The sequence below is a fragment of the Oryctolagus cuniculus genome, chromosome 17, assembly GCF_964237555.1.
Source record: "Oryctolagus cuniculus chromosome 17, mOryCun1.1, whole genome shotgun sequence".
Classification (NCBI taxonomy): Eukaryota; Metazoa; Chordata; class Mammalia; order Lagomorpha; family Leporidae; genus Oryctolagus; species Oryctolagus cuniculus.
The window spans coordinates 22,605,228-22,818,479 of NC_091448.1; the positions used below are offsets into that span (position 1 = coordinate 22,605,228).

At 56.4% G+C, this 213,252-nt stretch overlaps 10 protein-coding genes and 4 long non-coding RNA genes across 23 annotated transcripts in view; 5 read left to right on the plus strand and 9 right to left on the minus strand.

The window, feature by feature from the left end:
• The window catches only part of IKZF3 (IKAROS family zinc finger 3), a 122,942-nt gene extending 85,292 nt beyond the window's left edge, over positions 1-37,650 (plus strand). For 3 of the 4 annotated variants that reach the window (XM_051825647.2, XM_070060746.1, XM_008271418.4), the window contains 5 exons: positions 2,161-2,421; positions 3,261-3,428; positions 5,631-5,747; positions 15,516-15,632; positions 31,504-37,650. In XM_051825647.2, the coding sequence (XP_051681607.1) occupies positions 2,161-2,421; positions 3,261-3,428; positions 5,631-5,747; positions 15,516-15,632; positions 31,504-32,207 (1,367 nt within the window). In that variant the 3' untranslated portion in view covers positions 32,208-37,650. Of the gene's footprint in view, positions 1-2,160; positions 2,422-3,260; positions 3,429-5,630; positions 5,748-14,473; positions 15,400-15,515; positions 15,633-31,503 lie in introns of those variants that run through there. The other variant, XM_008271419.4, reaches the window with a different exon arrangement.
• An 11,298-nt stretch (positions 37,651-48,948) lies between these two features.
• Positions 48,949-56,682, minus strand: GRB7 (growth factor receptor bound protein 7). 2 transcript variants are annotated; one of them, XM_051825645.2, is made up of 15 exons: positions 56,485-56,682; positions 52,681-52,837; positions 52,436-52,580; positions 52,119-52,275; positions 51,898-52,019; positions 51,733-51,810; positions 51,414-51,551; positions 50,973-51,083; positions 50,668-50,766; positions 50,383-50,463; positions 50,185-50,301; positions 50,002-50,062; positions 49,812-49,899; positions 49,616-49,709; positions 48,949-49,398 (listed from the first exon to the last, which is right to left on the minus strand). In XM_051825645.2, the coding sequence occupies exons 2-15, from the start codon at positions 52,830-52,832 to the stop codon at positions 49,252-49,254; spliced, it is 1,590 nt and encodes a 529-aa protein (XP_051681605.2). In that variant the 5' UTR covers positions 52,833-52,837; positions 56,485-56,682; the 3' UTR covers positions 48,949-49,251. The 2 variants fall into 2 exon arrangements, with proteins under 2 accessions (XP_051681605.2, XP_051681606.2); XM_051825646.2 differs by lacking the exon at positions 56,485-56,682 and adding an exon at positions 55,056-55,159.
• A 7,342-nt stretch (positions 56,683-64,024) lies between these two features.
• On the plus strand, positions 64,025-65,278 carry MIEN1 (migration and invasion enhancer 1). Its single transcript, XM_008271415.4, has 4 exons — positions 64,025-64,183; positions 64,301-64,398; positions 64,744-64,820; positions 64,902-65,278. The coding sequence occupies exons 1-4, from the start codon at positions 64,095-64,097 to the stop codon at positions 64,983-64,985; spliced, it is 348 nt and encodes a 115-aa protein (XP_008269637.1). The 5' UTR covers positions 64,025-64,094; the 3' UTR covers positions 64,986-65,278.
• A 442-nt stretch (positions 65,279-65,720) lies between these two features.
• ERBB2 (erb-b2 receptor tyrosine kinase 2) lies at positions 65,721-89,659 on the minus strand. 2 transcript variants are annotated; one of them, XM_002719343.5, is made up of 27 exons: positions 89,366-89,659; positions 83,564-83,715; positions 82,511-82,724; positions 80,633-80,767; positions 80,367-80,435; positions 80,127-80,242; positions 79,837-79,978; positions 78,659-78,778; positions 78,286-78,412; positions 76,064-76,137; positions 75,890-75,980; positions 75,520-75,719; positions 75,086-75,218; positions 74,915-75,005; positions 74,177-74,337; positions 71,055-71,102; positions 69,788-69,926; positions 69,569-69,691; positions 69,321-69,419; positions 68,917-69,102; positions 68,615-68,770; positions 68,423-68,498; positions 68,011-68,157; positions 67,551-67,648; positions 67,221-67,409; positions 66,727-66,979; positions 65,721-66,634 (listed from the first exon to the last, which is right to left on the minus strand). In XM_002719343.5, exons 1-27 carry the CDS (start codon positions 89,436-89,438, stop codon positions 66,279-66,281), a joined length of 3,768 nt encoding a protein of 1,255 aa, XP_002719389.1. In that variant the 5' UTR covers positions 89,439-89,659; the 3' UTR covers positions 65,721-66,278. The 2 variants fall into 2 exon arrangements, with proteins under 2 accessions (XP_002719389.1, XP_069916848.1); XM_070060747.1 differs by lacking the exons at positions 75,086-75,218; positions 75,520-75,719; positions 75,890-75,980; positions 76,064-76,137 and having other exon boundaries at positions 89,366-89,618.
• A 9,104-nt stretch (positions 89,660-98,763) lies between these two features.
• Positions 98,764-113,014, plus strand: PGAP3 (post-GPI attachment to proteins phospholipase 3). Of its 2 annotated transcripts, XM_008271414.4 has the most exons (8): positions 98,764-100,170; positions 101,642-101,739; positions 102,451-102,603; positions 108,755-108,817; positions 109,195-109,256; positions 109,564-109,700; positions 109,854-110,058; positions 110,255-113,014. In XM_008271414.4, exons 1-8 carry the CDS (start codon positions 99,990-99,992, stop codon positions 110,316-110,318), a joined length of 963 nt encoding a protein of 320 aa, XP_008269636.3. In that variant the 5' UTR covers positions 98,764-99,989; the 3' UTR covers positions 110,319-113,014. The 2 variants fall into 2 exon arrangements, 1 of the variants encoding a protein (XP_008269636.3); XR_011383482.1 differs by lacking the exons at positions 109,195-109,256; positions 109,564-109,700; positions 109,854-110,058; positions 110,255-113,014 and adding an exon at positions 107,126-107,344 and having other exon boundaries at positions 108,755-108,816.
• Positions 112,446-115,403, minus strand: PNMT (phenylethanolamine N-methyltransferase). The gene is made up of 3 exons (XM_002719132.5): positions 113,714-115,403; positions 113,076-113,283; positions 112,446-112,977 (listed from the first exon to the last, which is right to left on the minus strand). The coding sequence occupies exons 1-3, from the start codon at positions 113,916-113,918 to the stop codon at positions 112,530-112,532; spliced, it is 861 nt and encodes a 286-aa protein (XP_002719178.2). The 5' UTR covers positions 113,919-115,403; the 3' UTR covers positions 112,446-112,529.
• A 126-nt stretch (positions 115,404-115,529) lies between these two features.
• TCAP (titin-cap) lies at positions 115,530-117,785 on the minus strand. Its single transcript, XM_051825644.2, has 2 exons — positions 116,524-117,785; positions 115,530-116,360 (listed from the first exon to the last, which is right to left on the minus strand). Exons 1-2 carry the CDS (start codon positions 116,631-116,633, stop codon positions 115,970-115,972), a joined length of 501 nt encoding a protein of 166 aa, XP_051681604.1. The 5' UTR covers positions 116,634-117,785; the 3' UTR covers positions 115,530-115,969.
• A 568-nt stretch (positions 117,786-118,353) lies between these two features.
• STARD3 (StAR related lipid transfer domain containing 3) lies at positions 118,354-139,529 on the minus strand. Of its 4 annotated transcripts, none has more exons than XM_070060748.1 (16): positions 139,353-139,529; positions 138,485-138,737; positions 128,196-128,467; positions 123,856-123,933; positions 123,478-123,555; positions 123,301-123,354; positions 122,831-123,122; positions 122,578-122,676; positions 122,293-122,348; positions 121,915-122,007; positions 121,279-121,341; positions 121,030-121,125; positions 120,648-120,727; positions 120,439-120,543; positions 119,370-119,463; positions 118,354-118,990 (listed from the first exon to the last, which is right to left on the minus strand). In XM_070060748.1, the coding sequence occupies exons 1-16, from the start codon at positions 139,359-139,361 to the stop codon at positions 118,886-118,888; spliced, it is 1,827 nt and encodes a 608-aa protein (XP_069916849.1). In that variant the 5' UTR covers positions 139,362-139,529; the 3' UTR covers positions 118,354-118,885. The 4 variants fall into 4 exon arrangements, with proteins under 4 accessions (XP_069916849.1, XP_069916850.1, XP_069916851.1 ...); XM_070060749.1 differs by having other exon boundaries at positions 122,831-122,948; positions 139,353-139,511; XM_070060750.1 differs by lacking the exon at positions 138,485-138,737 and having other exon boundaries at positions 139,353-139,526.
• Positions 139,530-139,918: 389 nt separating this feature from the next.
• PPP1R1B (protein phosphatase 1 regulatory inhibitor subunit 1B) lies at positions 139,919-149,886 on the minus strand. Its single transcript, XM_051825643.2, has 8 exons — positions 149,748-149,886; positions 149,397-149,545; positions 147,790-147,850; positions 147,503-147,525; positions 147,033-147,108; positions 144,042-144,248; positions 140,741-140,860; positions 139,919-140,654 (listed from the first exon to the last, which is right to left on the minus strand). The coding sequence occupies exons 2-8, from the start codon at positions 149,475-149,477 to the stop codon at positions 140,617-140,619; spliced, it is 606 nt and encodes a 201-aa protein (XP_051681603.2). The 5' UTR covers positions 149,478-149,545; positions 149,748-149,886; the 3' UTR covers positions 139,919-140,616.
• A 3,484-nt stretch (positions 149,887-153,370) lies between these two features.
• Positions 153,371-158,940, minus strand: LOC103351556 (uncharacterized). The gene is made up of 4 exons (XR_519322.4): positions 157,755-158,940; positions 156,409-156,608; positions 154,561-155,862; positions 153,371-153,556 (listed from the first exon to the last, which is right to left on the minus strand). It is a non-coding gene; the product is annotated as an uncharacterized lncRNA (long non-coding RNA).
• An 8,136-nt stretch (positions 158,941-167,076) lies between these two features.
• On the plus strand, positions 167,077-171,344 carry NEUROD2 (neuronal differentiation 2). Its single transcript, XM_051825640.2, has 2 exons — positions 167,077-167,382; positions 168,521-171,344. Exon 2 carries the CDS (start codon positions 168,526-168,528, stop codon positions 169,672-169,674), a length of 1,149 nt encoding a protein of 382 aa, XP_051681600.1. The 5' UTR covers positions 167,077-167,382; positions 168,521-168,525; the 3' UTR covers positions 169,675-171,344.
• Positions 171,345-176,690: 5,346 nt separating this feature from the next.
• On the plus strand, positions 176,691-185,574 carry LOC127484483 (uncharacterized). The gene is made up of 3 exons (XR_011383483.1): positions 176,691-176,798; positions 176,905-177,100; positions 184,702-185,574. It is a non-coding gene; the product is annotated as an uncharacterized lncRNA (long non-coding RNA).
• A 1,356-nt stretch (positions 185,575-186,930) lies between these two features.
• Positions 186,931-194,244, minus strand: LOC138846095 (uncharacterized). The gene is made up of 3 exons (XR_011383484.1): positions 193,954-194,244; positions 191,855-192,415; positions 186,931-187,241 (listed from the first exon to the last, which is right to left on the minus strand). It is a non-coding gene; the product is annotated as an uncharacterized lncRNA (long non-coding RNA).
• Positions 194,245-196,015: 1,771 nt separating this feature from the next.
• Positions 196,016-198,226, minus strand: LOC103351554 (uncharacterized). The gene is made up of 3 exons (XR_519320.4): positions 198,076-198,226; positions 197,202-197,351; positions 196,016-196,352 (listed from the first exon to the last, which is right to left on the minus strand). It is a non-coding gene; the product is annotated as an uncharacterized lncRNA (long non-coding RNA).
• Between the last annotated feature and the right edge of the window lie 15,026 nt (positions 198,227-213,252).

Sequence of the window (213,252 nt, forward strand, 5' to 3'; positions counted from 1 at the left end):
CCCACAGCTGGAGTGATGGAGGAAGAGAGGAGTATACAAGCCTCAGGTGCATCCTTCTCTTAAAAAATTGTTTAAAAACAAAAACCACTTAAGCAAACCAATTCCAAATGAAAGCAGGCACGACCTGTCCAGAGAAAGAAGGAAATGACCCTCATTGATAGCAATTCATGTACAACCCAGATGCACAGGATGGGGAAATTTGAAACATGTTGAATTTATCCCACAGCCCTGCATCTCTGAGTGAAAGGTTGTGAACCATGAACTGTGGTAAGAGGCAGAGGAACCGTGTTGTAGCTATGGCTCCTTTGTTGGTGGTTAGGCCCTGTCTTGCTCGGTTAAGCAAACATGGTTAATACAGATGAAAGGTAACCTTGATAGAAGTGAAAATTGAAACTTGGGTTGAAGGTAGCAAGCCAGGCACAGCTGCAGTTGTACTTCCTCCTGTGTGGCAACAGGAACAACATTTATTGATGTTTTTTGAAGGGATGTAGTTTTTTTTAAGTATCTTTTTTAAGAGTGTTTTGGTGTTAACATCTACACCACTGATAAGAGGGTGTGGAGTATAGTTGGTAATAAGCCAGTTAGATCTTATACGTGAATTATGTGAAATCAAACCTAAGTAACTGATAGCTCAGGGTCAAGTTTAGTGCCCTAATCACACCTCTGCCAGCAACTGGTTGTATAAGTTTGGATAAATCCCTGAAAACATGTCTGCTCCCAGATTTCTTGATCTGAAAAATAAGGATGAGATGATCTATAAACTCCCTTCCAGCCCTAAATCCCATTGATTTGCAAATTCCTCATGAGGAGGTCTAACTTCCTTTTCCTAAGAATCAATGTTTGAAAAAGTAATCATTTATATAACATATTTTATATATTTATACATGAAAATCCTCTTATCAGGTGAATGTTTAGGTTTGTTCCTATTCAACACATAAATTTGCCCTTTTTTATGTTTTCCACTAGAAGAGTGTTATAGCTGTTTTGGAAATAATATTTGGTGAGCCAACGCTTTTTTTTTTTTTTTTTTTTGACAGGCAGAGTGGACAGTGAGAGAGAGAGACAGAGAGAAAGGTCTTCCTTTGCTGTTGGTTCACCCTCCAATGGCCGCTGCGGCCGGCACACTGCGGCCAGCGCACCGCGCTGATCCAAAGGCAGGAGCCAGGTGCTTCTCCTGGTCTCCCATGGGGTGCAGGGCCTTAGGACTTGGGCCATCCTCCACTGCACTCCCGGGCCACAGCAGAGAGCTGGCCTGGAAAAGGGGCAACCGGGACAGAATCTGGCGCCCCGACCGGGACTAGAACCCGGTGTGCCGCCACCGCAAGGCGGAGGATTAGCCTATTGAGCCGCGGCACTGGCTTGAGCCAACGCTCTTGACCTATTTTCTCCTCTCCTACCCAGTCCTGCAATCCTAGGGTCTTGACTTTAGTTCTCCTTATCTTTGGTATGAATACCTTTCCCCTTGCTCAGATTGAACCTCATTTACCTGTGTCATGGAAGTAGCTCCTTAAATTATGTAAAAGAATTACTTCCCCTTTTATCTTTCTCAACACTATTTCACTAGTACTGACAGCTTCCTCTACATTCAGTGTTGTGTTTTTATCTGTTCCAAGAAGAGACAGGGAGATGAGACATGGCTTAGTAGTTCATATACATGCAAGAGGAAAAGGCTAAAGAATCAGAAGAATCATGTTGACTCTTCAGTTCTCAATCTTACTGGCTTAAAGTAGATCCATCTGAAGGATTGAAACAGTAATTTTCTGTTTGAAACCTAAGAGCACCTTGCCTTTTGACTACAGTCAAGAAAAAAGGTACTAGATTTGAGATCCTTTCTTCTGTACTAGTACTAGAGAAGGTTGTTCAAAATATTTGTTTCATAGTTGCTTTGAGTAGTCATAGCTAAAAATCTGTTATCTCTAATTTTCTGGATAGCACAAAACATTCTCATCTATTTTCAAGTTTGTGAGTCTGTGTGTTTTTCTTTGTGATTCTAAATTCAGATATTGAGTGATCATTCTGATGTTGTTTCCTTGCCTTGTGGATATACAATTTTATGTTGGCTTCATTTGGTATTTGTCAGTTGTGAGTCTTTGCTTTTTGAGCTGGTCTGATAGCTCCACATACAATCATTGTTCAATTCTTGCATTTTCTTCCCTGCAGATGATTCGATGAAAATGAAAGATGAATACAATGAAAGAGATGAGAGTGTTTTAAAGCCAGAGCCCATGGGAAATGTGGAAGAGCCTGAAATCCCTTACAGCTATTCAAGAGAATATAATGAATATGAAAACATTAAGTTGGAGAGACATGTTGTCTCATATGATAATAGCAGGCCAACCAGTGGGAAGATGAACTGCGATGTGTGTGGATTGTCCTGCATTAGCTTCAATGTCTTAATGGTTCATAAGCGGAGCCATACTGGTAAATACACTCCTTTTCCTTTCTTCTGTCCTGATGCAGTCACCGAGAAATGAAGTGAAAGGACTTCTGATGACTTTATTTATTTTTGCTATCACTCTGATGTATCTCTACCTGTCTGCATTGCCATATTTTTATTCCTGTTTTATCAATACATTTGGCAAACATATTGCAAATGCTTTGAATAAAAAAAAAGGCTTCAGTGAGCACAGTGTTTTTAAGTTAGCCAAATAATTTCTTTAGTTAATAATTAGGGGTTGAATGGTATTATTTGCTTCTTAGAAATTTTTCATGTATTTTTGCATAATACTTTTAATAAAAGCAGATTGTTATACCTGGTTCAACTTTGGTAGATTAAAGGATATAGCTTTTATTACTAATTTTAAAAAATTTACTTTCAGACAATAATAGGTAGTCTGTAGGAATGGGTACACACACAGTAATTCCCCCTGAGCCAAGAGAGACATCTAATATTAAGATTTTAGAAAGAAGCATTTCTGGCCCTTAACATCCTATTAAAACTTGAGTCTGTAACTCTTTTTTAGAGGAGATTATATTTTAAAAGAATGCTAAATATTATAAAAACTTAACATCTGGAAAACACTTCTAGAGCTACTCTTATTACTTGTTCTAACTGAAGACAAGATGATTCCTAAAATAGTCCTGCTAGATGGGTCCTTTTTCTCTCCATAAGTAAGACCTAACACTTATACACCTCAGAAGTCATTCTATTACGGACAGAAACTGTCTAAAAGTTGAGTTTTGCCATAGGCATCTAATCTGTGCATATGCTTCTGCACTCACCTACTGATTAGTAATCTCCTTTTTTGCTCTTTTTAAAGGTGAACGCCCATTCCAGTGTAATCAGTGTGGGGCATCTTTTACTCAAAAAGGTAACCTCCTCCGCCACATTAAACTGCACACAGGGGAAAAACCTTTTAAGTGCCACCTCTGCAACTATGCGTGCCAGAGAAGAGATGCGCTCACGGGGCATCTTAGAACACATTCTGGTAAGTGAGAGAATGAGCACCCTATGTCTGGCAACTGTGGGTTCCTCAGAGCCCAGTGTGGAAACTGGAAAGAGTTAAGGATGGAGGTTTTAATCTGTCATTCTTGCTCTGAAGGGTTACAACAGCAGAGACCTCTAGGGCTAATTACACTTCCATTAGAGCATTAATTGCTCTCCGTCTGCCTCAATGGGATGATCTCAACATCCTTGCTCCCCTGGAGAACAACACAGACAGGAAGAGCCTGCCTTATAAAAATGCCATTTAAATTTTTGTGAGGAAGTTATAGCCATCAGTATTTTCTTATGGTAAACTTTATTAAAGACGATTTTCCTAAGATGTGTACATGACATCTGAACATGTACACACACTCTCTCCATTCAATAGACCGGACAAGGGCCGGCGCTGTGGTACAGTAGGTTAATCCTCCGCCCGTGGCATCAGCATCCCATATGGGCGCCGGTTCTAGTCCCAGCGGCTCCTCTTCCAGTCCAGCTCTCTGCTGTGGCCTGGTATAGCAGTGGAAGATGGGCCCAAATGCTTGGGCCCCTGCACCTGCATGGGAGACCGGGAAGCTCCTGGCTCCTGGCTTCGGATCGGCACATCCTGCCATTGGGGCCATTTGGGGAGTGAACCTCTCTCTCACTGTCTGTAACTCTACCTATCAAATAAATAAATAAAATCTTAAAAAAAAAAAAAAAAAAACCGTAAGCTGCGGATAAATCACTTTTGAGGATTAGTTTTTGGCCAGTCTGGGCTAAATTTCTTAAATCCAACTTCCCTCTTAATCAGCTTAACCTGCTTTTACTCTCTGAAAGATGAGCTGTGATAAGAATTTGTTAAAAGCTGTATGTTCTCTTGATGTTTTTACTCCTTATTTTGAGCAAGCAAGAGAATAATACATTTTTTCTAACACATAGAATTTCCCTCCCAGAAAAATGAGACTGAGTTTATTTTCAAATTTGGGACCTCATGTTCTTGATGTTATCTGACAAAATTATAATTGTTTAAAAAAGGGGGGGAGGGTTGTTTTTGTATCAATCCACATCTACTGTTTTGAGTAAAACCCAGCCCAAAACTTGAAACTGATCACATTTCAAGAGACTAGGATTAAATAAGCCAGCCCCAACAAAACCCACCAAAAGTCTCTTTGCTTTCAGCTCATTTTTCAAAATAATGAACTAAGGATAGGTTTGGTTCCCTAAAATTTGAATAGGTCTCTGTGTTGCCTTTTTCAAGTGTGGAAACATCAACAACAGGCATTTTTAAAACAGATTTTAGAGGTTCCCAATTTATGCAGAAATCTAATGTATTTAGTCCTACCAAACCTGCATTTATCTTACTTTGGGATTCCGTAAGGATCTTTTAGTGCTTTAAATTCTAAATCCTATGTTTTAAACAGAGCAAGAAGAGTTAGAAAATACAAATTTTGGTCCTTAAAACTCTTACAAATTCATAGGGTATATTTAAAAAATGGGAAAGGCCAGCCTTGCACAGAGAGTTTATGTTATTACTTCAAACAATGAAGCTTTTGGGGGATGTAGGAAGACAAAGTTTGTCTGAATTGTCTGGGTGAACTTCTAAAGAAATTTTTTACTCATCTTAGAAATGTATATGAGGTCATTTTGCAATTCATCCTTAATTCTATTATTAGTTAATTAAATCAGTTTTTATTGTTTTAGCTTATGCTTTTCTATGGCCATTTGGCAAGGATGAACTCAATTCACCCAATTAGGTCAATGTTCTATAAAGGCCATCAGTGTCTGGCTGAATGGCTAACTCACACAGAACTACAGAATTCTTTCCTTACAATCAGATGGATGTCACAAAATAAGGAATCCCATCCTATTTCATTCTATACCACACTAACCTCCTTGAAAAATAAAAGAGCCTTTTATTTTTTTCCAAAAAAAAACAGGATTTTACCTGAAGCCCAAACACTATGCTAAATGGTAGTCATTAAATTCAAATTCTTTCTCTGTGACAGGATGTGATCCTTTCGGAGAACCCTGTTGGTATAATAACCAATCAGATCATAACATTATTTCAGCTTACTAAATTTAAAAGTATTGTAGATTCAGAAGTATCCAGCTACCCTGGCTTTGGTCAGTATTTCTAGTACAGTTTTCAGAGCCCCAATATACTTCCTATATGGGACCCCTGTAGCCGCTATGTCATTGAGTGCCCCTTGTGTTCTCCTTCTAGTTGAGAAACCCTACAAATGTGAGTTCTGTGGAAGGAGTTACAAGCAGAGAAGTTCTCTTGAGGAGCACAAGGAGCGATGCCGTACATTCCTTCAGAGCCCTGACCTGGGGGACACGGGTGAGTTCATGTAGCACTGGTTCCACACACATTTAGTGAGCATCTACTGTTCTTTTTTTTTTTTTTTTTTTTTTTTTTTTTTTTTTTTTTTTTTGACAGGCAGAGTGGATAGTGAGAGAGAGAGACAGAGAGAGAAAGGTCTTCCTTTGCCGTTGGTTCACCCTCCAATGGCCGCCGTGGCCAGCGCGCTGCGGCCGGCGCACCGCGCTGATCCGATGGCAGGAGCCAGGCTCCAGGTGCTTTTCCTGGTCTCCCATGGGGTGCAGGACCCAAGCACTTGGGCCATCCTCCACTGCACTCCCGGGCCACAGCAGAGAGCTGGCCTGGAAGAGGGGCAACCGGGACAGAATCCAGCGCCCCGACCGGGACTAGAACCCGGTGTGCCGGCGCCGCTAGGCGGAGGATTAGCCTAGTGAGCCGCGGCGCCCGCGAGCATCTACTGTTCTAAGGGTGTGAGATACAGGAGTAAATAAAAAGATTTTAAAAATCCTGCCCTAGTGGAATCTGTATTTTGATGAAGCCAGGCAGATTAGGGACAAAGTAGAAAAGCAAACTCTATGAGAAGGTTGGAAGGTAGTTAAGTGTTACTGAAAGAAATTAAGCAGGTATTGAGGAGTGTCAATGAACCACAGAAGGATTCCACAACATAACATTTTAACAGACTTAAAGGGATGAGGAGTGAGCCCAGCAGATAACCAAAAAACAGCAAGTACAGAGGTCCTGGGACTCAAATTTAAAGCCCTGTAGAGTCTTCAGTGGGGATGGGTGTTATGGCACAGTGGATTATGCCACCACTTACAAGGCCAACGACACATGTCAGAGTGTTGGTTCAAGTTCCTGCTGCTCTGCTTCTGATCCAGCTTCTTGCTAATGTATCTGGGAAAGCAGCAGCAGATGTCCCCAGTGTTTAGGCCCCTGCCACCTATGTGGGAGACCAAGATGGAGTTCTTGGCTCTTAGCTTCAGTCTGGCCTAAAGCTGGCTATTGTAGCCATTTGAGGAGTGAATCAGCAAATGGAAGATCTCCCTCTTGTCTACTTACATGATTTATTGTGATGTTTATATTTGTCTTTGGGGATTTCCTGTTTTGTTCATTGATTTGAATTAGATGCCTATTGGTTATTGGTTGAACTAATAGATATCTTTCCATGTATTCATTGCAGTCTTTTTCCTTTTCATTCTTTGGTTGAAACAACCTGAAACATTTCATGTCACATCTCTGCAGTTGTCCTTTGTCCTGTCCAGTCAACCATCAGCTTGGTTTTGCAGCTTGGGTTATCTGACATTTTTCTTTGGTTGCTTGAACCTACTGCTTATTTAGAGTAAGAACAAATCGTCCTGAGATTTGGACTTCTACAAGAGTAGTTGCAGTTGAATCATTTGAACAGCCTAAAGCAGAAGTATTACAAAAATATGGCAGAAATAATGTGAAACTCAGGAACAATCGGATGGAAATCATTAGGATTTAAGCTGTTCCTATTTTGGATGTTGTGGTTCAGTGGGTTAAGCTATTGCTTGGAACACCTACATCCCATGTTGGAGAGTGAGTTCAAGTCCTTGATACTCCACTTCTAATTAAGTTTCCTGATAAAGCATCCCAGGAGGCAGCAGGTGCTGCTGTGGTACTTGGGTCCCTGCCACCCACATGGAGACCTAGATGCTGTTCCAGGCTCCTGACTTCAATGGGCCTAGCCCAGGCTGTCTCTCATTCCCTCTCTCCCTCTCTCTCTGCCACTCTGCCTTTCAAATAAAAATAAATAAATAAACCTTAAAAAAAAATCTCTGTTTTAAATGAAAGAAAATTTGTGTTTCAGATACAGCCTGTTTTACAGTGTTCAGAGTTGGCCAACTGAATTCTGTTGGTTTGTTCTGTTTCTGCTGTTTATCCTGGTGGCATCCTTAGTTTTATCAAAAAGTTGGATTTCCTTCGTATTTCTAAAGAGGAATGGTCACTCCTTTAAAAAAAAAAACCCGAAACCTGAGTTTTTATATATATATATATATATATATATATATATATATATATATATATATGATGCATTTATTTGAAAATACTCAAACTGCTGGGACTCGAACTGGTGCCCATATGGGATGCTGGCACTGCAGGCCATGGCTTTAACCCACTGAGCCTCAATGCCAGTCCCGAAACTTGAGTTTGACATAAGAATGACAAGCTTCATGTTAATCAGGCATTACTTACTTACCCAAGGACACATTATAGGCATCTTTTACTTGCAGTTCCACATTTTAGAAAATAAGCAAAGCTCTTACTTGTGAGACATTCCCAAGTCATGAAAAAATCCACTGGATACCAAGTGGATTCATTAATATTTAAAGCTAGAAGTATGAAAGAGGGCATTGAATCCTCTTCTTAATTTTAGAGATAGGAAAACCAAGACTCATCTCAAAATTCAGTGACTGACTTAAAAATTTCTACAACTTTAGTTGTTTTGTGATCAGCTATATATTCTATTTTTAAAGAAACTCTAGATGTAATTCTCATACCATAAAATTCACCTTTTTAAGTGTACAGTACAGTAGTTTCAGCATATTCATAAAGTTATACTACCATCATCATTATGTTACATTTCCATCCACCCTAGAAAAAATCCTTAGTTGACACCTCCCGTTCCCACTTCTGCCCCTGGAAGCCACTAATCTATTTTCTGTCTCTATGGATTTACATTCTCTGGACATTTCAATGTAAATGGAATCATAGACTATGTGGCCTTTTATTCTGGCTTCTTTCACTTAGCATGTGTTTAAGGTTCATCCATGTTGAAATATGTATCAGCTCTTAATTCCTTTTTTGGCCGCATAATAGTCTGTTGTATGGATTTACCACATTCTATTTGTCCATCCATCAGTAGACATTTGGATGAGTTTTTTCCCCTACTTTTTGACATGATTGGCTGTATTTTTTTTTTCCTGAAAGTAGGGGGAAAAATTTGTAAAGGATACTCCAAATTCAAAATTATTGATTTTGAAATAAGGTCACCACCTTACTCTATTCCCACAACCTTTTACATGAATTTAAAATTAGGTAACATAACAAAAGAAACTTTTCAACTGTCTCCAATGGTGTTAGGTGATTCAGGAAATGCTAAAACACAGAGGTTGAGTTCATTTGCATTTCATGCAGTGGTTTGATGGATGCATACAACATACTTTAAGTTTCAGCAAAAAAAAATAAAGGGTTAACAAAGTCAGCAAGTTTTGATTTTTTGACAAATATGTTGTAATGGTGGTTTCAGATTACAGAATGTATAAAGTCACAACTTCATCAAGTGTAAATACTGCATGCCAGTCAATATATTACCCTTTTGTTTCAAACAGTTCCTGTAATTTTCCTGAGATCCAAAGTATAAAGAATGTTTAATATAATATAAACAAGTCCTTTAGTTATTGCCACTGCTCTGCATGTGGTTTTCATTTCTGTTTTTTTTTTTTTTCTTAAAATTGAGAGTGCAGTGTGGGCAAATGTTCCATTCCAAGTCTGAGCAGTACAGTATACCTCACACCTTCATCCCTCACCTTTAAAGTGGTGATGCTCCATCACTACTGTGGAGACAGCACTTGTTCATCAAACCTTTATTGTAAATTAAACTGTAGCATCCTGTGAGTGCCAAGCTTTGGGACAAACCTTTGTGGATGCAGATTGAAAGGCCTTGTGCTAAAGACTAGCCTGCAAAAGAATGTAAGACATGGGCGACAGCACTTCTGGCCTTGACAGTCATTTTCTTTTACTGAGATAGCATTTGTGGAATTCTCTCTGTGTTAGGTTCTGTTTCAGAACTATTTAACCCACCGTCCAATAAGACATTTGATCTATTGATACAACACAAAGGGCTAATAGAAACACTAATATTGCTGCTTCAGTCCAAGTTTCTATACCAGATATCATGAGTTACATTCTCAAAATATTCCAGTTGTCCTATCTTAATGGATTATTTATGAAAAGAGGAAAAAATATAGATGATGTGGACTTCATTGTCTCATTAGCTTGATCCTTACTCCAGACAGGGACCAACAGCTGGTATACAGATTGATTTAGCCTCATTTCACACTTATGAATTCTTACAGCAGGACTTATTTTTATATAACAGTGAGCTCTAGCAGCAGTAAGATTTTTAAAGTATTTGATTCTGAACCCAGGAGTTAGATCCTTTCATCTTCATTCTCATTGGTTCAGTTTAGCTAATGTAAACGTAATGATTTCAGAGTAAAGTTATGTTTTACCAACTTGTATTTTTGCCAAAGGAAAAGTTTAAAATATGTGTCTATGTTCCCAACTAATATAAGAAGTGGCATTCATTTTCCTTGCTCCAAAGGGCAACAGTTTTATATGTTTTTTGTGAGATCCTGCATCCATCTCTGATAGCTATCTCTTGGTAGACAATTCTTATTGCATAATAATACCCCTTTGTTTCACTCTCTGTTAGCTACTGACTGACCACACCATAGAGAAGACAGGAAATAAAGCCTCTTGTTTAAGCTCCATTTAGCACTCCAAGATCTAATGAAGATTTCGAACAAAAACAAAAGACAACACATTACATAGTTAACCTTACAATCACTTTGAGACAGAAATTGCATAATGGAAACAGTTAGCTAAAAACCAAACTAGTAAGACTTGTGCAGAGAATAAAGGTAGGAACCCATTTTTGTGATTTTAATTTTGTGTTACATTTTGTTGTTTGCTTTTTTCAACATATCTTTAAAATCACTTAGCTAATGAATATTGGTACATTCACTATGTAGCAAGCAAGTGGCACAAAGGAAAACTGAACCAGAATTACAGTTCTACACCTTCTGTGCTCTATCATGAACCACATGTGCAAATTGTTCCTTGCCACATCCCATGTAATGTACACCCACCCCTTGCAACATTAAACCGCCAAACACTACCCAGGAACGGATTTCCTATTTCATCATGTAAACCCATTATCTTGTTCCCTGACTCTCTTGCCAAACTGGTTTCCCTCTACTTACATTTCTGAGACATGATGTGGCAAGATAACAAGTCTAGACTGTATAGACAGTTGGACCCTAAAATTGGGACAGAGGACCAAAGCCACAGTCCCTTATTTTTTCTTTCCTGTGCACTACCTAAACTCCATTGTAATCCCAAAGAGACTGTGCAACCACTAAGTGACTCTTTGTGTTTCAAAGGGTGACCAGTATTGTATATCAGCTGCAAACAGTTGCAAGGCAAAAAGTTGGCAGTTTAGGAAACAGAATGAGAGTGCATCATATTCATTTGAAAATGAGCCTTTGAGGCCAGTGCTGTGGTGGAGGTTAAGCCTCCACCTGCAGCACAGGCATCCAGTCCTGGCAGCTGCTTTTTTTTTTTTTTTTTTTTTTAAGATGTATTTATTTATTTGAAAGTCAGAGTTACACAGAGAGAGGAGAGAGAAAGAATTATTCCATCCGCTGGTTCACTCCCCAGTTGGCCACAATGACTGGAGCTGGGCCAATCTGAAGCTAGGAGCCAGGAGCTTCCAGGTCTCCCATGCGGGTGCAGGGGCCCAAGGAATTGGGCCATCTTCTACTGTTTTCTCAGGCCATAGCAGAGAGCTGGATCGGAAATAGAGCAGCCGGGATTCCAACTGAGGTCCATATGGGATGCCAGCACTGCAGGCGGCGGCTTCACCTGCTATGCCACAGCGCCGGCTGGCTGGCTGCTGCTCTTCTGATTCAGCTCCCTGCTAATGGCCTGGGAAAGCAGCAGAAGCTGGCCCAAGTCCTTGGGCCCCTGTACCCTACGGGAGTCCCGGAAGAACCTCTTGGCTTCTGGCTTTGGATCTGCTCAGCTCTGGCTGTTGCAGCCATTTGGAGGGTGAACCAACAGATGGAAGACCTCTCTCTCTGTCTGTAATTCTGCCTCTCAAATAAATAAATAAATCTTTAAAGAAAAAGAAAGTGAGCCTTTGTCTAACTTGGCAATTAGAAAATATAGTTAACTCAGTGAAGGTGAGTTAACAAATATGTCTCATATTTGCTGTCCATGAATGAACTCTCCGATTTTTTTTTTTTTTTTTACAAATGTTAGATATTTGGTCACTCACTTACTTACTGTGTAAGATTTTTGTGGAAATGACTGTCAAGACTAGCTTGATGGGTAACCAGGAATAAAAGCTGATGTTATCTCAGAAGTTGCCATTAGTGCCGTGCCCTCAGTATGTTTATTTAGGTCAATGTGTCTGTGCTTCAGCATCCTCACAAATGCAGAGGATGTTGACTACGTGTCCCCGGGAAGCTGTTTGTTGTCACTGATAGAGACTTTGGTGTAATGTAGACTGTGACTGCTGAGAGGCCAATGGGAAAACTAGACTGGCAGGATAATGCATGGATAGGTCCCAGGTAATGATTTGGCCATGAGAGCCAAGAGACTGATAAGAATAGTGGTAAGTGGAAATAAAAGGTAAAAATTCCAAGAGATCTGGTTTTTATTTTCATTTCACTTTAAGTCTTTTTAGTAGTAAAGATAGGGTAGGGGGAGCCTCATTTGGATTTAATCCTCTTAGAATTGCTCCAACCAGAATAAATGTTACTGGTCAGAGCATAAACTTCACTGCTTTTCTCCTGCTGCTAAAAAAAAACCTCCTTGTAACACCCTCAGGAACTTATTTCAGATTCCAGCCTATGTCTTTCATCTTTCTACCCTTGGGGCTTTGGGTAGTGCCACATCTGGTGGTGGTTTGTGTGAAAGGAAATAATATATATATAATAGTTTCCTGTTTGGTCATTTAAACCTATCCCTTTGCTGGACAGAATTTGACCCACTTCACTCAACAGTAGTGTCCTGTCCAATAGCTGAAGTGCTAAAGTTGCAGTACTCCACTAGTCCAAAACCCAGAACTTTATTCTGGGCCTTACAGTAGCTGTTAATAGTTTAGACTCTAGGCTCTGATTTACTTCTGTAGAGCCTAGGATTATTTTTGACAAGAACTTTACTGGTAAATATTATCACTATCACTATCCTCTTCTCTTACTCACTTTTGGAGCCAGGTTTCATTTTATTCTTGAATTTAAAAAGAAAAAACTGAACTTTATAATGTTTGTATAATGGCTAGCTGAACATTTTTATTTTTTAATGCCATTAATAAAATGAAAAATATTTAGTACTTTGAATTCTCTGTTTCTAATTCGGATTTGGGTCTCATCCTCAATGTCTTACCCTGGAGGGCTTTCCCTTCAATCATTTCCTTCAAAGGTGGCTAGTTCTCTTCTTTTTGGGAATATCCATTTATGGTACTAAATGTCTAGGAGACTGTGGAACTGGTGACATTAGTTCTTTGTATCAGAATCTCTTTACCCAGCAAACATCATGCTCTTCAGTTACAGAATGAGCACTAACAACTTCCAGGCCTACATATATGAGTATTTTGGAGGAAAAATTCCATTCTGTAATCATCACTGGCTTAGTCTCTTAAACTAATTTCAATTTCTTCTTTCTTAGCAGAATTAGAAATGCACGGATATTTCATTTTAGTTTAGACTCCACAAATACTTATAATAAAACAGAAATGTTGGTAGCACTACAGTATGTTTGCTTAGTGCAGGAGAGAGCAAACCAGGCCCACAGGTAGCAGTTTATCTTTTTTAAGGGTATAAGGCAGAATTAATAAAATAAAATAAAATAAAATAAAATAAAATAAAATAAAGGACAGAGACTTTGTGTGTCCCACACATTTCAAATATTAACTATCTGACTCTTTACCAAAAAAAAAATTTTTTTTTGCTAATACCTGGCTCAGGCTAGCTTCAAGTGTTGAAGTTTCAAACTTTAGAACAGTTGGTTTCTCTTTAAACTTTAGAGATGACATCTTACTGGATACTGTCTGCTGTATCAAGGTAAATTGTGCTATGAATTTAAAAAAATTTTTGCTTTCATTTCATTTGAAAGACAGAGAGATGGAGAGATCTTCTATCTGCTGCTTCACTCCCCAAATGTCAGCAAAAACCATGGCTGGGTCAGGCAGAAGCCAAGACCATGGAACTTCAGAACTCCATCCAAACCTCCCACATTGGTGGCAGGGATTTAAGTACCTGAGCCAACATCTGCTGCCTCCCAGAATAAACATTAGCAGGAAGCTGGACAGGGAAGCAGAATAGCCAGGACTCAAACCAGGCACTCTGATATGGCCACTCTGAATTATACTCTATTTAAGGGCCTGTAACATTGGCACAGTGAGTTAAGCTGCTGCCTGCAACATCAGCATCCCATACTGGAGCTTTTGTTTGTGTCCCAGATTCTCCACTTCTGGATCCAGCTCTCTGATAATGTGCTTGGGAAAGCAGTGAAAGATGGCCCAAGTACTTGGACCCTTGCCACGCACTTGGGAGACCCAAATGGAGTTCTAGGCTCCTGGCTTTGTCCTGGCCCAGCTCTGGCCCCCGAGGCCATTTTGGGAGTGAACCAGCAGGTAGAAGATCTCTTTCTCTGTCTCTGTCTCTGCCTCTTTCTCTGTCACTCTTTCATAAAAATAAATCTTTAAAAATAAATAAATAGGCCGGCGCCGTGGCTCACTAGGCTGATCCTCCGCCTTGCGGCGCCGGCACACTGGGTTCTAGTCCCGGTCGGGGTGCCATTGGAGGGTGAACCAACAGCAAAGGAAGACCTTTCTCTCTGTCTCTCTCTCTCACTGTCCACTCTGCCTGTCAAAAAAAAAATAATAATAATAATAAAATAAATAAATAAATAAATAAAAATTATACAGATGTATTCCAATTCTCTAGTCTAATTGATTATATATTGGTGCTGTTCATATATTCTTCTAGTGGTTCTCAATTCTGGCTTCATTTTAAAATCATCAGGGGATTTTTGAAAATACTGTTGCCCAGGCCCCTGTATCAGTGATCCCGATTTCATTGATCTGAAAGGGGAGCCAGGGTATAGGTATTTCTTATTTATTCTTTAGGTGATCCTAATATGCAGGCAAGTGTGAGAACACTGGCCTACTGCCATCCAAAGATCTTTTCCAGGACTGAAAATTTAGCCCATAATCTTGGGCAATTTTTATTCATATTTTTCATTAGAAAAATAATAGCAGTACATTATACAAATTGTTCTTTAATTTCAAGACAGAAGTATTGCTCAGGGAAATGTTAACTGAGACAGTTTTGAAAGAACAGCATATGAAACAAATAATGCAGGCCCAGAGAAATAGAATATGAAAGATAGGATCTGAGACGAGCATGCTGACAAAAAAAAAAAAAGAAAGAAAAGAAAAAACCCTCAGAATTTCAATACACAAATCACTGAGTAGATTTTTTGCTATCTGGGTGAATGTATCTATTTTCAAAAGTGCTATTAACATAAACAGAACAGTAAATCTGGGGCACCATACTTTTTTTTTTTTTCTTTTCAAAGTTGTTAAGAATTATATCAGTCTGCAGGTGTCACACGCAGTTACTCAGAATCAGAAAGAACGCTGAAGGGGGTTAGAAGATCTGCATCTATCTATCTTTTTGCAACCAACCACGTCCAGGCTGTTTATTTAATACTTCCTCTTGCTAATGAAGGTACTGGTTGGGGATGGGTTGGGCTTTCCCATCTCAGCATAAGACTGCAAGATTTGAATGTGCCCTGTTGTCGGCTTCACTGACCACGGCAGGTACCTGGCCAAGAATCTCAGTAGTACCAACAGGTAACAATGCAGAGCGCGCAGAAGACCTCGGACACTTTTCTTTCCAGTTTATTTCCTTTTCTCACTATTTACCAATGTGTTCTTTTTCCTCTCCTTTTTTCATTTTTCCAAACCAGCAAGTGTGGAGGCAAGACACATCAAAGCAGAGATGGGAAGTGAAAGAGCTCTCGTTCTGGACAGATTAGCAAGCAATGTGGCAAAACGAAAAAGCTCAATGCCTCAGAAATTCATTGGTAAGAATGCAAGCCTTTTTCCTGCTGCTGTTAGCAGATAGTGTGAATTAGCTAACAGGTCTATTACTACACAGGCCCCTACTAACAATCTCTTAAAATAAGGTAACTGGTTTTCCATTTTACTTTTATTCTTGGTAAATTTTGATAGCACTAACAAATAGAACAAAAGATGTTAAAGAATCCTAATGACAGAAGATAGAAGCATTGGGTATCCAATTTCCTAAATGCAAGTTGGGTTAAAAATGCTTTTCCTTCCTCTTTATAGTGAATGATATGTGTCGCATGAGAGAATTTATGCAATCTACGCCAGGAAGATGCTGGAGATAGCACTTTTGTAGTCTTTTGTAATTGTATTGTACAAGTAGGTTCTGCTAGTGTGCTCAAACTTTTTTTATGCTCTAGCATACTGCCTTATTTTTCTTAAGTTTGAGAATTGGCTTTAAGGCAAAATGGTTTGGGAGGCAAACAGATTTAAATAACAGTGTTTGATTCAATCATGTGTCTTATTGGCATTAATTTTTATGCCACTAGTTTTCACATTGTCAAAAATAGAACAGGATGAAATGACTAAAAAATGATTATATTCATTAAAGTGTCAGGGCTTCCAAATGGAAGATATTTTGCTGAATTCTCCCAGATGTTTACATACATGTGACTGTGATGTTTAAAATAGAATTGTATTAGTGAAAAAGGCAGCTGAATTGAATGTTTCAATTTTGTTATAAATTAAAATAATTTATAACAAAAATTATTTGAACAGAATAGTTACCACATGAAAATATACCTCCTTCAACACCAACATATTTTAGAAACCTACCAGTCTCCTTTTCCAAAGACCCTTGCCTGCTATTGATTTCTTCCTTCAATCCTTTTGTGTTTATTCTTTTTAATATCCTTTACAGATATTAAGTGCCTGGTTTTAAAATCTGGCTAAATTTTATTCTGGTTGAGATATTTTTACAGCAGACATTCTGTGTGACCTACAGAGATACATTGAAAGAACCCAAAATAATTTCAAAATTATCTAACTTGATGTTTCTGCTTACTCATTTTATTTTGCTTAGCTGAAAGGTTTTTACACACCTTAGTCACTTATGCCTAAATTGTGTCAGACTAAAGTTGGTAGATTTCAGCCTAGGGAGATTCCCTTCTTCATTATCCCCTCTTCTTATGAGAACCACCATGTGGCCTGTAGTGACACTTCTATGTAGAATTTAGATATAGTGGACCAAGTGTGATTCCAAGACTTTGTTCTACAACATTGCCCATATATCTTTAAGCATTATTTATGTAAAGGCTGAAGTATGAAAGGCTTGGATCATTTTTGTATGCTAAGACTATATGTTAATTTAGAGAAAGTTTTGACCCTAAAAATGTCCTAAGCTGATATAGGGGGGAACAAGGGGAAAGATGGGCAAGAAAAACAATGTAAAGTGACTTAATTTCAATCCAGTTATGGTCAATGAATTTTGATGTAAGAGAACTAAAATTTAAGAAAAAATACCTATATCTTATAGCTGCCCTAAACATGTAGTTGAGCTGAAGCTCTACTTACTATAATAAAAGTTGGTTTGGCATGTCCATGTGTTTAGAAACTCATTTCATATTGTCGCTCCCCATCTTCATGGGGGAACGACACTAAACCCTGCCTAGGCTTCGTATCCGAGTCACGGCACCATTATGTCGCTCCCCCTCTTCGTGGAGGAACGACACTGAACCCTGCGCTGTTCTTTCGTCTGCTCGGCCCCCCCCGGGTTTGCTGCTGGTTCTTCCCGGGTTGGCTACTATCCCTTCCACCTCCGTGGAAGGGCAGTTCCCCCTGGCCACATTCCCCACTTCCGCAGGGGAGCGGCACACCGCCGGCCGGCTCTCTCGGGGGCTGCACGGGTGTTCCTTCAGCTAGATGTTCCCCATAGATGTTCCTGGTGCATGCCGTCTCTCTCCTCCTTTATAGTCCTCCTCCGCCAATCCCAACTCGGCTGCCCACACGCCGAGTACGCTGCTCTCCTCCAATCAGGAGCAAGTCCTACAGTTAATTGGTTGAACTGGAGGCAGCTGTGCGGAAGCTGTTTACTTCTCTCCCAGCGCCATATTGTGGGAGAGCAGATGCATAGAATAAGTCTTAATTCCAGTAACAGTCTAGTCCGAGCTGCTCCCCACAGATCCCCCTTTCTTTTTATTTTTTTGGCGTTGATACGCGCCTGTCTTCGGTGTCCCGCAGCACACACTCTGCTCTACTTGCTAGAGTTGCCACAGGCTCTTACAAGTCCTATCCATCAGGCAAACCGAATCCGGGTCCTCTCTTCGCCATGTTGTGAGGAGGTTTTTAGGCGCTGATGCGTGCCTGTGTTCGGTGCCCTGCAGCGCATGCTCTGCTCTGCCTGCAGGGGCTTACAAGCTCTATCAGGCAAACCGAATCCAAGCCTTCTCATTGCCTTATTGTGGGGGAGACTTATTAGTGTTGGTTCGTGCCTATCTTCGGTGACCTGCAGCTCATACTCTGGTCGAGCTTTGCTGGCGCTTACCGCCTTAAATCAGGCAGACCGAATCCAAGCCTCCTAATTGTTGCATTGTGGGGAAGCTTTACTGATGTTAATTCGTGCCTGTCTTCGGTGACCTGCGGCTAGCCGCCCAGGTGCTCATCGCCTCACTAATCGGGCAGACCGAATCCAAGCCTTCTAATTGGCATGTTGAGGGGAGGCCTTATTTCTCTCTATTTCTCTATCTCCGGGCATTCCTATTTCTCCCATTTTACTTCTATCTTCCAGCATTCCTATTTCTCTCACTTTACTTCTAAAACTTCTGTTTCTCTTATCCCCGCAGCTTCCCGGCACCTCGCCCCGCCGGCGGGTTCCCGGCTCTGCGCCGCTTCAGCCAGCGCGCCTCTCTCATCTGCGCAGCTTCCCGGCTTTGCGCGGCTCGGCTTCGCGCGCTCCGCGGTCTCCACGCTTAACCCTTTCGCGTCTGAACCACGGCCTACGCCAGCGTTCCCTATCTATTCACGCCCCGTGCTCTCTCTGCACGCGGCGGCTTCCGCGAGTAACACAGCGTAGCTTGCGTCTCCACCACTAGCATTCAATCCAAGTTCCCCGGGCTAGCCTGGCGAATTCAACCCAGCGTACGTCTCCGCCCCACGGTTTGGCTTCCCGTCCTTTGCTCCCCGGGCTAATCAGACGGATCCCAATCTGGCTTACGTCTCAGCTTCTGGTTTCAACTTTTCGCCCCCTATTCCCGGGCTAACTTGAGAACCCCAAAGTGGCTTCCGTTTCCGCCTCGGCCTGCCCCCCGCGGCTTCAATTTCCCTAACATTTTTCTCTACCCGGTATGTTTCCCCAAGCTTTCCTCCAACGATATTCCTCCCTCATTTCTCCTGGCCTCTCCCCACAGTCCGCGTCCGAGTCTGTTTGTTCTAGCTTTCACTTTCGCTTTCGACCTTAGAGATTTCTCCCAGCTTCCCCCGTAGTCCGTATCTGAGTCTATGCCTAGGCTTTCAATAGCTTCTTCCGGCACCCTTTTTCGTCCGGCTTTTCCCTAGGCTGTTTACTAGTCTCTTTCTCCGGTAATTTCCCTAGGCTCTTTGCTAGTTTCTCTCTCCGATATTTTCCCTAGTTCTTCCCGTTTCTTCCCTCCTAAGTTTCATATCCGTCCTAGGTTTCCTATCCAAACTAGGTTTCCTATCCGAGTCAGGTTTCCTAATCCGAGTCACGGCACCATTATGTCGCTCCCCGTCTTCATGGGGGAACGACACTAAACCCTGCCTAGGCTTCATATCCGAGTCACGGCACCATTATGTCGCTCCCCCTCTTCGTGGAGGAACGACACTGAACCCTGCGCTGTTCTTTCGTCTGCTCGGCCCCCCCCGGGTTTGCTGCTGGTTCTTCCCGGGTTGGCTACTATCCCTTCCACCTCCGTGGAAGGGCAGTTCCCCCTGGCCACATTCCCCACTTCCACAGGGGAGCGGCACACCGCCGGCCGGCTCTCTCGGGGGCTGCACGGGTGTTCCTTCAGCTAGATGTTCCCCATAGATGTTCCTGGTGCATGCCGTCTCTCTCCTCCTTTATAGTCCTCCTCCGCCAATCCCAACTCGGCTGCCCACACGCCGAGTACGCTGCTCTCCTCCAATCAGGAGCAAGTCCTACAGTTAATTGGTTGAACTGGAGGCAGCTGTGCGGAAGCTGTTTACTTCTCTCCCAGCGCCATATTGTGGGAGAGCAGATGCATAGAATAAGTCTTAATTCCAGTAACAGTCTAGTCCGAGCTGCTCCCCACACATATAACCAGATCCAAGCCATTTTGCCTGTTGCTTCAGGGATCCATTCTATTGAAACCATGAGATTTTCTTTCTTCCTGGTCTCCCACTTGGGTGCAAAGGTCCAAGGTCTTTGGCCATCTTCTACTGCTTTCCCAGGCCATAGCAGAGAGGTGGATCGGAAGTGGAGCAGCCAGGACTCGAACGGTACCCATATGAGATGCTGGCACCACAGGTGGCGACCTTACCGGCTATGCTACAGCACTGGCCCCAATTAGATTTTCATTCCTCCACTTCCAGACTAATGAGGGGCACTGATTTTGTGGGTGCTGGTTTATCTCCTGAACCATCATGTTCTCTCTGTGCTTGATTCAGAAACCTACTAGAGTTGGTTCTTGTTCAGTTGCGCTGAGGTAGCAACTTCAGGGATTCAAAGCACAGAATGATTGAGAAGATTTTATTTTATTATATTTTGATGAACTGTCTCTGAAGCCAGAAGACCCAGGTTCCGACTCTAACTCTGTCATTTCTGAACTCTGTGTGTCTAGAAAATCACAAGTCCTTTCTGGACCTCTGTGTTTACTCATCTGTGAAATGAAAAGACTGCACAGGTAATGAAGGGACCAGGAAGTCTTCTCCCATCTATAGATCTGTGATGGCTAAGAAAACACATCTGAAGCAGCAGTTATGAATACTACTTTTTGTTTTTTTAAAGCCCATGTGCATAGTTCAGTAATTTTTTTTCTCAAGGCTGCACTAGATATGGTGTTTATATTACAAACCATATCATGTATTTTAGGTTTTTTTTCTAAGGAAGATGTTGTTAAAAGTGGACGTCTGAAAAAAACAATTATGAAGCAAGCATTTAGCATAGTGACTGAGAAGCCTGCATCCCACATCAGCATTCCTGGGTTTGATGCTTGTTTGCAGCTCCTGATTTTAGCTTCCTGCTAATGCAGATCCTGAGAGGCAGCAGTGATGGCTTCAGTAACTGGGCTCCTGCCACCACGGAGGACACCTGGATTGTGTTCTTAGCCCTGGCTGCTTTGGGCTTTTGGGGAGTGAACTGGCAGATGGGAGTTCTCTCTGTCTGTCCCTCTTTATGTCTCCCTGCCTGTCAAACAAACAAACAAATAAAAATAAGTAAATAAATAAAAAATTTGAAAAGCAGTTTCATTAGCTCAACATTCATCTATTTTACTTAGGAAAGTACTGTTTTTTTCATTTGCTGTTTCATCCATTCATTGGTCATTCAAATGGCTAAGTGCTCTGTTATGAACATGGTATACTTGTTCATGGGTATTCACTTATATCTTAAACCTTTGTTGAGAGATTTTTTTTTTTTAATTAAAGAAAATTACTTAGCCGGCACCGTGGCTCACTAGGCTAATCCTCCACCTTGCGGCGCCAGCACACCCGGTTCTAGTCCCGGTCGGAGTGCCGGATTCTGTCCCGGTTGCCCCCTCTTCCAGGCCAGCTCTCTACTCTGGCCCGGGAGTGCAGTGGAGGATGGCCCAAGTCCTTGGGCCCTGAACCTGCATGGGAGACCAGGAGAAGCAGCTGGCTCCTGCCTTCGGATCAGCGCAATGTGCCGGCTGCAGCGGCCATTGGAGGGTGAACCAACAGCAAAAGGAAGACCTTTCTCCCTGTCTCTCTCTCACTGTCCACTCTGCCTGTCAAAAAAAAAAAAAAAAAAGAAAGAAAAAAAAGAAAAAAATTGCTTGACTCATTTGACTGAATCATGCTTAGTACTCTGTCCATTCTTGGCTTCCTGACCTCTTGAATCGTGAAGGTAGAAGTGAAATTATACCATCAGGTCAGCTCGTCCTGCTGAGTTAGAGACCATAACCTTTGGTAGCATTAGAAGTGAACTGAGGGGGCTGGCATTGTGGTGTAGCAGGTAATGCCACTAACTATGGCACCAGCATCCCATATGGGCACCAGTTTGAGACCTGGCTGCTCCACTTCCAATTCAGTTCCCTGCTAATGTGCCTGGGAAAGCAATAAAAGATGGCCCAAGTACTTGGGCTCCAGTACTCATGTGGGAGACCCAGAAGAAGCTCCTGTCTCCTGGATTCAGCCTGGCCCAGCCCTAGCCATTTTGGTCATTTGGGGAGTGAACTAGCAGATGGAAGATCTCTCTGATGCACCCTCTCTCTAACTCTGCCTTTCAAATAAATAAAATAAATATTTAAAGAGAGAGAGAGAGAGCCAGTGCCGTGGCTCACTTGGCTAATCCTCTGCCTGTGGTGCTGGCACCCCAGGTTCTAGTCCCGGTGGGGGCACCAGATTCTGTCCCGGTTGCTCCTCTTCCAGTCCAGCTCTCTGCTGTGGCCCAGGAAGGCAGTGGAGGATGGCCCAAGTGCTTGGGCCCTGCACCCGCATGGGAGACCGGGAGGAAGTACCTGGCTCCTGGCTTCAGATCAGCACAGTGCGCCGGCCTTAGCAGCCATTTGGGGGGTGAACCAACAGAAGAAAGACCTTTCCCTCTGTCTGTCTGTCTCTCTCTCTCACTGTCTAACTCTGCCTATCAAAAGAGAGAGAGGGAGGCTGGCGCCGCGGCTCACTAGGCTAATCCTCCGCCTAGCGGCGCCGGCACACCGGGTTCTAGTCCCGGTAGGGGCGCCGGATTCTGTCCCGGTTGCCCCTCTTCCAGGCCAGCCCTCTGCTGTGGCCCGGGAGTGCAGTGGAGGATGGCCCAGGTGCTTGGGCCCTGCACCCCATGGGAGACCAGGAAAAGCACCTGGCTCCTGGCTCCTGCCATCGGATCAGCGCGGTGCGCCGGCCGCAGCGCGCCGGCCGCGGCGGCCATTGGAGGGTGAACCAACGGCAAAAGGAAGACCTTTCTCTCTGTCTCTCTCTCTCTCACTGTCCACTCTGCCTGTCAAAAAAAAAAAAAAAAGGGAGGGAGGGAGGAAGGAAGGAAGGAAGGAAGGAAGGAAGGAAGGAAGGAAGGAAAAAGAAATAAAAAGAAACTGAGGAAGAGGGATGTATTGGAGTAAGTCTAAATACATTTTCAAACACAAGAGCATCCTTCTATTAAAGAGTTAAGTTAAATAACTGCCTAAGGAAAAGAAAAAGAAACTTTTTTTCTAATTCTTTAAGACATTTTATATTATTCTGTGTCAAATAGGAAATAAATGGACACTCTATCTGCCTTTCAAATAAATTTTAAAAAAATTTAGAAATTCTGTTCAATTGTTCTTGTCAAAAGACAAGAAGACTTTCCTTTTAGCATCCTAACCCTTTAAAGTGTTTTCATTTCTCTGAATCTTGTCCTCCTGTTATAAACTTGTTTGTTCTTCGAGCTAAGCCACCTCAAATGCTTAGCTCAAAATGGAGACCACATTTTTCTGCCAGAGGAAAGAGAAATATGATTGCATTTCTGCATATTTGTTTTTCCTGATTTTCATTCTTTCCCCCAAAACAGATAGGTTATTCAGACCTAGTGGTTACCACAGCATCTCCTTGACTATTCATTTTACATACCACTTTATTAAAGGAAGTTTTAATGTGGAGAAAAGCATGAGAAAAAAATCTCACTCACCCCTAGTAAAGACGTCAGTGAGGTTTTAACACTTCAGCAAACACTGTTGCTTCTCCCTGTGAAGTAGCTAATGAGAAATAGCGTGCCTTGGTTAACAGAGTGACAGGAAACAGTTTGATAACCTGTATCTGAAAGCATGAAGGACCTTCTCCCACCCCTTCCCAAAAGCCTGTCATCAAGTATCCCATAAGCCTTACAGGATCATAGCATTTTGGGAGTATTAGGAACCACCCAAACCCTTATATCAAGAATGGCAGGAGGATCAGAGATGGATGAACACAGCTGGCAGGCGACAGAGCAGGACTAGACTTACATTTAGAAGGCGCTGCAGCCAGAAGAGAGGTCACCCAGCACCCACAGCAGGCTGTCCTGTGTGCCATAGGAGGTGCCTTTTCTGCCAGGAGTGAGCCCTGCTGGAAGCAAAGCCCGTTGAAGGGAAGCTGTCCTTGAGAAAGAGCTGTCTCCCCTGCCACTCAAGTGCCTCCCGGAGGACAAAGACTTCTGCATTCTGCAGTGTGGCCTTTAGCAGGTGGCTGCTGTCTATTCTCACTCCTCCTTCCTGCTGCTTCTTGCTTTCTGGCTCCTGTTTTCTTTCTCCTGGAGAGGGGTCTATCATTCAGACCCGTGTAAATTGAGACCAGAGCATCTTGATTGTTGAATATTCCATTTCCACTACTTACCTGCTTTGGGGTGGGTGGATGGATGATATGTGCTGGCAGTAAGGATAAGTGGTAATAGATGCAGGAAACTACACGGAGCAGCAGCAAACACATTTACGTGATTTGAGAAACTTAAATACCTAAAGAAACCTCAATATTTCATAATATCCTATCATGGTGATTGTAATATTGAAATTTTTTTATTTTTCTAAAGGTCAAGTCAGTTTACCCTCTTCAAAAAATTTTTCAATGATTCCTCAGTGCAATGAAATCCAACCACTCAGGCATTCTGAGCCTACCACAATTTATCTCCAATCTGTGTTTTCTTTTTTAAAAAATATTTATTTATTTATTTATTTGAAGGCAGAGTTACAGAGAGAAACAGAGAGACATAACAAGAAAGAGCAAGATCTTCTGTCTGCTGGTTCACTCCCCAAATGGCTGCAATGGCTGGAGCTGGGCAGATCCCAAGCCAAGATCCAGGAGCTTCTTTCAGGCATCTCACATGGTTGTAGGGGCCCAAGGACTTGGGCCATCTTCTGCTGATTTCCCAGGTGCATTAGCAGGGAAGTCATGCCAATATGGGATGCTGGCACCACAGTTGGCAGCTATACCTGCTACACCACAGTGTGAGCCTTGTGTTTTCTAATTTATTGTTATTATTATTATTATAGTTTGAGAAACAGAGAAAGAGCTCCTATTTGTTGATTCATTGTCCCAAATGCAGGCGACAGCCTGAGACTGGGCTGGGCCAAGGCAGGAACTAAGGACCCAGTCCAGGTCTACAACATGGGTGGTAAGGACCCAGGTACTTTGAGCCATCACCTGCTCACTACCAGTACCCACATTAGCAGGAAACTAGAACTGGGGAGCCAGAGTCAGGACTCAAACCCAGGCACTCCAGTGTGGTCTGCAGGCATGACAACCAAATTCTTCTTTTATTTTTTTTTTTAAGATTTTATTTATTTGAAAGGCAGAGTTAGAGAGAGAAGGAAAGACAAAGAGAGAGATCTCCCATCTGCTAGTTCACTCCCCCAATGGCTGTAATAGCCAAGACTGGTACAGGCTGAAGCCAGGAGCCAGGAGCTTCTTCCAGGTCTCTGATGTGGGTACAGGGGGCCAAGCACTTGGGCTATCCTCCACTGCTTTCCCAGGTGCATTAGCAGAGAGCTGGATTAAAAGAGGTGCCCCCCGACATGGGAGAGTGGGAGGAAGCACCTGGCTCCTCGCTTCGGATCAGCGTACGCTGGCCGTGACGGCCATTTGGGGGTGAACCAACAGAGGGAAGACCTTTCTCTCTGTCTCTCTCTGTCTACAACTCTACCTGTCAAGTAAATAACTAACTAACTAAATAAATAAATAAAAGAGGTGCCCACATAGGATGCCAATGCTGCAGGCCACAGCTTTAACCCACTTAGCCACAACACCGGCCCCACTACCAAATTCTTGACTATTGGACAAAATGCCCACCCCTACCTTTTTTTTTTTTTTTTTTTTTTTTTTTTTGGCCAGGCAGAGTTAGACAGTGAGAGAGAGACAGACAGAGAGTTATAGACAGTGAGAGAGAGACAGATAGAAAGGTCTTCCTTCTGTTGGTTTACTCCCCTAATGGCCACTACAACCGGCGCTACGCCAATCCAAAGGCAGGAGCCAGGTGCTTCTCCTGGTCTCCCATGCGGGTGCAGGGCCCAACCACTTGGGCCATCCTCCACTGCCTTCCTGGGCCACAGCAGAGAGCTGGACTGGAAGAGGAACAACCAGGACAGAATCCGGTGCCCCAACCGGGACTAGAACCCGGTGTGCCGGCGCCACAGGCAGAGGATTAGCCAAGTAAGCCATGGCACCGGCCTACCCCTACCTTTTCTAATTTTACCATTTCAGCCAACTAGACTTTCATGTTGATCACAAGGAACTACTACTCCCACATCTATATAATATTTTCCCACTACTGTGCAGTCATTCTTTCCAGGTTCTCAGGACACCCTCTCTCACAGCTGCCTTAAAAGTCCGTATTATCCACATCCCCCACCCCGGTTCTCTGCTCCATTCTCTGTCTGCCCTCCTGGCATAGTTAGTAATCAGCTCCTTGTTGTAGATATGACTGTCTCTACCACCATGACTACCATCACCACCTCTGGCTACAAGGAGATTTTAAAGGAAAGAATACATGAATATTTGCCCCGTCTTATGTGTAGCACATTTGAAGGGTGGCCCATAGTTCTATCTCCACTTTCTTAGCTACTCTATACTGCATTCTATCACATAGCATTGAAGATACTGATTTGTAATGAAACTGTGTAAATCCTGTTTCTTCTCTATTGGGTTGCAGTTATGTTTGTATTCCTCAAAGCATCTAACAAGGTGCTGAGCAAATAATAGTAGATCTACCACTTTTTGAGTGCTTACACACGTCAGGTACTCTGTTAAGCACTTTTTAGACTTCACATCACGTCTGGACATCAGAGACACTTTTTGAATGCCTGTGCTGGTCCATGTGGCAAAAGTAATTATGACCACTTAGCCCCCTTTTGACTGCTTATGGGAACCACCTCAGTGGAGAATCTGAAGTCACTGCTTGTGGAGGGAACATGCAGCTATGGGCAAAATAACAGCCAGGAAATGACAGTTAATGCACACACACACACACACATACACATATACTGAGATATGTTGGGCTCTTGGGTTGCATCCCAGTTCTCCATTCACCAATGGGTGACCTTGGAAATTGAATCAGACCAGTTGTGTTTTGGGTTCTTCTTCTGACTGCGAGATGAGAATTTGAAAGGGCTGATCAAATGAGACAATCTTCAAAGTATATAGGACAACACTGTGTATACAGAAGAGGCTTGATAAAAAGCAGCTATTATTATTAGTGTCATTATATATTGAATATAAGGCACGGCGCTCATTACTGTGAAGTTTTACACCAGAAGTAAACAGATTAGGGTGGTGGATTTTGACTGTTGATCCTGAAGACAGGTGTGAGTTCACATGCTCAGTTAAAGTCCCTTTTAGTTTCTAGTGTATGATTCTGTACTTCCAAGTTGGCAGTTAGAAGCCAACCACCATATGCCCTCACCACATTACATCAATTCAGGTCAAATGGTTTCTCGGTTTAGAGTTACCAATGCCAAGATATTAGAGGTTTGGTTTTTTTTTTTTTAATTATAGGTAGGGAGTAGCCCAACCAGGCAGCCCTGTTTTCTAAACTTAGAACTTACTGTTGTATTTTCACTGGAAGAAGACCTCTAATTCAGCCTGAAGCTGGTACAATGAATCATTCAAAGGTGTGATGTGTGTGATTTGACTAGAGACTGGACCAGTGGCTATGTGCAGGTTAGGAAGCAGTTACACTCTTGTGGTTTGAGTAACCTTTTTTTATGAGTGTGTGACTAAAGAAACGTGAGCTGTTGGCTTTTCAATTACTGTAGCTTACCCCTTCTGAGTTTCATACACATTGAGTCATCATGTCTACAGGTGACTGATAATCATCTGCCGTGCTTGAGTTACCGTAACTCTGAGATGAGGGGATCTGATGATTGCAAGTTGCGTGCACGTGAAGTTCTGAGGTTTGCCCATCCTCTTAACAATGAGTGATGGTCTGTGTTAACCACAGAACTCAGTCACATAATTCCAATCATCCAGGAGTTTATTTTCTTCTGAATTTTTGACTCTTACAGCTTTAGCATTCGGCTGTTTTCTGACATATGCTGCAGATGGCATAGATTGTTGAAATTGTAGGCCTGGCTAAGGAAAGCAAACTCCTAGGAGAAAGCATAAAAACAGAGTTTTCTGATATGCCTACCCCACCCTGGCAACTTTCTGGAGCCTCTGGGTTAGGCAAAAATTGAAAAGATTCTCAAGGACCTCTGCTATTTAGGGAGCTGAGTAGAACTAGCCACAGTAGAAAAATCACCTGCTTTGAAAAAATAAAACAAAATGAAACAAACAAACAAAAAACACACATACACACACACACACACAAAAGCAACCAAAATACATTATATCTGTGTCACTTTTAGGGAAGTGAATGTCTGGGACTTTAGCTTTCTTTCATGGCATCATTCTTCCAGATGGCCTTGGTGAAGGATATATCCAGTCTGGAAGTTGAAAATAAGAGCCACTGATTACTTTGGCAAAAGTCTACATTTCTGTTATTTCTTACTGAGTTGCTAAAACAGAGGATTTTCTTTGCATATGTTTTCCTCTTGAGAATTTGTCTAGAAACTATCAACTAGGCCCTTAAGGTGGGGAGTAGGGGAGGGCAGATACAGAACAAATCCATCTTATTGGATTAGATCTTTTAGCTGGTCTTCTGGCATCAATTTTTACTGTTTTGCTCCATCTTACACCTTGTTACTACATTGACCTCTAGCCTTTCTTTCTCAGGGGCGTATGATAACTGTTCAAATCCAAGTCCTGTGATTGGTCATTCAGAATGCAGATCATTTGGCTCTACCAGGCGTAATTTTTGTTTTCTGTTTCCCGAAATGTGGAATGCAAACCAGTAGGAGGCAAAAAGGACACTTAAAAACCTTGAACCACATGACAAGAAAATAACTTTCTTTTCAGTTCTCTTTCAGTCTCCATGATGACACCAAGGAGAGAAACTTGGGCTTAATTTGATGCCAGTTGTCTATAGCACCAGTCTCACACTGGGTAAATCTCTGCTTTTAACAGAGAGAGCGGGGCTGGCGCCACAGCTCAATAGGCTAATCCTCCGCCTTGCGGCGCTGGCACACCGGGTTCTAGTCCCGGTTGGGGCGGCGGATTCTGTCCCGGTTGCCCCTCTTCCAGGCCAGCTCTCTGCTGTGGCCAGGGAGTGCAGTGGAGGATGGCCCAAGTGCTTGGGCCCTGCACCCCATGGGAGACCAGGAGAAGCACCTGGCTCCTGCCTTTGGATCAGCACGGTGTGCCAGCCGTGGCGGCCATTGGAGGGTGAACCAATGGCAAAAGGAAGACCTTTCTCTCTGTCTCTCTCTTTCACTATCCACTCTGCCTGTCAAACAAACAAAACAAACAAACAAACAGAGAGCGCGGGACCTTAGTCTCAGGTACTCAAGGTAGTATCTGATCAAAATCTAGTAAACTGCAGTGTTTCATTGTCTTTGTTTTTCTTTCTTTTAAGATCTATTTATTTTATTTAAAAGGCAGAGTTACAGAGAGAGGGAGAGAGACAGGGAGGGAGGAAGGGAGGGAAGGAGGGAAGGAGGGAGAGAGAGAGAGAGAATATCTTCCATCCTCTGTCTCACTCCCCAGATAGCCACAATGGCCAGGGTTGGGCCAGGCCAAAGTCAGGAGCCAGGAGCTTCATCAGGGTCTCCCACATGGGTGGCAGGGGTTCAAGGACTTGGGCCATCTTCCACTGTTTTCCCAGGCACATTATCAGGGAACTGGATCGGAAGTGGAGTGGCCAGGACTCGAACCTGTTTATGCCACAACACTGGCCCCAATTGTCTTTATTTTTCATAATTATCTTTTTGTGGCAAGTGATTCTGGTTTTCCATTTATGTCAGTGATAAAAAGTTTTCTTAAAAAAGAATTTATTTTAGAAAAAAAAGAAAATGTGAATTGATTCAAAGAAAGAATAAAACCACTAGCATTTACCAAGTGTTTTCTTTGAGCCAGACACTGTTGTAAGCACTTTCCAGTGACCCTATGAGGTAGATACGATTATTATCTCCATCTTACAAGACAAGTGAGCCTAGACAAGTGAATAACTTGCCCAAAGTCATGCAGCTAGTAACCAGTAGGGCCAGCATCAAACCCAGTCTCTGATGTGTGGATGTTACAGACTGTGAAGGAACAGTGAAGTCCGAGAAAAACTTGGCCTCGTATCTCTCGATATGCGTTAGTCAGACTCTCTTCCCCATATGCGTCCTATACAGCCCACCTTCCTGCCCCCATTCATTCTCCCCTCATGACAGCATCTCCTCCTGCATCTCTGAAAACTCAAATCCTCACCAGTTCATCAAGACCCTTAGCAAAACTGAGATTTTCTGGAAATGCTTGCTTTCCCTTCGCTGAGTACTCCTGACGTTTTTGCATTCCCTTAATCCCTCAATATACACATTATACCAAATAGTCTTGTCTTTGTCTAGACATTGCATTAAAAAATAAAATAAAAAGCAGCAACCACCATAGCCTCCCTTTCAACTCCTGTCTCATCTTCCATGCTTCCTGTCCTTGTCTGGCACTCAGCACTGAGCACATCTCTGAAGACCTCGTCCCTGTCTTCCCATGGCCAGAGAACCTCTGTTTTCTAACACCCACAGGCCCTGACACTGGCTGAACTCTGTTTTCAGAATTTCTCAGCAGTTGACTTGAGAAGTAGGAAAGGGTGACCACAGATAAATTTGTGTAGTTACATGTGAATTAGTCCTAATGGTCATGTGTGCACTAATGATAAATTTTTAATTTTTTTAAAGATTTTATTTGTTACTTGAGAGGCAAAGAGAAAGGTCTTCCATCCATTGGTTCACTCCCCCATTTTGCCACAACAGCCAGAGCTGGACCATTCTGAAGCTGGGAGCCAGGAGCTTCTTTGGGGTCTCTCACAAGGGTGCAGGGGCCCAAGCACTTGTGCTATCTTCCACTGCTTTCCCAGGCCATTAGCAGAGAGCTGGATCGGAAGGGGGCAGCTGGGACACGAACACCCGTATGCGATGCTGTTGCCGCAGGTGGAGGCTTAGCCTACTACGCCACAGTGCTAACCCCGTGATGGTACATTTTTTGAGCAAGGGAAGAGTAACATGCCTGAGGGAAAGGATGGAGTCATGATCACCCCTCAAGAAATGTTCTCTAAAACTTCTACCTTTGAAGCTCTTTTGAAAAATCTCGGTCAGTCAGGTGACTGGTGAATATGGGGAGTAGCAAGCTGGAGTTTTTTGGGCTATTTTCTCTACCCCTGTAGCTATTTAAAGAGCTGCTGGCTGAGGCTAGACGCTGAGCATCCCCACTGTTTGCAGCACTTCCGTCCCCCTGGTCACCTAATATCACAAGTAGATGATAACAAACATGGTAAGCATTTGGGAGTTGACTGTGTCTTCAGCATTCATGAGCAATAGCAGTACAGAGGCCCGGTGCGCCCAACCCCTCCCAGCCTCATCCTAGGGTTCTTTTGCATCTCTAGGGTTTCTCTCTGACAAGCCTTGGGAGTGCCTCATAATGTGGCTTCTACCTCTTGACCTTGCTGCCCCTCCCTTTCACCTTCGGGCTTTACTTTGGCCATCCAAACATGTTGCTGCTGACCAGGGATCCCTGGGACTTCAGCGCCATGGAACCATTCTCTCTGGATGGCTGGTCTTGTGCAGCAGGCAGCTTATGCTTTCTCACTCTTTTGAGCACTCTGGAAAACAATTTGACAAACTCTGCCCTTGTGTTGTTCTCTTATAACCCTGTCTTCACTCATCCCAGGTGAGAAACGCCACTGCTTTGATGTCAACTATAATTCCAGCTACATGTATGAGAAAGAGAGTGAGATTATACAGACGAGGATGATGGACCAAGCCATCAATAACGCCATCAGCTATCTTGGCGCTGAAGCCCTGCGTCCCTTAGTGCAGACACCGCCTGCTCCCACCTCTGAGATGGTTCCAGTTATCAGCAGCATGTATCCCATAGCCCTCACCCGGGCTGAGATCCCCAATGGTGCCCCCCAGGAGCTGGAAAAGAAGAACATCCACCTGCCAGAGAAGAGCCTGCCTTCGGAAAGAGGCCTGTCCCCCAACAATAGTGGCCACGACTCCACGGACACTGACAGTAACCACGAAGAACGCCAGAATCACCTCTATCAGCAAAATCATGTGGTCCTTCCTCGGGCCCGCAATGGGATGCCACTTCTGAAGGAGGCTCCCCGCTCTTACGAACTCCTCAAGCCCCCTCCCATCTGCCCAAGAGACTCCATCAAAGTGATCAACAAGGAAGGGGAGGTGATGGATGTGTTCCGATGTGACCACTGTCGAGTCCTCTTCCTGGATTACGTGATGTTCACCATTCACATGGGTTGCCACGGCTTCCGTGACCCTTTTGAGTGTAACATGTGTGGATATCGAAGCCACGATCGCTACGAGTTCTCATCTCACATAGCTAGAGGAGAACACAGAGCCATGCTGAAGTGAAGGTCTGGCCTCGGAGGCTGCGCCTGAGTAGGCAGCATCGTTGTAAAAAAAAAAAAAAAAAAAAAACTGATTAACCTCACCTAACAGATTGCTTGCAAAGCACACTCCATCCCAAATGCCTTTTCGTAGCATTTTCATATCCAAGGGGCCATGTTCACATGGAGAGCCTGAGAAACACTGTCTTCACTCAGAAATTGTTTGCAGATCTATTATGTTGTTACTTTCATGAAACCTTTATTTTCCCATCACGGGCTTGAATTTTATGGGATTTAGGAGCCAAAAAAGTGTTTGGTCATTTTCTTTTGCAGCAATAGAGCAGGCCATTCACTGGAGTTTGCTGCCAGCTGGAACAGTCCCCCGTTGTGCCATGTGAGGCATTCTTTCTGAGCTATGTCAAGCAGATGTGGAAAAGCCTTTCAGTCACAGCCCAAATCCACAGAGACGAAGAGCTGACCTTGCCAGGAAGCACTGCCCTTCTGTACTTGACACAGGGGGCTGCTGTATGTGGGTGTAATCTCTGCATCCCAAATTGTGGTCCAAGAGCAAGGAAAGGACAGCAACAGAGTCAGGATCTGTCACCAGCAACTGAGGACCCCACGCAGGCGAAAAAGCATATCATCTTTGATGCCATGTTCGCCGCTCCCCACCCTGCTCTCCAGTGAAAAGTTGGGCTGCTTTGGATTTAACCACTGTCTCTAGGAGAAATTCTCTTACCAGAAGAGTTGATGGTTTTAAATTGAGACCATCAATGAAACTCCAGAAAGTTACCCACTGAGGATGATGGTATCTCTTTCCTTTGACCAGCAGAGAAATGACGGGGGAAGCAGCTTAGCAGTGCTAATAGGAAAAAAAAAAAAAAAAAAAATAGCAACTACCTGAAAGTTCTGGTGGCCTTCATGCAGTGTTGGTAGATAGACCCAGAGCGGACTTGTCCATGGTTTTTTTTTTTTTTTTCCATAGGAAAATAATAAAGAATAACAAAAGTATGGCTTAGCCTCCTCCCCACAGGACAGACTCCACACAGGATAGACACGTTGATGAGCTCAGAGCTGAGCTTGGGCATGAGGAGACACCTCTGTGACTGGTTCTCCTTGATCAAGCGAGTTTTGGCTCTTTCCCCCGCCCACCCGCATTTTAAATGGAGCTGCTGAATTCCATGAAAATCCCTGAAAGTCTGAGCTTGGTTGTACAGCTGTTATCAGTCACCTGTGTCACCAAGAACGGGACACACTCTCAGGGAGAAGTGCTGTGGTAACTGCAGAATTAGCGCCGGGATAGGAGTCACACAAAATGTGCTTGCTAATTCCATATTTGCCACTAATTAGCTGTGTGACTTTGAGCAAATCACTTAACTCTTAAAACTAAGTCTCCCCAACCATAAAATAAGAGTTGGATTGAGACTTTCCCTAAGGTCTTTTCCAACTTTAAATGTATATGTAATTATGCAGTAACCACAAGTTATTTTTTAAACCTCTTCATGTATGAGTATTAAGCAGAGGAGTATATATATGAATATATGTTTCACATCTCTTTGATGTGCAAATGTTAGTGTGTTAAGTTTTTCCTTTAACCACTGAGTTGTGAATGTGAAGAAGATGGTAGGGAGGAACAAAAAACAGGAAGGTATTTTGATCTTACCCCAAAGTGTACACACAAATTGGCACCTGCAGCTGCTTGCCAAAGCAACCCCCCCAGCTTTTTTTTTTTTTTTTTTTTTTACCTTTTTAACAACTTGTGTTAGGGAAAATAAATTCTGCTTCCAGGGAAAACTTCATGGAGCCTATTTACAAATCAAGAACATGCTTTATGAATATTTCTACCAGAGCTGAGAATTCCAAATTCCTGGTAGATGAGTGTTTTATTTCTAAAGGGCTTATGCATTCGGCTCAAAGTCAACTCATTTATGTGCTGCCAGGAATGAAAACGTCCCACCTCAGACTGCACACATGGCTTATGCTTTTTTGTGGCATGGAGTCTGTCTCAGGGAAAAAGGTTTTATGAAGTTCCATGGCAACAGTCCCAACATGTTTGAAATTTCAGCTAAAGGACTAGATGTATTTTGGTGTGCAGCCTTCAGTGGATCACTGTATTTCCACAATACCAGACTCCAAGCCTTGCCAGACTGCTTACACCCGTTGTGAAAGAGGAGCTGCTTGTTATATTCTTGAAATATCACACATCTTGTTGACTCTTCGAGGGACAAGAGAAAGAGAACTTGGAGGCAGGGATCAGTAAGAAAGAAAGCCAGGGACAGGGGGTGCTAACGTCTTTGTATCTCAAGACAGTGAACGCCCTGAGAACTGTTCCTGCAGATCCCACGCTCCTTTTTCCTGTGACCGGTGGATTTGCTGAATGATTTCCAATTCTCTGAGGTCGGTGTTCTGAGTAGGGTGTCCACTCATACAGGCTACTCTTTCACCGTCACATTGTGTGCCTAGCGTGGGGCCCACCCATTGGAGAGGAAGTATAGATGCAGCGATGCCACATTCTTCACTTTGGAAGTTGAAGCGGGTGCCTGCAGTGGTTACTGTCACCCAGGAAAACTTCTCCTCCGGTAGGCGCTCCTGCTGCCGGGTCGCTGCGGGGTGAAGGAGACCCTGGAGCAGGACGCCCAGAGGGAGGGGCGGGGCCGGGCTGTTCACGGCTGCTGCTGGGCAGAAGGCTTGTGGCAGCGTCCAGCAGCACCTTTGCTTCCGCATGCAAAGCCCCTGTGAACTTGAGCTCTCTAGGTCTTCTCCTTTGTTTCGACCAATGGTCTTAGAGGCAGGCCCCCACCACACACCCATGAGGCCACAGTCTGAGCAGCAGCCACGGCGACAGAATGAGGTGAGGAAGGAAAAGGAACAGAACCAGTGCACCAGACAGCCCGTCATGATCTGAAGTGCTGAGTAGATGATTTCCCACTGACAGAACCAAGCAGAGGCGTCTCTCCCATTACCCTCCATCACCACGGGGCGGGGGCCCGGCGAGACAAAAGCATAGCAGTAAATGCCCAGTCCTTAGATTCCTTTTTCTCCCAAAAAGACATGTGCCTTGGCACAAATAAGCCAGCTAATCATATGCTTTGTTACCCATTCTGAGCTGTGCCTGACTCAGCTTCTGACATTGGCAGTGACAAAATTCCTCACCTTTTAAATGCAGTGCTGTAACATTTTGTTAGGCCTCAACTCACAGTGGCCCAGATAGAAAATGACCTCAGATTTCTTTTGCATAGAGAACTGCTTAAAGACACAATCTTACTCAGAAGACTGCATTTTTAACAAATCTCATGTCAACATGAAGTTTTTCCAAGTAGCATCAGTGTCACTATTCTTACCCTCCTTTGCCTTTTTCTTCCCTCTGCTGAAGTTTAGGTTTAGAATGTTTTAAGGGAAAAAAGCAGTACTTTTGAGATATATCACAGGACAGATGGTAAAACCAGATGAAAATGTTTCTTTAAAGTCCTGACTTGAAAATATATCCCACTGAGAGCTGGTGTGTTGGTCTCCAGTGGAGATTTGTGGAAAGGCTTGGCTATCTTAGAGGACTCAGAATTAAGGTGGTCTGAGCTCAAGAAGAGGAAAAGAAGGGAGTGGTGAAAGTTTTATCCTTAAAAAACAAAATTGTGGTATCAAGAGCTGAAGAAGATAAGTGAGTATGGTAATACTGCCTTTTAAGAACTGGAAGCTATTTTTGTATTTTCCCAGAAAGATTAATTCAGAAAATCTTTAGACAGAGGTCACACAAGCAGAATGCTTTGGGACTTAAGTGCCTATAAAGAAAACAATTTTGACTCTAAACCAAAGGCTAGTCTTGGGCCACCCTGGAAAAAGAACTCTGTTCTCACTGATGGCGGGACTGAATGGCTCTGAGAGCAACCAAGAACCCAGGCCTGGGGGCTTCTGACTCTGAGAACTGTGACTTGAAGCCTAGATGAGGTCTGGGCTTGAAACTTGTGTGTCCTCCTAAAGTAGGGTAGATTGTATCCCTCATTTACCCACACAGTACGTAGTCTGCACCCCGCCACACCATCAGTATGTTGAACAGGGGTGTGCACTTCAAGAAGCTGGACACAAGTTTCCGCTGAATATTACCATAGTGGACTGACTTACACATTGACGCCAATTGAATCGGTACTAGAAATTGGAATGTTAATGTTTATATTAAAAGTGTAATGACCTAACAATATCTGCCTTTCAAGGATGTTGTGAAGTTTTATGTAATTTTGTTTATGGAAGAATGTCCCCTTTTTTTGTTGTTTATTTGTTTTTTTTTGCAGGGGCTAGTAGGGGTTATATTGGATGGTTCCAAATTTTCTGCTCTGCATACTGTGGCAGGGATTAAAGACACAAAAAATATTCCAAGACCAAGGACCAAAATAGCAGTTCCTAAACAGAGGCAGCTGGTCTCGAATTCCGTTTCCTTCACTTCATTTCAATACAAAAGGGCAGAGACTGTGTTGAACCTCGGAACCCATGTGAGTCAGCCATGTGCTACAGGCTCTTCATGCACCCCGGCAAGCAGAATAGCTTTGCCGCCCTGCCATCCAGGAGCCCTCAGCCATTTGCTCCCCCAGGAACTTCGCACTTCTGCAAATGGTTCTTGCTGCCCCACTCTCCACTGATTCTGTTCAGAAAGCCTGCAGAGCGGCCCACGATGCTGCCTGCCTTCTCCCAGCCCTTTGCCCATGCTGTGGAGCCTATTTCACGTTCCGGATAAATGAAGCTTGCTTCTCCATCTCCTGAAAAGACTGAGAAAACACACCGTAAAATGAGATAGCCCTAAAAACGACGGATCCCGTTGCCAGTGACTCATTTATACAAGAGCTTTTCCAGGCTAGCAGACAAGGCCCTTTTTGGTGGGCCTGTGTCTGTGGGTTCACAGAAACCAAATTACTGTGGGTTGCAAAGAATTAGCAGGTCATTTAAAAAGCAGACATCCCTTCACCCAGACTGTGGTTTTGCATGCTCAGGTTCTCAGTCTGTGAACTTTTTGGTGAAGGATCATTTTGGCTGCTGGAAAAACCATAGCTTATTTTTAATTTCTGGTTGCCAAAGTCACCACACGTGTGGTCTTTGAATGACCCTTGTCTGCAGAATGACAGGGGAGGAACAGGAGGTAGCCTGGGACTCAGAGTGGCTTCTCCGCCAGGAGGGGAGGGTGCCCTTGACCCTCAGGCAGTTGGACCCAGCCTGGGCTCAGGGCCTCTTTGCATTTCTCAGACAGTAGTGACTCTCCCTCTTCACTCCTCTGGAGTCCAACCATTCAGAGCACCGAAAAGCACCCCACGCCTCACCTCTGTAAAGAATGTCCAAAAAAGGCAGCTTCTGAACTGTAGCCGTGCTGACCGCTAACCTCGCCAGATCCACTGAGTGCATCTTTGCATCGGAAACACCCCTGCATTTTCGAGATTCCTTGATCGTGTTTGGTTTTTACACTGGAAAATAAATCCTTTTGTGTGATAGTCCTTGTGTGCCTGTCATTTGTAGTCAGAGAATGGGAGGGTTTTTAATTCTGCCCCCAGGAATATTTCCTTAATTTAGCCCTTCTGGCTGTTCTTAAAGCCCAGGTTCCAAGATAAGTGGAATGATCCCCACAGTGAAGTAGCTCGCTGGACATCTTCCTGAGCCTGCTGCTGGTGTTCTGCTGCGGCCTCTGGGCACCCGCAGTAAGGCTCTGATTTGCTAAGGGGACCAAGGAGGCTGAAGACCTGGACTCAGCAGGATCAACACACAGCACACAACGTCCCCTTACCCTTAGTCACTGCTCTGCCCTCCCACCCCCCAACAGAAATTCACCCTGACATTTTCATCTGAGATCTCAACATCCACTTTGGGAAACTCAGGGTGCAGTCAGTCACTGAACTTAGCCACATCTAAATATAGTCTTTAGCTACTTGGAGGCCTAAACCTATGATGTTGGCAGGAAACAGCATTGGATGGGGCAGCTCTCTCCCAGTGCTGTTACCCTACGTTCTCGCTCAGTGTTTGAGAAGGCTCTGAGGGATGGTCTGGTCTTCTGCTCGGCCTCGTCTAGAGCACGCTCCATTGTCTCTCTTCGGTGCAAGAGGAAGTGTTTCTGAAGCTTGGGATGAGCCAAGCACTGGGTTGGCGGCAGCTTCCCCTGGCTTGTGTGCGCAGCACGGCCCCACTCCCGACTGCACCACCAGGCTGCTTCCAGGAACTCCAGCAGGCTTTGCAGCCCCTCTACCCTAAGGACGGGAAAGAGGAAGGGCAGAGCAGCCTGCCTTTATCGCTGAACATCAAATACATTCCCACACAGCCTCCAGGCGCTGGCTTTCAGCCTTGGAGAAAGTGGTGCACTGCCTTCCCCCTTCCACTCCCTCCTCAAAGCAGCAGCAGCCCAGAAAGAAACGGGAGGCGGGGAGACCCTGATGGCGGTGAGCTGAGCCCTGGAGACTCCCATCAGGCCTGATGGGCTTCCTTCCTGCCAGAGGGTGGCTCCCTTTCCCGGTTCTTGGGAACAGTCTGATGCTTTAGAGGGTGGTAGGCCTGATAGGGGAGGCCACGGCTGCACCTCCACTCCTCCCCGACCCCATCACCCAGCAGGCAGGGTGGGGAACGACCTGGCTCCCTTCCCTCACTTCCATCCCTAGATGAAGAGTGGAGGTGAGCACCCAGGGAAGGCCAGGCGCGCTGGCCTGAAGGGCTGTGGAGGGGCAAGTGGAGAGGCACACTGGCTGTGGCACATTCCCGGTCAGACGGTTGTTTGCATAAAAGCCAAAAGCCACTGCACCTGGGGTGGGGAGGCCCTCTGGGGAGGTACTCCCTGGCCATGGGGGAGAGGGGGAAGGAAGGTGTCATGGAAAGTCCCCGAAGGACACGGGGTGTTGAGTTTGCCGCGGTTTTGTTTTTAACTCTGTCTTGACCTGTGAAGTAGGCAGCTGCCTCCCTCCCCCCCAAATAACAGACCTGCCCCCAGAATAGCATGCACACAGCCAAGGAAAGACCATGCAGGGGAAAGAATGGAGGTTACAGGGCTTGTGGGTGAGAGGCCTGCCACCCCACCCCACCCCACCCCACCCCACCCCACCTCACCCCACCCCTGCCTTCCCCAGGAGTGAGCAGGCAGGAAGCCCCAGAACAGCCTCTTCCCATCACCTCACCTACCCGGCAGCCCCCAGGGCCCCCTGGCCCAGAAGATCTGCCTCGTCAAATAAACCACAGTCCTGGGGGCGGCTGGTGGATGGGAATGGGGCAGAGGCCACCTCCTCCCCCAGGCTCGTCCTGCCACCAGCCCAGTTGACATCCCACTCCCCCCCCCCTCCAGTGACATTCTCAGTACCACCCTCCCTCTCACCCCTGGGGAGCTGTGTGTGTGTGTGTGTGTGCGCGCGGGGGGACAGCAGGAGGGTCCTGTGACCCCAAGCTCTGAAGTCTCAGCGTGGCCAGCTTGGGTCAGACTCCCGCCAGAATGGGAGCCCTGGGTTCCAGTCCCAGCCTTGCCGCTCTGCAGTCAGGGAGCCCACAGCTCCTAACGGCTGGGCCTCTAAGCCTGGCCTCAGCCCGCTGCTGGGCGGCCTCCAGATGGGCCCCCAAACTCCAGAAACAAGACCAGGGATGGAGCAGATCCAACCCCTTCCCTCTCGCTTCTCCTGGCCACCGGGCTGCAGAGAGCGAGTGACCGCCGGCGGTTCCCCAGAGGTCACTTTCTTCACTGTTATATGAAATCCAATCCCGGCGCCGGCGAGGGGCGAAGGAGAGGCGACAGCTCCTACCCCCTCATCTGTGGAACCGGGGTGGGGGACACTCTGAATAGCGGCCCCGCGGCTGGATCCGAACCCCCGCCTCTCCTCGCGCCCTCCGGTTAGTCCTGCGCGGATCCAGACCCCGCCCGGATTCCCAGCCTGGGACGCCGAGAGGAAAGCGCGCGGCCGCCCCGGGGGAAGGGTGCGGGCGGCGAGGTGGGAGCGGAGCGGGTGTGAGGGGAGGGGCGGCTGCACTTCTGAGAAACAGCTCGGCTCTGCGCAGCCCGCAGCCTAACCCCCGCCTGCGGCTTCACAGCTCGCTCCTCCTGCCGCCCACGCCGCTCGGGGCCTCTCCGGGGGTCGGCAGCCCCCGCGGGGGCGCTGGCGGCGGCGGCGGCGGTAGCTCCGGGGACAGCGGAGTGGAACCACGGCGGGTGGGGGTGGAAAACGGAGGAAGGCGTGGGTCGCGTGACACCCGCGAGTTAAAAGCTATCCCTCAGTCGGGGTCCCGAGCCCGCGTGTCCCCTGCAGCCCCCCCCCCCCCGGGGGGGCCCTCCCATCACAGCCCGAGCGGCATCCAGAAGTGAAACTGCCAGGGTCACAGCCCAGCGCCGCCGCTGCGCCCCGCCCCGCCCTTCCGGGCACTGCAGCCGGGCAGGATCTCCCGGCGCTCGGGCGACGGCCGGGGAGGAAACGGGGGAGGGAAGGAAGTGCCCCACGGGCAGCCTGCTTGCACGCGCCCGCTCTCCCGGGGTGCCCTCCCGGAACCACGAGTGGGAACCGCGTGAGGCTCCCGCACTTCCCACGACGGCCGCTGGGTGTCGCTGCAGCCGCGCGGCTGAGCCGGCCCGGTGCCGTCCACGTCCGGGGCTCGGTGACACAGGGAGCTGGAGCCCCCTGACTACGACCACACGCGGGCCCCGCCTGGCCGTCGCGCCTGGATGCCACGCGAGGCTTGAAGGCCTTGCCCACAGATCGCAACACCGACCCCTACTGAAGACCAGGCTGACCCCCGTGGTGATGGGCTCGCCGCCGGAGACCCTGCTGAGCCGAGGCGCGCCCCCTGGCGAGGCAGACAGGTGGCCCTGTGGAGTCTTGCGCCGCCGGTGGCACCTCCATGCTGCCTGGGCTGAGGAGGGGCATGCGCACGTGTCCAGAACGGCCGGCCTTGGGGATGGGTTCCCGGGGCTTCCTCATCACTCCTACTCCAGCTTTGCCCAAAAGCCAAGCTCCAAGACCTTGGGGCAAGGTGGCTTGCTGGGAAGGGGGAGCTCAAGGTGGGGAGCCTGTATGGGGACTGATGGAGGGCCCAGGCTGGGAGAGAGAGGAGGTCGCTGGACTCCTTTGGAAGATTGTTGTGGCTCCCAGCGGGAACGCCTGCTTCCACGTGTCCTGGAGGATCTGACTCAGGGCACAGGAATTGGCAGGTAAATGCCAGTGAACTTGCCCTTGGGCCGCAGGTATGGGGGGTGCAGGAGCCGGTTACGCTTCCCCTTAGGTCCCAAGGTTACAGGGTCCCTGCCCCCATACAAGATCTTATTGGCATTCAGTGGTGCCCTAAAGGGGTGGCTTTATCCCCTCATCTCCCACAGCCTTCTCCAAAGCACCCCAAGAGAGACTGATCCAAGTTTAAGAGCAAACCGGGCCACAAAAACGCAGCTTCAGGGGCCAGCGTGAGTCTCAGCAGTTTGGCTGATGCGTGGGACGCCCATGCCCACATCTAAGTGCCTGGGTTTGAGGACCTGGCCCACTCCACATTCCAGCTTCCTGCTAAGGCACCCCTGGGAGGCAGCAGGTGGCCTGCGCTCTGGGCTCCTGGCTTCAGCCTGGCCCAGTCCTGGCTGTTGGAGGCATTTGGGGAATGAACCAGTGGCTGGGAGACGGTTATTTCTCTGCCTTTCAGCCAAACTGCTTCGCCCAGGGCCCTGGAGAAAAAACACCGCCATAGTGCCCCTCTTTGTGGTGGATGGCAGCTCTGCAAGGGGGCACGAGAGGCCATCGTAGCTCGGCCCAGACTCCACTAGGCTCAGGAGGAGCATAGCCCTACTCAGCCCGGACGGTGCCCGCACTTCCCAGCGCCGCTGCCTGCCCGGGGAGCTTCTGGGGCACCTGCTTCCCTGCTGGCAGCACTCAGCTCGCCTAAGATCCAGCCCCCCTTTCCCTCCTCGCCAGCTCCCTGCCTCAGCTGGAAGCCCCCAGTCCTTGTCCCAGGTTGCCACTGCACACCCCTCCCCAACCCCAAAGCTGAGGTTCCGCCAACAGCACCGGACAGGAAAGCGGTTTGTGCAGACGCCTGCCTCTCGGCTCTGGGCCGCCTTTTCCGTCTGCTCTCTGGATACACCAAAAGGCTGTGCCCCCCACCCCCCCGAAGCAGTTCTTCCCACAACCTGCACCAGGGGCTGACACAGGGCTCCGGGAGGACTTAGAAGACTGCTTGGGGGACTAGTGCTGTGATATAGCAGGTAAAGATGCTGTCTGCAGTGCCGGCATCACATGTGGGTGCTGGTTCAAGTCCCGGCTGCACCACTTCTGACCCAGCTCTCTGCTGTGGCCTGAGAAAGCAGTAGAAGATGGCCCAAGTCCTTGGGCCCCTGCACCCACGTGGGAGACCTGGAAGAAGCTCCTGGCTCCTGGCTTTGGATCGGCGCAGCTCCAGCCATCGTGGCCATCTGGGGAGTGAAGCAGTGGATGGAAGACACACACACACACACACACACACACACACACACACACACACCCGCCGCTGCCTCTGCCTCTCTGCGACTCTGCCTTCAAATAAATAAATAAATCTTTAAAAAAAAATCTCTCTTGGCTGGCGCCGCAGCTCAGTAGGCTAATCCTCTGCCTGCGGCGCCGGCACACCGGGTTCTAGTCCCGGTCGGGGTGCCAGATTCTGTCCCGGTTGCCCCTCTTCCAGGCCAGCTCTCTGCTGTGGCCCGGGAGTGCAGTGGAGGATGGCCCAAGTGCTTGGGCCCTGCACCTGCATGGGAGACCAGGAGAAGCACCTGGCTCCTGGCTTCGGATCAGCGCAGTGCGCCTGCCACAGCAGCCATTGGAGGGTGAACCAACAGCAAAGGAAGACCTTTCTCTCTGTCTCTCTCTCTCTCTCACTGTCCACTCTGCCTGTCAAAAAAAAAAAAAAAATCTCTCTTGATCTCTCTCTTACCCTCTCCTCCCTCTTTTCCTTCTTTGCCCTTTCCCTCCATTCTGTCGGGTTTCCCTACCAATAAACCCTTCCCCTTACTCCCGTGTTTGGTGTGTTTTGTGGCCGCCTCACATTGGTGCCGTAACTCGGATCCAGGCTCTCCCTTCGGGGATCTCTGAGCTGCTCTGGGGTCCTGGATTTCTGCCAGTCACAAACACAACCCAGAACTCCTTCCACACCACCGAACGCTCCGTGATCTCCATCCACACACCAGCCTTCCAAATTCTGTGTGTTTACAGGAGGTGATAATGGAATGAACCAAGACCTTCACCAGCCAGGCGGTCAACCAAATGCTGCTACAGGGATATGCTGGGCTCGCCACCCAGGAGACAGCGGCTTGACATCGCCCCATGTCAGCAGAAAGTAGCTCTAAAGACAGAGCATCGTCCGTCTACCCCTGCTGGACTTTTTGGGCTAATGTAGTCCCATACAACTCTCGCTTTATTAAAAAAAATAAAGGGGGGGTGTTAGTAAAATGGTGCAGTCTTATCTATAGTGCGATCTACACCCTGGACACCATCCTAGGCTCTAGCCCCGGCTGCGATGGCGGGAAGCCAGGTGACCCCATGGCCCAACCACCGATGTCAGCTCCACCCCCACCCTAATGGGATTCCCTGCTCCTACTTCCCTGTCTGCCCCCAGCACAGGTTTAAGAGGGCCTGTTCCTGAACACGTGGCTCTCTCGATGTCTCTGTCTCTTGGTCTCTCCCTCTCTTGCCCTCTCTCTCGTTCTCTCTCTTAGCTCTCCTTCTCCTTCTTTTCCTTCTTTGCCCCTTCCCTCCAGTCTGTTGGGTTTCCCCACCAATAAACCCTTTCAGAGAGAGAGAGAGAGAGAGAGAGAGAGAGAGAGAGAGAGGAAGAAAGAAAGAAGGAAGAAAGAAAAAGAGAGGAAGAAAGAGAGAGAGAGAAAGAAAAGAAAAGAGAAAGAAAACTGCGTGGCTGCATGACTTGGAAGGCAGGGCCCTTCCGGCTGGCCTTGGCTCCCCTGCCTGTGTCCGGACCTTCTTCCTCCACCCCTCCTCAGGGTGCTTGGCACTGGGCCATGAGGAAGGAACCCCGCGGGGGTGCTGGCCTCGGATTGCACCCTCAGGAAGCCTTCCCTTGGTGAACTGGTTGCCGCACGTCTGGGGAGCAGAGAGCGCGCACTGGCCAGCACCTTGTCTGGCTGTTCCACCAGGGAGGGGGGCCCAGGCTCATGCCACCCTGATTTCAGAGTGTGGAAAGTTGAATCACAGCCCCAGGCTTTCACACTGGAGCAGGCAGGGAGGCCAGCCTGTGGCCGCGCCCTCCACAGGACACAAATGCTACAGGCCCGCCTTGCTGTCAAGAGCCACAGTGTGTCCTGGCCAGGCTCCCCCGGCCATGCCAGCATTGGAGGCCCTGCTGGCCACGTAAGGCCAGCTCCCTGGGCACAAGCCCATATCCCCCTCTCTCTCTGCCTGGATCCTCCTCAGTGTGGAAGGATTATGGGAAATGTCCTTTTTTTTTTTTAAGCCTTTTTCTGATTTCTGAAATGTTCTTTAATAAGCATGTGTGATTTTTTTTTTTTTTTACAATAGAACCCAATAGCTGGCGCCGCGGCTCACTAGGCTAATCCTCCACCTAGCGGCGCCGGCACACCGGGTTCTAGTCCCGGTCGGGGTGCCAGATTCTGTCCTGGTTGCCCTTCTTTCCAGGCCAGCTCTCTGCTGTGGCCAGGGAGTGCAGTGGAGGATGGCCCAAGTGCCTGGGCCCTGCACCCCATGGGAGACCAGGAAAAGCACCTGGCTCCTGCCTTTGGATCAGCATGGTGCACTGGCCGCAGCACGCCAGCCGCAGCAGCCATTGGAGGGTGAACCAACAGCAAAGGAAGACCTTTCTCTCTGTCTCTCTCTCCCACTGTCCACTCTGCCTGTCAAAAAAAAAAAAAAAAAAGAACCCAATAAATTAACATTGAAAAGATGATACCCGGGGGCCCGGCACTGCCTTGTTCACCAGAGAAGCCCTTTCTCAGAACCACGAGCCTCCGTGCTGGAAGTCATACTGCCATCTCTTTGGAGGTAGATCGGCACCCTTTTTGCATCCTCAAGCCGGAGAATCCTGCCCAAGGTCCACCCAGGAGCTGGCCCCGAGGGGCCCCTGTCCCTGACACTCCTCCGGGAAACCAGAAATCCCAGCTGCTCACCAAGGATGAGCAGCCGCCAATCGCCGGCCTCCAGCTCAGGGCCAAGTGCACCCACCACTGAGCGCTCCCAGGGGCCAGGCTCCCTCACAGTGGCCAGCCAGCACCGAGAAGGGAGGGCAGGGGACAAAGGGCACGGGAGAGAGGGCTGCATCTCCCCCCTCCCCCTGGCCACCCAGCCCCAAACTCCCCACCCAAGGGGTCACTTGCTTTTGGAGCTTCATTTTTCCGTTAATAAAATGGCTCCCCAGTAGTTGACTGATATAGAAGGGCTTTGTCCCCTGCCCAGTGCCTGGGGCTGTGAGGGGACATTTTGGGGGGCAGCCTAACCCTCTGGACATGCTTGAAATGTGTCTCTCCTGACCCCTGTGCCCTGGCCCCAGCACCCACACCTCAGCAGGGGCCTGGACATCTGTGGCCAGCCACACAGCTGGCACCAGCCACTTGGACGCCGGAGGAGCAGCAACAGCAGGACAGGCCCCTGGGGACACAAGCAGGCGGCAGACATGCTTGTTGAGTCCTGCTACAGATCTGCCACCCGGCCCGCCCCCGTGCCACAGCTAAGTTCCACCGGAGTGCGGATCAGGCGTCTCGGCACCCCTCCGTCTCCCAGACCTGGCTCCAAGCCCCCCAGGCTCGGATTGGCCAACCATGCAGGTGCCTTGGTCACGAGTGGCTACTGAGTGGCCCAGGGGCTTGTGGCAGTGGCCGGGCCTTTTCCAGAGCCCTCCCACTGCAGAGAAGGGGCGGACGCCCCTACAGGCCACTGTTGTGCCAGCTGTAGATTCAAAGTGCCACCTGGAAGTCCACCAGGTGGGGGAAGCAGACCTGGGCTGAAATCCTGGCCCTCCCACCGTCCTGCTAGTGCGGGAGCCAAGCTTTCAGCCAGCCGCCGGGGCCATGGAGGAGCCCTTCTCACCTCCACAACGGACTCCCTCCACCTTGCACCCAACCAGTCTCGAAGATCTGCGCGGAGTTTCTCCATTTAAGAAAAGAAAAAGATGGGGCTGGTGCTGTAGCATCACGGGTAAAGCCGCCACCTGTAGTGCCGGCATCCCATATGGGTGCCACTTCAAGTCCTGGTTGCTCCACTTCCAATCCAACTCCCTGCTAATGTGCCTGGGAAAGCAGAGGAAGGTGGCCCAAGTGCTTGGACCCCTGCACCCATGTAGGAGACCTGGAAGAAGCTCCTGGCTTTCGATTGGCCTAGCCCTGGTCGTTGCAGCCATTTAGGGAGTGAACCAGTGGATAGAAACCTCTCTCTCTGCAACTTTTGCCTTTCAAATAAATAAATCTTAAAACATAAATAAATAAATAAACGAAAGAAAAAGGAAAAGAAACTACAATAGGATGTACAAAATTAGCAGGGGGAGAATGATCAAATCCTTGTGTACCTATCACTTAACTTCAGCCAGCGTCAACTCACGGCCAACCCACAGCCACATCACACCCTCTCTCTTCACCATTGGATTATTATTATTATTTTAAAGATTTATTTATTTGAAAGGCAGAGTGACAGAGAGAGGGGAAGACACAGAGAGATCTTCCATCTCCCAGTTCACTTTCTAAATGGCCACAATGGCTGGGGCTGGGCCAGGTCAAAGCCAGGAGGCTGAATCTTCACCTGAGTCTCCCACATGGATATCAGGGGCCCAACTTGGGCCGTCTTCCACTGCTTTCCGAGGTGCATTAGCAGGGAGCTGGAGTGGAAGTGGAGCAGCCAGGACTTGAACCAGTGCTCATATGGGATGCCCGTGTCACAGGCACCACAATGCCAGTCCCAACCACTGGATTATTTCTAAAACAAAGCTGAGGTATCGTGTGTCGTTTTGCCTTATAAATACTTCAGAATGAATTGCTTAAAGACTTCCAACACCATAACCATAACACCATGACCACATCTCAGAAAGTTAATCATACCTTTAATAGCATCAAATACCCCTCAGCCTTCAAATACCCTCCATTGCTCAAAAATGTATTTTACAGTTAGTTTGGATTTGAATCAAATAAGGTCACTGCATCATATCCAGTTGACATATGCATAAATTTCTTGAAATCTAGAGATTCCCCATCTTTTCTTGTAATTTTATCATTGTTGAAGAAGACACTGGGTTCTCCCGTGGCTGCCAACTCTAGCTTTTGGTCATTGCACCCCCACGTGTCATTCCTCATGTCCCTCTGTTCCTTATACTTCGGGTAAACTAGGAGTAGGATCCATGGGGTCAGATTCAACTCTGATTTTTTTTAAGATTTATTTATTTATTTGAAAGGCAGAGTTACAGAGAGGGAAAGGAAGAGGCAGAGAGAGAGAGATCTTCCATATGCTGGTTCACTTCCCAAATTCCCAAATGGCCACAAGGCCAGCGCTGGGCCAGTCTGAGGCCAGGAGCTTCTTCCAGGTCTCCCACATGAGTGCAGGGGCCCAAGGAGTTGGGCCATCTCCTGCTGCTTTTCTCAGGCACATTAGCAAGGAGCTGTACCGGAAGTAGAGCAGCCGGGATTTGAACCAGCACCCATATGGGATGCCGGCACTGCAGGCAGCTGCTTTTCCTGCTGTGCCACAGCGCCAGCCCCAAGCTTTGATTTTTTGTCTGAGTTGGGGCTCACACGTCTGGAAGGGGGGTTTGCCTGCGGCTGAAATAGAAGGTTCAGGCACTGCCGTCTGATGCCCTTATTCTAAAGGTCTCACTGCATGAGCACTCAGCCTAAGTCCGAGACAAACGTAGAAACTGGCTGAGCAGTGGGCAGAGCTGGCCCCGGCAGGCTGGTTCTGGGCTCTAGGGCAGCGCAGAAGAGTGGGCAGATTCAGATTTTGGAAAACCCCCCTGATGTTGAAGGAGGCATTGGAGAGGGAAGCCAGACTCCGAGAGCCAAGTGCTTCCACAGCTTTCTGGAGGGGCTGGGACTGTAAGGACAAAGGCAGAGCTGCGGTTGGGGAGGGGCCGAGGGGTATGCAGTAGGTGGCACAGGACTTGTGGAGGTAATGGGAGCTGCTGGGGGTCTTGGTCACGGTGGGGGATACACAATGTCGCGCTCCCATCAGCTGGTCCAGGACAAAGGTGCATCGGGCTCAGCTCGGTCTCCAGCCTTTCTTCTGCAGGTTTAGGCCCTGTCAGATCTTGCCTGGGTGACTGTCCCTTGTTGCCCCTGCATTCATTCGCTAGCAATTACTGGAGCCGGTATTGTGGAGCAGCCAGTGAAGCTGCTGCTTGCCACACCGGCGTCCCAGACCGAAGCACCAGTTGGGGCCCAGCTGCTCCACTTCCGATCCAGCTCCCTGCTGATGTGCCTGCGAAGACGGGGGAAGACGGCCCAAGTGCTTGGGTGCCTGCCACCCATGTGGGAGACCCGGATGGTATTCCTGGTTCCTGATTTCCACTTGGCCCAGCCCTGGCTGTTGTGTCCATGTGGGAAATGAACCAAAGTTTAGAAGACCTCTTTCTATGCCTCCCTCTCTTTGTAGCTCTGCTTTTCAAATAAATAAATAAATCTTAAGCAACAACAACAACTAGCAATTGTTAGGCATCCAGTACATGCTGGGCATTACAGACTTTCAAATGACCAAGGCCTCCCCTGCCTGCCTTCGAGAAACACCCACACTGGCCAGGATGTGGCCGCCATTCACCTGATGCGTTCAGCAAGGGCTCCGCCTTCGGAACGCCAGGGCTTGCCAGACAGAACTCACAGGTGTATCAAAAAATAATCTTTATTGTCACTAGTATAAAACAGAGCAGATCAACTGGCCTCTCAGTCTGTACAAGGTGTGGGGCAAACGACCACCTGGCCTGCCCCGTTCCCCCACAAGGCCCTGCCCAGACCAGTGCCCCAGGGCTTCTGTGAGGGCCGCCACCAAGTGCCTCCCCTCGGGAAGAAAGGTTGACGGTGGCCTGGCGGGGGGGGGGGGGGATTCCCTGCCTGGGGAGGCACCGGCGCAGAGTAGCTCACTGGAGTCGGGGAGCCTCCGAGCACTGATGCCGGGTCCACACGGCGGTCAGAGGGCCACGCGGGTGCAGCAGTGGCGCAGCAGGCACGGGAGGATGCCCCGGTTCAGCTGGTGGAACTCCACGAGCTGCAGCAGGTCAGTGAAGCGCGTGTGGCCATCGTCCATGCTGTAGTAGAGGCAGCCCTCCTCCTCGCTCTGGGGCAGGGGGCACGGGCTCAGGGAGGGCACTGGGCTGGAGGAGGCCCCTCCTAGGCCAGGGCTCGGGTCCCCATTTCTTGTCCAGGGGAAAAGGAGGCACGCCGGGGGCTCGGGGAGGCCCCCCAAGGGAGGCAGAGGAGGAGCCCAGGTGCCAGGATTCCCCTGTCTCCCTGGCAGGCACCGGGGCATCTCGGGGAAGGCGGGGGCCACTCACCGGCAGGATGAGATAGTGCTTGACTTTCTGCAGGTGGCACAAGGAGAGGACAAAGCCCTGAGGGTTCCTCTGGCTCTCGCGGACCAGGAACAGGCTGCCGGAAGAGGGGGCAGAGTTACCCAGGACACCCGGCTGCGCCCTTGACCCAGCCTCTCTCTCAGTCCTGCACCTGCTGCCCGCCCAGCCCCACGCTTACCCGTCCACCAGGCCCTGCTGCCCAATGAGCTGCTGGCTCTCCTCACGGGAAATGCGCCCATGGAACCAGGGCTGAGTGCGGTGGATGGCTGGCGGAGGGCAGGGAGGAAGGCAAAGGGGAAGTCACTCTGGGGAGGGCACAGACAGCCTGCAGCGGCCCCCAGCCCCGGGCACCCCGCACCATCCCCCACCTGCACTGAGGCTGGTGCCGGAGCACGGCGTGGGCAGGCTGAGCCGGTGATTGGTCTTCTTCTGTGGAAGTGGGGGACATGGGGGTCAGGAGTGGGGGGTAGGGCCTCCCCCCTCCCACTCTGCAGAAGCCCATATGGAAGGCAGGGCCCCTGTAGGTACGCAGATGGGGGCAGGGCCCTCACCCGCCAGGCCTGGGCCTCCTCCAGGGCGGCACTCAGAGCTTCCCGAGGGTTCTCGATGACACGTCCGGCGTGGCCAGAGAAGTCCATGGCCACCAGGGTATTATCTGACACGCTCCTCTGGAGGCGGGAAGGGGAGGAGTCAGACAGTGCCCGGCTAGGCCTGGGGGTCCGCCCTCCCAGTGCCCCAGGCACACTCACCAAGGGTGGGGAACCCAGATAGGGCGGGCGCAGGTGGCGAGACTGTGCCTGCTGGTAATTCTTATATAGCTGCACCCCATACTGAGGGTGGGGGCGGGGAGAGAGAGACGGAGAGAGGGCGAGCCTGAGTCAGGAGGTCTTGGGGCTCAGGACACCCCAAGGGGAGGGCTCTTTCTGGCCTTGGACAGGAGCTGCCTGAAGCCAGGGGCTTGTCAGACAGCAGGGATGTGCTGGGGGGGCCAGGACGCCTCGTGCTCGGGACCCCCCCGCGCTCCATAGCCTCACCTTGAAGAGGCGGAAGGCGGCCAGCCAGCAGGTGCGGCTCTGCTCATCCTCACTGCAGAAGATTCGGAGCCCCTTGTGGCCATTGCGAAGCTTGTTGGGCTGCGGAAAGAGGAGCTCACTGGTCCCTCGCCTGCCTTCAGGACAATGTCCGTCCCTGCCTCTCCACAGAGCAGGCCCCAGCACAAGGAGTCTCCAGCAGGGCAGGGTGAAGAGGGGGTGTCTGAGATGGAGCTCGGGGCCCCAGGCAGGAATCCTGGGGCCTGAGTACCTCCTGTCCCCCCATCCTCGGAGGGCAGAGTCTTCACCTTGATACAGAAGCCGAAGTCTGTGGGCATCCCGTAGAGCTTGCGGCCCTGGGTCACCACGTACACGTTGGACTCGTTCACGTCAGCCACGTACTGTAGGTGCCTGGGATCCTGCTCAGCAAGGTAAGCAGGATTTGGTTCAGGTAGACCCCCATCTCCCTGTCACGGCCCCCTAAGCCAGGTGGGGGCGATTTCAGGACCAGAGAGGGGCAGGGAAGAACCCAAGGTCACACAGCAAACAGAAACAGCGCTTTCCCTAAACTCAAGTCACCTGCCTTTTCTACTGCTACCTCCCGGGGAGGGGGCGAGCTGGGCAGGGGGCTGGTGAACAACAGGCAGCCAGCCTGGAGGAGGCCGGTGAGCGGCTGAGGGTCTCAGGGTACAGGAGTGCCAACAGGGAAGGGGGCAGCAGGGCGTGGGATTGCGTCCCCCGGACCTCACCTTGGAGGTGCCCTTGGTGGAGTAGTAGAGGCCAGACCGGCGCAGGAAGCAGAAGAAGCGTTTCCAGAGCTTGCGGCCCGACCCCCGCAGCTGCAGGAAGCCCTGGATCTCGGGGAAGCTGCCGGCGTTCAAGAAGTTCTGCGGGCACAGGAGAGTGGGAGGGGGTGAGAGGCCGCCCTCCCAGGGTCTGATGCCCCATCCCAGAGAGGGCGGCCCTGAGGCTGGGGCAGGGGAGGCGGCTTGTCCACAGCCTCGCAGGGCTGCACCTGGGCTCTTCCCAGGCGCCAGGCTCAGGGGCAGAGGAGGGCGGGGCCCCCACCTGGATGAGGTCTTCGTGGGAGACGCCTGCGTGCGCATCCACGCAGCTGGAGACCATCTTCTCCGGGAACAGCGAGTGCTGAGGGCAGGAGGGAGTGAGGCTGGGGGCCAGGGTGCCCCGGGGCCAAGACCCCCCCCCCCCACCAGCCCCTGTACACTCACTCACCGGGGAGCTCTTGAAGAGTTCGTACTTGGCGAAGTGCTTCCGGAAGACGAAGCGGCTGTCTCCGCCCACGGGCCAGGCGGCCTGCACTTCCACCACGGACTCGTGGTCCTCCAGACCCCGCTCTGGGGGCACGGGCAGAAAGCAGTGGTTGGAGAAGAACCGCGCCCCCCCTCCCCGCAGCGTACCAAGTGCGCCTCACCGCTCCCTGCACCCCAGCTCACCCAGTGCTAGATGGGGGTGACACTCCACCAGTCCCCAGTTCTCGTCATTCAGGGCATGGGCACGATGCACCAGCATCTCACACACGTGGCGGGCCGTGGCACCCGCCGCCACCTCCACCGACCGGCAGGCCCCGTCCTCACTGTACACCTTCACCACCTGCTCCCCAGGGAGTACAGACGACGTGAGGGGTGGGGCAGAGGGTGATTCCCCTCCCCCACCTGCTGTACCCTCAAGGACCCCTGACCAAGAGCCCCCTTCCACCGAGCAGGCCCACAGCACCCCCATTTCCCTGCCTGCTCTTCCCGGGACAACTCACGTGGCTGGTGTCTCGAGGAAGCAGCCCCCTTGCGCTGGCGGACCCCCCAAGGATGGGAGCCTGCGAGGGAGGACTGCAGAGCTCCGGGAAGGGGTTGGGGATGGAGGGCAGGGAGCTTGCCTGAAGCCCCTCCTCTCGGAGTCTCCTGTGGGGAGGGCAGAGGGGGGCGGGGTGGGCTCACCTCTAGCTTTCGTACTTCCTAGTACTGACCCGCCCCAACCCCCAGCCCCATCACGCCACCGTACCTGCTGGGCGGGATAGGCAGAGGCTGGGACCTCTTCACCTCCCCGGGCAGAGAGGCGTCGGGCAGCGGGGGAGTCCCAGGAGGGGTACCTGGCGCTGGGCACAGGTCTTCCGGAGAGCTGCTGAGTTGAGGCGGAGACAGATCCAGCTCCATGACAGCTGGGGGAGGGGAGGGGACTGAGTGCAACAGCTCCTGTGCCCTGGTGCCAGGGCTCTGCCACCGTGAGAACCGGAGCCCTGGCCTCATGAGACTGTCGGGGTGCCCTAGCGGCTACACCGCATCCCACTGCTCGCCCTCCAACTGGAGTTTTTCTGGCGCCCTCGGCGGACAGAGTGAGCCCCACTTTACAAGAGGACCCCGAGTTGCCAAGAAGGAGGCATTCTCACGCCCCCTGACAGGTGCAGGGGGCGGAACCTGGTGTTCCAGGCCTCTTCCTCTGGCCCAAAGTCAAGCCGGGGACAAGCTAAGGGGGACCCCCACACACCATATGCCTGGCAGCAGCAACAGTCTCCAGGGCCCACAGACAGTCCGCAGCTCGGCCCTTGGTGTCAGGGCACAGCGCCACCCCCTCCCGCACCTGTAAGCGTGGGGGCACTCACTCCGCTGGGCTCTGCCCCGGGTTTTTCCAGCCCTTTGTTGCCAGACCCGGCTGCCAGGGCCTGTGGTGGCAACGCCTGCCCAAGTGATGAGTGATGCACAGGACAGGAGCGGGGGGAGGGCAGAACAGGCTCGGCAGAGCGGGGGTGGGGGGGGCAGGAGGCCCAGCCTCTGGTCTCAGCAGCCCCCAAATCCCTATGCCTTCTCCAGGCCCCTTTCCCCACCTGGCTCTGTCCTGAGGTCCCAAGGCTGGAGCCACCTCCTCTGAGCAGCCTTCCCGGGGTTTCCACGTGCAGACTGATGGGCTCCCTCTAGCACTGTGCTGGGGCCTCTGCACCTGTCCTCTCCACCCAGTGGCCTGAGGGCACCTGACACCCACAGGCAAAGCCAGAGTCTTGCACCCCCAGAGACCGCCTGGAGCGGAAGCAAGCAAGGCCAGGTGAGAGAGGGCAAGGATGCCCACCGCGGGCAGAGGCGGGGCTGCCCTCTTCTGCAGGAACCAAGCAGACCCCTTTGGCTGAGCTGAGACCTGGGAAGACCCTGGACGGTGCGGTGAGGCCGCTAGGACACCTGGGATTGGCCAACACGCGCGGGTGTGTGTGTGCGCACACACACACACGCGTACACACACACACACTCAGAGTGGGGCGAGCGCCTGACACTTCAGTGAGGGCAGAAGGGAATTTGGGGGGCAGGTGAGCCAGGGCGGGGCAGGATGGCACTGCCTGGGACTCTCCATGCAACTTGACTCATCTGCACTTCCTGGCTGAGGAGAAACGCAAACAAGGCTGCACCCCTCTCCCCTGTGCTACCGGGGGAGGGTGGGGCGGGACGGAAGAGAAGGAGGATGCCGGCTGGAGCTGCCTCTGACTGATGTCACCCTCTCCTCCCCACCCCTGGCCCACCTCCAGCCCAGGTGGGAGCTGAAGTCTGCCCACCCTCAGCCCCAAGCCACCACCTGGCCCGGGAGGGGGAGAAGAAATGCCAGGCCTGGATTGCGAGGTCATCTGGAATGGAGCTGACTTCCCAGCTGGGGGGCCCCTGCCCAAGAAAGCTGGGCTCCCAGCCCCCGCTGCCCCCTCCCCACACCGTGGGTCTGGCCCTGGTCCTGTTGCTAGGTGTCCCTGGTCCAGAGGACTTGTCCACATCAGCCTGGGGGATGAGGGTCCCCATAACACACCCTCTGGACAGAGGGAGCCCATCAGTCTGCACGTGGAAACCCCAGGAAGGCTGCTCAGAGGAGGTGGCTCCAGCCTTGGGACCTCAGGACAGCAGGAATGGAAAGGCCCAACACCAGAGAGGACAGAGCAAAGGACCCCAGAGAGAGCGGGGCGGGAAGGGCGAGCCACACTCCCCACCCAGCGTCCCCAGACACCAGCGCCCCACTCCCACCCCCCAACCTCGGACAAACCCCAGGAATTCGCTGCAGGAAGACTGGGGGAGGGGCTGCCGGGCTGCGCCTCCCCGCGAAGTCCGAGGGCAGCAGCAGGGATCCCCAAGAGCAGTGTTGGGGGCGGGGGACTGAGGTGGGAGGGGTCCAGGGCCTCCGGCAGACTGGCCGAGGCCGAGGCTGGGGAGGGGCGGGAAGGCAGAGGCCAGCTGGGAGGCCTGCGCTGCCCCCTCCAGCTGCCGCTGGAGAAAGCCCCCAGACCAACTGGTTCCCCAACCCGGCAGCTCCAGGCCACCGCTTCCCGGGCTGCCTCCCTGCCCTAACCGCGCCAGCACCACCCTCCTGCCACCCTCGCCGCCTCCTTGTTTACTTCCTGAATCTTGCCCCACCTGGCTGGCCCCAAGGGCAGGGGGCAGGGCCCGGTGTTTAGGGCGGACAGAAAACAAGGCCACCGTCCGAGCTTCCCAGGGCGGGGGGAGGGGCTGGGGTGTGGCGGGCGGTCCCCGGGGGGGCCCGTGCTCCCCGCCCCACCCCCACCGCTACAGAATGTGGTGGGGGAAGCTTCACCTTCGGGGGAGCTCCTAGGGCCAGAGACCAGGTGAGGTGGGAGACTCCCCGGTGACCTGCAGTTGAGGGGAGGACCCAGGGCCCCTGAGGCCCCGCCCACTCCCTCACTCGGGAAAAACACCTACTGGGGGGGCACTCTTTTAAAGTTTAATTTGGGAAGAATGCTAGAGTCTCCCGGGTGGAGTTAATCATTATTGTGCACTCAAGGAGGTCCCTCCCCACAGAGCAGGATGTCAGCGGGAGACAGGCGGGCAGAACCCCGCCAGGCCCAGCCAGGGCCGTCCTGGGGGCCCAGGGTGCAGCCGGGCAGACAGGTGCATGCTCTGTCCCCACTCTACCAGGGAGACCGGGCTCCGAGGCTGGGTCTCTCCCCAGACTCATCAGACAAGACCACCTGCCCTTCCCTCCTCGCCCAGACCCCTCGGCACCCAACCGGACAGCCCGAGGGCACCATGGGCCTGCCTGCCCCCCACCTGCCCCCCACCTGCCCAGGCAAAGGCAGTGCGCTGTGTCCCAAGCAGGGACTGCAACATGGAGAAGGAGCCCCAGTGACCAGAGTCCCTCTCCTGCACCGCCCTCCATGGTGGGGGCACCCCTAGTCCGACTGGCTGAATAGATACGTGGGGAGGGGACCCAGATGGGGCAGAATCGGGCTGAGCAAGGGCGTGAAGGCAGCTCCCTCGGGATTCAGACCCCCCCCCATTCTAGCTCTTTCTCTGTGTATGGGGAGGGGCCGGTTTCAGCGGGAAAGCTGGAGGAGAAAAATCCCAGACCTCCTATCCCCACAAACAGGTCTGTGCATGTATGGGGGAGGGGGCGTGCGGAGAGAGGAGGAGGAAGAGGACAGGAACCAGAAATGGGGCAAGGATGGGAAACCGAAGGAAAAGAGAAAGTGTGAGGTGGTCTGAGTGGCACAGCAGGGGACCGAATCTTCTAGAATTACCCCAGACCTGCCCGTGCAGCCCACCTCTGGATGAAGCACCTGCTTTGGTCCTTAACTGTACCCAGGGCACTGGTACACCTGGCTGGGGCCACTGGTTGGGGGAGAGAGATGCCAGGCCCTTAACTACCTGTCCCCACCCCCCACCCAGCGCCCCCCCACAAACACACACACCCTGCTCCTGGCCTGACATCACCGAGCAGACAAGGAGGGCAGTTGGCCAGCTCGGACAAGATGGGCACAGCCTGGGCCCTGGTGCGGCTGAGGGTAGAAGCGAGTGGTCGTCTGAGACCCGATCGTGGTCCCTTTACCTGGAGGAGCCCCCGCAGGGGTGGCAGGACACTGCGTGCAAAGTCTGGCTCAGCCTCGGGCCCCTGGATTTCAAATTCACTCCCGATTCCCTGCGGGTGGCAGGAAGATGTCCCGACTTTGGCCGTAGAAGTCGGGGGAGAAGGAGGTAGCCCTGTGTGTCCAGATTCCAGGCCCAAGGAAACTAAAATTATCTTGGGCAGGTGGGGGCGGGGCCTGGGGGAGGCGCTTGGGAGAAGGAAGCACAGGGAGGGGGCGGAGACTCCTGGGCTCTCTGAGGGCTGGGCTGGGATTGTTTTCGCCCTTTCCTAGCCCAGCGACAGGTGCCTGGGGAGAGGCAGGGAAACCTGGCAAACAGAGCAGCCTGGAAAGCCGAGATCAAGAGTCCCGACCACTTGGGAGGGAAGGTTTGGGGGCTGGCAGAGAAAGGTGAATCTGGGCCCAATCTGCCCCCGTAGGCCGAGCAGGGAGCCCGTCCCCAGCTCTGAACCAACCCTCTGGAACAAAGGGCACCCTGAGAAGGAGGGAGGCAGCCAGGGGAGTGTCCAGCAGCCTATCCTGGCCTCTGACCTCCGGCCACGGTCTGGCCACCTAGGCTGTGCCCTGGCTCCTCAGAGGCGCTCAGACTCTGCTCTCCCTCCCGAGCAAAATCCAGGGTCTCATCTCAGCTGCCGCCTTTTGAATCGAAGGGGCCAGGCAGGGTTGCACCGTGGGAGCAGCCACCACCATCTAGGAATTCTGGCTCGCCCAAGGCACTGCTCTGAGGGCCAGGGCTTTAGACTTCTCCCTCGGCACTCGGCAAACAAGGGTAGCAGGAGGGGGGCGAGAGGCAGAGATCAAAGGCGGCAGCCACCTCCCAGCTTGATGAGGGTGACAGTTGGAAAAACAAACAATCCTAGGGGTGATAAGAGACCTGCCCTGGGGGAGCACGGAGGGGTGGCTGTGGCTTCAACTTTCTCCCAACTTTGGTTTTCCTTGAAAAACCAGTGGAGGGGAGGGGTTGGAGGAGCCAAGAGGTGGGGGAGGGGCAAAGGTCACCTGGTGCGGGAAGGCACCGCAGCCAATTCAACTGTTGAGCCCCAGGTGTCAGCCCTCTGCTTGGTGCTGGGGATGCTGTGGGGAACAGCACAAACAGGCCCCGCCCTTGTCCTCATGCTGCCCACTCAGGGAGACCACCCTTATCAAAGAACCATACACATAAGATAGGACCAGCTCAGCAGGTGAAGCCTGCAATGCCAACATCCCATAGGAGCAATGGTTCAAGTCCCAGGGGCTCCATTTCCAATCCAGCTCCCGGTTGATGGGCCTGGAGAAGCAGCAGAAGATGCCCCATGTGCTTGGGTCCCTGCCATCTACACGGGTGACGTGGATGGAGTTCCAGGCTCCTGGTTTGACCTGACCCAGCCACAGCCATTGCAGCCATTTGGGGAGTGAACCAGTGGATGGAAAGCCACTCCTTCTCTTTATATATAAAACTGGCTTTCAAATAAATGTCTTTTTTTTTTTTTTTTAAAGAAATGACAGGTGACAACTCTACTAGATGTATGCCTGGGCAGCTAGGGGAAGGGACAAGCGGCTGGGAGCGGGGAGTAGGGTCACCTTCCACACTGAGGAATAAGTGCCAGAGCCCTTGGCAGGAGGGGACTTCTGCAGAGGCAGAAACTGGGGTGGAGGAGAAGGGAGAGAAGAGGCCATGCAGGTGTGCCTGGGTAGGTGTGGAAGGTGTGGGGAAAAGTGGCCCGGGACCTCCTGCTTCCACGTCTCCTTGGAGAGATTAGTGGGTTTTTTTTTTTTTTTCCTTGTGGAAAACACAGATCCCTGGGCCCTTCCCAGCTACAGACTCTGTCTCCGCTGAGGCCCAGGAATGTGTGGTATTGACAAGCCCTGGGGTAGCTGTTCTGCAGAGAGAGCCATCTAGCCTGTTCGTCCAGACTGGCAGGAGTCCTGGGCTGAGGCCAGACCCTGCGGAGTTGGGGTCGTCCTGGGCTTCCGTGGTGGTGGTGGTGGTGGTGGTGGTGGTGGTGGCGGCTACGGCGGTGTGCACAGAGGAGTGGGCCCATTTGCATTTTGGAAAGATCACTGTGGGTGTTAAGGAGGCATCAGACAGAGCTGGAACTGTAAGGACTATAAGCAGATGTCTGGCTGGGGAGAGGGCTTGGCAGTAGGGAGCACCGGGACCCGTGGGAAGTAACAGATCATACTGGGTCTTGGTCATGGTGACCAGTGCAGCACTGGGTGTGGCAGGACTCACTGAGAGGAACACTCAAAACGTCGATTTTGAAAGGCAGAGGGGGCTGGCGCCGTGGCTCAGTAGGCTAATCCTCCGCCTAGCGGCGCCGGCACACCGGGTTCTAGTCCCGGTTGGGGCGCCGGATTCTGTCCCGGTTGCTCCTCTTCCAGGCCAGCTCTCTGCTGTGGCCCGGGAAAGGCAGTGGAGGATGGTCCAAGTGCTTGGGCCCTGCACCCCATGGGAGACCAGGAGAAGCACCTGGCTCCTGCCATCAGATCAGCACAGTGCACCGGCCGCAGCGTGCCAGCCGTGGCAGCCATTGGAGGGTGAACCAACGGCAAAAAGGAAGACCTTTCTCTCTGTCTCTCTCTCTCACTATCCACTCTGCCTGTCAAAAAAAAAAAAAAAAAAAAAAAAAGGCAGAGGGAGAGTCAGAGAGCGACCTTCCATCTGTTGTTCTACTCTCCAAATGGCTGGAGGAGCTGGGCAGGTCTGAAGCCAGGAGCCAGGAGCTTCTTCTGGGTCTCCCACACTGGTGCAGGGGCCCAAGGACTTGGGCCATCTTCTAATGCTTTCCCAGGCCATGGAGTGGCCAGGACTCCAACCGGCATTGCAGGAAGTAGTTTAACCCACCATGCCATGGTGCCAGCCCCGAGGGTGACTTTTACTGTGTATAAATGGCATTTGAATTTTTTTTTAAAAAGGAATAATAATAGAATAAATTAATAAATGCTTCTTGTTTTACAGTGGAATTTGATCTTTTAAAATATTTATGTATTTATTTGAAAAGCAGAGCAACAGAGAAAGAGGGAGAGACAGATCACCTGTCTGCTGGTTCACTCCTCAAATGGTCACAGCAGCCAGGGCTGGGCCAGGCCACAGCCAGGAGCCGGAACTCCATCCCGGTCTTCCGGTCTTCCACATGAGTAGCAGGGACCAAGTACTCAGGTCCTCTTCTGTTGCCTTCCCAGGCACATTAGCAGGAAGCTGGATGGGAATAGCTGGGACTCAAACTGGCACTGCTGTCTGGGATATTGGTCTCGCAAGCAGTGGCCTAATCTGTTGTACCAGCCCCTACATCTTTTTCTTTTTAAGAAAAGAAAAATTTAAGAAAAATTAAGTTCTTTTTAATTTAAAAGGCAGAGTGAGAGAGAGAAATATTGAGAAATGGAGATCTTCCATCCACTGGTTCATTCCCCAAATGACCACAACAATCAGGTCTGGGCCAGGTAGAAACCAGAAGCCAGGAACTCCATCCTGGTCTCCCACGTGGGTGAGAGTGGCCCTAGTACTTGAGACCCAGGCACATTAGCAGGTAGCTGGATTGGAAGCAGAGTAGCTGGGATTTGAACCAGCAATCTGATATGGGATGCTGGTGTTACAAGCAGTGGTTTGACTCACTGTGCAACAAGGCCAGCCCCTGGAATTACATTTAGATCAATCCATCGTAAGTGCATTTAACACACCTAACACACCTAACCCACCTAACACACCTAACACACCTAACACACCAAACCCACCGAACACCACTGTATGCCTATTGCTTTGCAACCATTAGGATGCCAAAAAATTAGTTGAACTATCCTAAGGTAGGGATCATTGTTACAGATCAAGGGAACAGCGTCAAGAGTCCAAATATAAACTCTTACATTTCTGGCTAGTTGACTTTTGACAAAGGTGCTGAGATGATCTGATAGAAAAAGAATGGTGTTTTCAAAAGATGGGGTACTCAGATGCCAAAAGATGAATTTAGACCCTTACCTTGCATGACACATAAAAATTAACTTAGGACACATAACACACCGACATGTAAAAGCTAAAACTTCTAGAAAAAATCATGGGAGGAATCTTTGTGACCTTGAATTAGGCAAGAAACCTAAATACAAGAGCAAAAGCACAAAAATATGATAAATTCCACTTTATCAAAATTAGAATATTTGTACTTCAAAAGGCACCATTAGGGAAAAAGAATGCTAGCCAGAAACTGAAAGAAAATGCCCTCAAATCATACAACTCACTAGGGATTTTGTGTCAGGAATAAAAGAACTTATATATCAATAATAAGGAGACAATGGGGCCGGTGCCGTGACTCACTTGGTTAATCCTCTGCCTTTGGCACTGGCATCCCATATGGGCTCCGGGTTCTAGTCCCGGTTGCTCCTCTTCCAGTCCAGCTCTCTGCTGTGGCCCGGGAAGGCAGTGGAGGATGGCCCAAGTGCTTGGGCCACTGCACCCTCATGGGAGACCAGGAAGAAGCACCTGGCTCCTGGCTTCAGATTGGCGTAGCTCCGGCCGTAGCGGCCATTTGGGGAGTGAACCAATGGAATGAAGACCTTTCCTTTCTCCCTGTCTCTCTCTCTCACTGTCTGTAACTCTACCTGTCAAATAAATAAATAAAAATCTTTAAAAATAATAAGGAGACAAGCAACACCTGGGTGGTGGTGATCAAAAGACACGGTGTTGGTGAGGATATGGAGAAACAAATCTTTACATACTCTATGGCTAGTGGCAATGGAAAATGGAAGAGCTACTGGGAAAAACAGCTTGGCAATTTCTTTAAAAAAAAAACAAAAAAGATTTTTGTGACTGGCGCTGTGGTGTAGCACATTAAGCTGCTGTCTGCAGTGCCAGCATCCTATAGGGTTGGAGTCCTGGCTGCTCCATTTTCCTTTTTTTTTTTTTTTTTTTTTTTTTTTTTTTTTTGACAGGCAGCGTGGACAGTGAGAGAGAGAGACAGAGAGAAAGGTCTTCCTTTGCCGTTGGTTCACCCTCCAATGGCTGCCGCGGCCGGCGCACCGCACTGATCTGAAGCCAGAAGCCAGGTGCTTCTCCTGGTCTCCCATGGGGTGCAGGGCCCAAGTACTTGGGCCATCCTCCACTGCACTCCCGGGCCACAGCAGAGAGCTGGCCTGGAAGAGGGGCAACCGGGACAGAATCCGGCACCCCAAATGGGACTAGAACCTGGTGTGCCGGTGCCACAAGAAGGAGGATTAGCCTAGTGAGCTGCGGCGCCGGCCTGTTTCCATCCAGCTCCCTGCTGGTGCGCCTGGGAAAGCAGTGGAGGATGGCCCCAGTCTTTGAGCCCTTGCATCCATGTGGGAGTCTTGGATGAATCTCCTGGCTCCAGCCTAGCCCAGTCTCAGCCATTGTGGCTATCTGGGGAGTAAACCAGCAGATGGGACCCCCCCCCCCCTCTCTCTGCCTCTCCTTCTCTGTAACTCTGACTTTCAAATAAGTGGATAAATCTTAAAAAAAAAAAAAAAAAAAAAAAAAAAAAAAAAAAAAAGACTTATGAGACGCATTGAGGCACAGCAGCCACCACCTGCTTCTCAGGCATCCCACGTGGGCACTGGTTCCTGTCCCAACTGCTCCCCTCCGATCCAGCTCCCTGCTATGGCCTGGGAAAAGCAGCAGAAAATGGCCCAAGTGTTTGGGCCCCTGCCACCCACATGGGAGACCTGGGTGAAGGTCCTGGCTCCTGGCTTTGGCCTGGCCCAGCCCTTGTGGCTGCAGCCATTGGAGGAGTGATTCAGCAGACAGAAGATCTCTGTCTGTCTCTCTTTCTCTCTCTGTAACTTTGCCTTTCAAACAAATAAACAAATTTTCTAAAGAGAGAGAGAGAGGGAGAAACAGAGAGAAAGAGATCTTCCATCTGCCTGTTCACTCCCCAAACGGCGGTGACAGTCCAGACTGAGCCTTGTCTGAAGCCAAGAGCCAGGATCTGCATCCAGGTTTCCCATATGGGTGGCAGGGGTCCAAGCACTTGGACCATTTTCTGCTACCTTCCCAGGCATATTAACAGGGAACTGAATTGGAAGTGGAGCAGACAGGACTTGAACCAGCACCCCAATATGGAATGCCAGCATTGCAGCTATGTCACAAGGCAGGCCCCAGCAATTTTTTAAAAAGTGAAACACAACAATTTATTCCTAGGAATCCACTCAGGAGAAAGGAAAACACACATTCATAGAGACACCCACATGACTGCTTATAGCGACATTATCCAAAGTAGAAACTGAAAACCCGACGTCCATCAGTCGGTGAATGAACAAGATGCTATCTGGCTGGCACAGGTGTTGCAGCACAGCGGGTTAAGTCACTGCTTGAGGTACGCACATTCCACATCACAGTACCTGGGACTGAGCCCCACCTCCGCTTCCAATCCAGCTTCCTGCTAATGTGCCTGGGAGGCAGCAGAGGACGGCCCCAGGGTTCCTACCATCCGTGTGAGATACCTGGATGGAGTCCCTGGCTCCCGGCTTCCTTTGGACCTAGCCCTGGCAAGTGCAGGCATTTAGAAAGAAATGAACTAGCAGATGGAAAGTCAATATCAGCCCCCATCCCCATCACTCTGCCTCTGCCTTTCAAATAAATCTTTTTTTTTTTTGGAATACTACTTAGTAATAAAAAAGAACAAAGTACTGTACATGCTACATGAGCGGATGAGCCAAAAAAAAAAAAAAAAGAAAGAAAGAAAGAAAGAAAGAAAGAAAGAAAGAAAGAAAGAAAGAAAAGATACTGAGCGAAAGAAGCCAGAAGCAAAAGACCCACACTGTATGATTCTATCTATAGGAAACATCCAGAAAAGGTAAATTTATAGACAGGAAGCAAATCAGTGGTTGCCTAGAACTGAATATAAACAGGTGGGCGGGACCTTATCAGTTTGATGGAAATCTTCTGTAATTGGATTGTGGCAGTGTTTGCACAACTCTGCAAATCATTGAACTGTTTATAAAGTAAAGGGTTAAAGGGGCACCACACGTGGCTGACCAGGTAGGCTACTACTGCGGTATCCAGGAAGCCAGGAGACAGTTAAGGACTTGAGTAGCCTCTATTTCCAGTATTGCAAAATGAGATTAATGCCCAGCTCTCTAGGGAGGAGCTGCCAAGGCACAGCGGATGTGCAGGAGCTGGATGCAAATGACGACCCTGAGGAGTTAGCCCTCTCCTCCCCCCCACAGTCTAAGGGCCTCCAGTGCAGGGAAAAGCAGTCACACAAGACTGGAAAAGTGCCATCAGCCTGTGAGTGAAAAACGGAGACTGTCACCACCAGCCGCCCCCAGCCCAAGCAGCTTGCCCCACCGCTTTCTCTGCCTTTTGTAAACTGGAACGCTCTTTGCAGTTTACGATAGTTCATTCGATTAAGGAAAGCCATGAAGCTGTGAGGGGCGAGCCCATCAGCGAAGGTCTGGGCCCTGTCTGCCCAGCCTCGCCCAGGACGCAAGCTCTCCCGCGGCGGTGCAGGGTTAGGGCCCAACAGCGACCGCGGCCTGCAGGGGGCGCCCAGACGCACCGCGCGGCCCCGCCCCCAGCCACGCCCCGTCACGTGCCCACCGCGTCGCGTCACACGCGGAAGCGGCGGCCGGAGCGGAGCCGGCAGCGATGAGCGGGGAACCGGGGCCGACGTCCGCAGCGCCCTCTCCCGGGGAGGTGGAACCGGGCAGTGGGGTTCGCATCGTGGTGGAGTACTGGTGAGCGGCTCCGGCTCGAAGGGGCCCCTCCGCCCCCCACCCTGGGCGGGTCGAAGGTGGGTCTACCGGAGGCCCCTCCCCCGGAGCCCCAGCGCACTCGGCATCTCTTCTCCCCAGTGAGCCCTGCGGCTTCGAGGCGACCTACCTGGAGCTGGCCAGTGCCGTGAAGGAGCAGTATCCGGGCATCGAGATTGAGTCGCGCCTGGGGGGTACAGGTGAGGCCCGCAGAACACCTGCTGAGTCAGCCTCCTTTAAATGCCAGCCCTGCTGTATTTTATAGCTGTGACACTGGCTGCTTTGCCCAGCGGTGTGCATACACGAGGCCCCTGCCGTAGGTGAGGGGGTCGCAGACAAGGACTACGGAGAAAAACCGGTTCGGCTTGAAACGGTGCAGGGTTGGAGGGGAGGGGACGCTTTTTTGAATGCTAAAGATTCCTGAGTGGACCAAGGTTGGGGAGGACTTGAGCTACATGAGTCACTAACGGGGCTGATGGACTTTGGTATAAGCTCCCCCACACCTCTGTCCCCGGCAAAGCACTCCTTCATTTCTTTCATACCAGGGGCCTTTGAGATCGAGATCAATGGACAGCTGGTGTTCTCCAAGCTAGAGAATGGGGGCTTTCCTTATGAGAAAGATGTGAGTATTCCTAGGGCCAGGGGGACCCCGGGTCACCCTTGCCCACCGACTGCATCACCTGTTCACATCTCTGTCTGCTAGCTCATTGAGGCCATCCGGAGAGCCAGCAACGGAGAACCCCTAGAAAAGATCACCAACAGCCGGCCGCCCTGCACCATCCTGTGAGCGCCCGCGGTTCTGGGGGCCACTGGGAGCTCCCCCACCTTTCCCCTGACTGCGCTCCTGGCGTCCGCTCTGCCCCTTTGGATACAAGGAGGGAGTAAAGGCTCGAGGGGTCTTGAGAGCAGGAGAGGGACGCTCACTGTGGACACGAGGTCATCGCCCCTTTCCAGGAGCGGAGCCCAGGCCCGGCCCAGCCTGGCAGCACCTGTCAGATGGCACCGTAGATCTTATTTACTCCCCCTCGCCCCCAGCCCTGGGCCGGGTCAGCTATGGGCAATAAAGAGGCACTACAGACACCTGTGCCAGCGAGCGTGCGTTTACGTTCAGCCTTGGGAGCGAGCGCTGGGGCACAGAGGGCAGCTGGGCCTTTGCACCACCTGGTGGGTGGGCTTTTTCTTGGGAAAGTGAGTAACACAGTAGATACTGCCTCCCCCCCCCCCCCATCATCCACTCCCCTCACCCAGAAGCAGAAAACCGCCCCATTCTGGTGGAGTGGCCTGAGCAGTTAGTTTGTCCTAAGCAAGAATCATCGGGTTGTCAAAGGGTCTTCGGATCAGAATCCCAACTTTCCGATGCCCCCTATCCAAAAGCCAGGCTCCAGGACAGCAGGCTCCTGGTCGGTCCTTGCTTTCTCAAGACTTGCAGCCACGCCCACCAGGAAGAGAGGAGCTGACTGTTGGGTGAGCTGCAGGGATGGCACGGAGTATCACCCCCACCCTGGCATGAGCTAGTGTCAGCTGTTTTCCAAAATATATTTGCAAGTGGAGAAAGTGGGTGTGGAGGGAGGACCCCTCCTCCATACAACTCCCCCTGTTCCCTGGGTCCTTATTTCATCTTTTAAAAAACAAGTAAAAACAAAACAAGAAAAGCACTCTGTACAAGGATGGGGTCTGGCTGCTGGTGCCGGCCCCTTCTCCCGGGGGCAGCACCGAGCCTGAGGGAGAGCCTGCATGGGTGGCTCGTGTCTGGCACACGCCCCCCCTCCTGGGCCCAGCTTCGCTCAGCCCTTCGGTGCCAAGCTGCTGCCTCGCGTGAGGAGGCTGTGGCTGTGGCCCCCTGCACCCTAGAACCTGGCGGTGCGGGGCTCCAGGGTCCACCAGCACTTCCCAGGGCGGGCCCTTCTCAGCCACTGGAACTCAGCAGGCAGGGAGATCCTCAGCACGGGCTCCTGGCACGGCGCAGGCTGCCCGGGGTGTGGTCCAGGGCCCTGTCCTTGCCTCGTTGTGATGTGGGCAGAAGTCAGGGCTCCCCACTCCCTGAGGGCACAGCAGGGCTTCCGCACGCTCGGCCTGTGGCTCACACCGGCACGTCCAGGCCCAGGTACTCGGGGTTCTCTGCCGTAGGGGTCCCTTCAAAGGTGCTGGGTGGGGACCCCCGCTCTGCTGGGTCCTGGTCCCAATAATAGAGGTTGTCAAAGGCTGGGCTGAAGGCAGGAGGAGAGTGGGGCTGAGGGGCAGCCCCTCCCCGGGGTGCCAAGTACTCGGGGTTCTCCACGGCACCCCCAAAGGCAAAAACGTCTTTGACAACCCCATTCTTCCCGGGGGAGAGAGTCTTGGGCCTTTCCAGGGTGGCCCCGGCTGGCCGGGCAGGCGGTGCAGGGCCCTCCAGGGGCGAGGGGGGCTGCGGCCGGACCTCTGGCTGGTTCACATACTCTGAAAGGGCGAGAGAGGACTCAGGAAAGGATCCCAGGGGCCCCAGCGTATCCCCCGCCCACCCGATCTCCACTCAGGCCTGGAATCCATACCGGGCTGGGGGCTGCAGGTCAGGGGGGCAACGTAGCCGTCAGTGTCCGGGGGCAGGGGTCCTGTGGGGTCCTCACTGTACCGTTGCAGAGGGTTGGGGTCGTGTGGCGGGAGGCTCTGCAGCCCCTTGGCTGCCCCCATCCCCAGGTCGCCATCGAATACGTCGGAGCCAGCCCCTTCTGAGGGGGCCAGTGGAGACCTGGGGGGCTCCTCTTCGGTGGGCTCCAGCCCCAACGGCAGCTCACCGCCACCACTCTGGGGACAGGAGAGAAGGTCATGACCTGGGGTGGACACCCCATGAGAAGTGACTGGGTCCCGGGGCATGACACAGTCGCCACAGAGAGGATGGGGTCACGGGTTGGAGGGCAATAAGCGTCGCCCCTAGGGAGAATGGGGTCTCCATGAGGGAGGGGGTGGGGGAACATCCAAGGGGGACTTGGTTCCCTGGGGCGGAGAGGGGAGCAAGCACAGCCCGCAGTGTGACCGAGGCACTGACCCGGGTGGACGAGCTGCGGTGCCTGCGGTGGGCTGTACCCCCAGCGCCCGGAGCAGGGTCTGGGCAGAAGAAGCCCTGCTGGGGCACCAGGTACTCCTCAGCGTCCACCAGGTCCCCCATGTCGTCATCCTCCAGCAGCGAGCGGTAGAAGGTGCTGTCCAATGGGCTGGCGGGGCCCAGGTCCTCATTCTGGGGAGGAGGCAGGCACAGCGTGGCAGCCCCTCCCCAGCCCGGCTTCACAGAGGGCAAGAGGCGGGGGCTGGGCTCGGGGTCCTCATCCCCAACCCCTGCAGGAGAGGTGGGTCGGGACAGGGCAGGAAGGCCCAGTACCTGGATGACCACAAAGCGCTGGGGGTCCCTGGCCATGCGGGAGAATTCAGCCACCAACTCCCGGAATCTGGGCCGGCATTCCGAGTCAATCATCCAACCTGGGGCGGGAGCAAGCTCAGGTCCCGGTCCCGGTCCCCCCAGTGTGCTGGCTGCCTCCCTGGGAACCCCGACCCAGCTCCCCCCTGGCCCAGACAACCCTGACTGACAGCCTGGGACCGGCTCTCTGGTCTGGAGCCAGGATCTCTGGGCACCCCTTCTAGGTTCCCCTCTTAACTTGCATGTAACTCCCCAGACTTCTATAGAAGGGATACCAGACGCTTTGGGGGCTCCTGTAACTATACCAAATCCCCTGGGCCCACTAACATCTGGTTCCCAGCCTCCTCCCAGTCCCCCCCGTGGGCCCCTCCACCCAGGACCTCCCAGCCCGCCTCCAGGCAGCCAGCCCAGCTCAGCCACCCACATTTGACCATGATCATGTAGACGTCGATGGTGCAGATGGGGGGCTGGGGCAGCCGCTCCCCCTTCTCCAGCAGGTCAGGGATTTCCCGGGCTGGGATCCCATCGTAAGGTTTGGCCCCAAAAGTCATCAGCTCCCACACAGTCACCCCTAGGACAGAGACGGGGGACCAGAGGGAGCGTCAGTGTCCTGAGCCCTGCAGCTCTGCCCAGCAGCCTGGCACCGCCATGCGAGTTGGAGATGTGACGTCGAGGGTCCGGATCTACCCGGTCCTTCCTCAGTGCCTAGAAAGTGGGCCCGGGCAGCCCTTGCCTCCCCCACGACACACACGTGCACCCACTAAGGTTCCTCCTAGTCCTCCCCATCCCAGCACCCGCACAGGTCCTCATCCAGCGCCCCCCCCACCGCCACGCACCGTAGCTCCACACATCACTCTGGTGGGTGAACCGCCGGCGGAGAATGGACTCCAACGCCATCCACTTGATGGGCACCTGGGAGGGCAGAGGAGGAAGTCCTCCAATCGGATGTGGCGGGAGGCTGCCGTTCCCAGAATTCTCCTGGGGCTGGGCCCCACCCCACCCAGCCTCAGCTTGCTCGCGCCTCTGACCTTGCCCCCGTCCGCGTGGTACTCTGTCTCGTCAATGTCCAGCAGCCGAGCCAGCCCGAAGTCTGTGATCTTGACGTGGTTGGGGCTCTTGACCAGCACGTTCCGTGCAGCCAGGTCCCTGTGCACGAGCCGCACGTCTTCCAAGTAGCTCATCCCCTGCAATGGGAGGCACTGGTGTGGGGCCTCTGCGTGGGGCTCGGACTGGCCCCATGCCCGGGAAATGCACCCACCCTAGCCCTGTGGAGAGAGGGGCTTGCTCCCCAGGGGCCCACAGAGCCCAGGCCCTGCCCCTAAGTGCATACCTTGGCAATTTGCACACACCAGTTCAGTAAGTCCTGGGAGCCCAGGCGCCCGCGGTGTTCACGGACATGGTCCAGGAGGCAGCCGTAGGGCATCAGCTGTGTCACCAGCTGCACCGTGGACGTCAAGCAGATGCCCAGGAGGCGGGACACATAGGGGGAGCCCACCCCTGCCATCACGTATGCTTCCTGGGGGCCAAAAAATCGTCAGAGACCAAAGACCCCAGCCCCAACTGCCTCCCGTGACTGGGGACCCTCACCCTGCCAACCCCAACCATCACAAAACAGCCACGGACCACAGACGGGGGTGTTGAGTTGAGGTTTGGGAGTCCCATCCCCCCAGACACCAGTGCAGAAAGATCAGAGCCCCACCCTACAGCCAGGGTGTGAGGGGAGCACGGGCTTACGTCCAGGATCTCTTTGTTGGCTTTAGGGGATGTGTTTTCCCGCAACACTTTGATGGCCACCGGGATTTTCACATTCTCCCCATCGGGGATCCAGATGCCCTGAGCAGAAAAACAGCCATGAGCAGGGGTCGGACCAGCCCCACCCGTCTCCCTGAGAGCCCTTCCCTGTCCCATCGCCTCGCCCTCCCCCTCCCCCACACCCCTGCAGGGACAGCCCCACCCCGGGGACCACCACCCCAGCTCCTGACCTTGTACACTGTGCCGAAAGCTCCTGATCCAAGCACCTTCACCTTCCTCAGCTCCGTCTCCTTCAGGATCCGCATCTGAGCCTGGTTGGGCATCGCTCCGCTGGGTGTTAGTGGCTCCACCAGCTGTGGGGCGGAGGTGCAGCTCAGTGCTGGGGCCGGGGCTGGGTCCCAGCCTCAGGCCGGCAGCGGCGGGGGACAAGGGGCCCTGGGCCGGCTCACCTCCGTTTCCTGCAGCAGCCTCCGCATGGTGTACTTCCGGATCTTCTGCCGCCTTCGCTTGATGAAGATCCCGAGGACTGACCCCATGACCACGACCAGCAGAATGCCCACCACAGCAGCGATGATGGACGTGACAGGGCTGGGGGTGAGAGCCAGGGTCAGGGAGGGGGCCACTCGGGCAAGGGGACACAGGGCCCCGGGGGCGGGACACGACAGTCCCTAGCATTGGGAAGGCTGGCCACAGGCTCTGACCCTCTCTTCCCTACACGAAAACCTGCCGAGGCTCCCCACTGCCTCCACAATGAATCCAAACTCCCAGCTAGCCTTTCCAAGCCCTTTCTGTCCGGTATTCTTGCCCTTGGCCATAGCTCAGGGCTTTACAATTTCAAGGCAGCAGAACCCCCAGGGAGCTTGTTAATATGCACAGTTGCAGAGCCAGGCCCCTCCCTGGGATTCTGATCCTCATGTGGGTGGGGCCCAGGAATGTGCACCCAGCAATTCGCTGTAGCACCAAACCAGCGTTTCACTCCCGGTCGGTCCCAGCCCATCCTCCTGCTTGGACCACCACTTCTCCACGGGCCCACCTCCAAGACCCAGCTCACCCTGGATGGAGCCTCTGGGAGTCGACCCAGCACTCTGGTCATCCTTGTCCCTGTGCTGGCCCACCTCCCCACCCTTGCCCTTCTCAGCCAGGGTCTGGGGCAGAGCAAACCTCGGAAGAATGCTGGCTGAATCTATTCCTCTGAAAAGCCCCTCGCTGGCCAGACAACCATGTTCAGCTCAGTGGCCTGGTGGTCAAGGCCTCCGTGCTTCAGATCCAAACCCTAGCTGACTCTGACCTCCCCCCTTGCTCCCTCCCTGTGCATACTCGACAGCCCATCCCCACACCAGGACCTTGGCACACAGCCTGGATTTTCCTGCTGCTTCCCCCATCCCACCTAAACGCAAGCGAAATACCTGCCCCTCTTTCAAAGCCACCTCCTTGAGGCCTCCTGCCATCTCCAGCTAAGAATCTGTCCTGTTTCCGTGCCAGTGCTGCAGCTGCACCTTTCTCACCCTACCCTGAGTTCCAGGGAAATGAACCAGGCCACTCCAGCGGGCAGGACCTGGGTGGGGAGGGTCTCAACCATCTTCCCGCCCCCAGCACCCTGGGCAAGTGGGATCACCAGTGTAAGGGTGGCCTGGGGAGGGAAGTGTACGAGGTGACCCCTCCCTGCATCAGAGGCCGGCTGGGGAGACAGGGGCACCAGGAGGAGACTGGGCCAACCTGGCTCTCTGCTCCGCGGGGCAGCCTTTGTCATCCAGGTCCACGCAGCTGCAGGAGAAGAGAGTCCCATTAACAACTTAAGGAACCATCCTTCGGGGTTCCCCCAGCCTCATCACAAACCCCAGGGGGTGGGTGTAACCGGGTTACTCTCCCCAAGTGACAAAGGTAGAACCGGGGCGCAAGGTCACTCTGTTCCATCTTCCGCACTGAGAAGCGACTCCTTCTCCAGCCGGGAACCCACATCCTCTGCTCCCTGCACTGCCCCGCGGTGCTGGAAAGCGCAGCTGCTGCCTCCACAGAGCACGGTGCCACACTCCCCATGGCCCCACACGCCTCCACAGAACACGGTGCCACACTCCCCACGGCCCCACACGCCTCCACAGAGCACGGTACCACACTCCCCACGGCCCCACACGCCTCCACAGAGCACGGTACCACACTCCCCACGGCCCCACACGCCTCCACAGAGCACGGTACCACACTCCCCACGGCCCCACACGCCTCCACAGAGCACGGTACCACACTCCCCACGGCCCCACACGCCTCCACAGAGCACGGTACCACACTCCCCACGGCCCCACACGCCTCCACAGAGCACGGTACCACACTCCCCACGGCCCCACACGCCTCCACAGAGCACGGTACCACACTCCCCACGGCCCCACACGCCTCCACAGAGCACGGTACCACACTCCCCACGGCCCCACACGCCTCCACAGAGCACGGTACCACACTCCCCACGGCCCCACACGCCTCCACAGAGCACGGTACCACACTCCCCACGGCCCCACACGCCTCCACAGAGCACGGTACCACACTCCCCACGGCCCCACACGCCTCCACAGAGCACGGTACCACACTCCCCACGGCCCCACACGCCTCCCTCGGTCCAGCCCCGAAACTGCCCGCACCTGCTGAGGGGACCACAGACGCTCACATGCACGCAACAAACAAAAGGAAACAAGCTTGCTAGCCCTCAAACTGGGTCACAGGTGGAGTCTTTTTGAAAAGGACACAGACCCACACGCGCTCACCAACAGGTGACCTAAGACAGGAAAGCACAGGGCAGGCCTGGGGGAGGGAGGGAGAAGTGAGTGCGGGTGCTCCACGGCCCAGTGGGGTGATGGCTACAGCTCACATAACCTGCTGTGCATATTACCAAGACAGAGGAAAGGAGCTTGAAAGTCCCAAACAAAACAAACAGTAAGGGTCGGGGCTGTGGCTCAGTGGGTTAAGCTGCTCCCTGTCTGTGGCGCTGGTTCAAGTCCAGTCTGTGGAGCCGGTTCAAGTCCTGGCTACTCCATTTCTTTCTTTCTTTTTGGACAGGTAGACAGAGGAGAGAGAGAGAGACAGAGAGAAAGGTCTTCCTTTCGTGGTCTTCCTTTCATTGGTTCACCCCCCCAAATGGCTGCTTCGGCTGGTGAGCTGCGCCGATCTGAAGCCAGGAGCCAGGTGCTTCCTCCTGGTTTCCCATGCGGGTGCAGAGTCCAAGCACTTGGGCCATCTTCCACTGCCTTCCCGGGCCACAGCAGAGAGCTGGACTGGAAGAGGAGCAACCAGGACAGAACCCAGCGCCCCAACCGGGACTAGAACCCCAGGGTGCCGGCACCACAGGCAGAGGATTAGCCAAGTGAGCTGCAATACCGGTCCTGCTCTACTTCTAATCCAGCTGCCTGTTAATGCACCTGGGAATGCAGAGGAAGATGGCTCAAGTGCTTGGGCCCCTGCATCCAAGGAGACCTGGATGAGTGAAGCTCCTGGCTTCAGTCTGAGTCAGCCCCAGCTGTTGTGGCCATTTGGGGAGTGAATCAGCGGATGGAGGATCTCTCTCTCTCTCTCTGCCTTTCAAACAAATAAATAAATCTTTAAAAATAAATAAAGATTTTAAAAAGATACAGAGATGAAAATGCTAATTACCTGGATTGATCAAGACACATTGTCTACACCTATGGAAATGATACACTATATCCCCTAAGTATGTACAATTATTGTGTGTGAACTGAAAATGAAAAATGCCAAAAAAGGAAGCAGGTGTTTGGCCTAAAGTTAAAACCTGGGTTGCCGGAGCCGCGGCTCAATAGGCTAATCCTCTGCCTGCGGCGCCGGCACACCAGGTTCTAGTCCCAGTCGGGGCACCGGATTCTGTCCCGGTTGCCCCTCTTCCAGGCCAGCTCTTTGCTGTGGCCAGGGAGTGCAGTGGAGGATGGCCCAAGTGCTTGGGCCCTGCACCCCATGGGGGACCAGGATAAGCACCTGGCTCCTGCCATCGGATGAGCGCGGTGCGCCGGCCGCAGTGCGCCAGCCGTGGCAGCCATTGGAGGGTGAACCAACGGCAAAAAAGGAAGACCTTTCTCTCTGTCTCTCTCTCTCACTGTCCACTCTGCCTGTCAAAAAACAAAAACAAAACCTGGGTTAAGATGCCTGTGTCCTGGGGCCAGCACTGTGACAGCAGGTAAAGCTGCCGCCCACAGTGCCAGCATCCCATATAGGCACTGGTTCAAGTCCCGGCTGCTCTACTTCTGATCTAGCTCTCTGTTATAGCCTGGGAAAGCAGTAGAAGGTGGCCCAAGTCCTTGGGCCCCTGCGCCCACGTGGGAGACCTGGAAGAAGCTCCTGGCTCCTGGCTTCAGATCAGCCCAACTCTGGCCGTTGCAGCCATTTGGGGAGTGAACCAGCAGATGGAAGACACCTCTCTCTCTCTGTCTCCCTCTTTCTGTCTGTAAGTCTGCCTCTCAAATAAATAAATCTTAAAAAAAAAAATATGCACAGATAAAAACGCCTGGAGGGAAAATATTCTAAATTGTTAACAGAGGAACAGAGCTGCTGGCAACATTCATTTGTATTTAATGCTTCAGTTTAAAATTTCTTTTCAACTTTCCCTTACAGTACTTGTTGACTATCGGTCTCGTGCTGGTATTTCTTAACGGTTTGAACTCTCTCTTCAAAGTTTTCAGTTTAAAATTTCTAACATGTTACATGTGCAATTAGAAAGCCAAAGAGAGAGAAAGTTAAGAGTCTCAGGGTCAACAAAAGTAGAGTTGTCCCCCTTTTACAGTAAGAGCCCCTGAGAGGCTCCTGACCTGCAAACCCCCCCTTCTGCAAAAAAAGGCCGCCAGACTCACGCATGGGTGCAGTTGATGGGGCACGGCTGGCATGTGCCTTCCTCATCCGGGAACTTCCAGACGGGCATGTAGGACAGGTCGGGTTTCACCCCGCTGGGGCAGCGAGCCACGCAGGAGGGAGGGTCCTTGTAGTGGGCACAGGCCACACACTGGTCGGCCTCCTGCATGGGGAGGAAGAGGTGATGGGAGGCTGGCACTGACGCACCCAGGACAGCAGGAGTAGGCTCTGGGTCCCTTCCCCGCTTCCCACAGCCTCTCATGGGCGCTGCTGTTTTCCTTGCTCTGAGACAAACAGCCCTGGGCATCCCCAGTCTCTGGGCACCCCTCCCTCAGCAGCCCTCCTGCAGACTTGCTCTGAGCGACCAGGCGCCGCCCAGAAAGGTGGAACAGCGAGTGGCACCAGTGGCTATTATGGAGACGGCCTTTGCAGTGCTTGGGCACGTTGCCAAACCCTGCTCCATTTCATTCTCACCACGCCCCAACGAGGTAGTTCCTACTAGAACACTCACTTCAGACAGCATAAAAACAAGACTGGAAGCAGGGCCTGGAACTGAGTGGCCCAAGCCCACGGGTCTAACCACCTGAGCCCAGTCACAGCCAAGAACCCTGGGGACCTCCAGGGTCCCTGCACCCCAGCCTCCCTCTCCTGCCGTCAGACTGAGCTGTGCACCCTGCAGCTCCATGCCCCCAGCAGGCCCCGAGACCCCGCCCCTCACCCCAAGCCCAGCCACATCTCACCGATCCAAAGCAGGTGACCGAGCCATTCTGGGGCTGACACTCGGGGTGACACGGCAGACAGTGCCTGTCACTGACATACTCCCTGGGGAGCCTGAGAGGAGGGACAGGTGGTGAGGGGTCTGCGAGGAGCCCCGTGCACCCCTCCGGCCGCCCCTCCTCCAGCCCGCATACCCCTGTAGCACTCGGCATTCCTCCACGCACTCCTGGCCCCGAAGGAACTGGCTGCAGTTGACGCACTGGGTGGGCCCCGGCCCCCAGCAGTGCCCATGGGCGCACAGCGGGTAGCAGGCCTGGCCCTTGCCCGCTGCAGTGAAGAGGAAGGGGCCAGGAGGAACTCAGGGCAGGCCCTGGGTCCAAATGAACCAGGGGAAGGGGCTGTGAACGTGGGGACCAGTGCCGGGCTTAGCAAGGAGAGGAGGCCGTGTGAGAGCAGAAGCAGAGGGAAGGGAGAAGGCGGCACCCAGGCAGCGTGGCAGGGCCCAGCAAGAAGCGTGTCAAGAGGCCAAGCCAGAACCAGGTCAAGAGTGTTGCTCCAGGGGCAGGGCAGGCCCCAGGAAGCTGCTGCCAGGGGCCCGTGCTCCCTCGTGCACCGGGCTCCATCTTACCACACTCATCCTCTGGCTGATTGCCGCTGTGCAGCAGCGCCTGGTGCGGGTTCCGGAAGAGCTGCTCCCAGGGCACCGTGTGCACGAAGCAGAGGTGGGGGTTGCGGTGGATGAGGGCCAGGCCACTGCCCAGCTCCCGCAGCGAGCGCAGCCCCAGCCAGCGGATGCCCAGGCCTTGCAGGGTCAGCGAGTAGGCGCCGCTACGGGAGCAGGAGGAGGAGCGCTTAGGGCCCAGCGCGCACCTTCCCACCAGTCTTTCCCTGACTTCTCTGTCCCCAGCCGAGTCCCTGTGGAGCCCAGGGGCTGCCCGCGCCCAGGGGCTGCCCACGCCCATCCCATCCCGGGGGGACCCCTCCTCCCTGGTGCTCACTCATGCAGAACTCGTCCCCGGATGACTTGAAGGTTCTGGAAGACGCTGAGATCCGGCAGGCTGTCTGGCCAGGCCGCAATGTACAGGTAACCTGCAGGAAGCAGGTGAGGCTGGAGGGGTGGGGACAGGGCCAGGACCCCCCAGTCTCTGCAGAGCAGGACGCAGACAGCCCACCTGTTATCTCCTCCAGGGTCCCAAACACTCTGAGCTGCTCAGGCAGGAGGGGGGCGGTGGCAGAGGCTGGGTCCCTAGGAGGATCAGGGGAGGAGTCAGTGCCAGGAAGGGGGTGGGCATGACCCCCACATGGGTCCCTACCCTGCCCCCAAGTAGCGCCTTCATTGCAACCCTCTGCCCAGGGAGCCTGGCTCTTCCCATCCGGGGCTTGCCTGGACTCTGCCTGGGCTGCACCCCTGGTAACAGTGTTTCCATCCCCGATCTACAACTCTTCCTTCCAGGAGCGCGGCCCATAGCACCCGGAAGGCAGAACTGCTTCTAAGAGCAGGCGTGGAAAACAACCTAAACTCCCACCCGTACCTGGAGAAACTGCTGGAGGAACCCGGATTTAGCTAAGACTACAGAATGAAAGAGCGTCTCACTCAAACTCCGTCACCACCGCACGAGGCGGGGAGCGTCCCTGTGCCCCTGTTTTACAGATCGGCAGGCGGAGGCATCGCAAGGTGAGGAGCACAAAACTGGCCACGTGGGCTCTCAGCTGCACCCCCCCGCGCGCGCGCGCGCCAGCTGTGAAAGATGGAGGCAAGGTGGGTGAGCGGTCCTGCCCGCTCTCGCAGCGAGGGGTTGGCGGTCCGCGCACACGCTCCCACCCACAGACTCCAGCCTCCCCAGCTACATGCGGGAAACAGCCTGCGCCTGTGCGAACGGCCCCGAAGACCACGCACCAGTCACCAACAGCCAGAAAGGGGAGCAAAGAAGCAAGCGTGAAAGGGAAGGTTCCTCTTTTAAACACATTTCTAATCGGAGTGTAATTCGCCGACAATGAAATGGACAGGGTCTGGGGTGCAGGTGGGAGTGTGCGCAGGCGCACTGACTCACGTATCCACCACCCGGCTCCCTGCACCCCAGGAACTTCCCTGGTGTCCCCTTCCAGGTCCCCAGCCCCGGAAACCACTGCTGTGCTTTCCCTCACGACACATGGGCTTGGCTGTCACCCAGCAGAATCAGACAGTGGGGACCTGTGTGATCCGAGGTCCGGGCCCTTCTGTCGCTGAGAACTTCCTTGTATTCATAATAAGAATCTCTCACTCTGTGGTATGAATATCTCCATTTTCAAATAATAGTGCATATGTTTTGTTTATAATGTCTACATTTGAAATGAATGTGCAAAAATGTTAAATTTTTTTAAGATTTATTTTATTTATTATTTGAAAGTCAGAGTTACACAGAGAGAGGAGAGGCTGAGAGAGAGAGAGGTCTTCCACCCGCTGGTTCACTCCCCAGATGGCCACAATGGCCGAAGCTGTGCCGATGCAAAGCCAGGAGCCAGGAGCTTCTTCCAGGTCTCCCACATGGGCGCAGGGGCCCAAGGACTTGGGCCATCTTCTACTGCCTTTCCAGGCCATAGCAGAGAGCTAGATAGGAAGTGGAGCAGCCAGGTCTTGAACCAGCGCTCATATGGGATGCTGGCGCTTCAGGCCAGGGTGTTAACACACTGTGCCACAGCGCCGGCCCCAAAATGTTAAAATTTTTTAAAAATCGGGGGCCAGCATTGTGGCAGAACAGGTAAAAGCCACCGCCTGCAGTGCTGGCATCCCATATGGGCGCCAGTTCTAATCCTGGCTGCTCCACTTCCGATCTAGCTCTTTGCTCTGGCCTGGGAAAGCAGTAGAAGATTACTTAAGTGCTTGGGCCCCTGCACCCTCATGGGAGACCCGGAAGAAGCTCCTGGCTCCTCACTTCGGATGGACGCAACTCTGGCTGTTGCAGCCATTTGGGGAGTGAACCATCGGGTGGAAGACACTCCCCCTCTCTGCCTCTGCCTCTCTGTAACTCTGTCTTTCAAATAAAGAAGTATTTAAAAAAATTTTTTTTAATTAAAGAACAACATACACCACTATGTGTTTCTGTATTTATTTCCAACTTGGGGCTATTATGAATTAAGCTGCCACGAACTTTAAGGAAAATTTCCTCTATACAGATGCTTTGACCACCACCTAAGTCCAGGATCATGGATAACATGTTATTTGCAACCACCCCCTTACCCCAGCCACACACACACACACACACACACACACACTAACGTCCCAGCTCCCTCTGGTCTCCTTTGCATTCCTGGCCTGCCTCCCACCCTCCAACCCCCCCAACATGCTGACACATTTGGGTCCTCAGGGCCCTCCGGCCGCCCTGACGCCACCTCAGGCCATCGTGCGCACCCTTACCCTTCAAAGCTCTCTGGCAGAAATGCCAGGCTCCCAAAGATCTTCTTGCAGCCGGCGAACTCCTGGATGTTGGCACTCGTGACCGCCCGCACCTCCCGCAGGTGCTCCATGCCCAGGCCGTAGCACACTGCGGGACGGGGGCAGGTGGTGAGGCGCCATCTCCGCCCCACCTGGGGTTCCCTCCTAGAGCCACAGGCCCCCTCCCGCACTGACAGGAGATACAGGGGCAACTTGTGGGGCTGGTCTAGGCAAGCCAGGGACAGAGACTGTGGGAGAATAGGGGGTCCCAGGACAGAGGACAGAGCGGGCTGGGCCAGGCTGGGTGGGCAGAGGGGCAGGAACCGCGGCTGGCCTGGGGGCAGTGGCTGGGTACCTCGTGCACAGGGCTTGCTGCATTTCTCACACCGCTGTGTCCCGTCCTCAGCCGTCACCTCTTGGTTGTGCAGGGGACAGACCAAGGTGCAGGAGCCCACGTCCGTAGACAGGTAGTTGTCTGCGGAGATGAGGAAGACGCTTCCTGAGCAGCAGGCCCTTGCCCAGGTACAAGAGCCACGCCAAGGGGGTGGCGCTGTGGCGTAGTGGGTAAAACCGCCGCCTGCAACACCGGCATCCCCTGTGGGCACCGGTTTGAGTCCTGGCTGCTCCACTTCTGATCCAGCTCCCTGCTAAGGTACCTGGGAAAGCAGTGGAAGATGACCTAAGTAGTTGGGCCCCTGCACCCATGTGGGAGACCCCAATGAAGCTCCTGGCTCCTGGCTTCAGATCTGCCTAGCTCTAGCCATTGCAGCCACTGGAGAAGGAAGCCAGTGTATGGACTATTTCTGTCTTTCCCTCTCTCTCTCCATAATTCTGCCTTTCAAGTAAATAAATAAATCCCGTGCTCCTTGTCCGAGCACCTGTGCTCCTCCCGAGAACCCTGGGTCAGATCCCCGCTTTACAAAGAGGGAAACCGAAGCACTGAGCTATGGAAAGCACTCCGGGTCACTGTGCCCGTCCGTGGAGGAGCCCGGATGCAGACCTAAAAGGCCTGGCTCTTGGCTTTGTCCTCTCACCCACCATGAGGCCGCACAGCCAGCACCCGAAGGCCCTCTCCTGTCTCTTGGGACGGGTGGAAAGGGATCCCCAGGTCCACACCCAGTCTGCGCATGTCCATCAGTAAGCAGAGGAGCTGTTAACTGAAGCCCCAATCTATCCAGACTATAGAATAAAAACACATTATCACCAGGCAATGCAAAAGCTTGACAAATGCTAGCTCATTCCACCTTTATCACCACAAGCTAGGGACCATTCGTGCCCCCATTTTACAGATGAGACAACTGAGGCACAGCAAAGAGAGAGCCGCAAGACTAGTAAGTCAGCCAGCCCGGTGCAAACCCAGCCAGCTGGGCTCCCGAGCCTGGGCTCCCAGCTGCCTCTCCTGCCTGCCACCTGCCCCACAGTTTAGGAAGGAGGCAGGTGTCCACGAACGGTCATGCCCAGCTCTGCACAGCGAGGGGCAGGCAGCCCCACACACACTCCCAGCCACGAGAACCAACCTCCCCCTGGACTCACAGGGACAGGTGGTCACACAGCTGGCGCCGAAGGTGTAACGGCCCTCGGGGTTGGGCATGGACTCAAAGGTGTCCGTGTTGTAGGTGACCAGGGCCGGGCAGTGCAGCTCGCAGATGCCACTGTGGTTGAAGTGCAGGCAGGCCTGGGGGCGGGCAGCTGGTGTCACTGGGTGGTTTTCCCTGGAGCGCCAGGGGCAAGGGGGCGTTACCAGGCAGGGTGCCCACCCCTTGCCCCCTGGGGTTGGGGGGGAGGGAGCGAGGCCCACTGGGCCCAGGCAGGAAGGCACGTACCAGGCAGTCGGAGTGCTTGGGGCCCGTGCAGCCGGCGGCGCATTGCTCATGGCAACAGTCCGTGGGCAGCTGGCCCTTGCAGCGGGCACAGCCTCCGGCACAAATGGTGCGTGTCACTGTCAGACAAGGGGCAGGGTGAGGGTGGGCGCGGGCCCAGGCACCAGGCCCCACACCGGCATCACCTTCTGGGAGGATGCCCTGGCTGCCCGCACCACCCACCCCGGGCCCCCCAGGACTCACGGCTCTGACAGTCCTCGGGACTTTCTCCCCAGCAGCCGGAGGCTTGACAAGCTGGAGAACAGGGTGGGCCTGTGGGGAGGACCAGAGCGAGCAGTGAGAGACGGCGCGGCGCAGACAGCCGCGGGGACTAAAGCGAGGACACAGAGCACGGGCTGGAGCCGGCCGGGGACCGAGGGCGGCAGAACCAGAGGCACGTGGGGAAGCCGAGGGAGACACCAGGGGCTGAGACAGGGTCAGGCGGGCAGGCGGGGAGGGGCGTGGCTTACAGGTCCGGGCGCGGCTGGCATTTATCCGCGTGAGGGCCAGCTGGTTGTTCTTGTGGAAGATGTCCTGCCACAGAATCGTGTCCTGGTAGCAGAGCTGGGGGTTCCGCTGGATCAAGACCCCTCCCTTCAGGATCTCTGTGGGACAGGCAATCGTCAGGGGACCCTTCCCCCACCGTCTGTCACCTTCTGTCTTCTCTTGGGCCCTCCTGCCTCTCAGAGGGTGCAGGCATCTTAATCAGGCCCCAGACTCCCAGGAGAGCAGAGAAGTTAGCCTCCAGCCGCTCCATCACCCGCCCCCACCCCAGACTGGGAGCCAGGGAGGAGTGGGTTCCCACGTCAGGGTCCAGATGTCCATGTGGACCTGGACTCTCTCCTCTCCCCTCTACCTTGGGCACACTGTTTGGCTGTTAAGAGAGACTGGGGACGGGCGTTGTGGTGCAGTGGGGTAAGCTGCCACCTGGGACACCCACGTCCTGTATCAGAGGGCCCGGGATGGAGTTCTGCTTCCACTTTTTTTTTTTTTTTTTTGACAGGCAGAGTGGACAGTGAGAGAGAGAGAGACAGAGAGAAAGGTCTTCCTTTGTCGTTGGTTCACCCTCCAATGGCCGCCGCGGCGGCGCACCATGCTGATCCGATGGCAGGAGCCAGGTGCTTCTCCTGGTCTCCCATGGGGTGCAGGGCCCAAGCACTTGGGCCATCCTCCACTGCACTCCCTGGCCACAGCAGAGAGCTGGCCAGAAGAGGGACAACCGGGACAGAATCAGGCGCCCCGACCGGGACTAGAACCCGGTGTGCCAGTGCTGCAAGGCGGAGGATTAGCCTAGTGAGCCGCGGCGCCGGCCTCTGCTTCCACTTCTGATCCGGCTTCCTGCTAATGCACTTGGGAGGCAGCTGGTGATGGCTCAGTACTCGGGTTCCTGACACCCATGTGAGAGAGCTGGATAGAACTCCTGGCTCCTGGCTTCAGCCTGGCCCAGCTCGGGCTGTTGCGCCCACTTAGGGAATGAATCAGAGAGAACATCTCTCTCTCTCTCTCTTTCTGCCTTTCAGATAAATAAATTCATTTCTTTAAAAGAAATAAATGGGGCCAGCGTTGTGACGTAACAAGTTAAGCTGCCGCCTGCAACACCAGCATCCCATTTGGGCACCAGTTCAAGTCCTGGCTGCTCCACTTCCTACCCAGCTCCCTGCTATGGCCTGGGACAGCAGTGGAAGATGGCCCAAGTGTTTGGGCCCCTGCACCCGTGTGGGAAACCCAGAGGAAGTCCCTGGCTGCTGGCTTCAGCCTGGCCCAGCCCTGGCCATTGCAGCCATTTGGGGAGTGACCAGCAGATGGAAGATCTCTCTCTCTCTATCAACTCAGCCTTTCAAATGAATAAAATAAATCTTTAAAAAGAAAGAAGAGAGACCGAGGAGTCTGGCTTCACCACTAACTGGCTGTATAGCCTTGAACAAGTCACTTATCTTCCACGAGCCTCAGTTTCCCTGTCTGTAAAACAAGAATAACCCTGAAGCTTTCCTTGCAGGATTCTCTGAACTGAGATCATGCAAAGCACCGGGCACCCAGAGCCTGGGACACGATCAGCTCCAGGCCCACCACGTACAGTTCCGTAGGTTGCTCACTGAACATTTATACTCAGCTGAACGGGGCAAACACCCAGGCAGCCTTCTGACGATCGATGTGTGCATACTGGCACAAGCTGCCACTTCTTGGGAAGGAGGGAAATCTTTCTGTAGCCTGAGGGCACCACCCCGGCTCTTCCTGCGCCCACCCAGAGGAGGAACCACCTCCGAGTCACACAAAGCCTCTGCGTGGCGAGCGGGAGCCACGGTCAGCTCTGAGAGTGAGTAGAAACTTTCAGGGACAGCGAAGGCCACCTGTGAGGCTCCGAAGCCGCAGCTCCCGCAGCCCTCCCGGGGGGGCCCCCGCGGCTGGCGTGGCGTTGTCCCGCGGGTCTCCATTGTCCAGCACGGCCAGGGCGAAGTTGTCCTCGAAGAGCTGGGTGCCTCGCACGATGCGCAGCCTCTGCAGCGGGATGTGCCGCACCTGGTTGTGGGCGATGAGCACGTAGCCCTGTACCTCCTGGATGTCCTGGGGGGGAACAGGCCAGGGGAGGGGCTGAGGCAGGTCTGGGGCTTAGGACGCTGCCGGCCCTGTAAGGGCTCCTGCAGGCTACACTGTGCAGGGATCTTGGGCGAGACCCCCAGCCACAGAGCAGTCCCACACCCTCCTGTGTTAAACGGAAATCAAGGCCACTCTCTCTGGCATCGCCGGTTCCTAGACGGTCCAGAAAGCAGACGGGGAGCGGGGACACTACGCTGTGAGCTCGAGCCCCACCCTCTCTGCATCTCGGTTTTCTCGTCTGTGAAAGGGGAGGACGCCTGGTCAGGATGAGGTCTGCTGTGACCCAGCAGTGCACACGCCTCCCGCTCCAGGCTGGCTGTTTCCAGGAGCTCCCCTCGCTGTCTCAGGTCTTTCTCTTTTGACCTTTGTGAGGGGTCCCCAGCATGCCTGGTGCTCCCACTATACAGACAGGGAAGCTGAGGCCCAGGGCAGCTAAGGATTAGATCATATTCACACAGCACATGAGCGGCAGAAGTGGGCCTGGAACTCACCTCTCCCACCACCCTCTCCGCTACCATAGGTGGGAGAGGGACCGTGGCCCGGGCAGTCCGACAGGGGAGGTGGTCACGCTGGCCAGAGAGCGCCAATGTGGCAGAAGCACAGACGCATCCCACTCAGGGCCCCGGCCAGCTATGTGACACAATGAAAGTCAACTGATTTCGTAATGGAATGGGTAGGAGTTAGACATCAGGAAGGACTTCCCGGCTAAGGAAGCACAGGGCAAAGCACCCTCTTCTACCGCCCACCTATAATCAGAGGACTCAGCCCAGCTGGAGGAGGGCCTGGCTGGGCTGCCCCGGCCTCACCTGCAGGAAGGAGAGACTGGCATTGGCAGGCAGGTAGGTGAGTTCCAGGTTCCCCTGCACCACCTGACAGCCCTGGTAGAGGTAGCGAAGCATGTCCAGGTGGGTCTCGGGACTGGCCGGGAACCGCAGCTTCATGTCTGTGCCGGTGCACACTGCGGGAGGGGGCACACAGGTCAGAGGATGCTGCCCTCCACACCCGCCCCAAGACGGGGAGGCAGCGCGGCTGTGAAAGCCCGTCTCCCACTTCCTGGCCCCCCTGCAGCGTCATGTCGGGAACAAGAGGCAAATCTGGGGAGAGGCTCCCTTCTGGCTGGGTCCGCCCTGGGCACCCAGAGGGGCCCTGTGTGCCGGCCCCAGGGGGCTTGCCCACCAAGAAGGGCAAAGAAAGCTTCCCTTTGTCCCACAGGCACCAAGCAGGGCCGGGGGGTACAAAACCCCCAAGAGGCGATGATGAATCATGAAACCTCTGGGTACCCCCTGCCCCTTTCCCAAGTCAACAAACCCAGGGCATTCTCCCTAGGCCGTTCTCACACACCCACACTGTCAACCTCCTGGCCAGCGCCAGCCGCCCCCACAGTGCCACCCAGCAAGTGGGGAAGGAGGGGCGGCGGGTGTCATAGCTGGGACATGGGGCAGCCCGGGCCCTGGGCGCTGCAGAGACCTCTAGAACTCCCCACCTCCCCACCCCACCCCCGGCAAAGAGAAGGCGCCTCAGACACCAGTATGGGCATCCGGACCCCAGCAGAAGATCCTGGGCCAGGGCGAGGCACGCTCTGCAGGTACCTACGTTGGCACCCTCGCCCTTGCCACCTCCTCAGGGCAGGGCTCCAGAACCAGCTGGCAGAATCTGTGCCATGAAACTCCTGCCACGGGGGCACAGCGTCAGCTCTGTGTACCTGCCCGGGCCAACCAAGATGCACCGTCGCACCTGACCCCTCCTGGGCCTTAGCATGGGGGTTCCTGAGACCAGAAGGAGCCACTCAGCCCAGGGAATCGATGGGAGGGGTGACCCTCCCCTGGTGAGGGGCACTCTGGGAGCAGCATGCCCCATGTCTGCCAGCGGCGGGGGTGGGGGGAGACGAAAGTGCCCAGTTGAACTTGTTTTTCTGCTCCGGTGAGAACATGAATCACCTGGCGCGTCCTGCCCAGGAGCGTGGAGGGAGGCGGGCGGAGGGCACCGTCAGTTACACAGGCTCGCAGGTGCCTGAGCGGCCCAGAATTCCTGCCGGTCTCTACTGCGCCTCCCAGGGACCAGAGCAGTGGGTTTGGGGGTCTGGCGCCAGGGGCTCTCCTCTCCCAGCCACCTGCAGCTTAAGGTCAAGTCTTAGGGGGCGAGAAGATACCCACCCCCCCACCCCTGCCCCAAAGAGCCGGGGAAAGGCTGGCGGGGCAAGCCGGGAATCCCTCGGTGGCCTCCCAGTAACGCCCAGGCTGCTCTCTGGTCCTCCCCGCTGGGCAGATAGGATCTCTCTCCCCCGGACACCAGGACAGGGGACTGCCAGGTCTCCCCACCCTTTGCCATTGCACCCCTCCCTTGCCCCAACCCTTCCCCCCAAAGACTCCCAAGAGAAACAGGAGCCGGGGGTGGGCGGCCAGGCCCAAAATAACGCCCGCTGCCGGGACCTCCCCCCGCCAGCAGCTTCAGCTGCTGCATAGACACAGCTGTCTCCAGGCCCAGATCCCAGCTCTGGCCCAAGCTGGGGACAGGGACTGACAGGGCTGGGGCAGGGGCCCTCCCCATGTGGCGGTCCACTCCTTGTGGCTCTCCACCACCTGCAAGGGACACTAGCCAGGGCAGCCAGGCAACGAGTCAGCCACCACCATGGAAGCGCCACCTTGACCGGGCTGGGCACCTACTGTGCGCCCAGCAGGCACTTGGCAATCCTCACGACATGCTGGGGGCCGGGACTGCCACCCTGCACAGAGGAAACAGGCTGGCAGTGACACTGCCCCATGAGCGACAGGGGCGGGATTATACGTAGGTCCTTCCGCTGCACACACGGTGTCAACAGTCACTCTCCTGATGCCACCGAGAACAGGCTCTAAGGCAGCGCAGGGGGCTGGGCAGCAGGGTCAGGGAGAGTGGCAGCCACGCCCCGCTAGCCAGTCTGTTTACCTGACTTGCTTGCGGCTGAACCGAGACTAAGACTCTCAAGGGTTTGCCGGCAGGTGGTAGAATTGGTACCCAGGGCCCGGGAGCCTTGCAGGCTACACCCCTGCCAAGCTGTTCAGAAGGCCCACCTGGTGCCTCCCCTGCCTCCATCTCCATCCTACGGGCCCCTTCCCCAGGCCCTTCGGTGACCCCCATACCCAGCCTTGCATGGTGGAAGGTTCTAATGCCCACCAGGGACGCTGGCCCCTGAGCAGCCCCAAGCTCAGGGGCCAAGAGTGAGACAGGACCAGCCCAGAGCCAGCACAGGGCCCACAGAACAGAACTTGTGCCTGCTGAGTGCATACACCCAGTCTAGTCTGCCTCGGGAGGCAAAGGGGCCAGGTGCGGTCTCGGTGCCCATTCCTCCGTGCAGAGCGGGGCGCACTCCCTCCTGTCCCTCCTGCGGGACACTGGTGGTCAGGGTTTGGCCCCAGTCCCGGGCTCTTTGATGGGTTCTCTCCTCTCCCCCAGCCTTTAGCCCAAGCTGCTTCTTTGTTCACAGCATGAAAGCTAAGGCTTCCTTTGGTTTCCATGAGTACCACCAGGGAACTCCCTTCATCCCCAGACCCCTGCGGCCACAGCCATGCCAGGGCTCACCCCTACACACACCTGCACGGTTTAGGCTGTTTTTAGACCAGAACCCTAGCGCAGCCACTCTCTCCGTGACCTTGTGAGGCCTTGCACCTGCAGGGCAGAAGCTCCCTGGGATTCATCTCCACACCTGTGATTTCCTTGGCACCCAGCGACTATTTCCTGGCCTAAACTGGGTCCTAACGACTCTTACTCCCTCCAAGCAGGTACAAGAGAGTTAAACGAGAGCTTGAATCCAGAGGCAGTCTGTAAACATGGCAAGTCTTTGTAAACAGAGCTGGGGCAACACAAACATTAGCTGTAATAATTCTCCCACTCCTTCAGAGCACACACATCCCTCGCCCCTACCTCGCCTCTCTTCCCAAGGGTGAGGAGGGGAGGGGGTGGCCTAGCAGAAGTGGCACAGGAGTTTCCCTGCAGGTGGAGGGCAGGAAGGGAGATCTCTTTCTAGACCATTCCATCACCCAGAGGCAGGCACATCTACCCTGGGTCCTGCCCCAGCCTCTGGACCCCCAGGCCTCCCCTCACCCATAGCCCTTAGCATCCCAGTGGCCTCCACACCCTCCTGCCCTAAGTCCCCTATGATGCTGAGAGGGCCCAGGAGAAAGGCAGGCATGGGCTGGACAGGAAGGGAGAGGACTCCACAGCCGGGAGGGGACCTCAGGCCCCCCAGCTCAGCCCCATTTCCCCTAGCCAGGTTCGGAGGTCCACCCCAAAACAGAACAGCATCCCTATCCCTTTAGGCTAAGGTTTGGGTCAAGCCATTCCTGTTGTGTGGACTTTGACCAACTCTTAAGGCCTCTTCATTGGCTAAGGAGCCTTGGCCAAGTCCGTGGGTTCTCTGAACTTCAGTTTTCCACCTGTGCCCCTGTCTCAGGATTGTTAGAGACGGAACGGAGCCATCTGCACTTGAGCACCTGCCTACAGGAAGCGCACTGCAACTTCTTAAAAACTTGAGGCAAGGGTTTCATCCAGCAGGAGTACAGGTGATCCCAGTTCAGGAGAAAATGCGCATTGTATTTGACCTTGAAAGTCAATATATTTTTCTTTTTACATTTGAGCCTTTCTTTGCTATTGTTTTTTTTTTTTCTTGGACATGAAAATGAACACTTTTAGTAGAAAGAGGGAAGGAGGTTCTTGGGAAGATCACACTGGAATTAAAATATGAATGAACAGTGAAAAGGATGCGTTTGGTGCAATTTACAAATCTTGACCGCTGAAAAAGATCTCAGCAAAATCCTGGCCCCCTGGCCCTTGCCCCTGGGCCTCCCCTTCCAACATCCCTGCCCCAGCCCACAGCCCTGGGGTAGAACCTGGCTGCTGGGTGGGATGTGCCTGCCTCTGTAACCATTCCCCATGCAACACACTCAGTGTCTCTCTGTAACTCAGCGTGAGGACCTGAGGAGGCCCCGGTCAAGAGGAGTCTACCCCAGCAACGCAGCCGCCACCGCCTGCTCTGCTCCCAGGCAAGGAGAGGAGGGCGGCCCCTCGCCATGGGCAGAGGTGAAGTTGCACGCCCAGGGAAGGAGGGAGGGAGGACAGGGACCTCCCTCTGCAGCCACCCAGCAGGCATGGGGCCACCTCCTGCTATTTACAACAGATCTGGCCCAGCACCTTGAGGGCGTTCCTGGAGAGGGCAGAGTTCAGCCTGCGTCCCCAAGTCATCAGGGAGACTGATGTTTGGCAACACAAGGCCCAGACACACAAACACAGACCATAATTCAGGACCACCTGGCACAGCCCCAGACACACACTGACAGCTCGCAGACAATGCGGCAAGGCCCTGGCGAGGACCCGGGAGAGCACCACGGATGCACTGCCACCCACAGCTCCCCAGACTCCCTGAGTGCCAGGGGCCACCTCACCCTGCTCCCACAGCACCCTCACCCAGGGATGCAAGGGGCAGTGCCCCCCACCGGCTCAGGTGGACCCCAATCATCATTTTCAATGTGCGGCTAAGGCTTGTGCTGCCCTGGGCCGGCTGTGAGCCCCACCACAAGCCAGCAGCCGCCTCCCTCTTTGGGCCCCGTTTTTCACCTGCAACGTGGCCTTCTGTTAGGAAGACGAAAGGAGGGAATGCATGCAAAACACCACCCACGGGCCCAGCAGAGTGTACTGGGCACAGAGTGTGTGTTAGCTTTTATCCTGACTTCGTGCAGGCGGACAGCAGGGTCGGGATACACACCTCTCCACTCACCCTCCCCGTCCCCTCACAGCAGGAAGCAAAAAGACAGCAGAAGCACCCGGCCCCTGGGATACCCCCGTCTGGCCACAGCTGCCCCGATATGCCGCCCGTGGAACTCTCCAAACCAGGAAACCCACCCTCACCCCTCTCTGGTCCAGGCTCTCCACAAGTCACAAAGCCCGCAGGCCCTGTAGGAACTGGCTCAAAACAAACCAGGGCCCCTCCCCCTCGCCCAGACCCCAGCGCCAGGGACGCGTGCAGCTCGCCAGGCCACTCTCCCCGGCCCGCGGGGCAGGTTGCTCTGCCCACCTCCCCCTTCACCCCCGGCCCCGCCTGAAGCCGGTACTCAAACGCGGGCGGCTGGAGGGGGCGGGGAGGGGGGAGGGGCAGGGCAGAGAGGACCCCCCCCCAAGGAATCCAGCCCAGTCCAGTCCGGAGGCGGAGGCTGCCAACTGGAAAGGCTTTGAGAAGGCTGGCGGGGGCTCGGCGCGGGGAAACACGCTCGCGCGCGCGCGCGCGCACGCACACTCCCACACCCACCCCGCAATCCACCTCGGCGAAAACTTTGGGCGCAATCTCGGAGAACTTTTCTGACAAGTCCCCGGAGCCCGCTGGGAGTCCGGCAAGCGCCCGGGCCCTAGAAAGGGGCGATCTCGAGCCGCTTCGGTGGGGGTCGCCCCCAACCCCGCCTCCACCTTCTCTCGCCCCCTCCCGGCCCGAGCGCCCCGCGCCGGGAAAGCCCGAACTTAACGAAACTTCGGCGAGGAGGGCTCGTCGGGCTCCTCGGCCCCCGCCAGCCTGGGACTTCGGACCGGAGACCCAGGCTGCGGGGGGGGCCCTTCACTACCCCATCCCCTCCCCACGCCAGACCCACCTTGGGTGCCCGCGGTTCCGGGGGGCAAAAGGGCGAGGAGGAGCCCCCAGCGGTACCAGGCCGCCAGCTCCATGGTGCTCACTGCGGCTCCGGCCCCATGGCTCCGGCTGGACCAGGCTGGGAGTGCGCGGGGCTCGGCGAGGGGGTGGGGGCCGGGCGCGCGGCTGCCGGCGGGCACTCCTAGTCTCTCGGCTCGCGCTGGAGGGGAATCTCAGCTCCACAACTTCATTCTCGTACTTCCTCAAGCAATCCTACTCCTCCACCACCTCCTCCTCCTCCACCTCCTCCTCCTCCTCCTCCTCCTCCTCCTCCTCCTCCTCCTCCCGTGATTGGGAGCAGGCGCGCTCACGGCTCGCCCCCCCACCCCCGCCGCTGCATTCCAGCAAGTCTGGGAGTGGCAACTCCAGCTTCGCTTTCTCCCTCTCCCGGCGCAGGCCTGGGTGCGTCCGTGCCAGCGCCCGGACGCCGGGGTTGCCCGCAGCAGTCCTCACGCAGAGCCGGGCAGAGGGATCCCGCCGCCTGCCCCGGAGTGCGGGCGAATTCTCCAGGCTGCCACCCTCCGGTCTCTCCGAAGCCTCGGGTTAGATCTGCAACATTCCCGGGGAGTTTGCATCCTACCGCGTCCCGCGCCTGTTTGTTGTGGTATCGAATAATGGCTTGCCCGCCGGCGCACTCAAGTAAACCTGCCGGCCTGGGAGCGGGGATGAGCTGGGGTCCAGGTGCGGCCTCCAGGAGCCCTTTGGACAGCTCCTCGGCTGTTGTAGGGATCTGGTCCGGGCTGAGAAGCAAGACCTACACATTTGGGAGGGGACAGTGAAATCGGAGGCAGCAGGGCTTCAGTCCCTGGCCGAGCGTTCTTGTTTTCCGTAAGGCTACGCGCAGAACCCAATCCCTCCCAGGTTTGTTCCTCGCCTTTTCCCGCCTGCTGAGCGCCACCCCTCCACCCTGCATCCATCCCGCCTGAATTCCGGCCCCTACTCTTAAACCTCCGTGGTGGCAGTGCGCCTGGAAAGAAGACCGATTTTTGCTGAAAGACAAAATACGACATGGGACATTGTATCCTAACAAATTGCTCATTATTTATCTGAGATTCAGATTTACGGGGCACCCTTATTATTATTTGCTAAATCTGGCAATTCTGAATGCCCCCCCACTCCACCCCGGAGCCCAAGAGCACATCAGTACGGGTCAAGAGGAGTGAGACGCTGCTCTGGGGTCTGGAGAGAGAAGCAGACGGACGTTTCCTAACCTGCGTCGTGGGCTGAGCACTGAGAGAGGCAGGCTGGGAACAGCGGGCTCTGGAATCAGGGAGCCCTGTGTTCAAGTCGCGGCTCCATCACATATCAGCCACTCAGACGGCACTTGGCACATGAAGATTGCTCAGTACACACTTCCAGATTTACTCATAGTGGGAGAGATGTAGGTTTTGTGGGGTCTGGGGTTTATAAAATTTGAGAGACTCTCTTTAAAAAAGAGTTGGAGAGAGATGGCAGGACTCCCACATCAGAGTCCTGGCTGCACCATGCTTCCGATTCAGCTTCCTGCTAACGTGCCTGGGAAGCAGCTGATGATGGCTCAAGTGCTTGGGTTCCTATCACCCACACAGGAAACCTGAATGGAGTTCCAGTCTCCTGGCTTTGGACTGGCTCAACCCTGGCTGTTGTGGGCATTTGGGGAGTGAACCAACAGATGAAAAATAAACCTCTCTCTCTCAAATAAATAAATACATATTTTTTTTTAAAAGAAAGTGATGGAGAGGCCAACACTGTGGCATAGCGGGCAAAGCCACCACCTGCAGTGCCAGCATCCCACATGGCCTCTGGTTTCGGTCTCAGCAGCTCCACTTCCGATCCAGCTCTCTGCTATGGCCTGGGAAAGCAGTGGAAGATGGCCCAAGTGCTTGGGCCCCTGCACCTGCGTAGGAGACCTGGGAAAAGCTTCAGGCTCCTGGCTTTGGATCAGTCCAGCTCTGGCTGTTGCAGCCATTTGGGGAGTGAACCATTAGATGGAAGACCCCTCTCTCGCTGTCTCTCTCTGCCTCTGTTAACTCTGGCTTTCAAATAAATAAATAGATCTTTTTAAAAAAGTGAGGTACGTGCATGCAAATAAGAAGCCTCAAGCTTACCCTTCCTTAACCCCATAGTAAGTCCTCCTCTGGGTCTAACCAGGGATGTGCCAGCTGCAGTCAAGATTAAAGGGTGGACTGGGAAATCATTTTAGACCAAGAGAAGGCTTAAAAAGAAAAAAAAAGAAAGAACAGGATAGAAAAGATCTGAGCACATTGCATGCAGTGGAGGGTAGGTGTAGTTTTGTGTGTGTCCTGGGTAATTTATTCCTTGGATAAATCCGATTATTCCTTGGATCCTTGTCACAAACATTGAGGAAACACCGCTGTGTAAGTACAGGAGCTCACAGCCTTCACAACGACCATCCATAATCTGTTTTCGCTTGAGTTAGTGTTAGGGCGAGGCTCCAAAGAGTTAAGCAATTTACCCAGGACGCCTGTGGGCAAGTGGAGAAAGTTGAGCATCCAGCAAGTCCGGCCCCTCACCCTCCCTCTAACCTGCAGCCTGAGACCCAGTGAGCCTGCCTCAGACCTGCAGCTTCTCCTTGCTCTGGTGAGAGGCCGTGCTGGCCACACACTGGAGGGCATGCACCTGGGCGAGGGTGGGCGTGGCCTCGGGAGCCCTTCAGGATGCTAGCCCACCCCCACCCCCTGGCCCGCTCCTCCTTTGTCCTCTTGTTAGGAAGAGTCCAGCTGGGAGCGCTGCATGGCGGCCATTCTTCAGGAGATACCTGTTCTGAGCCCTGTGTCCCCAAACCACAAACCTCATCTCACCAAGCCCTTCTCCAGCCTCCAGGGCTTGGGGGGAGGGCTGTGGTTCCCCGCTTTGCACAGGAGATCCTGAGAAGGAGAGGAAGTCTTCAAGATCACAGGGCGGAGCCTGCAACAGAACCCTGGAAGCTTTGGCTTCCTCCACTACAGGAGCCCAGAATCTAGGGTACCACCTGCCCTCTCCCCAGGCCCCTATCAGGGAGCCAGAGGTGGCTCCTCCAAGGAGTCCAGGTAACCATGCCCCTCCCCACTCCCACCAAGATCCCGCCTTCTCCCTCCTTTCACTCCCTGTCTCCACCAGAGCATCCCAGACCCCCATCCCAGTCCCAGGAAGCCACCCTCACTGGCTGACCAGGCGCATCCCTGTGGGCAGCGGAGTGGGCAGGGCCAGCCAGCTGAGGCGGGGGCAGGAGGGGGTGGGGGAGGAGCTGGGGTCAGAACCCACGCCAGCAAGCCCGGGAGGAGGCTCAGCGGGCCCAAGCCTCCCAAAGAGAATGGGCCCATTCAGAGTGGAGATGGAAGAGGAAAAAACCTTGTCTGGTGTTTGACAAGAGGGGAGGGAGGGGGCAGGGTGGACCCTGCTGTCTCCATTCTCTTCTCCCCTGCCCCTCCCCGGGGCCTGGCAGGAGAGCCTGGAAGGGGTTGACTGAAGGGAGAAGAGGGGGATTGTTGGGGCCTGGAAGGAGGCGGCGCCACACGGGGAGGAGTGGCTGCAGGACACAGGACACCGGGCAGGGCAGGGCAGGGCGGCCAGCCTAGGTCAGAGGGCAGGAGGGTGAGACTTGCCCAAGAAGATCCTTGGGCAACAGGGACCCTGTGGGCAGAGGAATGGATCTCTTAGGGTCTGGAGCCACTGGCCTGTGAAATGCCAATCAATCATTCACCAGCCACTGAAACCCGGAGGCAAAGGAAGTGTTGTGTGTGTGTGTGCGTGTGTGTGCATGTATGCTGTGTGTCCATGTGCGTGTTGTGTGTGCTGTGTGTGCATGCTTGTGTGGTGTGTGGTGTGTGTGCATGTGTATGCACACGCTGTGTGTCCATGTGTGTTGTTTGTGCATGCGTGTGTGCCATGTGCGTATCCATGGATATGTATATTGTGTGCATATGTCTATGTGCGTGTTTGTGTGTGCATGCAAGTGTGTATTGTGTGCATGAGCATATGTGTGTATGCCTGTTGGCCCCAGAGTCTCCTCCCCTCTACCTACCTCATCAGCCAGCCTCAGGTCAGAGGACTGAAAACAAACAGAAAAAGGGAGGGGACAGTGCAGTCCACAGTCCGAGGTCCAGGCTACACACCAGGGCCTGCCACACAGGGCCTTGAGGCTGGGTGCGGGTTGCTGGGGAAGTGTTTGTGGGAATTAGTTACTTGGAAGGAGTCCCTTGAAGGAGGAACAAGGCCTTCCAGGGGCCAAAGGAGAGTCATTTAGAAGCTTCTGATAAGAAAATTGGGCCTGTCTGAAGCTGGCCTTTCCCGAATACTTGGAGCCTAACGACTGGGCTCAGGGTTAGTTCCAGTTTCAAGGACAGCAAAAGAGACAGAGCCCAAACTTGCCAGACACATGGTGTGGGGGGGGGGCTTTCCCCCCCTCAACACCCCTCAGGAATGCAGGCCTGAGGCCCCAGAAGTGGCTCTGCTGGGCACTCTGCCGCCTGGGACTCCCCTGGCTTTTACACCATGCCCGTCGCGCCCTTCGGCCCAGGTGCAGCACACAACGCAGGGGACTGGCACTGCTCTTCAGTGGCGCACTTGGATTATCTGTGGGTCTCTGCTCAGATGGTCGCTTTGTTCGTGGCCTTGAAGGGCTCACCCTTTGCTGTCTGAAACACTGGAGAGCTGCCCACAGCGGCGCACGGACAAATGCTTCTGCACATGGTAGGGAGTGGGCTCCGTGAGATAGTGAGATCGCAGGTGCCCGTGGCCTTCCGTGTCCTGGATTGCAGATTCTTCCTGCTGCCCCCGCCCTGGGGGCCCCAGGCTCACTGCCCCACCCGCCCCCACCATTGCAGCTGGAGCGGTAGACCACTGGAGCTTAAAGGAGGACGTTCTTGCCTCTGGACACCAAGAAGCTTCCAGAAGCCTCCCAAAGTCCTGCTTTGAAAGGATCGTTCCAGTTTCAGACCATTGCACTCAGGGAGCCCACATTGTTGGGTCTTCTCTTTCCTTGCCGTCATTATGTAGACATTCTGTAAAATCTTCCAAATCCACTACCAGTACATTCGCACTTTTCCTACCTCCACCACAGGCTGGGCTCACCCCTCTATCACTTCTTGGCCCCTACAATCTCGCCGCCAGGCCCCAGCAGCCGCAGTTAGTATTTTGAAGGGGACTCGGGTCATGTCATCTGCTCCAGGGCCGAAACAGCCCTAAGCGGTTTCCCAGAACCCAGGGCTCCACCAGGACCCAGGAGGCCTGATGGGATCAGCTCTCAGGCTGCGGCTTCAACCTCCCCACATTCCAGCCATGCAGGCTCCTTTGATTTTCAAAGATGCCATGCTCAACGCGGCCCCAGGGCTCTCTTGCTGGCAGTTCCCCTCAGCCTCCAACAGCCTGCCCCCGGGGGCTCCCAGGGCTGCTTCCCTCTGGTCAAGCAGGCTGTAGCTAAGAAAGGCCTGTCCTGGCCACTGAACCGAAGTCGAAGTCGATGGCCCCTGCCTGCCCACTTCTCTACTCTCCCCGCGGTCACTGCTGTCACTGCTCCGTTTTCCAATTCTGCCTCACCCCTCGCTTGTCACTCCTTGAAGTTGTTCTGCTTACATTTTTCTTGTTTTTTTCACTGATGATATATGTAGATGGTACAGAATTGAAAAAGGTATAAAAATTTTAAAATGCCCTTCACTTCCCTATTACTGGTCCATATCTCCTCACAGACAATAACTATTTCTACCTTCTTTTTAAGATTATTTATTTATTTTAAAAAGTTAGAGAGAGAGAGAGAGAGACCTTTTATCCATTGGTTCACTCCCCAAATAGCTGAAACAACCAGGGCTGGGCTAGGTCAAAGCCAGGGGCCAGGAGGTTCTTCTGGGTCTCACAAGGTGCAGGGGCCCAAAGACTTGGGCCATCCTCCACTGCTTTTCCCAGGCCATAGCAGAGAGCTGTATCGGCAGTGGAGCGCTGGGACTTGAAGTGGTGTCCATATGAGAAGCTGGCGCTGCAGGCAGCAGTATTACCTGCTAAGCTACAGCACAGACCCCAAGCATGTTTCAAAAAGTTAATGGAAAATGGAATTACAAAATAAGTTAGGGTGGGGCCATAGAGTCTAGTGGTTAAGATGCCAGTTGCCACCAACATCCCCATCAGCGTGTCTGGGCACAATAGCCAGCTCCAGCTTCCTGCTACTGCAGGGCCTGGGAGGGGAGGCAGTGGTGATGGCCCAAGCAATTGGGGTCCTGCCACCCATGCGGGAGACCTGGATGATGTTCCCAGCTGCAGCTCAGCGCAGCCTGGGTCACCGCAGGTGCTTGGGGAACAAGCCCAGTAGTTGAGAGCTCGTTCTTGCCTCTCAAATACGTAAATAATTTTTAAAAGTTTTTAAAAAGAGATAAGTTTGGGAGTGGCTCATCAGCCTAGCAGTTAAGATACCCACATCCCATATCAGATGGATTCAATACCCAGCTCAGCTCCTGACTCCAGCTTCCTGCTAACAGAGACGGCGACGGTGACGGCGACAGCGATGGAGACAGAGACATTGGGAAACAACAGTGATGGCTCGAGTGATTGAGTTCCCACCGCTCATGTGGGAAACCTGAGCTGCGTTTCCTGATCCAGCTTAGGCTAGGCTCGGTAGTTATTGCAGACATTTAGGGAGTAAGGCCGTTGATGGGGGATCTCTCTCTCTCTCTCTCTCTCTCTCTCGCTGCCTCTTAAATAAATTTTTAAAAATTAAATTTTAAGAAGATTTGACCCATAGGGCACCGGGTTCTAGTCCTGGTTGCTCCTCTTCCAGTCCAGCTCTCTCCCGTGGCCTGGGAAGGCAGTGGAGGATGGCCCAAGTGCCTGGGTCCCTGCACCTGCATGGGAGACCAGGAGGAAACACCTGACTCCTGGCTTCGGATCAGCATAGCTCCGGCCATTGCGGCTATTTGGGGGGTTGAACCAATGGAAGGAAGCACTTTCTCTCTCTCTCACTGTCTGTAACTCTACCTGTCAAATAAATAAATAAAAATCTTAATAAAAAAAAGATTTGACGAGTAAAGAAACCCTCATTGTAGACCATTCCACCATTCCCCAATTATTGCTCTGAGAATAGAAGCCTGCTGTTGCGCCCATCGTACGCTGTACAGTTTGATTGTCTTTATCCTTCCTGACCTGGGAACCACTTCTGATTCATCCTTTTTTTTTTTTTTTTTTTTTTCCCACTAGTGCAAAAGGATTGACACACGGTAGGGTTTGGTGAGCTAAGTTAAAAGAATGAATTGGTGGCCGGCGCCACGGCTCACTAGGCTAATCCTCCACCTTGCGGCGCCGGCACACCTGGTTCTAGTCCCAGTCAGGGCGCCGGATTCTGTCCTGGTTGCCCCTCTTCCAGGCCAGCTCTCTGCTGTGGCCAGGGAGTGCAGTGGAGGATGGCCCAAGTGCTTGGGCCCTGCACCCCATGGGAGACCAGGATTAAGTACCTGGCTCCTGCCATCAGATCAGCGCGGTGCGCCAGCCGCAGTGCGCCGGCCACGGCGGCCATTGGAGGGTGAACCAACGGCAAAAGGAAGACCTTTCTCTCTCTCTCTCACTGTCTACTCTGCCTGTCAAAAAAAAAAAAAAAAAAAAAAAAAAAAAGAATGAATTGGTGACTTTGTAGACTGTGACTCACATATAAAACCAAAAACAAGTTTGGAAGCAGATTAGGCTACAGGGGATCAGTAGGGAAGTGGGGGCTCCAGGCTGAAAATTTGAGAAAGAGGACGGCCAGGTAACTGTTAGCTGGGGAAATTCTCAAGCAGTGTCCCTCAGAGACAACTCCCCATCAAAGACACAAATCGGGAGGTGGGTGTTTAACGCAGTGGCTGCTGTCACTTGGGATGCCCACATCCTGTCCCAGAGTGTGTGGTTCAAGCCCCAGCCTTGAGTCCCTGCCACCAACATGGGAGATCCAGACTGTGTTGTGTTCTGGGCTCCTAGCTTCAGTCTGGCCCTGTCTGTTGTGGGCATTTAGGGAGTAGACCAGTAGATGGAAGATCTTTCTCTCTGTCTCTGCCTTTCAAATAAAATAAAAAAGAAACAAGTAAGAATTTTTTTAAAAGCTATAGATTGAATTGACTTTTAGCCACAATTCGTGAATTAGGGCAGCCCCCAGTCTACAAACAGAATGAGAGCTCCCACCGGGGGCAGAACAGGGGTTTTGTAAGGTAGGAGCATGAAAGCAGAACAATAGCAAAAAGGATGATTGGCAAGCATTAGGTTACTTAGGTTATTGGTTAACATCAGGCCGTTTTTTCTAAGGGTTAAAGCGAAAGGGGAATTCTTTATTGCACTGACTCAGGTAGATTGGAATCTTCTGTTTTCAGGTCTGATTTGGGATCTATGTGATTCCTTAAAGTTCAGGCTATGTGGCATTTAGCATGAGTGACTCCATTTTTGGTTTAGTCTATTCTGCTGGGACCTGGCACAGGCACTGACTCCCAACAATGATCTCCTATAATTTTGTGTAGTAACCCCATCTCCCAAAAAGACAAGACAGAAGTCTCCACTGGAATTGTTCTCTCCATCAGGTATGTAAACATGAGTTTTCAAAGACCTAGAGAAATTTTCATTGTTATAGCAAACTATAAAAATTAATATTTTACTAAATGCACATAAATGTAGCAATATCTCAACTATTAACAGCAACTCAACTACATATAGTTGTTTATGAGTTTTACTTAATATAAACTTAAAAGGTGTTGCCACCTTTTATAAAAGATTTATTTATCTATTTATTTGAGTTTTTTGTTTTTTTTTTGTTTGTTTGTTTTGTTTTTTTGTTTTGTTTTGTTTTGTTTTTTTTTGACAGGCAGAGTGGACAGTGAGAGAGAGAGAGACAGAGAGAAAGGTCTTCCTTTTTTGCCGTTGGTTCACCCTCCAATGGCTGCCGCAGCCAGTGCATTGCGCTGATCTGAAGCCAGGAGCCAGGGGTGCTTCTCCTGGTCTCCCATGCGGGTGCAGGGCCCAAGGATTTGGGCCATCCTCCACTGCACTCCCAGGCCATAGCAGAGGGCTGGCCTGGAAGAGGGGCAACCGGGACAGAATCTGGCGCCCTGACCAGGACTAGAACCTGGTGTGCCGGCACCGCAGGCAAAGGATTAGCCTATTGAGCCACAGCGCCGGCCAACCTTTGAGGTTTTAAGAGTCCTATTTTGACCTAGGAGTTCTTTCAAAGGGAGAATCTTTGTCAGAATTTCATCCTCCTTAATCCTAAATGTCCTCATCTTTAAATGGGCATCCTTGTAAAAAGATTGATTCCACAGTTATAGTAAGGACTCAATGAAATTAAAAAATGTGTTCTTAAACAACTGATCTGTCAGATGCAAAGCAATATTCACACTGGTTTGCTTCTGATCAGCTCCTTATGGATCAGTATCAGTTGGGTGCTGAAATGCAGGGGTCACTGGAAGACACACCAGTCACAGGAAATGCAGTGGATGGTATGTCCCAGTGTTGTGCCTTGATTAGCACGGATCTAGGGCTAAGAGCTCAGGAAATGCTGAGTGAGTGAGTGAGTGAATGAAAGAATGGAATTCAGTGTTAACTTCTTACTCATTCTACCCCACAGGGTAAAAAGGAAAAATTGACCAAGGGTGAACAGGCTGGGGGGAGAGGAAAGGCCATCGTTAACCACAAGGCTTCAGTGCTCTCACAAAATTGAACAGGTGGGTTCTGGAGGTCCTGTAGGGGAGGTGGAGTGGATCCTAAAGCAAGTGTCCTATTCTCAGGGTCTTTCTTGAAATATTACATCCCTTCTGTTTCAGCACGGAACCACACTAATGACTTGACAGCCCTGGATTTGGTACCCGGCAAGTTCTTATGCTGAATTATGCTGTTCATTCTTTTTTTTTTTTTTCTTTTTTAACCGCACTTAGTACCTACCATGAGCCAACTTCTGCCAGTGCTGCAGGCAGAGTGGCAAACAGCAATCACCCTGAGGAGCTGGTGCTTACACAGACCAGAAGAATAAACCAGAATGAGAGCAAGAGCGATTCCTGAAGGCTTGAGGAGCGGGTCTGGAGCAGAGGAGTGCAGGCGGATGGCAGGGCTGCGTCGGGCAGGGCTTACGGGGTTTGCCTTTTATCCTAAGGAAAGCTGGAAGTCTGTAAAGGATTTTAAGAAGGAAAGTGACGGAGTCAAATTTGAATTTTGAAATTGGAGGGGGCAAAGTAGACGCAGGGAGATGCATCTCCACAGCTTGAGCTGTGTCAACCAGGGTGTTGCCAGAAGAGACACACAGAAGGGTATGGCTCTAGCTACACTGAGGAGTTGAAACCCAACAGGCCTGCTGATAAAAAAAAAAAAAAAAAAAAAAAGCCTTGTCTCAAATGAAAACAGACGCCGGAGAGAAGAAAGCGAAGGACAAAAGACTTTATTTTGCTCCTGGACCCATCAGGCGTCCATTTTCCCCTCACTCTGTCGCCTCAAAATATAGAAAAAACAGTGGGACGAGGGGTGGGGCAGGCGCCCACAAAAACCCGGGAACTATTATTTACAGTGCGTGAATGCCGGCGGACAGAATAAGGAACACAGGGACTTCCGTTTACTCCGGAAGTGGAGACTTCACACGCTCCTAAGCTCCTCCCCCGGCAACGAGCCAGCGTGGAAGGATGGCCGGGAGGGCGGTGGGGTTGGTGTTGCTGGCGGGGGCAGCCGCACTAGCGAGCGGCTCCCAGGGCGATCGCGAGCCGGTGTACCGCGAATGCGTCCTCCAGTGCGAAGAGCGGAACTGCTCCGGGGGCGCGCTGAAGCACTTCCGCTCTCGCCAGCCAATCTACATGAGCCTGGCCGGTAAGCCCCGCCCCTTTAAGCCCCGCCCCTAGTCTCTCCCCCCCCCAATACTCCCTGCAGTTTCTGAACCTTTCCCAAAAGTTTTTATTTTTTTATTTATTCATTTGCTTATTTTAAGATTTATATTTGAAAGTCAACATTGCAGAGAGAGGGAGAGACAGAACAAGAAATCTTCCATCTGCTGTTTTAACTCCCAGATGGCCTCACAGCCAGGACTGGGCCAGGGGGAAGCCAGGAGCCAGGAGCTTCTTCCAGGTCTCCCATACGGGTGCAGGGGCCCAAGCAGGGGCCATCTTCCGAGGCTTCTCCCAGGTCTCTAGCAGGGAGCAGTGGAGCAGCTGAGACTCAAACCTTTGCCCATATGGGATGCCAGTATTGCAGGTGGTGGCCTTACCCGCTAAGCCACAATGGCGGCCCCTCATTTTCTTATTTTTAATGAAATAGGTACTTTTAGATACTTGCTGGGTTCAAGGCCCTGGAACAATACAGAAATCAGACTCCGGGTCAGTCTTTAGGGCCTCAGAGCCCTCACAGGACAGCAGCCTCCTCAAGCACAAGGCAGAGAATGATTTGAGCCCAAAAGGATCCTTCAGTTAAGCACTAGAAGCCTTTGAGAGAGGGAGGGCTGGATTCCTGCTTTGAGGGGCTGGGGACAAGGGTCACCTTGGAATCCTTTGTGAAGGGCCTCTGGATGGATACATTAAATATGGACTTGTGATTATAATGGGCAAGGAACCAACACACTAAGCACACATGTGTGACAGGTGTCGGCTTTCACCACAGCTCTCTCGGAAAGTGTCTCTAAAGTCCGTTTTGACAGTTGGGGAATCTGAGGCCTGTTGGGTGCCCTGCCCAGAGCCACACAGCCAATGAGTGGAAACTGGCGTTTCCAGTTCTTGCTTGTTCGACCACAGGCTTGTCCTGCTTATTAACGTTTTGCACTCTGGACAGAGGGAACCAAGACAGTGGAGGCCCAGAAGTGGGCAAAGCCAAAAGCGGTTTACCCAAGGGCACAGGCTGCCTGACAAGGCATCCTGGAAATAAAGCTGGAATGGCAAATCTGGGGCCTCAGAAGTTATGGGGGAGAATTTGGGCTTCATTGCCTAGGAGAGGAGTCAGACAGCAAGGACCCTTCTGCCTGGCAGGGGAGTAGCTCTTGTGTTCGGGAAAGACAAACAGGTTTCCTACCAATGAATTCATCAGTTGCCAAGATTCCCCTTATAGGTGAAAGGGGAAAAGAAACTTCTCTGTTTGCCCTCACCCCTAAAATGCACGTCCGCGACCTCTCCCTGTGATGCGTGTGTCCCATCATCTCTTGCCTGTTCACGTGGGAAGCTGGCATCTTGAGATGTCTCCTGGTTCACTCCTTACCTGCAGACCCTCTTGGCCTGCATCTGAGCTTGGGCCCCATTCACGCTCTCGGTGCCTCCCTGTGCAGGGGAGCGCACCAGGCCATGTTTGTCTGTTTCAGGCTGGACCTGCCAAGACGACTGTAAGTATGAGTGCATGTGGGTCACCGTAGGCCTCTACCTCCGGGAAGGTCACAAGGTGCCACAGTTCCATGGCAAGGTGAGACGGGGGTCAGGGTGGGTATCAGGGGGTTGTGGTAGTAAGGTGTCTCCCTGCTGGACTACACTGAGCTGTCCAAGGTGTGGGGTGATGGGTGTGTGCTTGGGGCAGGCACCAGCTCTTCTCAGAATCTGCTGATTCCCACGTAGTCAGGCGGGACCGATGTATTCTGCCCCTGGATTCCGAGGAGCAAGATCTAGGAGGCCTCAGGGAGTGATGCTGGGCTTCCAAGGCTGCTGGAGGTGCCCACCTTGCTACAAGGACAAATTCCCCGGTCCTCTGCAGCACGCGTCCCACTGCTTCTCCATGGGGGTTTGGATTAACAGTGACCCCACCCCCATTCCTAGTGCCCGGGGACACAGTCTGCTGGTGTCTTTTGAGCCAGGGTTATCATCCTAGCTTGCTGAAGGTGGCAAGAATTATTCTCCCCAGTCTGCCCAGAGTGGGCGGAGGCTTGGAGTGTTGTGGTCAGGAGAGAGGAGGCACTGGGCCCTCCACCAGGCCACACCAAGCCGTCCACGCTGACCCACCTGGTCGTCGTGGGGCGTGGGGCTCGCTGCGGGCAAGGCTCTGACCCTCAACCAGGGATGGGAGAGCAGCTCATTGGCCTGAAATTCCTCATCCCCTGAGCTGGGGAATGGCAGGGATTTTTGGCTGGGCCCAGTGGGGGTCGCCGGCCCCTCAGGCCCCCTCCATCTGCTTCTTTTTCAGTGGCCCTTCTCCCGGTTCCTGTTCTTCCAAGAGCCGGCTTCTGCCATGGCCTCTTTCCTCAATGGCCTGGCCAGCCTGGTGATGCTCTGCCGCTACCGCACCTCCGTGCCGGCCTCCTCCCCCATGTACCACACCTGTGTGGCCTTCGCCTGGGTAGGTGTCCTGGCAGCATGCCTGCTGTGCATCCGCGTCTTGCGTCTCGGGGGAGGAACTCCTAGGTCCTCTAGGAACACCCAACAGGGTGTCTGCCCACCTAGCCCCACCCTGTTAGAGCCCTGGGGTGGCCCGGCCTAGGCAGACACAGGGAGGGTGCTGAATCAGGCCCGCCTTTCCGGCAGGGGCCAGACCAGGCTGTCTGGGGAGAGGGAAGGGGCACTGTTCTTGTCCTGGAGGAGGCAGCCGCCGAAAGACTCGGAAGGCAGTCCTTAGGCACAGGTGGTCGGCAGTGTGCTGGACCACGGGTCTTCATGGAACCCCTCTGGAGGGAGTGGACCGATCTCGCTTCTGACCCAGAGCTGGTGGGCGGTGGCAGCCTGGCACTCCGAGAGAGCGCAGCCAGGGCTCCGGCCCCCTGCAGAAGCCACGTGAATCCCATCTGTGCGCCCATGAAGGGCTGTGAGGCTCACGGTGCAGCTGCTGTGAGGAGCCCTGGGCAGGGCCCGGGCTGCAGGGCAGCCGTGAGCCATGGCAGCCCTGGGGAGGGTGAGGGTAAGAGACTTGTAGTTATCTCTACGTGTGCCAGGGACTTTGCTGGGTGCTGCAAATAATGAAGATGTGAAAACAGACCTGTGCCCTGTGGTGCTGATCACACAGTCACACAATTGAATGTAGATGCACAGCTCTCGAGAAGGAGTGGAAGGGTGGAGGTTGGGGAACTGAACCAGTATGGGGCAGTCAGGGAGGGCTTCCCTGAGGAAGGGGCCTTGGAGGTAGGAGTGAATGTGAGCGAGGTGCAGTGGAGAGCCTGGCGGGGGTGGGCTTCTAACACGGAAGGCAGGATATGCCCGGGCAGGTGTGGACCTGGAGGGCCAGCAGGCCTGCTGTGTGGGAAGCCAGGCAGTGGGAGTGAGGTGGCCGGGCTGGGGCAGCCACCCGAGGGCCCACTGCTTTAGGTCGCCACTCGCGTGTCAGGAGGCGCTGAGGGGCTCTGAATGAGGGTTGGGGAGCAAAGTGGGTTTGTGAACAGAGTTGCCCCCTGGAAAGCCCACTGGGCCGGGCAGATGCAGGAGCCCATGCCGGAGGAGTCAGCGCAGGGCCCAATAGCCAGACAGGACGGGTGGCAGGGGTCCCGGGCATCAGAGACGGGACGGTCGAGTTAGGTTTTGGAAGTGAAATTCTCGAATAACTCACTTTACCATATGCACACCCCTGCCTGTGTGGCAGCCACCCTTCTAAGCATTTAATGCATGTTAACCTTGTTCATCCCATGATGAGCTCGTGAAGTAGGTGTAATTGTCATCTCCGGTTTCCAGAGCGGGGAACTAAGGACCACAGAGGTTCAGGTTGCCGCCAAGGTCACGGAGCCCACCCTCCCTGCCGTCTGGGCTCCGCAGGGGAGCCCGGTTGGTGGATTAGTTGAGAAGCAAGCCGTCAAGGCTGAGCCCCGTGTGCTTCTGAGATGGCAGGGACCCAGACTGTGCGTGGAGGAGGCCACGTGGGGAACGTAGATCTGAGAAGAGAAAGGGCCTGGCGCGGAGAACTCAGGGGCCAGCAAGGGAGAGAGGTGTGCGCAGAGAGGTCAGCGGGAAACTAGGGCAGGAAGGAGTGGCTGCTTTCTGGGCGTTGCTGGATGGACAGATGAGAGCTGAAGGAACCTCTGGATCTGGCCTCGAGGTCCCCGGTCACCCTGGGAGGAAAGCTGAGAGCGCGGTGTGCTGAGGAGATGTGCAGGGGGAGGGGGCTGGGAAACGGTGACCCTCCCCGATGCTTCCTCATCTGCATCCATCGCCAGATTCGTTAGGAATCGGAACTCAGGCCATGAAGCAGGGTGGCCTACCTTGTGTACATGTCATCCAGCCCTCCCCATACCGCTGTGCGCTCTGGGCGAGGCTCAGCCAGAGGAGAAGGTGCCCGCAGTGAACAGCTAAGTTCGTGGGTAATGGAGACGGGGCTGGCACCCAGGATGACGCGGGGACCCCAGTACATAGCCTGTCTGGGCTGCTTCCGGGTCCTGTGGTGGGTGTTCCACAAGCACTTGCAGTAGATAGAGAGGGCTCAGTGCTTGCGGGGAGGTGCAGAGCCAGGGAGCCCAGAAGGCGGGCGGCAGGCAGAGCCCTGGGAGTGGTGAGGCGGGGAGACCACATCCCCCAGGTGGGGACGTCTGCCGGGCAAGCCCAGGGAGTAGGAGAGAGAGGTGTTGCATCGTCTGGGACTTGGCAGGCCTAGGCGTGGACACGTGGGGGCCAGGCCTGGGACTCAGGTGTTCCAGGCTAGGGTCACAGCATCAGCAACGCGTGCAGTCCAGGAAGGCCACAGTGCGGCGAGTTCAGGATGTGCAGGGAGGCGGAGCAGAGAGGGCCGAGTGCCCGGTGCGGGGCTGGGTGCTCTGTGGCAGGCAGTCCCGGCATGGCCGGCATGGACTCCTGCCCCTGCCACCACTTCCTGGGCAGGCCTCGCAGAGAGAGGAATTCGGTCCTGGCCGAGAAAGCGGGAGGGCAGGGAGCTTGAGGACACGACCCCTAACCTGCCTGCCTTCCTCTGGGGTTCTTCCAGGGAGCCACTTGCGTGGGCCCACGGCCTGCGCCGCCTCCTCGCCCCTGCCCCCATTAGAGAGCTCGGCACCGCCCTGCCCGGACTCTGCACACAGCCCAGGGCCTCTGTGGAGAAAACGCAGGTCTGAGGTGACCCGAGGCGCCCAGCCTTTGCCTGCGTGACGTGGCCAGAGGCCAGTGGTGATGTCAGGACTCTCGCTTGATCTTCTGGCTCTTGGACCTCTCGTCCCAGTGGTGTCAACAGATCAGCCTCCTTCTTAAGGGGTCACCCCTACAGGCCCGTGTGACCAGAGACCCTGGGGGAGAGAGAGCTGGGCTTGTCTTAGCACACACTCTGGGATATGGGGTCCTGGGACAGGGGACCCCCGGTGCCACCACTGGGCCCTCGGGACAGGCCTCGGAGCCAACCCCGTCCCCACCTTGATCAGTTTGGGTCCAACCCTGGACTTGGGTCCTGGGAGTGTTTCTGCAGGGGGAAGCGTTCCCAGCTGTAGCGAGGGTGTGGCCATGGGCTTGCGGGGCTCCGGATTTCTGTTGGGGTGGGGGTAGGATGAGGTCTTGGGAGAGAGGCGTCCTTTTCTCTCCGGTGGAGGATGGAGAGGAGGGGTGGCAAGGGAGCCCAAATTGTGGATGACTTACGGGGGTGGAGACTGATCGTGTCCCACCTCTGCTGAGGAAACTATAAGCATAGATAGATGGAGGCTGTAGCTGGATGGTGGTTAGACTTCAGGGAGGACTTCCTGATGGTCAGACCAGCAGGAAATCAAGGAACCCTTTCTGATTGTGGAGGAAGCCCCCTTCTCTCGGGAGTGAGCCGGGCTGGGCTGGCCCTGCCCGGGGCAGGGAGTGAGACACTGTGGGCCCTGGCGGGGGTGGGGGTGGGGGGCAGCAGGCATCATATTTAACATTCTGCCTCCCCCACTTCTGAGACACCAAGCTATTTAAAGACCCACTTGTCCCCACCGCCACGGTGTCAGTGACAGCCCCGAGCGCTGGGGCTTAGCACTGGGGTCGGATTCCTGACAGATCTGGCGCACTTGGCATCCAACCAGTTTCACGGCTGTGATATTTTTGTCTCAATTTTCTTATTTTCCAGCCGACTCCTGCCCCTGCCAGCAGCCCTCCCTGTCCCCGGAAGCCCCACCCCCTTTGGCACCGTGCCCCTGGCCGCCCCCTTCCCTCGGTGTTTACACGGAGTTCTCGGTGCCTGCCAGGCCAGCCCAGCGCCCCTGGCCAGTTACCCCTCCCTGCCGAGGCGTCTGGAGCCGCCGCGCATTTGCCACTTGGGGCTCTCCCTGCCTTCCACATCCGTCTGTCCCCCGGGCCTGTGTCTTGGTTATGAGCGCTGAGCGTAGAGGAGTTAGATCTGCTGGGCCCACGCTGGCGGCACCGCAGCTCGGGAACCAGAGTGAGGGGTCCCGTGGTTTGACCCTGAAATTTGTGACCCTTGAAGAAAGGAAAGCTGGGGGGGGGGGGCGGTCAGCCTGCGGGACACCGTGCAGGAGACTGACCCCGCCTGTGTGCCCGGCGGCAGGAGGCCCACGTACGCAGCAGCGGCTCCTTCACGCCAGGCATTTCAACCCCGCCCTGGGCGGTGGGGCGCTCGCTGACCCTGTTCCACAAGCATCCGAGCCTCATAGAGCTGTGCTGTTTGTTCGTGATCACACGGCCACTGAAGGGCCAAGGCAGGACCTGGACTCAGCTCCGTCACGTTGGGAAGCCTCCTGACTTTCCGTCCCAGCCCTCAACTGTGGGGGCAAACACCCCTTCTCGGCCTGGACTTCCTCGGCCAGTAGGGAGCGTGGGAGGCAGGCTGGGGCTGCGGCTGCAACCGATAAATTGCAGGTGCTCCTTGGACCGATCCTGCGCCTGGTGACGAGCCCTGCCCCGGGTCCTGTGCTCCACACTGTATTTGCGTTGCTTGTGAAATCCTGACCGACACTACCATTATTCCCATTTTACAGATGAGAAAACTGAGGCCCAGCAAGGCTAAATAACTTGCCTAAGGACACACAGGAAATGCAGAGCTGGGATTTGAGCCCTGGCAAGTCTGGCTGTAGGGCCTGCCTTCTTAATGACACTTCCTCCCAAGTCTGAGGCAAGGGTCAGAAGAGGAGCCCCCTCATAGAGGGACACAGCCCGGGGGAGAGGGGACTTATCGGGGTGCAGAGTCCAGGCTGCAGGTGGGTCTCTGTAAGTGCAAGGCACCCTGGGGACCCCGTCTCATGGTGCTAAGGCCTGGCCCTGTCTCCCACACCGCTGCTCTCCTTGTTCCGACCGCCACTTAGCTCTGTCCTCCTGTTGCCTCCCTCTTCCTGCTATGGGGGATGAGGAGGCCTGGCCAGCTGCCTGTCCCTGCTGCCTTCCCCTCCTCCCGCCCACACTGGCTCTAGGGCCACTCTCCTCCCCAAGGAAGGAGGTCCCTGTGCCATCACCTGGGCCCTGCTCCCCTCCCCCTGCTGGCCCCAGGCATCGCAGACTTCCAGGCAACGGTGTCAGGATCCAGCCTGAACCCCACCTTCCAGCCTCCTGATGGCACCCATGTGGCTGCCTCTGGGGAAGGGGCAGCGTCCAGGGGGAGGGGACAGAATGACTGTCCTCAAATGAGGAAGCCGCCTGACTGCAAATAGTCACTGAAGGGTCCCTCCGGCCAGGACGGGGGTGGGGGGATGCTCGGCCCAGGTGAAGAGGAGCAGCAGTGGCAGGGCTTGGCCTGGGCTGGGGCTGCACAGGCCTCCCCAGGCTCCCGTGAGCCTTCCTGGGCCTGGCAACACGAAAATACCCAGTGGGCTTTGGGGCCCTGCCCACCTCAACTCCGCGGGCCTGCATCCAGGAGCCGTTCCTGCCCTCTGACCCCCCTGCTGCGGGCCCTGGCACTGCGCCCTCCCCTGCCCGGCAGTGTCCCACCCTGCCTTCCAGGCCTTCTCCCACCCTACCACATCCCTCCTGGGGCCAAGTCCCCAAAACGGGTGCCAGCACCGACTCCCGCAAGACCCGGGGCTCATTTGCAGGATGATTTGGAATCTCTCCCTGCAGCCGCAGACACCCCCCTCCTAGGCCCTCGCCCACCACAGCCCCTCCAGTGCTGCCCCTGCCCCCACCCAGGGCTCAGAGCAGCCACTGGTCTGGCGGGTTGGACAGGCCCAGCCAGGAGGAAGCTGCGCTAAGTTGGCGGCCTCCTGCTCAGGACTGGACTCCAGTGGGATCTGCTTGATCTCCCTCCCTGCTTGCTTGCCTTGCCGGGGACACACCCCAAGCTGGCTCCAGCCCTCAGCCCCACCTACCGCCTTCCCGCCCCCAGAGGCTGAGGTCATCAGCTGCCTTGGGCCGGGTGGGGAAGGAGGTGAGGCCCCCGGGGGCTGTTGTCTTAGCGATTGAGTAACCAGGGAACTTGGATCTGCCAGAACTGGTTCCCAAGCTAGGCCCGAGTCTGGAGGCTGCAGCCCCCTCCCCCCGGCCTTGGAGGGCTTGGGGTGATGGTGGGGGGGTGGGGAAGCCATTCCTCACCCCCACAGAGCCCCATCCCTAAGAGGAGGTGATGGGGGTGGGTGCAGGGGCAGGGGTAGCGCTCTGACCAGGCTTTCCCCCTTCAGGTGTCCCTCAACGCTTGGTTCTGGTCCACAGTTTTCCACACCAGGGACACCGACCTTACCGAGGTGAGTGCCCCCTCCGCTGCGGGCCGGTCCCGTGCTGCTCCCCGCGCGCCGGGCCCTCTGCCCTCCTGGTGACTGAGCTCTCTGTCGCTGAGCCCTGGAGAGGGGAAGTCCTTTGCTAGGGCCACCCGGCTAGGAAGGAGCACACAGTCCCCAGCGCCAGCGTCTGCACTGCGGCCCAAGCCAGGCCGCCCAGTGCGATCTGAACACAGGGCCAGTCTGTTCAATTCAGCAATGAAACAGCAATAGGCAGAAGGAGCAGGAGACACGGTCCCCACTGACTGCAGGCCCCGGGACACCCCGCCCCCGTGAGCGCGTGGTTGTGCACTGGCCCACGCTGGGTCCTCTCTGGCCCCACCTTCGGCCCTCCCTGTCCTCAGAAAATGGACTACTTCTGCGCCTCCACCGTCATCCTCCACTCCATCTACCTGTGCTGCGTCAGGTGAGCCCTCCCTGCTGGCTGCAGGGGCAGAGCCAGGGCGGGAGGGGCTCACCCAGCCTTTGTCGGCTCTTTCAGCCAGGAGAGCCCCAGGGCCTTCCCTGGTCTCCCCTGTGGGCTGTCCTTCATGGGACCCTGGGGGAGGGCTGGAGTCCTGGATCCTCACAAGGAGCTGCAGACCTGGCCGCAGGCCCTGGGGCGACACGAGGCTGCCCAGCTGGACCTTTGGGTGGCAGGGGGCGGTGGCCTTGGAGGCTGCTGTTCTGGGCCGGCCCCTGGCGCCCTCTGAGCGACTCCGGGCCTGCGGCAGGACTGTGGGGCTGCAGCACCCAGCTGTGGCTGCCGCCTTCCGGGTCCTCCTGCTGCTGCTGCTGACCGCGCATGTGTCCTACCTGAGCCTCGTCCGCTTTGACTACGGCTACAACCTGGCGGCCAACGTGGCCATGGGTGAGGCTGGGGTGGGCGCAGGAGGTTCTGGAGAGGCCCTTGGGGTGGGAGAGGGAGGCTCAGAGGGGAGCGTGGGTTGCGGTGGCCTTGGAGAGGTGGCCACGGTGCAGAGAATGAGCCCCACCCCACCCCACCCCCCGCACCATCACACAGGCCTGGTGAACTTGGTGTGGTGGTTGGCCTGGTGCCTGCGGAACCAGCGGCGGCTGCCTCACGTGCGCAAGTGCGTGGGGGTGGTCGTGCTGCTGCACGGGCTGTCCCTGCTCGAGCTGCTTGATTTCCCGCCTCTCTTCTGGGTCTTGGATGCCCACGCCATCTGGCACATCAGCACCATCCCTGTCCACGTCCTCTTCTTCAGGTGGGTGCCGTCCCCACCCGGCGCTCATCTCCCTTAGCCCTCCCTCCCCTGCCCCTTTTGCCCCTTAGGGCCCCCCCCCCCCCGCCCTGGGTGCCCACGCACACGCTCTGGCCTTGCTGGCCTTGCTGGCACTGCCCGGCTGCCTCCAAGGCAGCTTCAGAGCAGGGAGCCTCACGGGGGTCCCCCTTGCCCACAGCTTTCTGAAAGACGACAGCCTGTACCTGCTGAAGGAGTCTGAGGCCAAGTTCAAGCTGGACTGAAGACCCTGGGAGCGGGGCTGCCCAGTGGGGGAGCCTGCCCCCTCCCTGCTGACTCTCCCCCACTCAACCTTTGAGATGATTTTTTTTTTCCTTTTGGCATCTCACATTTGAACTTGAGAGTTGTGGGCTCAGAATCATGTGGCTGCCCACCCACTGCGGGCCTCCCCAGGTCTCGGGGCCAGAGATTGGGCTGCCGATCTAGCTCCTGGAGCTGAACGGGGATGGAACCGAGTGGATTCTTAGGTCTGCTGAGACATGCCTCTGTTTCCCCAGCACCAGCAGCACCCCCACCCCCCACCCCCACTGGGGCCCGGAGCCCTCTGTGTACTGAGGAGATCTGTTCCCGCCAGCCTCTGGGGATACAGGGAAGGCCCCTCTGTTACCATGCGCTCCTCCAGGACACCACTAGGTGGCACTGGATGCTTGCTCTTTGGCCACCTAAATCTGCGGTCCAATCTCATTGTCCCCATGGGACCTCAATTGAAGGCCCAAGCTGCAGGGACCGGGATGGGAATGGGTTTCCACCTGACTGTTGCTGCAGCCAGATGCCCAGGAAGCCTCGCATACTCCCCTCCGAGCCCAGAACAAAAGTCCTGCGCTGCTTTTTGGCTTGGGAGGCTCCATGAGGTTCAAGGGAGCATGGGTCAGGCCCAGTGCAGGGGAGCATGGGTCAGGCCCAGTGCAGGGGCGCCAGACCATGAGCTCAGGCCTGGGCGTGCAGTGTGGAGAACGGAGTGTGTGTGTTCAGGGGGCAAGGGGGTTGTGTGGGTGGGGGGATTTTGCATAGACTGTGAGTGTGCCTGTGGGCTGTGCCTGGGAATGGATGCTGGTGAATGTGCTGTGGGTGTGTGTGTGTTGGGGGGAGCAGGATGGGAGGAACTAAGTCACCATTACAGCCATTGAGCACTAGCTCTGCCCAAGGCCCAGCCAGGCAGCCAGGATATCCCCCCGATCAGGCTGGGGCTGGGGTCCAGGCTCGCCATGTGTGTGCCCGGTGTACCTTCGCCACCCCTCCCAGCCCCAACAGGACGTCCCACAACTTAGAACCACCCTCTAGAGCCAGCCTCTGGGGAGGAAGAGGAGGGAAGGAAATAGGGGTCCCCAGGGCCCTTCGCGGCCTGCCGCCCTGCCCAGGCCTGACGGCCTCGCCCTCCTGGTGCCTGCTCTTTGAGGGAGGAGGGGAGAAAGCCTGTGGCTGGTGAGCCCAGAGGGGCTCGCTGTTCCAGGGTGGCTGTGAGGCAGGCAGGGGCCATGCTCTGCCGGTGTCCTGGTAAAGGTGACCCCCTGGAGTTGCCGGCAGCCCTGGCACATTCCTGCCCCCCCCCCCCCATGGAATGTGGAGCTCCGGAAACTTTCCCAAAGGCAGTGCCTGTGCCTGAAATAGGGAGACTGGGTTCTTGCTCTGTCCCTGCCCCCTTGTCCCTCCCCGGGAGGTAGGGGACTGTGCCAGGACTCCAATCTCAGGGACTGGGGCGGCCTTTGTTAGGTTCTTTTGATACTGGAAACTATTTTAAGGTGGGAGGGTGGCAAGGGACGTGCCTAATAAACAATTCTCTGTCTCACCTTCTCTTGTACAGCTCTATTACTGTGTACAGTGGGCTGCATGGAGGAGGAGGTGGGGGCCCTGGAGCTGGCTGGAGGCACTCGACGGGGTTGGGGGTCTCTGCTGAAGTTCACAGGGGTGGGAGGGCGAGGTCCAGCTCGGGGGGAGCTGGTGGCACTTGTTTTCTGCCCCCTTGCCTGGGCCTGGGCTGGGCTGCAGCACCTCACCACCCCCATGCAAATCCTGCTCCAGTCTCTCCCCACCTGTGGTCCGAGCCAGGCCCTGCCAAGCTCTGTTTTGCTGAGCTTTGCCTGGAAACTGGCTAACAGGACTGAACAAATGCACGGACTGGATGGGGTGATCGAAGTGTCTGTACATTGCAAGGTCCGGCACACAGCAGGGTGCTGGATGAACTCCCCCTTGACCTTGGCTTTCCTAAGTTTGGAAAGAATGAGTGACACAGCAAGTGTCCCTCATTGAAGCTTGAAGGGCTAGAGCTGGTGCCTCCCCCACCCCCCCCAACGTGGAAGAGATCTCTCGGCCTGTGTTGCTTCCCAGGGAGGGCACAGACCACACTGGCGCAATGCAGCAGGCACGTCTGCCTTTATTGGATGCACTTCACGTGACAGGGGCTCTGGGAGCCGAGGGCCGTGCAGCACACTGGGGCCTCACACCCCCACTGCCGTCTTCTTCTGGGCCCAAGCAAAGAAGATGCCCTTGACGTCATCGACGCCTGTCTGGAGGTGGGCAGGCATGGAGTAGGTACGAAGGTCCCGGACCTCGTAGCCGCTCTGCTGCAGAGCCTTCCTCACCTCCTCCTCACACACGGGCACCACCACCAGCCTGGCCTCCCCAGCCAGGTACCACGACTCCTCCAGGGCCCCGATGAGGAGCAGGTGCCCCCCAGGCCTCAGCAGCGTGGTGATGTGGCCCAGGGCCCGCTGGAAGCTGGCAAGATCCGGGCTCACGGCCTCCAGGCAGAAGGCAGAGACGAGGGCGTCAGCAGGCAGGGGTGCCGGGCTCCCAGCACCCAGAGGCTGGGGCTGGTGCACGTCGATGGGCAGCACCCGCTTCACCCTGGCCCGCAGCTGGCGCTCTTTCTCCTGCCAGGACTCACTGTGGAGGCACAAGGCGAGGCTCAGGACGGCCCCCCACACAGCCCTCGGCCGCCCTGTGCCACCCACTCCCAGCCAGACACCACCCAGAGCCATTACCCCCTGCCCTCGATGCAGCAGACGTGCTGGCTGTAGGCGCTCCAGCTGAAGGCCCCCGGCTCCTCCCGCAGCCACAGCTCCAGCTCCCGGCGGTTGACCTCCAGGAAATCGGTCATGGTGATGTCCTCAAAGTGGGCGCAGGCACTGAGCAGCTGGTAGACGGTGGGGCCTGAACCGATGTCGATAAGGGAGTGTCCGGACACCTCACCTGGACGAGGGAGAGGACCGCGTCCTGGTGCCAGGCCTGCCCTGTCCCCCCTCCCTCGCCTGCCATCCCCCATAAACCTGTCTCCCAGCAGGAGGAAGCACTGGGTTTGGATTCAGACTGAAGCCAGGTGGGTCCTGGCTCCATCGAAGGCCTTGGGAAAGGAACTTGACCTCCCTGAGACTCACATCCCACACCTGGAAAACTAGCTGTCAGTGAGGATTCCTGGGGGAGTCCCGAGCTGCCTGGCCGAGCCTCTCCCTGCCCAATCTCTGCCTTCCCCCGCCACCTCTCTCCTTGGTCCTCTTAGCTTTCCCTTCTGATTGCGTGTTAGCCCCCGCCTTTGCCTCTTGGCCCCCCACCTGACGCCCTCTCGTCCCTTTTTGCTCCCCAATGAGGTCTTCTATCCGTGCCTCAGTTTCCCTGAACTCACCCGTGGCGAAGGTCTGCGCCAAGCAGCGCAGCTTCCAAGGCCCAACGCCGTCGGGGCTGCTCAGGTCCCCGCGAGGGGGCGCGTAGTTGTTGCGGAGGTAGGCGCGGGGCTCGAAGCGCTGGTAGGCCAAGGCGACCGCCGCCCGGCCTGGGTCCGAGTCGGAGGCTGCTGCGCCCGCAGGGTGGCTGGTGTCTGCCCGGCTCATGCTGCTGCCGCGGCCGTCCCTGTGTCCCGCTCGTCCGGCGGCCCCTTTATCCACCGCCGGACCCCAACCCGGCCTTCAGCGGCGGGGGCGGCAGCTGAGCGATGAGGCGCCCGGGGCCACGCACGCCGCGTCTCCCCACCCCATCCATCTGAGTTAGTGTTCCCGCCGCAGACACAGGGGTGGGGATGAGGGACGCCGCAGGAACATCAGCTCCCGCCCCCACCCCGCTCCGCTGCCTTCTGCCTGGGCCCCGCGCCCCCACCGCCCGAGCCCCACCCTTCCTGTCTCTTGTCTCCAGCTCCCCACAGCCAGAGCCACTGCCTCCATGTGCCTGGCCTCGCATCCTTCCCTCCCAAGGTTCAAATGAGCCCCCAGCCCCCAGCCCCGGGCCCCAGACCCCCGTCTGGCGCTTCTTCCTCACGAAAACCCTTTCCTTCTATGTCACCCCCACTCCCATTCCCCACCCCTCGTGCAGCTCCCCACCCCACCCCAGCACCTGGTCCTCCCCCTTCGACAAAGGACAATCCGTTCCCACCGCTATTGCATGGTGGCCCCGGGCCCCAGGGCAGGCTGGGTCCCGCCTGTTGGATGGCGGCAGCCTGTTGGATGGCGGCAGCGATAGGGGAGGCTAATGCATTTAGCAGCCGGAACACAGGGCCTCCCCTGCGGGCTCTGCCGGCTCTCGGCTGCTTATCTGTGGGCAGAGGGCTCGAGATGTTCCCACCACGTCGGGGAGTCCGGGATGCAGGACTCAGGTGAGGGCAAAGCCCAGGGGCTGTCTCTGGGCCTCCAGGGCCCAGTAAGGGCCTTTGGGAGCCTACGGATCTGAGGTCCCACGGGTCTGGGCCTCGGCCCCCTCTCCCAGCCGCACTTCAGCTCCCTCTGCAGGTTCTGCTTGGCACAGCAGCCAGGCGTTCCCTTCCTGCTCTCCTTGAGCTTCCTGAAATGGGACCCCCTTGGAACCCATGCCCCTCTGCCTCTGCCCAGGCCACAGCCCCGGCTGGGACCGGCCCTGGCCACCTTGACCTGGGCCTCCTCTGCGTCTATCCCTCCTGTTCCAAGGGTTTAATCTCCTTGTTGGGCTGGGCAGCCAGGGTGGGACATGAGTCACCATGACAGCTGCAGGGGTAACAGACAGGAACCTGACCCCTGTGGCCCCTAGCAATCCACCCTGGGCTCCCAGGCCAGGGAAGGTGGAGCGCCTGACCCCCAGCCAAGGACTGATTCTGTCTGGATTCAGAACTGAGTAGGGTAGCCTTGGGGTCACTGACCCTGGACACACCCTGAGGCACGGCCAAGGACAGGGCCGGTGCCAGCCCCCTCCATAGTCTCCGTGAGACATCATTTAAACAAGTGCAGGCTGCCAGCTGGCCTGCGGGCCACTGCCCAGTGCCAGGGGGCTGGACACAGAAGCCAGGGCTGGCAGTGGAGTCCGGGTCCGGGAAGGGGACTGGACAGACACGCGCCCTGTTTACAGCCCTGTCCCTGCTCCCCCAAGCATGGGTGTACCCACTGGCTCTGCCATATTTAGCTGCAGGACCTGTTCCCAGAAGCGGGCACGGGGGGACACTGATGGGCTGGCCCCCACCACCACAAGGAAAGAGGCGAGCCTGGAACACGGGGGAGCATTTATTGCAGCGCTAACAGAGGGTGCCGGGGGCTCCTCCCTACCTCCGCCCTCTTCACGTCCCCCTCCCTCCGGTCTCCAGCACGGTCCCCTCACACTTGCAGTCCTCTGGAACTGACACCTGGACCAGGTCACTCTTCTCAGGGCCCTGTCGCCCTCTCCAGCATCTTCTGTCCCTTCCCTTGGGGCTGAGGGTGCTCGGCTGTGCTGGCCCCCAGCTCTCCACTCTTAGTGCCCACCGCCTAGCTCCCCTCCCACTGGGCACTCAGGGGACCCAGGCACCCTGGCCTCTGGCTCCCTCCTCCCTAGCCCCCAACTCCGGGCAAACTACAAAGCATCCCGGGCCAGCGACTCCCCTTGGCGCTCCTAGGCAGGAAGGGCCCAGCCCAGGGTGGGCACAGCAGAGCCCGGGTCCTGGTCCTGCTCAGCCTCTCTGTGCTTCCTGGGACATGGAGCGGGACAGGGTGCGACGCAGGGCTCCAGGCTTGCTGACAGGCACCACGGGGGGCAGCTGCTTGGTGATCTCGGCCACATCCTGGCGCTCCAGGCACTGGCCACCCAGGGCTGTCTCCAGCGCCAGCAGGTCCCGCAGCTGGACGGGGGTGTCCTCGCGCTCGTCCTTGGTGCCCACCTTGGTGGGCGTGAAGATGGGCAGCGGCAGCACGCGCTGGTAGGGCAGCTGGTACTCCTGCAGCCCGCGGCCAAGGATGCCCATTCGCATCACCAGCCAGGGGGAACGCTGCACCAGCGCCTGGCACTGGCCCTGCTGGTGGTAGGTCTCACGCCGCCAGGCATCCTCCTCGTGCAGGGAGCAGCTGGAAGGAGGAGGGGGACTGTGAGCCGCGCGAGGGGCGCCCGGGGCAGCAGCAGGGGTGGCCACTTTGCTCTCCCCAGTGGGCACACTTCCTGCCCCACCCCAGGGATATCTCCATGGCCTCAGCTGGTTCAGGGAGGCGCTTTTGGGGGGCAGAGACTCACCCCTCCTCAGGCCGTGTGGACAGCGTCAGGTCCTTCCATTCTGCCCAGAACGCCTCCCTGCGCTCGCAGTTCTCCTCCGACACCTGGCAGCTCAGCTCCGAGGCGGCCATGGTCACTCCTCACTCCCTCTGCCGCAGGGCCCAGGCCCTTTAAATAGCCCCCTCCTCCCCCTTCTCCAGGGGCTATTTCGGGCCCTCTGGCGTCACATGCTAAAAGCAGAGCCAAGACTCACTGTTGGGGGATGCGGAGCCCAGGGCGGGGGTTGGGGTACCTGGTCTCTGGCTGCTCCTAGGTCAGAGGTCAGCTTGTGGAGCTACCTGAGATACTCTTGGCGAGGGGGCGGGGTCCTCAGAGCAACCCCTGCAGGTGCTGGACACTGCTCAGGCCACCGCAGAGCAGGCACATGCCCAGCCTCGTGCCGCCTTGGCCCCTGCCCAGGGAGGCCAGTGGCTTGTCTGTAAACAGAGCAGCGGACGGCGGAACGGGCGCCCCTCGGCTCGGCACCAAGGCTGCGGCTCCTACCCCTGCTGCTCTCCTCTGCCTGGTTCAAGGGCACATCCGCTGACCATTCCCCTCCGGCAGAAGGGACGCTGCCGCCACGTCCTCAGGCGTCTGCCCTGCAGGCCTGGTCCCTGCCACCACAGCCAGGGCTAGCAGCGGTAGCGGCGTGTGTCACTGCACACCTGGCACCCAGGGGCACGAAGCCTTGCCAGGCATTTTCCTTCCCCGGGGGCAGCGCTCAGACAAGTGGTCTGAGCCAGCCTGGAGGAGACAGGTGTGGAGGCGGCCCCCAGCGCTGCCCTTACCCTGCACATGGGGCAAACTGGGGTGACAGGGGCGTCCAAGGGCTCTGAGGAGCGGCAGCACTGGCTCCAGCCCCACACTGGCCATAACCAGGCTGCGTGACCGTGGGTCGTTCCCTGCCCCTCTCAGGGCCTCTTTCGCCACTTCCTGTCCATAATGCGATGACCAGAGGAGCTTTGGGGCCTGCTAGCGGGGAGGGGCTATCTCTTGTTCTCGGGGAGCAGGAGAGGAAGATGGTCATGGGGACAGTCCAGCACCCCAGGAGGCAACTCACTGCGCAAGAAGCTGGGGTGCAGGGTGGTGGCGAGGGGGGGGCGGCGAGGAATGAGGGCACCAGGAGAGGCGGTGAGAGGAGCTGGGCATGCAGAGCAGGGTCCGCAGCTGCTGGCTGGGCCCTGGGTGCAGAAGCCCAGACTGCTGACCACGGAGCCACCAGGCCCCCCGCTCGGGACCTTTCACTCTCCCCGTGACCCTGTGACACAAGCCCCGCTTTCAGAAAGCAGGACAAGCAGGCTCAGAGAGGTAGGTCTGGCCAGTGTTCCACACGCGGCCAGGAGCCAGACAGGATCCTCCTGGCCTTAAACAGGTGGGCTCCTTGCGACCCCTGTAGGCAGGGAGGAGGGCAGAGCAGAGCCTGGCTCCAGGCTCCCTGTGACCTGCTGTGCCTATGGTCGGGGGAGGAGGCTGGGATCCCAAGGTGCCTCGGTGACCCTGCAGCCCAGGCGCCACCTCCAGGCCACCCTGGTGTCGGGACTCAGGCACACACAGGGCCTGCTGAGGCCGCTGCCAGGCACCTCCCCTCCACCCCCAACGCCTGTCCTGGGCTGGAGACCCAGGCCTGCCCTCCCCAAGGCCTGGCAGGGGCAGAGAAGTTTCCTCTGACTGCTTGGCCACGGGGTCCGTCCAGGGAGCCGCTGAGGTGCCCGCCTGGCCACTGCTGGCTCCCTCCTGCCCCCCCCCCCCCCCATGTACTGGCCTCTTCCGTCCACAGCCCACGTCCAGGTGGCAAGGACTGCTTGTGCTTAGTCTGAGTTTATGGTTTTTTTAATTGGCTCAAATTACAAAGGTCCCCAAGGAGGCCTGAGAGAGGCAGAGATTCCCTGCCAGCACCCACTGCCCCACATGTCCGGGGAAAGGTCCCAGACCTTTCTGGAACCCCAGAAAGCTGTGACAGGTGGGCACATGAGGGGCGCTTTCCCCGTAACACTGGTGGCGCTGCCCGGCCCTGGCTGCCCCCACCAAGTCTGAGGCTCCTGTCGCAGACCCTGCCCCTGGCCAGGGCGGGGACAGTGATCTCCTCTGGGAGGCAGCAGGACAGCCCCCACTTCCATCCGCCAGCACAGCCCCTGGGTTCAAACGCTCGGCCCCGCAGCCTGCTCAGGGCTGGGGCTCCCAGGCACAGTGAGGCTCAGAGGTCGGTGCTGGCCTAAGGCCAGGATGACGCCCACGCTGAGGCCAGGTCCTGTGTGGGCAGCAGGAAGCCCAGCTGGCCCCGTTTTCCTGCCTCTGGAGCCTGTGGTGACAGGACCCTGGCCTGCAGGGTGGGTAAGGGGCGCCGTCACGCCCTGGCCCCCAGCTCTCCGATGCGCTGCCGCAGGTGAAAGGCAAACTCAAACATGGTGGCTGCGAGGCTCTGGTGGATGAGGTACCGGGGCAGGCGGCCCTGGGGGGGAGGCAGGAAGCAGTTACAGGAAGGTAAGACGGCAGCCTGGGCCGGGGCAGGGACCCCCCTGACGGCTGAGACCACGGGGTGCCCTGGGCCACAAGGCAGGCGCGGCTCTGGCATGCAGCCCAGGCCCCCTCTCGCCGCACCCTCGCTGGGAAGCACACACAGTGCCTGGGTCTTGGCATTGGCCACACAAACAGACGCGGGTGGGGCTGGGCTGGCAGCTGGCCACCCCTCCTCGGGGCCTCAGAACGGAGGTGAGAAAGAGGAGAACGAGGTAACATGAGGACCCTGCCCCAAATTCCAAGTAAGAAAAGCGGCTGAGAGGAGGGTGGCCTGAGCATGGCGGGGAGCTCCTCCCGGGCCCGGCGCCCACCTTGAGATCTGTGTTAAGAATCCAGATGAAGGTGCACACGTGGGCGTTGCTGGCTGACTTCAGCACGACGAAGCCCCCGGGACCGTTCTCTCCCCTGAGGAGAAAGGTGCCACTAGGGCCTGCTCTGGAGCCCAGCGCGGCCCCGGCCCACACGCACATGCACGCACGCACGCACGCACGCACGCACAGACTTGTACAGGTTCACCCCCGTCGCTCTTGGCGGGAGAGGAAGGGCAGGCGCCGGTCTGCGAACTGCTCCCCTGGGGAGCAGGTGTCCCAGAGGCTGGGGTCAGCCCTTGCCTCCACCGCTCTGTGCCCCGTGAATCCTACACCAGCCCGTGGCAGGAGCTCACTGCCGTCCCAGCCCTCCGCTCTGTGCGGATTCCAGGTGGGTGTTAGCCTGAGCCCAAGCCCACTCCACAGATAAGGAAGTCGGCACCCAGAGAGGGAAGGCAATGGCCCTGTCGACCAGCAAGCCAGCCGAGTGCCAAGCCCAGGGCTCCGGCCTCACATTCTGGAACGGTGCTCTCTGCTGGTGGCCAGCACGGGGCGGGGAGGAGGGACATCTATGAGAGCTGGCCACCCACCGTGCTGCAGTCCAACAATAGTCGGTGGGGAGGACTGGGGGTCCGGGACAGGCAGCAGGGGGGTGGTGATGCCCCCTCCTCTGGGAGACAGACACCCTGCTCCAGGAGAGAGGCAAGGCAGCGGGGACAGGGAGAGGGGGACCCAGGTCCCCTCACCCAGGAAGAGGACACCCTGAACTCAATAGACCTCCCGGCTCTCACTCCCTTCCCTGGACTGGTCCCTGCCCTCAGTCCACCCCTGGCCCGCTGCCCACCATACACGTCCCCTCCTGCCCTGGCACCTGAGTTCCTGCTGTCATCTCCCTCCCAATCTCCCATAGACACAGCAGCCAGATTAGCAGGATTAGGGGCTGGGAGGGGCAAGGCCCAGCAGGACAGGGAACAAGAACGTGGCCTCCAAGCTGTACACACCGTACCCTGCACTGCCCACTGCTCCCAGGGGAGGGGCTGGCAGGGCCGGCCCCAGGCCAGGCCAGGCTCACCTGACGTATTTGTGCGTCGGGGGCTTGGAGCAGTGTACAGTGGCGATGCCCGACGACAGGTACCGGTCTTTGCGCCGCTCGATGCGCCGGACATTCACAAAGTCCCTGGTGGAGGGAGGGGTTAGCTTGGCGGGGGGGTGGGTGGGTGCAGACCCCAAGATCCAAGTGCAGGTGGCTGGGCTGAGAGAAGGGGACTTGGGGGCACTCACCTGGGGGAGACCACCCCACCGGCGGCCCCTGCAGACACATCGTAGGAGATGAGGGTGTTGTCTTCCACCCGCTGCAGGATCTGAGGACCATCGGGGTTGGGGGGACCTCAGGTGCAGCCCAGCCCAGGACAGTCCCAGGGACAGGGTCCCAGCATCTAGGAACCCCCTCCCCGGCCACACGCATCTGCGTGTCTGCCCAGGTCCCTTTACTCTAAGAGCCATTCCCCTTCACAGGCCCCGGCTGGGCATTCTAGAGTGCTCCTCCTGCCTCTCCTGTCCAGGAGACACTGACCGTCAGCCCCCTCCATGCAGGGCGAAGTGGCGCACACCGTGCCGAGCGTCACAGGCCCCGCCCTCGTCTCCGAGGTGCCTGTGAGCTCACCTGGCAGGCCGTCACCGTCTTGTTCCACAGCACCATCCTCTCGGGCTGCAGGATCACTTCCTGGTACACCAGCTCCGCGGGGCAGGGCAGGAAGGTCTGCGGCAGGGTGGGCGGGGGCTGGGTGGTCCCAGAGGGGCTCGGGCACGCCAGCCCTTCCCTCTGGCGGGGGGCCATGCCCGAGGGCCCCTCAGGCTCCCCCGGGGTTCCAGACAGAGCACAAGGCTCCAGACGCACTCTGCCCTTGCTCACCTTCAGGATGAACGTCTTGCCGTGGAAGGGGATCTCAATGGTGTACACGGTGTCCCCGTATTCCTGTGGCAGGGAGGAGGGCAGAGGGCCTGGGTGGGCTGCTGGCACAGGAATGGGTGCAAGCGGGGAAGGCGTGTCTGGGGACACCTGGGCAGCCGGTAACAAACAGCAGTTCTGACAAACACGGGCCGCGAGGGAGGAGGGAGAGGGGCTTCCGACATGGAGCTGAAAGCCGGAGGCCCAGCTGCGGCCCAGCCACCAAGAACCGCGTCTCCAGTCTCCAGACCAACAGGGGCCGCCAGAGGCGCGGGCGGGAGAGGCCGGGGTGTGTTTGTGATCTCCAGCTTCCAGATAATGTCGTTTTGGTCATGGAACAACACGTGAGACAAGAGGCAGAAGCGTGGCTCCCCCTTCAGGGCCCGGGACCAAGGGAGCAGAGCGGCAGTGGGGCGAGGACTGAGGGTGGGAGCAGAAGGGGACAGGACAGCCAAAGGAGCCGGGCCTCCTGCAGGAGGGCCGCCTGCTCTCCCGGGCGGGGATCCCGCTCCAACCTCAGCTCTGTTTCTCAGGCTTCAGACAGGGGAGCAAGAGGTCGTGACCTGCGCGGGGAGGTCAGCTGGAGGAGGGGCTTCTTACGTTGTTCTTCTCAAATTTCCAGTTCTCCTCCTGGGCCAGGATCTGGTCCACCACTGCAGTGGCCTCCTTCCCCTGCAGGATGTACTCCCGCTCCTGGTCCCGAGAGGAGGGGCGGCGGGTCACCGAGGGTCTGCTCTCTCTCTCCAGCCACCCGGCACGCCGCCCAGCCAGATGGGGGTCTGAGCACGCCTCCCGGTGTCCCCAAGCACAAGGCAGACGGGGACCTGCTGGCCAATGCCAGCGCGGATGGATGGGCTGTGTAGCACTCAGGCTGCCCGCCCTCCACTGGGAACCCCCTGGCCATGCTGACAGAGCCCGGCCCGGGCCCTGCTCCAGGCGCGCCTTCTGACAGTTGGGTGGGGGCAGGCAGCGAAATACCTGGGCAGAGAAACTTTTCTTCCCAGTGACTTCTTCATCTGATTCATTGTCAGACCCTGCAGAAAACACGCACTGATGACAATGGCAAGGGGTGGGGAGAGTGCGGAGGCGGTGGGGTTCGGGGATGTGAGTGCAAGGATGTGGGGGCTGGAGGTGTGTGGGAGAGGGCTGCTGGCTTTCCCCTGGGAGCCTGGTAGAAGGAACAGAAAGAACAGACCCAGCCTACCCTGCTCTTCACAAAGCCCACTCCCCCAGAAGGCAGCGCCCCCACTCACCAGCCCTCACCTGCAAAAGATTCGGGAGGTGAATAGAACTGGCCCTCGGACAGGGCGCCAGAGAACAGGAGGGGTCCACGGGCAACAGCAGCCTGGGCAGCAAGATACCCTGGGGGAGCAGACGAGGGCAGCCCCAGCTCAGCAGCCTGGGCCACCCACCCTCAGCGCGGGGAGGCAGCTCCGCGGCGGCCAGATGGCTCAGGCCTGCCCCCCATCCTGACTCACTCCTCCCTCAGGGCTGCACCCTGACCCCCAGCACTCACATCGCTCCTTCTCAGCCTCCTGGGGGAGGACTTTGAAGTCGAGGAACCAGGTCTCCAACCAGGCGAGGACGAAGGAGACGATGGGGAGCAGGTAGCCAAAAGCCCCCTTGCTGAGCAGCTGTCGGGGGAAGGAGCTGAGCTTCATGGCGGGGGTCACCCCAGACCCTGAGCTCTCTCCAGCGGCCACCAGCACTGGCCGGCCCACTGGCACACACCCCACTCCCGGCACCAGCTGCCTGGGGACCCTCCTGGCTAGGGGTGCACTGGAGGAGGAACTTCCTGATTCCTGAGGCTGCAGAGGGGTAAATGGGGGAAGCCGATGAAAATGGTTCTTTAGAAAAGAGCTCCGCCTCACCCCAGCCTTGACAGCAGGGACCGAAACCCAGAATCAGAGAAGTGGCCATTTCTTAGGAGAAGCCCAGCCCTCTGGTCGGATGCCCACCAGCCCAACCAGACCCTGAGTCACTGACCTCAGAGAGGATGACCTTGACAATGAGGAAAGCACTGGACACGAGCGTAGTGATCTGCCCGGGGGAGGGGAGAAGGGAGGGAGGGAAGGCAGAGGCTGGGGAGTGAGTCCTCCAGCATCCCCTCCCTTGCCCCAGCCCCACCAGGGCCCGAGGGCTGCTGGGAAAGGGGCATCTTACCGCAATCACCCACCAGTGCCGGAGCCGCAGTACCGCGTAGCCCAGGAGCAGTCCCGAGAAGCGGAAGAAGGCCAGGACCTGGCAGGGGAGGGCGCCAAGCCATCAGGGGCAGCCAGTGCCCCGACCCTGGCTGAAGCCGACCTCCCGTCCACCTGGCCCATGCATGCCTGGGGGCACACTGAGGACACGACCTTGGGGTCTGCAGTTCCCCCTCCTACTTGGGGCTCCCTGAAGGTGGGGCCTTATTACGGAAACTTCCTGAAGACTGAAGGTTTCCTGATCAGGCTGGAGGAGTTGCAGGAGGAGAATCCAGGCGAGTCACGTCCTGCTCCCCTCTACCCCCTGCCCCGGTCCCCAGGGGCTCCCAAGGCCACTCACAAAGATGTCAAAGAAGGAGGTCTTAAAGCTGTAGTAGATGATCTCCTGCTCCAGGTTCCTGCGGATGCCCGTGTTGGTCTGGGAAAGGGAGACCGGGAGAGCTCTGAGGCGGAACCAAGCCCCCAGGGCTGCCCTGCCCCAGACCTTAGCTGAAATGCTGAGCCACCACCCAGACGCACCCCTAAGCACCAAGCAAGCTCAGCCAGAAGCCCGAGACTCCAGGCACCAATGCTGTTCCCCTAAGGATCCAGGCAGCCCACATGGGCAGGGCTGGGTTCGAGTAACTTCCCAGCAAAGGGCAGGCTTGGGGGCCTCGGGAGCAGGGAGCGGAGGCAATAGGCACACCGGGCTGACAGTGGTGGGGGCCTGCCTCTCGCGTGACTTCACCTCCCTCCCAGAACTGCGGTGCTCCACCTTCCCAGCCAACACTCCATCTGGGGCGACAGGGGCTGGGGTGGGAGCGGCGTCAGACAGAGCCCCAGGTGCCAACCAATTGAGTAGGTTTGTGCGTAGTGGGCAGAATCCATCACGCTGCTGGAGGGGACGGCGTGGCGTCAGCAGACTCAGCCCATCGCCCTGTCCTTGCCCCAGCCCACCGCATATTTCACCGGCACCCGAGACCTTGGCCTGGACTCGCGTCCAGGGGTCTGGATGGACACTGAGAGCCGGACTCCGACCTGCATCCTCTGCGTAAGCGTGGGCCCGGGCCCCCTGGGGAAGGCAGGACCAGGGCACTGTGGTGGATGCAGCCTGGAGTCCTGAGGAGGAAGAGCCTTCATGTCCACCAAGCAGACGGGCGCTGTCTGAGCTCCCGCGAGCCATCTGGGTGGTGGGAGGGGCTTGTTGAAGGCACAGATGCTCAGGCTCCTGGGTCTGAGCTGAGCCCCAGGGGATCTTCGTAAAGTCCAGGGCTTTCAGATGCTCAGGGCAGGCAGACACATCCCAGGACTGCCCTGAGCCCATGAAGCCCGGCCACTAGGCCTGCTGTTGAGGCCCAGGGTGACAGCTCTCCTGCTCCTCAGGTGGCTCCCTCCTGAACTCCACAGCCCCTCCCCCGGGCAGCTGCTGTCCTCAGCCTCCTGCCCTCCCCCAGTTCCCACAGCACAGACTGCATCGGGACTCAGGAGGGCTGAGTTTCCCTCCTTGCTTTGCTGGTCTGTGCCTGGAAGACCCCGCCCTGCCCACCGCCCCTGCTGGGGCCCCTCAGGCCACACAAACACGGTTTATCAGAGGGTGACAAGCGGATAGGCTCCGAAACACGAAAATAAGGCTGCAACTCTGAGAATTACGAAAAGCTTAATTTAAGTGTCTGTCAAAGTCCACGAAGGACACGCCGCGTGGACTCTACCAGTTGTTGGACGCGGCATTCGAAAGCTCCTGCTAAGTTTGCAGGCACGTCACAGGGTAGATTTTCTCACCAGGCCCCAGTTCCCAGTGTGCACCATCACTGTGGGGCACTTAGCCGACAGCCAAATGATCACAAAAGTAAAACTAGCAAAGCATTCTCAGCCTTTTGTTGGTAAGAAACTGCGCCCTTGGGGCCAGCGCTGTGGCCTAGCAGGTAAAGCTGCCGCCTGCAGTGCCAGCATCCCATATGGGCACCGGTTCGGGTCCCGGCTGCTCCACTTCCGATCCAGCTCTCTGCTATGGCCTGGGAAAGCAGTACAAGATGGCCCAAGTCCTTGGGCCCCTGAACCCACTTGGGAAACCAGGAAGAAGCTCCTGGCTCCTGGCTTCAGATTGGCCTACCTCTGGCTGTTGTAGCCATCTGGGTAGTGAACCAACGGATGGAAGAACTTTCTCTCTCTCTCTCTTCTTCTCCTTCTCTTTCTGTGTAACTCTGACTTTCAAATAAATAAATAAATCTTAAAAAAAAAAAAAAAAAAGAAAAGAAAACTGTGCCCTGAACATGGGGTGGGAGTGGATTTCAGTGTTTGCTTTGACGTTGGATGGGACTTTGAGGGGAAGGAAAGCCTAAGACCACAGATGCACTGCAAACAACCCAAAGCCTTGCTGGCCTGTTTTCTCATCCTTTGGGTGGGTGCGAGGGCCCTGAAGGGCTATGCCTCTTCTCACTGGAGGCACCAGCTCTCCTCTGGTGCCCAAAGGACAGTCACGGTCAGAGCCCTGCCCTCCCTCCAGCTCAGCAAACCCATCCTCTGGCCCCTGACCAGCCCTTCCCCCGGCTCCCCACTTCTATCAGAGGCCTCACCTTCCTGTCCCCATGCTTCAGAGCTGGAGGAAGGGTCCTTGCACCCAGGTAAGCTCATGGAAGGAAAGTGAGGGCAGGCACCAGGGTCACAGTCCAGGAGGACAGGACGGACATTTGGTGCGGTGGTTAAGACTCCACTTGGGGGAGGCTGGTGCTGTGGTATAACAGGTAAAGCCGCTACCTGCAGTGTCGGCATCCCATAGTCTAGTCCTGGCTGCTCTACTTCCAGTCCAGCTCTCTGCTATGGCCTGGGAAAGCAGTGGAAGATGGCCCAAGTCCTTGGGTCCCTGCACCCACGTGGGAGACCTGGAGGAGGCTCCTGGCTCCTGGCTTCCGATCAGCCCAGCTCCAACCATGGCAGCCATTTGTGGAATGAACCAGCAGATGGAAGACTTTCTCTTTCTGCCTCTGCCTCTCTGTAACTCTGCAACTCTGCCTTTCAAATAAATAAAGAAATCTTAAAAAAAAAAAAGACTCCACTTGGGGTGCCCACATCCCATCTTGGAGTGCCTGGGTTGGAGTCCCAATTCCAGCTTCATTCTAGTGTACACCCCGGCAGGCAGCCAGTGATGGCTAAGTAGCTGTGTCCCTGCCACCCACATATGGACTTGGATTTAAGTTCCCTAGCTCCTGGCTTGGCCTGGCTCAGCCCCGGTGCAGGCATCTGGGAACTGAACCAGCAGATGGCTTCTCTCTCTCTCTCTGTCTCTCCTGCCTTCCAAAGTAATTAAACATTTTAAAAATGAAAAACAGAAACAAGCTGGGCCAGCCCAAGCCTGGGACACTCGCTCCCAGGGCTCCTTCCTCTGTGTGCTGTGCCTGCAGGTCCGATCAGGCCCTACCACCAGCCAGGGAGGGCCACGCACTGAGCGGACAGGGGTGGGGTGCAGACCCTGTGCCACGAGGCAGCTCTGTCTCCAGGCCACCAAGCAACATCTCACTAAAACTGAAGCCCCTATGATCTGAGAGTTCCTACTGGTTTGCTTGTCGTCGTCGCTGTTTTTGATTTTTACTCATTTATTTGAGACGCAGAAAGCGAATGAGCTCCTAACCACTGACTCACCCCCCGGTTGCCCACAGCTGTCAGGGCTGGGCCGGCTGGGCTGAGGACAAGAGCTGGGAACTCGATCTCTGTTTCCCCCATCAGGGACTAGAACCCACTCACTGGAGCCATGGCTGCTGCCTCCTAGGGTCTGCATTGGCAGGAAGCTGAAGGCCGAAGGCAGAGAGGCAGGTACTAAACCATATGTGATGCAGGCATCTTTTTTTTGTTGTTGTTCTGACAGGCAGAGTTAGTGAGAGACAGAGAGAAAGGTCTTCCTTTTCCGTTGGTTCACCCCCAAATGGACGCTATAGCTGGCGCGCTGAGGCCGGCGCACTGTGGCTGATCCGAAGCCAGGAGCCAGGTGCTTCTCCTGTTCTCCCATGCGGGTGCAGGGCCCAAGCACTTGGGCCATCCTCCACTGCCTTCCCGGGCCACAGCAGAGAGCTGGACTGGAAGAGGAGCAACTGGGACAGAATCTGGCACCCCAACCGGGCCTAGAGCCCTGGGTGCCGGCGCCATAGGTGGAGGATTAGCCTAGTGAGCTTCTGTACTGGCCGCAGTCACCTTAATCACCAGGCCAATACCAGCTCCTGTGCTGAACACCGGCCCTGAGTTTTTACTGTTGTACTCCCCACTGTTGTCCTCTGCTTCTAGCACAGCACCTAGGACACAGCAGGGGCTCAACAAACGTCTGATGAGTGATTCAAAAGATGAATGAATAAACGAATGGGAGCCTGAGGATAAGTTAGGGCCAAAAGACAAAGGTTTCAACAGCTCAGCCAGACTGGGTCCGGGCCCTCATTCTTAGTCTCCACTAGGGGGCAGCACGGTGCAGAGGCCGGGGTGTGACCTCTGGACCAGAGTGGTTCAATCTGCCTTCTTCACACACTTGCTCAAGGACCTGGGCCAAAGGACTCGGCTCCGTTTTCTTCAGCCAGCGATGTGAATGGATATCATTGCCCATTCAGTCTTTTCTTCACCCAGTCAACCCCACGGGACAGGTGGCCTTCCCCTGGGCAAAGGGATGATGACCCGAGGCCCAGTGGACCCCCCAAGGTGGCCCCCAGCCTCACCCCCACTCACGTTCAGCTCAATGATCCAGAGCAGGGAAATAAAGAGCAGGTCGAAGGTGACAAAGAGGCAGAAGGTGCGGCGCACGTCAGAGATGGCCTGGCGCTTCCCGGGAGGTGGCGGGAGTAGGTGCGAGGAGAGGCTCTGGCTGTGGGACAGCGACGAGCCCAGGGAGGCCACGGCTGGCAGGCTGCGCTCCAGGTCGCGGGCCAGCTCCCCAGGCGGTTTGCTCATCCTGGTGGTCCCCACCTCAGGGCGGGGAGGGCAGGGCCTCAGCAGGGCAGCTGCAGGTGAGAAAACAGCCGGTCTGGGGTGAGGGGGTCCTGTGAGCCTCCTCCTGCCCCTCCACACACAGCCCCCAGCCCCTCACAACTCCAAAGCATCTGTTCCCCGACCCAGGGCCCTCAGGCCACATCCCTCTACCAGCCTGGCACCCCGACCCAACCCAGCAGCCCAGGGTTCACCCTAGAAGGGCCCTGGGATCCCTCAGATGGGCACCTCCCCTGCTTCCTGGAGGCCCAGCCCGTTCCTGCCAGGCCAGCTCTGTGGTTCGGCCTCTGCTCCTGTCAACAGCCTCTTGGTCCGCCCCACCCCCAGGAGAAGAGGGCCCCAAGCTCTGTTCTTTGTTTGCCAAGCACAAAGCCACATTCCCTGCCGGCAGCCAGCCTCCCCTCCCACCCCCTAATCCATGGCAACTGGGAGGGACTTCCTAAGCAGTGTCTCTGGGAGCTGAGAGCTGGGACCCGGGACACGGCAGCAAGGGAGGACATACTGATCCCTTTTCTCCAGCTCCACCGCTGCCCGCCAGGCCCAGGCACCATCCCCTCCCACCTGGATGGCTGCAAGTGCTCCCAAGGGTTGTCTCCAGTGACCTCTCACGCTCCACCAGCCACTTCTGCACCCAGAGCCAGAGCAGACGCTGCCCTCCCCCACTCGCAACCCACCGGGGCTGCCTGTTCTCAGGGCTCAGGCTCTCCTCAGCAAGCCCCCCAGGGTCAGCCCTGCAGGGGCCCAGCTATCCTTACAAGGCACCCTCTGGTTCCTGACCACCGCCATGTGGGCCTTCAGGCCTCATTGTAGGTCCCTCGCAGTGGCTGTCCTGTCTTGCTCCAGGGCCTTGGACCTGGCTGTCCCCTTCCTGTGGAACATTCCCCGGTCCTTCCAACTGGCAGCTTTAAAGCCTTCTCCGGGAGTCTCACCCTCCTGCCCTGCCTCGTGGCACAAGCTCATCATCACCACGTGAAGCCATCACCTGCGTTGCTTTATGGTCCTCCCTGCTCTCCCAGACCAGAAGCCCCATGGACGTGGGGGCCTCATCACACTTGGCCACCACCCTCTCCTCTGTGTCCAGCACAACGCCTGGCATGTGACAGGCACTTCGCGACGGACTGGGGAGTAAATGAACGCTCCTCGGGGTCCCCTGGCCCCCAACCCCAGGCCCCGCAGCAGAGAGGCCAGGCCATGGCCCCTGAAGAGAGTAAGAAGGAGCCCCTCGCCCGCCCCGTGCCTGCACGAGCCCTTGGCCAACAGCTGACTACTCTCAGCAGAGGCTGTGAGCAGGGAGGCAGAAGTACCAGCCCAAGGCCACCCCCAGTGCCACCTCCTTTGGTTCCCCATGACAAGTTCACCTGAAGAACTGCAGAGAGCTGGGGCCAGCTCTGGGAGGAGACGGTCACTAGTGGGGACGCGACAGGCCGCCAGCAGGGGGACCCTCTCCACCCATCAGCCAGACTGCGCCAGACCTGCATGCTCAACGCGTCCTTCATGGTGACAGGGCCACAGCTCCAGGGCGGTGACATTTCTGTCTCTAATGGCCCTCTGTGTCCTGCCAGACCGGTCTCCCGTCCTCTCTGTCTCCATTTCTCTCTTCCCTTCTTCCTGTCTCTTGCAAAGTAACCTTCCACTTATATCTTGTGGTTTATTATTTTTTTTTCTAACTCCTCTCTCATGTCTGTCTGGCTTTTTGGTTTGGTTAAGTTGAAAATGACAGAAATCTATTGTCTTTCCAGTCTAGAAGCCAGAAGTCCACGCTCCGCCCCCTCGCCTCTCCCCGGCTGCTGGGGCGTTGCTGGGGCTTGGCATCCGTGGTCTAAAGCTGCATGGACTTCCGCCTCTGCTGTCACCAGGGCTCAAGGGCTGCCTTCTTGTACCCATACCAGCCACGTCAGAGCGGGGTGACTGCAGCCTATGTCCCTAAAGACCCCACTTCCAACAGAGGTCACATTCTGCAGGCTAAGGCCTTGGGACCGCAACACATCTTTTTTTGGGAGGGAGAGGGAGGAGGGAGGGCATGAGATCTGATCCAACCCCTTCTCTTGTACAAAGGAATATCTGCACGCATTTCTTACATCCCTGCTTACCCAGCCGACTGCGCATGCTCTTTTTGTGTTATGTTTTTCCCTTTCCGGTGCATCCCGGAGATCACACCAGCCTGAGATCCCTCTCCCTCTTCTGTAGAGCTGCTTAGATCTCCACCGTGAGCTCCCCCTACAGGTGAGCATCTGGACTTGGAAGGACCAGAAACGCTGCGAGGAGTAACCCAGTGCATACGATGTATTTCACACTGTTGGAAGCGTGTCCTCAGGCAGATTTGTAGATCTGTTAGCTGCTTTGCTAGGTAAGGCCCAATCCCTCTGCATTCCCACCTGTTTCCCCACGGCCCGCAGAAGGCAACGTCACCCATGTCCGCCTGGGCCTTCCTGCCATCTCGCTCCCATTTATGGGTCTCTCTCTCCACCCCCACCATCCCCCCTCTTCCCAGTCCCACTTCTGGGCACTGTGCTTGCCTCCTCCTGGTCTGCTCCCCTGTCTGTCTTCCCCTCTGGCTTTCTCTCTCCAGGGACAGGACTGGGATGACAGCAGCTTGGGTGCGAGACGCACTTGGAGTGGCAACCGCACTGACACTCACACGGCCAGACATCCCTGTTGAAGTGAGAGACGCAGATGGGGCTACGAGCAGAGGTGTTGGGGGAGCCTGGCAGAGCTGACGACACCAGGGTGTGTGTGAGCCAAGCACGGGGCTCCTGGGTAGGGGTGGGAGGGTGGCTGGCCATGAGTCAGGGGAAGGGGGTTCTACGTCACCCTTCCCACGGAAGCAGCTCAGAGTCCAAACGAGTGTAAGCACAGCAGAGAGAGCACCACCCTGCAGCCACCAGTCTCAAGGCCACCACTATTCCTGGAACCTTGGGGCAGGTTCTTCTCATTAATACTCTTTCATATGGGGGAAAGGTGATAGCTTTTTCTTTTCTTTTCTTTTCTTTTAAAGATTTACCTATTTATTTGAAAGTCAGAGTTACAGAGAGAGAGAGAGAGAGAGAGAGAGAGAGATCTTCCATCCATGGGTTCACACTTCAACTGGCCGCAACAGCCAGAGCTGGGCCGATCCGAAGCCAGGAGCCAGGAGCTTCTTCTGGGTCTCCCATGTGGGTACAGGGGCCCAAGGACTTGGGCCATCCTCTACTGCTTTCCCAGGCCATAGCAGAGAGCTGGATCAGAACTGGAGCAGCCAGGTCTCGAACCAGTGCCCATATGGGATGCCAGCGCTTCAGGCCAGGGTGTTAACCCGCTGTGCCACAGCACCGGCCACAGGTCATGGTTTTTTCACATTCTTTTTGGGGGTGGTTAACATGCCACTGGGATGCCCACATTCCCTATCAGTATGCCAGGTTCAAGTTCCACCCCCACTTCCTGATAACGCATACCCTGGGAGGCAGTAGATGACAGCCCAAGTACCATCCACATGGTAGACTTGGATTGAGTTCTCAGCTCCCAGATTCAATCCAGGGCCCAGCCACTGCAGGTATCTGAGGAGTGAACTGGAGAATGGAAGATCTCTCTCTCTCTTTCAAATAAAATGAAAATAAATACGGAGCAGCGTGGTGGCACAACAGGTTAAACCGCTGCCTACAATGCCAGCCTCCCAAATGTCACTGCTTGGGGGCAGTGACAGGAAATGGAGCACTGGTTTCCTTCATGGCTGCTTCGCTTCCGATTCACCTCCCTGCTAATGCACCCAGGGGAAGCAGTGGAAGGTGGCCCAAGTGCTTAGACCTCTGCCCCCAACATGGGAGACCCAGATGAAGTTCCAGGCTCCTGGCTTCTGCCTGGCCCAGAACCAACTACAGCCTCAGCCCCAGCCACTGAAGTCATTTGAGGAGTGAACCCCTAGATGGATAATCTCAATTCTCTCTCTTTCCCTCTCTCTGTCACTCTGCCTTTCAAATATATTTATAAAATCTTTAAAACTTAAAACTTACCAGTCAGCCTTCACTCACACTCCAGTACCCCTGGAGGCCTCCTGGGGCCCCCACCCAGACGGCTCTGAGGGCCTCTTAGCCCTCCTGCCAGTCTATGAAGAAGCCACAGCTCCCAAACACTGATTCCCTGGTTGACTCCCCAAGACGGCTTGGAAGGCCAAGGCTGGCAAGGGCCAGCAGAACGGCCTGCCCTGGCCTCTAGCCCTCTGAGGGAGGCAGGTACAAGCCCTGTGAGATTGTCCTGGACTCCACCCAGCCCCTTGGGAGCAGCAGCCCCCGCCTGCCATCTCGATCCCTCGACAGCACCTTCCTGGCGTCAGGAGGGGGCTGGATGTGTGGCATGAAGCAGTCGGCCTGGGACCGCTGCAGACTTGACACCCATGTGTCTGTGGGAGCCGGGCTGCTAAGGTTCAGGAGAGCGGGAGGGAGGCAATGGGCGGTTTCGCCATCTCAGGCTGGGGCGGGAGGGGAGAGGAAGGGCAGGAAGGGATGGGTGAGCCAGGGGTCTGGGCACAGTGGATTATTGGTTATTTCAGGTCCCCAGATCAAGGGGAGGAAAGCACACAGGGCTCACACCCCTTCCCAAGCCTCTCAATCTCCCCAAGTGCCAGTGCCACTGGCAGTGGGATGGGGTGGGGCTCCAGACCTAGGGAACAACAGGAGGTAGCTGAGACCATGGAAACAAGAGAAGACTTTCAGGCAAGCAGTGGTGGCTGGAATGCAGGTAATAAACATCACTGTGGGGGGCCTGGGCTCAAATCTCAACTCTGCGTTCACCTGCTGGGGGCCCCTGGTCTAGAAAGCAAGCCAAGTTATTTCTGCTCCAGCAAAAGTGAACTCTGTTTGGGGGCAGGGACAGGAAAAGGGGCCGTCACTTCCTCCTGCCACCCACCTGATCCTTGGGCTCAGAGGACAGTGCCCACAGGCCCTGCACGCAGGCCAAGCCCCACCCCCACAGCCACAGGTCTTGGGTCACACGTGCAACCCAACAGAACAGCGAGCACTTCCTGGCCAAAGGCAGGCTGTGATTTCAGCAACGCCACTTACTCGCTGCCTAAGCCCTGCTTACTGTGCCTGTAAACTGGAGACACCCATCTTGACCACAGGCCTCTGGAGATCCCAGGATTCATCAGTCCTTGCTCAAGAGACTGCTCACCCTGTCCCTGCCGACCCCACGGGGGAGGGCTGTGCTCTGCGACCCCAGCAAGGAGCCCATCTCCCTGTGTCCGGGGGTGACCCATGTTTCCAGGCAGCATGGCTGCTCCTCGTCTCCTGAGGCCGTGGGGACAGAGCTCCAGGCTCTCCATACCACCTGCTCACACCACAAACCAAAGGAAATGCCAGCACCAGCCCCACGCGGGCCACGGGGCTGCCCTGGACATCCCTAACCCGACATCCCTAACCCAGCAGAAAGCAGGAGGACTCAGCGAAGTCAAGAGAGAACGGGACTGCAAGCCAGAAGGACCCAACCTGCGAGTCCCACCTTCGTGGTCACTTAATCCCTCTATGCCTCAGTTTTCCTCCTCTGGAAAGTGGAGCCAACAACAGCACCTACTCCGCACAGGAATCACAAGGAGCAAGTCGCCTGTTCCAGGTAGCGGCCATGACGCAGGGTGTTGCTGCATGAACGCTGGCTCTTGCTTCCCTGCCTCTTCTCCATAGGGACAGAGCTAACGGGGAGCTCCAGGAGGGCCCAGCTTAACGGAGAACCCACAGAAGGCGGGGCCGCAAGGCTCTGCGTAGGGACGAGGGTGGCCCTGGCCCAGGACACTGGCTCGGGGAGGGAGTGTGGCAGACCAGACTGGCCTGTGCGCCATCCCAGCTGCCTAGAGCAAGGCAAACCACCCTGGCTGGCAGTGGTCCATGCTGGTACTTGGCAGAGTCCTCTCCTCCCCTCCACCCCTGCCGGAAGCTGTGGGGAGGACTCCATCACAGCTCTGAGGGACCTCCCTTATCCCCCCAGCCTAGCTGGGGAGGGCGGAGCTGACCCCACAGGCACGTGGGCTTTCCCTGCGCCAGGCTGGGAACTGCTGAGCACAATCAGAGCCGCCCCAGAACCCCTGCTGGCTGCGGGGCGGTGTCAGAGCCCAGCCAGCCAAGAGCCCGCCCTTCCACATCAAACCATCAGCAAATCCTGTTGTTTCCTGGCCAGGAAGTGTTGCCACCCAGCTACAGCCAAGCTACTGCCTCTCACCAGCTACAGCTTCCTGCCCTCCGCTTCCTCCTCATCCCAAGTCTATTCTCAGCACGGCAGCCAGGATGCTGTTACCAGTCAACAGAGGGGCCGGGCAGTGGGTTCATTTGCTGCTTGGGATGCCCATATTAGATGCTGGTTGAATCCCAGTTACTCTGCTTCCAGGCCAGCCTCCTGCTAATGCGCCCTGGAAAGCAGCAAAAGACAGCCTGAGGAATTGGGCCTCTGCCACCCGCCGGGAGACCTGGATGGAGTTCAGGGTTCCTGGCTTCAGCCTGGCCTGGCCCTGGCATCGCGGGCCCTCCTGGAGCTTTGCATTGCTCACTCCCCACTCCTCTCCGCTCTCTACGCAGATGTCCCTTTGGAGAGACTTCTCCCACAGCCCCTAGGAGCCCCATCTTCCCCGCCTCACCCTGCCTTACTCTCCAGAGCACTGGTCACCTCCGATGCACCCGTCTGCCTACCGTCCTCCTCTCCCACTGGGAGACAAAGCTTGAGACAGGGACTTCCCAGACACCCAACCGCACCCCCACCCCCAGCACACTGCGTCCCCAGGCTCACGCAAGATATTCAGGAAATGCGCTCCACAGCGGTTCACATGAGGCTGCTCACACCCAGGCCAGGAGTAGCCCCTCTCTGGCCAGACCACCCCTCCTGGAGCTAGACTCCACCCCTGCTGGTGTCTTGCCCTGCCCAGGCCCTGGTCCCAAAGAGGCCAGAGGAACCGGCTTACTGGGCACCATCAAATCAGGGAGCTGTTTCCATCCCCTTCCCCGCACCCCAACTTGCAGAGGGCCTCACGAAGCCGGCCCAAGACAGAACGCGTTGGGTTTCGGGGGCCCTGTCCTCAGCCTTGGCTTACTGGCCCCACCCACTCTCCCCACAGGGAGTCTGGGCAGTTCTTGGAGAAGTGGGAGCCCCACGGTGGGAGAGCATGGCCACAATGACAAATGAGAGCTCCAAGCCACGGCCTTCTTCTTCCCCTTCTCCTTTCCTTCTGGGGAAGTGGAAACCAAGATGAGATTCGCACCAGAGGCTCCTTCTGGCGTTGAGTTTACTAGTAAACCCTAACGGGGATTCATCAGCCCGCCTGACCATTCCTCGGGCCCAGGCCCTGTTAAATGGCAGGGACGCCGCAGGGACGCCCCAGCTCTGGGATTCCGTGAGACCTGGTCTGCTTGGGGCCCTGTGAGTCACTACCCCAGCCTTCGGTGCCACTAAGTAACCCCTGGACTGATGGGGTCGAGTTTCCAAGGTCAGTCTGGAAAGGGCCAGCTGTCTCCTAGGAGAGACCTGGAAGCTTTTTCACTGAGAAGTCTCCAGGGATGTGGGCACTTCCTCGGACGCTCCCAGCACCAGCCCTGGCCAGACAAGAGCCAGAAAGGGTTCAGAGGGACACGCAACTGCAGGGGGCCGCCTTCTTGGCCCTCTGTCCCAGTGATGTGGCAGCTGCCTCCTTGCGGGCTGGGGCCCTGAGACAGTTTCTGGAAAGCAGCTGTGGGCCTAGAGCCAGGAGATCCTTCTTTAAACCTCTGCTGGGTGGCCTTGACCTTACTGCCACTGTACCTCAACTTCCTCCTCTGTGAGATGGAGTCAACAAGCTTTGCCACTGAACGGAACAAGTCTGAGCCGCCGAACGGGCAGCACTTTCGGTCTTACCCACAGTACCCTCCCCCCACCCACAAGTCCAGGTGAGAAAGACCTTAGTTTCACGCAACACAGAAGTACTGAGAACTACAGACTGCTAGCCTGGGGGCCACAGGACCCTGTTCTGGTCCATCAGGGGCTCTGGCTTCGTGAGGAAGAGGGAGAGGCAATAAGACACAGCGCCCACGCCGGGATCAGTGCTTCAGGGAGCTGGGGGCTCCCGGAACAGGGAGGGGGCATCAGGGCCAGGCTGGAGTCGCTGAGGTCAGGAAAGCCTCAGGAGGAGGGGCCGTCTGAGCCAGGCTGTGAAGAATCCACAGCTGTCAGCTGGAGACAAAGGTGAAGGGCACTGCACGCAGGCCAAAGAGCACAAACACACGCCCCAACCCAAAGGCACACAGCGACCCTACCCAGGACACCAGGGGCCAGGCCTCCAGGGCACCCCAGGGCGTGCTCCCAGCTGACCCCTCACTGGAACTCTGTTCAGAGGACCCAGCTCTCCATCTCGGCCCACTCCAGCCTCTGCCTCCCGCTGGTAAACTTACCCACTCCTTTTGAGGCCCACACCGCCTCTCCTCTGCGAAGCTGTCCCTGGCCTTTCTCTCCCTCGGCTCCCAGAGCCATGTGACACCTGCGCACGTCCAGATCTGTTCTCCTGAGCACCCGAATACCAGGTCTCTGGTCTTTTCCACCTCTGAATCCTCACTTGGTAAGTCCAGTTCCAGTCCCAGTGCCCTTGCCTCTGCACTTTATTTAACGACAAAGAGTCAGGCTGTAGGGCTCTGGGGGCAGAATGAGAAGCCACATGAGCTGTCCTCAAGCAGTTTAAGAAATTAAAAATCCTGGGCTGGCATTGCGGCACAGCAGGTTAAACTACTGCCTGCAATGCTGGCAACCCACAGCGCAGAGTGCTGGTTGGAGTTCTAGTTGCACTGATTCTAACCCAGCTCTCTGCTGGGAAGAGCAGAGGATGGCTCAAGCGCTGGGGCCCCTGCCACCCACATGGGAGACTTGGATGAAGCTCCTGGCTCCTGGCTTCGGCCTGGCCCAGCCCTGGCTGTTGTAGCCATTTGGGAAGTGAACCAGCGGATGGAAGATTTTTTTCTCTCTGCCTCTCTCTCTCTCTCTCTCTCTCTCTGTGTCACTCTAGCTTCCAAATGCATAAATCTTTTAAAAAAGAAATTGGGGCCAGCACTGTGGCACAGCAGGTTAAAGCCACAGCCTGCAGTGCCAGCAATCCAATTCGGTTGCCGGTTCAAGTTCCAGATCCTCCACATCCGATCCAGCTCTCTACCAATGGCCTGGGAAAAGCAGTGGAGGGTGGCCCAAGTCTTTTGGATCCCTGCACCCACGTGGGAGATCCAGAAGAAGCGCTTGGCTTTGGCCTGGCCCAGCCTGGTCACTGCAGCCATTTGGGGGGGGGGGGGGTGTGGGAACCAGTGGATGGAAGATCTCCCTCTGTCTTCCTCTCTCTGAAGCTCTGCCTTTCAAATAAACAAACAAATCTTTTAAAAAATTAAAAGTCTTAATTAGTGAGCTACCCTGTTCTAAGTCATAATAAGCAACATGTATCTACTGGACACCCAGGGGCTCTGCACTGCTAAGCCCTGTACACATATGACTCACTCAGTCCTCAGGACGACTATGAGGTAGGCATATTATTATCTGCACTTTACTAATGAGGAAACTGACTTTGTCAAAGTCATAATACAGTATCAGGACCCAGGCAGTCTGACTCAGGAGTCTGTCTCCTTAGCCACGATGCTACTACCAACTAGGTGCTGGGGGGACCCGGGGGGCAGGAGGAGGTGCTCCGAGGCGGTGCAGCCTGAGCAGGGCACCTCAGGACGAGGAGAAGGCACTTCCAGGCAGCGGTGCTGGTGCCGTAAAGGTATGGAGACAGGAAGGAAGGCTGTAGGCTGGACACTGCACACGCCCTGCAGGACCGCGCTGTGGGGCCTCGGGGAGCACACAGGAGTTTGCAGGGAAAGGCAGATCTCAGGGGGCTTTGCAAACTGTGTGAGGGACTCAGCTCCAGGGTTTCTAAGCAAGCAAGTGACCACAGGAGCTACAGTGTGGAGCTGCACAGGCTGGGAGCTGCTGGGGAGCTGGTGTGGTCTCCGGGCGCGAAGCACATTCACAAAGGGACAAGAGGAGACGCGGACACACACTACGGACACTCAGCAAGTCCACCACCAGGTCACCTCTCGGCGTGGAAGGTGAGGAGGAGCAGCGGAAGTAATTCAGGGTTTCTGACCCGGCTGGAGCAGCACAGGAACTATGATTCTGCAAGGCTAGTCCGAATCGCAGGCAGCTCGCCCCATGGGAAGAGGGCCGTCCACCGGCGGCGAGGAGGCCGAGGGCAGGGGAGCTCTGGGCAGGCGCTGCGCTGTGCGCTGTGGCTATGGAGCTGATGGGAGGCTGCAGGCATGAAGTAGGCGTGACCATCACGAGTCGCTGGACACGGAGGGGTCAGGCAGGGGAGGAGAACGTGAATTGGTGCTTCCGACCCCGCGGTCGGGGCAAAAGCAGGAGATGTTGAGATGGAGCAAGAAAAGAGGGCAGGGGGGACGGCCATTAAGAATGAGGGGCGAGGGGGCTACACGCCCGCCGCTGGGAACTCACTTTAAAGGCCCTTCTGACATCATCAGGAAGTTGTTCCCGGCAGTTTGCAAAGGAAGTTAGGAACACATCGAAACGACAGTGGGACGCAGACTCGCCTCCTTATTCCAAGCCACGACCCCTCCCCCAGACCCTACCCCTGCCCCATATACAGGTGCAGTCCCCTCGCCTCTCTCCTCACAGCCAAGAGAGAGGCTTTGGGAAGCGATCGTGGACGCGCTACCGGAGCACTCGCGGGTGGACAGGGCCGCGGAGGGTCCGCTCCCGAGACCGCCAACAGCAAGCGGGGCCAGGCGAGGCCAAGCAGAGCCAGGGGGCGGAACCTGGGACGCGGAGGGTACGGAAAGGGTCGGACCGAAGCCAGAGCGGACATTGACAGGAAGGCGGGGCCGCCGCTAAGAGACGACCCTCGTACCCCCGCCCGGCCCCAGCGTCCACGGAAGCACCCACCTGCTCCATGTCAGCCGCGGCCCCAGCTCTTCTTGCCCCGGCCGCAGTCCGGCTGCCCGGCCCCGGCAGCGCCTCGGAGCGGAAGGGGAGCTCCCGGCGGCGCCACTTCCGCCGCTGAGCCCGCCCCCCGGCGCTGACGAGGAATTACCGCAGGCGGCAGCCCCGCCCCAAGCCCTCGGGTCCTAGCCAGACGGGCGAGAAGTGGGGGCGTGTGGCTGAAGCCGGGTTTTAAGAGGACCTTCTTAGGGGTGGGGAGGTGGGAAGGAACCCGGGCTGTCGTCACTGATGAACCAGAGACCTGGCACTGTGGGAAAAAGGGGAGGTTCCCGAGGCGAGGCGTGTGGGGGTGGGGCACAGGTCCCCGGGAGGAAGGCGCAATTACTCTTCCTGGACTCCTCTCCCGGGCTCCCCCTCTTCCAGGAGCTGGAACTCCTCTGAGTACCCCCGAGCCTGCCGGCCTGGACGGCTGGACGTTAGGGTCAAGGCCCTGGCCCTTGGTTTCCCGCCCTCCTCCCACATCAGGGTACCCCACTACCTCCCGCCCCTGAAAGAGGAGGCTCAGCACGGTTATTTACAAAGATTTATTACAGCGGGGGAGGAGTTCAGGCCAGGAGTCCGGGAAGAAGCAGAAGGGGACAGAGCGGCTGGCGGACGAGAACCTGGCTCCCCCTACCACGCCCCCCCCCAGGGTGTATACCAAGCAGCATTCCTGCGTCAAAGCACAAACAAAACGCAACAAGCAGCCTTTGCCAGCCCTTCTTCCAAGCACCCAGAAGAGGCAGGGGTGATAAGAAGGGTTCTGAAATAGGGAGGCTGGGCCCTGGTAGGGGGTGGTGACTCAGAACCCCTGGTAGGAGAGGGGCACCCGCGGTTCTCGGTGCCTGCTTTCCCCAGATCTTAGGGTCCTGCCCTGTGGGTCTCCTGTGCCCAGGGGAGAGGATCTGGGAGTAGAACCGTGAAGGGCTTCCCGGGCTTTCCAGTGTGAACTGTCCCACGTCCCACCTCCCACCTCCCACTGGGAAAGTGGAGGAACGACTGGCAAGGGTAGGCATCAGGCGGCAAGTGCCCGGGTTCTCTGGGCATCGGCCAAAGGTGGGCAAACACAAAGTGGACAAGCAAAGACCAGCCTTAGTCTCCTAGAAGTCAGAAGCCGCAGCCCTAGCAGGTCAGGGGCAGGGTACAAAATAAGGTGGGAACAGAGTGAGTTTCTTGGGGAAGAGCGATGCCCCCTCCACTTCCTCCTGGAAGATGCAGGACCGGGTGCCTATGTGCCAGGCTCAGCCGCAGCAGGGCCCTGAGGCTCTGCAAGGCAACCGGAGAGGGACTCAGGGCCTGGCCCTGCCCACCAAGACCCCAGGCTCCTCCCCTCATTCACTCCCAAGCCTCACCACTTAGGGCTGGGTCTTCCACTTGGTCCTCAGAACTTCCATCTCTCTGGGGCTCATCCAGAGGAGGTGGGCGCTCCCAGGGCCCCTCCAGACCCTGGCCACAGGTTGTCTTCTGCTCGACTGAGGATGGGAAAGAGGGGACACACGGGCTCTGAGTAGACGTCTGACGTCCTGGATCCTGAGCTCAGGCCCCCTGATGGCTGAGACTACACTTTCTGAGGGCATCCTGGCATAGTAGAGTGGGCACTGGACCAGGTCAGCTCTTGGGATCACCGTGTGCATCCTGAGCTATGTGACTTAGATATGTCAGTTGGGGGGTTGGTGGTGTGGTGCAGTGCATTAAACCACCACTTGTTTTTTTGTTTTGTTTTGTTTTTGTTTTTGTTTTTTGACAGGCAGAGTTGGACGGTGAGAGAGAAAGAGAAAAAGGTCTTCCTTCCGTTGGTTCACTCCTCAAATGGCTGCTACAGCCAGTGCGCAGCACTGATCCGAAGCCAGGAGCTGGGTGCTTCCTCCTGGTCTCCCATGCCGGTGCAGGGCCCAAGCACTTGGGCCATCCTCCACTGCCTTCCCGGGACACAGCAGAGAGCTGGACTGGAAGAGGAGCAACCGGGACTAGAACCTGGGGTGCCGGCACCGCAGGCGGAGGATTAGCCAAGTGAGCCGTGGCACCGGCCAAACCACCATTTGTGAAACTGGCATCCTGTACGGGCACTGGTTCGATTCCCAGCTGCTCCACTTCTGATCCAGCTCTGCTGTGGCCTGGGAAAGCAGAGGAAGATGGCCCCAGTGCTTGGGCCCCTGCACCCTCATGGGAGACCCAGATAGAGTTCCAGGCTCCTGGCTTCAGCGTGGCCCAGTCTTGGCTGTTGTGGCTATTTGGGGAATGAGACAGAGATGGAAAATCTCTCTCTCTCTTCCTCTTTCTGTAACTTTGCCTTTCAAATAAATAAACCTTAAAAAGTCATGTCAGCTGGTACCTTCTGAAGGAGTTAGCGGGAAGGCAGCTGTGTTGATGACTCTAAGTGGCATTAATTCCTGTCCAGCCTGCACCAGCACTCGGGAGCCGCCGTGGAGTGGTGCTGGCTCATGCTGTTCCACAGCTCAGTCCTGTCATTTGACCCGGTGCCCTGCTGCCTGTCCTGAGGTGCAGTCTCCTCTCACCTCCTTGCCACCAGGCTGAGGGCCTCATGGGAGCTGACTCAGCACTTCCAACTCTGCCCTTGCGGCTGGCAGCAAAAGCTGATGCCCTCACCGCCAGAGGCACAGAGCGGAGGCCCCAGCCATCGTGAGAACGTCAAGCAAGGGCGGTCGTTCCCGTAAATCATGGGGCCAAAAAGTTGAACACACGTTGGGAGGGATAAGTGTGGCAGAGTCTTCCACGGCCAGACGCGGAAGACACAACCGTATCAAGGGATGAGCTCTTCCTCCCAGGGCCTCTCTGGGCCTCAGGCCCCTGTGGGGAGTCTTAGATCTGAGACCTACTGGGCCTGGTCCCTTTCTTCCCAGGCAACTAAGGTTGGATGTGCAGGGGACCAGGTTGGTTCTTGAGTCCTAGATGCTAAATCTGGACACTAGAGGGCACCCTCCTACCCCATCCCACGGAAGAAGAGGAGGGAGAAATAGCCATGGGATCCTAGAGACACAAACCAGCTGCTTGGCAACCTTGGGTCCCAGCAGAGACCACATCCTAGGTTCAGACATGCAGGTGAGGGCCGGTGTTGCGGTGCAGCAGGTTAAGCTGCTGCTTGCGATGCCGGCATCCCATGCTGGAGTGCCGGTTCAGGTCCCCGCTGCTCCACTTCCTCCTAGCATTCCCACCGGGAAGGCAGTGAAAGATGGCCCAAGTACTTGGGCCTCGCCACTCATGTGGGAGAGCCCAATGGAGTTCTTATTTGAAAGGAGGAGTTACAGAGAGGCAGCAGCAGAGAGAGATCTTCCATCTGCTGGTTCACTCTCAGAACTGAGCCAATCCGAAGCCAGGAGCCAGGAGCTTCTTCTGGGTCTCCCACGCGGATGAAGGGGCCCAAGGACTTGGACCATCTTCTACTGCTTTCCCAGACCATAGCAGAGAGCTGGACATGGAGTTCTTGGCTCCTGGATTTAGGCTGGCCCAGATCAGACTATGACAGTCATTTGGGGCAGGAACCAGCAGATGGAAGCTCACTCTCTCTTTCTGTCACTCTGCCTTTCAAATAAATCTTTTTTTTTTTTTTTTTTTTTTGGACAGGCAGAGAGGATAGTGAGAAAGAGAGACAGAGAGAAAGGTCTTCCTTTTGCCATTGGTTCACCCTCCAATGGTCGCCACGGCTGGTGCGCTGCGGCCAGCGCACTGCGCTGATCCGAAGGCAGGAGACAGGTGCTTCTCCTGATCTCCCAGGGCCCAAGCACTTGGGCCAACCTCCACTGCCTTCCCGGGCCATAGCAGAGAGCTGGACTGGAAGAGGGGCAACCGCAACAGAATCTGGCGCCCCGACCAGGACTAGAACCCGGTGTGCCGGCGCCGCTACGTGGAGGATTAGCCTATTGAGCCGCGGCACCGACTCAAATAAATAAATCTTAAAATAAAACCAAAACCGGGGACGGCGCTGTGGCGAAGCAGGTTAATGCCCTGGCCTGAAGCACCGGCATCCCATATGAATGCTGGTTCGAGTCCCGGCTGCTCCACTTCCAGTCCAGCTCTCTGCTATGGCCTGGGAAAGCAGTGGAGGATGGCCCAAGTCCTTGGGCCCCTGCACCCGCGTGGGAGACCCGGAAGAAGCTCCTGGCTCCTGGTCTCGGATTGGCACAGCTCTGCCTGTTGCGGCCATCTGGGGAGTGAACCAGCGGATGGAGGACTTCTCTCTCTCTCTCTGCCTCTCCTCTCTCTGTGTAACTCTTTCAAATAAATAAATAAATCTTTTAAAAAATAATAAAACCAAAACCAAAAAGAAACATGGGCTATGAGGATGCTGGGCTCTCTCAGTTGCCTAGGCATGAATTTCCCCCACCTCTCACTGCTTGGGTGGGAAGTCCTTTTTGGGGTCCAGCCTCAAACCTCATGTGGCCTTGCCCAATGCCTAGGGAGGAGAGGAGTCATTAGGGAAAGCCAGGCTGGGCGAGGGCAGAGCGAGGGAGGAGGAAGCCCAGGTCCCAGCCCAGGCCCACCATGAGGCTGCTGTGCAGTGAGCGGATGCAGGCCCCTGCGGGGTCCCTGCGGGTTGCAGTGGGAGACACTGGGGTAGGGGGCTCGTCACTGGGCACTCAGGGGGCATCTGCACCTAACCCACCGAGCGGGGCCCCCTCAGCGCCTCCAGCTCACCGGACCCCCTGCCGCCCTTCAGGACTTCAGCCTGGCTGTCCTCTTCTTCCTCTTCCTCCTCCTCCTCGTCCTCATCCTCGTCCTCGTCCTCTTCTCGGGGGTATCCCAGCTCCCGCAGCTCCCCCAGCTCATCCTCCTCCTCCGAGGCCTGGTTCTCGCCCACGTTGCTGATGGACTGCAAGTGAGACTCGGCGATGCGCTGCACGGCTGCACAGAGGCACCAGGCGGTGAGGGTCAGCAGCCCGTGCAGCTGCGGGGGCCTGGGGCTTCAGCCTGCTCCTTCCCCAGGGGCCTGGGGGCAGGTCAAAGGCCAACAGGGGCGCAGGGTAGGCCCCCCACCCCCTGCCAAGGCGAAAGCAGCAAGGGGTGGACTCAATCTAGTTTGGCTCGTGAGCTGTCCCGAGAGATTCTAGTCCCCTGGAGGCTGGCATGGGTAAGCGCCCCTATCCCATAGGGCGTCAGGCTGGGCAAGGCTAGTCGGGCACAGCAGCAGCTTAACACCCCCGAGCCAGGAGCGGCCTTTGCCAAGGACTCGGCGCTAGGGTCCTGTCTACCAGCTTCAACCCTGGGCAGACGACACAGGGCCTGTGGGCCTTGGAGATTCGCCCCTTTGAATTTCTGGGGGGAATGCCCAGCCTGCTTAGGGTTCCCTGCTGACCCCATTCCTGGCCACCCCACACCTCACACTACCCGGTCCGCAAGGCTCCAAGGGGCAGGGGCAGGGGCAGGGGCAGGGGCAGGGACGCTTCTGAGGCTGAGGACGTGCCGGGCTGCAGCCCGGGAAGTGTGTGCTCAGAGGTGGCCCCTACAATCTTGACCCACATCCCCAGGCTCCCGGCTCCCTCTGCGGCAACGTAGAAATCAGGAGACACCCCACCACCAAGACCTGCTCAGCTGGAGAGGAAGTTCCAAAAGATGGCCAGGAACAGGGGCTTGGGGGAGAGGGGCCAGCGCCTGGGGAGGAGTGCAGAGCACATGCGACACTAGGCTCACAGCCCCTAGAGGGGACGCTGCCAAGCCCAGGGGCAGGGTCGCTGCAGTTCCTTCTTGGTCACCAGTGTCCCCTACCCTTAGAAGCTCAGAGGGATAGATCTAGGCTGGAAACCTCCGGGACAGTGAGCAGGGCAAGGCGCTCCCGCCAACGCTGGGACAGGCACAGAGGGCGCATTGTGTGTGTCCGTTGCTCTGCCCTGCCCCCAGCTCCAAGCCCAGTGCCTCCTGCTGGCTCTGGGCAAGCTACCCAGGCAATAAAAGCGCAATAAATCGCCCTGCCTTGGCCTTGGGGACCCGGCAGAGTCTCACCTTGAGCCAAGTGTGAGTTCTGCTGTGGAACACCCCTCCTCCACCCAAGACCCAGTGCTGTCCACCGACCAAGGATCCTTGGTTCCTCCCCTGCAACCCCCCAGAAAGGGACTAGAGCCTCTGAAACAGCGCTCTCCTGGTAGAGAAGGGCCCCCCGAGGGTGGGGGGCGGCGAGGAGGTGGCAGCTGGGACAGCTTCCGTCTCCCCCAGCGTGGGAGGAGAGTGCGGTTCGTGAGCCACAGTGACAACAATAGGTGTGTGTGGTGCTGGCGCCCCCGTGAGCCTCCTGCATGCCTCCCCTCCCTCCTACCTGGCTGCCAGCTCTCCGGGGTCTCCCCCTTGCCCCTCCTAGGCTGTCTCCAACCTCCCTGAGGGTCCCCAGAGTGCACATGCCTGACTCCTCTCCCACTCCCCCGTCTTGCCCCGCTTCAACTCCCCTGAGATGTAGCCCAGGGGGTAGTGGGGGTGGGACACGTTTCAGGCCATGGCAGCTTGCGTGGACACACCCTTGGCCATAGCTTCTCCACCCAGCCCACTCCCCTACACTTGCAGTCAGGAGCCCAGGGGGCAATTCCATCTTCTTCTCCACCCCACTTCTCTGCAGCCCAGGATGGGCAAGGGGCTTCCTTCTCTCCTGGGGAGATGCCACCTCTCACACCCCCCACCCTGTGCCTGCTTGGGGCCCTCCCACATGTGCTTCTGCACTGCCCACTGCAGCAGCTCTGCCTTCTCATTGGCCTGTCCTGTGGGAAGAGAAGGATCCTCCCCTCTCTGCTCCCAGCCCCTCCTCTCTGCCCCTGACAGGTGCACCTGTTGACCTTGGCTGGTGCTGGGAACTTGTCATCCACCCCCTCCCCTGGAGGGAGCTCTCAGCATACCCTTCCGGTCTCCCTCCCTCCCTCCGTGGGAGGAGGGGGCTGGCCAGGCAGGAAGTGCCTCAGGCAAGAGTTGAGGTGGGGGTGGGAAGAGGCCCCCCACACACCTCAAACTGCACCCCCTTCTGCAGGTGAGATTCCCCAGCTTCCTGGCTAGAAGCCAGATCTCCAGGCAGGCCCTCCGACCCGCTGTACGTCACACTTCCTTTGCACGCCTTCTCCCGCGTTGCCTGCCTGTTGGATTCCTAGGCTCCTGCCGATCCAGGCTTGAACATCCTCTCCTATATAGGGCCCCAGGAGGGTGGGCATCCGCTCTTACTCATCTTATTTTGCCCAGAGCCCACCAGTGAGGCCTGGCATGCACTAGCACTCAGTAAGAGCATGCTAAAGGAGTCGCTTGCCTTTTGATATAGAAGAGTTTGGGTGCAGACCTGTGCCGGGGGGGGGGGCAGTCGGAGAGGAAAGCGTGGGGGCGACCCCAGGAGAGGGCACCGTGTGATGGCGTGGAAGACAGTGCAGCAGTCATGCTTGCAAAGAGGAGAGGCCTCTGAGCCACATTCACAGCCAGGCCCGCCTGTCACTCAGGGCCAGCCACCTCCTTCCAACCCCGCAACCTGCTGCCCTTGTCGGCCCCTGCCAGAGCAGACTAGGAAAGACTTGGTCCCCAAGTAGGAGTTGTGGAGCAGACAGCAACCCCTGCCCACTGGCAACAGCCCCACCTCCCACCTCCCTCCCCCAGGGCCAGCCGCATCGCATGGGGGAGGAGGCATCCCAGGGCCAGCCAGGATGGGTATGCACTGGGGTGGGGCAGTACCTTTCAGTGAGGGGGGTGTGTAGGCACAGGGGTTGGCTCTCTTCGACTTGACATGGTGCCCCTCTCCCGCTGCTCTCTGTCGGGGGATGTGCAGGTCAGAGGCGCTCGCTGAGTCCCCTCCACCCTCTCTCCATAGCATCCCACCACGGCCACCCAGGCAGTCCAGTCCAGCCTCCGCAGGTGGGTCCTGCACCTAGGCTGGGGGCCTCCCTTGGGCTAGGCCCCTGGATCCTGGAGGCACCCCCCCCCCCGCCCCCCCGCAAACCAAGTCTGAGCAAAGAAGCAAGAGCCAGAGGAGGAACTGCGGGCATCAGGGCATCAGGCACACAGAGGAGAGCCGATTGATATGCTAATGACCCTCCAGGTGGCACCTGGCACCCCGTGTTGGCAGGCACCAGGCGCCGCAGGCACCCAGCCGCCCTACCCAAAAGGATCCGGTGTCCCTCCTTCCGGCTGCCCAGGAAGCTCACCTGGTGGGGGGAGGCCTCCTCCTCTGATGGCGGTGACCAAACAAAACCGAGAGAGGAGGATAGAAGAGAGGGAGAAGCGGTCAGAGTCACCTTCCGTCCAGTCGCAAGCTCTGGGGAAGGGGGCAGGTGCGCTTCCCTCCTCAGGTCAGAGGTGCGGTTCAAGAGGCAGCAGAGCCAGGCTCCCAGGCCTCCCCCACTCCCCCTTACTCCTGGGACCTTGGCAGGGCCCCAGGAAGGCATCAGAGTCAGGGTGCGGCCGGGGCTGGGGGGCAGGACAGAGGCCCTACCTGGGGAGGAGTGCTCTGAGAGCCGGAACAGCATGGCCGGGGTTGGTCTCCGGCGCCGGATCTGAGGAGAGGGAGGAAGGTGGGGCACAGGATAGACACCCGCAGGATGGAGACCGAGGGCCACCCCCACCCCCAGGCAGCAGGGAACACACAGTGCTTTGGGGTCCCCAGTGAGCCTTTGACTCAGACACTCAGCCCCAAGGAGCTCTGTAGCCCGCCCAACCCCTTCATTTTAAGAGGTGAGGCCCCGAGACTCAGAGAGGTTCAGCAATGTGATCAGGGTCACACAGCACACCAAGTCCAAAGGACAAGAGAAACCGGTCTCAGTGACTCCCAGCCCGTGCCCGGCTCACTCCAAGTTAGTCCAGATGGACCCTAACCCTAATCCCCCAACCCCACCACCAGGCCCTTCCTCTCCAGTCTCTGAAGACACCAGACCTTGGAAGCCAAAGCCAGCTGTGGCTCTGGCTGCCAGGGACAGGTCCTCTGGGGCCCTGGCATCCACATGACCCTGCCCACTTAAGGACAGTTCAAGGGCTCCAAAGAAACTGGGTCCCGCTGCTAGGGAGGCTGAGCCGGCACTGCAGGCTCCCCAACCTGACACTGAAGGCCCAGCCCCTGGGGGACCTGGGGCTGTCTCTGGAGGCCAGGGTCTGGCCCCCGGGCAGCGCCTCTGGAACCCTAGGACCCTTTCCCCAGTTCTGGTGGGAAAAAAAAAAAAAAAAAGTTGCCCTCCTTGCTACTTGCACCAAGCTGGGGGGGGGAGGTGGCACACTGAGCTCGCTCAGCAACTCCCCCCCCCCCCCAGCTTGGCAATCAGACCAACGGTTAATTAGGTCCCCTCTGAGCCGCAGGGAACTGTGCAGAGAACCAGGTGAGTTCAGTGGAAAGTGCCACCTCCCCCAGCAGGCTGCCTGCACTGCCCTGGCACTGAACCCAGCTCCAGCCCAGGCCCCTTCCCCACGTCTCCCCACAGTGACTTGGCCCCCATAGTCACCGCTCCCAGCAACAAGTGACAGTTTGCTAGGGGAGGGGGCAGGCGGAGCCCTGGGTCTCCCCAGTCCCCCCAAACCTCAGGAAGGCTCCTGAAGACCCAGTATCCTATGGGAAGAGGTCTGGCTGGGGCGGGGAGAGGGGGGTCTCTCTCCTTAGAGCCAAGAGCTAACAGCCCTGAGGTCAGAATAAGGTTCTGGCGGCCCCAGCCCAGGCAGGCAGAGTGGAGCGAGGCAGGGGGCGAAGGCCTCCCACTTCTGCTGGGTCCAGGAACACGTTTCTCCGTGTGACCCGTTCTGGGGCAGGAACCAGGGCCGAGTGGTCCCGGTGGCGGCCCACGGAATGGGGCTGCCCCAGGGGTACTGCGCAGGGGCGGCCAGGGACCCGCCAGCCCCCGATGCTCACTGGGCGAATTCTCCCGCCCCGAGATCAGCATCAAGGCGCCGGGAAAAGTTGCACGAGTCTCCCGCGAACTTCACGCGTTGCCCCGCGCCTCCGCCTCCGCACAGCCCGGGCGCTCTCCGTCCCCCGGCCCCCGCCAGCCCTGCCCAGCAGCGCCCCGAGCGCGCAGAGAAGCCCCCGGTGTGTGTGCGGGGGGGGCGCGGCCCCCTTACCATCTCCACCTGGCGGGGGTCGAGCTGGCTGGGGGGTGCGGGCACCGAGAACTGGATCTTTTTGCGGTCCTTGGGGTCCATGGCGGGCGGGGCGCGCGATTCGGGGTCTCGCTTGCGGTTCGCGCTCGGCTCCGGGTGCTGCCGGCGGGCTGCGGGCGGCGAGGAAGAGGAGGAGGAGAAGGAGGAGGAGGAGGAGGGCTGTTCACGCACGGATAAAAATACCGCGCACAGCGCGGACCGGGCGCGAGAGCTGGGGGCGACCGCCCGGGCTCGCCGGCGGGCCAGGCGCGGGCTCGGCGCGCCCCCGGTTCTCCGGCTCGCCGCGCGGCTCTGCCCGGTCCCCCGGCGCACCCCGACTCGTGGGTCTCAGTCGCTCCCTCCTTCCTGGCTCTGGGTGTCCCTGCGCCTTTTCCTTCTGCCTCCCTCCTTCCGCCTCGCCCTCTCCGGTGTCTCTGTAGGGCTCAGCCCTGGGTCCCAGCCCTGGGGTCCCAGCCCGTCCCCTTGGAGGGAGGGCACAGCAAGAGGTGGCCAATGAGCGCCGAGAACCGCGCTCTGCCTGCGCCTGGGGGGGTGGGGTGGGGGCGTGAACAGGGGCTGGAGCGGGCTGGGGGCCCCCTGCCGTCACCCCAGAACTTGAGGCTGCATTATTGATGGTGTCCCGCGGAGAGCATGGCGGGGGGTCAGCGGGCAGCGGGCCTCCCAGTAACCACTTCCCGGCCTGGGGCTTGGAGTTGCGCGGGAGGCCTGCGGGAGAGACCCGCTTGTCACGCTGTGAATGGGGGTGTCCCAGAAAGCGAGTGAGCGTGAACGAGGTGTGCGTGGGAGGACACCTGTCAGTCACCGTGGCAGGGAGTGTGTGCCAGGGGCCTGCGGTGCCGTGGCTGGGGACTGGGTGCGTGTGTACGCGGGGGGTGTCGGCGCTGTGAGCGTGAGTGTGTGTGAGTGCCAGTGTGTCGGTGTCAAAGGCGCGGGTGTGAGTGGCAGCGTGTGGGAGGCCTGGTGTGTGGGGGCGGGGGCGGGGGAGGTGACAGAGGCTGTGGAGGTGATGGGCAGGCTGTGGAGCTGGCAGGGGCTGGGGCCGTGTGCCTCCCCCTGCAGTGGAGGGGGTGAGGTTGTGGACTGATGAGTGCTCCCGGGGAAAGAGGGGTGTCATGCCCAGGCTGCACGTGTCCTCTGCCCGTGTGGCCCTGATCCGAGGGGAGGAGGGAGGACAGAGCCAGCCCGGGGGGCTGAATGGAGGGTGGCTGGGGGCTGCTGCACCCAGACACGTGTCGCACGTGTGCGTGATCAGGAAGAAGCTGGGGAAGCCAGGTGCATGTGCCTGTCTTTCTGGAGGTGCGCTGTGTGTGTGCAGGAGAGGGGCTGTTGTCCCTGCATCTGTCCAGGATGTTTATCTGTCCGTGGAGTCTTTGCAGGAGACGGCATTTCCGCTGCGGGCGAGGGGGCGCGTGGAAACGCGTGCACACGCCTGTGTCCTCCCTGAGCTCTGTTTGTGTTGGCTGTCTTCCCTCCTGGTCACTCCAGCCCGGGACAGCCAGCAGCCCTCCACCGCAGCTCCCAGGGTGACTTTTCCAATCCCTTCTCCCCTGCCCCAGGGTGCTGGGCCCTTGGCACCACGAGAGGCCAGAGGATCCTTAGGGAAATGGGGTCAGGGGCAACCTCGGGCGGGGATGAGGGGGAGGCGGACCCACAGGAGCTGGAGGTCCTGTTCCCTCAGTTCTACGCCCCCCCCCCGCCCCGCCCCGCCCCCCAGGCCTGGCTCAGCTCCTCCTGTGTTTGTTTGTGGACTTCTCAGGAGACAGCCGGATGCTGGGTTGCTGGCCCAGGGGTGTGGGCGTCTCTGGCAGCCCCTGGCTTGGCCCAGAACCCCTGTTCCAGATGGGGGGGGTGGGGCTGGCACAGACCAGTTTGGCTAAGAAGGGGCACAGGAAGCTCATGGCTCAGGCCGTAGTCACCTGAACAACCACTGGGCAGAGGGACCTGTGGCTTCCAGTGTTGGGGCATGGGGCGGGATGGAAGCACCAGGGGCCAGCTGGGTGGGCCATGGCGGGACAGGGAGGCCCTGCCACCAGTGCAGCTGAGAGCCCATCGGAGGGTCAAAGGCCCTGCGGCCCCCGCAGCTGGACTGCCTGTGGCTAGGCGGGGCTTGTTTACGGAGGGCTGAAGGGAGGCCCTGGGTCAGGAGGAGGAGGAACTCCCCTGACCCCGGGCGGGGGCAGCTGGGAGGAGGGCTGAGAGCCGGAGTTCCTTCTCTACTGGGCCCGGAGGATGGGGCCTTTGGGGCAGAGGGAAGGTCTTTACCCTCTGCACCGGCCTTTGTCCAGGCACCCACACTGCTGGCTGCTACCTGCTGGGGCCGGGCAGGGTCGGGGAGACTGGCCGAGGCGGGTGGAGACAGGCGGGACGAGAGAGGAGGCAGAGACAGCAGGGCTGTGAGAGGAGGCAAGGCAGGCAGAGGGAGAAGCCTCACGCCGGCGAGGGGCAGGAGATGGAGATGGAGAGGGAGTAAAAATAGCTCCGCAGTAAGATAATTGCAGCGAACAGCTCTGCCCTCCGCTAGGAATTAAATGAGGTTTTATTACTTTGATTTTTCTCTCCTGGATCCTACGCGACTTCTCTAGAACTTGGGGAGAAGTTTCTCAGGTGGGCGGCCAGGTGGTAGGGGCTACGTGGGTGGCAGAGGAGGGAAGGAAGGAGACTTGGGGGGAGCAGGGGTGGGGTGGGGAGGGGCTGCTGAGGCTGGTGGAGCCCCGCAGGGCTGGAGGAGGCAGCCTGGGCCAGGCACATGGGCCTGGGGCATGGAGGAGGAAGGGGCCAGGGTGGCCACTTAGCATTAATCATATGCAAATAGGATGTAAAAATAATATGCCACTCCTCGGTTATTATTCTTGACTAAGAAGCACAGGCGGCTGGGCCCGAGGAACGAATTCAAGACCTTGTTTGACTTCACTTGGGTTGAACTTGGTCTCTTCTGGGGCTTCAAGAAGCTTCGGGCAGGGCGTCTGCGGGGCTCGGGGCTGAGCACGCGATTCTGCGCCGTTTCTCTTTGAGTCATTGCCCTGTGCCAGCTGGGGTGCCCGGCACGAGGAGGCCCCCCGGGCACCCGTGGGAGGGTGGTGTGAGCCCTTGGCCCTGTTTCTGGGAGGCGAGGAGAGGGGCAGTCTGAAATATTCTCCCTTTTTTCTTCCCAAAAGATGTTCTCATGTCAAACTGCCGAGTTTGACAGGAATCTCAGGCCTGTACTTACTGTGTGAACTTGAACAAATGCCTTAGGGTCTCTGTGCCTCGATTGCCTTAGTTTTGTTTCTTTCTTTCTTTTAAAGATTTATTTACTTCATTCGAAAGGCAGAGTTACAGAGAGAGAGGGAGAGAAAGAGAGAGAGAAAGAAAAAGAGAGAGAGAGAGAGGTCTTGCATCTGCTGGTTCACTCCCTAGATGGCCACAACGGCTGGAACTGGGCTGGTCCGAAGCCATGAGGTAGGAACTTCTTCCAGGTCTCCCATGAGGAAGACTGGGGCCCAAGCACTTGGACCATCTTCCGCTGCTTTCCTAGACACATTAACAGGGAGCTGGATCTGAAGTGGAGCAGCTGGGATTTGAACCGGCACCCATATGGGATGCCAGCGCCGCAGGCAGCGGCTCTACGTGCCACACCACAGCGCCAGCCCCCGCCTTAGATTTCACACAGTGGCCATGACTATTGTCTAGGATGAACCTTAATAAAGTGCTCAGCCCAGCACAGCACCCCCGGAGTCCCTGGAACGCAAGGGATGCAGTTCCAAAAGAGGCCAGCAGATGGCAGAGTTGGCCAGGGTTTGGGCCACTACTGCTGGCACTGCAGGTCTGTAGTTGGGCATCGCACGGGTGACCTTGGCATCACTGAGACAGAGCTGGCTGGGCAGCTGCATGTGGCAGCTGGAAGGGAGGCCCCAGGAAGTCCTGGGAAGCAGTCTTAGAGCAGCTGGGGAGGCTGCCTGAGCACACGGGGCCATCTTTCCCTGCTGCTGGGGAAAAGGAGAGAGGGTGAGGCGAGGGAAGGGAGCAGAAGGAGGAATTCCAAGGCTCACCTCGGGGCAGGCAACAGCCCCTCCATGGGGACAGCAGGGACACGAGGACGGGGGTTGCCATCGGAGGCTCCATCCATTCATCCATCCTGCACCCTGTAGCCCATTCAGGAAATCCAGATCAATGCTCACATGTTTAACAAATAAACTTTACCGTATAAATATATACATTGTATCTATTTTTATTTTATAAATTTATAAATGTTTTATAAATATTTTATTATTTACTTGAGAGGTAGAGTTACAGAAAGGCAGAGACAGAGGTAGAGAGAGGGAGAGGGAGGGAGGGAGGGAGGGAGGGAGGGAGGGAGAGGTCTTTCATCCACTGGCTCTCTCCCCAGTTGGCCACAGTGGCTGGAGCTGCACTGATCCGAAGCCAGGAGCCAGGAGCTTCTTCCAGGTCTCCCACGTGGGTGTAGGGGCCCAAGGACTTGGGCCATCTTCTGCTTTCTCAGGCCATAGCAGAGAGCTGGGTAGGAAGTGGAATAGCCGGGACTTGAACCAGTGTCCGTATGGAATTCCAGCACTGCAGGTGGTGGCTTTACCCGTTACAACACAACACCGGCCCAGTAAATAAATCTTAAAACGAGGCCAGCATTGTGGCACAGTAGGTTAATCCTCCACCTGCGGCACTGGCATCCCATATGGGCACTGGTTCTAGTCCTGGCTGCTCCACTTCCTATCCAGCTCTCTGCTATGGCCTGGGAAAGCAGTAGAGATTAGCCCAAGTCCTTGGGCCCCTGCATTCACATGCGAGACCAGGAAGAAGCACCTGGCTCCTGGTTTCAGATTGGCACAGCTCTAGCCATTGCGGCCATTTGGAGAGTGAACCAATGGAGGGAAGACCTTTCTCTCTGTCCCTCCCTATCACTGTCTGTACCTCTACCTCGCAAATAAATAAATAAAATATTTAAATAAATAAATAAATATTAAAACAAAAACCTCCCCTAGCATGTGACTGTCATCACAACTCAAATATAGAAAGTTTCGTCACCCCACAATGTTCTCTTGGGCACCTCCCTGTCTCCTCGGTGTGTGCACCCTAACTCAGCACACTTTGAGACGCGTCCCTCCCACCATGTCTCTACATCATCACGCACCTGCCACAGTGCCTGGAACACAGTGGGCCCCAGCGTGTGGGGAAGAGAGGCTGATGGAGGAGCCGGTGAAGAGTGCCGTCATCATCGGCACTGGCGTGGACCGAGCACTTCGGCCGGCTGGGCCCTGGGCCGGGGCCTCGTCCTCCATTCACAGATGAGGCAAGTGAGGACCTGCAGCGGGGCTGGCATCTGCCGGGGCTCAGAACACAGACCCTCCACCTGGATTCCAGCCCCCACTCTGCTCCCAGCTCCAGCTGCTCACTAATGCACACCTAGGGGCAGCGGGGGACAGCCCACTGCTTGGGTCCCCGTGGGAGACTCCGATGGAGCCCCTGGCCCCGGCCTCAGCCTGGCCTAGGCCCAGCCCCCGTTACTGCTGCCATCTGGGGCTGCACCAGCAGGTGGAGAAGCTTTCGTTCTGTGTATGTCTCTGCTTTTGACATGAGTACGTTTTACAAATGAGTTTTTTAAGAAGGTTCAGAAGTTTTTGCCCAGAGTCTGGGTTCAAATGCAGTCTTAAAAAATGAAAAAGAGTCATTTATTTTTACTTGCAAAGCAGTCAGAGAAAGACAGAGAGAGACAGAGAGAGATCTTCCATCTCCTGGTTCATTCCCCCAGTGGGCCACAGCAATTGGGGCTGGGCCAAGCAGAAGCCAGGATCCAGGAACTCCTCTGGGGTCTCCCACGTGGGTGCAGGGGCACAAACACTTGGGCCATCCTCTGCTGCCTTCCCTGGCACATTAGCAGGGAGCAGGATTGGAAGTGGAGCAGCCGGGACTCAAACCCACAGTGGATACGGGATGCTGGCATCACAGGTGCAGCGCCGCAACGCAGACCCGAACACGCCGTCCGACTGCAGGGCCCTGATTCCTTCCCACTGCCCACGCCGCGGTCAGGACTCCGCGCCAGGACGGCCTCTCCGGGCTCAGCCCTCGACCTGGGTTCCGCCTGGCCCAGCCGGGTTTGGACAGATCGCAGGAGCAGCAGAAATCAATGTGCCGACGCCGCCCTCTGGTGGCAGAAACGAGTACAGCCGTATCTTGCCCTCTGGCGCCCCCAGGTGGATGCCTGGATGTTGTCGGGAAGAGAGCAAACTGGCCCACAGCGGGGCCAGCCTCCGCCCCGGGCACCTGGAGACCCCCTGCTCCGGCCACTGCCTGATGCCCGCCGTGGTGCCAGCTGAGACTGCCCCCGAAGAATGCCAGCTGCTGGAGTTCTCTGCCTCCCGCTCCCTCCACGAGCCTCACACACACACTCCAATCCCGGTCCAGTCGGCTGCTTCCATTCCCTGAAGAAGAGGCCCTAAAGTTAAAACAGCTGTTAATTTATAAACCAATTTTTCCGTGACTGCTTAATAAATCGCCAGCAGCTGCTCTGCCCCCTCCTCCTGCCAGACCCCCGGCCCCGGGGGCTGCCTGGAGAAGCTCGGAGCTGCCAGCCTTCCCTCCTGCCTCCTTCTCCCAGAATCTGGGCGCGAGGGGTGGGGGTGGGGGGGTCCCTGATGAGCTGGTCTGCTGTGGCCTCCCGCGGGGTGCTGCTGTACGGATGGCTTTCCTTTCTAGTGGGCTTCAGCCCAGAGGCCATCCCTCCCAGTGCCCCACCCCCAGACTCCAGGCCCAGCAGGTGGGTGTCAAAGGTTCTCCCAATTGGAGGATGGGGGGGGCAGGGTGTCCAGATTCCCTGGAGAAGTTTCCCCGAGCCACTGGGCACGAGAGGACCCTGGCTGGGCCCAAGGCTTGTCCCTGGCAGTGCAGAAACCCGGGTTTTCCCTGCTGGGCTGATCCCCTGTTCTTCTGAGGCCAGCCTGGGAGGGGTCCAGGGAGAGGCCCCCCACACGCCCATCCTCACCTTGGCGGGCTCCTCCTAGCATATAAGAGGCCACAAGGGCATGGGGGCCATGGGGACAGCAGCCAGGAAGCGTGTTCCTCTTGCATCTGCGAGTTCCAAAGGCACCGGGCATGAAGGGTCTGCTGCCACTGTGGTCCCTGGCTCCCCCGGCCCCGGACGTCACCTTGACCCCGCCTCTGCGGCCATGAGCACCGAGCACCCTAGGAGAAGGAGAGTGGGGGCAGGTGTTCTGTGAAGCTGTTAAGACGCTGCTTGGGAGGCCCGCGCCTCATTACCGGGGTGCCTGGCTCCCAGTCCCCGCTCTGCTTCCAATCCAGCTCCCTGCTGGAGCTTCAAGCACCGAGTTCCAGACTCCTGGCTTCGGCCCGGCCCGGCCCCAGCTTTTGCAAGCCTTTGGGGAAGTGAAACAATGGACAGGAGGTCCCTTTCTACGTTTTTCTATTTTTTTTTTTTTTAAGATTTATGTATTTATTTGAAGGGCAGAGTTGCAGAGAGAGAGAGAGAGATCTTCCATCTGCTGATTCACTCCCCAATTGGTAACAACAGCCAGAGCTGGGCTGGTCCGAAGCCAAGAGCAAAGAGCTTTTCTGAGTCTCCCATATGGGTGCAGGGGCCCGAGGACTTGGGCCATCTTCCACTGCTTTCCCAGGCCATAGCAGAGAGCTGGACTGGACGTGGAGCAGCCGGGACTCGAACCGGCGCCCATACGGGATGCCGGCGCCACAGATGCTTTACCTGCTATGCCACAGCGCCCACCCCTTCGACCTTTTAAATAGATAAAAGGCAATAAACAAAACACAAAGGGGGAATGAGGTAGGAAAGCACGCGAGCTCAGGAGTCTAGGCCCCATGTAGGAGCTGCGTGGCCTGGAGCAAGTCACTTAGTCTCTCTGGATCTGCAGCATCTTGATTTATAAAATGGGGATAAAAATAATAGAACTGCTATGAAAATTAAACAGGGGGATGCACATGAGTGCATAATTTTTTAAAATTATTCATTTTTATTCGAAAGGCATATATATTTATAATATATGGAGAGAGAGAGAGAGAGAGAGAGAGAGAGAGAGAGAGAGAATCTGCCATCTATTTGGTTTACTCCCCAAATGTCCACAGTGGCCGAAGCTGGAGCCAGGAGCGCCACCCTGTGGTGTCAGGAGCCCCAGCCCTGGGTTCTTCTGCTGCCTTCCCAGGTGCGCTAACCGGAAGCCGGACTGGAGCAGAGGAGCAAGGACTGGGATCAGCACGCAAGGATGTGGGATTTGGGTGTTGGGAGCCAGCGACAGCTTAACCCTTTGCGCCCCACATAATTGTTAAGGGGTTCATTGCAAAGCCATATCTGGTATTTACCTTAACGTCCACTGCTATGCGAGCCCAGACTGCGGCCTCTGGGGTGGAGAAGCCAGGGCAGTGCCAGGGAAAATGGGGCACAGGCGGGGGTGCTGAGGACAGAACTGAGGTCAGGACTCCTGGGTCATCACGGGGTCCCGGCTGCCTTCCCCGTTCTGTCCTCCCCCACCCCTGCCCTGCTCTGACAGCCCTGTCCCCACTGCCTGCTTCTCAAGAAGCCACCTGGGAGCCCCCCACCCCGCTTCCGTCTCTCTCCCATCCCCCTTGCAGCCCGGCTGCCCTGTGGGCCCCTGGGGAGCCTCTGCCTCATCCACAATCTCCCAGTGTGTCCCAGGGCGACTTGGTCAACCTCTCTGGGCCTCGGAGCACTCTGCAGGCTGCCCCCTGGCTTGTGGTGAGGCTGCCCGGGCCCTGCCCATCAAGTTCCTCCCACAGGGCCCGGCTGGCAGCGGGAGCTGCGGATGCCAGAGCTGCACTGTCCCGGCTCCCAGCCTGCTCCACTGCACCTGCCTCCGTGACCTTGAGCTGTCACTCTGCCATGCACAGGCGAGGACGGGAATGGAACCTGTCCTGGGGGGTGTAAGGTCCGGGACCCTTTGCGGCTCTGCGCTTGTGGCCTGCCCGTGGGTGTTTCCATCACCAGGCCCCACGAGAGCACTGACCAGGCCCTCCTTAGGCTCTGTGCCACCCAGGGTGACCGGACCCAGGCCAGGGGCCCTGGCATCGGGATCCTGGCTCCAAGCAGGCTGGGGTCCTCACCTCCACAGCACACCCACCTACAGCATCCCCCAGCCCGTGGCTGGGGCACAACAACCCATTCCCTCTGCCTCACTCCCCGCCCCCCCCAGCCAGTGGCCCTGGGCGGCAGCCAGCCCCTCCCTGTGCCCAGGGCCTGACGACCTCCTGGAAACACAGCAGGGTCCCCGGGGCCCACTCAAGCCGGGACTACTCTGCCAGGGTGCCAGCTGGTGCCCATGGGGGCGGGGCAGCAGTGCCAGCACGTGCAAAGGGAAGGCTGGGTGCACCCCCAACCTTGCCCTCCCAGCTTGGGTGCACCCATGACAGGCCACTGGCTCCCTTCCCCTGGGGACAGAAACGGGGAGAGCTAAGGCTGGCCTGCCCTGTGCCTCGGTTTACTCAGCCGCGGGGAGGGCCTCTTCACTGCCGGTGTCCCGGCTTCCCAGCCTCTCGGAGCGCCTTTCCCTCCCCCCCTCCTTTCTTAAAGAAGCCGAGCTCAGACCTCCCCCATCCCAGATTCTCTCCAGAGACGCCACCCAGGGGGACACTTATAGCCCCCAGCCAGGAGGAAAAGGCCAGCGCCGCGCCGCGACCGCTCCTGCGAGGGCGCGGGGCGGGGGCTGCCCCTCCAAGTCCGCCCGGGGCGCGGGTCCCCGCCAGGGCCGCTCCGAGCTCGCCGCCCCGGCCCCTGCCCGCCGCCACTGGCCCTTTAAGAGCCTCTCCGCGCGCTGCCGTCCCGGATCAGCCAGAGAGACCATTAAAATTTTATGCAGAATGAAAATGGGCCAGGTCTCCAGCTTCCTCGCTCCCATCCAATGATTTATTACTCGCAAATACCACAGAACTAATTAGTATAGTAATTAATTAATACGCATTTGCATATTTGCATGTGCAATTAGTGCAGTGGAGTGATTACTGGGAGAATGAGGGGCCCCGGATTGTCAGATGTGAGGGGGAAGTGGCCTGGAAAAGAGTTAGTGGGAATGAACTTTGTAGGGAGCGGGGGCGAGCGGGGGGCGAGTTGGGGGCGCCGGGGCGAAGGGCCGGGGCGCACGGCGGCCGCGACGGGGGAGCGCGCGACCCCGGCCCCCTGCCACTAGCAGACGCGAGGCTGGGGTCGCGACCCCGGCGCCCCCGCCCCGCCCCGCCCGGCCAGGCCCGCGGCCCCGCCCCGCCCGCGGCGCGTGGCACGGCTCCAAGCGCGCGCCTGATTGTTATGCATTGTGTTTCTTGTTGCGAGCGGAGCCCGGCGGAATGGGGCTGGCACAAGCTGTTTCCCTGCCACGCGGCGGTGGCACCTTAAAGGGGCAGCGTCCTCGCGCCGCCGCCGCTCCGCCCCCGCCTCCCCCACCCGCCCCGCGCCCGCGCGCCCCGCGCCCCAGCCTGGCTCCCCGCGCGCGCCGAGGCCGCCCCGGACGGGGGCGAGAGAGCCACGTGCCGAGCGGGCCCTGCGCGCGGGGAGTCAGGGCATCGAGCCGGCAAGGGGCTGCCGGGGCGCGCCGGGCGCCCAGCCAGGCACGGGGCTGGGTGCCGAGGGGAGCGGCAGGAGGAGAAGCGGCGAGCGGCAGGGGCCCGCCGGGTGTCAGGCGCTGCCTCCCGGGACGCTGCCCGCGGAGGTTCTGGGTGGCGGGGCGCCCCGGGCCCATTACTCAGATCAGCAGGGTGCTGATCACTTGCACGCAGCAAGTGAGCACGTGGTCACGCTGGGCTTCGGGGGCGCTGGTCCATGGTCCTCCAAGTGCAGGAGGTGCTAAAGGCCCGAGGAGGAGAGTGGCCTTTTCCCAGGGGACATCCGTGACGCCTTCCTGGTGGAGGAAGCGCCTCTTTGAGCCTGCAAGGGCCTGGGAGGCAACGTCTGACCCAGAAGGCTGGAGGAAAGTCCCGATTCCTGTGATCCCCCACCCCCCAGCCCGAGCTGCCACACTGAGGCCTGGACAGAGGGCAGAACCTGCACCCAAGATCACAGGGCTGGGGGAGGGGGCGTGACTAAGAGCAGGACTCAGGGGTCACAGCTCTGTGCAGATCCAAGATCTTAAACTGCTGTCTTCTTGCAAGGAGCTGAGGCCTGGGGACAGGAGGCCCCCAACATGGGAATCCTGGTTTCTAGTCCCAGACCTGCCAGTCACGTGGGCGACACCAAGCAGGGCACTCCCCTGTCTGAGCTGTGATGACTTCATCCCAACATGGGCTCCTATCCCTGACTGTCTCCCTGTCCCCTGGGGGATCTCCCTCCCCGCTGAGACCAAGCAGGCCTTGCCCAGCCCCGCCTGGCCTCCCAGGGCAGCGAAAGGCGCCGGGCAGTGGCTCACATCCACCGTCCTGGATTGAGCCAAGAGTCCTGGGTTGGTTAAAGTGTGACCGCGTCCCCTGGCCGTGGCCTCCGCATGCACCCTGCCCAGTGGCCCTGTGGAGCTGTCCTGTGAGGGGCGGCACTGCTGTGGTGCACCCACTGCCCCGGGTGTCCCCTGCACCTGTGCCAGCCTGAAGGCACACATCAGAGAATCACCCAGTGGCAAGCTCCGGGACTCTTCTGGCTCTGATTTCCAGGGAAAGAAACAGACATTTCCAGGTTCCCGGGGAAACTGGCAGCCAAGCCTGGCCAGAGGAGAGAGAGCCCAGCCTGCACCTGGTAACCTTCCCGCTGCCCTGAGCGGCCCCAGGAGGAGCCAGCGCTCAAGCACCCCAAGGATACACGTCATAACCTGCTCTCCCCGTGGTCCTCGCATCCGTGCTGAGGCACAGGTGGACAGGCGGCGCTGTTCCCATTTCACAGATGAGAAAGTAGAGGATTACAGGATTGACCAAGGTCAAGGCACTGCGAAGGACTGTGCTCTGAGGCCACCTGGAGCTCCCTGTTCGCTTGACTCCCTCCTGGCTGGACCCTAGCAGTGGGACAGGGGGAAGGGCAGAGGAGACAGCCACCAACTGCTCAGGTGGCAAGCAGACAAGAGAAGCAGAACAAAGATACAGTGATGAAGGGAGCTCCAGGAGTAAAACACTGACAAACAGTCCCAGTGGTACAAGGGCTGGAGGCAAAGGGGGCCCATCTGGACCGGGCTGGGGGCTGTGGCGCCCCTCTGGCACCCGGCTGGAGACTTAGGATAGTCTTGGAATGATCGTGTCCATTTTACAGAGGGGAAGGCTGACGCTCTATGTGAGCGCCGGGCTTGGCGGGGGGGGGGGGGGGGGCTGAGGAGGAAGGAGGGGGGAGTCCCAGGGCAGGTGCCCCGCCCTGGCTGCAAGCCCCAGGTTCTAGGGGAGCGCGGAGGCCAAGTGGGCCTTTGTGCCACAGCTCTGTCCTGGGGATCCTCTGTCAGGCCCAGTTCCTGCCTCCCTGGAGGATACTGCTCTGGCGTCCAGGGTGAGGGAGGGAAGGGGGCCCCCAGGCAGAGGTGCGGTCTGAGCAAAGGTACCTTGTGGAGGGAGCGCTGGGCGTGTCCCTGCAGAGCCGCATCTGACCCTAGGGGGCGCTGGGGAGCCACTGACGGCTCCGGAGCAGGCGCATCACATGTTCAGATTTGCACATCAGAGAGATGGGCGATGGGAAGCCTGGTCCTGGGATGAAGCCAGAGGAGCGAGGGTCTTTGGGAGGTCAGGGCCAGCTTCCCGGAGGAAGAGGGCTTGGGCCAGGCCTGCAGGACAAAAGGGTTCTGAGACACTGAGGTGCAGCGCCAGCCAGGGGAGGAAGGCAGGGAGCAGGACCCAGCAGTGCCCTGGACCTCACAGCTGCTTGCAGGGGTGAGGGGCGGGGTCACTCCATGCGGGGGCAGGAGTGGGCGGAGGGTGAGGAGTTCTGAGTCTGCCTGAAGCCAGGAATCTACAGTGGGGCCTCCTGTGGCCTCAGGCCCAGGGGCGGGTGCCCGGGCTCGGGCTCAGCCTCCAAGCCCCTAGCCCTCTCTCCTAGGATCACTCAGGGACCCTCATCTCAAGTCCACCTTCCCAGGCTGAAAGTGGAGGAGGGGAGGGGAGGGGCCTGGGAGCTCTGGGCCTGGCCAGGACCTTGGCCTTAACCACTCTAGGAGACTCCCGGAGGGTGTTCCAGTACCCCCGCCCCCTACTCCAGGCAGGCATTCATGCAACCAGCGTTTGCGGAGCAGGGGACCAAGGACACACAAAGCAAGCAGCCATCACAGGTGGGGGAGCGTGTCTTCCTGACCCGGGGCAGGAAGCTGCCCTGCCTGGGGCAATCAGGGGCGGCTCCCAAGAGGAGGTGTCCAGGAAGCATCTGGTGGGGAGACAGGATGGGTTGGACCAGTGGGAGACGCAAGACCAATGCCCATCAGCAAAGGAGCTTTTCTCAGAAAATCAGACCTCAGAGGCCGAAAGTCCAGGGTTACTGGGGCAAAGGTCACTCCACTTCTGGAGCAAGGGAGGAATCCTGAGGGCTGGCTTTCAGGAGGGCTCGTGCCCTCAGGAGGTCCTTTGTCCCAGGCTCGGGGTGGAGGGGACAAGAACACGGCCATGGTCTGACCCTGGGCTCAGCTCATGTCTGGCCCACCCATGGCCAGGTGGGGTCCAGGCCCAGAGCAGAAGCCCTGGGAGAGGCAGAGGTCAACACAGGGCAGCCCATGGAGGGGGACACACCTCCCTGGCCCTGGCTGCCCCTCCCCCGTGGCACCACAAGGCACGCAGCCGCATCTCACCCGTGCCAGCCCTCACCTCCCGGCAACGTCGCCGCATTCTCAGCCACGCCATCTGGCATGCCCGCCGCTCCCCGGCACACTGCGGCGGCGGGGGAGGGGGCAGCGGGGCAGGTGCCCACCCAGAGCCAGGAAGGAGCTGCAGGTCCCCCTTCCCCCACGTCCTTTGCACTTGAGGTGGGGCAGGGGGCTGCGGAAGGGGGCAGCAGGTGCTCCTGGGCTTCGGGTGGGAGCTTCGAGCCGCGGGCGCTGCTGGAGCCGGCGCCGTCTGGGCAGTGCCAGCCGCCCCTCCCCTCCCCCCCAGCACAGCCAGTGCCGGCAGCACAGGCCCTTCCAGGGTCTCCAAACCCCTGCCCTTCCCCCCACCCCGTGTGCCGAGGAAGGGGGACAGTAGGGCCCCTCCTCACCGCACTCCTGCCCTCGCCGGCTCCTCACCTGCCTGCCCAGCTGGCCCGAGGAGGTCCCAGGAGGCGCATGCCCAGCGGCGCCCGGGGGCGACACCTGCGTCTGACCCACCTGTTCCCCACGGCCTGGTGCTCGGCGGGAGTCAGGCGTCCCTCAGAGCCCTGGCCCTGGCCATTTCATGGGGGAGGGGGGCTGCCCTGGGACCCCTGGGTGTCAGGTGGGGCGGAGCAGGTGCAGATTCTGGTGAGGCGGGGCACCCTAAGAGGAGCTTTCTAGACCATTCTGCGTCCCCTGAGCGAGACTCCCCTCTGCTGCTCAGGAATGACCTGTGCCCTCCCCATCTTGTCCACCGGCTCAGCCCCCAGCATCCCCCCTGCCCCCCAGGACCTGAGCCTGAACAAAATGGCTGCCATCCCTCTGAGGCAGCCATTTTAGGTGCCCAGACAGTGGCCTCCCTTGGGACGGGGCTGTGTCTCCATGGGAACCTCAGCCCCCCCACCCGAGGCTCCCTGCTCCCTCAGAAGCCGTGCACAGCTCGGACAGGGTCTGCCAGGCCCGCAGAGGCGCCCACCGCGCCCCTCTCCCTCTCGGAGACCCGGATGGGACCAGGCCCCACACCAACTCCCTTCCCCCAGTGCCAGGGGGAGGAACAGATGGCATCTCTGGGTGTCCTTCTCCGTCTCCTTCCTCCCATTTCTGGCTCTTTCTGTCTCTCCGTCACGGCATCTCTGCCTCTCTGGGTGTGCGGGGAGGGGCGCGCGTGGCCCTGCGTGTGCATGCCTGCTGTGTGTATGTGGACACACGTGTTGTGCCTCTTGCAAGCCCATGTCTGGAGCAGGCCCATCCCACACCTCCCTCTGTTCCAATTTCCCCCTGGTTTTTATTATATCTTCTAAAAAAAAAGTTGAAATGTGTCGAGTGAGAAAAACTTGTTCCATTTTTCTGAAGGAAAAGAAGACAGGAGCAGGGAGCAGGCCGGAGGGATGACGTCCCCCAGGTGCGACCCCCCTCCCCCCCTGCCCAGGGGCCTCCTTCCTTGAGCGACCACAGAGCCGCTTCGCAGGCCGCAGCAAGGAGGCAGGAGGGCTGGGATGGCCTCCCCTGGGCTCTCTGTCCTGAGCAAGGTTCTGCCTCTCGCCTGGAGGAGACTGCAAGCCCCTGGGTGGGCTTAACCCAACCAGTGTCCAAGAGAGACTGCAGGGGGTCTTTCTCCCCCTAGGGAGCATCCTACCCAGCCATTCACTCACCCATGAATTCAACAGCAATTCAGCTCCCATCCAGACAAAGCATTTGGAGTGTGTGTGTGTGTGTGTGTGTGTTGGGGGGGGTATTACTGCCAGAGTGCCTGGTGGGAGGCAGGTAACCATTGGCAGAGTGTGCTAATAACAAAAGGGTGGGTGTGTGTGGAGGGCTGGCCACACTGAGTGCTGGCCCTGCACTAAGCTTGCTACTTGTAGAATCTCAGGACTAGCAACAGCTCTGTGAGGGTATAGCAGCATTAGACCCATTTTACAGGTGGAGAAATCAAGACTGAGAGATTCTGTTACCTGCTTGAGGCATTTGTCATCTTTAAAAAGTTGGTGAACGGGGTCAGCCAGGAATCAGCAGCCCAGAGCACGTGCCCAGAACACGGAAGTCAGGAGCCTGGAGCTGTTGTGAGGCCCGGGGAGCCTCACAAAGGGACACAGAACCCTTGGAGACTGTGTCTGAGCTTCCAGGGATCCTGGGTAGCACTTGGGAGTCTCCGCCCCTCCCTGCTGCCCGCCCTTTGACCTTTTCCTCTGCGGTGCTCAGAGGCACCCAGATTCTGGGGCTCACCTGCCCAGGCCTCGGAAGTAGATCCTCACCGGCAGCTTCTCAGCCTCAGAGAGCGCGGAGGCAGGTTTGGGGGTTGTTGGGGGAGCACTGGGCTGGGAGTCCAGTGCCTGGGTGCTAGGCCCACTCCACCCCCGTGTGCCCAGGGCAGTCCGTTTCCCACCACAGCCTCTGGAGAGTGAGGCGTTGGGAGGGTGCATTCCAAGGCGCTTGCAGCTCCTGGGTGCCTCTGAGCACCCCAGACAGGCCTCCCTGCTCATCACCTGTCTCCAGTTACAACCAACGCAGCCTTGGTGGCGTCCATCAGCGTCTCACAGCCCAGTGTCCCTTCAGAAGCTGCAGAGGGCGAGGCCCGTGCCCACCCAGCCTGAGGGAGAAGCCTTCCTCTCGCTCAGCTTGGCACGCTCCTGACACCGGCCACGTGTGTGTGCCCAACGTGGAGCTGAAGTTGGGTGTGCACCTGCAGGTGGAGGGTGCGGAGGGCGGGCAGGTGGTGTGGGTCTGAGACACACAAATGCCTGAGCCGGGTGCGGGCAAGGGTCTCCCTACGCCTGGCTGTGACTACCTGCCCCCAGGCACGTGTGTGTCCGAGCAGGGGTGTGTGTCCATTTCCCGCACCCCAGGGCGAGGAACAGGTGCATGTGGGGGCGTGTGTGCTGCTACCTGCCTCAGCCTGTGCCACTGGCAGCTCGGTGTGACCCAGAGAAAGGGCAAAAGGTGATCTCCCGCCTTCCTTCTCAAGACACCTGTCTGACCTGCCTGCCCCGGTGGCCACGGTGGTTTCTGTGTGCTTTGCAGGGCGAGGCGGGTGCTTGTGTCTCATCCAGGAACTCTAGACAGCTCCCAGCGCAGCCCCTCCTCCTCCAAGTGCAAGGCCAGGGGAGCACGGCTGGTGGGATGGTTGCCTGTCTGCCAGGGGAAGTAGATGGGGGAGGAGAGGGAGCGAGAGGTTTCTGGGTTAGGAGTCCAGACCAGACCCTCTCCTCTGCCCCTGGAGGGGTGGGCACAGGGCTTATCTCAGGGGTCCTGCCCTCCCCCACCCCCCCGCACCCCAGCACACACATGCCCCCACATCCACCGCGCTCTCTCCCGGCGCTGACTCTACAGAAACACACACATGTCCCCACAGACACACACACGCCCATGCAGAGGCACAGACACCAGGCAAATCTTCCCCTTTCTCTCTCTTCGCCTTGGTTTGAATTTCGTTCAGCCACATATGTTGTGTGTGCGTGCGGGTGGGTGGGGGAGGGGCAGACAGGGATGAGGGATGGCAGGGTGCCAACATCTACCTATGGGGCTTGGGCCAGGGACGCCCCCTACGCCCACCCCAGGAGGGGGCCTCAGCTGTCCCTTTGTGGTGGAGGGGACCCTCCAGGGGAGAGAGGGCAAGCAGAGAAGCCCCTTCTTCCCACCCAGGGTCTGCTCCCTGACCCTCCTTGGAGGCCCGCAGAGAAGGAAATGGACAGAGCAGGACCCCAGAGGAGCCACAGAATTGGTGGTTACCCCAAGCCCCCAGTTCCCAGCCTTGCCACCCCATTGTCCCCAGATGGGGGGGCTCTTTATCCAAGGGGGGGGCAACTCCTCCCACCTCCCTCTCAATCCCTGCTTTCCCTGCGTTGGGCGGGGAGGGGAGGGCGGCGGAGATATTTATTTATTTCCTTTATTTATTTAATTTTTTTTTTTTTGGAGTAGAGAGTGACAGATGGCGGCGGGTCCCGGGGGAGCCGGCTCTCCCCCAATGCAGACGCATGCCAATCACCGTCTCTCATGTGATAGCTGCTGCCCGTGACGTGCCAAGCCCATATGGCCTGGCATAGAGGCTGGTACCCCGCCTGGTAGAGATGCCACACTCGCTCCGCGGTTCGCATGGCGCTCTGAAGACGCCGGCGCCCGCCGCCTTGAGGAGCCGCTGCCCCCGCTCCCTGAAGATGGGGGAACAATGAAATAAGCGAGAAGAGCCCTCTTCTCCCCCCTCTCTCTCGCCCCCTCCCCCCTCCCCTCCCCTCTCCCCTTGACTCCTCTCCGAGGTAAGTTGTCCGAAAGGGGGCTGCATCCGACCCGCCGACTGGGAGGGGGCGGCCGCTTCGGCCGACGGGAGAGTCCCCAGATCCCCCCTTCCCAGGACCGTCCCTCCCGCACTGGGTGGGCATCCGAGGCACCCCGGGTTCGCGCTCCCCTAGGGGCTGCAGCTCAGGGGGCCACGGAGGGAGGTGTCTGCCTGCGATGGGCTGGGGTGAGGGGAGGCAGAATCACGGGGTGGGGGCGCGAAGAGGCCGAAATGGGGACCCCCGCCATGGTTGTCCCGAAGGAACCTGCGACCTTTCCCACCACCAAAGAAAGAGAAGCAAACAAACAAATTTGGATTCTCCCCCCCCTCCCATCAATCCCGAAATACAACGAGATCTGAAGAGCCGTGTGGGAGGGAGGCAGTTTGCAGGGGGGAAGGGGGTCCCCGACCGCAGGGGAGACGGACGGGGCTCGCTTCTCTGTCTCCTCCCCACGCCCGGTGTTACAGTCCTCGCCACCCAGAGCGGGCTCCGCGAGCTGGGGACTCACCGGCTGCAGGAGTCGATCCTCCCGCCTCTGGAACTGGGGCTGCGGGGGTGGGGGCCGAGCCGGGGGCGGCGCGCGGCCAAGTTGCAAATTGGATTAGGGAGCGTGGGGGTGAGAGCCACGGGAGGGGTGGGGGAGCCCGGCCAGGGGGCCCCCCGGGCCGCGAGAGCCGCGGAACCGGGCAGCTGTCCGCACCCGCGGCCGCCCAGCCTCTCTCCGCCGCGAGCAGGCAAGAGGCTTTCGGGGCGAGCGCGCCGCCTCCCCTGGCGAAGCTATCCGGTCCCTGAAGCCCCCCGCTCGGTTCCCGCCCTGACCCAGAGGAAGAGCTGGCCCCCCATTCAAGCGAGGGGCGGAGCTGGGGCCCAGAGCCGGCGAGAGGGCCTGGGCCGAGATCCCCGGCGGCGGGCGGCGGGGCAGGGCTGGGCCGGCTCTGGGCGGGGCAGGCGGAGGAGGTGGGCATCCCGGGACCCCCCCCACCTCCCCGGACAGGCGTCCGCACGAGACTTGGGCGTGGGGGTGGCGGCGGGTGGCGGGCGCCGTGACCCCAGCGCGCCCCTCACTCTGTGCTGTCTGTCTCCCCTTCCTGCCCGCCTGCCCGCGGGGCGCCCTCAGGCACCATGCTGACCCGCCTGTTCAGCGAGCCCGGCCTCCTCTCGGACGTGCCCAAGTTCGCCAGCTGGGGCGACGGCGACGACGACGAGCCGAGGAGCGACAAGGGCGACGCGCCGCCGCCACCTCCTCCTGCGCCCGGGCCGGGGGCTCCGGGGCCCGCCCGGGCCGCCAAGCCAGTCGCCCTCCGCGGAGAAGAGGTGTCGGAGGCCACGCTAGCAGAGGTCAAGGAGGAAGGCGAGCTGGGGGGCGAGGAGGAGGAGGAAGAGGAGGAGGAGGAAGGGCTGGACGAGGCGGAGGGCGAGCGGCCCAAGAAGCGCGGGCCCAAGAAGCGCAAGATGACCAAGGCGCGCCTGGAGCGCTCCAAGCTGCGGCGGCAGAAGGCGAACGCGCGGGAGCGCAACCGCATGCACGACCTGAACGCCGCGCTGGACAACCTGCGCAAGGTGGTGCCCTGCTACTCCAAGACGCAGAAGCTGTCCAAGATCGAGACGCTGCGCCTCGCCAAGAACTACATCTGGGCGCTCTCGGAGATCCTGCGCTCCGGCAAGCGGCCGGACCTGGTGTCCTACGTGCAGACGCTGTGCAAGGGTCTGTCACAGCCCACCACCAACCTGGTGGCCGGCTGCCTGCAGCTCAACTCGCGCAACTTCCTCACGGAGCAGGGCGCCGACGGCGCGGGCCGCTTCCACGGCTCCGGCGGCCCGTTCGCCATGCACCCCTACCCGTACCCGTGCTCGCGCTTGGCGGGCGCACAGTGCCAGGCGGCCGGCGGCCTGGGCGGCGGCGCGGCGCACGCCCTGCGGACCCACGGCTACTGCGCCGCCTACGAGACGCTGTACGCTGCGGCGGGCGGCGGCGGCGCGAGCCCGGACTACAACAGCTCCGAGTACGAGGGCCCGCTCAGCCCCCCGCTCTGCCTCAATGGCAACTTCTCGCTCAAGCAGGACTCGTCGCCCGACCACGAGAAGAGCTACCACTACTCTATGCACTACTCGGCGCTGCCCGGCTCGCGGCCCGCGGGCCACGGGCTGGTCTTCGGCTCGTCGGCTGTGCGCGGGGGCGTCCACTCCGAGAATCTCTTGTCTTACGATATGCACCTTCACCACGACCGGGGCCCCATGTACGAGGAGCTCAATGCGTTTTTCCATAACTGAGACCTCGCGCCGGCCCCCCTTCTTTTTCTTTGGCCTTTGCCCGCGAGGGCAGGGGCGTCCCCACCTTCCCCGGCGCCGGGCGCGGGGAGCGGGCCCTCTCCGGAGCGGCGCGGACCTCTTCCATGTGGGTGGCCCGTCCCAGGGGCCTCGCTTCCCCCAGGGGCCTCGCCTCCTCTCTCCCCCAAGGGGTTCCCTCCTCCTCTCTCCCAGGAAGTACTTCTCCAGGGACCTCGCTCCGGGGGCTTCCTAGGGACCACGTGCGCCCACCCCAACTCCTCAGTTTGGGTGTCCTGCGCCCTCTCCTCCCTGCAGGCCCGAAGGCGTTGGTAAGGCGACAGCCGAGCTGTGGGATGCGGTTTTCCCCTCTCCCGATTTATTGTTGTAAAAACAGACGCCGACCTGCCGAGGCAGACAGCAGCCGGGCGTCCCCTCTTTCTTGAAGAGGCCAGAAGTTAGGGCGCCCGAGCCCGGGCCTGGACCGCCTTCACCCCCAACCCCGAATCTCCGCTTTTTGCGATTTTAATTTTGGCGGGAGGGGACGTGCATTGAGAGGAAAGAGAGAGGCCGAGACAGTTTGTAACTAGAAACCATTTTTCCCTTTTCATTTTTTTTTAAACAAACATAGAAAAAAAACAAAACAAAACAAAAAAGCTAAGAGGCGACGGAGGCCGAACGCAGAGTCCGGATCGGAGAGAAAACGCAGTAAGAACTTTTAGAAGCAATAAATGGCAAAAAAAAAAAAAAAAAATACTACCAATAATAAAAAGACACAAATATCTATGCAAGGAGGTTCTGACTGAGCCTAGCGGTCCGCCCGCCCGGGGTGCCCCTCCCGGCTGCCGACCGCCCCGCCCCAGCGCGGGTCTGTGCACTTTGGTGAAGTGGGGGCCCGCGCCGCCCCCTCCCCTCCCCAGGTTCTTACAATCAGTGACTCGGAGATTTGGGGCCCCAGTGCCACTGCCCTCCCCCGCCCCGTCCCCGTTGTGCGTCATGCTGTTTTTTAAAAACCTGTTTCCAAATTTGTATGGAATGGCAAACTGTTGGGGGGTCGGTTTGGGGAGGGAGGGTTTGCATGAGAGACACACACGCACACACACACACACACACACCACACCGCACGCACACCGCACGCACTTCACCGCAGGCACGTGCAGGCCTGGCGCCGGCGTCCCGGGGGACTCAAGGAGGTGAGCTCACTGCCCCCTACCCCGCGGGCACTTCCTTCCCCTCCCCCAGGAGTGAGGTGAGGAGGGGGCGCTCCCATCCCTGCGCAGACGGGTGCCTCGGTGGGCACCAGGTGCCCAGCAGTTCCCAGTGGCTGGAGAAGGTTTATTTTGTCCGGGGTGTCCTCCCGGCAATTGCCTGGCAGGTGGACAGGGAGAGCTGAGGGCTCCTTCTGGGAGGTCTCTCCCCAAAGGAGCAAAAGGTGAACTTCTTGCTGTCAGAGGCAGGGGCCCAGGCGTTCAAGCACACGATGCAAAAATGCAAACCCGCAGGTGACACACACACACCCACACCCCCACACACTCACCCACACACCCACACACCTACACATAATTTTACCTTCCTCTTGTAGCGAAGATGAACTCCCGGCGGACACCCGAAGTGCATTGCGTGTTTCTGTTCAGTTTAATGACGATTAATAAATATTTATGTAAATGAGATGCAAAGATGGACCGATTTCTCACGGTGGCCTCCTTAATAGGGGTGGGTAGGGCGGGGTGGGGGAAGGAGCTAGGGCTAGAGTGACCGAGGCAGAGTGGCAAGCGACTGTGCAGAAGCCAGAGAGAAGGGTTCTGGACATTGCTGGCTGGCACCAGGCTCCTAGTCTACAGACCCTCACACACACCCAGTGGGCACAGAACAGCCACACTCCCTGCCCCTCCCACGCCAACCCCAGACTCACAGAGCCCCAGCACAAAGCCATGGTCTGCCAGCCTGCACATGCACCTTCCTTGAAAACAATATCCTTCCCTCGCTGGAAAGCGGTCACGGTGGGACCAGCCGGTCATGTTCTAGCCCTCTGCCCCCTGTTACAAAAAGCAGAGGGCAAGAGATGGGGAGACAAGCGTTTGAGCCAGACAGGGATATATAGTTTTTAATTTAACAAAATACTAACGATAGGGTCATGAAGCTGAAGTGCGAGCAGGGGAAACCCCGTGGACTCAGGGGAATGGGCCGGTGGGGAGGCTCGGAGTGTGGGATGCGGGTGTCTGCCGGGGTGGCGCTGGGGTCTGGGAGGCGGCTGTGTGCCCAGCCAGCTTTCGGAGCTCACTCTGACCTGGGACACTCCCTGAATCCACACTGGACAGCCCCCTTTCTGCCTGGCGAAGGCTGGGACACAGAGGCGTGGGGAGGCACAGGTCTGGCCTGCTCCGAGAGGTGGTCTTCTTCCTCTTCACCGACATCCCCGAAAGGCTCCCTCCACCTCCCCTCCCCCAGACTCCAGTGCCCCTGGCAGTCTTGGAATATTTGGAGAGGGGTCCGAGTCCCAGGGGTCTCCATCCTAAAGCCTAAACACGCCTAGGAATCCCACGGAGAGGCTACTTCTGACACTCCTACAAAAGTCATTTTCCTGGAAACCCTGGGTTGAAATGGGGGCTGTAGTGTTGGGGTTGGCAACTGAGGCTTTTAAAGGTTTGGTCAACATGAGATCACCCTGACAAAAGCAGGGACGTCAAAGGCAGCTGGAGAAGGAGGTGGACTGGATGATACCCAGCAGCCGAGAGATAGCCAGCAGAGGTCTCCTGGAGGACTGGGGGCGGGACAGGGCACCCCAGGAGCTGGCTCTCCTCTGCAGGGAGCCCCTACCTCCACCCTCCCGGCCTGGAGAGCACAGTACCCCAGGCTGAGATCCTTCCCAAGGCCCTACCGGGATTCTCCGGCGGTTTCTGAAGATTTTGCTGGAATTCTTTCAAAATTTCACCGTCTTCCCTGGGATTCTCTTGGGACTGCATCTCTAGAGTGAGCTCCCTCACAGACTGGGCTCTGGGTCCGATCCCTAAGATCGGTTCCTGTCCCTTACCAACTTCTGAATCACACCTACTTTGGGGAGAAAGGAGTTGGCCCGTCTGCTCCCCCACTTTTTTCAAGGAGTATGCAGCAAACCCTGCATCCCATCCCAGACTCAAAGTTTAGGAAGGCCAGTCTGCCTCCGGCGTGGCCTGCAGAAGCAACAGGAGAGAAAAGGCCTGGTTCTTATCCTGCCCTGGGAACAAGGGCAATCGGGCTTTCCCCCAACTCAGCCAGTTTCCCAGAGCCCGCTCTGAAGTTCCGGACTGGGCAGCGCTGGGTGGGATCCAGGTGGCTTGGGGCCCAAAGCAAATGATTCCTCCGCTCCTCGTGGCTCCCCTGGCCAAACAGGCAGACACACCCCTTCTCAGGCCACTCTGTGCCACTCTGTTCCGTCTTTGAAGCTCGATACCCACTCCTTTCGAAGGATGCTGATGACACTTGGGCCACTGCATCTGTGGCTGCGTTGGGTTGGGGGTGTCCTGGCCCCTTTTAGGGCGGGGATCCCGAGAACACCTCTGCTGCTGGCAAATCCTGGAACTCACACGAGCCGCCCGTTCCTTTCTCCTCGCTGCCTGCACTCTGGCTGCCCTCTAGCCTCCCATCGCCCTCCCCAACACTCGACTTCCCTGGCGAGATGGCAAGATGAGCAGGAGAAGAAGATGTGCACGGACACGCGGCCCCAAACGCCCCCTCCCAGGTCTCTTTCGCTCCTTCTCCCGCTTGCGCGCGCACACACACCCAGAGGAGCTTAGCAGCAGAAGGAGGGGGCGGCAGAAGGGGCCAGCGAGGTGGTGCTGGGGGCCAGAGGCAGAAGGCGCCACGGAGACCCCCTGGTGCCCCGTCTGAGCAGCGGGATCTCCAAGCGCGCACCAGCCGCTGTGCTCAGCCCGACGGCTGGGACTGGGTTCAATCAGGAGAGCGTTTTCCCTTTGATTTTCGGGCTTGCATCCCAAGTCCAGCGTTTGGAGAATATCAGAGAAACAGAGTTATCCCTGCATCTGGGCCAGTTGTCTATCTGGTGGGGAAGGGAGGGAGAGCCACTGCTGCCTCTCCCCTGGCCCTTCCACTTGTTCCAGCCCTGACCTGGAGCGTGAACGCTGAGTACCGACCCCTCCTGAAAAGCTAGCTCGGATTTTGTCACCCAGGAGGACAACCCAATAAGCAGCTGGGGGGAAACGGAGCCCCTCAAGGGTCAGCAGCAGGAAAGCCCTGGCACCAGGGACTCTTTGGAGTTGTTTCTGCCCCTGCACCCCTTCCTTCCCCGGGGAAGCCGGCAGGCAGGGGCCGCAAAGCTTTCCGACGGAGGTCAGAGAACTCGTCCCTCCCTGCACAGTCCTGCTCCCTTCTCTTCCCCAGACCCTTTCACAGAGAGTCACTGGCTCCTGGGGGGGCTCTGCTGGCTGGGGGGTGGGCAATCAGACAAAAGCGTGGTTCTGGATTCCACTCCTTCGTCCCAGTCCCAGAGGAAGATGAGGTAGCATGGGCAGAGCTCGGCGGCCTGCACCGCACTCCCACCTGACACCGGAGGGGCAGCCGGGACCCCACCGCCACCTGCTCCGAAGTGCTGGAAGGAGAAAGCTGCCTTGTGCGGGAAGTGGGAGGGGGCAGACAGACCTCTGTGGTCCCAGGCTTCCCAGCTCGCACCCCAAGGCTCTGCCACTCTCCCTTCCTTCCTCAGGGCTAGGGCACCCAGGTGCTGGCCACAAACCCAGAGCAAAGGTGACACCTGGCCCTGGAGAAACCCTGCAACCCTGTCCTGGTTCCGAATCCTGAAGCAGCTCCTGCCTTCCGTCCCTCATCTTCAACAATTTTCAACAAAGTTTCTACTTGGGAGAGAAGGGGTAAGAACACCTGCACCCCCACCCTATCCCCACCCCTTGGGAAACTTTCTCCATCCTAAAGAACCTGCCCTGGGAGTGTGGGCGGGTGGGGCTGGGCTCACCTGCCAAGGGCGATGGGGGGTTCCCAGGGGAGATGCCAGTGATGGGGTTTCCTTAGCCCTTTGGTGTGGGGAGGAGTCGGGCAAAGGAACCCCAGGGCACCAGCCACGTGGGCGGCAGCTGCGGCCGACACTGGGTGTGCGCCTGAGTATGGTTCTGTGTTGCCAGTTCTCTTGCCTGGTCCAGCATCGGATTGCGGCGGTCTCGGGCTGTGAGTTCCACACCCAAGGTGCGAGCCTGGTATTTGGTTGTTCAACCCTCTCTCTCTCTCTGCCTCTCAGTTTCTGTCTGGGTCTCATTCCTTTCTGGAATTAATTGAATTAGGAACGGGTCTTTCCAGGGCTTTCCCTGCTCCCGCTAGAGGCTGCGCTGGCCAGGAGGCCAAGGCAGCGAGGTCAGGTCCCGCCGGAAACTCGGGAGCCCCCAAGTCCCTTTGGGGACCCGCGTGCCAGTTCCTACCCTCAGCCAAGTCTTCGCCAAGGGCACAGCTGGGCGGGGTCTGGGCAGTGCGCCCGGCTTGGGACATCTGTTCTCGCCAGAGTCGCATTAAAGGCGAGGGGTGGGGGCGGGGGCTCCAAACCAACCCCTCAAGCCCGAGCCGATGCCTGCTTTCTCGACCGCAGGCGGAGGCAGGAGGGGACAGCGGACTCGAATCGTTTTTCCTTCTCCCTGGGGAACAGCGAGAGAATCAGGGTGGGGGCAGGTGGGGCTTTATGTCTCTCTCTCCTTCAGTCGTCCGCTCTCTCCAGTCAGAGGCCACGTCAGGCCTCGCTCCGGAGGGCAGCAGGGGGCTCGTGCCCCGCACGCGCCGCCGGGGAGCCTCGGGAGGCGCCGGCGCCGGGAACGCCGCGAAGGCTGCGGACCGGCCGGGCGCAGACCGGATCCCGCTTGCTGCGAACTCTCGGCTGGGCTCCGAGACCGAGGCCGGCGCGCGGCGCAGGGGGAGGGTTAAAAACAACTCAATTAAAATATCGAAAACATTTGGGTTTATATGAAGGGGAGGGCGGTGCTTTAAAAAAAATATATCAGAACCATAAAGCCCCTAATCAACCAAACCAAAATCCTTAACTACTGATCATTTTGTAGAAAAAGACAGAAAAATCCCTCAGACGTTTCTCCCCCGGTGCCGCCACGAAAAGGCTCCCTCCTGGCCAAGCCCGGAGCCCCGACGCCCCTTCACCACCCCGGCGCCCTGGCGCTCAGCCCAGGTCGCCCCCTGCCCACCCTTTGCTAGCGCGTTGGTGCCAGTCTGTGCCACTCAGCCGGTGCCCGGTGCCCGGTGCCAGGCGCGGGGGGAAGGCGGGGAGGAGCCCAGGCTCCAGCTTAAATTCCATGGCATCTGTTCATTATTATACAGTGAGGATTTTTATATGGACAGCTAAATTAAAGACAGATTTTTGCCAGAATTGCAGATCCCATAAAAATGATGACACAGGATGGGGGCTTTTTCTTTTCAAAGAAAGAAAGAAAGAAAGAAAAAGATTTTAAAAAGCGCCGCCCCGCAGACCACAACCCAGACCTCACTGTGCCTCTCTCCTGTCTTTCAGGGGATTCTCTGACCCCTTTGCCCACCTTTCTGTCTTCCAGTAGCTCCAGCTGCTCCCAGGAGACCCAAGCCCTGTGGCTTCTCATGCCCAGCCTGCTAGCAGATGCCCAGTGGCCAACCAACTCGCTCCTGCAGCTGCCGTGGGGGGCCAGGTCAGGCGCACAGGGGTAAGGTGGGGACAGCAGCAGGCATGGTGTCTGCCCTGGGAAGGCAGAACCAGAAACGGGCAGTGGTCAGAGGGCCTGCCCCTCCTGTGTCCCTCTTTCAAAGCGCAAGCTGCACTTGGGGTGGGTTGCCAGGTTCCCGGGCATAGCAGGGCCAGCACTCAGGGATACGGGAACAGCACCCACGTCCCCCTCTCCAAGGAAGAAGGTGACAGCCTGGGGTGCAATTTGAAATTTGTGAAAGTTCTTTAGTTTCAAATGTCAGAGATTCTAGAAAGCTGGAACCCGCACGGTGGTGGTGTTCTGGAACTCGTCGGGATGCCCGAATTCTAGAATTCCAGAAGGGTCCTGGGTGAGGACGCAGACCTCAGAGACATCACCGGTTCTGTTTGCCAGGCTGCAGCTTTGAATCTCGACCACGACCACCTTGTGGGGGCCTCAGCTCCTGGGAAAATCTGGGTGGGCAACAGGAGGAGGGCAGAAGGGGCTGGGGTCCTGGAAGTGTGCCTCTACAGTTAGTGGCAGCCTTTCTTATTTGTCTTTCTTCCTTTTTTAATGATTTCAGGGAAGAGAAAGAACTATCTCCTGAGTTCTGTGTTCCGCAGACGATCACTGTCTGTCTGTGACTCTGTCTGCGGAGCTGTCTGCTCGTCTCTCCTGGATTCGGAGCTGCCAGAATTCATATCAGAAGAGTGAACGCAGGGACATCTGTGTGCGGAATGACTGTGCCTACTGGAACCTGCCAATCGCTCCTGGCACCAGTTGGGTAACAAATGCCTGTTACCTCGGAATGCTGGCGGGTGGGGGGGCGGGCGCCTGGCACCGCCCTGCTGCCAAGGGCTGCCAAGACCCCCTCCTGCCCGCTGCGGGTCCCGCCCTCTTCCCTGAGTTAGGGGGTCTTCAGAATCGGATTATTCATTAATTAGCAGTGATTAGAAAATTTGGGTGTCTCGCAGCCACTGCCAAGCCTGTCCCTTCCTCCTCCCTGATCCGGATCCCCACCCCGCTCCTGCCCTCCCCCTAGGTTTTCCGGATTAACTCTGGGATTCTACCTGGGGCAGGGGGCCAGTTGGTGGGGAGGGGCTCCCGGGAGGCAGGAAAAAAGGGGTCCCTAGAGGGAAGAATTCTGCCGAAGTTGCCAGGAGGAGTTTCTGTTGCAAAGTGTGAGGGTCTGCGTAGACCCGCGAGGGGTGGGTTGCGCAGCAGAGCAGAGGAGCAGGACTGAGGCGGTGGAAAGTCGGGGCTGAAGAGATCGGAAGAAGGGGAGGAAGGAGAGCAGGAAGCAAGAGACCCCGGCCGGCCGCGCCCGCCGCTTCTCTGGGCTCCCGGAGCCGCCGACGCGGCCGCCCGGCCCAGGCCTTCCAGATCCGTGAGCCGGTTCTGCTCTGGGCGTGGGGGGAGGAGGGCACCACGCCACAGCCGGTGCCAGCTGGGGAGGGGAGTTATTGTGAGGAGGGGCGGAGAGCACATCTAAAATTCCGAGACATCTGTTCACCCAGGGAGGAGACACCGTGCGCGCTCTAGAAGCCTGGGCGCCCTCTCCCCACCCGCTCTGCAGCCAGTGGCGCCGGGCGGATCCACGGACCCAGCCATCATCGCGGGACTCGGCGGGATGGGTTGGGGGGAGCCTCCTATGAGGTGGGGGAGGGGAGCGCACGAGCTGACACCCTTTGCCGGGTGGGCAGAAGAGGAAACTCAAGGGAGGGCTGTGGTGGAGATCCTGAAAGGGAGGGTAGGGAGGATGTCAGGGTCCTCCCCCCCCCCCCCCGCGCGCGCCCTAGGACACCCCCCCCCCCAACACGCACACAAATTGGATCACCAGAGTCGGGTATAAATCCTCCATTTCTGTGAACACACACAAGTCTACATAACTGACCCTTCCCCCGTCAATCACTCATTTGCATAGGCTAATTTTTTGGGTGCCTGGCCCGGGATGGGTCTATGCAGGACCTTGGAGGAACTTTCCTGCTACCCAGACGCTGTCAGTCTGGGAGCAAGTTCACACACTCAATGCCAGGCCCTTCAGCTGGAGGTACTCACACAGAACTGTGTTCCCAGCGCAGGAGGGAGCGAGAGGGAGGGGTTCACAGCGACAGTGCCCCCACCCCATCTATAAGCACCTTGGTCAAGGGAATCCAGGGGCAGGGGGTCCTGGACCCACTACCAGCTGCTTGTCACCTTCTTACTACTCCCTCGTGACAGGAGCCCTTGTCCTCAGGTTTTGCATCTGCAACCTTCCCAGCAAACCTCAGCGGCCACCTCTCTGTCTCCTCAGTGCCCTGGCCTGGCACCTGCCCCTCCACCAGGGCTGCCCTAGCTGGGCCGACAGAGGCCAGGCCTCTCAGCTGGGAAATGTCCATGTGGTTGCTACTTACAAACTGATTTATGAGGCCGTGGCGGCTGTGGAGGCTTGGCCTGCGGTCCTGGTGGTAATCAAGGGCATATGCCCATCTCGCCTGGCACTGCCCAGCTTGTGAGCCCAGCCCTGGCCTCTGTGCTCCTGCTGGGAAGAGAGAGGCATAAAAGGAACCAAGTCTCCTGTCTCTGCAAGCCTTCTCTCTCCTCCTCCACCCTCCTCCCTTTCTTCTTCCTCCTCCTCCTCTTCTTCCCTTTCCTCTCTCCCTCCTCCCTCATCCCTGCTCCTTCCCTCCCTCCCTTTCTCTTCCTTCTCTCCCAAGTGGCACGGACCAGCCTGTGTGCCGGGCTGGCGCTCACAGCTGCAGCCCATCTGCTATGATTGAATGGTGACAGTGATGAGACAGGAGCTGGGAGGAATGGGGGGACATGGGGGCTGCCCTGCCACCCCTTACCTTCCCTGTGCCAGCCTCCACATACGTCCTTGCCCTCCAGAATGAGACTATGCATTTTGCTGCTGCAGGATGGGGGAATCCCATCCCTCTAAGTAGTGAGGGAATTCCTTTCCTTCCAACTAGATCCCTGAGAAAAAAGAAGAAAGGTCGGGGAGAAAAAGGAGAAGGAAAGGAAGGAATTGGGGTTAGGAGAGCAATCTGGAAGAAATGGTTCACACCGACCCAGGATTGCATGGGGCCTGCAGCACCAGCACATAGTAGGGCAGATGCCGGAGGCTCAGGCTGGGTGGGGAGGCCAAGGTTCGATTGCTCCAGGAACCCAGGGTCTTTGAGAACCCCTGGAGAGAAGGCACAGTACCCTGTGCCCTAGGACTCTGTCACTTTCCTTACCATGGAGTTTCCTCCTTGCACCTCAGAAAATATATTGGCTACCTCTCTTGGGAGTGAACTTGAAGATTTGGGAAAGCACAGGCCTCCATGGTGCCTAGGGGAGACCTCAGAGCTGGGTCCATTCCATTTTCCTTGACCTTTTTAAAATGCCTTCATCTGCCAGTAATTGACTTAGTACCTCACCAGACTCATCCTCACAGTGTTGTTGCTTAGACTCTCCTTACACCTACATTCCACACAGGGGAGCTGAGGCTCAAATCCCAGCTTAAAGCCTAGCCTTCTGTCTTGACGGGAAAAAAAAAGCCAGTATCATTTCTTTCCTACTTACTCCTCTCCCTCTGTCTCTCTTCCTCTTCTACCTGCTCTTTGCCCTCAGTCAACCTGGTAGCCACCCTCCAGTGAAGCACACACATGTGTCCTTTGCCTTCTGCCACAGCCCACATGAGCATAAGTAGAAACACCCCCAAGGAGGCAGCCGCTCTGCCTGTCCCACTCAGGAGGAACCCCCCCCCCGACACACACAACTGCATCTGGCCTCACCTTCTTGCTGGGGCAGCTGCTCCTCACATGCATAGCCCTGGCCCCTAGGGTCTCTCTTGCCTGAAGCTCTGGATGCCATTATGAACAGCTGCAGGGCCAGGCTGGGATTCCAGTCTGAACTGGACCTCTGGAAAGTCTGAGGAGAGCAATGTGCTCCCCACGGCAAGCTTCCCCTGCCCTTTCCCCAGACACCAGAGTGCCCTCTCTTGCTCCTGCTGTCTGCATGTCCACCACCTTCCTTCCTCTGTCCGCAGTCTCCTCTCCTTCCCTCCCTTCCTTCATCCTCTCAAACATCTTCACACATTTTACCTTCCTTTTCCTCTTTTTATTTTCTCTCCCTTGCCTTCCCTCCTTCTCTCTCACCCAGTTATGATAATCCCTTTAGTTCTTGGAAATATCCCCCACCAGGAGAGTAGGTATTCTTCATGTTGCATAGATCTCATAAGTAAGGGGCTGCCAGTGGGAAGACCATCCCTACTAGGCAGTCTCACTGGAGGGAAGTTTTTATCTCAAGAGGAGAGAGGAACCTATAATCCAATCTTACGGATAAGCATTAAGCAGTCACTAAATCCCTGAAATCCCTAGAACAAATCCAGATCAACATTATTGTCCACTTGCCCAACATAAATCCAGATAAGAAATCAGGTGGGGAGCTATCTGCTGGACCACTATAGGACTTTTGCCACGTCTGCCTCTTTCCCCTACAATGTTCGGGCCATCGAGAGCAAGGTGGCACCTGGAAGGGGCAGCTGGAGGCCACAGAAGCCACGCGTCTGGGATCCCACACCTGCCACAGCATCCTTCCCAAACTCTTCCCATTCTTGGCCCTGAAAGACAAAGAGGGATAAATCCTTGCGTGGGAGCCCGTGCTGGCTGAGAGCACCTCCTATTCTCACCTTCCTCTCCCAGTGCCAGGGGTCAGGCATTTCCCCTGGGTTCCTCTCTCCATCACTCCTTTAATTCTGGGTTTCTCTCTCTCTCCTTCTCTCCACCTATTTCCAGGTCTGTTTCTCCCATCCTTTTGCTGCCTTGTCCTTCCATAGAGACGACAATCAAGTCTTCTGGTTTCAGCACCATGGACAGAGATACAGGGTGCACTTCCTGGGAATGGCTGGGCAGGTCTCTGCCACTGCCTGACTTCCTCTGAGTGCCTGTGTGTGCCCGAGTCTATGCAAACGCTGTGTCTGTGCCTCTGTGGGGCACACGCTTGTGGGCGTCTCTGGGTGCATCTGTGCATTTGTATCTGTCTGTGCTGTGTCCCCGCCTGCTCCCCAAGTCCCTGGCTGGGAAAGGGGACGAGATGGGGACGCTCCGTTCTGGAGGTGGGGGAGGCAGCGGGTAGCTTGGTATCCCAGCCGGTCCTGGGGGCGTCATCCTTGCCCAGACGCGCGCCAGGCACCATGTGGCGTGTGTGCCAGCCGGCACAGGCTGAGGGCACTCTGCCCGGCTTGGGGGGAGGTGGGAGGAGGCAGGGAGCTAGAGATGGCAGGGAGAGGTGAAGCGCTGAGCTCAGAACTCAACTCTGGGGCAGACCCTTTCCATCCTGTGTGAACTGCACCCGTGGGCACGTGCATGAGGAAATTTACATTACTTGTTTTTGTGAGGACCCAGGGGGCTCAATAATCTTCCCCTCATACACATATCCTGAGGGAGACACACAGAATGCAGACTTCATCTGGCTTGCACACGTGTGCAAATCTCTTGGCCCTGTGCACACTAATTCCTGTACCAATGCACACACACACACACCACTCTCAGGGGATGGAGGAAGCAGGGATAGCACTTTGGTAACAGTGAGCAGGATCCTGCACTCTGCAGCAGGACGCCTCCCTCCCTGTGACACCAGGCAACTATTCCAAGAGTCTGGAAGCTTCCATGTCAGCGGTGCCCACCTAAGAAAGGGACACATTTCTCCAGCACAGTGCAGGTGCTGGGGTGGTCATCAAGGTGCTTGACCTTGGGTAATGCTGCCTCTGTACTTTATTTGAGAAGCACGAGTGAATGGGAGGCGGAAGGCAGCCAGTGCCATCACCCTGTTGTACTGGGACCATCCTGGATTTCTCATCCCAGTCCTGATTCTAGCGGGCTGTGTGCACCTGGGCAGGCTATTTCCTGGTGAGATTTCAAAACGACCATTCGTGTAAAGGGTTGAGCTCAAGTGAGCTGTCATTATAGTAGTCGCTATTATTATTATTATGGTATTTTTGAGACTATGGAAAGAGTCACTGGCAGAATTGAATGAAATCATGCAGCAAAAGCTTCCAGGGCAGAGTCTGACCCGTCCTGAGTACTCAGTGAATCCCAGTATGGTTGGGGTTTGCTGGTAGAATCTTGGGAACTTTAGGCAGCTAATGGGAACTGAGAATGAGAGAATTTTATGTCTAAGCGAGAGAGGCACAGGCACTCCAAAGAGCAGCACAAGGAAGTTCAGCCGACAAAAAAAAAGCAGAAGGACCAGCTGGGTAGCAGCAGAATGGGTGCTCAGAGGAACCCCCGTGGGCTAGGTCATCTGGTCCTCCCTCCCACAGGGCCAGGAAGCCTCAAGGGGGCCTCCCTTGCCAGCCTGAGCCCCTGTCTGTGAGCCTTCTTCCTGTTTCTTCTCTTGGTTTCCCCATCTCAATCAACAGCAGCTCCCAATCACTGGCTCATGCTAGAATCCTAGGAGGTGTCTTCAAGTTCTCCTGGGCCCTCACACTCTCTACGTAGATTCTCACCAAGAACCACAGATTCTCCTCTAAAACGTCCCTCCAATCCAAGTGCTTCTCTCCCTCGGTGCTCTCCCCTAAGCCAGCTCTCTCCCACACCCTGGGCCTCCCGGAGAGTCCCCCTGTTTGCCCACCTCTGATCCATTCTCCCACAGAAGCTGGGGAACTCCTTTCACTCTTTTTTTTTTTTTTTAAGATCTACTTGTTTATTTGCAAGGCAGAGATACAGAGAGGAGAAAGAGAGACAGAGAGAAATCTTCCATTCGCTGGCTTACTCCCTAAATGGCCACATCAGCTGTGGCAGGACCAGGCCAAAGCCAGGAGCCAGGAGTTTCTTCCAGATCTCCCATGTGAGTGTAGGGGCCTAAGTACTTGAGACATCTTAGCACAGTAGCCAGGATTTGAACCAGTGCCCATATGAGATGCCTACACTGCAGGCAGAGGCTTAACCTTCTACACCACAGTGCCAGCCACAGAGCTCTCTTTTAAAAATTTAAGCTCCCGCTTGTAATACCCATGTCCCATATTAGAGAGCCAGTGTGAGTACTGGCTCCTAGCTCTTTGGCTTCTGACCCAGGTTCCTGCTAACATCATGGGAGGCAGTGGATGATGGCCTAAGTGCTTAGACCTTTGCTACCCACATGGAAGACCGAATGGAGTTCCTAGCTCCTTACTTCAGCCTGGCTCAGTTGTGGCTTTTGTAGGCACTTGGAGAGTGAACTAGTATATGGAAGATCTCTATCTTTCTCTCTCTGTCACTCTGCCTTCCACGTAGATGAAAATAAGTTAAGAATAAGCCTTAAAAGAGATATAAGCTGGGTCATTCACTCCTTGCCTAAAAATTCCCCGGTGGCTTCCTTAGCATATAGAATAAAGTCAATCTAGCTGCCAGGGGTTGGGATCTTGGAGGGAAAAGGGGAGTGATGTTGATGGCTATGGTTTTCTTCCTGGGGGGGGGGTGACAAGATTCAGAACTGATGGTGGGGATGGCTGGGCCTCCCTCATCAGTGCCATTGTTTGCCACTCTCTCCATTCACTAGCCTTGCTGCCTTTCTTTTCATTCTGCAAATCCTAAGAGCGCCTTCTCATGCCGGGGCCTGGGCTGCTTTCACCAACCCACCCATCCCCTTGACTCTCTCCCACTCTTGGCGTGACTGACACATTTTTTAAAGGATGTATTTATTTATTTGAGAGGCAGAGTTACAGACAGAAGGAGGCAGGGGCCCAAGCACTTGGGCCATCTTCCATTGCTTTTTCCAGGTGCATAGCAGGGAGCTGGATTGGAAGTAGGGCAGCCAGTAATTGAACTGGTACCCATATGGGATGCTGGTGCTACAGGGGGAGGCTTAACCACCCATGCCATGACACTGCCCCTAGATTTTAATTTTTTATTTATTTGAAAGTCAGAGTTTCAGAGAGTGAGAGCAAAAGCAAGATCTTCTATCTGCTGATTTATTTCCCAGATGGCTGCAATGGCCAGGGCAGGACCAGGCCAAAGTCAGGAGCCAGGAGCTTCATCTGGTCTTCCACATGGGTATCAGGAGCCCAAGCACTTGGATCACCTCCCAGTGTTTTCCCAGGCCATTAGCATGGAGCTGGTTCAGAAGTGGAACAGCTGGGACTCAAACCAGTGTCCACATGGGATGCCGGCATCACAGGCAGTGGCTTTACCAACTGTACCACAACACTGTCCCCAGTGTTTTTTCATCTAAAAATATTTATTTAATTATTTATTTGAGAGGCAGAGGGACAGAGAAAGAGATGGAGAGAGAATCTTCCATCCACTGGTTCATTCCCTAAAAGACTGCGAGGGCTGGGGTTGGGCCAGGGTGAAGCCAGGAGCCCAGAACTCCATCTGGGTCTCCTCTATAGGTGGCAGGGGCCCAAGTACTTAGACCATCATCTGTTGCCTTCCAGGGTGCATTAGCAGGGAGCCGACTCAGAAGTGGAGCAGCTGGGACTCGAACCAGCGCAGACGTGTGGGATGCCAGCCACTGCTTCGTCGCCTTTGAAGAGGGGTGGGGAAGGGCGAGCAAGTTCCATAGCCTAGGCTCCAGCCTGCCTCGTTAAGAGTCCGGCTCACCTCTCTTTCTTCCTCCCAGGCGGCCTGTCTGCTGGCAGCCTCCTAATTATGTTTTACTTGACTATAAATCTTTCCGTTAAGTGTAATTGAATAATACACCTTTTGAATCATCACATTAACCTAGCATCTGCTCTAAGGTGGTAATTAAAGGCTTCCTAGAATCTCCCGCTAGTTTGAGGAGAGCTGGCTCTGAGCAACTCCTCCGCCAGGCCCAAATGTGTGGGTGCCCGCCCCTCTGCCCCCAGAGAGGGTGCAGGCAAAGCAGCCAGGCTGCCCTCGGGCCCCATTCTCTTCCTGCTGTAGGAATCGGGCGGCTGGGAGCCGCAGCCCAGTGCTCACTGTGTAGTCTAAGACTGGAGAGATTCCCCCCACCCCTCAATCTCTCCAGGGGCCTGGCTCAGAGCAGGCTCAGCTGGAAGGTCCAAAGGAAGGGGACGGGGAGGAACCAGTGCTCCGTCAGTGCCCTGCAGGAGCCACTCTGTCCTCCTCAGTCCCTCAGCCGCCTTGGGGGGGGGCACTGACGCTCCAAGACTGAGGGATGGGAGGTCAGCATACAGGGAAAAGCCAAGGTCTTTGGAATAGGTGCTGTGGAAGCTACCGCTTAGGACACCTGCACCTCATATCAGAGTGACTAAGGGGGCCGGTACTGTGGTGTAGTGGGTAAAGTTGCTGCCTGCGGTGCTGGCATCCCATATGGACGTTGGTTCAAGTCCCAGCTGCTCCACTTCAGATCCAGCTCTCTGCTATGGCCTGGGAGAGCAGTGGAAGATGGCCCAAGTCCTCAGGCCCCTGCACCCACGTGGGAGACCCAGAAGCAGCTCCTGGCTCCTGGCTCCAGCCATTGCAGCCGTCTGGGGAGTGAACCAGAGGATGGAAGACTTCTCTCTCTCTCTCTCTCTCTGCCTGCTTTTAAAATAAATAAAAATGAAGAAATAAACATTTCTTTCTTAGAAAATTAATTAATTTATTTGAAAGGCAGAGTACAGAGAAGCAGAGGCAGAGAGAGAGAGAAAGAGAGAGAGGTCTTCCATCTGCTGGTTGACTCCTCAGATGGCTGAATTGCCCAGTGCTGTGCCCATCTGAAGCCAGGAGCTTCTTCTGGGTCTCCCATGTGGGTGCAGGGGCCCAAGGACCTGGACCATCTTCCACTGCTTTCCCAGGTGCATTAGCACGGAGCTGGATCAGAAGTGGAGCAGCTGACACTCAAACTGGCACCCATATGGGATGCTGGCACTGCAGGCGGCAGCTTTACCTGCTATGCCACAATGCCCCCCTCCCCACATAAACATTTCTTAAAAAAAAAAAAAAAGGTCAAGGTCTTGGAATCTAAGTTTTGAGGGCAGTCGGGGTGCCGCCCTTCGCCCTTGATGGGTGTGTTTACAGGCTAGCCCCTCCCTTTTTCTAGAATTTCCCCTTTCTTAACTTCTGAGTTTCCTAAGCCCCAGGCTGTGGAACAATCTTTATTTTTAAAAATTTATTTGAAAGGCAGAGTTACAGAGACAGAAAGATAGAGAGAGCATCCATCTGCTGGTTCACCCCCCAAGATGGCCACAATGGCCAGGGATAGGCCAGGCTGAAGCCAGGAGTCTGAAACTCCACCTGGGCCTCCCACATGGGGGCAGGGGCCCGAGCACCTGGGCCATCTTCTGCTGCTTTCCTAGGTGCACTAGCAGGGAGCTGGTTCTGAATTGGAGCAGCCAGGACTTGAACTGGTGCTCATCGGGGATGCCGGTGTCATAAGCAGTGGCTTAACCCGATGTTCCACAATGCTGGCCCCTGGCACCATCTTTGATATCACTTTTATATCCCACACCTAATTCTCCTGTGATTCCGTCTGCTCTGCCTTCAAAATCAATCCAGAATCTACGCACATCTCACCATTCCGCTGCTCCCGCCCTGGCCGAGGTGCTGTTCCCTCTCCTGGTGGCCAGTTCCTGTCGTCCCTGCCTTGGCGTCTTCCTGTCTGTTTTCAGTGTGGCAGCCAGAATGACATTTATTTAAAATAATAGATTTATTGAGACACAACCCAACCACTTAAAAACATTTATTTACTTAGTGAAAGGCAGAGTTACAGAGAGAGGGAGAGACAGAGACAGAGAGAGACACCATTCATCCACTGGTTCACCCTCCAAATGGCCGCAGTGACCAAAGCTGGGCTGATTTGAAACCAGGAGCCAGGAGCTTCTTTCAGGTCTCCCACATGGGTGCAGGGGCCCAAGCACTTGGGCCATCTTCTACTGCTTTTCCAGGTGCATTAGCAGGGAGCTGGATCGGAAGTGGAGCAGCCGGGACTCGAACCAGTTTCCATACGGGATGCCAGGACCGAAGGCGGTGGCTCAACCCGCTATGCCACAGTGCTGTCCCTGAAATAAATCTTTAAAAATAAATATTAAGTCAAAGGAGATCCCTCCTCTGCTCAAACTCACAGCCCTCCCATGGGGAAGCCTTTTCATTGAGAGAAAATGCGGAGAGCCCTAGCCGGCTTGACACCAGGCTCCTCCCCACCGCCTCTTTGCTCACTTCTCCCCACACTCCGGGAAAGTTAGCGCCTCAGGATCTTGGCACTGGCGGCTCTTTCTGCTGGGTAATCTCCTGACCTCTGATATCTGCAGTAATCTAGCACCTTCCCCAGCAGACCTGCCGACTGCCATCCAAAAAGGCACCTCCCGGTCTCTCCTGCCTCCTTGCCCACTATCCCCCGCCCCCTCAGTAGGCGTCACCAGCAGCATACTCTGAGTTTGGCACACTGAGAATGTTCATCGTCTGTCTACTTCCAGGGCCCCGGGGCACAGCTCTAGCGAGCCTGGCTCTCTCTCCTCTTCCCGTTTCCTCTCGGTGTCTCTTCCTTCTTGCCTCAGACACAGGTCCCTGGGCAGCCCCTGTCACCAATCCCCTGACCTTTCCCCTCCTCTCCCCTTCTCCCCCGACCCTGGTTGTCAGTCAACCTGGCGCACAGCCCAGGGACTGGGGACTCGGGCAGGGTGTCGCAGGAGGGACCGGTCCCCGCCCTCCAGGAGAGGCAGGGCTCACTTCCTGCGCATGCTCTCTGGGACCAGGCCCTGGCTTGAGTGCGGAGGACCCCTGGAGTCTGATTGGACTTTCTGTGGTGATGCAAATATTTGTCTCTCTGGTTCAACGTTCAACGAGGCAGCCCACATTAGGTCACTAAGCATCTGTGATGTGCTAATGTGACAAAGGCAATGAATTTCAAATTTTATTCAATTTTGATCCATTTAAATTTAAATAGCCCTTCAGAGCCATTTGGGGAGTGAACCAGCAGATGGAAGACCTCTCTCTCTCTCTCTGCCTCTCTGTAACTCTGCCTTTCAAACAAATAAATAAATCTTAAAAAAAAATTAAGTAGCCACCCGTGGCTGGTGGCTTCCAGTGGGCAACGCAGCTTCAGACATGTTGCTTTCTTTCATCTTAACAGTTACCCATGGAGCAGGGATTCTTATGCCCATTTTACAGATGGAGAAGGGAGGCTAGTCAGGACGGGAGCCAGGCCTGCTGGTTCTGAGAATCTGCTGAGAAGCCATTTCAGGGCTGGGGTAGGCGAGGCAGCCGTGGAGTGACGTCATTTTCTCACTCAACAAGGGTTCATGGAATCTCATCCACTAAAGGGCTGGTACACACCACAAATTCTGTGTCAACCCCTTCTGCGCGCTCTTTGCATAAGGCACTACTTTGAGTCCTACACGGTTGTTTAATCGATGTTTCAAAAGTATTTATGTATTTATGTGACAGGCATGGTGAGAGAGAGAGGGAGAGAGAGACAGACAGAGAGAGAGGGGGAATCTTCCGTCTGCTGGTTCACTCCCAAAATGGCTGCAACAGTTGGGGCTGGGCCGGGCCAAAGCCAGGAGCCGGAGCTGCATCTGCGTCTCCCACATGGCTGCAGCACTTGGGCCATCCTCCGCGGCTTTCTCAGATGCATTATCAGGGAGCTGAATCGGAAGTGGAGCAGCCGGGACAGGAACCAGCACCCATATGGGATGCCGGCATCGTAGGCAGCACAGGGCCAGCCTCAATGCTGAGGCTTCGTATTCAGTGCATGAAAACTCAGAGATCTGAGGTGGGTGTTTGGCGCAGCGGTTAAGGTGCTGCTTGGGTTTGAGTCCTGGTCCCGCTCTGGATCCCAGCTTCCCGGTAACATTCACCAGAGGAGGCAGCAGGTGACGGCTCAAACGGTTGAGCCCCTGCACCCACCTGGGAGGCTTGGGTTGAATTCCCAGCACCTGGCCCAGCCCTGGCTGTTGTGGACGTTTGGGGAGTGGACCAGCAAATGGGAGAGCTCTGTCTCTCCTCTGCGTTTCAAACAAACGAAAACAAAAACCTTCAGAGAGTTTTCTCCCTTTTTTAAAGTTTTTTTTTTTAAAGATTTATTTATTTATTTGAAAGGCAGAGTTAGAGAGAAAGAGAGAGAGAGAGAGAGAATCTTTTAACTTCTGATTTACTCCCCAGATGGCCACCATGGCCAGGCTGAAGCCAGGAGCCTGACCCTGACCCTGACTCCATGTGAGTGGCGTATGACCCTGAGCTCACAGGCGCGGCTTAACCACGACACTGGCCCCGGGGACCTGTCTCCCTTTATGGCAGGAGGCCCGGCGCTGCCTTGCGGGCCGTGGCCGGGCAGGTCTCGTCTCCCCTTCCCTCGCTGTTTCTTCTCTGCTGAGAGCGAGCACGTCCTCCTTCCAGGTGGGCTGCTGCATCCTCCCGGTCCTCACGGCTGGGAGCCTGGGCAGAAGCTCTTCCTTGGGGCTGTTTGAGGCTCTCCATTAGGAAGGAAGAGAGTTAGACAACAGAAGGACTTCCCAAAAGTTAGAAAGCCAAGCAAAGGGACAAGGCATCTTCTCTTTAAGAGCTGAGGGCATCATCGCACACAGTGCTGGTGGTGTGGTGTATCGAGCTGAACCTCTGCCTGCACCGCCTGTATTCCATATGGGTTCGAGTCCCCGCCTCTCCACTTCTGATCCAGCTCCCAGCTAATGTGCCTGGGAAAGCAGTAGAAGATGGCTCTAGTGCCTGGGCCCCTGCATCCACTTGGGAGACCCAGAAGAAGCTCCTGGCTCCTGGCTTTGGATCGGCACAGCTCCAACCATTGTGGCCATCTGGGGGTGGAAGCACGCGCTCTGTCTCTGTCTCTCTGAAGACTCTGCCTTTCAAATAAATAAATCCTAAAATGGTGGTGGTGGGGGCATTATGTGCTCTCCTCTTCCCGCCTGCCTTTCTGTCCGTCTGCCGGAAGGGTCGGCCACAGGCCCTCAGGGTCTGCCACTTCGCCTTCTCCACTCCCGCACGCACATTGTTTCCTGCCTCCCTCAGCTCGAGGCCACCTGCAGGGCCAGTCCACATGGATCCCAGGGAATATTTTTTTTTTTTTTTGACAGGCAGAGTTAGACAGTGAGAGACAGAGAGAAAGGTCTTCCTTCCATTGGTTCACCCCCCCAAGTGGCTGCTATGGCCAGCACACCGCGCCGATCCGAAGCCAGGAGCCAGGTGCTTCCTCCTGGTCTCTCATGGGGTGTAGGGCCCCAGCACTTGGGCCATCCTCCACTGCACTCCCGGGCCACAGCAGAGAGCTGGCCTGGAAGAGGAGCAACCGGGACAGAATCCGGCGCCCCGACCGGGACTAGAACCCAGTGTGCCGGCACCACAGGCGGAGGATTAGCCTAGTGAGCCGCGGCACTGGCTGATCCCAGGGAATATTAAGCCAGCTAAGAGGGAGAGGTGAGCCCGGATGTGTGGCCCCGCCTACCCCAGAGGAAGTAGGGTGAGGAGGAAAGGCCAGGCCTGGCTCTGCCCTACCACCGCTGTGTGGCCCAGAGAAGTCGGTCAATCTCTCTGGGCCTCAGCGTTCTCATCTGTTAAATGTGGCTAATAATCCTGCTCTGCAGCTCAGTGCAGCAATTGGAGATGGTTCCTGGGAAGCTCCTGGCAGGCGGGAGGCACTTAGTGTTATTGTGATTATTATGACACAGGCGTGAAAACGTCTCTCTCTCTCTCGTTCCCAGGCAGGAGGGAAAGTCTTCCCCACTGCCCATACTTCTCTGGAACTTTCGTCTAGACCAAAGTAGTGGTTTCTTTTCTGGTTCCCCTGCCTCCAGGTTCATCCTGCCCCAGTTCACCCCCTACACCCTGCCAGAAATCTTTTTTTTTCTTTTCTTTTTTTTTTTTTGACAGGCAGAGTGGACAGTGAGAGAGAGAGAGACAGAGAGAAAGGTATTCCTTTTACTGTTGGTTCACCCTCCAATGGCCGCCGCGGCCGGCGCACGGCGCTGATCCGAAGCCAGGAGCCAGGTGCTTCCTCCTGGTCTCCCATGGGGTGCAGGGCCCAAGCACTTGGGCCATCCTCCACTGCACTCCTGGGCCACAGCAGAGAGCTGGACTGGAAGAGGAGCAACCGGGACAGAATCTGGTGCCCCAACCGGGACTAGAACCCGGTGTGCCGGCGCCACAGGCGGAGGATTAGCCTATTGAGCCACGGCACCGGCCAGAAATCTTTTTCCAAACTCAGTCCACTGCTGAAAATTCCTCCCAAGTTCCCTATGTCCTACCAGGGCACAGCAAACACAGTGATGAACAGTTCAGGCTTGGGGCTGGCATTGTGATGCCAGCATCCCATACGGCTGCTCCACTTCTGACCTTCTTCCCTGCTAATGGGCCTGGGAAAGCAGCGGAGGATGGCCCAAGTGCTTGGCCCCTGCACCCATGTGGGAGACCCAAATGAAGCTCCTGGCGTCAGCCTGGCCCAGCCCCAGCTGTTGCGGACATTGGGTGAGTGAACCAGGGGATGGAAGATCTCTCTTTCTCTCTGCCTTTCAAATAAATAAGTAAATTTAAAACAAACAAACAACCAAAAACAAGTTCGGGCTCAGACTCTGGGGGCAGGCTTGGTTCTGTCATGTTCTAGTTGTACCTCTTGGGCCAAGTTACTTAACATTTATGAGTCTCGGTTTACTCATCTGAAAAATGGGACAACAGTACCTGTTTCATGGGGTTTCTGTAATACAGAAGCAAGGCGATTCATCCGAGGCATTTGGCACACAGGAGAGGCCTGCTGGAGCGATTGGTATGGCATAATGAAGGCTCCGTTCCTGAGCAAGGTATGCAGAGCTGCCCGCAGGGGTCAGACAACAGAAAGGACTTCCCAGCTCCCGGAGCAGGGCTGTCAGGACGAGGCACCTGCCCATCCAGCCTTGTGTCCCACCATCGTCCGCAGGAATAGCGGGACTGTGCACTGAGGCTTTTCGGGGCCTTTGCACACGCCGTTCCTGCTGCCCAACGTGCTTGTGGCCTCCTTGTCCACCTGGCAAACTCCTCCTCAACACTGAGACCTCATTCGAGCCCCCTGGCTTCTGCCCAGCCTCTGGGAGCCCTGAGCAGGGTCGACGGTGCCCTCCTGCCCCAGCACCCGCCGGGCTAAGAGCCATAGGCCTTAGTAGAACCAGGCAGTCTGAATCAGGACCCCAGCTCTGCCACTTCCTGGCTGGGCAACCTTGGGAGTTACTCCGGTCATCTTCCATCTTCGGGTCTCAGTTTCCTGATCTGGGAGATGAGAGTGATAAGAACAGCCTGTGTCTGATAAGGTCACTGTGAGGAGTCCTGGGGTGAGTCTGTGTAAAGAATTGGCTCTCGTATCTGGCCCCCAGTCAACACCAGGCCAGGACAAGCCTCTGTTGCCTCCAGGGGGCGCTTGGTCTGTGTGTGTCTGTGCCCCCTGGGGGATATAAGGAGGCTTGGGGGTCAGGGCTGGGCTTGACATGGCGTGGACACTTGGTACTTCTGCCTGAGCGGACAGTTTCGAAATCTCCCCCTACGGAGCACTTCCAGATGCACCAGGCTCTGGGCTGGGTCCTGGGGTAATCCTGTGAGCTGGGTGCCTGGCGGTGAGTGCCTTAGGGCCCTAAAGCTGGCCAGTGGCAGCCAAGGGCTGCTCAGGCCCAGCTGACTCCAACCGACCCCTCTGAGCCTCAGTTTCTTCATGTGTAAAATGGGCGTGTGGCTGTTCTTGCCACCTTGCGGGTTTACCTGTGGTTTCATCTACGTGAATGTGAGAGAGGGGCAGAAGGGGGTTTGATTCCTGCTTAGGAACTGAGTGCTGCTTTGTCTCAGATAAAAACAGCAACTTTTCTGGGGGTGAAACTAGTAGCCGAGACTCAAGTGGCCCATGCCACCCCCCTCCCCAGGTCCCTAGGGTTTGTCTGGAGCCTGGGGCCAATTCAGCTGCTCCCCCCCTTGCCTGGGCCAGTTGCCAGCCCCTCCACCCCTTCCCCCTCCATTACCATTGGAGGACAATGGTGGGCAGGCCCGGCCTTTGTGAGAGGGGTCAGACCAGTTAATCTCAGGCTGGGCTGGGGAGGAGCTCCGTGGGGGCGCGGGGGGGGGGGGGGGGCGGGGTGTGGACAGCAGAATCAAGTGGGGGCCGGGGCCGTGGGTTGGGCCACAGACAACGGGGCTGCTGAGAGACCGGGGAGGAGGGCGTTGGAGGCAGGGGGCCCCGGGAAGTAAAAGCTTCAAACAGGCTTTGGGGAGCGTTTCCTCCGAATGTAGATTTGCGCTCCTATTAAACTTGCCAAAAATTTGTGTTAGCTAATGGATTCTTAATTCTGTCTAAAATGAGAGAGGGAAAATTATGCCATTCATCTTGTATTGGTTTGAAATTACATCTGACACCTAATCGATCATACTGTGGAACATTAACTCTCTGGAAGGGACCCAACTTGCTCTCTCTTCCTCGCTTCCCAGGGCTCCCGAGCCACCCCAGCCCGGATTCCTGCCTTTGTATTTCATTAACTAAGCACAGCTCCGGCTGCTGCTGGGGGCTGCGAGGGGGTGGGCGTGGGGCAGGGCGATCACCAGGCCCCTCCACCCTCTGCCCGGACCCGGGCCCCCACTCCCAACCTTGAAGTGACCTCTCCCGGCGCTTTCCCCCACGCCTTCTGAGAGGTGGAGAAGCAGGCTGAAAGGCACTGGGGTGTGGGGTGACCTCGGAGCCACCTTGGGGGCACCGGGGAGAGGCGGGGAGCCAGGCCAAGCTGAGCTGGCACCTGGGGCTGGGGCAGGGGCCGTGGCGGGGGGCTCACCTGCGACTTGCCTGGCAGATGGGAGGAGGAGGAGGAGGGCAGATGACAATGGATTTGCCTCTGGGGATCCTGATGAGCTCCGACTGCACACCCCAACCCCAGACCTGCTTTTCCGGGAGGAGGACTTTCTGGCAGCCGGGAGAGCCCACTGGAGGCTGACAGACCTGGGCTGGATCCTGGCTCCGCTGCTGGCAAGCTGTGTGACCTTGGGCGAGTTATGTAACGCCTCTGGGTCTCAGTTTCCTTCCTGGTCAGAGCTGAGGAACACAACGGCACAGGGCTGGCTGGGGTGTGGACTGCGGAACGCTGGGAGCAGGTGCCACTGCCTGGCCCACAGTCGGTGCCCAGCGAAGGCGACGAGTGCGAATCCAGGTCCCCTCTCAGGCTCCTGCTGCTTCCCCATTGCCCCTCACCCTCTGCTGCCCGAGGACAGATCAAGGGCTCAGAAGCCACAAGATGGCCAAGGCCACCAGGGCCAGCCGATGCCTCCTTCCCTGGCCCTCTTCCTTCCTGGAGCTCTGTCTGGCCTAGAGGACTCTCTCAGTGACCCCGCCTGCCTGGCGGGTGGCACCTCCTGAAGACAGTGCCGCCGGAGGGGACACCTCGCCGGGAAGCCGCTTGCTTTTTTAAAAACGATTTTTCTGGTGGTTTTAGTTTTGTTTTTTAAGATTTATGTGTTTATTTGAAAGTTACAGTTACAGAGAGAGGTCTTCATCCACTGACTCACCCTCAAGATGGCCACATGGCCAGGGCTGGGCCAGGTTGAAGCCAGGAGTCAGGAGCTTCATCCAGGTCTCCCACATGGGTGGCAGGGGCCCAAAGGATTTGGCCCATCTTCTGCTGCCTTTCCCAGGCCATAACAGGGAGCTGGATGGGAAGTGGAGTGGCCAGGACTCGAACCGGTACACATATGGGATGTCGACATTGCAAATGGCGGTTTTACCTGCTCCGCCACAATGCTGGCCCAGCTTTTTTTTTTTCTTTCTTTTTTTTTTTTTTTTTTAGTTTTATTTATTTTTATTTGACAAGGGGAGAGAGAGAGAGAAAGGAAGGGAGAAAGAGAAAGAGAGATCTCCCATTGCTGTTCACTCTCCAAATGTCCACAATAGCTGAGGCTGGGCCAGGCCGAAGTAAGGGACCAGGAGCTCCATCCTGGCCTCCCATGGGGTGGCAGGGCCCCAGGTACTTCAGCCACTCTCTGCTGCCTCCCAGGGTATGCATTAGCAGAAAGCTGGATCCCAAGCAGAGCTGGGCCTCAGAGGCACGCTGATACGGAGATGGGCATCCCAGGAGGTGGCTTAACCATTGCAGTCCCCTGCACCGCAATGCACACCCTGAGCCACTCTATTTTCCTTCGGCACTTCTGGCCTCTGTGGGTTCCAAAGGGCTCCTGTCTCCAATGCAGGCACCCCAGAGTCAGGGAGGGTGGAGTGGGTGGGGGAGGGGCCCCACCCCTAGTTCCCAGAGGCACCCTGGCCTCTCCCTTAGGTTGCCCTACAGCTCCTCACGAAGGGAGGGGCCACAGAAGGCACGTGGCATGCAGCTGGCCTCTGGTACCGAAAGTAGCGGAGTAGACTTCCGTCTCAAAAAGCACCCAGAACACCCACATGAATGAGAGCGGGTGAAGGCACCCAGCCGAGCTCCTCCCAGCAAGTCCCAGTGCAGGGGCCCGGACGGCCCCACTGGGCCCTGGGCCCTGGGCCCTGGGTCCTCGTGGAAGTGCCCAACACGGAGGAGAAGAACCATGGGAAAGTCTTCCTCATCCTACGGGACTCAGAGGGTGCGTGTAAGAGGCCGGGGCCGCAGGGCGGCCAGGGACGCTGCGTCTCTTGTCCATCCCCTGCACCTCAAATCTCAAGGGATATTTTCCAGTCCAGTTGTCCAGTCCCGGCAAAGCCTGCAAGGGGCTGGAGCTTAGAGAGGCAGTGAGGAGAGAGACTCCTTCCGAGACGGGAGAGAGCAGAGGGGGCTGGGGTGGTTTAACTCCTTTCCTGCCCCAACACACACACACACACACACACACACACACACACACACACAAACACACACACACACACACAGAGAGAGAGAGAGAGCGCGGCAGGAGCTTTATTTCCAAATGTCCCTTCTCCAGGGAGCTTGCTGTCTCCCAGGAGACGCCTGGTGGAGATGCCCCTTCCTGCCAGGCTTCCCAGCAGCCACTAGGCGGCCACGGCTTCCTCTCCTGCCTGCAGACGCCACCGCGAGGGTCCCACGTGGTTTGTGTTAATAGGAAGTGAGGCAGAGGGCTACAGGCGCTGAGGACCGGCGGGCCAACTGGGGGTTGGCAGGCAGCTGGGTAGCCCGAGGCAGCCACACAGGGCCAAACTGAACGAGGGTCCTGGGCAGCACGGGAGGCCTGGGTAGAGGTGCTGACCTGCCTGTGGTTACCAAAGAAAAAAAGTCTCCATTGTCATCTTTTTTTCCTAAACTGGGAAATGTTGTTGTTGTTGTGTTTTTCCCTTGACTATGAAAGGAATGCATGATTGTTATAAAAATAGGTAATTCCAACAAAAGAGAATGAACCAAAGTCCCAGAATCAAATGTGAGGATCTGTCTCTTCCCTAGGAATGTAAGTAGCTACTGACTAAAGAATCCAGGACAAGAGTGCTGTATTCAGAATGGAGAAGGAAGCAGCATGACCTCATGGAATGTTCCAGAATCTACCTGGGAGGACCCCTCCCCCACCCCCCGCAGCAAATGCCCTTGTGCTGGACAGGCTGCTGTGTGCATCTCCCTGAAAAGCAGCCGTTTCAGAGTGGATTCTGTATGCATTCATTCCCACACGGTCACCTGCTGGGTATGCCAGTGTGGCCACCCAGTAAACAGGGGGTGGAAGAATAAACGGACGAACTCATAGACCCGGAGATGGACACGGGCTGGCAGAGCGACCCAGGCAGGCTGTGTTCACAAACATGCCTGCCACAAGTCGGGAAAAAATAGCCTTAAACTCTCTGGCAGCTCCCTCCTCCTGGGAGACTAAAGGCTGGACTTACCCCAAAGGGCCAAGCCCACCTGAGAGTTTCCCAGGTCTGGCTCCTGGACAGCACAGGACTGAGGCACTAGAGGGAGAGTCAGGGTCTGGGGCGGTGGAGAGCCTGCTGAGACTTCAAGTACTATACCACATGCGCCAGGCAGGTGCCGGGACACTCTGTCTCACCCTGGCAAGGGGCAGCTTTGGTCAAGGTCATCTTCCAGAGAAGAAGGAATTGGAACACCTGAACACGCACCTGCCTCAAGGGTTCCACCCCAGACAGCAGCAGGGCTGGGGGGCGGCCCCTCCTCTCCCTTTCTTCTTGCAGAGACCTGAGGGGGTCCTGCCATCCACCCGTCACTGCTGACCCCATTTAGCCGTGGACAGCCGCGAGGTTTGAACATCACTGTACAGGCGAATAAAAAACAAGGCTCAGAAAGGCAAATGACTTGCCCAGGCCACAGACCAAATGGCAGAACCAGGAAGAAGCGCCCGTCTCAGGCCTGGTCCTCTGAAGTTTGTTCCACTAAAGTCTCAGCACAGGGCTTTGGGGGCTACCCCTGCTGGATTCTGGGAATGGTCCTCTCCCTCCCGGAGGCCCTGGGGCTTCCTACCAGCTCACATCTATGCCGGTTGTCCTACCCCCGGCCTCCCCTGAGAACTGGACTGAAGGTGCCCACGTGTGACATGGCCTTGGCCCATGTGACACATGCTCCTCTGAGATGTCACCTGTCCCATCTTGCTGCGCAGGGCGCGTTCTTATTCTGCAGAGCTCAGCCCATCGCCTGCCCACCCCGGCCCCTGCACGACCTCCGGGACGAGGGGCAGACCCCCTGTCACCTGCGGGCATGCTGGGCAGCAGCACAGAGCTCCACACAGCTCCTCTCTTCCCTGGGGCCCTCCCTGCCCACCCCGGGGCCCAGGCCAGGCGCTCCTTCCTCCCGGCCCGCCCCCACCCCCCACCCCAGCCGCAGCAGGGCACCGAGGGGCCGGCAGCCCGAGGAGGCTGAGGGCGAGGGCCGGGGCGGCCCGCAGATGCCGCCTCCGCCCCCTTCCTTGGCCGGGGCCCCCACGGTGTCGGGGAGCAGGAGGAATCAATCAGGATAATGAAGCCGCAGCCTGCCACGCACCGCGGGGGCACCGAGGAGCGGGGGCCGGTGCCAAGTCCGCCAGACGGTTCGGAGGAGCAGAGCCCGACGCGGCCCGGCGGCGGCGGCGGCGGCGGAAACCCGGGGCCGGTGCGCGCAGGCCGGACACAGCGCGGCGCAGGCCCCTGGCAACCGCGCCTGGCAACCCGGACGCCCGGGAGAAATCTTAAAGCTGCAGCGCCTCCTGTCCCCGCCGCTGCGGTCGCCGCCCGGATGCCGGGGCTTAGAGGGGCTGGCGGGGGCACTCAGGCTCTGTGCCTCTCGGGACTTGGGATCCGACACCCGACTTACACGCATCCCCCAGCCCGGCCGCATCGTTTCATCAAACGTGAACCGAGCCTCCTGCCCAAGCTCGGGCTAGACACTGGGGAGGGGCCAGGGCGGTGATTAAAAAATGAGCAAGATCCTGCCAAGAGGAGTTCACAGTCTAGCGCGCAAGGCAGACCAGGCTGGCTGAGGTGAGCAGGGCCCTGTGCTCTCCCGGATGAAGGGGCTTTGGCTGGAGGGCTGAGGGGCTGTTATAAAATATTCCGGCAGCCCCTGCCTTGCTCCAGGCCGGGGGGTTAGACACTTTTGTCTTGGGCTGCATTATCTTCCCCCCCAAAGCCCTGTGAGATGGATATCATCGTTATCACCATTATCAATCCCATTTTCAAGATGAAAAATTAGAGGCCCAGAGAGGTGAAGGGACTTAGCCAAAAAAAATCTCGTTTTATTTTCCTGGGCATCCAGGACTTGCGACTCTGGCCCGCTATCACTCTGCATGTCTGGAACCCAAAAAACCAGTTGTGTGGGACGTGAGGAAGGGAAAAGGCAGTGGACGGGAGAGTCAGCTGCTGCACCCTTCTTCGGCCACAGCTGAGCCTGTGTGCCCTGTCCTCGTGGGCAGGCCTGGATGAGGTGACCTCCAGACGTCCCTCTGCTCCTGCGATTTTGTAGCTCCTGCCTGAAGTCCAGGCGCTGTGCCACCCTTCTGGGCAGCAGTAGCTGGCAGGGGGCTGCAAGCTGGGGTGGGGCGGGGTGGGGGGAGACTCCAGGCTTTGGAAACAGCGGTCAGGGTTGGTGGGGGAGGATTAGAGAGTGGCAAGCAGGCTTTGGCAAAAGAAAGCTTGTGTCAGTAATCACTAGGAAGGCCCGGGCCTCCTCACCCCTTCTCTTGTTCACCTGTCTCCTGCACATCCACACGGGCACGAATCTGTGCCAGGGCCTGGGGCCGACTCAAAGGCTGCTGGTGAGGCAAAAGGTGTGCTGGCTTTGGAGCCAGGCTCATCTGGTTCCAAATCTCCCACTGTCCTTTACCAGCTCTGTGACTTTGGACAGGTGACTCAATCCCCCCGAGCCTCGGTCTCCTCATCTGTAGAACGGAGGCATTGCTCTACTTTCGGGGGATTATCATAAGACCTGTGAGGTGAGAAAAATGTATGCACAGTGTCTGGTACATGGTAGAGACTTAATAAATGGTCAGTTTTGGCTTGGTGCCGCAGCTCACTAGGCTAATCCTCCGCCTGTGGCGCCAGCACCCCGGGTTCTAGTCCCGGTTGGGGCGCCGGATTCTGTCCCAGTTGCCCCTCTTCCAGTCCAGCTCTCTGCTGTGGCCCGGGAAGGCAGTGGAGGATGGCCCAAGTGTTTGGGCCCTGTACCTGTATGGGAGACCAGGAGAAGCACCTGGCTCCTGCCTTCAGATCGGCACAGCGTGTTGGCCGTAGCGGCCATTTGGGGGGTGAACCAACGGTAAAAGGAAGACCTTTCTCTCTGTCTCTCTCTCTCTGTCTAACTCTGCCTGTCAAAAAAAAATTCAGTTTTAAAATGCCTTTATTTTGGTAGTCAGATAATGGCTCCCAAAGATAGGTCCACATCCTAATCCCCAGAACCTGTGGAAGTTCTTATCTGAACAAAGCATTTTGCAAATGGGATTAAGAATCTTCTTTAAAAAAAGAGATTTATTTATTTATTTGAAAGTCAGGAGTTAGAGAGAGAGAGAGAGAGAGAGAGGTGTCTTCCATCTGCTGGTTCACTCCCCAGTTGGCCGCAACGACCGGAGATGTGCCAGGAGCCAGGATCTTCTTCCGGGTCTCCCATGCAGGTGCAGGGGCCCAAGGGCTTGGGCCATCTTCTGCTGCTTTCCCAGGCCATAGCAGAGAGCTGGATCAGAAGTGGAGCAGCTGGGACTTGAACCAGCGCCCATATGGGATGACGGCACTGCAGGCGGCAGCTTTACCCACTACACCACCTCACTGGCCCTAAGCTAAGAATCTTGAAATGGGGAGATTTTTCTGGGTCATCTGGGTGAGCCCTTATAAAAGAGAGGCGAAGGGAGATGACACACACAGAGGAGTAGGTGAAGACAGAAGCAGACACTGGAGCGATGGTGCCAGGGACAGCAGCCACTAGAAGCTGGGAGGGGTGATGTGTAGATTCTGCTCGGGAGCCTGCTGCCAAGACCCTGATTCAGGCCCAGTGAAAGCGATGTTGAACCTCTGGCCGTCAGTAACATGACAGAGTACATTTCCTTTGTCTTAAGTTGCCACTGTTGTGTCTGGGAAAGGAAATAGATACATCTGTATGATATGGGAGATCCAGTCTTGAACCAAACCCCGGATCTGGATCTTGTGGGAAAACAGAAATACGTGGTGCACAGGAGCACCCAGAAGCAAGGCACCTCGCAGGGCTGCAGAGGGGAGTGGGAAGGTAGATAAAGCTGTTGGAGTTCAGGTGAGGGGCTAAATCAGGGGAGCCTTCTAGGCAGAAGAAATTGTGGGTAAAGGCATGGCATGAGAAGCCCGCGTTGTGGCGCAGCAGGTAAAGCTGCCGCCTGCAACACCGGCATCCCATATGGGCACTGGTTTGAGTCCCAGCTGCTCAGCTTCCATCCAGCTCGCTTTGATGCATCTGGGGAAACAGCAGAGGATGGCTCAAGGCTTTGTGCCCCTGCACCCACGTGGGAGACCTGGATGAAGCTCCTGGCTCCTGGCTTCAGCCTGCCCAGCCCTGGCCCTTGTGGCCATTTGAGGAGTGAACCAGTGGATGGAGCTTCCCTCTATCTCTCTCTCTCTGCAATTGTGCCTTTCAGATCAATCAATAAATATATATTTTTTAAAAAGGCATGCATGAGCCGGCGCCACGGCTCACTAGGCTAATCCTCCGTCTTGCGGCGCTGGCACACTGGGTTCTAGTCCTGGTCGGGGCGCCGGATTCTGTCCCGGTTGCCCCTCTTCCAGGCCAGCTCTCTGCTGTGGCCTGGGAAGGCAGTGGAGGATGGCCCAAGTCCTTGGGCCCTGCACCCCATGGGAGACCAGGATTAGTACCTGGCTCCTGCCGTCGGATCAGCGCGGTGTGCCGGCCATTGGAGGGTGAACCAACGGCAAAGGAAGACCTTTCTCTCTCTCTCTCTCTGTCCACTCTGCCTGTCAAAAAAAAAAAAAAAAAAAAAAAAAAGGCATGCGTGAGAGAGAACACTGTCTTCAGGAAACTTCCCACGTCCGGGATGGCTGCTGAATGGGGGTACGGGGGCGTGACAGACTGAAGTGGGTGGCAGGGCCAGGAGAGCCAACGGCCTTGGCTTCCACCCTGGAACGGAACGAACCCTGCGCCCTGTGCTAGCACTGGGCCCCAGGTCCGAGACAGAAATCTTAGGGGTCCTCCAGTAATCTTGCCATTTCCCACATAAGGAAACTGAGGCCCAGAAAAGGAGTCCATTTAAGGAATAAGCTGGAATCAGACAGCTGCACTCCAGCTTGGCTCTTGAACCTGCTGCTTCTCTGCAATCCACTTTCGAAAAGCGCTGGCCTGTGGTCTCTAAACAAAGAGGGTGCTATTTGCATATTATTTGCATGCTACTAATTAGATGAGAGAGGCAGATTCATTCAGTCCCTCCCCTTCCTGTCCCCCAGTCCCACCTCACATGGAGTTGTTCTTCCTCTTCCTTAACTTCAACTTTTCCCAAAATTACACAATAGACCTCAGCCCTCCAGTTCCCTTACTTAGCCCCAGCTCAGCCATATCTATCTATCTATCTATCTATCTATCTATCTATCTATCTAAAAGCTTATTTGAAAGAGAGCGAGGGAGAGCTTGCTCTTCTATCTGCTGGTTCACCCCCCAAATGCCCACAACAGCCAGGGCTGGGCCAGGCCAAAGCGAAGATCCAGGGACTTCAACCAGGTCTCATGTAGGTGGCAGAGGCTCAAGTAGCCAGGCCATCATCTGCTGCCTCCCAGGGTGCATTAGCAGGAAACCGGATCGGAAGGAGAGGAGAGACCCAATCCCAGGCACTCCAATATGGAATGCTGCTTTCCCTTGTGGCAGCTCAACCTGCCTAGAAAAATTGCCTACTGGGTCTTCATTGTATCTAATTTGCATGGGAGACTCAGAGCAAGTTAAAATGGAAAACAAGGTGATGGGCTTCAAGCTCAAAGTGCTCTCTTTCTCCCTCTAGCCCACGATGATCTGAATGGGGGTATGGGAGTGGGAGAGGAGCGCGTTCCTTGGGAATCCGGTGGGCAGGTGCCAGCTGCATGCCCCAGGCCTGCCCCAAGCCTCTTGGCTGGCAGCCACACCGGCCCCCGGGAGAAGCCAGCTTTGCAGAATTCTTTGCAGGAGGAGGAAGCTTGGGGAAGGTCTGGGAGCATCCCTTGGCCTCGCAGCCTAACATGGGTCAGGTTGAGGTCACCATGTGAGTTACTATGGGTCCTCCAATGGGGACAGCACAATCAGATTCTCAAGGCTGCTGTCTATCAGAAAATTGTGAGGCACTGGGCCAAACACAATGGCTTCATTTTTTTTTTAAATAATGAGGATTTTTTTTAAAGATTTATTTATTTGTTCAAAAAAAACCCTTTTTTATTTCAAAATGTTTTTGCGATTAAATGATTTGCTGTTCAAAGATTTATTTATTTATTTGAAAGGCAGGGTTACAGAGAGGCAAAGCAGAGAGGTCTTCCATCCACTGGTTCACTCCCAAATGGCTGCAAGGGCCGGAGCTGCACCGATCTGAAGCCAGGAACCTGGAGCTTCCGGGTTTCCCACATGGGTACAGGGGCCCAAGGACCTGGGCCATCTTCTACTGCTTTCCCAGGCCACAGCAGACAGCTGCATCGGAAGTGGAGGAGCTGGGACTAGAACCTATATAGGATGGCGGCACTGCAGGCAGCGGCTTTACCGCTACGCCACAGCGCTGGCCCCACACAATGGCTTCTTGAAGATAAGCACCCAGTTAGTGTTTTCTGATAACAAGGGGCCACCTAACAGGCAAGGAGAGCGAATCACAGAGGGGCACAGATTCTGCCTCCCTGACCATGAACCTCCTCTTCCCTCTGAAACCAGTACCTCTCCCTGGTGGGATGTCTCAGCCTGGCATCTGGTGGTCACCAGAGACAGCACCACACTGTGGCCAAGACAGGTGCCCAGGATGCGCTCAGGTGCCCCCACCCCCACCCTGGCAGAGGAGCTGTGGGGCTCTGTTACCACGGCTGGTTCAAGGTAGCTGCCAGGAGCTGGGGGGTGAGGACCCATGGGAAAACCGGGGCACTGCTCAGGCTAGCAACCAGCAGAAGCCAGCTGGCTTTGCGTCAGGACAGTGGCCTGGAGAGGAGAGCAGAGACTGCCCTGTGTGTGTGAACCACTCTTTCCACACACGGGTGATGTGGGAGGTGTGTGCAAATGCTGTGGGAGCCTAGCAAGCAGCCCAACCTGGACGTGCAGCTGTGCGCACCGTGCTGGTGTCTCCATGGAATTCCACCTTCCCTCTTCTCTGCAGAGCAGGCCTTCTTGTTCCTGGTGAAATGGGAAGCGAGGGAGTGACCCCCGACTCACTACCCCGACCCTGCGTCCTTGTGCAGACGGTCCCTGGCTCCATTTGCCTGGAAAAGCAAGCATGGCTCCTTCTTCATCCTGAGTGGGGCAGGTCTGGATGGCCCCATTCTACACCCATTCCTCTGTCCCCGTAGCGCCCTCTTCTCTAGCATGTCCCACGCCACTGTCTTGTCAAAGGAGGAGGTGGGAGGAACTTGGGGTTATGCTGTGGGTGTGGGAGGAGGAAGGGCGGATCAGATACTGTTCGATTTTGCCCAGGTCCCCTTGGAGCACTGCTGCTCATTTAAAATTCCGATTTAAAGCCGAGCGGCTCTTTAAATTTCCACATTAGCATGCCGCCCTGATGCCAGGCCAAGATGTTGGGATGGATTTGGCAGGAACGCCTCCAACAGCGGCAAGCAGCAGCATTTGCCAGCAATAAAACAACGCATGAATAAAAGAAGGCCGCTTGGCAGCAGCAGAAGCCCAGGTAGCTGGGTGAGCCCAGGAGGGCCTCGCCTCTGCAGGGGCACGGAGGCTTGAAGGCCTGTGCAGGGGCATGTGTGAGAGCAGGCCTCTGTGGCTGTCTCAGCGCTCACCCCCAGCTGGGCCTGCAGTGGAATCTGGGGTGAGGGCCCAAGCAAGATCGGGGTTCTCCCTTGTGCCTGTCTCGCCCCCTCCCGTCAGGGTTATCTTCTTGAAGGGGACAGATGTTGCCTTTGATGAGGACACAAGGACTTGGCCTGCAGCCTGAGTTGTCCTGCTTCATCTGGGGCCCAGAGAACAGGTGGGGTCAGGGAGAGTAACACTACTCAGAGTGGCTTCCAGCTACCTGGGTGCTGGGGGCACTGTCAGGAGGAGGAGACTGGGTGGGAGAGGCCACCATGAGGACTGCATACTGTACTGAGCTGGCTCAGAGCAATGCTCAGGATTGGGAGGTTGGCCACCGTGTGCTTGTACAAGGTTAGGAACAGGGAGTGGCCAGGGAGAGCGAGGAGCTGCCAGGCCTGGCCTAACTTTAACTTTCCACAGGCGTGGGGAACAGTGCTTGAGTCAGGTGGCAAGGACAGTAAAGGAGTTCAATGCTGCCCTGGGCTGAGGCCAGATACCTCCTCAGTGCCATCTTGGGCACCTCCTGCTGCCCAGAGGGTGCAGCCCCAAATGACTTGCTGTTCCTGGATCCCATGCGTCTCTGCCCCAGTCGCCTGGCTGAGGCTCATCACCCGCCCCCTGACATTTCAAGGAGCAAGAACCTGTCCTGCTCCTGCTAACCTATCTATTCCTTCCACTTGGTTTAGCCAACTCCTTCCCTGAAGCCCCTGAGAAGAGGACAGAAGCAAACAGAGGGGTGTCAGCAGATGGTCCCTGCTGTCTTGGTTATGGCAGAAGAGCACCCTCCTCTGATGGCACTCCCCTCCCTTTGCCTGAAGCCCCCCATGTGCGCGTGTGTCGGGGGAGAGTGCTGGGACTGAATTTTCTCCCCCCTGTAGAAGATGGAGAGCGGGCAGACAGGTCAGGCTCTGGCAGAGCAGGGGCCCCGGATCCTGAAATGAGGGCTGGGCCAATCTTGATGGCATTTTTGAAGGAGAATGAGGTGGCCTGAGCTCCCAGGTTCCCTGTTCCCTGATGCGCACCTTGGGGTGTGTCAGCTCTGAGGTGAGGGAGTGATGAAGAAGAAGAGTTTAGGCCAGGGAGATGTTCCTCTGCCATTTCTGAAAGACTTATTTTTTTTTAAAGATTTTATTTATTTCTTTGCAAGAAAGGCAGAATGATGAGGGGGCAGGGAGAGAGAGAGAGAGATGGATCTTCCATCCACTGGTTCACTCCCCAAGTGGCTGTAAAAGCCAAGGCTAGCCATCCAGGTCTCTCATATGGGAGGCAGGGGCCCAAGTACTTAGGCCATCTTCTGATTTCCCAGGCTCACTAGCAGGAAGCTGGATTGGAAGTGCAGCAGCCGGGACTTGAACCAGCACTGAGAGATGGGCTGCAGCATCAGAAGCAGTGGCTTAACCCACTGTGCCACAATACAGGTCCTCCTTTGTCACTTATTCATTCATTCAACGATATTTACCAAACAGCTGCTTTGTGTTGGGCCCCATGACACAGACAGGTGTGGTCACTGCCCTCATGGGACTCTCCACCCAATGAAACCAGGCCCATTATTCGAGTGACTGTACAAAGAAATTGAAATAACTGTGCTAAATGGCCTGAAAGCAGCATATATAGTACCATGAAAGTATAATTAGAGGCCATGATTGAGTCTAAGGAGCTGAGCTTGGCTTGCAAAGGATTCAGAAGAGCAGCCAGGGCAGTGGAGGAGAACTGGCAGTGACGTCAAAGAATCAGAGGAGGAGGCGGTGAACGGTGGCGTGCCCAGGAGACACCCTGCCCTGACATCTGCTAGTTTGGAGCACAGGTGTGGAAAGGCTCTGGCCAAGTGGCCGGCTCACAGTTGGTGCTCTGGAATGGTGGCTCCCTCCTCTGCCCTAGGCTGAGCCTTCCTCGGTAGGGACCCCAGATTTCTGGAACAAAGGAGCTGCCCAGGCTTAGCCTCTTCTGTCAACTCTGGCCCCCAAACCCCAGCCACCCAGCGCTCAGTGAAATGCCCCAGGTCCCTCCGGGCCTCTCCATGTTAGTCCTACCACGTGGCACTCTGCCATTCCCTAGCCTGCTTCCTCCTTTGCAGGGCTCGTCCACAAAGAGGTGTGGGGTCTGGCCTTGGAAAAAGATGCCCTCCTGGCCCTGCTTCTGGGGCTGAGCCTGAGAAGAGCATTGAGTCCACAGCCTCTCCCTGACGCCGCCCGGGGTGAATCCGAGTGTCTCACGTGGGGAGGGGGCTGCCCACCCGAGGCGGCGTAGAGCCCAGAGCCTTTTCCATCACAGACACCCCATCTGTCTCCCACAGAAGGCTCGGGCTGGGAGAGGTGTGGGGAAGGGGGGCAGGGTGGGTGAGCCAGCATGATGGCAGTGAAGGTGCTGACCGGGAAAAGGGGTGGAGGGAGGGCAGGGGTAGCCTCAGCCTGAGCGCGGCTGCTGTCTGGGCCCCTGGGGCCTGAAGGTCGGAGGTCTGCAGCCGGGGCAACAAGGGGCTTAAAAGATCAAGTGCATAACAAGCCGGGTCACAGGACGGTAGCAGAGGAGGACTGAAGGCCAGGTCTGGCTCTGCACACAGGCACGGGCTACCCTGGCGTTGTATAGCACTCGCTGCCAGGATCAGATGGGGGGTTTTCTCACGGGGAGCTCAGGAGAACCCTTTCCGAGTGGCTGAAAAACTTTGGGAGCTACTCAGGCAGCCTTGGGGGCCAAGATTTAGCACACCCCCTCCCCGGCACCGACGCTCAGACGCTAGGAGCCTGGGATCGGATGGCCTCTGACACGTGGCGATAGGAGTGGGGCCTAGACGCTGCCCTGTGCAGGTCTTCCTCAGGTGTAACCTTTCTCAGGCTGCAGCTCAGTCCTAGGAGCCCTCCGCAGCAGGTGCCAAGGGAACCCAAGACAGGGCTTCAGTTATTAAATATAAATAGACCGGGGAGGGGAACTGAATATAGAGACAGATATTATATCTCTCAGTCCCTGCCAGTTATTAGGAAGAAGGCACCAGCGGTTGCTAAGCAACAGGTCTCCACAGAGGACAAGGCACCAGAGGAAAAAGCCTCCTTTGAATATTGGGGTGAGGGGTAGGGAAGGTGGGGGTCAAAGGGCTCTGGACCTCACGTGCAGGCTGCCGGGGAGCAGCGGGTTTGTCCTTCCAGACCAGCCCTTTCCCCAGGCCTTGGCAAACTCCGCCTTTACAACCGTCAGGATTGGTGGAAGGAGGAAGGCTTCAGGCACTCCTCCCTTCCTGCCAGGAGGAGGGAACCTGGTTTCCATGGCAACCCAGAAACAATCCTGGCCTTGTTTTGCGTGTGGCTTCTCCGTAACCCCTTTCCGAGCAGCCCCATCCTAGATCCTTCCCTCTGGCCCCCAAACTCTGAGTTGGGGGGTGCATACAAAGGCTGCTGGTGGTGGTGGCGATGCCACAGAGCTGGAGTCCCTTGACCTTAAAGTGACCTAGTAAGACTCTCAGGGGCGGGGGTGAGTTTTGGAGCAGAGGGTTGCCACGGGTCTTCCCACCTCCGTGCCTTCCACTGGGTTGCAAAAAAGCAGAGCCAAATGGTGGCATCAGATGCAAATTGGATTCTGGCCTGCTTTCCAAAAGGCTCCTAGAGACTGGGTGGGAGGTCAGCAGAGACTGAGAGGACACGGCCTTTTGTGCCCCGTGGCCACCCAGGCCCCCATCCTCCTCGACCTCAAGTCCACCGTGGCCAGGGCCCGAGAATGGAGATATAGAACATTAACGTATGTCAAGTATAAAGTGAGTGGCACCGAGGGGCATAATCTGTTTTTCTAATATGACCACAAGCAGAGTGTTAGAAGAATTAGGCCGACAGCTGCTGGTTTTTCCCCCTTTCTCTCCCCCCGCCTCGCGCTCCCTCTCCCTTCCTCCTCGGCGTTTGCACACACCAATGGCAGCCGAGCGCTGCTCGCGATTTCTCTTAATCTTCCTCCGCCATCCTGCGCTCTTTCCGCAGGCGGTGCTGCGAAGCCGGCAGAGCCCCGCGTCACACCTTACTGCTCCCTGAGATTGCTCCACAGAGAGCTCAAGGAGATGGCAATTCGGCGCTGATGCCGGCTGGCAGCAGTTGGAAGAGGGGAAGGAGAAGAGAGAGGGAGGAGGGGAGGGGGGAAAAAGTTGGCACGGATACCAAGTTTTTCCCTAGAGAGATGGGGGGGCAGGGAGAGAGAGAAGAAGAAAATGACACAGAGAAAAGGAAACGAGGAAAAAGAGGCAGAGTGAGGCAGCGAGCGAGCGAGAGACTATGAATTAAGTTCTCTCAGACATCCACACGTGGGCATCGCAGCCCCCCTGACTCATGACCCTCTAAACATCACAGCACTCCGTTGGCCTTCCCGCCCTCCCACCCCCACCCACACACACACCACCAGCCAACCTGGAAGTCAAGAGCAGCCCAGGCATGTTGTGTGTATTTGTGTGTGTGTGCGTGTGCGTGTGTGTGTATACGCCTGTATGTTGTCTCTGTTTTGGATCGCAGTAGAATGCAGTATGTAAATGAGATGGTTATTACCGCAATGTTCATCAAGCTGAGCCGAGAAGACATTAATAGCCTGATGAATATGCATGTGAATTTGTTAATTAAGTTAATTATTCTGCTGAAAATGCATTCGTCTTCCAAGGACATTTTCCCAATGATTTTTACATGCTCTAGCCATTAGTCATGCTATATTTTATCAGGGAAATGAGTTTGCTTAAGTTGTAAAAAAAAGAAAGAGCGAGAGAGAGAGAAGAGACAGACAGACAGAACTAAGGGGATAAAATGAAAGGAAAATGCATGGAAGTTGAGAGTGGGGAAGCATCTGAGGCTGGCCTGAAGTTTGAGGCCCAGCTGGGCTTTTGAAGCCTGCCCTCGATTTTTATGGGTACCTCACTCTACAATTTTTTGCCCTTTTTTTGATGACAAACTTTTTTTTTCCAGTGCCAAATTTCCAACACATTAATTAATTGTTGTAGCCAATTAACTGTAGTTGTGCAAATGAGTTTAGCACTAATTACCATGCAGTGCCTGTAATCACATAAAAAACTTGCTGAGAGAGAGAGAGAAGAGAAAGGAGGAATGGGACGGGAGTGGTGGCAGGAGAGGAGGGGACCTGGCACAGAGGAGCAGCCAAGGAAAGGGAGCACCCAAGGGCAGGGGTCCTGCGTTCCTCAGCCAGGAGACATCTTGGCTGCGAGGGGAGGTCGCTGTGTTCCCAGCCACCTTCAGGACCTGTGAGAGCCAGGGAATCTCTGTGCAGTGAGGAGGGCACAGGCCAGTTGAAAACAGTCCCCGTTCGTCTAGGAGCTCCCAGCCAGAGACATAGGCTCAGAATGGTTTTCTGTGTGCTTCAGTGATGCAGAGCGGCCCCTCTACAATTCCTGTAACGCACACCCCAGGTGTCAGCCTCTGTGTGTCTCCCTCCAGGCTGGAATTACTGGCTAGGGTTAGTGGTGCCACTGGAAGGTAAGTTGTTCCTGATGGGCTGTAAGTAATTGGGGAAGGCTGTGAGGAGGATACAGCTACTGGAATAGGCCAAGGAAGCAATGGTAACATCAACCAGAAAAGAGCCCAGCTCAGCCAGAGGAGGGCTACAGTGCCCAGGAGAGGAGTCAAGCCCCTCTCCTGCAAGTTGACGTCTCCACCATCCATCGCATCTAGGCCAACACTAGGCTCCTACTTGTCAGCCTCCACCAGTAGTACCCAGAGGGTGAGGGACACACGAGGTAACTTCTCCTGGGTTGGCGTCCCTGTGACTTCAGCTGGAGGGGAAGAGCAGTGGTAAGATCAGAACTAAGCACTGGATGGCCTCTTGCTTCTACTCTGCGTGCCCACTCTCTACGATGAACAAGACACTGATCCTACCCAAAGGGTGTGTGTATAGTTCCCCTGTTCACAAAAACAGAAAGTGTGGGAAAGCTCACTTGTCATGAGCCTGTTTCCTCAGACCTCAGAGACACATTCAACTTCCTATTTCCAAGGAGGACCTGATGCAGTCATTCTCTGATAGACCTCCAAAGACTGGCTCCTCCCTTCCCCATTCCAGCTCTCAGGTCTACGGAGAAGCTCAAGGGCTCCATCCACGTCAGCCTTGCTCTTCTCTGACAAAGGGGAACGACTACAAGGGCGCATGCCATGTTGCTTCCTGTTCCATGACTCTGCTGCTCCTCTAACCTATGAACCAAAGTTGCCTGTTGGACCTGAGTCGACCCCGGCTGCTCCAGTGCTCTCCCAGCCTCCAACATCTCTCTGCCAGGACCACCCACACCCTCTTCCCAGCAGGCTGAGTCAGTGTAGAAAGGCCTCTTGTCTGGTATCTTGAATTCCAAGCTCTTCTTTGCTACTTCATAGTCTGTGATCTTGGGAAAACTACTTATTGTGAGCCTCAATTTTCCTCATCTATAATGTGGAGAAAATAGTAGTGGTATGCCCAAAGGGTTATGAAGTTTAGTAAGTATGAATATAAAGCATTCAGCAAACCAAATGAAATGAACTATTTCATTCATTACTAGCGAGAAAAAAGTAGTCATAGAACCTTGCTGATGGACAACCTGGTGATGCTAACGAATGTCTGTTTCCCACAAAAATCTGTACATGAACGTTCACAGCAGCTTTATTTGTAATAGCCCCCCCCCCAAAAAAAAAAAAAAAAACTGGAATCATGGAATTATGCCTTTTAACAAGTTAACGGTTAAATGAACTTGGTACATCAATATCATGAAGTAAGTGTAAGGAATGAACTATTGATACACACAAAAATTTGGATGGATTTCCAGGAAATTAATGATGTATCCCTAAAAAGCTGCACACATGATTCCATTTTTGAAATGACTAAAGTTTTGAAAATGAAGATAGACTAATGGTGCCAAGGATTAAGGGAGGGTGAGGTGGACAGGAGGGAGGTAGGTGTGATTATAGAAGGGCACTACTAGGAACCCTTATGGCACCTTACACTTACTTCGTGGTACCACCCCCAACCTAAGCACAAGAAAACTAGAGGAATCCAGTGTGTTATATCAATGTCAGTAATCTGGTAGTGATATTGTACTCTAGTTTTGCAAAATGCTACCATTCTGTGAAAGTGATCAAATGTAAAAGAGATTCTGTATTATTTCTGACAATTACATGTGAATCTGCAATTATCTTGATTGTTTAAAAGCCTATGACAGAGGCCGGCGCCGCGGCTCACTAGGCTAATCCTCCGCCTAGCGGCGCTGGCACACCGGGTTCTAGTCCCAGTCAGGGCGCTGGATTTTGTCCCGGTTGCCCCTCTTCGAGGCCAGCTCTCTGCTGTGGCCAGGGAAGTGCAGTGGAGGATGGCCCAGGTGCTTGGGCCCTGCACCCCATGGGAGACCAGGATAAGTACCTGGCTCCTGCCTTCGGATCAGCGCGGTGTGCCGGCCACAGCGCGCCGGCCGCGGCGGCCATTGGAGGGTGAACCAACGGCAAAAGGAAGACCTTTCTCTCTGTCTCTCTCTCTCTCTCTCTCTCATTGTCCACTCTGCCTGTCAAAAAAAACAAAACAAAACAAAAGCCTATGACAGATTATTAATGTCTCTGCTGGGTCCAAGGGGCTACCCTGGTGTTTCCAAAGTAGAATCCCAAAGAGGTAGATTAATAAATATTATTAATTAGGATATAACAATAAAATGATCATAACCATGGGATAGAGGGTATTGTGTCTTTTGACTTAGTAAATTCCATTTCTTGGAATGTCCTATTAAAAATACTTGAATGTTTGTGTTCTGATATTCACTGTGGTATTATTTATAGATTAAAAATATCTAAACAATTAAAATAAGGGATGAGTCTTATGAGTCACAGCATGTCTAGGTGATAAAATACTCTATACTTTAAATATACTTTAAAAACTACAGTCAGCACGCTATCTGGCATCACAGTTGCATTGTGGCACAGTGGGTTAAGCTGCTCCTGCAACGCTGGCATCACTGTGAGTACTGGTTCTAGTCCTGGCTGTTTCACTTTCAATCCGGTTCCCTGCTGATAAGCCTGGGAAGGCGGCAGAGGGTGGCCCGTCTCCCTGGGCCTCTGTATCCACGTGGAGACCTGGATGCAGCCTGGCCTAGCCCTAACCATTGTGGCCATTTGGGGAATGAACCAGCACACAGAAAATTCTCTCTCTCTCTAACTCTGCCTTTCAAATAAATAAATAGATCATTTTTTAAAAAATGCCTGGCACTTAGTAGACAACCAACAAATGGAGTTCTGTCTTTTGGGCATCAAAAGAGCTAACACACGTGAATGTATCTGACAAATGGTAAAGTGCGTGCTAGCTGCAAGTTGTTGCTATCCTTTGAACAGCTCTCGCTCAGCTCCACCCTGGATGAAACAGTACTTCCACGCAGAATAGCAGCTCAGATGCTACTGACTTGAGAGTTGTGAGAAAGGGGGAACTGGTTTCTTGGGGAGTCTGAACAAAGGCATTGGGACCACTTGCTTCCAGGGGACTACGGCTCCCATGCTACATCATGACGAAAACTCTGGGCCTTCTCCCCGGCATATGCACATTCACACATTTGACCTACAGTTACAGAAGGATCCTGGGGCCCTGGAAGCAATATCAGTCCTGCTGCCCCCAAAAGTAATAGTGCCATCCACCGCATCAGCCACTGTTGACGGAGCACCTGCTGAGCATCAGGCCCTGTCCCGGGGCTCCACAGGCATCTTTTCCAGAAGTTCTCGCAACCTTAAGAGGTAGTTGTTTATCTGTATTTCACAGACAAGGAAATTGGGACTTCAAATGGTTGAGTGCATT

Coding starts and splice junctions, on each gene's coding strand:
- NEUROD2 (XM_051825640.2), top strand. CDS start 168,526: ATGCTGACCCGCCTGTTCAGCGAGCCCGGCCTCCTCTCGGACGTGCCC.
- ERBB2 (XM_002719343.5), bottom strand. CDS start 89,438: ATGGAGCTGGCGGCCTGGTACCGCTGGGGGCTCCTCCTCGCCCTTTTG. Junction 69,692..69,787: donor GGCTGCTGCAGGAAACGGAG/GTGAGCCGGCCC, acceptor TCCGCCCCACAG/CTGGTGGAGCCACTAACACC. Junction 66,635..66,726: donor GACCTGCAGCCCCCAGCCCG/GTATGGATTCCA, acceptor TCGCCCTTTCAG/AGTATGTGAACCAGCCAGAG.
- PPP1R1B (XM_051825643.2), bottom strand. CDS start 149,477: ATGGACCCCAAGGACCGCAAAAAGATCCAGTTCTCGGTGCCCGCACCC. Junction 147,851..149,396: donor ACCCCCGCCAGGTGGAGATG/GTAAGGGGGCCG, acceptor CCCTCTCCTCAG/ATCCGGCGCCGGAGACCAAC. Junction 144,249..147,032: donor CACACCCCCCTCACTGAAAG/GTACTGCCCCAC, acceptor GCCTCTGTGCAG/CCGTGCAGCGCATCGCCGAG.
- MIEN1 (XM_008271415.4), top strand. CDS start 64,095: ATGAGCGGGGAACCGGGGCCGACGTCCGCAGCGCCCTCTCCCGGGGAG. Junction 64,399..64,743: donor GTCGCGCCTGGGGGGTACAG/GTGAGGCCCGCA, acceptor CTTTCATACCAG/GGGCCTTTGAGATCGAGATC. Junction 64,821..64,901: donor GCTTTCCTTATGAGAAAGAT/GTGAGTATTCCT, acceptor TCTGTCTGCTAG/CTCATTGAGGCCATCCGGAG.
- STARD3 (XM_070060748.1), bottom strand. Junction 123,355..123,477: donor GGCACTGGTGGGTGATTGCG/GTAAGATGCCCC, acceptor TCCCCCGGGCAG/ATCACTACGCTCGTGTCCAG. Junction 120,544..120,647: donor GGTGGGGTGGTCTCCCCCAG/GTGAGTGCCCCC, acceptor TCCCTCCACCAG/GGACTTTGTGAATGTCCGGC.
- TCAP (XM_051825644.2), bottom strand. CDS start 116,633: ATGGCCGCCTCGGAGCTGAGCTGCCAGGTGTCGGAGGAGAACTGCGAG. Junction 116,361..116,523: donor TCCACACGGCCTGAGGAGGG/GTGAGTCTCTGC, acceptor TCCTCCTTCCAG/CTGCTCCCTGCACGAGGAGG.
- PNMT (XM_002719132.5), bottom strand. CDS start 113,918: ATGAGCCGGGCAGACACCAGCCACCCTGCGGGCGCAGCAGCCTCCGAC. Junction 113,284..113,713: donor GGCGCAGACCTTCGCCACGG/GTGAGTTCAGGG, acceptor TCCCTCGTCCAG/GTGAGGTGTCCGGACACTCC. Junction 112,978..113,075: donor TGCTGCATCGAGGGCAGGGG/GTAATGGCTCTG, acceptor GTGCCTCCACAG/TGAGTCCTGGCAGGAGAAAG.
- GRB7 (XM_051825645.2), bottom strand. CDS start 52,832: ATGGAGCTGGATCTGTCTCCGCCTCAACTCAGCAGCTCTCCGGAAGAC. Junction 52,020..52,118: donor TCACCCCCATCTAGCACTGG/GTGAGCTGGGGT, acceptor CCGTGCCCCCAG/AGCGGGGTCTGGAGGACCAC. Junction 50,302..50,382: donor ATCTGGGTTCCCCACCCTTG/GTGAGTGTGCCT, acceptor TCCCGCCTCCAG/AGGAGCGTGTCAGATAATAC.
- PGAP3 (XM_008271414.4), top strand. CDS start 99,990: ATGGCCGGGAGGGCGGTGGGGTTGGTGTTGCTGGCGGGGGCAGCCGCA. Junction 100,171..101,641: donor AATCTACATGAGCCTGGCCG/GTAAGCCCCGCC, acceptor TGTCTGTTTCAG/GCTGGACCTGCCAAGACGAC. Junction 109,257..109,563: donor ATCTACCTGTGCTGCGTCAG/GTGAGCCCTCCC, acceptor GGCCTGCGGCAG/GACTGTGGGGCTGCAGCACC.